The 288,358-nt window shown below is 41.4% G+C and overlaps 6 protein-coding genes and 1 pseudogene across 8 annotated transcripts; all 7 read right to left on the bottom strand.

The window, feature by feature from the left end:
* Positions 1-26,820: 26,820 nt before the first annotated feature.
* Positions 26,821-27,645, bottom strand: LOC122690024 (ferritin heavy chain-like). Its single transcript, XM_043896952.1, has one exon. The coding sequence runs from the start codon at positions 27,573-27,575 to the stop codon at positions 26,919-26,921; it is 657 nt and encodes a 218-aa protein (XP_043752887.1). The 5' UTR covers positions 27,576-27,645; the 3' UTR covers positions 26,821-26,918.
* Positions 27,646-42,985: 15,340 nt separating this feature from the next.
* Positions 42,986-43,925, bottom strand: LOC122690748 (ferritin heavy chain-like). Its single transcript, XM_043897670.1, has one exon. The coding sequence runs from the start codon at positions 43,822-43,824 to the stop codon at positions 43,153-43,155; it is 672 nt and encodes a 223-aa protein (XP_043753605.1). The 5' UTR covers positions 43,825-43,925; the 3' UTR covers positions 42,986-43,152.
* Positions 43,926-62,742: 18,817 nt separating this feature from the next.
* On the bottom strand, positions 62,743-63,393 carry LOC122690507 (ferritin heavy chain-like). The gene has a single exon (XM_043897447.1). It carries the CDS (start codon positions 63,391-63,393, stop codon positions 62,743-62,745), a length of 651 nt encoding a protein of 216 aa, XP_043753382.1.
* Positions 63,394-71,535: 8,142 nt separating this feature from the next.
* LOC122690506 (ferritin heavy chain-like) lies at positions 71,536-72,251 on the bottom strand. The gene has a single exon (XM_043897446.1). It carries the CDS (start codon positions 72,202-72,204, stop codon positions 71,536-71,538), a length of 669 nt encoding a protein of 222 aa, XP_043753381.1. The 5' UTR covers positions 72,205-72,251.
* Positions 72,252-105,901: 33,650 nt separating this feature from the next.
* On the bottom strand, positions 105,902-266,062 carry PRRG1 (proline rich and Gla domain 1). Of its 2 annotated transcripts, none has more exons than XM_043895072.1 (4): positions 266,004-266,062; positions 198,352-198,404; positions 164,533-164,693; positions 105,902-110,039 (listed from the first exon to the last, which is right to left on the bottom strand). In XM_043895072.1, exons 1-4 carry the CDS (start codon positions 266,039-266,041, stop codon positions 109,554-109,556), a joined length of 738 nt encoding a protein of 245 aa, XP_043751007.1. In that variant the 5' UTR covers positions 266,042-266,062; the 3' UTR covers positions 105,902-109,553. The 2 variants fall into 2 exon arrangements, with proteins under 2 accessions (XP_043751007.1, XP_043751008.1); XM_043895073.1 differs by lacking the exon at positions 266,004-266,062 and adding an exon at positions 250,136-250,260.
* Positions 144,802-146,209, bottom strand: LOC122689013 (annotated as a pseudogene).
* LOC122689008 (transcription factor E2F6-like) lies at positions 177,084-180,909 on the bottom strand. Of its 2 annotated transcripts, none has more exons than XM_043895070.1 (2): positions 179,675-180,909; positions 177,084-179,447 (listed from the first exon to the last, which is right to left on the bottom strand). In XM_043895070.1, exons 1-2 carry the CDS (start codon positions 180,538-180,540, stop codon positions 179,303-179,305), a joined length of 1,011 nt encoding a protein of 336 aa, XP_043751005.1. In that variant the 5' UTR covers positions 180,541-180,909; the 3' UTR covers positions 177,084-179,302. The 2 variants fall into 2 exon arrangements, with proteins under 2 accessions (XP_043751005.1, XP_043751006.1); XM_043895071.1 differs by having other exon boundaries at positions 179,323-179,447; positions 179,663-180,907.
* Positions 266,063-288,358: the final 22,296 nt, after the last annotated feature.

The following is a 288,358-nucleotide window of genomic DNA, read 5'->3' as shown; positions in this document are numbered from 1 at the left end:
AGCTCCTTGCTTGCTTGTCCAGGGGCCTTTGGTTGGGCAGATTTGGAAAAGTAGCATGGTAAATAATGAAACAGGATGGCTAGATTTGCTCTATATTGGAAACAGCAGAGAGTAAGTGGTGAAGACAAAGAATGGATTGGATGGCTTCACAGGTCATTTGTCCACCTGGGATGTCAGAAAGTTTGTCCAGCACAACATGGATGATCTGTGACCTGTGTTCTCTGTTCTAATAAACTAACACAGGAGAGATAATGTTTGTCTGCTTCTGGATGATCTATTTCTGCTGAAAAACTTCTACCAAGGCTGCTAGTCAAGAGGAAAATGCAGCTGTGTCTTGGTGATGAAAATGGCTTTCTACTGACTGTGTTCGTCAGTCTTCTGCAAGGGAAATCAAGAGTAAAGGATGGCCAAAGTTTCCATCACACTGCTGCACATACAGAGAAAAGTTACTCAAATGGCCAAAACAAGGGTTAAAGTCATAGAAACAGATTCAGCATGAAATCAAAATTAACCCTTCGTCTTTATAGAAACTGTACTTGAAATTCTGAATTTGGATCTTGTCCTAGTCTAGCAATATGCCCTGTGTCCTCTATTGTGATGCTGGCCCATGGCTTCCAGGCAACCACAGGATTGTTAGGGGAAGCACATTGACCAAAACTGCCCACCCTGGCCAGGGTCTCTAGTAACCATTTGCATGAGTTGTTTTATGACAGGAGGTCCTGATAAGGAACATGGAACTAATATGCCATAGCCAACCAAAGGAGTTCGGGAAAGGTCAAAAGAAGACACCACGTGTCCATCTACCTCCGAGAATCCCTCTCGCTAGCGTCCATCTTGGCTGAGTGATGCGTGTGCCACTAGGAAGGACTCTGAGTTAGAACGATTGGCCAAAGACAACCCGGAAGCTAATCCCATCAACATAAAGCCTGAGACTGTGAGCCATGTGGCAGCCTGGTTCTCCTGGGTTCACTTACCCTGCTGCTCTCTGCCCAGGTGCCCTCTTCCAATAACGTCTCTTGCTTTGTCAGCACATGTCTCCTCAGACAATTCTTTTCTGAGTGTTAGACACGAGCCCACTCTTCGGGCCCTGGAGGGGGCCCCCCTTCCTACAACAGGATCATGCAGGTAAACAACCAATGCACTTCAAGCACGCTGTCCCTGCACAAGCATTCTGCTTTTCACTTTCAGTTTAGTGTTCAGTAAATACCATGAGATATTTAACACTTTTGTATAAACAGGCCTTGTGTTAGAATATTTTCCCCAACTGTAGGCTACGTGGGTGTTCTGATTGTATTTAAGGAAGCCTACACTAAGCTATGATGCTCGTTTTGATACTCAGGTAGTTAACATACATTTTTTATTTAGGGTATTTTCAATTCATGAAGGATTTATCAGGATGGAACCCCATGACAAATTGAGGAAGATCTGTGCATAAAATGTATTTCCCTGTTTCATCCGAATATGATACACATGAATGAATTTAGCCACTGTCCCTAAAAAATGCAGATGAAAGGTAGGAGGGAGAAGAGACATAGTTTCCTGTGTGTAGAAGAGCAGAGTGTGTCAATTATTCAGTGACCTTCTCCTTTGGGGAATACACGGCATGGAGAATTCAGGTAGGCTAAGGGCCCTCACTGTTGCCAAGATAAAGATGTCATTTCAGACATAGGAAGGCAGATGTTTTCCCCTTGGAGGTAGCTGTGTCCTGATGTTTCCCTTCTGTACAGGTCTGCAATTTTCTTTACCTCATTCACTGTCTTTGGAGTGTACATTTGGGGAGATGAAAGGTGGTCAAATGGCGTGGAGCCTTATGCCCAGTATAGGTAGGAGAGGCTCGGCAGGGGAGGGTGACATGTGTGCTGTTCCCAGAGTAGCTCTTCCGTCTCACAGCTGCAGTTTCTTTTATTCTCATCTAGAGTGTTTCTTAATGTGATGGAGTTTTCTGTTATAGATGGAGTGGTATACTATGTTCATAGTCAGTGTTGTTGTATCAGCTTTCCATAAAGCTAATCTGTATATTCAGCACAATTTGAATAAAAATCCAAACACTAGACAAGTTAATGTTTAACCTGATATACAATGGCAAGGAAAGTAAATATCTGAACAAAAATCTTTAAAACACTTTGAAAACTCACACCATCAAATTTGAACCTTACTATAAAATCAGTGTATTCACAACTGTATGGTAATGAAAAAAGTTTCACATAAATGAATGTACCTGAAACATAGATGAGTAGAACTGAAATGAGCCCATATCTCTATGGCCAATTAAACTCTGACAGATGAAAGGCCATTCAATAAGGAAAGATATTCTTTTCAACAAATTTTGTTGGAACAATCAACATATTAATACATCTGTAAAAAATAAAAATGAAAAACTTACCTCATTTCTTTTAGGACAGAAAAATTAACTGAGTATATATAAAGCAAATAAACTATGAAAGTTCCCAAGAAAATGCAGGAGAGAATCTCTGAGACTTGGGGTGAGAGAGGTTCTGTGGCCTGTTAGGAATGGATCAGCACAGCAGAGAGTGAGTGAGCAGGTAAAGCTTCACCTGTATTGACATTAAAGTTATTAATTGATGCATCAATAAAGGTCTCTGATTCATGTATGCAAATCTCTCACCTTTTAAGTTTTAAAACAGGGATCCAGGAATCTCTCCAGGTACCCAGGCACCATCCACATACAGCTCAGGATCTCCACAGAGGGATAGAGAAGGTAATCCTTGGGAGCCTGGAAAACACAAAATCCATCTTCCCCTCATAAACAAACTAGGTAAAAGGGTGTGGTGGGTCATCTGAGCCCCTAGTGTATTTGGGTACCTGTGCCTGGTGAAATGATATATATAAAAATCTTAGTGCATGCTCACATGTCCTAAGTTGCTTCAATTGTGTGGGACTCTTTGCAACCCAGTGGACTAATTTGTGACCAGTGGCTATGATGGAACAAACCTCTAACAAATCCCCGCACAGCACCCAAGTTAGCATGAACTGCATGACTCCTTACCCCCAGGAGAGATCAGGGGTCATGTCTCTCCTCATCACAGTTTCTGGAAGTGGTCCTTATGGTTTAAGGATCTGCAGTGGCAGAATTTAGATGAAATTTTCATCTAGAGAGGAGGAAAATGCCACATGTGGTTGGAATTTTCTACATCTCTGATGACAAGTGACATTCATTTCCAAGCAAGTTTTAGTATCACTACATTAATTTGAAAGGTGGAGCAGAAAAATACCTGTCAGAAACTTGGTCACAATATATCTCATACTTAAAATCTGTCTATAATTAATACCAGATCATTCTAGGCTTTAGTGATATGTAATGCTCTAGGACTTTTGTTACCACTGCACCTAACAGTTCTATGCCTGCTGCTCACTCTGGGTTAAGTGTTGCACATTTGTTATAGTCCTACTTGAGGGCAAATCTGAATGAGACATGGAAGATGTGTTTTAAATTGAGGTAACATGTATGAATGATTTAAGAAACTTGAATAATGAGAACACAGATTCTAAGATTCATAGGTGCCGTAATTTTTCTTGTTTCCCATCTCCATGTTTGAACCAGGTTCTAATAATGTGCTGTGGACCTATTGTAAAGCATTTATTAACAGACCCTGCAGGGACTTCCCTGATGATCCAGTGGATAAGACTCTACACTCCCAATACAGGGGGCCGAGGTTCAATCCCTGGTCAAGGAACTAGATTCCACATGCTGCAACTAAAGATATTAAATGTTGCAACTAAGACCAGGCACAGCCAAATCAATAAATTAAAAAAAAAAAACAAAAAGAGGTACTGCAAAGATCATTCTTGAATGGGATAAGTACACTTTTGAAATAAATTATTGTAGAAGAGGCTTTAACTGTTGGTAGCATATTTATCAACGTTTCTTTACATTAAAGTGGCAAAAAAAGTTATTTCATATTGAAAAGGCTCAACTGAAACATTTTTATTTTTTCCAGACCAGATTGAAACACATTTCATCTTTTAACATTCTCCTTACAGGTATTAATATAGGTGAGAAGAACATGTTTGAATTTTATGAGACATCCAGCTGTTTGAATACAGTTGAGCTCTATGAAAATGTAAATCAGGAAGAAAAAAACTTAAAACTAGATTGTGCAGGATAATATTAAAGCACTCTCTACAATCTTTAACCAGGACAGTGTCTCTAAATACTATTCCTGCTTCTGGGTAGTATACTTATGCTGTCTTCTGGCAGTGGTCCCTTCAGGTAGGACTATTCAATGTAACATGCTGTACTGTTGTGTTCAGCCGCTAAGTTGCATCTGACTCTCTGCAACCCCATGGCCTGTAGCCCTCCAGGCTCCTCGGTCCGTGGGATTTTCCAGGCAAGAATACTGGAGTGGGTTGCCATGCCCTTCTCCAGGGGATCTTCTCAATCCAGAGATCAAATCTGTGTCACCCGCTTGGCAGGCGGATTCTTTACCATTGAGCTACCAGGGAACCCCAGTCAGCTGTACTAGCCTCAGATAATTTCGTATTTCCACACAGACTCACTCTCTGTCACTTTCTAGGTTGAAAGCTGTGCTGCTGCACATGTGGAATGAGTCCAAACTTTTAACGGCTCTGCTGAGTAAACAGAAATAGAATGATGTTACAGCATCACTGTTCTGACAGTCTGCTGGTTTCAATATGCCAGGCTATATGCTAAACATTCACAGAAAACTGTAAAAACTGGAAAATACCAAGTGTTCATCAAAGACTGGAGTAACTCATACTCAACTTCACACAGCAGCAGGGGAGAACAGTTTTGGTATGTTCAATAAAATAAACAAGAGCCTCGTTGATGACCCACAGTTCCAGTGTTTCTCACGTGATGCTCACACACAAGCACTGAACCATGCTTACAGAATATCCTGAGCAGCATTGCTCCTAAAGGCAAAAACTAGGATCAGCCCAAGTGGGCTTCCATGGGAGAAGGGACTAATTTATTCATTGGAAGAAGATGCACTGGGATCTTATACAAGAGAAAAACAGTACAGCAGCTGCATGCATTAGTATGAAGTTCAAAAAAGAGACACAGAGAAAAATATGCTGTAGGAGTATTATATTCATGCACTACTCAATGAGCTAAAATGAAAAAACAGCATTTATGTGTTAAACATGTAGAGTGAGAGCAAGAGAACAAGTAATATGCATTTGCACCATGAGTAATTCTAGACTGATTAGAGGAAGGGGAGGTCAGGCAGGACTGTTCAGGTAACAGAGAGCTACTGATTATTTGTTAATGTTCAGTCAGTCATGTCCGATTCTTTTTTTTTTTTTTCTTTCATGTCCGATTCTTATGACCCCATGGACTGCAGCGTGCCAGGCTTCCCTGTCCTTCACCGTCTCTCAGAGTCTGCTCAAACTCATGTCCATTGACTCAGTGATGCCATCCAACCATCTCATCCTCTGCCGTCCCCTTCTCCTCCTGCCTTCAATCTTTCCCAGCATCACGGTCTTTTCTAGACGGTCTGCTCTTTCTATGAGGTGGCCTAAGTATTGGAGCTTCAGCTTTAGCATCAGTCCTTCCAATGAATATTCAGGGTTGATTTCTTTTAGGCTGGACTGGTTGGATCTCCTTGCAGTCCAAGGGACTCTCAAGAGTCTTCTCCAGCACCATTGTTCAAAAGCATCAATTCTTCGGTGCTTAGCCTTCTTTATGGTGCAGCTCCCACGTCTATATATGACTACTGGAAAAACCGTTTTTGACTGTACAGACCTTTGTTAGCAAAGTAATGTCTCTGCTTTTTAATGCACTGTTTAGGTTTGTCATAGCTTTTCTTCCAAGGAGGAAGTGTCTTTTAATTTCATGGTTGCAGTAACCGTCTGCAGTGATTTGGAGCCCAAAAAAATAAAGTCTCTCGCTGTTTCCATTGTTTCCCCTCTACTTGCCATGAAGTGATGGGACCGGATGCCATGATCTTCACTTTTTGAATGTTGAGGTTTTAACCAGCTTTTTCACTCTCTTCTTTCACAGTCATCAAGAGTCTGTTTAGTTCCTCATTGCTTTCTGACATAAGGGTGGTGTCATCTGCATATCTGAGGTATACTCTGTTCTAAATTAGGTGCCAAATACACAAACACTCATTGAATTATCATTTATACTGATATATGCCTTTCATAAGTGTGCTTTTTTCACATTAAAAAATATGATTGTGAAACTATTTTAGGGTTAGCAATTTGCTCAGATGTGAACTATATCTGGTGTGGACTTGTTTCTCTAGAGTGGAGGACATCAGTTCCAATATTGAAGTTGATTTGGGCCTACCACTGTATAAAGGCCTACCTCCACAAAATAAGTTTTGACATATAAGGTTTCTTTTTAATATGATGTTGTATTTGATCTGCTAATATTTGTTGGGGATTTTTGCCTGTATGTTCATGAGAGATGTTGGTCTGTTGTTTCCTTGTAATGTCCTTGTTTGAGTTTGGCATTAGGATACTGCTGCCCTCATAACAAGAGTTAGGAAGTATTCCCTCAGCTTCTGTCTTCTGGAATAGTTTGTAGAAGCATTGATACAATCTGTTCTTAAAAACCTGATAGAATTCATCCCATTTAGATTTCTGGTAGAATTCTGAACTCATTTAGACCTGGGGCATTCTGTCTTGAAAGGTGATTAACTATTGATCCTTTTTTCCTTAGTAGACATTGGCCTATTCAGATTATCTGTTTGATTATTTTTAATTAAAAAATAAACTCAAGATACTAAGGAGTCACCCTGGGTGTAGACTCCATCTAGATTTCTTTTGAATTATTTATAAATGTTAACATTGCTCTTCTCACATTTAGTTTGATGATGTTTCCTCTCACCTTTATGGAATCACAACAAAGTACACAATTCAGTTTTCATATTAGCTACTCTCTCTTATACTGTTTGTATTGCTTTAACTGGCAATTAAATTATCCAGCTGTCTGAACATGTCAAGTAGTGTTAGGAATATTGTAAAGAACATGGGTTATTCTTGGTGTACACATTCATCTCCCCGTGGGAGAGGACCTACAACAGAGCAGCCCACCAGCCCTGAGTCTTGAGAGTGTGCCCTTCACATCACCTGACTCCGTGTTCAGAGACAGTAGAGTGCACGTCTTAATTAGGTGAACTGGTTGAGTAGACTTAGGTTTGTTAAATGAGCTCATGACACATTAGATACCATAGGAGCTGTTTCATTGCAAAAGAAATCTGCTTAGAAAGCATGGCTGGCCTGATACTTACGATCTCTCCATCTCCCATGTCTTCCCACATCTTCTCTTACAATAGTGAGTATAACTGGACATAGGGAAGGGCTGTCCTCCATAATGGCATCCCTTGGGGTTCCTTGGGATCAGTTGAGTAAAAGGGAGAAGAAACCACATTCATAGTGCATTTCAAGACCTCTGCATGTGTTACATAACGCAAAGCTGTGTCTACACCACACAAGCCTAAGGTCCTTATTTTAATCACTGCAAATTAAAAAGCTCCTTCTATAAAGCAAGATTATTTTTACCACACCACAGATGGTCCAGACAAATGATATTTTTGCAGTAATTCTAACAAAATACAGTTTAAAAATATCCTGCAAGCCAGATGTCTTCACTCAACCCTGGTTAATATAGCAGTCTTATACATGTTTTTATTATTATTATTGAGATCATGCTCTACAAATTGTGAGCCTGGTGTATTTTTTTTTTTTAAAGATTGTGGTGTCTTAAAGGTTAAGTCTCAAGGTGGAGAGAAAGGAATTCCTAATGGCAGAGGAAGAAAAAGATTGAAGGAAGTATGTGTCTGTTTTTGGAAAATGTGAGTCACTGCTTTCTTACTCCCAAAACAGTTTGTAATTGGCTTATGTAGGTGACTGTGTATGAGAGAAACAAACAGAAAGTGAGAAGAAAGCAATCTTTAAATAAGAAAAAGTAATCATGTCTACTTTATATCAAAATTCCTTTTTTTTTCTTTCTGTTGTTTTCCTCTCCCTCATTTCTCCCTCCTCCTTATCTCCCTCTCTATTTTATAGAAGGGCTTAGAAATAAACATTGAATAAATGAAATTAGAAAAGACCACAAACTAAAATATAAATGACTATAGAATTGGGAAGCATGGGATAGCTTAAAGTATTTTATAAATTACTTTAAAGGAAACCTTTTATCTATTTATTTTATCTTACAATATTTTATGCTGAACTCCTAAAATTGGCAGTGAAAACTCAACTTGGTTTTTCTCTATGTGCATTTTGCTTCTTTCTCTTAAAATGGAGCCTATCCTAAACAAAAAATAAAATTAAAAGGATATTCCAGTACAGTCATGAGTATTAGTGCTAGACATCAGTTCAGTTTGTGGCAGTCGATTTGGCTCCCTCAGAAGCACACACAAAATCTTAAATCTATGACCGAATGAGTTTTCCAAGACTGAAAACTGTAATAGTGAATTGGGAAGAAACACAAAGCATTTAAAAGTTATTTCAGTAGATAGTGAAGAGAAGGATATATTGAGGGAATATACATATTTGAATGTGTTCATGATTTACTTCATCCTTTTGGTTTGTTAAAATTCCTGACATTTTGTCAGGTAGTGTTAATGAGTTATAAGAAATTCCAGTTTCCCCCTTTTTAACTCAAAGCTAATAGTAAAAATAATCAAACAAACAAAGACTGTGGTGTCCATCACGCTCATTCTCTGCCAGCTATGAACAATTGCTCCCTATTGGGTTATCCCCTTGTCTTTCAGTCTTAACCATCATCCCTAATAACCAGTGGTGCTTATTTTTCTTTTATTTTTTACATGACCTATCAACTGTTGATATAAATTGAGCCAGTATAACTTTAGAAAAATATTGGAGTATAGTTAATTTACGATGTTGTGTTCGTTTCAAGTGTATTGTAAAACTTTTATATATAAAGCAAGCTTCGCTTTGACTTTAATTCTCTCTTGTTGTTCAGTCAGTCAGTCATGTCCCACTCTTTGCAACCCTGTGAACTGCAACACTTCAGGCTTCTGTGTCTTTTACTATCTCCCAGATTTTCTCTGCCTTGTGCAGTTATCTGGATTCCATTCAGAATAGCTCCATAAATGGATTGCAGAGGTGGGATCTGCCCTCATCTTCGGCATTCACTGAGACAACTTGTATGCAGGCAGAACTGCAGATCATCTATTCCAACTTCACCAGCTTAATCTGTGTATCTCCATGGATGAGATTTTCCCATACTCCTCACAACACCATTCTGGAAGTCCAGCCTCCCTCAAAATCTTAAGAGTGGGTATTTGAGGTGCCCTTGGAAAGACATCATTATTTATCTTCATCCATCAGTTAACACATATATGAGCTTCAGGGAGAATAAGAGTTCTCAGAAGTAGGAGCATAATAATAATAAACACGTGGTTAAGAGCCACAAAGTCTAGAATACACTGACGCCAGCTGAAACAAACGAAGCTGACTCACCATTGCCAACTGGACCAAGTCAGTGGCAAATAGAGCCTGCTGATAAGTTGACATGAACACCTTTCTCCTGGTCAACAGGTGATGTGTTGAAGAGAAGGGTACAAAATGGTGAATTTTTACTCTCTTAGAAACTGTTTTGGTGTGGCAACTTTTAGTAGAAGTTGAGCTTGGAGAGACCTGAGAAGATTCTGTAGATCGGTGCTTCTCAAACTTTAACTTGCACATGAATCACTAGGGATTCCGTTCAAGTACAGATTCTGATTCACTTGGTCTGGGGTCCAGCTAGGAATCTGCATTTCTAGCAAACTCCCAAATGAAGCCAGTATTCTTGGTGTCAGGGAGCTTACTTTGAGTGGCAAGAATTTAGAGCCCTTGGCATGGAATCCACTGGATGAGCAGGTGGAGAGATGAGGAAGGGATGGGACTCTGAGAAGAGAGGACAGGTGTGGATCCTGGTGAGACAAGCAAGATGTGGAAGACTTTCCTCTCTATCATGTAGCATCCCTCCCTCTCGACTTGGCAAGTTGTTGAGATTGGTGTTCAGTCGCTAAGGCATGTCCAACTCTTTGCAACCCCGTGGCCTGCAGCAGGCCAGGCTTCCCTGTCCTTCACTATCTCCCGGAATTTCCTCAAACTCATGTCCATTGAGTCAGTGATGCCATCCAACCATCTCATCCTCTGTCACCTCCTTTTCTTCCTGCCCTCAGTCTTTCCCAGCATCAGGGTCTTTTCCAGTGAGTCACCTCTTCACATCAGGTGGCCAAAGTATTGGAGCTTCAGCTTCAGCATCAGTCCTTCCAGTGAATACTTGGGACTGATTTCCTTTAGGATTGACTGGTTTGATCTCTTTGCAGTCCAAGGGACTATCAAGAATCTTCTCCTGCACCACAGTTCGAAAGCATCAATTCTTCAGCACTCAGCCTTCTTTATGGTTCAACTCTCACATCCATACATGACCACTGGAAAGACCATAGCCTTGACTAGATGGACCTGTACACCAGAGCAGCCCACGCAGTCCGGCGTCACATAAGCTGCTTCCTCTACACAGACAGTGGGGAGCACTTGGTAATCAGGTGAACTGGTTCAGTAGGCCTAGGTTTGTTACATGAGCTCATGATGCATTAGATACCATATAAACTACTTCAGAACCAAAGAAATCTAACTAGAAAGCCTAGGTGGCCTGACCCTTGTGATCTTTCACTTAATCTTCCAGGACTCTGCTTATCTTCTTGTCCAATAGTTAGTTTATCCAGTCCTGTGAATCCAGCACTCTCAAGAAGATGTTGGCTCCCCTATGTTTATTTTAAATACTGTTATCTCAGCTTGTTACTCAACCACCCTGGGATTCACTCCCCCAAAACACAGTGGAACCCATCTACTGGCACAGGTTGTATAAGGGAAAGTACAGCCTTTATTGCAGGCCAGCAAGGAGAACTGGCAGCGCATGCTGAGAAGACCCCAGCTCTCCAATTGCTTTCACCAGAAGGTTTTTACCAACAGTGTGAGGCAAAGGGTCTTGGGGTGCATGATCAGTTTTTGCTCAATTCTCTGATCCATTGTTGGCGAGGTAACAGGGTGATGTTTTCAGGAATCTCAGTCATGAACCTTCTGGTTTCAGCAGGTCTGGGTTATACATTCTTGTGGCAGCAAGTAGTTAACTCTTTCTACATGGTTCTACATGGTGGGATTTTAGTAACTGCAAGACAACTCAAGGACAGGTCTCAGGATATTATATAAAGCCCTTGAGAAGAAACTGAAGGAGTTTTAATGGCTAAACCATTATTTGTTCTTGGCTGCGTGTTTTCATTTGTTTCTGTACACTCTCACTTCTCTGATTAAATTTGCTGTAAGCTTTTTTGGGAACAAGAGGTGGGAGGGGCACACAGGGGTCTCACCCCAGAAACGCCCTGCGCAGAGCAGTGCTTGATTTCCACATGAGCTTCAGATGCAGTTTTCTGGCTGCCTGCAAGGCATTTCCACTTCCGAATCTAATAGGCATCTGAGACTTACATGACATGCCTTCCCACATCCTTCTGGTCTCCCTGCCAACGTCCCCAGATTAATCAGTAGCAACACTTTAAACCCAGGTAATCAAGTGCAAAACCTGGAATGGAGATTATTTTCCACCATTTCCCATTTTTCTCCTCTGTCCCATAAGCAAATCTTGTCTCCAAATTCCATCTGGAATGTGCGAAGATCTCATTTCCTCAGCAGCCACTCTATTTCCAGCCACCACTGTCTCTCTGCCCTGCTACTAGGTCTCCTAATTTGTCTCCCAGCCTCAACTCACCATCACTCACCTACTTTCTTTAAAGGAGCCAAAATCACTGGCTTAACATTTGGGGAGTCTTATTTTATTTTTATTCAGAAACAAAAATTTGACCTTAACCTTGAGCACATATTTTTCAGCCCTTCTCCTGAGGTAATTTGAGTTTTCGGGTATGATTACTTTAATGGAAGAAAGGGTACAATGGAAGGGGGAAATATGTGTGTGTATATGTGTACATGTGTATGTGAGAGAGAGAGTTGGACCATAAAAATTGCTGAGTGCCAAAGAATCGATGCTTTTGAACTGCGATGCTGGAGAAGACTCTTGACAGTCCCTTGGACTGCAAGAAAATCAAACCAGTCAATCCTAAAGGCAATCAACACTGAATATCCAATGGAAGGACTGAAGCTGAAGCTCCAGTACTTTGGCCACATGATGCAAAGAGCCAACTCATTAGAAATGACTCTTGTGCTGGGAAAGATTGAAGACAGGAGGAGAAGGGGATGACAGAGGATGAGATTGTTAGCATGACCAACTCAATGGACATGAAGTTGAGCAAACTCTGGGAGATCATGAAGGACAGGGAAGCCTGGCATGCTGCAGTCCGTGGAGTTACAAAGATGGACGTGAGTTACAGACTGAACAACAACATATATGATGGATTTTTTTAAGGGCAATATGCATGACTAGTATGGTGAGCTAGGATGTCACTCCTGTGTCTATAGGAAAGTCAGCCTATGGCTTAGTTACCAGTATCATTGTTGTCCAATGATATGACGGAGCCTGCCATACCTGTTTAGGACCCAAGGTGCTACTCAGAAGCAACAAACTTTAACATTTGCATAATCTATTGAGCTAAAAGTTTCCGGGTAAGGTTGAAAACTCCCTTACTTTACTCCCTGTCCAATCTCATTCTTCACTTCTCCCTAAAAGACAACCAGTATTTTGAATGCCGTACCAGTTTATATATATATGTATATCATTTTACCATGTATCCACATAGACTAGGGCCTCAGATGGCCCACCCCACCCTCTCCACCTACTTTGTTCATGGGGGTCCTGTGTTTTCCAGGATCTCAGGAACCCCTTCTCCATTCCTATGCAGAGATCCTCAGCTGTATATGGACCAGAACTGGGTATAGCTGAGAAAGACTCCTGGATACCTGTTTTAAAGTTTAAAAGATGAGAGAGTTGCACAAACGAATCAAACAGACCTTTATTAATTTAGGAACCCAATAACTTTATGTGAAGAACTGGCAAAACTGGAAGAAAAAAAACTTAGGTGAACTTTTTCTGCAAGGGCAACACTCTGGTCTGCATGGCAGACAAGGTGACCTTGGGCAGTCACCCAGGACTCGGGGGAAAGTCCAGTCCAGGCTCAGTCCTTGTCACCAGCACCCAGGGTGAGCTTTTCAAAGGCGTACTCTGCCAGGCCGCCTTCCGGCGCCCCCGTGTTGCACACGTGGGTGAGATGGTCCCCCAGCTTCTTCATGAACTCGAGCTGCTGGTCCAGGTGGCGCATCTCCAGGACGTGGCGCAGGCCGGCGTCGCCGCTCTCGGTGGCCAGCTGGTGCAGGTCGAGCAGGCTCCGGCTGACGCTCTTCTCGAGGTGCAGGGCGTCCTGCGTGGCCTGGAGGCTGTGCTCCCAGTCTTGGCTCTCGGGCATCCTGATGTCCAGGAAGGAGACGCGGCCCCCACGCTGGTTCTGCAGGAACATCAGGCTCTCGATCGTCTCGTGCTCCTGGGAGCGGAGCAGGAAGAAGCGGGAGAAGCGCTGCAAGGCTACGTCGTGGTGGTGGTGCAGGGAGCAGGGCCTGGCCAGGCACTGGAAAGAGGCGTGGAGCTCCAGGGCCGCGCGGCCGCTGACCGCGTCCTCGCACTCGGGGCGGTAGTGGTAGCGCACCTGCGAGGCCGCTGCGGGTAACATGGCGGGCAGCAGCCAGACCATCCAGAAGGCGTCTCGGAGGAGGGAGGTGCGGCGGGGGCAGCAGCGGGGGGGGCAGCAGCGGGAGCGGGGGTGCTGGCCGCCTCCTCGGAGTCTTCTCACGGTGACCCATGATGGCGGCCAGAGGCGGGCTCTGGGCCACGGGGGCAGGTGGCTGGGTGTGGGCTCTGGGATGGACAGGAAGTGGTGTCTGCGCAGGGTGAGCGCCTGCGCTTTGGGTTCCTTAAGGAAGAGGTCACCGGGTGGGCGGGGCCTGTGGGCGGGGCCAGAACACTGAGTCCAAGTTCCATCAAAGCCTGGGTGAGGCAGGAATGCTTTGACCTGAGCCCCTGACATCTATTTTGTATTAATAATAATTTGCAAGAACTTTTTCTTGTTCTCTAATTCAGCAGCCGCCAACAGTTTTGACACTTGGGACTGGTTTCCTGGAGGACAATTTTTTTCTGTTAGAGGGGTAGTGTATTTCAGGATGATTATCCTAAGGAGAGCACAACCTTGATCCCTCAGGTGCATAGTTCATAGTAGTGTCTGTTCTCCTATAAGAATCTAATACCACTGCTGATGTGACAGGAGGTAGCACCCAGGTGACAATATGAACAATCAGGAGTGAGTGTCAATGCAGGCGAAGCTTTATGTGCCCAACACTCAACTTTCTGCTGTGTGGAGATGTTCCCAACAGGGTGTTGGGGAGACCTGCTCTGATTGTTTCCTTCTATAGTATGTTTCCTTATTTGAAGGTTTACTGGTATTCTCTTCAGTTTTATATATCTGGGGGTTTTCCTCCAGAAATAGTTTGTTTTATTCATCATGATCTTCGCTTTTACTTGCATATCTTTCTTCATTTAAACTTAGGAAAAAAGGGCTCATTTGATTTGCCTGGCTAATTAGCATGGATCAGCTCTAGAGCTGGGATGTCCATTTCTCATTTGTATTGGAGGGGAGAGTGTATCAGATACTCAGTGACCTTCTCCTTTGGGGAATACGTGGCATGGAGAATTCAGGTAGGCTAAGGACACTCACCATCGCCCTTTGTTACCTAGGTGGCTATGGAGACATTCACGGTATGGATCAGCAGCTGGGCTGCTGTCTGTAGTGAGGGGTGAAAGGTAACTATGGAATTTGATACTGCTAGATCCAACACCAGGAGAGTTTGCTTGCTCCTTCCCCTGACGGCTTTTAGCCATGCAGGCTAACTGAGGAAAAATGTCCAAAAAGCTTTTGGTTTTTGTATTGCCTCCAGGATGCAGAAAATAGGGCTTCCATATTTCCAAAGGTAAGCTTGAGTGGGCCCAGAATGTTAAATGTTTACATTGTTCTCTCTTCCAAATGCCAGGAAAATGGTTACATTCAATTCTTAGGAGTTAATCAAAACTTTAGAAAAATCAGAGGGGAGAAAAGCTGGAGGGGACACTCCAACCATTTCTTTGACTTAGCTCTTATGTCAACTGCATTGCCCTTCTATGTCATATTCCAGACTATATCTCCAGGATCTGTAGTGTTAATGTTGATTGATTGATCTATCCACCTGTCCATCCATCCATCTATCTATGTATCCACCTGTACGAAGTCTTAGTTGTAGCATGTGGGATCTTAGATTTTGGTTGTGCCATGCAGGATCTCTAGTGACATGCAAACACTTACTGGTTGCAGCATGTGGGATCTAGTTCCCTGAGCAAGAGTCGAACCCTGGCCGCCTGCACTTGGAGCTTGGAGTCTTAACCAGTGGACCACCAGGGAAGTACTAGGATCTGTAATGTTAAACCCATACCTTTTGAATTTCTTGTTGGGTTTGAGTGAATAATTTCTGCTGAGGAAAAAGAAAAAATCATAAAAAATGTGTTTGTACTTTGTGACTAATTGCTTCTGGGTGTATGATGACATGGATATAAAATATTATATCCTTCTAATTATACAAATGTTATAAGGGAAACCTGGGGTGGGGGGGAGTGCTTGTGGAACACACTTTCCTTGCTCTTTGCCATTGCTGGGCTGATGGGAATTTAAACTGTTTGAATATTGAAAACTAAATCTTCATAGGCTTCCCTAGGGGCTTAGCGGTAAAAAAAAAAAAAAGAAAAAAAACCTGCCTGTCAATGCAGGAGATACAGGAAATAAGCAGGTTCGATCCCTGGGTTGGGAGTATCCCCTGGAGAAGGAAATAGCCACCCACTCCAGTATTCTTACCTGGGAAGTCCCGTGGATAGAGGAGCCTGGCGGGCTACAGTCCATGGGGTCACAAAGAGTTGGACATAACTTAGTGACTAAACAACAACACATCTTGGTAAGTGATGATTTTTGCCTATTGCTGTTGCTGCTGCTAAGTTGCTTCAGTTGTGTCCGACTGTGTGCGACCCCATAGACGGCAGCCCACCAGGCTCCCCCATCCCTGGGGATTCTCCAGGCAAGAAAACTGGAGTGGGTTGCCATTTCCTTCTCCAATGCGTGAAAGGGAAGTCGCTCAGTTGTGGCTGACTCTTAGTGACCCCATGGACTGCAGCCTACCAGTCTGTCCATGGGATTTTCCAGGCAGGAGTACTGGAGTAGGTTGTCATTGCCCTCTCTGTTTGCCTATTGGGATCTCTGATAAAAGGGAGCCAACATGGGAGAAGGAAATGGCAACCCACTCCAGTATTCTTGCCTGGATAATCCCATGGACAGAGGAGCCTGGTGGGCTACAGTCCAAGGGGCGCAGTGAGTGACAGGACTAAGCGACTTCACTTTCACTTTCATCTGATGAGCAGCTCCTGCTCCACGTTTAGCCTCTCTGGCTCCTGGGGCCAGGTGTGTGTTTGGCAGACACCCAAAGTCACAGCGAAGGGTCAAGGTAAAAAAAAAAAAAAAAAGGGAGCCAACATGAAAGAGAAGCAATCTCCAACTGGAGATACAATTTTAGAGTTTTTAAATACAGTTTTTAGTTTTTTAAATTTTATTGAAATATAGTTGATTTATAATGTTTTGTTGCAGGTGATGAGCAAAATGATTTATTTATACACATACATATATCCACTCTTTTTGAGATTATTTTCTCATATAGGTTATCATAGAGTTTTGAGTAGAGTCCCCTGTACTTTACAGTAGAGCCTTGTTGGTTATCTATCTTATGTAGTATATAGTCTATGTATGTTCATCCCAATCTCCTGACTTATCCCTCTCCCCCACATTTCCCTTTTGGTAACCATAAGTTTGTTTTTATATATGTAAGTCTCTTTCTGTTTTGAGAATAAGTTCATTTGTACCTTTGTTAAAAAAAAGTAAGATTCTACATATGAATGATAACATATGACATTTATCTTTCTCTGACTTTAGTATAATAATCTGTAGGTTCATCTTCATTGCTGCAAATGGCATTGTTTTGTTCTTTTTGTTTTTTGTTTTTCCTGACTGAGTAATATTTCATTGTGGGCTTCCCTGTTGGCTCAGCCTTATAGAATCAGCCAGCCAATGCAGGAGACACGGATTCGATTCTTGGGTGGAGAAGATCCCCTGAACAAGGAAATGGCAACCCACTCCAGGATTCGTGACTGGGAGATCCCATGGACAGAGGGGCTTGGCAGGCTACATTCCATGGGGTCACAAAGAGTCTTACATGAGTTAGCAACTAAACAAGAATGGCGGCAACAATATTTCATTTTATATATGTACCACATTTTCTGTATCCATTCTGTTGATGGATATTTAGGTTGCTTCCATGTCATGGCTATTAGGTTACTTCCATGTCCTGCTGCAGTGAACAATGAGGTGCATGTGTCCTTTCGGTTTATGGCTTTCTCCAATGCATGCTCAGGAGTGGGATTGCTGGATCATATTGTAGTTCCTATCTTAAGTTTTTAAGGAACCTCCATACTGTTCTCCATAGTGGCTATACCATTTACATTCCCACCAACAGTGTAGGAGGTTTCCCTTCTCTGTATATCCTCTCCAGCATTTATTGTTTGTATACATTTTGTTGATGGCCATTCTGACCAGTATGAGGTCAAAATGGTCAAAACTACCCGCTTGTAGTTTTCATTTGCGTTTACCTGATATGTAGTGATGTTGAGAATCTTTTCATGTGCTTTTGGATTTTTGGCCATCTATATGTCTTCTTTGAAGAAATGTCAGTTTAGATCTTCTGTTCATTGTTTGATTGCTTTTTTGACATATGGCTGCATCAGCTGTTTGTATATTTTGGAGATTAGTCTCTTGTTGCTCACTTTATTTGAAAACATTTTCCCCCATTCTGTGTGCTGCCTTTTTAAAAATTTTTGATGGTTTCCTTTCCCCTGCAGAAGCTTATAATTTTCATTAGGTTCTATTTGTTTATTTTGATTTTTATTATTCTAGATAGTGGATCAAAAAAGATATTACTGTGAGTTATGTCATAGAGTGTTCTGCGTATGTCTTCCTGGAAGAGTTATATAGTGTCCAGTCTTACATTTAGGTCTTTGATCCATTTTGAGTTTTTGTGTATGATGTTAGAGAATGTTTTAATGTAATTCTTTTATATGTAGCTGTCTAGTTTCCCTTGGAACCGCATATTGAAGATACTGTCTTTTCTACATTATGTATTCTTGCCTCCTTTGTGGTAGATAAATTGACCATAGCTGTGTGAGTTTAAATGAAGTTTTCAGTTGATAGTGAGCTCTTATGAAATCAGATGTCTGACCCTTAGAAGTTGAGGATTTTCCCGCCTGGCATGTCTATTTTTTAGTGCGTCAGTTTCAACTGTAAGACTGATAAGGCAAGTGAACTTAGGAAAACTCTGCCATTTTAGTAAAAACAGCCAGGTGCAAAATCATCCCAATGACAGGGTGTCATCAAATGAGCATGGCTGTTTTCCAATAAAATTGTATTTAGGGCTGTTGAAATTTGAATTTTAGAAAAATTTTTACGTGTCATCCATTACTGTTCTTTTTAACATTTTCCAATCATTTAAAAATACAAAATTCATCTTCAGCTTGTGGGCTGTACATAAACAGATGGTGGGTCAGATTCAGGTTGTAAGCCATTATTTGCTAACCTCTGTTTCAGATAACATGTATACTTTGAAAAACTGTAGAAATGAATTACTACAACCAAATGAAAATTTACAATTGAAACTGATGAACATAGTAAAGAATAACAGATGGGACATCATCATGCAGCTTAATATACTGCACACGGTTCCAAATCCTTATCTGACTCTCAGTTTATATATAGCTGTGTCAATACCAGTTGCCACTGGAGAATTTGTTCTCAAATTGAAAAATTATTCCACAAGATTTAAGGCCTACCAAGTCACAAAAAATATAGTCTAACTCAGTGGCCATTTCTGTAGAATGAGACACAGTTCTAGATAAATATTGAGATTGATGTAATAAATTTGTTTGCAGGAAGAAAGGAAGACATATGTAATTGTGTTAAATCACTTCATGAAAATTGCTTGACATTTGTAATTTATTGAGTTTATAGTTTTGAATTGTTTATGATTTGATGTTCAATAGTTTCCTTTGTGAATTTTATAGAGAATGACTTTGCATTTTTTGTATTTGTTATGACTTGAGAAAGAAGTACTATAGTGACAAACAAATAACTCAAAATGGATCAATAGGCCTAGTGGTAAAGTACAAAACTGGAGGTATTCTTACTTTTCCAAAATGGAAAAGGTGCTAAAATTAGGAGATTCACTGTTACAAAAGCATGTGGAGAGAAAGCCAAGGCTGTTCCTATGCAACAGAGAGAAGATGAACCAAAGGTATGTCACAAGGTTTCCAAATCCTATATGCAGGAACCAAGCTAATACAACTCCTCAGATACAAACATATGCTACCCTTTAAGAAAAGTGAAGAATAGCTTTAAGAGAAGAATCTTGGGCTCAGAGCTTGGAGCCTTCAGCACAGAAGGGGAAAACTTGACCCACAAAAAATTTCTCCTAGGCCTGGCAGCCTAATGAAATATCCATACTGGGCTTTGAAATCACTTGGAATCAGTGACCTTTTTGTTCTTCTGGTTTTTTTTTTCCATTTTGGAATAGGAATGGCTAAAGCTCTTAAACTTGATTTGTTCCAGCCTTTTTTTTTGAAAAGACGTAACTTGTTTTCCGGGCTTCCCTGGTGGCGTAATGGTAAAGAATCTACCTGCCAATATAGGAGACACAGGTTTGATCCCTGGTCTGGGAAGATCCCCTGGAGAAGGAAATTGTAACCCACTCCAGCGTTTTTGCTGGGGAAATCCCATAGACAGAGGAGCCTGGTAGGCTACAGTCCATGGGGTCGCGAAAGAGTCAGGCACGGCTAGACAACAATGACTTGTTTTCTAGGTTTACAGGTGTAGAGATGGACAAGTATGTTGTCCTAAGATGGATCATACACAGAGTCTCACTCTCTGATTTAGATAATGCTGATAATTAGATTTTGGACTTCTAAACTCATTATATTTATATGAAATTTTGGACTTGAGTTTACAATGTAAAGGATTAAGATTCAGTGGGATGTTGGGATGGATGAACGTATTTTGCATGTGGGATAGATGTGAATCTTTGGGGCTAGAGGGAAGAAAGACTATGGTAAGCTGAAAAATACACTACCAAAAAATATTTACATACTAATCTCTGAAATCCATGAATGTAATTTTATATGGCAAAACTAAGACTGTCTTTAGATGTGGTTACTTTTAAGATCTTGAGATGGGAATATTATGCTGGATTATCTAGGTGGGCTCTAAATGCAGTCAGACACAACCACTTAAGAGGGAGATAGAGATTTCACACTCAGAGAGGAAAATGTAATGGGCAGATAGAACAAAGATTTGAAGATGATGGCCTTAAAGACTGGAGGGATGCAGGCAGAAGCCAAGGAAAGCTAAGAGCACACAGAAAGTGGAAGAAGAAAGGAAGATTCTCCCCTGGATCCTCCAGAGGATATATATCGTAGCTGACACCTTGATTTGGGCCGAATGAACATATTTTGGTGTTTCTGGCCTCCAGACCTCTAAGAGAATAAGTATGTTGTTTTTGTTTTATGGCTGGGATGGGGGGGCAGTCATCAGTTCAAGGCGATTTGTTACCACAGCCCTGGGAAATTATTTAAAGTGGAAGTAATCCAAATGCCCATCAAATGGTGAATGGATATAGAAAATATGATATAACCATCTAACAGAATATTATTCATTAATAAAAAGAATAAAGTAATAATGTGTTCTGCAACATGAATGGACCTTGCAAACATGCTAAGTGAAAGATGCCAAAACGGAACACATGTTGTACAGTTCCACTCATATGAAATGTATAGAACAGACAAATCTATAATACACAGAAAGCAAATTAGTAATTGTCTAAGATTGGGCAGGTAGGGATATTGGGAAATGCTAGCTAAGCAGAGTGAAGTTTATTTGGGGGACAGTGAAAATATTCTAAAATTTATGATGGATGTATAACTATGGACATACTAAAATTTCTTGGATATAAATTCAGAGGGTGAATTATATGGTATATGAATCATACCACAGTAAATTCATTTTTTCAAAGAAAGGCTCTAAAGTGTGCTGAGAAAAAGGCATGAAATTATATTGAGAAAGACAAGTCCCACGATCTGCAGTGTCAAGCTGGAGACCTAGAAGAGTTGATGGTATAGTTCAAGTTCAAAGGCCTCAGTTCTAGTCTAAGGGTCAGCAACCTCAATACCCAGTAGGAGCTAATGTTTCAGTTCAAGTCCAAAAGAAAGAAAAATCCCCCCTCATTTAAAAAAGGGTCAGCCATTTTATTCTAGTCAGACCTTCAATTGATTGGATGAGGCTCACCACCATTAGGGAAGTCAGTCTGCTTTCTTTATTTATTCTGCTGATTCAAGGGTTAATCTTATCCAGAAACACCCTCAGGGACACACTCATAATACTGTTTGCCCAAATATCTGGGCATCCTTTGGTCCATTCAAGTTGACAAATAAAATTAAACATTATGTAAGTCCTTTGTCATAGATACATATTGTAATGTTTTTCCCATTTGCAGTTTGTCTTTTAGTTTTTAATTTTAATTGTCTATTAGATCACCTTTTTTCTTTTCACTTGTATGTATTTAAGATCAGCATGTTCATTCCTGCAAAAATAAGGCAGAAGCCTTTTCCCAATAGCCTTGGGAAATGCTAGCTGAGTGGAATAAGGTTTATTTGGGGGACAGTGAAAATATTCCAAAATTCATTATAATACATTTTTATTGGGATTTTGAGAGAAATTGCATTGAATCTGTGAAATCTTTGGGGGACTTTACCATATTTACAATATTAAATATTCCCGTAAATGAACAAAGGATGTCTTCTCACTCATATTGTTCTAGTTTAAATTATTTTACCATTGTTTGTAGTTTTCACAGTAAAATTCTTGCATTTTCTTGGTTAAACTTATTCTTAAGTATTTTTTTCTTTCTGATGCTCTTAGTGGAGTTGTTTTCTTAATTTCATTTTCAGATTATTCATTGAAACAATTTATTTTTGTGTGTTGAAGCTGTGCTCTGCAATTTTCCTGAATTTATTACTCCTAATTTTTTTTTCCTTTGGGATTATCTTTTTATAAGGTTGTGTCATCTGTGAATAGTTTTACTCCTTCCATTTCTATTAGAATGTCTTTTTCTCCTTGCCTAAATGCTAAGGCTTGAATGTCTGGTTGAATGGAAGTAGCAAAAGCTGGCATCCTTTTCTTTTTCCTGACCTTAAAGGGGAAGTTTTTGTTGTTTCACCTTTGAGTATGGTGTTAGTTTTGACTTTTTCAAAACTGCCCTTTATCATATTGAGAAAGTTCCCTTTTCTTTATAGCTTGTGGAGTGTTTTAATGATGAAATGGTGTTTGATTTTACCAAATATTTTTTTTTTCTGTCTGTTGAAATGATTGTGTGCTTTTTCTCATAATCATTCTGTTAATAAGATTAATTGATTTTTGTGTATGGAACCAACCTGGCATTCTTAGGGAAAGTTCTACTTGGCCACAATATATAATACTTTTAATATCCCACTGTATTCAGTTTCCTAGTACTCTGTTGAGGGTGTTTTATATCTGTACTCATATTGTTCTATACTTTTCTTTTGATGTCAGTATCTGACTTTGGTATCAGTTAATACTGGTCTTATAGAATAAGTTAAGAAGTGTTCCTTTTATTTTTTGGAAGAATTTAAGAAGAATTAGTATTCTTCTTTATTTTTTTATTTTATTGTTTTAAATTTTAATTTATTCAGGTTCGATGCATGATACAGGATGCTCGGGGCTGGTGCATTGGGATGACCCAGAGGGATGGGATGGGGAGAGAGGTGGGAGGAGGGGTTCAGGATGGGGAACACATGTACACCCATGGCAGATTCAAGCCAATGTATGGCAAAACCAATACAGTGTTGTAAAGTAAAATAAATAAATTTTATTTATTTTAATTGGAGGCTAATTACTTTAGAATATATATATATATATATATATATATATATGTATTTTTTTTTTTTTACTTTACAATATTGTAGTGGTTTTAGCCATACATTGACATGAATCAGCCATGGGTGTACCTGTGTTCCCCATCCTGAACCCCTCTCCCACCTCCCTCCCCATCACATCCCTCTGGGTCATCCCAGTGCAGTTTGATTTTTTGTAGTGAACCATTCTGATTCCCTCTCATTAATTTTCTGTTCATATTTACTTTTTAAATGATTACCTTGCAGATTGCATTCAATATCTTCAGTGTAGAGCAATGTATTTTGAATTAGTAGTAAATTAGGTTCAAGTGTCCAAAACATGCCACTACAGAGCTGCATATTCCCCCCTTTATGTTGTCAGAAATCATAACTTAAATATATATATATAGTGTTTCCATTAGTATACATTTATGACAAATATTTATAACTTTTTAAATATTCTAGAGAATAAAAAGAGGAGTTCTCAGTGAAATATAGAATAATAGTGACTTTTATATATTTATTTATGTAGTTACTTTTAACAATATTCTTTATTTCTTCATATGGGTTCTTGTTACTATCTTGTTACTATAAATAAAGATATACTCAGCTCCATTAGTAATTAGAGAAATTTTTAAAAAATCACAATAAGGTACTACTTAACACCTAGTAGAATGGCTATGATGTAAAGTAAATAAGCAGTTTTGTGTATTGCCAAAACATTACAGAAATTGGACCTTCACACATTGCTAATGGAAATGAGAAATTATGCGGACACTTTGGAAAACAGAATGGCAGTTTCTTTCTTTTAAATTTATTTTTTAATTGAAGGATAATTGCTTTCCAGAATTTTGTTGTTTTCTGTCAAACCTCAACATGAATCAGCCATAGGGATACCTATGTCCCCTCCTTCTTGAACCTCCCTCCCCATCCCACCCCTCTTGAATGATCCAGAGCCCCTGTTTGCATTCCCTGAGACATACGGCAAATTCCCATTGGTTATCTGTTTTACGTTGGGTAATGTAAGTTTCAATGTTATTCTCTCCATACATCTCACCCTCTCCTCCCCTTTCCCTGTGTCCATCAGTGTATTCTTTATGTCTGCTTCTCCACTGTTGGCCTGCATAAATTTTTCAGTACCATCTTTCTAGATTCCATATATGTGTTAGTATGCGATATTTATCTTTCTCTTTCTGACTTCACTCTGTATAATAGGCTCTAGGTTCATCCACCTCATTAGAACTGACTCAAATGTGTTCCTTTTTATGGCTGAGTAATATACCATGGTGTATATGTACCAGAACTTCTGTATACAATCATCTGTCAGTGGACATCTAGGTTGGTTCCATGTTCTAGCTATTGTAAATAGGGCTGCAATGAACAATGGGATATATGTGTCTTTTTCAATTTTGGTTTCCTCACAGTCAGAATTCCATAGTGGCTCAGATGGTAAAGAGTATGCCTGCAATATGGGAGACCCGGGTTTGATCCCTGGGTCGGGAAGATCCCCTGCTGAAGGAAATGGGAACCCCTCCAATATTCTTGCCTGGAAAATCCCATGGACTGTAATGTAGTCTGCCAAGCTCCTCCGTCCATGGGGTTGCAAGGAGTCGGACACGACTGAGCGACTTCACTTCACTTTCTTTCCTCAGGGTATATGCCTAAGCGTGGGATTGCTGGGTCTTATGGTGGTTTTATTCCTAGTTTTTAAAGAAATCTTGATACCATTTTCCATAGTGGCTGTATCAATTTGCATTCCCACCAGTAGTGCAAGAGGGTTCCCTTTTCTCCACACCCTCTCCAGCATTTATTGTTTGCAGACATTTTGATGATGGCCATTCTGACCTGTGTGAGGTGATACATCATTGTAGTTTTGATTTGCATTTCTCTAATAATGAGCAATGTTGAACATCTTTTCATGTGTTTTGTTAGCCATCTGTGTGTCTTCTTCGAATAAATGTCTGTTTAGGTATTTTTCCCGTTTTTTTGTTTGTGTTGTTGGTTTTTCTGGTATTGAGTTATATGAGCTGTTGTATATTTTGGAAATTAATCCTTATTGGCTATTATTTTCTCCCATTCTGAGGGTTGCCTTTTCACCTTGTTTATAGTTTCCTTTGCTGTGCAAAAGCTTTTAATTTTAACTAGGTCCCACTTGTTTACTCTTATTTTTATTTAGATTGGCAGTTTCTCATGAAGTTAAATATACGTTTACCATATGCCATTGCAATGTCAGTCCTAAAGTGTCTTGCCAAGAGAAGTTAAAACAATCTTTTTAATTTGTATATGAATGTTCACAGTAGCAATATTCCCTAAAGCCTATAAGTAAAACAACTCAAATGTCTTCCAACTGGTGAATGAACAGAAGTAGCATATCTATGGAGTAGAATATTATACAACAGTAAAAAAGAATGAAGTAGCAATATATAACACAGGTAAACCTCAAAAACACTATGCCCAATGAAAGAAATCCAACAGAAAAGAATGCATATTGTATGTTTCCATTTATAGTAAATGTCTTGAAAAGGCAGATGTGTAGAGACCAAAACTAGACCAGTGTTTACCAGGGTCTGTCTGGGGATGGTATTACAGAGAGACTGTAAATGCGCATGAGGTATTTGGGTTGTGATGAAAATATTCTAAAATTAGTTGTGATGATGGTTATACAGGTCTGTAAATATATTAAAATCATTGAATTGGGTGATTTCAGCGTCACTATCAAAGTAAGAAACCCCAAGGACCTGTCTCTCCATAGAAACACCCATTGGATAGAGACGATTGGGAGCCTGGGAACAGTGACAGAATGAATAATTCACAATAAATGTTTTTATATACTTCGATTTCTGAATCTTATGGGTGTATTACTACTTCTAAAACTTAACACAAAGAAATTCACTCTTCCAGGGAAGGAAAAAAGAGTACAGATAACTCTTTCAGGAAACCTAATTTTGACTTAAAAGTAAAGCATGCCAGGTGAGGATTAAAAGACCTGTGTGTTTAGTGAGCACCAAGTATGAAATATGTCATTCAGGGCTGGAAACAACAGAGAACATGGACGCAGGGTCTGAGCACCTGAAAGAAACATACAAACACCACTTATAAACCTGTCATTAAAAAAAAAAAAAAAAAAACAGGGATAATGCCATTCATCCTACAGGAATATTGCCTAAATGAAATCACCTATGTAATATTGATTACATAGCTCAAGGAAATGAGATGGCAACAGGGCAGAAAATAGGCAATTTATCCCTTCTGAAGCCAGATAATTCTAGCCCCCATTCACCAGGGCTTCTCTTCACTTTGAGCTTGTCAAAGAGGGATTTTGCCAAGCTGACTTCTGGACCCTCCCCCCTCCCATGTTGCTACCCAGAATTAAGCATTAACATTTCACATAAAGTGAAAACCCCCTTCATATCAACCCTTGCCCAACCCCATCCCCTTCACTCTTTCCCCAGATCAACTCCAATCATGATTTTCAGGCCATGTTTTTATACTTTTAACTCTGCCCAGGCATCCAAAACTCACCAGGGTCCCAGACCACCCCCCACCCAACACTGTTTTACTAGGGGAGGAATGATTTTGTGTTTTCCATGGTCCCATGGAACACCTTCCCTCTCCATCGGTGGAGATCCTAAGCTGCACCTGGACGGGGCCTGGGTAGCTGGAGAGACTCTTGTATACCTGTTTTAAAGTTTAAAAGTGAGAGATTTGCACATACAAATTAGAGACGTTTATTTATGCATCAATTAATAACTTCATTTGAAGAACCAATAACTTTATGTGAAGAACTGCCAAAACTGCAAGAAAAAAACTTAAGTTTTTCTGCAAGGGCAATACTGCAGACTTCATGGCAGGCAGGGTGATCGTGGCCTCTCACCCAGGACTCAGGGGAAAGTCCAGTCCAGGCTCAGTCCTCCTTGTCGCCATCACCCAGGGTGAGCTTGTCAGAGAAGTACTCTGCCAGGGCACCTTCCGGGGACCCCGCGTTGCTCAGGTTGCTGACATGGTCCTCCAGCTCCTTGATGAACTTGACCTGCTGGTCCAGGTAGCCGGTCTCCAGGAAGTGGCACAGGTCAGCGTCGCAGCTCTCGGTGGCCAGCTGGTGCAGGTCGAGGAGGCTCTGGTTGACACACTTCTCTAGGTGCAGGGTGTCTTGCATGGCCTGGAGCCCGCTCTCCCACTCTTGGCTCTCGGGCTTTCTGATGTCGAGGAAAGAGATGCGGCCCCCACGCCGGTTCTGCAGGAACATCAGGCTCTCGGCTGTCTTGCTGTGCTCGTGGGAGCCGAGCAGGAAGAAGCGGTGGATGTGCTTCAAGGTCACGTCATCACGATCGAGGTAGAAGGCCACAGCCAGGCACTGGAAGGAGGCGTGGAGCTCCAGGGCGGCGTGGCTGTTGACCGCGGCTTCACACACAGGGAGGTAGTTCTGACGCACCTGTGAGGGTGGTGTGGGCAGCATGGCGGGCGACTCCATGACCCAGGGAATGGCGGCTCTGTCGGCTGGTTTGCGGGGCTGGCATCGGCGGGGGCGCGAGCGCCAGCGGCCTCCTCGGAGCCTTCCCATGGTGGATGATGTGAGTGGCCGGAGGCGGTCTCCGGGCCAGATGGCAGGTGGCGAGTTGCCGGCTCTGGGATCGAGGGGTAATGGCGTCTGTTGGGTGGGGTCAGTGCCTGGGCTTGAGATTGGTTGAGGAAGAGGTCACGTGGGTGGGCGGGATCAGTGGGCAGGGGGGGTCTAAGGTCTTGACCCTCCTTCTTTCTGCCTGGTGACGTAATGGCTGTTGAGGAGTGACTGTAAGACAATGTCAACTATCAGCTCCTGGGGAATAACCCAGAAAAGCTCCACTCCATGTCCCTCTCACCTCTCCACTTTCTGATTCAAGTGAAATGGTCAGACTACAGTGTGTAGAACCTAGTCTCCTGAGGGTCTGATGAGAGGCTGGAGAACGTGTCATTTAAGTGTGGAAGAAGTCCCTTCAGGGTGTGCCTTGACCAATGAGAAGTGGGGGGCTGGAGAGAGCCTGTAAGATAAATACCAATGCCACCCTCTTCCACACTGTCAAGTGATCTGAGGAATGCTTTCAGATTCTAAACGTCTAGACAAGCCTGCTCAGTGAATGATCTGCTGAGTCTTTGTGGCTCATTAGGAATCAGTGGTGGCCAGAGTGATCAACACAGAGGATTACATTTCTTCACATCCTTCCTTGCCTGATGTTTCATTTTTCTCACCCTTAGTGCTGTGAGTTCACACATTCTAACAAAATCAGCATCTTAACAGCATTTAAGCTGAGTCTCAGTCTCTGTTTTCTAAAAATCAAGGCTCAAACTCCTGTGTTGGTCATTTCTGGAAATTTTCCTATCTGTTATATGCCTTATTATAATTTTATTTTCTCATATATTTTCTACCTTCTTTGAGAATTCCCTCTCTGTTCCTCTTTTTAAGGAAAAAAAAAAAAAAACTACTAGCTGGTTGTGATTTCTGTCCTCCCTTGGTCCTATTGTATTGGGGAAGGATTGCTTTGATTACTTTACCATCTCTCTAATTTGCTATTTAGCAGTACCAATTCTATTATTCTATTTATTGGACTTTTTATTCCAACAATTAATGTTTTAATTTTCATGATCTCTAGTTTATTTTTATGGATGAAATATAAATATATATATATATTTTACTGCCTCAGGATATTGAGTATTTATTCTGAAATTCTGTTCTTACTCTAGTAATGCTTTATCTTTCGGTGTTAGTAAGGTTTTTGTTATGTATTTTTATTTTGAAATATTCTCAACGTTTCAGAAAAGTTGCAAGAATAGTACAAAGAACTTGTAGTTTCTGAATCATTTGAGAATAAGTTGTTGACCTGATGTTTCATCAGCCCAAATACTTTAGTGTGCAATTTCTGAAAACATGGAAATTCTCCTGTAGCTACAATACAACAGGCAAAATTGAGGAATGAACATTGATGCATTACTACCATTGAATAATCAGATGCCATTCAAGTTTTTTTCCAGTTATCCCCCAAATGCCTTATGCAGTAAAAGGACCCAATCTAGAATCTCATGCTACACTTAGTTATCATGACTGTAAGCTTCTTTCAGTCTGGCCTAATTCTTGAGTCTCTCCTTGTCTTGCATGCCTTGACACTTTTGAGAATCATAAGCCAGTTATTTTGTAGAATGTTTCTGAATTTCAGCTTATGTACTGTTTTGAGTATAAGGGCTCTTTTTTTCATTTGTTCAGTTTGATATTTCTTCTCTCTAGTTTATTTTTTTAAGTTTTTCTTCAAACATTTGATGATTCTTAATTCATGATTGGTTTTTAGATTCCTTTTTAAACATTCAGCTGTGTGAATTTAGAAAGCCGGGGAGGTAAGAGGTGGGACAACTTCTATTCTGGCCCGTCATTAGTGAAATTGGAGAGAATCAACTCATATTTTTGGTGAACTGCTGGATTTGTATTCTCCTTGTTCTTCCCGGGTTTTTCTCCTTACCTGTGGTTACTGTCCCAAACTGTGACAGAAGCTTCCACACATCTTGCTCTGATCTAAAAGCATTTACCCCTCTCTTGCTACTGCTCAGTGTGGGGACTAGGAAGCAGTTGTGGGCAACAGTATGTATACTTCCTGTGGTATCCAGCTAATCACCTTCTTAGATGTGTCCAGACTCAAGGCTGAAGGACCCTATGCATAATTGGAAGTAGTAGAGCCAAGCATGTTCTATCTAATTAATCAGTTCAGAACCTACCTAGTAAAATTTGGAAGTGGGTTATGTTCCCAGTGAGTTTGTATTGGTGAAGAGGGCCCAGCAACATCTATATACAGCATTCATATGGCTTCTTCCTTTCTTTGAATAAGCATGACAGGAAAGGGAAGACAAGATAATCAGAGATGAGGGACAAAAACCACCATCCAAACTCCAAAAACTGCCTTGTGTTGAGAACATAAAGCAGAAATATCTGCAAGTTGGGACATTCACAGAGAGGTGGTTGGTGATCCAGAAGTTGTTAAAAAATTTAAGGGCCACCTCATCAACTTGAATGTTCTAGGGAAAATGGATGGACCAACATACAAGTCACCTAAGATCTTTAATTTCTTCATCTATAAAATAAAGATTAAGAAACTCAAACTTCTGGTGAAAATAAATAGGTAGAACACATGCAAATTGGGAAGTTGTGTGAAAAAAGTATCATATTGAAATTATCTCAGGGGAAGGTGGAGGACACATTGCTAAAATGCATTATCTGTGCTGTGTAATACCACTGCCAATTAATTTTACTATTAAAGATGAATAACTTGGGAAAGAAGAAGTCAAAGGTTGGTTGCATCTTGCTTAAAATAACCATAAATACTATTTGTGCAAGGTGGCATAATTGTTATAAAGTAAATTGATATAATTTGATATAAAGAAAATTGAAAAAAAAAGAAAATTGATAAAATTTATCAATAAATATATCAATATATCAATTGATATAAAGTAGAACTTCTTTCATTCTGGAAGTGTAATAATTTGTATTCAGGACACTTGAATGGAGCATAATCAAGTAGGAAGGGATTAGTAGCTGTCTTGGTGAACACTGTCTTGCCTTCTTACTGACTTTGTAGGATAAACCCAGTAACAGGCTATGGGTAACATGGTCATGGGTCAGTTCCAGTAAAATTTTATTACCAAAGCAGATGGTAAAAATCATAGCAAGTCATTTTGTGGATATCACTAAAATTATTCTAAAATTGGGAAGCAGAGGCAAAAAGAAAAAACGAAACAGAAGAGTGAGTACACTACTAAAGGAGAAGAGTAAAATTGGAAAACTGACATTACTGGACCTCAAGACTTACTGTAAATCAACGGTAGTTGAGACAGCATGATATTGGTGAAAGAATAGCCAAATAGTTCAATGAACAAACTAGGGAGTAGGTAAAGAATCTGCCTGCAATGCAGGAGACATTGGTTGGATCCCTTGGTTGGGAAGATACCTTGGAGACAGGAATGTCAACCCATTCCACTATTCTTTCCTAGAGAATTCCATGAACAGAGGAGCCTGGCGGGCTACAGTCCATGGGGTTGCAAAGAGTCAGACATGACTGAACACACACACTTTATCCCCAAGCAGTGTTAGGACCCCCAAATGGATATACTAAACCACCACCAAGGAGTCCAGAAATACAACCATATAAATATGATCAAGTGACCTTTAACAAAGAAGAAAATGCAATACAATGGAGCAAAGATAGTATTTTAAAGAAATGGTGCTGAAACAACTGGTTGTCCACATGCAAAGAAATGACACACACTGTACATCATTTATAAAATTTAATTTAAAATGGATCATAGACTAAATGTAAAATGTCAAGTTATAAGCTTCTAGAAAATAACAGTGGAGAAAGCTCAGATGACCTTGGGTATGTAATTGATGAACTGTATTTTATTAAAATTAAAAACTTCTGCCCTGTGAAAGACAATATTAAAAGAATGAGAAGACAAGGCACAGATTGGGAGAAAATATTTGCAGAAGACACATGACCAAGGACTGTTACCCAAAATAGACAAATAACTCTTAAAACCTAACAATAAGAAAACAAACAGTGTAGTTTTAAAATGGGACAGAGACCTTAACAGCTCATCAAAGAAGATATACAAATGGCAAACAAGCATATGAAAAGATGCTCCATATCATATGTCATCAGGGACGTTAACACAAAAACCTGCATGCAGATGTTTGTAGCAGCTTTATTCACAGTGCCCAAGGTGTCCTTCCATGCGTGTAGAGATAACATAAATTTTGATACAACCAGGCAGTGGAATACTAATCAGCACTAAAGAGAAATTGAGGTATCAATATATGGAAAGATATGGAGAAGACATAAATACATCTTACTTAGTGAAAGGAGCCAATCTAAGAAGGCTATATATACTGTATGATTCCAACTGTATCACAATCTAGAAGAGACAAAAGTATGGAAATATTAACCAGAACAGTATGGTATTGGCATAAAAACAGACACACAGATCAGTAGAGCAAAATAGAGCCCAGAAATAAACTCAATTTAATTAATTTATGACAAAGGAGCCAAGAATATACAATGGAGAAAAGACAACCTCTGCAGTAAATTGTATTGGGGAAACAGGATGTTCACATGTAAAACAGTGAAACTGGACCACTATTTTACATCATACACCAAAACCAACTCAAAACTGATTAAAGACTTGAACATAAGACTGCAGCCATAACACCTGAAGGAGAAAACAGAGGCATTAGTAAACTCCTTGACATTAGTCTTGGAGGTGAGGTTTTGTATTTGACACCAAAGTGAAGGCAAGAAAAGCAAAAATAAACAGGTGGGACAACATGAAACTAAAAGACTCCTGCAGGGCAAAGTAAAACTATCAACAAAATAAAAAGGCAACCTATTGGATGGGAGAAGATATTTGCAACTGATAAATCTGATAAGGCAGCGGTCTCCAGGCTTTTTGGCACCAGGGACCAATTTTGTGGAAGACAATTTTTTCATGGACTGGGGGTAGGGGGGTGGTTTCAGGATGATTCAAGCACATTACATACTTTGTGAACTTTATTTCTAATCTAATGCTGCTGCTGATTGGACTGGAGGTTGGGAACTCCTGTGATAAGGGGTTAATCACCAAAATAGCAAAAAAAAAAAAACAAATTGATTACTAAAACTGACAGAAGATCTGAATCGATGTTTCTGCAAAGAAGACATACAGATGGCTAAGAGGTACATGAAAAAGTATTCAGCATCACTTATCATCAGAGAAATGCAAATCAAAACCACCCCAGATATCACCCCACACCTGTTAGAATGGCTATTATCTAAAAGACAAGAAATATTACGTATTGGTGTAGAGTAAAGGAAACTATTGTGCACTGTTAATAGAATTGTAAATTGGTGCAGCCACTATGGAGAATACTATGGAGGTTTCTGAAAAAGTTAAAAATAGAACTATCATAAGACCCAGCAATTTCACTTCTGGGTATTTATGCAAAGGAAATGAAAACAATAACTCAAAAAGATGTATGTACTTCCATGTTCACTTCCGCAATATTTACAATAGCCTAGACATGGAAGCAACCCGAGTGTTCATTGATGAATGAAGATGTGACTTCTATATACAATGGAACATTATTCAGTGATACAAAGAAGAAAATTGTGCCATTAGCAACTAGATGGGTGGACTTGGAGGGCATTCAGTTCAGTCACTCAGTCGTATCTGACTCTTTGCTACCCCATGGACTGCAGCTTGCAAGGCCTCCCTGTCCATCACCAACTCCCGGAGTTCACTCAAACTCATGTCCATTGAGTTGGTGATGCCATCCATCCATCTCATCCTCTGTCGTCCCTTTCTCCTCCCTCCCTCAATCTTTCCCAGCATCAGGATTTTTTCCAGTGAGTCAGTTCTTCCCATCAGGTGGCCAAATTACTGGAGTTTCAGCTTCAGCATCAGTCCTTCCAAGGAACATTCAGGACTGATTTCGTTTAGGATGGACTGACTGGATCTCCTTGCAGGCCAAGGGACTCTCAAGAGTCTTCTCCAACACCACTCTTCAAAAGCATCAATTCTTCGGCACTCAACTTTCATTATAGTCCAACTTTCACACCCATACATGACTGGTGGAAAAACCATAGCTTTTACTAAATGGACCTTTGTTGGCAAAGTAATGTCTCTGCTTTTTAATATGCTGTCTAGGTTGGTCATAACTTTTCTTACAAGGAGGAAGCGTCTTTTAATTTCATGGCTATAGTCACCATCTGCAGTGATTTTGAAGCCACAAAAAAATAAAGTCTCTCACTGTTTTCATTGTTTTCCCATCTATTTGCCATGAAGTGATGGGGCCAAATACCATGATCTTAGTTTTCTGAATGTTGAGTTTAAACTAGCTTTTTCACTCTCCTCTTTCACTTTCATCAAGAGGCTCTTTAGTTCTTCTTTACTTTCTGCCATGAGGGTGGTGTCATCTGCTTATCTGAGGTCATTCATATTTCTCCCAGCCATCTTGATTCCAGCTTGTGCTTCATCCAGCCCACCTTTTCTCATGATGTACTCTGCATATAAGTTAAATAAGCAGGGTGACAATATACAGCCTTGACGTGCTCCTTTCCCAATTTGGAACCAGTCTGTTGTTCCATGTCCAGTTCTAACTATTGCTTCCTGACCTGCATACAGGTTTCTCAAGAGGCAGGTCAGGTGGTCTGGTATTCCCATCTCTTGAAGAATTTTCCAGCTTGTTGTAATCCACACAGTCAAAGGCTTTGGCATAGTCAATAAAACAGAAGTAGATGTTTTTCTGGAATTCTCTTGCTTTTTCAATGATGCAGCAGATATTGGCAATTTGATCTCTGGTTCCTCTGCCTTTTCTAAATCCAGCTTGAACATCTGGAAGTTCATGGTTCACGTACTGTTGAAACTTGGCTTGGAGAATTCTGAGCATTACTTTACTAGCATGTGAGATGAGTGAAATTCTGCAGTAGTTTGAGTATTCTTTGGCTTTGTCTTTCTTTGGGATTGGAATGAAAACTGACCAGTTCCAGTCCTGTGGCCACTGCTGAGTTTTCCAAATTTGCTGGCATATTGCGTGCAGCACTTTCACGACATTATCTTTTACGATTTGAAATACCTCAAATGGAAGGCATTAGGCTAAATGAAATAAATCTGTCTAACAAAGACAGCTACTGTATGATCTCCTTTATATGTGAGGTCTAAAACACGAACAACAACTAAAAACCAAAACTCGTAGAGGACAGATTGGTAATTGCCAGAGCAAAGGTGAGGGGGCAAGGTGTGCAAAATGGGTTAACGGAGGGAAAAGATAAAATCTTCTGGTTATAAGTCATGGGTTATAATGTATGGCATGCTGCCTGTAGTTAATAACACTATAGTATATTTGGACATTCCTAGTATAGTAAATCTTAAAAGCTCTTATCACAAGTAAAAAAATTGTAACTATTGTATGGTAACGGATGTCAACTACTTGGGATCATTTCACAACATATACAAATATCTAAGCATTATGTTATATACCTGAAATCAGTGGTGTATGTCAATTATATGTCAATGTAAGCAATATGGAGCCAGTAAACAGACTAGTGGTTGAGAGGGGAGGAGGAAAGAATAGGTGAAGAGGATATCTTTTAGGGCACTGAAAACTCTGTACATGACTATAATCAGGGGTGCATGTCGCTATACATTTGTCCAAACCCATAGACGCTACACCACCAATAAGGAATCCTAATATAAACTATGGCGTTTGGGTGATTATGATGTATCATTGTAGGTTCATCAGTTGTAACAAATCAACCACTCTGCTGCTGCATGCTGATGGTGGAATACATTATGCATATGTGGGGCCACGGAATATGTGGCCTGGGAATATCTCGGTTCCTTTCTCTCAATTTTGCTATCAGCCTAAAACTGCTCTTAAAATTATTGGTGTTTAGTCAGTAAGTCATGTCCAACTCTTTGCGACCCCATGGATTGTAATATGTCAGGCTCCTCTTCCTCCACTGTCTCCCAGAGTTTGCTGACATTCATGACCGTTGAGTCAGTGATGCTATCTAACCATCTCATCCTCTGTCGTGCCCTTCTCCTTTTGCCTTCCATCTTTCCCAGCATTTCCCAGTGTTTTCCAGTGAGTCAGTTCTTTGCATCCGGTGGCCAGAATATTGGAGTTTCAGAAATAGTCCTTACAGTGAATATCCAGGGTTGATCTCCTTTAGAATTGACTGGTCTGATCTCCTTGCAGTCGAAGGGACTCTCAAAAAACACAGTGTTTAACAAATTACAAAAGTAACACAATAGATGGTGGGCTGGATTTGGCTTGCAGGCCATAGTTTGACAACCCATGGTATAAAACAAAGCAATTTGTGATGAAACAAATAGGTAAATGAGTGTCTGTGTCACTTGATGTGTCTGGTTAACCATGTGTCTAGTACCGACAAAGGCTCGCTGCCTGATGTGCATAGAACCCCGTACTGTAGGATTGGCTTTTGAGAAAAGGAAGAGTTTTATCGTGAGGTCAGCTGGCAAGGAGAGAGCAGGCAAGGCTGTCAAATCTGGTTCTTCACCCCAAGGCTGAAGGAGAAATTTAAGGGGTTCGAGGAATCAGCTGATTGGCCAGTCTCGAATCAGCCCATATGAACTCCTCGTGCTGCTGGAAGCCACGGTTTCCGTTTCTCTTGGGAGGGCGGAGTATATTGCTTTACAATGTGGTGTTTGTTTCCGCCATAGAACGGAGTGAATGCGCTATATGTACACATATATCCCCTCCCTCTTCAGCCTCCCTCCCACCCCCACATCCCACCCCTCTAGGTCATCACAGAGCGCCGAGCTGAGCTCCCTGTGCTACATAGCCGCTTCCCACTAGCTAGCTATTTCACACCTGGCAGTGTATCTATGTCATTGCCACTTTCGCAGCGGGCCCCCTCCCTCTTCCCCCACATGTCCACATGGCCATTCTTTATGTCTGCATTTCTCTTTCTGCCCTGCAAATTGGGTCATCAATACCATTTTCCTCGATTGCATATAAATGCATTAATAGACCATGTTTGTTTTTCTCTTTCAGACTTACTTCACTCTGCATGACAGACTCTAGGTCCATCCACATCGCTACAAATGTCCTAATTTTATTTCTTTTTAGCACTGAGTAATATTCCATTGTATATATGTAGATCTTGTTTATCTATTTTTGTGTCAGTGGACATTTAGGCTGCTTCCATGTCCTGGCTATTGGGAATAGTCCAGCTATGAACATTGGGGTCCCTGTCTCTTTTAGAATTATGGTTTTCTCAGGGTATATGCCCAGTAGTGGGGTTTCTGTGTCATATGGTAGTTGTAGTTTTAGCTTTTTAAGGAACCTCCATACTGTTCTCCATTGTGGCTGCACCAATTTACATTCCTACCAACAGTGCAAGAGGGTTCTCTTTTCACCACACCCTCTCCAGCATTTCTTGTTTGTAGTTTTCTGATGATGGCCATTCTGACTGGTGTGAGGTGACACATCATTGTAGTTTCGATTTGCATTTTTCTAATTATTACCGACATGGAGCATGCTTTCCTGAGCTTTTTGCCCGTCTGTATGTCTTCTTTGGAGAAATGTCTGTTTATTTGTCTATTTCGGCTGTGCTGGGTCTTCCCTGCCGTGTGAGGGCTTTCTCTATTTGTGCTGCGTGGGAGCTGCTCTCCAGCTCTGGTGTGTGGGTTTCTCATTTTGGAGGCTTCTCTTGCTGCAGAGCATGGGCTCTAGGCTCGTGGGTTTAAGTTGCTGTGGCTCGCGGGCATCGTTGCTCTGCGGCATCTGAGATCTTCCCAAACCAGGGATTGAACCAGTGTCCCCCGCATTGCAAGGCTTATTCTTAACTACTGGGTCACTAGGGAAGCCCTCATGGTAAGTTTCCTTTTGTACTGCCCTACTAATTAGTGATATTGAGCATACCATCCCCATCCATCTGCTCTCTAGGTCCATTACTGAATACTGATGCTTCAACAGCAATAGGTCCACACATGGGATGAGTGCTAGGGCTTTAGGACCTGGGGTTTTCGTTGTAGCCGATTTTCTATGGGGTAACAGGCCAAACTATTTCCCAGGTGACACTAGTGGTAAAGAACCTGCCTGCCAGGTCACGAGACACAAAAGACGTGGGTTTGATCCCTGGGTCGGGAAGATCCCTGGAGGACGAAATGGCAGCCCACTCCAGTAGCTTGCCTGGGAAGTCCCATGGACAGAGGAGCTCAGCAGGCTACAGTCTGTGCGGTCGCAGAGAGTTGGATACGACTGAGTGACTTAGCATGCATGCATGATGGGCCAAATTACTTCCATTAGTTATATAACTATCCACCTTTTGGTGGCCTGGGCAGTGAGCTATGGTTGGTTCTTCCAGCATTCTAACAGAGTCCAATAACGCCTGGATCTCCTCTGTGTCCTTCTTTCCTTCCTGATGTTCATAGACCTCTCTTTCCATATGGCCCCACATACCTGTACCACAGAGAAGGCGTACTTAGAATGAATATAAGGAGTTACCTTGTTCCTAGCTCCAAGGTGCAGGGATCTCATGCAGGTTATTAGCTCTGCCTTCTGGGCAGACATACCAGGAGGAGGATTTCTGCTTCTAGAACTTCCTGATGACTTACTGTTGCATACCAAAGAGTCCCCCGTCCATGAAGCTGCTCCCATTTGTAAGCATTTTCGTATCTGGATTGTCAGGTCAGGTCTGCTAGAATGGACTTGAGTGAATTGTACAGAAAGACCTTTTGGCATTCTGCACTCTATCTTAGTGGCTCATTGTCCTTTCCTTTAAGAGCGTCATACAGGGGTTTACCATGATCCCAAACTTAGGGATCCACATATTACAAAGCCCAGACATTCCTAAGAATCCTCATGATTGCCTTCTGGTGGTTGATGCAGTCACTCTAATGCCTTCATTCCATTTGAAATATGTTTATTTGTCATAGATATTTTGCAGTTGGTTGAGAAGTTTTCACTTTTCCCATGGAGACTTTATATCCCCAGTCTGCTAGAAAGTTGAAAGTAAGGATTGTATTTTGGCCTGAAGCTTCCTTTGTTTTACTAGCCATTAGGTATATTATTCATATATTGAAGTACAGCTCCCTCATTTAATTGGCAGTAACTTAAGTCCTTGGCTAAGGCTTGCCGAGAAGATGGTGGGGGATTCTTCGATCCTTGTGGGAGCAACATCCAACAATAGGGTTGTTTCATATTAGTCTCTGGATCATCTGATTAAAAGGCAAGAGTTCCTAGGCCTCAGGGCTGAGTCGTATCCAGTAAAAGGGATCTTTTAGGTCCAGAATTGTAGACCAGCAAAAGTCTCCGGATAACATTGTAAGCAAAAGTATAAGGATTTGGCACTATGGAACATATATCATGTACAATTTAGTCAATGGGTCTCAGATCCGATGCAAGCAATAATCTCTGTCCCCTGGCTTTTATACCGGCAGTATTGAACTACTTTATTGATATTGGTAAATTTGATAAGGGGCTTCCCTAGTACCTCAGATGGTAGAGAATCTGCCTGCAATGCAGGAGACCCACGTTCGATCACTGGGTAAGGAAGATATTCTGGAGAAGGGAATGGCCACCCAATCCAGTATTCTTTTCTGGAGAATCCCATGGACAGAGGAGGCTGGTGGGCTACAACCTTTAGGTCGTAGAGTCTGACACGACTGAACGACTAACACTACAGTACTGCGGTTAGATTAATTGGCATATAAGAAAGGTGGTTTTCAGAGGATTTATGGTTCACATGCCTCTTTAAAGGCTATTGCTTTTTCAGTTCCTATACTGGGCACTGGGCTGGAGTTTTCCTACTATGTGGTCAGTGGTTTTGGCTCTTCCTGGCCTGTCCTCAACTCAAGCATCCTCTCTTACCTTTTGTAGAATTTCTTTGGGGACTTCTGGTTCAAATTTGTTTCTACATTGTCATAGCACAGCTTGGAGGGTGCAGGTTTGACCTAGGAGTAATTCAGCACCTACTGTTTCTAGTGAGAAAGTCACTTGGGCATTTAACTTTGTTAGCTTTTCCCCCAGTAAGGGAATAGGGCATTCAGGCAGATACAGAAAGCTGTGCCCTACATATGGTTTTTTTCCCGCATTATTATATAAGATCTGCGGTAGAAAATGGAGACTGTATATGTACGAATGCCCTGGGTTGACTTTGGTCATCTAGTACTTTGGGGACTTGTTTCATTTGATACTGCCCTGCCTGAGGGCAATTTAAAAGATACTAATTTTAAATATGTTTAAATTCAAATTAAACATTTACAATATAATAAACCATCTACTCTTTTAAGCAATAGTTTTTTGATCCCTATTTTACATATGAGAAATCAGAGGCAGAGAGAAGGTAATTAACATTTTCCAATACCCTCAATTTAGTAAGTGGCTGGAATGGGATCTGAACCCATGCCATCTATGTGGAAGAATCCACGACACCAAACTGTTTCTTCAAAACAGAAAACTAAGAGGGACCTTCAGGCTTCCCTCATGGTTTAGTAGTAAAGACTCCTTCTGCCAAAGCAGGAGACCTGGGTTTGATCTCGGATCCAGGAAGATCCCACATTTCGCAGCAGACCTCAGCCTGTGCATCACAACGACTGAAGCGGTGCTCTAGAGCTGGGGAACCAGAGCTGCTGAACCCATGTGCCTCAACTACTGAAGTCCAAGTGCCTCGAGCCCATGGTGTGCAACTGGCGAAGCCACGACCATAAGAAACACACATACCGCAACTAGAGCAAAGACTGTGAGTAACGAAACCCTAGCACAACCAAAAATTCAATTTCTAGTTATAAAGAGGAACATCTTCTCACCTGGTGCTTGCTTCTATCTAGAGTAGAACCGTGAATTGACACATGTAGGATCTGAGACATTGTCAGAGAGAGGAAAATGAAAGTGTTAGTCACTCAGTCGTGTCCCACCCTTTGCGACCCCATGGATGGTAGCCCACTAGGCTACTCTGTTTATAGAATTCTCCAGGCAAGAACACTGGAGTGGGTGGACATTCCCTTCTCGCAGGAATCTCCCTGACCCAGGGACTAAACCCCAGTCTCCTGCATTGCAGGCAGATTCTTTACCGTCTGAGCCACCAGGGAATGCCCATCAAAGAAAGAGGAGAGATCCTCAATGTGAGCAGAGAAACAGTGAAAAGAGCCCGGTTGTCTAAGCACAAAGGAACAAGCACAAAGCAACAAGCACATTTTCTGGAAATTTAAGTGAAGAGACTTAATCCTCATTTAAAATAAAAATTCAAGTGCCGTCATGGTGAAATGGGAAAGTTAATTCCTTCACAGCAAGCTTGTTTATATATTTGTAAATATTCAAAGCAAGACTTAGTCGCTCAGTCATGTCCGACTCTCTGCGATCCCATGGATTGTAGCCCACCAGGCTCCTCTGTCCATGGAATTCTCCAGGCAAGAATACTTGAGTGGATTGCCATTCCTTCTCCAGGGGATTTTTCTGACCCAGGGATCAGACCCAGGTCTCCCACATTGGGGGTAGATTCTATGCCATCTGAGCTACAGGGAGGAATATTTGTGAATATTTGTAAATATTCAAAGCAGTTTGCAAACTTTAGGGAGACTCAGATTGAGCATGTGTCAATCTGAGGACCCTGTCTTATCAAGGACCATAAGACAGGCAAGATCTGTAAAATTTTAACTTTTGCCTTGTTAAATACACCTAGGCACAGAAGAAACATATTTTGAGTGTTTTTGTTAGGCAAAAGCAATATTAGGCTTTACATGTGTAGAGATTTCATCTGATCAAATAAAGTTGACCCAGAGGCTGAATTTTTAAAGAAGAGGAAAATATTAAAGATTTTATTTTTTTGGCTGTGCTGGGTCTTTGCTGCTGCACATGGCCTTAGTTCTCCTGAGGCATGTGGGATCATAATTCCCGGACCAGAGATCGAACCTTTATCCCATGTGTTGGAAGGCAGCTTCTTAACCAATGGACCACCAGGGAAGTCCCTATCATTTTTTTAAGAAATCTTTTCTTAAACTGGAAAATTTCTTTCTGCACAGTCACAAAAAGAGAAAAAGTAGTCTCCTCCCCATTCTGAAAGCCGACCCCAGGAGGCCACACTGAGGTCACGAACAGGCTGATTTGGGGCCACGGGGTGTGGGCACAGGTGGGCAGAGTCTGCAGTGAGCTAAAGGTCAAGGTGAGGTCAGCACCCCTCTGGGTGTTTCATCACCTCAGCCCTGCTTCTACATGTGAGTTACCCTGGGCTTGGGCTCTGCCATCCTCCCAGTCCGCTCTCCACTGAGGTTTTCCACTCCCATGACCACAACACAACCTATATAGGCATCATGATGTCTCCCATAGGTCTGTTTCTAAAGCTGACATCCACTCTGAACTCCAGATTCATTTTTCTGGCTACCTGCATGACAGTTCCACTTGGACGTGTAATATGCATCTCAGATTTGACGTGACATGCCTTCTCCAACTTTCCATCCCCACTGTGTCCCTGGCAAAAGACCCCAAATTGCTCAAAAGGCACCTCCATCAACCGAGGCTAAATTAGATTTTCTTCACGTCTCCCTCTTCCTCTCTGGTCCATGAGGAAACCTTGCTCATGTATCCAAATCTATCTGCAGTGTGTCTACATCTCTTCATTTCTTTATCCTCCACTCCAGTTCAATCACCATTGTCTTTCACCTGGACCAGCTGTGATACCAACTAACTGGTATCCCAGCATCAACCCTTCCCCCTCTACATACTTCAATGCAGCCAGTACCACTGACTTCATATTCAGAGGGATTCATTTTACTTGATATTCAATATCACAAATTGACCTTCATTCATGAGCCTGTATTTTTCACCCAAGAAGAGCTATATAGAATCGCCCTCAATACAACTGAGGTAAATTTTGAGTGTTTATCAATCTGCTTTATCGCAGGGTGGTACAATTCAAGTAAAGAATCACACATGGATGTTTTGTAAGGGCAACATCCATGCTCAACAGTGGTGACCACAGGAAGTGTGTGTCTTGGAAAGTCAGCCCTGCTACCCTTAGATTGTCATTGTAGCCCAGGGTGAGCTTGTCAGCGCCACACTCTGCTATGCTAGTATCCTGGGCCCCCATCTTGCTACCCAGAAATTTGCTTCAACCAAAATGAAGTACCCTTTATTTCATTCCCTTCCCAATCCCATTCCCTTCAGTATTTCTGGAGATCAACCCCAATCATGATTTTCAGGCCATATTTTTATAGCTTATCTATTTACAGGCACGCACATTGACCAGGGCCTCACCTCGCCCACACCCACCCCATATACCACATTGTTTACTAGGGGAAGGTATATTTTGTATTGTCCAGGGTCCCATGGATCCCCTTCTTCCCTCCCTCTGTGGAGATGCTGAGCTTCCTGTGGACAGGGCATTGGTAGCTCAAGAGACTCCCAGATACCTGTTTTAAAACTTGAAAGGTGAAGGGTTTGCACGCGCGAATCAACAGGGACCTGTATTTCTTTAGGAAGCAATTAGTTTACTGGAAGAACTAGCAACACTGAAAGAAGGAAAACTTAAGTGAACTTATTCTGCAAGGGCAAAACTGCAGACTTCACGGCAGGCAGGGTGACCGTGGGCACTCACCCAGGTCTCAGGGCAAAGTCCAGTCCAGGATCAGTCCTCCTTGTCGCCATCACTCAGGGTGAGCTTCTCAAAGAAGTACTCTGCCAGGGCACCTTCCGGGGACCTCGCGTTGCTCAGGTTGCTGACATGGTCCTCCAGCTCCTTGATGAACTTGACCTGCTGGTCCAGGTAGCCGGTCTCCAGGAAGTGGCACAGGTCGTCGTCGCAGCTCTCGGTGGCCAGCTGGTGCAGGTCGAGCAGGCTCTGGTTGATGTACTTCTCCAGGTGCAGGATGTCTTGCATGGCCTGGAGCCCGCTCTCCCACTCTTGGCTCTCGGGGTTTCTGATGTCGAGGAAAGAGATGCGGCCCCCACGCTGGTTCTGCAGGAACATCAGGCTCTCGGCTGTCTTGCTGTGCTCGTGGGAGCGGATCAAAAAGAAACCGGAGAAATGCTTCAGGGCCACGTCATCACTGAGGTCGAGGTAGAAGGCCACAGCCCGGCAATGGAAGGAGACGTGGAACTCCAGGGAGGTCTGGCTGTTGATCGCGGCCTCACACTCGGGGCGGTAGTTCTGATGCACCTGTGAGGGCGGTGTGGGCAGCACGGTGGGCCACTCCAAGAACCAGGGAATGGCGGCTCGGATGAGGCGTCTGCGGGGTTGGAATCGGCGGGGACGCGGGCGCCGACGACGGCGCCCACGGACTCGTTCGAACCTTCCCATGGTGGACGCTGTGAGCAGCCGGAGCCGAGCCAGAAGGCAGCTGGCTGAGTTCGGCTCTGGGTTGGAGGGGTAATGGCGTTTGTTGGGCGGGGTCAGTGCCTGTGCTTGAGATTGGTTAAGGAAGAGGTCATGTGAGTTGGCGGGCTCCCTGGGCGGGATCTGTGGGCAGGCCGAGACCACTGTCTATCAAAGGCAGGGTGAGGCAGAGCCACTTTGAGCTGAGTACTTCGCATCCAGAAAGTTTTTAATTTACCATAATACTTTTTTTCCAAGGACTTTCTCTTATTCTTTAATTCTTGCCTTTTATAGCACCCTGTTCCTATTTTATAAAACCCCTGTCATCTTTACAGTTCTGAGACTATGAATTTGGATTTTTTGGTAATGTCCTCTGGTTCCTGTAGTATATTTGTTTTTTTCTCCAGAAATAGTTCAGTTTATTCATCATGATCTCTTCCACTTCTTTCAAATATCTGGTAAGTATTTGCCCATCCATATTTGGGTATAAAGGACTCATTTCTTTAGCCTTGAAGTTTACCATGGATCTGACCTACAGTTCTGATATCCATTCCACTATTAGTCTCCTCTTCTGAATGGGAGTGCAGAGTGTATCAGTTAGGGAGTGGTCTTCTGTCTTTGGGATACGTGGTTTGGAGCTTGCACGTAAGATAAGGACATCCCAAATGCCAGAAGCTTGGTATTTTCTGAAATTGGAAGATTTTCCTGTATGTCTTCTAGATTGATTATGTCTTTGTGTTTTGTTTCTTTCTCTTCTGCAGAGTGGGTCCACAGTTACCTCAGAACTTCTCATATGGTTTCCCTTCCTGATCCTTTGAATGACATAAGGAGACTCTAGCCCCATCCTCTGCCCCACCATTGTACGCTGGGTCTCGGTAAGAACAGAAAGTGAAAATGTACTGTGTTAAGCTAATAAGACTCAGAATATTTGTTATAGCAGTTCGCCTACCCTGACTAGTTAGCCAGGAAGGAAGTTCTGGATGACTACAGGTTATAAGTTCCTGTAAGCCCACAGCATTTCCTCTTGGTGGAAATGCAGATCCAAAAGTTAAAAAGTCTAGATAGAGCTGAATCATCATACTCTGATTCTTTGGCTACATTCATCAATAATATATATCTATCCTCCTCCCCTTTCCTCTCATGGCGAGTGGAATGAAAAATCTCTCAAGGACACATGAAGCACAAGGAATAAGTTTTTCCATTTCCCTCAGTGGTGGGAAGCAAACCCAAGCTGGTCCTCAGGTCCTCAGCCTTCAACCAGCAACGGGAGGCATAAGGGGTGGGAGTGAGACCGGCTGACCCATGTGGTGAGGGAGCTGTGGCTTGTGTAAGAGCAGGGTCACCCCCTGGAAGCCCATCAGTGGAGGATGTGTTTGTGTGAGGCAGCTGCCCAGAGAGGAGGATGCTAGACTAGAGCTAAAGAGATGGTCCAAAGATGGTACCATTTTTGTTTTCCAAACTGGACTGTTAGGTCTCTAAACTGGAGGGAGTCGAAGGTCTCTGTGTCTCCAACACAACACATCACGTCAGATGCTTAACACCCCCTTCCCCAAACAATTCTTCACCTTTAGAGAACAGTATATAGACAAAGGAGAAACAACAGTGGCTCAGAAAGGCCTGTAACACCCTGTTTGGAACATCTGTGGGCATCGAAAATGGCTTCACCTCCCAAATACAGACTCAAAAGGTCTCGGGGCAGGGTTTCCTGGCAGCGCTCTCAATGAAGCGCGGTGTTCGGGAGCCTAGCCATCGTGAGCACTGGGCATCAAGGTGACCAGGGAGCCAGTCTCAGTGTAAGATCTGATGCGTCCTCACCTGACTAGCTGACCTGCATTTTTGCTCATCCTCACAATTTCGTGAGATAGATAGGTTTGTTTATATCTTTGCCCACAGAAGGAAATTGAAAAGTCCTCAATACAAAGTTCTTGTCCAAGATGATGTGAAAAGTGGAGTTAAGTCAGATCTGACTCTCAGCTACACCCCTGTAACCTGAGGCACCTGTTCAATACATAAAAGTGAAAAGTATTCGTCGCTCAGTCATGTCCGGCTGTTTGTGACCCCATAGACTGTAGCCCGCCAGGCTGTTCTGTCCATGGGATTTTCCAGGCAAGAATACTGGAGTGGGTTGCCATTCCCTTCTCCAGGGGATCTTCCCGACCCAGGAAATGAACCCAGGTCTCCTGCTTTGCAGGCAGAGTCTTTACCATCTGAGCCACCAGGGAGCCCAGGGAAACCCTCTGTTTAATAAAATGGGGTGTGAATCAGACAGAGTCATGACATTTCTTGAGGCCTCTCCTAGTTTTGAGAACAAAGAGGTGCAGACCAATAGCTGTTCTTGATTCTGTAGCAGCTGAGTAACCCCGCCGCCCTGGGTTTTGGCGCCGTTCTAACCTTCAGCCAGGCCAGGTCCCTACCCAACCACACAACAACAGTCTCTTCTTGCTCACTTTCTGCTAGGAAAGGAATTAAAGTAAATTTTCAAAATCACAGAGGGTTATCGTTGGAACAAAACCTTTCCTCAGCAGGCTGCCAAGCCCCTGACCATAGCCAGGATGAGGGGTTACGTGGTGTATCAGTCCTGTCATGTGCTGCCTCCCCTCCCCCAGCTGAGTTGTTCTTGATTTATGTTCTGTTGGTCTAATTTGTAGATGACATTTTCTCAAGTGTTTGTGATCTGTCATCCTCTAACATTGAGGGCAGTCAATATTTCACCCTGGGGATAAATGAGATGCTTGGGTTTCCTTTCCACCTAGGACTAAAGTAAGTTTTCTAGGGAATTATTTAGCACCTCTCTCCAAAACTGCTGTCCCTTGGTCAATTCTCCAAATACCCATTGATATCTGTATATGACTTTTCCCAGCAGGAGTGTAGTTTGTGTGGTCTTATGAAGATCAGCACCCTTCTCCATCTCTCAGCAGTTTGATGCACAAAAATCCCAAATAATTGCTTCATGGTTATGTGTGCCTCTTTGGCGTAACTAAACCAACACTTCTCTAATGTTGGCCATAACCCAATTTTTTCTTTAGGCTGCACCTGATGTCATGGGAATCTTAGTTCCCTGCCCAGGGACTGAACTCATACCCCCTGGATTGGGAGGGCAGAATCTTAACCAAGAGAGTCCCTGGACCCTGATTCTTCACACCCTATTTTTGAATCTGGAGAGGGGTTAATATGTCAAAAACCACCCATGTGCTGCATTTAATGGCCAACAATGGACTCAGACAGATGTCTTGTCGAAACTTAACACAGAGCCATGGGGATCATCACTGGACCTTCATCCTTTCCTGTCACTTAATTTATGATTGAGTACGCATTGTTAAAAAATCCAACACCTCAGTTGTACTTTTGAATCCGGAAGTAGTTCAAATGACTCTTCTGTCACAAGGGGCTAGAGCCTGTGACTCTCTTGTGGAGACTTCTAGTCCAGCTGTGGTCCTGTGACCACTGACTGCTTATCACGTGACCAGTTTGACCCAAGGAGGAGTGAGAAAGAAGCACTTAGGATGAAAGGAAACAACAAAAGTCTTGGTTTAGCCTCAGTAGTGATGCTATTGGCTGGAAATGCCTGGGGCCCTTACCTGACCCCCCACAGACATTTCCCCTGTGGAAGCCAGTATTGGTGGCTCACACAGTAAAGAATCTGCCTGCAGCACAGGAGACCTGGGTTTGATTCCTGAGTGGAGAAGATTCCCTGGAGAAGGGAAGGGCTTCACACTCCAGTATTCTGGCCTGGAGAATCCCATGGACAGAGGAGTCTGGCAGGCTACAGTCCATGGGGTCACACAGTGTTGGACACAACTGAGGGACTAATACTTTCACTTTTCACTTTGTTGTTTGCAACAAGTGCCCTGACTGAAACAAGTGATGTGTGGAGAAGTCCATAGGGTAATGCCTCTGGATATTGCCGCCATCAAGTGGATGTTTGTGCCTAATTTATGTAGTCAGGCTTCCACTAAAAAATTTACTTTGTCTAAAAGAATGTAGCTGACTTTCACTTTCAAATATGCTTTTTCTATAATACTCATGCTTTCAGTTTAAAGAACTAATATAAAAATAAATATATGGTGAAAAATTAGGATATATAATTTAGAAAAAGAGATATAGTTGTTAACACTGAGAGAAATGGTGTAGATATTTTTCACATTAATTTTTAATTTTCAAGCACAGCATAACCTAACATTCTCCCAACCACTTCCCTTGCTTAAGCAGAGTGAAATGAACTTTCTATTTCTTGGCTGCTCCTTCTCTGGGTGATAATCTTTGGCTCCTGAACTCTTAAGCAAATTTGCATCAAAATCAGCAACACTATTCTTTGATGTACTAAGAGGGAGATACAGTAATTAGTACACCCCATTACTTTAGTGTGTATCTTCTGCAAAAACATGGAAATTCTCCTAGTAGCTGCAATAGAACAGTCAAAATTGGGAACGAACATTGATGCATTACTACCATCAAATATTCAGATGCCATTCAAGTTTTTTTTCCAGTTATCCCCAAAATGTCTTATGCAGCAAAAGGACCCAATCTGGAATCTCATGCTACAGTTAGTTATCTTGATGGTTAGCTTCCTTCAGTCTGGCATTCTTGAGTCTTTCTTTGTCTTGCATGCCTTGACACTTTTGAGGATCATAAGCCAGTTATTTTGTAGAATGTCTCTAAATTTGGGTTTGCGTAATGTTTTGAGTATAAGGGCTTTTTTTTTTTTTCTTCATTTGTTCAGTTTGATATTTCTTCTTTATAATTTATAAGTTTTTCTTCAAACATGATGATTCTTAATTCATGCTTGAATTGGAGATTCCCCGTTAAACATTCAGTTGTGTGAATTTAGAAAGCCAGGGAGATCAGAGGTGGGACAGCTTCTACTCTGGCCAATCATTAATGAAATTGGAGAGAATGAACTCATACTTTTGGTGAAATGCTGCATTTGGATTCTCCTTGTTCTTCCTGGGTATTGCCACCCACTTGTGGGTCCTGTCCCAACCCTGTAACCTGAGCTTCCATGCATCCTGCTCTGATCTAAAAGCATTTACCCCCATTCTTGCTACTGCTCAGTGTGGGGACTAGGAAGCAGTTGTGGGCAACAGTATGTGTTCTTCCTATGGTATCCAACTAATCACCTTCTTAGATGTGTCCTGACTCAAGGCTGAAGGACCCTATGCATACTTGGAAAGAGTAGAGCCAAGCATGTTCTACTATCTGATTAATCAGCTCAGAACCTGCCCAGTAAAGTTTGGAAGTGAGTTATGTTCCCAGTGAGTTTGTATTGCTGAGCATGGCCCAGCCACATATACAGCATTCATATGGCTTCTTCCTTTCTTTGAAGAAGCATGACAGGAAAGGGAAAGAAAGATAATCAGAGATGAGGGACAGAAACCACAATCCAAACTCCAAAAACTGCCTTGTGTTGAGAACATAAAGCAGAAATATCTGCAAGGTGGGGCATTCACAGAGAGGTAGTTGGCGATCCAAAAGTTGTTCAAAAATTTAAGAGCCATCTTATCAACTTGACTGTTCTAGGGAAAATCGCTGGACCAACACACAAGTCACTTCTTTAAGTTCTTCATCTATAAAGTAAGATTAAGAAACTCAAACTTCTGGAGAAAATAGAGAGATAGAGCACATGTAAATTGGGAAGTTTTGTGTAAAAAGTAATGTATGCTATTGACATTGTCACAGGGGAAGGTGGTAATCACATGGCTTAAATGCATTATTTTTGCTGTGCATTACCAGTGCCAATTTATTATACTATTAAAGATGAGTAACTCAGGAAAGAAGAAGTCAGAGGTTGGTTGCATCTTGCTTAAAATAACCATAGAGACTTTTATGCAAGGTGGAACACAGTTTCCTAAATAAAACTTGTTTAATGTAGTTGTAATTTTTGGGGAAGTGTTACAATTCGTATTCAGGACACTTGAATGAAGCTAATCAAGTACAGAGTGATTGGTAGCTATCTTGATGTAAGAGGCAGCAGGAAGAATCTCAAGTGCCAAAGTATTTCTAGTGACCAGTATGTAAAATGGACTGTTAAAAATTAATCATGTCATATTTCAAAGGTGGAAAAAAGCAAAGTACAGGATCCTATGTGTTATACTACTGTTTAGATAAGGATGCTATACATCTGTATGTGCTTATATATACATTCTACAAGTGTTTGTGAGGGCATGCAGAAAACTCTCGAGAAGGTTACATTCTAGAAAGTAGAGAACATTAGGAAACTGAGGACCTATGTTTAGAAAAAGGCTTCACCATATATTGTTTTTTTACATTTTCGTTTCTGAGCATATGGATGTAATCTCAGAACTTAAATCAACAGAATACATTCTTTCAGAGAGGTGAACATGTGTAAGTAGCCCTTTCTGGAAGCCTGGCTATGAATTAAAGGCAGAGAGTAGCCAGTTTAAGGATGGAGATGAGCTTTAGGGACCTGTGTGCTCTGTGAATATCAGAGGTGAAATAGGTCATTGAGCACTGGGTGCAATATGGGAGGGCATGGACTCTGGGTAGGAACACCTGGAAGGGACATTCAAACTCTGCCCACAAGAGTATGTGCTAATTATTTGTAAAACTATAATGAGACCCATCTCACACGCCTGTTGCTTAAATGAAATCACCTATGTAGTGTGACATAGTCCATCACCTATGTAAAATCACATAGTCCCCCATAATGAGATGACAGAAGAGCAGAAAGCATACAAAGATATTATTATGTTCTTAGGAATTAGACTCACTCATTTACTAGCTGTGTAGTTTCAGAGCAGTAACATTACTCTGAAACTATTTCTCACTTGTAAAATAAAGAAGATCCATACCTCACAGTACTATTACAAGAGTGATTCAGACACTGTCAGAAAACAGGCAGTACGTCACATATTGCATGCACTTGGCAAATACTGGGTACAAGTCTGCGATCCCACTCCCACCCTGGTTTTCTGAAAGTTTGTGTTCAGTTCAGTTCAGTTGCTTAGGCATGTCCAACTCTTTGCGACCCCATGAACTGCAGCACGCCAGGCCTCCTTGTCCATCACCAACTCCCGAAATCCATCCAAACCCATGTCCATTGAGTCAGTGATGTCATCCAACCATCTCATCCTGTTGTCCCCTTCTCCTCCTGCCCTCAATCTTTCCCAGCATCAGGGTCTTTTCAAATGAGTCAGCTCTTTGTATCATGTTGCCAAAGGATTGGAGTTTCAGCTTCAGCATCAGTCCTTGGAATGAACACCCAGGACTGATCTCCTTTAGGATGGACTGGTTGGATCTCCTTGCAGTATAAAGGACTCTCAAGAGTCTTCTCCAAAACCACAGTTCAAAAGCATCAATTCTTCAGCGCTCAGCTTTCTTTATAGTCCAGCTCTCACATCCATACATGACCACTGGAAAAACCATAGCCTTGACTAGACAGACCTTTGTTGACAAAGTAATGTCTCTGCTTTTTAATATGCTGTCTAGGTTGGTCATAACTTTCCTTCCAAGGAGTAAGCGTCTTTTAATTTCATGGCGCAATCACCATCTGCAGTGATTTTGGAGCCCAGAAAAATAAAGTCAGCCACTGTTTCCACTGTTTCCCCATCTATTTGCCATGAAGTGATGGGACCTGATGCCATGATCTTAGTTTTCTGAATGTTAAGCTTTAAGCCAACTTTTTCACTCTCCTCTTTCACTTTCATCAAGAGGCTCTTTAGTTCCTCTACACTTTCTGCCATAAAGTTGATGTCATCTGCATATCTGAGGTTATTGATATTTCTCCCAGCAATCTTGATTCCAGCTTGTGCTTCCTCTATCCCAGTGTTTCTCATGATATACTCTGCATGTAAGTTAAATAAGCAGGGTGACAATGTACAGCCTTGAAGTACTCCTTTTCCTATTTGGAACCAGTCTTTTGTTCCATATCCAGTTCTAACTGTTGCTTCCTGACATGCATACAGGTTTCTCAGGAGGCAAGTCAGGTGGTCTGGTATTCCACAGAATTTTCCACAGTTTATTGTTATCCACAGTCAAAGGCTTTGGCATAGTCAATAAAGCAGAAATAGATGTTTTTCTGGAACTCTCTTGCTTTTTTGATGATCCAGAGGATGTTGGCAATTTGATCTCTGGTTCCTCTGCCTTTTCTAAAAGCAGCTTGAACATCTGGAATTTCACAGTTCAGGTATTGCTAAAGCCTGGCTTGGAGAATTTTGAGCATTACTTTACTAGCATGTGAGATGAGTGCAATGGTTTGGTAGTTGGAGTATTCTTTGGCATTGCCTTTCTTTGGAATTGGAATGAAAACTGTGTCACACTGCGTTAGTACTGATTTTCATTAACAAAAAAAAAATCCAAAGATGATTTTTTATTTTACAAAAAAAGAAAGCCATTGCAATATTAATACAGAAAGTAGAGCAAGTGTTAGTTGCTCAGTCATGTCCGACTCTTTGCAACCCCATGGGCTGTAGCCCACCAGGCTCATCTGTCAATGGGATTCTCCAGGCAAGAATACTGGAGTGGGTTGCCATGGCCTTCTCCAGGGGATCTTCCCAACCTAGGGATCTAACCTGGGTCTCCTGCGTTGCAGGCAGATTCTTTACTGTCTGAGCCATGAGGGAAGCCCTCTATTAATATAAAATGTGAAAGTATTAATCTCTCACTCATGTTAGTCCCTCAGTCATGTCTGATGCTTTGCCATCCCATGAACTGTAGCCCGCCAGGCTCCTCTGTCAATGGGATTTCCCAGGCAAGAATACTGGGATTTCCCAAGCAAGAATACTGGAATGGGTTGCCACTCTCTTCTCCATGATACCTTCCTAACCCAGATATTGAACCCAGGTCTCCCAAGTTGCAGGCAAAGTTTTCACTGCCTGAGCCACCAGGAAAGCGATATTTATATAGGTCTTTTGTAAAAGCAAAGTGGCATAATAAAAAATTTTGGAAACCAGGGGATAATCTTGGCTTTACACTACTTTGGCTTATGAAAAGTTTCATAGGAATGCTCTACTTTTGGGTAGTGGGGAAACCTGTATTTAAATACAGCAGGGGTGGAGGTAAGATGGATTGAATTTTTAGTGAGGTTGAAAAATGCCTTCTTGTACTCTTCTTGTATGGGTTAGATGAATCATAACTAACAGAATGTACACAAAGGAGCTTAAGCAGTAACGTTAGTTTTATTTTCCAAGGATCTGGGGGATGACATGGGGAGGAAAATGTCATACTTTACTCTGGCAGAGCTCCAGAAGAGTTCTGCAGTGCTCTTGACATTATGCTCATTGTTACAACGTGGCTGCCCTTGCACCAGGCATCACATCCTCATATAAGCATCATAGTCAGAATGATAAAGGGACAAAATGATTTCTTTTTGTAAAGCTCATCACTTTTGTCAGGCAATTAAAATTTAATGAAAAATCTAGGCTATTTCTATCTTCAGTCAAAACTCAGTCACATAGTCAACCAACCATGGCAACAGGAAAGGCTACAAAATCAAACATCTTGAAATAGGAAGAAAATTTTTATGGATTATAATTTTATGCCAAGGAACTGGGCACACTGTCATTTCCAAAAGTTCAGTGTTCTCTTCATAAGTAAGAAGGGGGTGAAATGGCTGTTGGATTAGTAACCAACAGTGTCTGCCATGCTGCCTTTGCTGAGATGATGGATTAAATCATTAGCATCTTAGTTTAGCAGAAAAGAAAGGCATTGTTTGAATTATATTAAAGTGTGGTGATGGTAGAGATGTTGATGGTAGAACCACAGTGAACATACTGGATATATAAAGACAACTGACATGTTAAAAATATCTGACACTTTTATATGAATTTAGGGGCTATTGTTATAGACAAGGACTGGCAAACATTTCAGGAAACAGCAAGATAGTCAATACTTTAGGCCTCGTGGAATATATGGATACTGTCTCGCCTACTTACTGACTCTGTAGCATAAACCCAGCAACAGGCTACATGTAAATAAATGGTCATGGCTCAGTTCCAATAAAATTTTATTACAAAAGCAGATGGTGAAAATCACAGCAAGTTATTTTGTGGATATCACTAAAATTATTCTAAAATTGGTATGGAGAGGGGATAAAGAAAAAAAAAAAACACGAGAAGAGTGAACATGGTATTAAAGGAGAATTGGAAAATTGACATGACTTGACCTCAAGACTTATTATAAAGCAATGGTAGTTGAGACAGTATGATATTGGTGAAAGAATAATCAAATAGTTCAGTGAACAAACTAGAGAGTCAGTAGAGAATCTACCTGCAATGCAGGAGACCCAAGTTGGATCCCTGTGTTGGGAAGATCCCCTGGAGAAGGGAATGGCAACCCATTCCAGAATTTTTGGCTGGAGAATTCCATGAACAGAAGAGCCTGGTAGACTACAGTCCATGGGGTTGCAAAGAGTCAGACACAACTGAGCATGCATGCTTTTTCTTCAGGTAGTGTTAGGACCCCCAAGTGGATATACTAAACCACCACCAGGGAGTTCAGAAATACAACCATATAAATATAATTAAGTAAGTTTAACAAAGAAAAAATGCAATACAATGGAGCAAAGATAGTATTTTCAAGAAACTATACTGGAACAACTGGACATCCATGTGCAAAGAAGTGACACACAGTTTACATCCTTTCCAAAATTTAACTTCAAATGGATCATCGACCTAAATGTAAAATGTCAAGTTATAAAACTCCTAGAAAATAACATTGGAGAAATCTTAGATGATCTTTAGCTTGTCAATGACTTTGCAGATACAACAACCAAAGACATCATCTATGGAAGAAATAATTGATAAACTGTATTTTGTTCAAATTAAAAACTTCCTCCCTGTGAAAGGCAATATTAAAATAAGGAGAAGACAAGGCACAGACTGGGAGAAAACATTTGCAGAAAACACATATGATCAAGGACTGTTATCCAAACTAGACAAATAACTCTTAAGACCTAACAATAAGAAAACAAACAGTGTAGTTTTAAAATGTGACAAAGACCTTAACAGATAGCTCATCAAAGAAAGTATAAAGATGGCAAACAAGCATATGAAAAGATGCTCCATATCATATGTCATCAGGGAAATGCCAACTTAAACAACAATTAGATATCACTTCACACCTATTAGAATTGCCAAAATGCAGAGCACGGACAACACTACATGCTGACTAGGATGAGAAGCGACGGGAGTGCTCACTTGTTCCTGGTGGGAATGCAAAATGGTATAGCACTTTGGAAGACATTCTGGTGGTTTCTTACAAAAGTAAACCTATTCTTACCATATGATCCAGAAATCACACTCCTTGGTTATTTACTGAGAGGAGCTGAAAACTTACATTAACACAAAAACCTGTGTGCAGATGTTTGTAGCAGTTTTATTAACAATGCCCAGAATGTCCTTCCATACGTGAATGGATAAATGAATTATGATACAACCAGACAGTGTAATAGTAATCAGTGCTAAAGAGAAATAAGCTATCAAGCCATAGAAAGACATGAAGAAGACATACATGCATCTTACTAAGTGAAAGAAGCCAATGTAAAAAGGCTATATACCATATGATTTCAACTGTATGACATTCTAGAAAAGACAAAACTATGGAAAGAGTAACCAAATGAGTATGGTATTGGCATAAAAACAGACACACAGGTCAATGAAGCAAAACAGCCTGGAAATAAACCCAAATTAATTAATTGATGACAATTTATGACAGAGGAGCCAAGAATATACAGTGGAGAGAAGACAGTTTCTGCAGTAAATGGTGTTGGGAAAACAGGATATCGACATGTAAAGGAAGGAAACTGGACCACTATTTTATACAAATCAGCTCAAAATGTATTAAAGACTTGAACATAAGACTGAAACCATAAAATGTGTAGGAGAAAACAGAGGCATTAGTAAACTCCTTGATGTTAGTCTTGTAGATGAGGTTTTGTATTTGACACCAAAGTGAAGGCAAGAAAAGCAAAAATAAACAGGTGGGACTACATCAAACGAAAAGACTTGTGCACAGCAAAGGAAACTATCAACAGAATCAAAAGGCAACCTACTGGATGGAAGAAAGTGAAAGTCACTCAGTCGTGTCTGACTCTTTGTGACCCCATGGACTATACAGTCCATGGAATTCCCTAGGCCAGAATACTGGTGTGGGTAGCCTTTCCCTTCTCCCGGGGATGTTCCCAACCCAGGGATCGAACCCAGGTCTCCTGCATTGCAGGTGGATTCTCTACCAGCTGAACCACAAGGAGAGTAAAATATTTGTAAATGATAGATCTGATAAGGTAGCCATCTCCAACCTTTTTGGCACCAGGAACGGATTTTGTGGAAGACAATTTTTCATCGAATGGGGGTGAGGAGATGGTTTCGGGATGATTCAAGCACATTACATACTTTGTGCACTTTATCTAATGCTGCCACTGATCTGACGGGAGGTACCAGTCCATGGCCTAGAGGATGGGGACCCCTGTCATACGAGGTTAATATCCAAAACATATAAACAACTCATAGAACTCAATAGCAAAAAGAAATTGACTACTCAAATGGACAAAAGATCTGAATAGATGGTTTTGTGAAGAAGACATACAGATGGCTAAGAAGGACATGAAAAGGTATTCAGCATCACTTATCATCAGAGAAATGCAAATCAGAACCATCCCAGATATCACTCCACTCCTGTTGGAATGGCTGTTATCCAAAACACAAGAAATAACACGTATTGGTGAGACTGTGGAGTAAAGAAACTCTTGTGCACTGTTGATAGAATTGTAAATTGCTGCAGACACTATGGAAAACAGTATGGAAGTTCCTCAAAAAGTTAAAAATAGAACTATCATAAGACCCAGCAATTTGACTTCTGGGTGTTTATGCAAAGGAAATGAAAACAACAGCTTGAAAAGATGTATGTACTTCCATGTTCACTTCCGCATTATTTACAATAGCCTAGACATGGAAGCAACCTGAGTGTTCACTGATGAATGAATGAAGAAAGATGCGGTTTATATATACAATGGAACATTACTCAGCATACAAAGAAGGAAATTGTGCATGTGCAACAATATGGATGGACTTGGAGAGCATTAGGCTGAGTGGAATAAGTCAGACCAAGAAAGACAAATACCATATGATCTCCTTTACATGTGAAATCTAAAACAGCAACAACAACCGAAAACCAAACTCGTAGAGGACAGGTTGGTAGTTGCCAGAGCAGAGGTGGAGGGCGTGAAGGTGAGCAAAATGGGTTAAGGGAGTCAAAAGACACATTCTTCAAGCTATAAGTTATGGGTTATGATATATAGCATGGTGCCTGTAGTTAATAACACTATTGTATATTTGGAAGTTGCTAGTAGAATAAATCTAAAAAGTTCTCATCAGAAGTAAAAAATTTGTAAATATTGTATGGTAATGGATGTCAACTACTTGGGAGCATTTCACAACATATACAAATATCTAAGCATTATGTTATATACCTGAAATCAGTGGTGTATGTCAATTATATATCAATGTAACAAATATGGAGACAGTACAAGATCCCTAGAGGATGAAATGGCAGCCCACTCCAGTAGCTTGCCTGGGAAGTCCCATGGACAGAGGAGGCCAGCAGACTACAGTCCATGGGGTCTCAGCGAGTTGGATACGACTGAGTGACTTAGCATGCATGCATGATGAGCCAAATTACTTCCATTAGTTATGTAACTATCCACCTTTTGGTGGTCTGGGCAGTCAGCTATGGCTGGTTCTTCCAGCATTCTAACAGAGTCCAATAACGCCTGGAACTCCTCTGTGTCCTTCTTTCCTTCCTGATGTTCATAGACCTCTCTTTCCATATGGCCCCACATACCTGTACCACAGAGAAGGCGTATTTAGAATGAATATAAGGAGTTACCTTGTTCCTAGCTCCAAGGTGCAGGGATCTCATGCAGGTTATTAGCTCTGCCTTCTGGGCAGACATACCTGGAGGAGGATTTCTGCTTCTAGAACTTCCTGATGACTTACTGTTGCATACCAAAGGGTCCCCCGTCCATGAAGCTGCTCCCATTTGTAAGCATTTCTGTATCTGGATTGTCAGGTCAGATCTGCTAGAGTGGACTTGAGTGAATTGTACAGAAAGAACTTATGGCATTCTGCAGTCTATCTTGGTGGCTTATTGTCCTTTCCTTTAAGAGCGTCATATAGGGGTTTACCATGATCCCAAACTTAGGGATCCAAATACAACAAAGCCCAGCCATTCCTAAGAATCCTCACAATTGCCTTCTGGTGGTTGAGTCAGTCACTCAAATGCCTCCCTTCATTTTGGAATGTGTTTATTTGTCATAGATATTTTACAGTTGATTGAGAAGTTTTCACTTTTCCCGTGGAGACTTTATATCCTCTGTCTGCCAGAAAGTTGAAAGTAAGGATTGTATTTTGGCCTGAAGCTTCCTTTGTTTTACTAGCCATTAGGTATATTATTCATATATTGCAGTACAGCTCCCTCATTTAATTGGCAGTCCCTTAAGTCCTTGGCTTAGGCTTGCCGAGAAGATGGTGAGGCATTCTTCGATCCTTGTGGGAGCACCATCCAACAATAGGGTTGTTTCATATTAGTCTTTGGATCGTCTCATTCAAAGGCAACCTTTCCTAGGGCTCAGGACTGAGTGGTATGCAGTAAAAGGGATCTTTAAGGTCCACAATTTAAACCAGCAAAAGACTCCAGATAAGATTGTAAGCAAAAGTATAAGGATTTGGCACTATGGGATGTGTATCGTGTACAATTTAGTCACTGGGTCTCAGATCCGATGCAAGCAATAATCTCTGTCCCCTGGCTTTTATACTGGCAGTATTGGAGTATTTTATTGATACTGGTAAGTTTGATAAGGGGCTTCCCTGGTACCTCAGATGGTAGAGAATTTGCCTGCAATTCAGGAGACTCAGGTTTGATCCCTGGGTAAGGAAGATGTTATGGAGAAGGGAATGGCTACCTACTCCAGTATCCTTGCATGGAGAATCCCATGGACAAAGGAGGCTGGTGGGCTACAGTCCATAAGGTCATAAAAAGTAGGACACAACTGAACGACTAACACTACACCACTGAGGTTGAATTAATTGGCATTTAATAAAGGTGGTTGTCAGAGGCTTTATACTTTACCTGCCTCTTTAAAGGCTATTGCTTTTCCAGTTCCGATACTTGGCACCAGGCTGGAGTTTTTCTACTACTGGGTCGGCGGTCTTGGCTCTTCCTGGCCTCCCCTCAAATCAAGCATCCGCTCTTACCTTTTGTAGAATTTCTTCAGGGACTTCTGGTTGAAGTTTGTCTTTCCATTGTCATAGCACAGCTTGGAGGGTGCAGGCTAGACCTAGGTAGGAGTACTTTAGTGTCTACTGTTTCCGGTGAGAAAGTCACTTGGGCATTTAACTTTGTTAGATTTTCCCCCAGTAAGGGAATAGGGCATGTAGGCAGATACAGAAAGCTGTGCCCTACACATGGTTTTTTTTCTCCCCCAATTATGTAAGATCTTAGGTAGAAAATGCAGACTGTACATATACGAATGCTCTGGGTTGACCTCAATCATCTAGCACTTTGGGAACTTGTTTCATTGGTTATTGCCCTGCCTGAGGGCAATTTAAAAGATACTAATTTTAAATGTTTAAATTTAAATTAAACCTTTACAATATAATAAACCATCTACTCTTTTAAGCAATAGTTTTTTTTAACCCTATTTTACATATGAGAAAACAGAGGAACAGTGAAGGTAATTAACACTCCCCAATGCCCTCTTTAGTAAGTGGCTAAAATGGTATTTTAATACGGGCCATCTATGTGGAAGAATCCATGACACCAAACTATTTCTCCAAAACAGGAGAGCAAGAAGGACCTTCAGGCTTCCCTGGTGGCTCAGTGGTAAAGAACCCGCCTGCCAAAGCAGGAGACCTGGGTTGGATCCCTGATCCGGGAACATCCCACATTTCGAAGAGCATCTTAGCCTGCCCATCACAACTACTGAACCGGTGCTCTAGAGCCGGGGAACCACAACTGCTGAGCCCCTGTGCCCCAACTACTGAAGTCCAAGCGCCTCGAGCCCATGGTGTGCAACAGGCGAAGCCAACACCGTAAGAAACCCACATACTGCAACTAGAGAAAAGCCTGTGCAGTAAGGAAGCCCTAGCATAACCAAAAAGTCAATTTCTAGTTTTAAAGATGAACATCTTCTCACCTGGTGCTTGCTGCTATCTAGAAAAGAACGGTGAATTGACATATGTAGGATCTGAGATATTGTCAGAGAGAGGAAAATTAAAGTGTTAGTCACTCAGTCGTGTCTGACCCTTTTCGACCCCATGGACTGCAGCCCACTAGGCTAATCTGTTCATGGAATTCTCCAGGCAAGAACAGTGGAGTGGTTTGACATTCCCTTCTCCCAGAGACTAAACCCGGGTCTCCTGCATTGCAGGCAGATTCTTTATCGTCTGAGCCACCAGGGAATGCCCATCAAAGAAAGAGGAGAGATCCTCAATGTGAGCAGAGAAAGAAACAGTGAAAAGAGCCCGGTTGTCTAAGCACAAAGGAAGAAGCACATTTTCTGGAAATTTAAGTGAAGAGACTTAATCCTCATTTAAAATAAAAATTCAAGTGCCGTCATGGTGAAACAGGAAAGTTAATTCCTTCGTAGCCAAGCTTGTTTAGATATTTGTAAATATTCAAAGCAAGACTTAGTCGCTCAGTCATGTCTGACTCTCTGTGATCCCATGGATTGTAGCCCACCAGGCTCCTCTGTGTATGGAATTCTCCAGGCAAGAGTACTGGAGTGGGTTGCCATTCCTGTCTCCAGGGGATTTTTCTGACCCAGGGATCAGACCCAGGTCTCCCACATTGCGGGCAGATTCTTTACCGTCTGAGCTACAGGGAGGAATATTTGTGAATATTTGTAAATATTCAAAGCAGTTTGCAAACTTTAGGGAGACTCAGATTGAGCATGTGTCAATCTGAGGACCCTGTCTTATCAAGGACCATAAGACAGGCAAGATCTGTAAAATTTTAACTTTTGCCTTATTAACTACACCGAGGCACAGAAGAAACATATTTTGAGTGTTTTTGTTAGGCAAAAGCAATATTAGGCTTTACATGTGTAGAGAGTTCATCTGATCAAATAGAGTTGACCGAGAGGCTAAATTTTTAAAGGGGAAGAGGAAAAAAATAAACATTTATTTTTTTTGGCTGTGCTGTGTCTTTGTTGCTCCACATGGCCTTAGTTCTCCTGAGGCATGTGGGATCCTAATTCCCGGACCAGAGATCAAACCCGCATCCTGTGTGTTGGAAGGCAGCTTCTTAACCAATGGACCACCAGGGAAGTCCCTATCATTTTTTTAAGAAATCTCTTTTTTAACTGGAAAATTTCTTTCTGCATAGTCACAAAAGGATAAAAAGTTCAGTCTTCTCCCCATTCTGAAAGCAGACCCCAGGAGGCCACACAGGTCACAAACAGGCTGATTTGGGGCCACAGGGTATGGACACAGGTGGGCAAAGTCTGCAGTGAGCTAAAGGTCAAGGTGAGGTCAGCACCCCTCTGGGTGTTTCATCACCTCAGCCCTGCTTCTACATGTGAGTTACCCTGGGCTTGGGCTCTGCCATCCTCCCAGTCCGCTCTCCACTGAGGTTTTCCACTCCCATGACCACAACACAACCTATATAGGCATCATGATGTCTCCCATAGGTCTGTTTCTAAAGCTGACATCCACTCTGAACTCCAGATTCATTTTTCTGGCTACCTGCATGACAGTTCCACTTGCAGATTTGACATGGAATGCCTTCTCCAACTTCCCATCCCAGCTGTGTCCCTGGCAAAAGACCCCAAATTGATCAAATGGCACCACCATCAACCCAGGTTAAATTTGACTATTTTCTCCATCTCTCACTCTTCCTCTCTGGTCCATGCAGAAACCTTGCTGATGTGTCCAAATCCATCTGCAGTGTGTCTACATCTCTGCATCCTCCACTCCAGTTCATCCACCATTGTCTTTCACCTGGACCAGCTGTGATACCTACTAGCTGGTTTCCCAGCTTCAACCCTTCCCACTCTGCATTCCTCAATGCACCCAGTACCACTGACGTTATATTCAGGGGGATTCATATTACTTTATATTCAGTATCAGCTTCATTCATGAGCTTATATTTTTCACCTTCCAAGGGCTGTATAGAATCACCCTCAATAGAATTGAGGTAAATTTTGAGTGCTACCATGTTACTTTATCTCAGGGTGGTACAGTTCAAGTAAAAAATCACAGTGAATGTTTTTTAAGGGTAGCATCCATGCTCAACAGTGGTAACCACAGGAAGTTATGTCTCTAGGAAAGCCAGCCCTGCTACACTTAGATTGTCACTGTAGGCCACGGTGAGCTTGTCAGAGAGGGACTCTGCTGTGCCAGCATCCAGGACGCCCATCTTGCTACCCAGAAGTCTCCTTCAAACAAAATGAAGACCCCTTTATTTCGTTCCCTTCCCAATCCCTTTCCCTTAACTGTTTCTGGAGATCAACCCGAATCATGATTTTCAGGCCATATTTTTATTGCTCATCTATTGACAGGCACCCACATTCACCAGCGCCTCTCCTCACCCACACCCATCCCATATACAACATTGTTTATTAGGGGAAGGTACATTTTGTATTGTTCAGGGTCCCATGGAACCCCTTCTCCCTCCCTCTGTGGAGATCCTGAGCTGCCTGTGGACAGGGTTAGCTCAAGAGACTCCTGGATACCTGTTTTAAAACTTGAAAGGTTAAGGGTTTGCACGCATGAATCAACAAGGGACCTTTATTTCTTTAGGAAGCAATTTATTGGAAGAACTGGAAACACGGAAAGAAGGGAAACTTAAGTGAACTTATTCTGCAAGGGCAATACTGCAGACTTCATGGCAGGCAGGGTGACCGTGGGCACTCACCCAGGACTCAGGGGAAAGTCCAGTCCAGGATCAGTCCTACTTGTCGCCGTGGCCCAGGGTGAGCTTGTCAAGGACGTCGTCTGCCAGGCCGCCTTCCGCGGACCCCACGTTGCTCAGGTTGCTGACATGGTCCTCCAGCTCCTTGATGAACTTGACCTGCTGGTCCAGGTAGCCGGTCTCCAGGAAGTAGCACAGGTCGGCGTCGCAGCTCTCGATGGCCAGCTGGTGCATGTCGAGCAGGCTCTGGTTGACGCACTTCTCCAGGTGCAGGGTGTCTTGCATGGCCTGGCGTCCACTCTCCCACTCTTGGCTCTCAGGCTTTCTGATGTCGAGGAAGCAGACGCGGCCCCCACGCTCTTTCTGCAGGAACATCAGGCTCTCGGCTGTCTTGCTGTGCTCGTGGGAGCGGAGCAGGAAGAAGTGGTGGAAGTGCTTCAGGGCCACGTCATCACGGTTGAGGTAGAAGGCCACGGCCAGGCACTGGAAGGAGGCGTGGAACTCCAGGGCGGCATGGCTGTTGACCGCGGCCTCACACTCGGGGCGGTTGTTCTGACGCACCTCCGAAGTTGGTGTGGGCACCAAGTCGGGTGACTCCAAGACCGAGGGAATGGCGGCTCGGACGATGTGAGTGTGGGCCCAGCATCGGCGGGGTCGCGGGCGCCAGCGGCCTCCCCGGAACCTTCCCATGGTGGACGGTGTGGGTGGCCAGAGGTGAGGTCTGGGCCAGAGGGCAGGTGGTTGGGTGCCGGCTCCGGGAGGGAAGGGTAATGGCGTCTGTTGGGCTGGGTCAGTGTCTGGGCTTGAGATTGGTTAAGGAGGAGGTCACGTGAGTGGGCGGGATCCATGGGCGGGATCTGTGGGCGGGGCGAGACCACTGTCTATCAAAGGCAGGGTGAGGCAGAGCCGCTTTGAGCTGAGTACTTCACGTCTACAACATTTTCCATTTGCCTTAATACTTTTTTTCCAAGGACTCTCTCTTATTCTATAATTGCTCCCTTTTATAGAACCTGTTCCCATTTTATAAACTCACTGTCATCTTTACAGTTCTGAGAATATGAATTTGAATTTTTTTGGTAATGTTCTCTCCTGCTTCCTGCAGTATATTTGTTTTTTTTCTCCAAAAATAGTTCTGTTTATTAATCATGATCTCTTTCAGTTCGTTAAATATCTGGTAAACATTTGTCCATCCATATTTGGGAGTAAAGGATCCAGGTTCAATCCCTGCATCTGGAAGATCGTCTGGAGAAGGGAATGGCTACCTACTCCAGTATTCTGGCCTGGAGAATCCCATGGACAGAAAAGCCTGGCGGGCTAAAGTCAGTGGGGTCGCACAGAGTCCTTCCTACAAGGCTGAACGACTAACACTTCCACTTTTTTCACTGTGATTTCACCCTCCCCTCCCCCGCCTGGTGGTTCTTATTATGATTGCAAGAGGTGCCTCAGTGACAACCTTTAGGGAACTTTGAAATGAAAACAGGCTCATTACTCATGTGTCGGACTCCACAGCCCGATCATGGGTAGAAAATGAGTATACATGCAGCCTGGGGTGCTTTTATTGGGGTCTAGGATGGGATGCCTAGGGTGTCATGGACTGAGTCTTGCTTGGTGAATTTAAAACATGAGCGTGAATTAAAATGTCTTATGGGAAAAGTAAGTGGTCAGATGGTCAGCAATCCTAGTCAACCAGTGATCTCTAAAACAAAGGAAACTGCTGCAAACAGTGAGAGTTTTGCTACTTCTTTTCTAATCTGGATTCCTTTTATTTCTTTTTCTGCTCTGATTGCTGTGACCAAAACTTCCAAAACTATATTGAATAGTAGTGATGAGAGTGGGCACCCTTGTTTTGTTCCTGATTTGGGGAAATGCTTTCAATTTTTCACCATTGGGGATAATGTTTGCTGAGGGTTTGTCATTTATAGCTTTTATTATATTGAGGTATGTTCCTTCTATGCCTGCTTTCTGGAGGTTTTTTTTTTTTTTATCATAAATGAATGTTGAATTCTGTCAAAGGCTTTCTCTGCATCTATTGAGATAATCATATGGTTTTTATTTTTTAGTTTGTTAATGTGGTGTATTACATTGATTGATTTGTGGATATTGAAGAATCCTTCCATCCCTGGGATAAAGCCCACTTGGTCATTATGTATGATCTTTTTAATATGTTGTTGGCTTCTGTTTGCTAGAATTTTGTTAAGGATTTTTGCATCTATGTTCATCAGTGATATTGGCCTATAGTTTTCTTTTTTTGTGGCATCTTTGTTAGGTTTTGGTATTAAGGTGATGGTGGCCTCATACAGTTTGGAAGTTTACCTTCCTCTGCAATTTTCTGGAAGAGTTTGAGTAGGATAGGTGTTAGTTCTTCTCTAAATTTTTGGTAGAATTCAGCTGTGAAGCTGTTTGGTCCTGGGCTTTTGTTTGTTGGAAGGTTTCTGATTACAGTTTCACTTTCCGTGCTTGTGATGGGGTCTGTTGAGATTTTCTATTTGTTCATGTTCAATTATGTAAAGTTGTACTTTTCTAAGAATTTGTCCATTGCTTCCAAGTGGTCCATTTTATTTGCATATAGTTGCTGATGATAGTCTCTTATAATCCTTTGTATTTCTGTGTTATCTGTTGTGATCTCTCCATTTTCATTTCTAATTTTGTTGATTTGATTTTTCTCCCTTTGTTTCTTGATGAGTCTGGCTAATGGCTTGTTAATTTTATTTACCTTCTCAAAGAACCAGCTTTTGGTTTTGTTGATTTTTGCTATGGTCTCTTTTGCTTCTTTTGCATTTATTTCTGCCCTAATTTTTAAGATTCCTTTCCTTCTACTAACCTTGGGGTACATAATTTCTTCCTTCTCAAGTTGCTTTAGGTATAGAGTTAGGTTATTTATTTGACTTGTGTTTTTGTTTCTTGAGCTAAGCCTGTATTGCTATGAACCTTCCCCTTAGCACTGCTTTTACAGTGTCCCATAGGTTTCAATTGTTGTGTTTTCGTTTTCATTTGTTTCTATGGCTATCTTGATTTGTTTTTTAAACTTCTGTGATGGGGGAGCCTGACTTTCATTTAGTCTGGTCGCTGGCACTGTGTTTATTTAAGACAGCTGTCTGTGATGTGGATGCCTTGGCAATCAACAGCTTAAGATCGGGCACTTACGTTACAATAAAAGAAAATTAAAAACTGACATAACAAAAAAAAATAACTCAGGGTAGTTGTTCCCTGGTAGTTCAGTGGCTACAACTCCAAGCTCCCAGTGCAGGGGGCTTGGGTTCAATCGCTGGTTGGGGAAGTAGATCCCACATACTGCAGCTAAGACCCAGTGCGGTCAAACAAAACAAAACAAGTCAGGTGCTTAGAGTACAATCCAGCCTGTGATGCTGAGACAGGAGAGTTAGGAGGTGAGAATGTGAACAGCCTTCAGTATTTGTAGGCAGGGGAGCTGTCTGTTTCTGGGTGCACCTTTTGGCCTGAGAACTGACTGACAGTCTGACGGGCCTCTTGGTCTAGGGTTGGGTCAGTCAACAAGCACCCAGCAAGTTCCGCCTGGTAACGTCATAGTGGCTCGTCCTCCAGTGCCATCGGGCAGTGCACTTAGTCCATGTTTCAGGAACGTCTCAGTCCCTGTTGCAATGTTCCACAATGTGAACTGGGGAGCAAGCCATCTGGGTGAGCAGCTGCATCTCCAACATGGTACCATGGCCCTGGGGTGTCATCTCCAGTGGACGAGGCATAGGTGTCTCCGGTGGTGAACTCCTGACCTGGGATGATGTCGCCTGGGATGGTATCATCTCCAGCGATGAGTCTGTCTCACTCACAAGTGAGGTCCTCTGGAGTGGAGGCCACCCAGGGGTGGGAACCCATGTGGATATGCAGTATTGGTCATCGGCTGGGCATAGGCTAGCCTGATATAACGTAGAGGCTTCCTTGAGGACTGTAGGGCATATCTGATGCCTGCTGCTTGTAGACAAATTGTTGAGAGCTCTCCTGGGTCATCAAGGACATCTTTAGCAGTGGAATGAGTGGCTGTCCTTTCCTTCCTGGAAGAGCTCATCCAAAGCACATGGATATTCTGGGCACATTTATATCCCAGGCTAGAGTCAATCTTATGGATGCTACTTAGGCACTACCATGAGGGCAGTCCCTGCACAGATTCTGGGAGCACATTCCCCATATCCAGATGGGTTTTATGTAGGAGCGATCATAGGGCCAATTGGCTTGTAGCAGTATTTGATGTTGATACTGGAGGGCAAGTATTGTTTGGATGTTGCTTCCAGAGAGCCTGTTGCCTTTAAGGGGTACCCTGGTGATTCAGAGGGTAAAGAACCTGCCTGCCACGTGGGAGACATGGATTTGATCCCTGGGTCGGGAGGATACCCTGGAGAAGGGAATGGCTACCCACTCCAGTATTCCTGTCTGGAGAATCCCATGGACAGAGAAGCCTAATGGGCTACAGTCCATAAGGTTGCAAAGAGTCAGACATGACTGAGTGACTAACAGTACACTACTAACTTTAGATTACTTGGCATTTAATAAAGGTGATTGTCAGAGGCTTTATACTTCACATGCCTCTTTAAAGGCTATTGCTTTTTCAGTTCCGATACTTGGCACCGGGCTGGAGTTTTCCTGCTACGGGGTCAGTGTTCTTGGCTCTTCCTGGCCTCCCCTCAACTCAAGCATCCGCTCTCACCTTTTGTAGAATTTCTCCAGGGACTTCTGGTTGAAGTTTGTCTTTCCATTGTCGTAGCACTGCTTGGAGGGTGCAGTTTTGACTTAGGAGTAACTTAGGGTCTACTGTTTCTGGTGAGAACGTCACTTGGGCATTTAACTTTGTTAGATTTTCCCCCAGTAAGGGGATAGGGCATTCAGGCAGATACAGAAAGCTGTGCCCTACATATGCTTTTTTTCCCACCCTATTATATAAGATCTGCGGTAGAAAATGGAGACTGTACATGTATGAATGCCCTGGGTTGACCTCGATCATCTCGCACTTTGGGAACTTGTTTCATTGGTTATTGCCCTGCCTTAGGGTGAGGACCCCCTGTGCCAAGTTTAGTACCCTGGTGGGTTCAAGGATTGGGAGACCAATCCCTTTGGCCTCTCTGGTGAGGCAGGGTACAGGGGTACCGGTGAATCTGTGGCCTTTGGAGGAGTGTTGATGGAAGCTCTGAACTTTGTGGAGGGATTCTCAGTTTTTATGACGGGGGAACCATGAGAGGCACTGAAGGCGGAGCCACATGGATTTAGTTAGGATCGTCATTAGGCTCTGACCCAGGCGAGACAGGATTTTTCTGAGGTTCAGTCTTCCCCCTGAACCATAGTTTCCTTCTCTTCTGCCTGAGTCTGCAGCAGTGAAAAGAGTAATCTGTTCTCCTGATTCCTAGGGTAGCACTTGAGAAGCAGTTACAAAGGATTTTTCCCTTTCAGTTAGTAAGGTGACAAGATTGGTGAAAATGCAAGAGATCCCCTGTGGCAAAGAAAAGATAAATAAAAAATGCTTTCTCCAAAGTATAAACACCACAAAGGAACTTAGAAGTTGTGTATGATGGTGATGATGAGAAAAGATGGTTACACAAAGTACTTATGCACCAGCCACTGTTCTAAGCATTTAAAATATACTAAATCATCTAATGTTTTAAGCAACAGTTTTATGATCCCTATTTTGCATGTGAGAAAACAGAGGCACAGAAAACGTAATTAACATATCCCAATTCCCTCAATTTAGTAAGTGGCTAGACTGGGATTTGAACCCAGGCCATCCTTGGGGAAGAATCCACAACACCAAACTGTTTCTCTAAAACAGGAGAGTAAGAAGGATCTTCAGGCTTACCTGGTGGCTCAGTGGTAAAGAATCCTCCTGCCAAAGCATGAAATATGAGTTTGTTCCGTGATCTCAGAAGATCACACATTTCACAGAGCAACTCAGGCTGTGCATCCCAACTGCTGAATCTGTGCTCTAGAGCCAGAGGCAACTACTGAAGTCCAAGCACCTCGAGACCGTGGGGTGCAACAGGAGAAGCCACTGCAATAAGAAACCTACGTATTGCTACTAGAGAAAACCCTGCACAGTAATGAACACCTAGCACGGCCAAAAGCAAAGAATATATATATTTTTTTAAAAAAAGGAAGGCCCTTCACTCAATTTCTAGTTACAAACACCAACAGCTGCTCACCCAGTGCTTCCTTCTGTCTGGAGGAGAACAATTTATTGACTTCTGTAGGAGCTGAGACATTGTCAGAGAGAGAAAAATGAAAGTGTTAGTCACTCAGTTGTGTCCAACTCTTTGTGACCCCATGGACTATAGCCCACCAGGCTCCTCTATTCATGGACTTCTCCAGGCAAGAACACTAGAGTAGGTAAACATTCCCTTCTCCCGGGGATCTCCCTGACCCAGGGATCAAACCCGGGTCTCCTGCATTGCAGGCAGATTCTTTACCATCTGATCCACCGGGGAACCCCCGTCAGAGAGAGGAGAGTTCCTCAACGTGAACAGAGAGAGGAACAGAGTGAACGGACATTTTCTGGAAACTTAACTGAAGAGACTTAATCCTCATTTGAAGAAAATGTTGAAGTGCAGTCATGTTAAAATGGGAAAGTTAATTCCTTTCTAGCTAAGCTTGTTCATATATTAGTAAATTTTTAAAGCAGTATGCAAACTTTAGACTCAGATTGACCATGTGTCCTTGATAAGGCATGCAAAATCTATAAAATTTTAACTTTTATCTTATTAACCACACCTAGGCACAGAAGAAACGTATTTTGAGTGTTTTTCTTAGGCAAAGACAATACTAGGGTTTATATGTGTACAGATTTCATCTGATCAAATAGACTTGACCAAGAGGCTAAATTTTTAAAGGGGAACAGGAGAAAACAAAAAAGATTTTCTTGGCTGTGCTGGGTCTTTTGCTGCGCATGGCCTTAGTTCTCCTCAGGCATGTGGGATCATAGCTCCCAGACCAGAGATCGAACCAATATGCCCTGTGTTGGAAAGGCAGCTTCTTAACCACTGGACCACCAGGGAAGTCCATATCATTTTCTTAAAAATTCTGTTTTGTTTTGTGTTTTTTTATACTGGGAAATTTCTTGCTATATAGTCACAAAAAGTTCATTCTTCTCCCCATTCTGAAAGGAGAAACCAGGAGGTCACTGAGGTCAGGAACAGGCTGATTTGGGGCCACTGTGTATGGGCACAGGTGGGCACAGTCTGCAGTGAACTAATGGTGAAGGTGAGGTCAGCACCCCTCTGGGTGTTTCATCACCTCAGCCCTGCTTCTACATGTTAGTTACCCTGGGCTTGGGCTCTGCCATACTCCTTGTCCACTCTCCAGTGAAGTTTTTCATTCCCATGACTGCAATACAATCTATATAGGTTATATCTCCCATAGCTCTTTTTCTAAAGCTGCTGTACACCCTGAACTCCAAATTCATTTTTCTGACATCCTGCATGACAACTCCACTTGGAGGTCTAATATGCATCTCGGATTTTACATGACATATCTTCTCCACTCTTCCATCCCAGCTGTGACCCTGACAAAAGACTCCAAATTAATAATTAGCACCACCCAACCCAGGATAAATTAAAAGTTAGATCATCTTATTCATATCTCATTTTTCCTCTCTGTTCCATGAGGAAATCTTGCTGATGTATCCAAATCCATCTGCAGTGTGTCTGTATCTCTTCAGTTTTTTCAGCCTCCACTCCAATTCAACCACCATTGTCTTTCACCTGGACCAGCTATGGTATGTACTGACTGGTCGCCAAGCTTCAGCCCCTCCCTCTCTACATTCCTCAGTGCACCTGGAACCACTGATTTCACATTCACGAGGATTCATTTTACTTTATATTCAATATCACAAATTGACCTTCATCCATGAGCTTATATTTTTCATCCCTTCTATTGAGGTAAATTTTCAGTGGAACAATTACTTTATTGCATCGTGGTACAGTTCAAGTAAAAATTCACAGGTGTATGTTTTCTAAGAGCAGCATCCATGCTCAACAGTGGTGACCACAGGAAGTGTCTATAGGAAAGCCAGCCCTCCTACACTTGACTGTCACTGTAGCCAAGGGTGAGCTTGTCAGAGAGGGACTCTGCTATGCCAGCATCCAGGGCCCCCATCTTGCTACCCAGAACTCTGCTTCAAACAAAATGAAGACCCCTTTATTTCAGTCCCTTCCCAATCTCATCCCCTTCACTATTTCTGGAGATCAACCCCAATCATGATTTTTAGGCCATATTTTTATAGTTATTCTATTCACAAGCACCTACATTCACCAGGGCCACAACTCACCCACCCCCACCCCATGTACCACATTGTTTATTTGCATGTGTGTGTGCTTAGTCATTCAGTCATGTCCCACTCTTTGGGAGCCCATGGACTGTAGCCTACCAGGCTCCTCTGTCCCTGGGAGTCTCTAGGAAAGAATACAGGAGTGGGTTGCCATTTCGTCCTCCAAGGAATCTTACCAACCCAGAGACTGAACCCAGATTTCCCGTTGCAGGTGAACTCTTTACATCTGAGCCACCAGGGAAGTCCAGTGAAGGTACGTTTTCATTTTTCAGGGTCCCATGGAACCCCTTCTCCCTCCCTCTGTGGAGATCCTGAGCTGCCTGTGGACAGGGCATTGGTAGCTTAAGAGACTCCCGCATACCTGTTTTAAAACTTGAAAGGTTAAGGGTTTGCACGCATGAATCAACAAGGGACCTTTATTTCTTTAGGAAGCAATTAGTTTATTGGAAGAACTGGCAACACGGAAAGAAGGGAAACTTAAGTGAACTTATTCTGCAAGGGCAATACTGCAGACTTCATGGCAGGCAGGGTGACCGTGGGCACTCACCCAGGACTCAGGGGAAAGTCCAGTCCTCCTTGTCGCCATCACCCAGGGTGAGCTTGTCAGAGAAGTACTCTGCCAGGGCACCTTCCGGGGACCCCGCGTTGCTCAGGTTGCTGACATGGTCCTCCAGCTCCTTGATGAACTTGATCTGCTGGTCCAGGTAGCCGGTCTCCAGGAAGTGGCACAGGTCAGCGTCGCAGCTCTCGGTGGCCAGCTGGTGCAGGTCGAGGAGGCTCTGGTTGACACACTTCTCCAGGTGCAAGGTGTCTTGCATGGCCTGGAGTCCGCTCTCCCACTCTTGGCTCTCAGGCTTTCTGATGTCGAGGAAGCAGACGCGGCCCCCACACCGGTTCTGCAGGAACATCAGGCTCTCGGCTGTCTTGCTGTGCTCGTGGGAGCGGAGCAGGAAGAAGCGGTGGAAGTGCTTCAGGGCCACGTCATCACGGTCGAGGTAGAAGGCCACCGCCAGGCACTGGAAGGAGGCGTGGAGCTCCAGGGCAGCGTGGCTGTTGACCGCGGCCTCACACTCGGGGCGGTAGTTCTGACGCACCTGTGAGGGCGGTTTTGGCAGCATGGCGGGCAACTCCATGACCCAGGGAATGGCGGCTCGGTCGGCGGGTGTGCGGGGCTGGCATCGGCGGGGGCGCGAGTGCCAGCGGCCTCCTCGGAGCCTTCCCATGGTGGACAATGTGGGAGGACAGAGGCCAGCTCCGGGCCAGAGGGCAGGTGGCTAGATGTGGGCTCTGGGGTGGAGGGCTAACGACGTCGGTTGGGCGGGGTCAGTGTCTGGGCTTGAGATTGGTTAAGGAAGAGGTCCCGTGAGTGGGCGAGATCTGTGGGCAGGGCGAGACCACTGTCTATCAAAGCCAGGGTGAGGCCAAGCCGCTCTGAGCTGAGTGCTTCTCATCTACAAAGATTTCAATTTGCCGTAATACTTTTTTTCCAAGGACTTTCTCTTATTTTCTAATTGTTCCCTTTTATAGCACTCTGTTCCCATTTTATAAACCCACTGTCATCTTTACAGTTCTGCCATTGAGTATATAAATTTGGATATTTGGTCATTTTGTGTTCTGTTTCCTGTCATATATTTATTTTTTCTCCAGAAATCTGTTTATTCATCATGATCTTCTCTTCCATTTTCCTCACAAATCTGGTAAGCATTTGTGCGTCCATATTTGGGAGTCAAGGACTCATTTGATTAGCCTCGGAAATTAGCCTGGATCTGAGCTACAGTTGTGACATCCATTCCACTGTTAGTCTTTTCTGAATGGGAGGGTGGAGCGTATCAATTTGGGAGCGTCTTCTCTGGGATACATGGTTTGGAGCTTGCAGATGATAAAAACCATCCGAAATACCAAAAGCTTGGTATTTTCTGACATTGGGGAACTTTCCTGTATCTCTTCTAGATTGATTATGTCTTTTTGTTTTGTTCCTTGCTTCTCTGCAGACCAGGTCCACAGTTATCTCAGGGCTTCTCTCATATGGTTTCCCTTCCTGAGCCTTTGAATGATATAAGGAGACTCTATCCCCACTGTCTGCCCCACCATTGTGCACTGGCTCTTGGTAAGAACAGAAAGTAAAAATGTACTGTGTTAAGCTAATCAGACTCAGAATATTTGTTGCAGCAGTTAGCATACCCTGACTAGTTAGCCAGGAAGCAAATTCTGGATGACTACAGGTTATAAGCTACTGTAGTCCTATAGCATTTCCTCTTAGTGAAAATGCAGACCTAGAGGTTAAAAAAGTCTAGATGGTTTTGAGAACAAAGAGGTGCAGACAAATAGCTGTTATTGATTCTGTAGCAGCTGAGTAACCCCGCCGCCCTGGGTCTTGGCACCGTTCTAACCTTCAGCCAGGCCAGGTCCCTACCCAACCACACAACAACAGTCTCTTCTTGCTCACTTTCTGCTAGGAAAGGAATTAAAGTAAATTTTCAAAATCACAGAGGGTTATAGTTGGAACAAAACCTTTCCTCAGCAGGCTGCCAAGCCCCTGACCATAGCCAGGATGAGGGATTATGTGGTGTATCAGTCCTGTCATGTGCTGCCTCCCCTCCCCCAGCTGAGTTGTTCTTGATTTATATTCTGTTGGTCTTATTTGTAGATGACATTTTCTCAAGAGTTCGTGATCTGTCCTCCTCTATCAATGGGGGTAGTCAATATTTCACCCTGGGGATAAACGAGAGGCTTGGGTTTCCTTTCCACCTAGGACTAAAGTAAGTTTTCTAGGGAGTTATTTAGCACCTCTCTCAGAAACTGCTGTCCCTTGGTCAGTTCTCGAAATACCCATTGATATTTGTGTATGATTTTTCCCAGCAGGAGTGTAGTTTGTGTGGTCTTGTGAAGATCACCACCCTTCTCCATCTCTCAGCAGTTTGATGCACAAAAATCCCAAATCATTGATTAGTGGTTATGTGTACTCCTTTGGCGTAACTAAACCAACACTTCTCTAATGTTGGCCATAACCCAATTTTTTCTTTAGGCTGAACCAGGTGGCATGGGGGAACTTAGTTCCCTCCCCAGGGATTGAACTCACGCTCCCTGGGCTGGGAGGGCAACATGTTAACCAGTGTACCTCTAGGAAAGTCCTTGGACCATAATTCTTCACACCCTATTTTTTAATCTGGAGAGGGTCTGATATATCAGAAGCCACCCATGTGCTGCATTTAATGGCCAGCAATGGACTCAGACAGATGTCTTGTAGAAACTTAAAGAACTATGGGGATCATCACTGGTCCTTCATCCTTTCCTGTCATTTATTTTATGGTTGAGCACACCTTGTTATAAAGTCCAATACCTCAATTGTATTTTTGAATGTAGACGGAGTTCAAATGAGTCTTCTGTCATATGTGGCTAGAGGCTGTGACTGTCTCGTGGAGACTTCTAGTCTGGCTGTGGTCCTGTGACCATTAACTGCTTATTACATGACCAGGTTGACACAAGGAAGAGTGAGGAAGTAGCGCTCCAGTAGGACGGAAAACAACAGATGTGTTGTTCTGAGTGCATTCAACCCACTCAGTAGTGATGCTATTGGCTGCAAATCCCTTGGAAACTTACCTGACCCCCACAGACATTTCCCCTGTGGGAGCCAGTGTTGGTGGCTTTCACAGTAAAGAATTTGCCTGTAGTACAGGAGACCCGGGTTTGCTCCCTGAATGGAGAAGATCCCTTGGAGAAGGGATTGGCTCCCCACTCCAGTATTCTGGCCTGGAGAATCCCATGGACAGAGGAGCCTGGCAGGCTACAGTCCATGGGGTCACAAAGAGTCGGACACGGCTGAGTGACTAACAGTTCCACTTTTTTCATTGTGATTTCACCCCGCACCCCCACCCCGCCTTGTGGTTCTTATTATGATTGCAAGAGGTGCCTCAGTAACAGCCCTTAGGGAACTGTGAAAAGAAAACATAGCTTATTACTCACAGGTCCTGGAGGATACATGGCATGCCTGGAGCTGCACAATCAGGTCATGGGTAGAAAGTGAGGACACGTTCAGCCTGGGTGCTTTTATTGGTGTCTAGGATGGGATGCCTAGTGTCTCACAGATTCAGTCTTTCTTGGTACATTTAAAACATGAGTGTGAATTAAAATGTCAGAAGGGGAAAACAAGTGGTCAGATGGTCAGTTATCCTAGTCAACCAGTGATCTCTAAAACAAAGGAAACTTCTGTGATGGGATAGCCTGGCTTTCATCTAGTCCTGTCGCTGGCCTTGTGTTTATTTAAGACAGCTGTCTGTGATGTGGATGCCTCGACAATCAACTTGCATTACAATAGGAAAAATTAAAAACAAAAACAAACAAACAAACAACAACTCAGGGGACTTCCCTGGTAGTCCAGTGACTACTCCAAGCTCCCAATGCAGGGGGCCTGGGTTCAAGCCCTGGTCGGGGATCTAGATCCCACATACTGTAGCTAAGACCCAGTGCAGCCAAATAAAACAAAACAACTCAGGTGCTTAGAGTACAGCCCAGCCTGCGATGCTGAGACAGCAGAGCTAGGAGGTGAGGACCTGAACAGCCTTAAGTATTTGTAGGCAGGGGAGCTGTCTGTTTCTGGGTGGTCCTTTTGGCCTGAGAACTGACTGACAGTCTGACGGGCCTCTTGGTCTAGGGTTGGGTCAGTCAGCAAGCACCGAGCAAATTCTGCCAGATAACATCATAGCAGCTTGTCCTCAGGCAGTGCACTTAGTCCATTGTTTCAGAAACATCTCAGTCCCCATTGCAGTGTTCCACAATGTGAACTGGGGAGCAAGCCATCTGGGTGAGCAGATACATCTCCATCATGGTACCATGGCCCTGGGGTGTCATTTCCTGTAGATGAGGCATAGGCTATCCGGTGGTGAACTCCTGGACTGGGACAATGTCACTTGGGATGGCATCGTCTCCAGCGATGAGTCTGTCCCACTCATGAGTGAGGTCCTCTGGAGTGGAGGCCACCTAGGGGTGGGAACCATGTGGATATGCAGTTGGGGTATTGGTCATCACCTGGGTGTAAACTGGCCTGATTAAACGTAGGGGATTCCCTGAGGACTGTGAGAAATATCTGATGCCTGCTGCTCATGGAACAAATTGTTGAAAGCTCTCTGGGGTCATCAAGGGGATCTTTAGCAGTGGAATGAGTGGCTGTCCTTTCCTTCCTGAAAGAGCTCATCCAAAACACCAGAAGATGCTGGGCACATTTATATCCCAGGGTACAAACGATCTTATGGATGCTACTTAGGCACAACCATGAGGGCAATCTCTGGACAGATCCTGGGAGCACATTCCCCATATCCAGATGGGTTTTATGTAGGAGCAATCATAGGGCAACTGGGCTTGTAGCACTATTTGATGTTGATACTGGAGGGCAAGTATCATTTGGATCTTGCTTCCAGAGAGCCCGTTGCCCCTTAAGGGCTTCCCTGGTGGTTCAGAGGGTAACGAACCCACCTTCAATGTGGGAGACACGAGTTCGATTCCTTGGTCAGGAGAATCCCCTGAAGAAGGGAATGACTACCCACTCCAGTATTGTTGTCTCGGGAATCCATAGACCGAGGAGTGGGCTGGCTTCAGCTACTGCTGGGCTGCAGTCCATGGGGTTGCAAAGAGTTGGACACAAGTGAGTGACTAACACAGATACATCCATCCTTTTGCCTCTCAGACTCAGTTGCACACTGGCCTGACCCCTTCCAACAGGGCTCTCTAACATTCCCCCTTCTCCATCCTAGAGTGCAGTTACTGGCTAGAGCAGTATTTTTGCAGCATTATATCTGGGAGAGGGTTAGGCCTGAGGGATCTACCAATAACCATATCATCTAGGTGGTACAAAGCAATAAGAATGGCCATAGCCAGTTGGAGCCCTGATGTTTGAGCCCTGATGCTAGAGCTTGAATCAGACTCCTTCTGCATGAGCTGTGTGTGTGTTGCTTGCTGGCTAAGCATGGTTGCTTTGGTAAGAAAATACTGGGTTGCCTTATGTAACATGGGGTCTGGCCATAACTCCTAGCTTTCTTGCTGTACTCTCATCTCCGAATATGACTTGTGTCTACCCGGTTTCTGTCTCTTTTTCAGACATCCTAAGTGTGCCAGTGTTTGGTCCCGGAGTGATGACTTCCACTTCCTTGAAATTAGTTGGGGCATGCAGTTTCATTAGCCAGTCCTTGTAGTCAATGTATTCGGACACGGAGGTGGGTTCTCTTGAAGAGTCCTCACTATTCACAGGATTTTCAAAGAAGTGTTCTCACACTGACTTGGTGGGGTTATGGCCTGTAGGACACTCAGTGATGAAGGCATCTTACTGGACTGTCTGTCCTCCATCAGGTTACCAGACTGAAGCAGATGGTCAGGTGATTTAAAAAAAAAAAATCACAGAAGCAGAGAGAAGTAGAATCAGAGAAGGAGATAATGGGTTGGCAATAAAAGATCATTCAAGTTTTTCCATAACACCTTACAAAAAAACCCAAACTAACTTTTTGGCTAACCCAATAAAAAGGGCATTGTGTTAGAGTGTAAAAGATTAAGGATTGCCAGAAATTACCCAAAGTGGAATTTGGGGGGGATGTATAATAATCATAAAATAATTGGTATGTGTGGTATAAAGGCTCAAGGGGTGAGAATTAAGCAACATGTGGGTCTGGGGGCAAGCGTTCCATCCATTTTGAGAACCACTTCTTTGAAAATAATTTCATAACTCAATTAATTTAATCATTGTTATCTCAATGAGGCCAGCCACCTGGGGGCAATCACCTAGATAGAAGTTTGTAGGAATGTTGGGTTGAAGAGCCCACCGTTGAATCTCCTGAGAGGTGAAGTGGGCGCCCTGGTGAGAGGCAGCAATGTCTGGTGATCTGAAGGGAACAAGAGTAAATGAAGTAAGGAAAGAGAGGACCTGTTTTGAGGAGGAATTCTGGATGCAGTTCACCAAGTAAGTGACTTACACTTACCTGTGCAAGTGTCGGTGATGGTGATGTGGTATCAGGAAGCCCCAGCAGAGCGGGAGTATGGTCGGTCACACCTGTGGAGTGTGTCCCCATCCGGATGGGCCCCATTGTTTGAGAGCAGAGAGCGTGCTCATCTGTTACCACCTTGGTTGCTGCTGAGTAGTGGTGGGAGAGGGGTCCCCTTGCTTGAGCCCAGGTTGCTAAGGCATGGATTCCACAATGTCCTGAGGTTGCATTGCCCATCGTACAAGCTGGGGTGAAGGGTCATTACCCTAGGCATCTGTGGGGCAGAGGGTGGAGGACTGAGTGAGGGGTCTTACCGCAATATTGTTGAAAATAGTGTAGAGCGGTTCATGTGAGTGGAAACGTGAACACCAGTGATAGGGGTGGGGATTCTCCTAGTTCCTTCTGTATCTGGGAATGCCAGATGGCCTTGCTGCATCTGAAAAAATTGTCCCTTAGCTCTTGGCTGGACCAAACTGCAAGGCCCTTAGCTACAGCCCAGGAGTTCGTGAAAACGTGGCTCTGTGAAGCACCCCTTTTTTGTGGCCTCCTTAAGGTCTGGTTTCTGCCAGTTGGGCTGAGCCAAGATGTCCTCCTTGACTTGGAAAGTTCCCCAAAGCTGGGCAAATGCCACGGCCATCCAGCGAGTTGCATGGGATGAAGACCACTACCTCCCTTTCCATTTCAGACAGTGGGTCCCAGTCATTGTTGTTAAGTTGGTAAGTCATGTCCAGCTCTTTGTTACACCATGGACTGCAGCACACCAAGCTTCCCTGTCTTCACTATCTCCCGGACTTTGCTTAAACTCCTGTCCATTGAGTTGATGATGCCATGCAATGATCTCATCCTTTGCTGCCGCCTTCTCCTCTAGCTCTGAGTCTTTTCCAGAATCAGGGTGTTTTCCAGTGAGTTGGCTCTTTGCATCAGGTGGCCAAAGTATTGGAGCTTCAGCTTCGGCATCAGTCTTTCCCGTGATATTCATGGTTGATTTCCTTTAGGATTGACTGGTTTGATCTCCTTGCTGTCCAAGGGACTCTCAAGAGTCTTTTCCAACACCACAGTTCAAAAGCATCAAAGCATTCTTCGGCATTGAGCCTTCTTTATGGTCCATAAAGAAGGTCCATAATTTCTGGCTCACATCCATACATGACTACTGGAAAAACCATAGCTTTGACTAGACGAACCTTTGTTGGCAAAGTGAGATTTTGAATACTCTGTCTAGATTGGTCATAACTTTTCCAAGGAGCAAGTGTCTTTTAATTTCATGGCTGTAGTCACCATCCGCAGTGATTTTGGAGCCCAAGATAATAAAATCTGTTGCTGTGGAACCCAGGGCTACAAGTGTGGAACCCCAAGTGGCCACAGGAGGAGGAAGCGGCAGAAGGGGCGCTACTCTCCGGCCAGGGGCTGAGCGTGGGGGAAGCCACATCCTCTTGTCCTTTGGAAAGGCCTTTGACATCAAGTTTAGCCCTGAAGGTAACATTTCCATGTCATCAAAGAGGCATCATGGGTGTGTGCTGAGCTTTTCTCTTGAGAGGCATCTCTAACCCCAGGCATTGTAGGAACTTATGTTTGGAGTAGTAACAGATGGGGGCTGCTTATGAACTCAGTTCCTCAAAGAGTCCAAGAGGATGCCAAAAGCTGGTGCTCAAATGGAGTATACAGGCCTGCTGCTGGGGTAGGTGCTTAGTCCAAAACCCCAAAAGAAACCAGGTAGACTCCCTTCCTGTTTGGTCCAGAGACTCCAGGAGGCATAGTCTCCTGTTACCAATGACTTGATAGGGTATATGGAGCCAGTGGGGAATAAAGGGAAAACTTGCTGGAATGCCTCCCGGGCACCTTCCAAAGCATATTTGTTGGCCTTAGCCCCAGTGGAAGGCAGCTAACTTGTATGTGATTGCATGTGTAACAGGGCAAAGAAACAGTGAGACGTGAGGGATGTGTTGCCTCCCGAACAGGAAAAGGCCTAATATGTGTTGTGCTTGTCTGAGTATACTAGATGGTTTCATGGTGAATACTTGATGTTTGGTGCTTCCCAGGTGGCTCAGTGGTCAAGTATCTGCCTGCAATGCAGGAGACCTGGGTTTGATCCCTAGGTTGAGAAGATCCCCTGGGGAAGGAAATGGCAACCCACTCCAGTATTCTTGCCTGGAAAATCCCATGAACAGAGGAGCCTGGCAGGCTACAGTCCTACAGTCCATGGGATCACAAAGAGACGAAAACAACTGAGCAACTAAACAACGCATTTGATGGTTGACTGTTGGGGAAATTTTTCAGCCCTTAAGCAGATGTCCCCAACCTTTTTGGCACCATGGACCAGTTTTAGGGAAGAAAATTTTTTCATAGACCAGGGGTGCAGGGTTAGTTTTGGGATGATTCAATTGCATTACATTTATTGTGCTCTTTATTTCTATTATTACTACATCAGCTCCACCTCATATCATCAGGCATTGGATCCCAAGCTTGGGGACCTCTGCCCTATAGGACTAGTTGACGACCAGAAATGTGACAGACAAGGCTAAGCCTTAGCTCTTGAGGTCTAGGTGGTGTGTGAGGATGTGCAAGTCTACTTGTACTGCTTTCAGAGGGACCTCTGAGCATAATGTCATCAATATAATGCCCAAAATGACACCTTTCCAACTATAAGGTATTTAAATCCTGGTGGCAGAGGATACATGTGATTGCAGGGCTATTTAAATATTCCATTGAGAACTGCATAAATGTATAATCAGCTCCTTAAAAAGCAAAAGCAAAGAGAGCCTGGGACTCATCAAAGATGAGATCGAGTGGAACATGTTAATAGATCAATGAACACAAAGGACATTTGTTGGGCCAACTATACATCCTCAGTCAGTTCTATAATAGGAATTGAAGCCTTATTAGGGAGCCTGAGCACTAAGGTTTTGATCGTCTATGGTGACATGCCTTCCTTTGTTGGCTGGCTGAAGTACCTGCTAAATGGGGCTATTAACAAGGGAGATAGTGACTTCATGACTTGGGTCTTAAGCATATCTTTAATGACAGGGCACCCTGTTTAAGTTGATAATGTGAGATGTTTAGTATATTGACCAAGAGAGGAAGTGTCCCTCGTGTCCATTGGAGAGTTTCACCAGGAAGACCAAGAACTTGGGCTTATTCCATGTGGCATGGTGTCATTGGGGCCACCACCAGAGAAATCTGTTTGAGGTGAAGGATCATAATAGTGACAACCAAATGGGTTTGTGCAGCTCTGATTGTTTTCCCGGCAATGCCCTGTAGGTATGATCTCAGCGAGGCAGCCCTGAGTGGCAGCATGAAGCAAGATCTTAATTCCCTGCCCAGGAATTAAACCTAGGTAACCTGGATGAGAACCAGGAATCCTAGCCACCAGACCAGCAAGGGCTAGAGGCTAGAAGCTATTTTTCCCTGGGTCTTTGCCCCCAGTGAAAAATGCATTTACCACAGAGGCAGAAACTGTAAATGCAGGTATAAAGTTTATTATTAGAGACATAGCACAACAGCAAGCGGGAGAGCACAGAGATGGGTTTGTTTAGTTAAGATAGAAGACAGAGATGCATATCCGCAGAGAAAGGGTGTTGTTGACCTAAAAAAATAATCACAACCTTCAAGTTGAGAGTTGTGTTTTACTTGGTGTGAATTTTTAGGACTACAAGCCTGAGAGACAGCATCTCACATAATCATGAGACTGCTCTGAGGAGGCTGGGCATGGGGGTGGGGGGAAGTCAGCTTTTATAGAAGTTTGCAACAAAGGGCAGGTAGTCTGAACATCAGAAGTATTTTTGTGAATTAAAGAAAACAGATTTCATAAGTTAAGGAATTCAGTGCTTTTCTGTGTATTGAAAGATGCAAAAGTGTGGACTCACTGAAATCATTCCTTTCATATGCATCTCACCTATCTGAGGCCAGTAACCTACGTTTTTTCTACATCCTAAGTTCCTCTGTGCTCACCATAGGGAATGGCTGCAGCCAGATGGCTGCAGGATTGCAGGTATTGTTCTTGTTTCTGACTGCCCTTAGGATCCACATTTGAAAGACTGAAATCACTAGTGACTGTGACATCTTTGTTTACTTATAATGGCAGGAATACTCCATTTCTCAGTGTGGGCATTCTGCCAAGTGAGGAGGAGGGCAGTAAAGAGGCAGTTAAGTCATTTATGTAGGCCAGTTCTTCTGGGTCTTTGTTTACCTTTAGCCAATTATCTAGTTTCTTTTTCCTCACCAGACCTATCCTAGAACCCTCCCCTGGGTGTGCACACACCCCTCAGCCAAGATGGATCTTGAAGTTAAGGCTTCTGGGAGGAGCAAGACTCATTATGGCCTGGCATCCCCTGATCTTTGACCCACAAGAATCCTTTCTGTGCATATGTAGTATCTCTGCTGTCCCAAAAGATAACAGGAGTGGAGATCCCTTAATCCTTGACTCATATAATGAGTTTTGCCCCTCTTTGTCCTTGCCATGACTGTTGCCTTAAGGTGTTTACAAGAGACAAACACTGGCTGTTTACCCTGTTTCTGTTGTTACTTCCATTTCAGAGGGCAGACAGGAGGCTGATTGCAAATGCCTTAACTGGAGCCCACCTGTATCTCCTGTATCAGGAAATGATAACAGTTGTTCAGTATCCAGCCTGAGGACCACTTCTTTGTGCCCCATGAAATGCAAACAGGAGGCCAGTTGTAAATGTCTAACATGGAGCCCATCTGTCTCCTGGGTCAGGTAGAAGGGCTTTTCTTTGGGGGTTTTGGAGGGATTGTCTAGCATGATAGTGATTGGATCTGTGCTGTGCTGTGCTAAGTCACTTCACTCATGTCTGACTCTGTGCAACTCCATGGACTGTAGCCCACCAGGCTCCTCTGTCCATGGGATTCTCCAGTCAAGAATACTGGAGTGGATTGCCATGCCCTCCTCCAGGGGATCTTCCCAACCTGGGGATCGAACCTGTGTCTCTTATGTCTCCTGCATTGGCAGGCGGGCTCTTTACCACTAGCATCACCATCTAGCAGGGCCAAAAAGGACTGTGCATTTTCATTGTTCTAATGAACCACCAGAGTGCTGGAGGGGTATTTGTCCCCGGGAGGTGGGACAAGCCCAGGAGAGCTGCTGATTTCACAGGGTGGGAGCTTAAGTGGTAGCCAGTCCTGGAGGTTAGGAAAGGGGGCAGTGGGGAAGCAGGGACTGGTTTGGGGCTAGAGAGCTGAGACCAGAGCAGGGACGGCAGAAGGGGGCTGTGGTTGGGAGAACATTAGTTTCAGAGTCTGGAGTTTAGAGAGTGGCTGTCCAGAGGTTAAGCGGTCAGGAGCCCCATGTTTTCATAACTCCCAGTAGAGGTTTTGCCTTGTATTCCCATACAGGGCACAGCTAGATCAGAGGTTTATTAGAAAGGGAGTGGAGAAGCCTTTCTGTTGAGGGCAATTTGTTTGAGGGAGGCCTTTCTGGGGTAACGGTGACAGAGGGCCATGAGTCTGATGTATTGGGACATCTCTGGTAGGCATGTCAGCGCTCTCCTGCTCAGTGCCTGGTGGATGGTTTCAGGAACTCCCTTCCCAGAATGCTGTAGTAGCAGTGCTGCCCTGTATTTAGGGGAGCACCATGTAAAAAAAATTCTCTGGACTTAGGGTCGAATGAGACCTATTGAGGGTTGGAGATTCAGGGAGAGTCATTTGGGTCACTACGGTGGTGGAAACGACAGAGGCCTTGGAGCATGCCAGTTTTGCACAGCAGGAGACTTGGAAGGCCCTCATGTACATTAATAGTCAATTAAGGCCTTTTTAATTAGTGGTCTAATTGTCTCATTAGACCATATGGCCTTGATCATGCTGCTCTGGGGAGATCATTGAGTTGTTATGGCCGCAGTGACATCTTGGCCTGGATACTGCAGACAACACAGGACAGAGGCAATATGCAAAAGCGCATAGCAGCATGGCAGCCCTCCAGCCAGCGGTGCTCTGTTCCCAGAGGGTGTTACCCATGGGGGTTGGTCAGCTAGTAAGGCAGGTGCAGCTGAAGAGTGTCCCCCTTGATTAACTACAGAGGCAACCATGCTCTCCTGCCAGTTAGGCCAACTGTGTGCTGGTCTCGGCCTATCAACAGCGATGCTCTTGGCTATAAATGTCTGGGGGCACTCACCTGGGCCTGAGGTGAGCCCCTATAGACATCTCCCCTTTCAGAACCAGTGCTGTGATTGGACTCGCCCTTGTAGGTTTTTTTTTTTTTTTTTTTTAATTGGAGGATAGTTGCTCTACAATGTTGTGTTGGTTTCTGCCATCCATCAACATGTATCAGCCATAGGTATACATCTGTCCTCTCCCTCTTAAGCCTCCCTCCCACCTCCCATCCCATCCCACCCCTCTAGGTCATCACAGAGAACTGGGTTGAGCTCCCTGCATCATTCCGTGAATTCCCACTGGCTATCTGTTTTACATATGGTAATATATATGTTTCAGTGCTACTCTCTCAACTCAGCCCACCCTCTCCTTCCTGCCCTGTGTCCACAAGTCTGTTCTCTACATCTGTGTCTCCATTGCTGCCCTGCAGATAGGTTCATCAGTACCATTTTTTTAGATCCCATATATATGCATTAATATACGATATTTGTTTTCCTGTTTCAGCCTTGTGGTTTTTATTATGATTACATGATGCCCCTAGGCAACAACCATCAGGGAACTTAGAGCCAAAAAAAAGAATGATTACGCAGGAATCCTATAGAATACATGTTATACTTGGGGCCACTCAGTGAGGTTGCAGTAGAGAGATAGTGGACATGGGGTTATGCCTTTATTGGAGTCTAGGATGGAGTGCCCAGGGTTTCACAGGTTCACTCTTCGTTGATGAATTTAAAACAAGGGTGGGAATTAAAACTCAGGAAGGGAAAAACTAGCAGTCAGATGATCACTTATCTAAGTTGATCAGAGATCTCTAAACCAAAGAAAACCTCAGGGGTGGGGCACCGTGACTACATAGTCCTGTAGCTGGCACTGTGTTTATTCAGGAGAGCTGTCTTTGAAGTGGATGCCTCGGGCAGTCAAACGCTTAATGTCAGGCAGTTGCATTATAATAAAAATTTAAGAACCCTAACTGTTAGGTGCTTATACTATTTATAAATAAGGATGCCCCATATTATATTATGTCCTCTAGGGCAAGGATTTGTTACCAAAATGCTTGAAGGAGCAAGGATGTCCTTCAAATGCGTGTGTGCTATATGCTTTTTCTTCAAGCTTTACTGATATAATTGACATGTAACACTGTATCAGGTTAAGATGTGTAACATAATGATTTGACTTATATAGATTGCACTGAGGTAATATCCATCATTTCATATGGATACGGGGGAAAGAAGGAAAAAAATACTTTTCCTCATGATAAGAACACTTAGGATTTGCTCTTAACAACTTTCACATATACCTCTGTTATTGTTTAGTTGCTAAGTCATGCCCAACTCTTTTGTGACATTGAACTGTAGCCCACCAGGCTACAGTCCCTGGGATTTCCCAGGCAATAATACTGCGGTGGGTTGCCATTCCCTTCTCCAGGGGATCTTCCTGACCCAGGGAATGAACCTGCGTCTCCTGCATTGCAGGCAGATTCTTTACCGCTAAATCACCAGGGAAGCCCCTATGTATACCATACAGTAGTATTAATTATAGTCACGTTGATGACTATTTATTGCTAGTACTTATTAATCTTAAAACTGGAAGTTTGTACTTTTTGACCATCTTCATCCAGTTCCCTCTTCCTGCATGTCTCACCTCTGGTAACCACAAATCTAAGCTCTCTCTCTGAGTTGTTTTGATTCCATATGTAAGTAAGATCATAAAGTAGTTGTGCTTTCTCTGACTGAATTCACTTAGTACAATGCCCTCAAGATCTATCCATGTTGTCTCCAGTGGCAGGATTTCCTCCCCTTTCTGGCTAAATAATATCCCATTGTATATACATATATATCATGTCTTTGTTATTCTTTCGTCTGTAGGTGGATATTTAGGCTGTTGCCATGTCTTGGCCATTGTAAATAAGGCTGCTATGAACATAAGGGGTGGGGTGGGGGCAGATATCTCTTCAACAGAGTGTTTTCACTACCTTTTGATGTATTTCCAGAAGTGGAATTGCTGGATCGTGCAGTAGTTAATTTTTTGCGGAATCTCCATACTTTTTTCCATACTGGCTGTATTAGTACATAATATCACCATCAGTGCACAAGGGTTCCCTTTCTTCCACATCCATATCGGCTTTTGTTATCTCGTCTTTTTGATGCTAACCATTCTAACAGGTATGAGGTATTACCTCATAGTTTTGGTTTGCATTTGCCTAATGATGTTGAACATCCTTCCTGTCAACCATTCATATATCTTCTTTGGGATAAAAAAGTAATCTGGTCCTTTGCCCATTTTTAGTTGGATTGTTTTGGTTTTTTGAGTTGTACACATTCTTTACATATTTTGGATATGAACCCCTTACCAGATGTTTGGTTTGCAGGTATGATTTCCCATTTGATACATAGCCTTTTCATTTTATTGATAGCTTCTATTGCTATGCAGAAGCTTTATAATTTGATACAATCCCATTTATTTTTAAATTTTGTTTGCTTGTGCTTTAGGTGTCATATACAAAGAAATCATTGCCAATACCCATATTAAGGAGCTTTTTTCCAATGCTTAGTCCTAGTAATTTTATGGTTTCTGGATTTACATTAGTCTTTAATCTCTTTCCAGTTAATCTCTGTGAGTGGCATAAAATGTGGGGGTCTAATTTCATTCTTTTACATGTAAGTATCCAATTTTCCCAGCACCGTGTATTTAAGAGACTGTCTTTTCTCCATTGAGTATTGTTGCCTCCCTTGCTAAATATAACCTGACTGTATGCATTTGGGTTATTTCTGCATTCTTGATTTCTGTTCCACTGGTTTACTTATCTGTTTTTATGCCAGTACCATACTATTGTGAAGACTAGTTTTAGAATACAGCTTGAATTCAGGAAGTGTGATGCCTCCTGCATTGTTCTTTTTCAGGATTGCTTTGAGGATTCAGGGTCTTCTTTGGGCCCATCTGGGCTTCCCGGGTGGCTCAGACAGTAAGGAATCCACCTGCAATGCAGGAGACCTGGGTTTGATCCCTGGGTCTGAAAGATCCCCTGGAGAAGGGAATGGCTACCCACTCCTGTATTCTTACCTAAAATTTCCCATGTACAGAGGAGCCTGGCAGGCTAACAGTGCATGGGGTCGCAGAGTCGGACAAGACTAGGCGGCTCAGCACACACACATTCAGTTCAGTTCAGTCACTCAGTTGTGTCCGACTTTTTGTGACCCCATGAACCACAGCACGCCAAGCTTCCCTGTCCATCACCACCTCCCAGAGTTTACCCAAACTTATGTCCATTGAGTTGGTGATGCCATCCAACCATCTCATCGTCTGTCATCCCCTTCTCCTCCTGCCCTCAATCTTTCCCAGCATCAGGGTCTTTTCAAATGAGTCAGTTCTTTGTATCAGGTGGCCAAGGTATTGGAGTTTCAGCCTCAACATCAGTCCTTCCAATGAACACCCAGGACTGATCTCCCTTAGGATGGACTGGTTGGATCTTCTTGCAGTCCAAGGGACTCTCAAGAGTCTTCTCCAACACCACAGTTCAAAAGCATCAATTCTTCGGAGCTCAGCGTTCTTTATGGTCCAACTCTCACGTGCATTCATAACTACTAGAAAAACCATAGCCTTGACTAGACAGACCTTTGTTGACAAAGTAATGTCTCTTCTTTTTAATATGCTGTCTAGGTTGGTCATAACTTTCCTTCCAAGGAGTAAGCGTCTTTTAATTTCATGGCTGCAATCACCATCTGCAGTGATTTTGGAGCCCCCCAAAATAAACTCAGCCTCTGTTTCCCCATCTATTTGCCATGAAGTGATGGGACCTGATGCCATGATCTTAGTTTTCTGAATGTTGAGCTTTAACCCAACTCTCCTCTTTCACTTTCACCAAGAAGCTCTTTAGTTCTTCTTCACTTTCTGCCATAAGGGTGGTGTCATGTGCATATCTGAGGTTATTGATATTTCTCCCAGCAATCTTGATTCCAGCTTGTGCTTCTTCCAGCCCAGCATTTCTCATGATATACTCTGCATTAAGTTAAATGAGCAGGGTGACAATATACAACCTTGACGTACTCCTTTTCCTATTTGGAACCAGTCTGTTGTTCCATGTCCAGTTCTAACTGTTGCTTCCTGACCTGCATACAGGTTTCTCAAGAAGCAGGTCAGGTGGTCTGGCATCCCATCTCTTTCAGAATTTTCCACAGTTTATTGTGATCCACCCAGTCAAAGGCTTTGGCATAGTCAATAAAGCAGAAATAGATGTTTTTCTGGAACTCTCTTGCTTTTTCGATGATCCAGCGGATGTTGGCAATTTGATCTCTGGTTCCTCTGCCTTTTCTAAAACCAGCTTGAACATCTGGAAGTTAACAATTCACGTACTGCTGAAGCCTGGCTTGGAGAATTTTGAACATTACCTTACCAGCATGTGAGATAACTGCAATTGTGCGGTAGTTTAAACATTGTTGGGCATTGCCCTTCCTTGGGATTGTAATGAAAACTGACCTTTACCAGTCCCGTGGCCACTGCTGTGTTTTCCAAATTTTCTGGCATATTGAGTGCAGCACTTTCACAGCATCATCTTTTAGGATTTGAAATAGCTCAACTGCAATTCCATCACCTCCACTAGCTTTGTCCATAGTGATGCTTCCTAAGGCCCACTTGACTTCACATTCCAGGATGTCTGGTTCTAGGTAAGTGATCACACCATCGTGATTATCTGAGTCGTGAAGATCTTTTTTGTACAGTTCGTCTGTGTATTCTTGCCACCTTTTCTTAATATCTTCTACTTCTGTTAGGTCCATACCATTTCTGTCCTTTATTGAGCCCATCTTTGCATGAAATGTTCCCTTGGTATCTCTAATTTTCTTGAAGAGATCTCTAGTCTTTCCCATTCTATTGTTTTCCTCTATTTCTTGGCATTGATCGCTGAGGAAGGCTTTCTTATCTCTCCTTGCTATTCTTTGGCATTCTGCATTCAAATGGGTATATCTTTCCTTTTCTCCTTTGCTTTTCACTTCTCTTCTTTTCACAGCTATTTGTAAGGCCTCCTCATACTGCCCTCTTGCTTTTTTGCATTTCTTTTTCTTGGGAATGGTCTTGATCCCTGTCTCCTGTACAGTGTCACAAACCTCCATCCATAGTTCATTCAGGCACTATGTCTATCAGATCTAGTGGCAGACCACTTCAGTATTCTTGCCTTGAGAACCCCATGAACAGTATGAAAAGGCAAAAATATAGGACACTGAAAGATGATCTCCCCAGGTCAGTAGGTGCCCAATATGCTACTGGATATCAGTGCAGAAATAACTCCAGAAAGAATGAAGGGATGGAGCCAAAGCAAAAACAACACCCAGTTGTGGATGTGACTGGTGATAGAAGCAGGGTCCGATGCTATAAAGAGCAATATTCCATAGGAACCTGGAATGTTAGGTCCATGAATCAAGGCAAATTGGAAGTGGTCAAACAGGAGATGGCAAGAGTGAACGTTGACATTCTAGGAATCAGCGAACTAAAATGGACTGGAATGGGTGAATTTAACTCAGATGACCATTATATCTGCTACTGTGGGCAGGAATCCCTTAGAAGAAGTGGAGTAGCCATCATAGTCAACAAAAGAGTCCAAAATGCAGTACTTGGATGCAGTCTCTGAAACGACAGAATGATCTCTGTTTATATCCAAGGCAAACCATTGAATATCACAGTACTCCTAGTCTATGCCCCAACCAGTAACGCTGAAGAAGCTAAAGTTGAATGGTTTTATGGAGACCTACAAAACCTTTTAGAATGAACACCCAAAAAAGATGTCCCTTTCATTATAGGAGACTGGAATGCAAAAGCAGGAAGTCAAGAAACACCTGGAGTAACAGGCAAATTTATCCTTGGGAGTACGGAATGAAGCAGGGCAAAGGCTATTAATAGAGTTTTGCCAGGAGAACATACTGGTCATAGCAAACACCCTCTTCCAACAACACAAGAGAAGACTCTACACATGAACATCACCAGATGGCCAACACCAAAATCAGATTGATTATATTCTTTGCAGCCAAAGATGGAGAAGCTCTGTACAGTCAGCAAAAACAAGACCAGGAGCTGACTGTGGTTCATATCATGAACTCCTTATTGCCAAATAAGGACTTAAATTGAAGAAAGTGGGGAAAACCACTAGACCATTCAGGTATGACCTAAATCAAATCCCTTATGATTATACACACACATTGGGCCCATCTAAATTTTAGGATTGTTGATTCTACTTCTGTTAATAAAAAAGGCCATTGGACTCTTCTTGGTATGGATTCCATTAAGTCTATGGATGGCTTTGGGTGAAAAGTGAAAGCAGTATAAAAAATTTAAGTATATTTTTTCAAATCTATGAACATGGGATATCTTTTCATTTATTTATGTTTTCTTTGATTTTGTTCATCAGTGTGGTACAGTTTACAGTGTATAGATCTTTTGCCTACTAGGTTGTACTTTTCCATTAAGTATTTTATTGTTTTTGATGCTATTGTAAATGAGATCATTTTCTGTACTTCATTTTCAGATAATTCTTTGTTTGGGTGTAGAAACACTACTGAATTTTGCATGTTAATTTTGAATCCTGCAACTTGACTGAATTAGATTGAACTGTTTTTTTGGTAGAATCTTTAGGACTTTTTTAGATATAAAATCATGTCGTCTGCACATAGAGACAATTTTACTTTTTCCTTTGAAATTCTGATGCATTTTATTTCCTTTCCTTGCCAGACTGCACTAGCTAAAACTTCCATGCTATGTTGAATAGAAGTGTTGAGAATGGGCACCCTTGCTTATTTCAAATCTTATAGGAAAGCTTTCAGTGTCTCACCATTTAGGATGATTTTCACTGTTGCTTGTCAGCGTTGCGACAATGTTATATGTTGTTATCATGCTGAGGTAAATTCCTTCAATATCTAATTTGTTAAGTTTTTAAAAATCATGAACAGATATTGAATTTTGTGCAGTGTTTTCTCTGCATCTATCAAGTTGATCATATGACTTTTATTTTTGATTCTACGAATGTGATATATCACATTGATTAATTTGTATGTGTTGAACCATCCTTGACTCCCAAGGATAAATCCCACTCGATCATGGTGAATGGTCTTTTTAATGTGCTGCTGAGTTCAGTCTGCTAGTATTTTATTGAGAACTTTACATCTATGTTTATCAGGTATATTGGCCTGTAATATTATTTTGTGATAATGTCCTTTTCTGGCTTTTAGGTAGCAGGGTAAGGTTGGCCTCAGAAAATGACTTTGAGAGTGTTTGCTCCTCTTTGCTTTTTGGGCAAGTAGTGGCATTAATTTTTTTTTGATATTTTAAATTTTTTATTTATTTATTTGGCTGTGCCAGGTCTTAGTTGTGGCACATGGGATCTTTGATCTTTCTTGCAGCATGTGGGATCTAGTTCCCTGAGAAGGATCAAACCCAGGCTCCTTGCATGGGGAGCACAGAGGCTTAGCCACTGGACCACCAGGAAAGTCCCTAGTGGCATTAATTTTTAAAAAGTTTAGTAAGATTCAACTGTGAAGCCATCTGGTCCTGGGTTTGTCTTTTTTAGCAGATGTGTATTTACTGACTCCATCTCCTGACTAGTAATTTGTCTGTTCAGATTTTCTTTTCTTCCTGGTTCAGTCACGGTAGATTGTATTTTTCCAAGAATGTTTCCATTTCTTTTAGGTTCTCCTGTTTGTTGGCATATAGTTATTCACAATAGCTTGTAATGATTCTTTGTATTTCTGTTGTAATGTCTCCCTTTTCATTTATAACTTTATTAGTTTGAATCCTCCCTTTTCCCCTAGCTAGTCTAGCCAATGGCATGTCAATTTTGTTTATCTTTTCAAGGAAACTACTGTTAGTTGGGCTAATCTTTTGTATTGTTTTCCTGTTCTCTATTCCATTTGTTTCTACTCTAATATTATTGACATCTTTCTTATTCTGTTCAATTTGCGTGTAACTTTCTCCCCCCTCCACCCACCCCAGTTCCTTAAGACATAGAGTTAGGTTTTTTATTTGAAATTTTTCTAGCTCCTCAGTGTAAATGTGTTTTGCTATGAACTTCCTCTTAGAATTGATCTCACACTGACTTGGTGGGGTTGTGGCCTGTGGGACATTCAGTGATGAGGGCATCATAACGGACTGTCTGCCCTCCATCAAGTTACCAGAGAGAAGCAGATGATCAGGTGATGTAAAAAAAGTCACAGAAGCATGATGAAACAGAGTCAGAGCACAAGATACTGGGTTGGCAAAAAAAAAAAAAAAAAAAAAGATTGTTTAGATTTTTCCATAACATTTTACAGAAAAACCTGAACGAACTTTATGGCTACCCCAATAAAAACAGCACCATGTTAGAATGTAAAAACTCGAGGATTGTCAGAAATGACCAAAAGTGGAATTTGGAGGGATGTATAATGGTATAATAACGTCCATCATTGTTTCCAAGGCTCATATCAAATAGTTTAAAATTATAACACCTTATTTTACACTGATAACAACTTCAACTGAATTTCTTTATATATAAAGAAATTATATATATAATTCATGCGTCATGTGGGATCTTTCTTTCATTGCTGTGCATGCCTTTAGTTGCCTTGTGGCATGTAGGATCTTAGTTCTTCAACCAAGGATCAAACCCACATCCCATTCGTTGGAAGATGGATTCTTAACTACTGGACCAGGGAAGTCCCTCAACTGAATTTCTAAGCTTATCACTTTTACTTCTCCTTCCCATCACATTTTTTGATTGTTCATATTACAGTGTACATATTTTTTATATTACTTAAGTAATAACAGGCTATTGTAGTTATAGTAATTTGTATTACATTTAACTTTTAAGCTAGAGTAGTAAATGATTTATGCACCACCATTATCATACTACAGAGTCTAATTTGAATATATATTTACCATCACCAATGAGTTTTACTCTACTTTTTTGTTTTTATGTGTTTATTTATTCCTTCCTTCCTTCATTTAGCTTTTTCAGGCACGGCTTTATTGGGGCCGCTACTGCAGCAGGGGAGAGTGAGAACAAACAACAGGTTCTCTTGTTTACTTGCTCCCTGAGGTGGGGCTAGCTTGTTCCTTATATGGGGTGAGAGTGGAGGTCTATTCAGAGGTCAAGTCGGAGGCGTCACCCCTTAGGTGGTGTTCTGTGCAGAGGACATGCGCAGTACCCTGCTTTTTCTCCAGGCTCTTCAGAAGTGGCAGTTGGCTTTTTTGGTCTCTCTGTACCTTTTTTCCAGCATTTGCCCCAACTGTACATGCACACAGCTATTTTCAGTCCCATATAGTTTTTTTGCATTTTGTTGCTGGAGGAAAGGTGTCTTCAGGGGCAAGCTTTGCAGCACTGCAGCAAGGATCTCAGATCCCAGCCAGTCTCATTCCCGCAAGAGACTCTACATCCTTATTCTTAAGGAGTAAGGGGCTGAAGGTCTCTTCTTCTGAAACTTCTTCCTGCTGGACAGGGGCCACAGACCCTAGCCTATACTGGAGGTAAAGAAGTCCCTCGGTGACTGTTCCAAGGACCTGTAGGGACCTGGGCCACTTGCCACTGGAATGAGCTGAATTCCTTGAGCCATCATGAGCCTCACTTCAAACTGTTAACACCTTTAAAAGACACAAACTTAACCAAAAGTTTAAATAAACAAGGGCTAAAAAAGACAACAGCAATAGCCATTGAAGGGCCTAGAAAGGGAAGCAACCAGGTTAACTTCCTTAACTGTTGACCATTCAAGGGAGGCAATATTTCCCCTGCCAAAATTAGGAAGCCACTCTGCCTAGGTGTGTATTTCCTTAATACTAACTTTTATATGTCCTGTTTCATTGATTCAAATGCAGCAGGGAGTATCAGTTATTGCACAGACTCTGCCTTGGTCTGCCAGAAGGTAACCAAGGACCAGACAACTGTCAAGAACCACACCAGCCAAGGAAACAAGAGGTCCCAAGTCCAGTTAAGACTTCAAATAGGAGCCAACGCACTACATCATTTTAGTTAACTGTTGATCATCCCTGTCTTTTTAAAAATTAATTAATTTATTTTTGGTTGTGCTGAATGTTTGTGGCCATTGTTGGGTCTTCATTGTTGCACACGGGCTTTCTGTTGTTGCAAAGTGTGGGCTCAGTAAGTCATGGGCTTAGTTGCCCTGCGGCCTGTGGAGATCTTCCTGGATCAGGGATCAAACCTGTGTCCTGCATTGTCAGGCAGATTCTTAACCAGGGAAGTCCCATGCCTGTCTTTTGAAAAAGTATCTCAGATCTTCCACAGGCTGACAGGTGTATTGTTCTTCTGTTGTGACCTTTGCTGTTTCTGGAGGTAAAAACTTTAGTCTGGACAAATGTACCCAACTAGATATCCCTTGCCGTTTGACAGCAATCGGGATGGTTAAAATTACTTTATAGGGGGCCTTCTATTTTGGCAATCTTTGGTATTTGAGGGACCCCCATTTCCAGGTTTTACGAAGAACTTGGTCCCTGGGGGTTTATTTGTGAAGGAACTGCTCCTTCCTATATGTTTTTAGTGGGAGCGGGCAGTGCCTTGTGGGCATAGTCTTGGATTGCCTTCTGAACTTGTGCTAGATTTTGTCTATGTGTATATCTCAGGACCTGGCTCACTTCCTCATCCAGTAGAAAGTCAATAATAAACAAAGACCTCCTCCCATAGGTCATTTCAAATGGGCTAAATCTGAGACTGTGCCTGGGGGCTATATGGACCCTGAGGAGTGCAATAGGAAGCAAATTGGCCCAGGGTTCATGAATTTCTTGGCAGAGCTTCAATATGGTTTTCTTTAAAGTATGGTTCATTTTCTCTGCCTTCCCTGAAGACTGGAGGTACCAAGAGGTGTGTAGCTTGTAGTCTTTTCCTAGCGCTGTTGTGAGCCCCTCTGTGATTTTGGCTGTAAAAGAGAGCCCGTTACTGCTCTCAAGGGACTTTGGAAGTCCAGACAGAGAAATTATTTCTTTTATAGGGGACTTACAGGTGTCTTTAACCTTTTCAGATTGGGTGTGGAAGGCTTCAACCCATCCTGTGAAGGTATCAACAAATGCCAGAAGATATTTATATCCTGACAATGTGGACATTTGGATGAAATCTAACTACCAGTCTTCCTCCAGGTAAGTACCTCAGTGTTCAATTGACCTGAGTAATGAAGGGGGGATTGGATGGGTCTGTGGGCTATTGTGGGCACATAAATCATAGGCAGTGTTGCTTATTTTACTGTTCTTTTAAGCCCCTTCACCTAAAAGGCCTTCCTCATCAAGTCCCATAGTACACTCCTGTCAGAGTGAAGGTCATGTAAACTCTTAGTGAGTTTCCATTGTTGGGCCTCAGAGATTAGAATCTTACACTCCTTTTTAATATCAGCCTGTGATTCCCTTCTCATAGCCCCATTTCTCAGCATGTTCTTGTTCCTGTGGGGGAACTCTGGGGGAGGCTAGGGAGTTCAGGGGGACCAGTCACTAAAGCGGGAACCTATTTAGGTTCTTGAAGTTGAGCTGCCTGTTTTTCAGTTCAGTCAGCTTTGCTGTTCCCTTGGCTCACAAAAGATCCCTCCTCTGATGGCCCCTACAGCTGATTATTGCTACCAGGATCAGAAGCTGCCCTGCTTCTAAAAGAGCTGAAATCACATCTTTATGTTTTAAGGGGGAATTTCTAGCGGTTAACATTTCTCCTTTTTTCGAAATGGCAACATGAGCAAATCCATCCTAAAGGAAATCCAGTCCATCCTAAAGGAAATCAGTCCTGAATATTCATTGGAAGGACTAATGCTGAAGCTGAAACTCCAGTACTTTGGCCACCTGATGTGAAGAACGGACTCATTTGAAAAGACCCTGATGCTAGGAAAGATTGAGGGCAGAAGGAGAAGGGGACAACAGAGGATGAGATGGTTGGATGGCATCACTGACTCGATGGGCATGAGTTTGAATAAACTTCAGGAGTTGGTGATGGACAGGGAATGCTGGCGTGCTGCAGTCCATGGGGTCACAAAGAGTCGGACACGACTGAGCGACTGAACTGAACTGAACATGAGCAGGGACCCAAATTTAGAGTCTGTAAAAATATTTAGTTTCTTTTTTTTTTTGCTAATTGCAAAGTTCTCATTAATGTAGTTAGTTCAGCCTTGTCTTTCAGTGTCATATCTTTTTGCCTTTTGATGCTGTTCATCAGGTTCTCAATGCAAGAATGCTGCAGTGGCTTGTGATTCCTTCCTCCAGTGGGCCACGTTTTGTCAGAACTCTCCACCATGATCCATCCGTCTTGGGTGGCCCTACATGGCATGGCTCATAGTTTTATTGAGTTAGACAAGGCTGTGGTCCGTGTGATCATTTTGGTTAGTTTTCTGTGATTGTGGTTTTCATTCTGTCTGCCTTCTGATGGATGAGGGTAAGAGGCTTGTGCCAGCTTCCTGATGTGAGGAACTGGCTGTGGGGAAAGCTGAGTCTGTGGGGTGGCAGGGCCTTGGCTTCTATGACGTCTTCTAGACTAACTATGGCATATGTTGTTTTTCAGGTTCCCACTTCTACAAAACCACTCCCATCAGTAAGCCTCTTGACCTCAGGGCTACCAAGAGGCTCATCTAGAAGAAGATCAGACCTGTTGGAGTAAGTTTGTTCTGGGGTCTCCATACACTGATGCACTAAGTCTCCACTCTTGATAGCTGGAAGCAGAGTTGCTGGGTTCAGGGTTTGGCACACCTTTAAGGTAGTGTCAGGGGTATTAGGAGGGCCCGATGCCTTGTTAACCTTCTTCTAGTCAACCATTGATGTCCTTTGACTTCCAGAACAGATTGTATCTGATGAGGGATTAACACATGTAAGTGTTGTCCCAGGGTGAGCTTGGAAGCATCATAACCAACAGGACTGTGGCTGCTTCCGCCTGCGGCCAGCTTGGCCATCCCAGGGCCACTGAGTCCAGTTGTTTTAAAAATAAACCAGTGATCTCTGATCTGGTCCCAGCTTTTGGATCAGGACGACTCGTGCTATCCCTCACCTGTCGTGAACATACAGGATAAACGGCTTATCCAAATTCGGAGGCCCTGGTGCTGGTGCTCAGTTCAACTCCGTCTTTATAAAGTCTCAAAGTCCCACTGGTTGTCCATATTCCATTGAAGGGCTTCCCTTTTTCCTCCCTTTAGAGCCTCATAGAGGGGTTTTGCTATAAGGCCATAATCAGGAATCCGGACAGGACAGAACCCAGCCATCCTGAGAAAGCCTCAGAGCTGCCTCCTTGTGGTTTCAGATGGTAATGCACTAAATGCTGTTTTTTAATCTACGGCCAGGGCTCATGACCCTGGGTTCAAAACAAATCCTAAATATTGAACGCATTGCTGTGAGATCTGAGCCTTGGTTAGAGAGACTTTATATCCCCTCTTTTGCCAGAAAATTTAGGATCCTAACAGTATTTTGATCTAAATCTTGTTTGGTCTCACGACTTACCAATAAGGCATCAATGTGTTGTAGCAGAGTTCCCTTCTCCAGGTTCAGTTCTCTACACTCCCTTGCTAATGCATTTCCAGAAATGGGGGCTGTCCTGAAAACCCTGCGGAAGCATTGCCTAGGTGTATTGCTTGGCCCCCACAATGTCAGGGTCCCTCCATTCAAAGGCAGAAAGGTACCGAGAGTTTGGATATAGGGCAGTACAGAAAAATGCATCGTTGAGCCCCAAAACAGAGGAATACCAGATGTTGCTTGGCACTTGGATGAGGAGGGGGTATGGATTTGTCATCAGTGGGTGAACAGGGATGACTGCTTCACTCACTGCTTGTGAGTCTTGGATGAACTGATACTCCCCGCTAGGCTTCTGAATGGGGAGGATGGGGATGTTACAAGGGGATTGGCAGGGCATAATGAGTCTGTGTTTAGGAATTTGCTGAGCAGCAGTTGGAACCCCCTCAGGGCCACAGGCTTTAAGGGATATTGTCTCTTCCAGGGGTATTTTTCCCCAGGACTTAACCCTGTTTTTCCTGGGGGAACACATTTAGCCCTTCCTGGCACCAGGGTATCCCAAACTGCAGGATCTACCTGTTCTCTGATTTCTCCGCAGATGTCACAAGAGATATTTTGATGCCCAATGGGTGGATCATATGGGACTACTAACAGATGCATTCTCTGTTCAGATTCTTTACCTCTTTGGACTTTACCCTGTCCTGAGATTATACTAGGTCCTTATTTAGCAAATCTCTCCGGAGGAGGGGTCGGCATTCTGGCATATACAAAAAGGAGTGAGTATGCTAAAAGTGAGAGACATTACTTTGCCAACAAAGGTCCATCTAATGAAAGCCATGGTTTTTTCAGTAGTCATGTATGGATGTGAAAGTTGGAATATAAGGAAAGCTGAGCACTGAAGACTTGATGCTTTTGAAGTGTGGTGTTGGAGAAGACTCTTGAGAGTCCCTTGGACTGCAAGGAGATCCAACCAGTCCATCCTAAAGGAAATCAGTCCTGAATATTCATTGAAAGGGCTGATGCTGAAACTGAAACTCTATTACTTTGACCACCTGATGCAAGGAACTGACTCATTGGAAAAGACCCTGATGCTGGGAAAGATTGAAGGTAGGAGGAGAAGAGGACGACAGAGGATGAGAACATTGGATGGCAACACCAACTCGATAGATATGAGTTTGAGTAAGCTCTGGGAGTTGGTGATGGACAGAAAAGCCTGGAGAGCTGCAGTCCATGGGGTCACAGAGTTGGACACAGCTGAGCAACTGAACTGAACTGATCCTCATTGGCCTGTTCCATTAAGTCTCAGTTAATAGTTATTGAAGGCATCCTCTACCAAGGTTGATAATGGGTTTTGAGGCCCAGCCTCAAGCTTTTCTAATTTTCTCTGGCTATCAGGAGTAGCCTGGGTGCTAAAATGCAGGGCCAGTATGTCTTCCCTTCTGTGGATTCCAGATCTATATGGGTGTCCTTCCTGAATGCCTCTGTCACTTGACTCAGGAAGACTGCCAGGTTTTTAACTTCTTCCTGTACAGCCTCTCTGACCGTATCATAGTTTACAAACATTCATTCCTTCTGGAAGACAAGTAATGTCTCATCCTAGCCTGACTTACACGATCTGCATAGTCCCCATGTGGCTCATGTTCTGGGGTTGCATCCCTACCGCCTGATGAATTTGGTAGTGTGGATGGGTGGCCAGTAGACATTTTCTGTGTATTCCCTGGCCTTTCTCAGTATATACTCCTTTTCATTCAGAGTGCAACAGTAGGCCAGAATAATTATGATATCCTGTCAGGGGAGAGAGAATGCCAGCCATAGCCTGACAAATTCATCCCTAAATTTGTTAGGGTTCTCTGAGAATCTGGCCAATGACTCCTTGCAGATTAACCCAGTTAGTTTAGGATTTCTCTTTGCGACATTACAAGGGCCCTTTGGAGCACTCCACAGTTAACTGGAAGTCTAGAGATTTTCCATTAGAATTTAATATTTTGGTATTTGTCAAAAATTTGAAAACATTTTAAAACACCCGGTCAAATAGGATCATAGGTTTCTGTGAAAAAATTCTTATTCCTTGAGGTAAAGTGGGGGAAAAAAATCTAAAGTAAATGTAGATCACTTAAAGGCACATGCTCTGTTACCAAGAGTAGCATTCCAGAACAACTTTGTTCTCTTACGAGAGAGACCGAATCCAGTCGTGCATCAGTCTGGATTGTTTTTGAGTTGTTAAGTCGTATCCAACTTTTTGCAACCCATGGACTGTAGCCAGGCTCCTCTGTTCCCCATTAACTCCCAGAGTTTGCTCAAATTTATGTCCATTGAGTCAGTGATGCTGTCTAACCATCTCATCCTCTGCCACTCCTTCTCCTTTTGTGTTCAGTCTTTCCCAGCATCAGGGTCTTTTCCAATGATTCAGTTCTTCACATCAGGTGGCCAAAGTATTGAAGCTTCAGCTTCAGCATTAGTCCTTCCAGTGAAGATTCAGGACTGATTTCCTTTAGGATTGACTGGTTTGGTCTCCTTACAGTCCAAAGGATTCTCAAGAGTCTTCTCCAGCACAATTCAAAAGCAGTTCTTTGGAACTCAGCCTTCTTCATGGTCCAACTCTCACATCCGTACATGACTGCTGGACAAACCACAGTGTTTGACTGTACAGACCTTTGTTGGCAAAGTAAGTCTCTGCTTTTTAATATGCTGTCTAGGTTTGTCATAGCTTTCCTTCAAAGGAGGAGGCATCCTTTAATTTCTTGGCTCCAAGTCACTATCCACAGTGATTTTGGAGCCCAAGAAAATAAAATCTGTTACTGCTTCCACTTTTCCCCCTCTATTTGTCATGAAGTGATCGGACTGCATGCCGTGATCTTAGTTATTTGAACATTGAGTTTCAAAGCCAGCTTTTTCACTCTTCTCTTTCACTCTCATCAAGAAGTTCTTTAGTTCCTCTTCACTTTCTGCCATTATGGTGGTATCATCAGCATTTGTGAGGTTGTTGATATTTCTCCCAGGAATCTTGATTCCAGCTTGTGATGCACCAGTCTACTCTTCACCAAACATCTTTAGTTTCTTTCACAAGACAAAACTAGGTATATTTAGATCTGTTTAGCAATTAATATTCCAATATTGTATCTTACTTGAAATGGCCTGAATATTCAATTAATTCCCATGATTTAACTTAATTTAGTTTCAAATTTACCAGCATTTGGAGAGACCATTTTAGATGGACATTACCAAAACATAGCTATTCCTTTAGATTTTACCAAAATGTTCTTATCTCAGTTACATTTACTTAAAAATTTAATCATATCTGGTTTTTATCCCTGTTGACAGATTTTTGTAACAAACAATATGCACTTACTGACTTCTAGTAACCCTGGATACAATGGAAGTGTTATACTTAATGCTGATGACTCTGTACCCAGGTCTGTATTAAGTGAACCCAGTAGCTTAAGCTAGATAAGTTGATTTATACAGAACCAGAAGTCTCATGATTTTCCTGGTTATATTTAAAATGGCTTTTATTTTTTCCAGTCTGGGGGACTACAGATAGATTAGGTAGTTCCTGAGAGCCTAGGCAGAAAAGTTACATTGCAAAGACAGAGGAGAAAAAACTGTAAGCTTTCTTGTCTTGTCTTTTTGTTCTTTGAAATCCCACTAAGTAACCCAAGGCTGGAGTCTTGGGCAGTGTAGGCTATATCATCCATTCTCTCCTGACCTGAAATGTTTTTGAGAAATCCATCGATAGTGTGAGGGGGTTCCCTTGTATATAACTTCTCTTCTTTTGCCGCTTTCTCAATTCTTTGTGTTCAACAATTTAATTATAATGTGTCTTGGTGTAATCCTATTTAAGTTGAACCTATTTGGGATCCTTTAAGACTCATGGGTCTGAATGTCCATTTCTCTCCCCTGGTTTGGGAAGTTTTCAGCCATTATTGCTTTAAATATACTTTCTGTCCCTTTGTCCTTTTTTTCTTTTTATCCTTCTGGAATTTCCATAGTGTGGATATTGTTTCTTTTTATTGTGTTCCATCTGTCCTAGCAACTTTCTTTACTCTTTTAAAATTCTTTTCCCCCACCTCTGATTGGATAATTTCAATACTCCTGTCTACTCAGTCACTGACTTCTTCTGTATGGTTGAATCTGCTTTTGAAGTTGTCTGTTGAATTCTTCAGTTTCAGTTCAGTCGCTCAGTCATGTCCGACTCTTTGCAACCCCATGAACTGCAGCACGCCAGGCCTCCCTGTCCATCACCAACTCCCGGAGTCCACCCAAACCCATGTCAATTGAGTTGGTGATGCCATCCAACCATCTCATCCTCTGTCGTCCCCTTTTCCTCCTGCCCTCAATCTTTCCCAGCATCAGGGTCTTTTTCAATGAGTTAGCGCTTCACATCAGGTGACCAAATTATTGGAGTTCAACATCAACCCTTCCCATGAACACCCAGGACTGATCTCAGTTTACTCATTATATTTTTTAGCTTCAGGATTTGTTTTTATTTTTGATGATTTGTATTTCTTTGAACTTTTACTTTTGTTCATGTATTGTTTTCCTAATTTCATTGAGGTGTCTGTGTGTACTTGTAGTTCACTAAACTCCTTTAGAAAGATGATTGTGAATTCTTTGCCTGACAGTTTACAGATTTCTATTTAGAGTCAGCTGTTGGGAGCTTTATTAGTTTCCTTTGGTGTTTTTTTATTTCCCTGTTTGTTTGCTTTTTTTAATGATCTTTGGTTTCTTACATGGGTATCTACACATTTGAGAAAGTGAGTTTCTGTTCCAGACCTTACAGGCTTGCTTTGTCAGAGACAGCTCTTCACCAGTCAGTTCAGTTTGGGTTCCTGTACATGTCTGCTAATAACATCATTAGGCCAATGGGGCTTGCCATCTGGGTCTATTTTGGGGTGAGGCCACTGCCTGAGCTACAAGGTTGGAGGCGTGTGTTGCTGGCTGTACCCCATGGGATAGGACTGCTGCCTTATTGCCCTGCCCACAGAAGGCTGTAGGGAGGCTCCACGGTTGTTTGACTTCTCCGGTCAGGCCTCCTAGATGGTGGGGACTGGGTACTATGCTAAAGAAGAAGTGGAGCTCTGAATTAATATTAAAGAATAGCAACTCTGGAAATCTGATTCTGCCCTCCTCAGGGTTTGATTCTTCTTCTTGTTCTAGTTGTTATTTCAGTAACATTTTAAACTCATTTTGTAAAGTCTGTATTCTTAGTCAGATGAGGCTGAAGTCTCTGTTACTGTAGTGGTCAACTAGTGATTTGATAGAATTCCTTAAACACGTGCAACACTCCACCTTCAAAAAGTGTCCTAGTTTTTACAGGTGGGCTCTTTGTGTTGGAGAAAACCTTCGACTTACAGTCAGACAATATACAATTCTATCATGACCTTCACTTCTTGCTTACAGAGAGCCTGAAGTTCAGACAAAGGTGAGAGATTAAAGTCTCTCAGCTTGTTTTTTTCTTTTTTAAGAGCATGTACCCAGCTTTTGATGTGTGCTTGACCTTTTAGATTACTAAGACTACCTGAAAGCTTTACAAAGTCCTTATCCTCCCAAGCTTTTCCATTTGTCTATTGTTTATCCCTACTGTTAGTCCTTGTCTCGGAGAAGGATAGGCACCCCACTCCAGTACTCTCGCCTGGAAAATCTCATGGACGGAAGAGCCTGGTAGGCTGCAGTCCATGGGGTCGATAAGAGTCGGACACGACTGTGCGACTTCACTTTCATTTTTCACTTTCATGCATTGGAGAAGGAAATGGCAACCCACTCCAGTGTTCTTGCCTGGAGAATCCCAGGGATGGGGGAGCCTGGTGGGTTGCCGTCTATGGGGTTGCACAGAGTTGGCCACGACTGAAGTGACTTAGCAGCAGCAGTCCTTGTCTAGTTGCTAGCCCTAATGCTTTTACCTTTAAGTATTTTTGACTGCCTTCTCTCCCTGCTGCCCTGCCCTGTAGCTGCCTCCAACTTGGGAGATTTCCAAGTCAGGTTAAATAAACACAAACCCTTTGAGCTGGTACTTCAGGAAGCCAAAATACAGAGCTGAGCAACCAGCCTCTATTCTTTGAGGATAAGATTCATTTTTCTCCCTCTGGTACTAGAAGCCTCTACCTGGAATGTAAGCTGTCGAGAATTCTACACTGCCAGTGAGAAGGGAAGCCGGGGATAAGGACAGGGTAAGGTAAACATTTTTTCTTGATTGGTTACTATAAGCTTTAAGTAGTTTCCAGAGTGCTAATAAAGTTGATTCTGCCAGATTTGGGCAGGGTTTTTTTTTTTTTTTTTTTTGCTGATTTTGTGGAAGAACATGGAGTTGCCTATTTTCATTGACATTACTCTATGCTTATTTTAAAACATGGTTTATGAGTATATTCAAACTATCATTTCCACAAAGGCAGATGGACTGAGTATTGAAAATATACTAAACCGTATGGTGATGATGGAAATGATGTAAACAAAGAATCAGAACTGGGAGCATTCTGTGGTGCTGTCTGCTGACAGAATTCTGATAGTGTATGTTGGTGGTTGGGGCAGTACACATGTGAGTTAAGAACAACTGGCCAGAAAGAACGTTAAAACTCTCAGCAGTCCTTTAGTGGAAGAGATTCTGTAGATTGCTGTTTTAGTGTGTCTGTAAAGATGAGGGACTAAGAAACTGGCCATCAATAGGAGATGTTAAGTGATGATGTTCATCAAATTCTAGCATTTGCAGAGAGAACTTTGACCTGAAGTAAGGGGAATTGATAAGGAAGGTCATAGATGGTGAGGTTCCAAGCTTCTCACTTCTGTCATCAGCCATCATCGTCTCATCTGTTTAATATATTAGGGTTCTCGGAAGAAAATATTTCAAACTTTGTTTCCATTATTAAAAACTTAAAAAATCACAATATAGCCTGGTAGGACTGCATGATGAAGATGACTAATTATAATATAAAACTTTCAGCCAGAAGACTGTCTGTGAGATGGGGTGGAATTAAGGTTATACCAAATTAGAAGATTAGAAGGTTAGGCCAGTCTAACTCTCAGGGACAAAGCTATGGGCACCATTGCTTTCTAATCCAATTAGTGTCTATCACAAGGTAGGTACTTTGTAAGTATCTGTCATCTCAGTTACTAAGAAAATAAGGTTACATAAGCCTGTGGGACCAGATTATAGCAGGTTTTGATCTGAAAAAAAAAAAAAAGCAGTAGACAAAATAAATAAAATTACTGAGAACAAATGTTGTCATACAAAGTTTAAGGAAATGGCATGTGATAAGAATTACAAAACAAAGACAAGCAAGAGACCAGCCAGAAAGGTACTAAGGTTTTGGTCAATATATAGTATTAGAAAGGCCTCACTTTTAGGTGGCAACCCACTCCAGTATTCTTGCCTGGGAAATCCTATCGACAGAGGAGCCTGGCGGGCTACAGTCCGTGGGGTTGCAAGAATCAGAGGCGACTGAGCGACTAGACCACAACCACATACTTGTGGAAGGGAGGGAAAGGGATTAAACAGAATTTTGGCCCTCAAGGAGCTTTAGGTATGTAGAAAAGGCTTAGAATGAGTAGGTGATTCCAAGGAGGGCCAGGAGATAGAAGAGCAGCTCTGGAATTTATAGCCTGAACTTTTTGGAAATATTTTGAAAAAGGAAGAGGGATGAGTCCATATGGCCAAGTGTGAAATTTAAAAACTGATCTGTTATGATTGATGTGAGAATAGTGTTCTCTTTAAGGAGGGGGTAGGGTAAGAGGGAGCCTTCTGGGGCGTACTAGAAATATCTTGATCTGGGTTTTAGGTTTCATGGATGTGTTAAGATGTATGTTATAAAATTTTTAGAAACCGATGTTTTTAAAAGTACCTAAACTTAACACTTATAAAATGTATATTTTAGGCTTACAATTTACACTTAAAATTTTTCCTTAGATATAAGTAAATTGTTTTAATTTTGTATACTGTAAAGATCAAGTCATATTTACCTGCTTAGGTAATGACACGTCACATCAGCTTCTTATCTTTGAGGTAACTATACTTAGGGAGATGTCCTGTGGTCATATATGTTTCCATCCTTTGCTTTCCTTTCTCAGTGTTTCATGTCAAATGCAAGCTATTCTGCTGAGGAAAAACACGGGTCTTTTGTATCTGTAGACAACACTGTTCCCAGTATTTGACAGACTCCACTATAGCAAGGAACTGAGTCTACCCCTTTGGAGCAAGTGTTCCCATTTTGTATCATTCCAACATCATTCACAAGTAGTAAAGATCTTTCTTTCTTAGGCTTCGAACACCCTGAAGTTTTCAGCAGGTAATTTTTGATTACTAAGCAGTGTTCCCTAAATTCCTAGGCAAAAAAGAAGTGTAATAATTTTACCATGTTAAAAAGATCACAATAAGAGCTTATACAGCATGTTTATCATCTCACCATAATCTAATTATTAACAAATGGCAGAAGAAATCTTTAGAGTTTAAAAACAGCTTTATTTAGCATACCCAAAACACAGAAACATAAGAAAAACCTTACCTGGAATGAACATAAAATAGTTAAATACCATAATTTAATGTAAACCAGCTGTTTAAAAATGTGAAATATTATCAAATACATGCTATTTACACAGAACCAAGGTAAAGCTCCCTCCACAGTTATTCTATCAGATCATCAAAACCAAGGTAAAGCTCCCTCCACAATTCTTCTATCAGATCATCAATCTTGAAGTCATCATTAACAGTGAATCAAACATAGCATCTGTATTTGTACTGGTCAACAGGAAAAAGAGAAATCATTTAATTTAAACAGATACAATTCATTGTGACAATCAAAGCAGGGAGGCAGAAAAGTGCCACTTCTAGGATTCCAGACACAAGCACTGCAGGTGGACGTCTGGAAACCGATCCACTAAAAGACCAGGTAGCCCATTCTTTCATGTAAATATACACTGGTTGATTCAATGTAGTTACTTCTTAAGAAAGGTACTAAATAGATCTGTAAAAATAAACATTTATTAAAAATGATCAAAGGTGAATGTAATATCAGTCAGGTAAGAAAGGCTAAAGCATAAAAATAGACACTATTCCAGACAAGCCCCTTTAATTATAACAAATGTTAAGAAACTCAGTGTACAAAACCAGATAGGATAGCAAAAGTGTTTCTAAAAAGGTCAAACCCAAACCAAGATCAAACAAAACTAACCTAAGAGACCATTTCTTAAAGTATTTTATCTTAGACATTTGCTTAGCCTGTCATTATCACCTGAATGCGGCCATGAGACCTGTGGCTGATGTCAGCACTGTGGAATAGTGTGTTCTCTGACAACGGTCTAAAAAGCTGTAGCCATTGATCAGTGTTATTATTTGGCTTTTGCTTCAAGGATCAACATTCATTCTTATACTTAAATTCAGGTATCTCTAAGAGGCAGCGTTAAGTTCACTATCAGGAGTTTAGAATGTAAAATTAAATGGCAAGTATGCATAGTTAGTAATAGAACATCCTGCTCCTTTGTCTAATCCTGTAATTTTCAAACTTTTGGTCTCCAGGCCCCTTTATGTTTTTAACATTTGTTGGGGATCTGGACACCAAAGAGCTTTTGTTTATGAAATTATAGCTACCAGTATTTGCCATATTAGAAAGTAAAAGTGAAAAAAAATTTAAGTACTTATTGATTTAAAAATATAAAAGTCCCCAAATTAAAAAGTCCATTACATGCTAAACATAAATAGCATTTTAAAGAAAATAGCTGTATTTTCTAAAACAAAATCATGGAAAGATGACTTTAACGTTTTTAACAACTTTTTGAGAGAAAGTGAAAAGACAACGTGTTGGTATTATTATGAAAACAGTGTTGGTCTCACAGATCCCCCTCAAATTTGAATGTTCTCAAGGACTCCCAGGGGGGCTCATTGGCCATTTGTTGAGAACTGCTGGTTTAATCTAAGGCCTGATATTAGTGACAAAAGAAAAAGTCCACACAAAAGGAGCCTTAATTTTTCTTTAAACCAAAATACATTACTGGCTCAAACACTCCCATTCTCAGCTTTAAGTAGAAGCCAGAGATTACCATGTACTCAGGGCCAAATTCAAAACAATACTGTCATTTCTGCTGAGACCAGGTTTAAGATTTCTTAATTTTTAGTCCTTGAAAGCCGTAAAACCTATTACCTAAACACAGTCAGCGTAGTTCCCTTTCCAACATCTGCTGACTCCTGTTTGCGCTGAGCGGACAGTTGTCAGTAAGTGGGCCCAGCATTGGCACAGACCAGAGGCTGACAGGAGTTGGACTGAGAGCCCACACACTCAAATTAGGAACCTGTGAGCCACTAATGGAGCAGCCCACTCGATTTCTCACTCTGTGAAAACTCAGGTACATTTGAGGGAAACAAAATTCTTCCCCCGTGAGAGCAACGGGAACAATGCTGTGACCTTACACCTAGAGTGCCCTTCACGTCTTACAAATGACTTTCACACACACCATCTCATTGCATCCTTTCAAAGCCCCAGGAGAAAGGCCGGGCGGATGATACTACTACCATTTCAGAGGTAAGTAAGGAGCTTGAGGGTCAGATATGAGTCTTTCCCAAAGTAGCCTGGCAAGGGTATGGCAGAGTGGGATCTGAATTCAGGTCATCTGACTCCTAGTTTAAGGTCCTCCCAAGCGGTCCTCCTCCTTAGGGTTTAGGGGAGTCTGCGTGGGGATGGATATGGAGGCCGCAGGACATGACGCTTCCAAAACCTGCTTGCCTTCTGTCTGATCAGCCATTTTATCCAACACTAAGGAATTGGGGGAGTGGCACAGAAATCTGACCAATAGAATGCATTTTCCATCAGTGCATGTATAACTGGTGGATTTTTTCTTCTTTCCTAGCCAGTTTATATTGGCAGTTCATTCACAGCCTGTTCCCTCTGCTCCAAGGATTTTCAGTAAAAATTCTGCAGTTAAAAAAAATCTGAAAATACAAAATGAAATAGCAACCATGAGATATGTTTGCAGCTATAACTAGATTTATTGTGCGCCTGGCACAACACAGGCTTTGCAGTCTTCCTCCGCCAACTGGAGAATGATGCAGAAATCACAGTTCTTAATTTAAGGGAAAATTGCCTGGTAATCATCTTGAGACAAAGGCTTCACTCTATACAAAAACATTAAGAAAATAATTCCCAGGGTTTTAACTAAATTTCCTCTTGCTAGAAGATTCTGGGGACGGGTAGGAGAGCGATAGAGTAAAAAGGCAATGTAACATGGAGAAAAAAAGTGTTGCCAATGAGCCAAGGAGAAGTCTGCATCAGTTCTGTCATTGATTTGAGTATCTACTTGAGAAATGATTCTTTTGCCAGGAAATCCACTCCACCAAGATGTTAATACAAATAGCATATGACTTTCAAGGACACTAAGTGAACACTGTTTAAGTTTTGTGGGGGAGGCACTCAATTACAGCACCAAAATCTCTCCTGTGAAAGCAGCCAAAAGCCATGAAGGACCAATGATTTTCTTGCTGTCCACTAGGAACAAGGTATCAATTATTATGCCTTCCTTCTCTCTCTGTCACCTTCTGAGATGTTCCTCAAGTCAAGACTGACTATATGCACTTTTTTTTCCCCTTTTAAGAAAGTTAAAGAAGGTTAACAAAAGCCTGTAAAAATTTTAAAGCAGGCTAAGTTCATCTTATTTTCAAAATTCAACAGCATGTTGCTGTTACACAGTGTTGGTGCCTTCCCCCCAACCCCCAATTTTGGTGAGTAATGTTCTCTTACAGGGGATTTAGATAGATGTTAATGACTTTTTAAGACAGGTGCCCATATCCTGGGCTGATGTACACACACGTATATGTGCATGTACATATATACATAAACATACATGCGCACACACTGATGTACATCTCCTAGGGAGACCTCCACTAGTATTTTTCCCTCTTCACATATTTCCATTAGCAAAAATGAGCATGGATAGAGTTTAGAGTGGGAAACAAAACTAATGAAAATCAAATCGGAGAATATGAAGTGGTATGCTGTCAGAGTCCAATAAGTCAGATGCACATGACATGTATGTAGTGGTAAAGTGCTAGAAAGGTCTCTTATTAGTATTTTAAAAACGATTATAGTAAAAAGAAGTTTGCAGTTTCATTTGATGGTGGTGACCACAGGCACCATAGGAATGGCACTGGCTGAGTTGGAGTTGATGATGTCCTCATACTCCGGAGGCGGATCGAGATGAGGTTCTGTTTCACTCCTCCGTAGGTTCATCTGGCCGGTGGCTTCCTCGTAGGTCGGAGGGGGATCGCAGTTGGACAGGCGAGTGGAGACGGAATCTGAGCGCCCAACCACGTATTCCAAGAAGCCTGGGGACAACCCGCTGTTATCAAAGACTTCATCTGGTGGGGGAGGTGTAGTGATAATATTGAGGTGTTGAGGGAAGGGAATATGACCTTCTGTCACCGTCTGTCGGCGAGTCTTGTTTCTTAGGAAGCATCTCCAGATTAGGAAGATGACAAGGAGGATAATGAAGAGGCCAAAGATTAATGGAAAGGTAAGGTAAAACTGAAACCAGTCACTTCCTCTGTTACTCTCTCCTTGTTGCGCTTTCGTGTACGTGTTCCAAAATTCCTTCTGAAAATAGAAGACGAGATTAACTGTAAATCAGCATGATCCAAAGATCGGAAACAGCAAATGAACGCATATCTGGGTTTTTTTTTAATATGATGAAAAGATTTGTTGGTTCCAGTGACCTGCAGTCTGTATTTTCCCTGACAAGAAACTGCAGATCATGGTGCTCCCTCTGGACCCTCCCCTAAAATGGGGAGTCAGAACCCAAGGTCTTCAAGACTTGGTGATTTTTGTATTTTCAGTTATGATACATTGGAAGGGGAAAAAGCATAAGGAATTTTCCCTTTTCCAAATATACCACCTAATCTCCCCTTTAATATAGAAGGTAAATACCATTTTTCATGTCCAATTATGAGGTTCTTATGAAGGACCCCATCATCATCATTGTGCTGTTTCAGGCTGTTGGAGGCTCTTAGTGCTCAGATGGAATGCCTTGTTTTCCAATAGCTCTGTTTGGGGCTCTTTTCTACCAGGTATTTCCCCCCAGCCCCAGAGTACACAGATTTAATGCATCTAAACATTCAATAAGTAGTGGTGATTATAATGAATTCTTGTATATCATGGGCTTCCCAGGTAGCTCAGATAAAGAATCTGCCTGCAATGCAGGAGACGTTGGTTTGATCCCTGGGTTGGGAAGATCCCCTGGAGAAAAGGATGGCTACCCACTCTAGTATTCTTGCCTGGGAAATCCCATGGACAGGAGCCTTGTGGGCTATAGTCCATGGGGTCGCAAAGAGTCAGACATGACTGAGCAATTAACACTTCACTTGTGTATCATAATTCTCTGCTTCAAATTGGAGTAATCTGTATCCCAAACCTTGGTACAAACACTACCCCCAATGCTTAAGCTTAGCTAATAATGTTTGGTTTTTTATTTCTCACAATATTTGTTTGCAGGCTACTGATACTATTTAAATACCTGGCAGAAGGTAAGACTGTGGGCACGAAAACTGTTTCATAGCACTCTCTTTTATTAGTCATAAAGGCTTTTAAAGTACTATGTGGGTCTAAGAATGACCCATAGTGTTCCACCCCTAGACTTGGTCGTCTTATAAGGTACGTAATTATTCCAACATTCTGTGATTCTAAGATAAAAGTTTGATATGCTGTAAGAAATATGGTATGATTTAGTAAAGGCGGTGTGCAGGTGAAAATATGCAAGGTGCAACATTAAAACAAGCCAAGAGTAGAGATACTATAATCCCAAAGTGTATAGCATTTATTTTAGGACAACACCCCAAATGGGAAATTAAATTTTTATTAGTGAAACAGTAATAATCCAGGTTGAAAACTCATGAAGCTTTTTGTAAACAATAAAAGTGTATGCTATTTTTGTATAACTGTTACTTTTAGTATTGCCAACTTTATTACAGAAAATATAGATTATATAAAAATTTACTAATGCAGAGATTTCTGAAAAGGAAAAACCAATCATCTGTAATTACACTGCAAAGATATAATCACTATTAACATTTTTGATTTACAACTACTCTCCTCCAACTTTCAGTCAAATCCTTACACAAATGTACATTTTTTAGAAATTAACTTAAATTTAGAAATTAAGTTAAAGTCAAACTACTAAATCCCAATAAAATTTTTATTAATCTACTTATAGAGACCTACCAAGTATCTACTTTGTAGGTAACTTTCTTAATCTATAGAGATGAGGATTTCTTCTCTCTTTGCCATCTCTCAGATCACCATCTCCTTCCCCTCCATTTAATCTTAACCACAAAACACAAATAATATGTGATTTCAAATAATTATATAATGCTAATCTTAGAATAAATGGAATAGAAAGTGACTTTTTAATCTTGTCCAGTCACTTTTGGATAATCAATAATGCACATGAAAATGGTTCTGTCTTTTTTTCATGCTTGGCTGGTGTAAATCAATTTCTGTGGTTTCCTTGGCACACTTAGGAAAGAGCAGCAAAGTTGTCATTTTTTTTTCCTTTGGGAGAAAAAACTTTAACCCTTGAAAATAACAGTGTGATTCTGTTTTAAAGACAAAGCTTAGACAAGAATGGAATCATCACACCAGCTTTTTACTTTACCAATGGCAATGCAATTCGCAAGCTGCACCTAATAATGAAGGCATACTTATCATCCCCACTTGCAGATGAGGAAATGGAGGCTCAGAGATGTTGCCTTATAATAAAACCAAGGTCACTTAACACACGAATGTTGGAGCTGGCATTTGAATGCAACAGGCCTGGTGTCAGAGCAAAGCAAAAAGCAGTCCGTCCTGATGCATATGGTATGTCAAACTTGGACAGTTTCCTAGAAAATTCAATCTTTCTCATCATGCTAAATGTGTAGTTTGAAAGCAAGTAACATTCATTGATCTGAATAAAAAGGTACTGCCAGATTTATTTCTTTGGAAACTAGACTTACTCTGTCCTTGAGGCAAGAGAATCAGAGACATATTAACTTAAAATCAAGTAAAATGACTGTCAGTCAAACAGACAAACCAGGTTTATGTCTCTCTAAGCTATTTAGATTGTTGTTTATCTTACTGGAAACAGCCAGAAGATATTCAGAAAGCAAATAAGTGATTTCAAGACTCAAGTAAAACAGTGCTTTAGAGGCAATGGAAGTTTATTTAAGAAAGAAAATTTTAATGAAAGAAAGGGATTCAGTAATTTTAGATAAGGCTAAAATTACATAGATAATGAATCTCAAGGGATCAGAGGGGTCTGGCAAATCATTCAGATATGGATGAACCCTTGCATCCCTGGGATAAATCCCATTTGATCATAGTGTGTGATCCTTTTAATATACTGTTGGGTTCGGTTTACCAGTATTTTGTTGAGGATTTTTGTGTCTATGTATGTTTATTAGTGATAATGGCCTATAATTTTCTTTTTTTGTGGTATCTTCATCTAGTTTGGGTAACAAGGTGATGGTTGATGGTGGTGTCATGGAATGAGTTTGGGAGTGTTCCTTCTCTGCAATTTTGTGGAAGGGTTTCAGAAGGATAGGTGTTAACTCTTCTAGAGAACTCACCTGTGAAGCCATCTGGTCCTGGACTTTTTTGGTTGGGAGGTTTTTTGGGTTTTTTTTACATGTACTTACATACTTATTAATAATGAGAGATTGTTTTCTTCATGTTTTGAAATACTGATGTCAGGTTTCAGATCCCATGACCTTCCACCAGCACCCTAAAAGATAGGCGGCTCTTATTATGGTAAGCAGACCTAGGGATTACAAATCTATGCCTTAGCATTTGTTGGGAGTTTTTAAATCACAGTTTCAGTACTTGTGACAGGTCTGTTCATATTTTGTATTTCTTCCTAGTTGAATCTTGGGACATTGTACCTTTCTAAGAATTTGTCCATTTTATATAGTTGCCTTATAATCCTCGGTATTTCTGTGGTGAGTGTTGTAAATTCTCCGTTTCGTTCCTAATGTTAGGTTTGTGCCCTCTTTTTTCTTGATGAGTCTGGCTAAAGGTTTATCAATTATGTTTATCTTTTCAAGGAAGCAGTTTTTAGTTTCACTAATCTTTTCTATTGTTTTCTATTTATTTGTGCTTTATGATTTCTTTCCTTCTACTAACTTTGGGGTTGTTTGTTCTTTCTCTAGCTGCTATAAGTGTAAGGTTAGATTATTTGAGTGTTTTTCTTGTTCCCTGAGGTAACATTGTATTGCTGTAAGCTTCCCTGCTTTTGCTGCATCCCATATGTTTTGGATTGTCATGCTTTTGTTTACCTAGAGACAAATGAATTATTTTTTTTTCTTCAGTGATCCATTGGTTGTTATTTGTTGCTTTTCCCTTGTTGCTTTTTATATTTTCTTTAGTTTTTTGACAATTATTTTGGAGGCAAGAGCCCCAAAAGATAGATGTTTCATCATAGTAGGTAAGTATGTGAAAGAGTCTACCAAACCAAATTTGTCGCTATTTTATTATAAAATGTCTGCTTTTCTGATTTGAATTTTCTCAATACCATTTTTAAGTGGAATTTGAGTGACTCCAGGCCTGAAGGACCCTATTCCTAAATTCAAAGAGTAAAGCCAAGAATATTTTTCCAGTCTTTGAGTAATCAGCTCAGAACCTACCTATGTGGTAAAGTTTGGAAGTGGGTGATGTGCCCAGTGAGTTTGTATTGCTGAGGGTCCGGCAGCATTTATACTCAGCACTCATATTCTCCCTTTTACTAAACAAGCATGACAGGGAAGGAAAGACCACCAGAGACAAGGGACAGAAGCCACAATCCTAACTCCAAAAGCTGCCTTGTTGGGAACAAGTCGGAATACTCCAGCAAGAGGTCGTTCAACACTGTTAAGATTCTTTATCTAGATGGGTGTTCTAGAGTAAAAAAAAAAATGCCTGTAAAAGTTACTTTATGTTCTTTCCTTCATCAAAAGAGTAGGACTATGTTGATCTAACTTCTGAGAAAACAAAGACTACTTGTAAATTATGAAGTACAATATAAAAGATAAGGCATTCTCTTGAAAATTGCCACTAGAGTGTATACAATTTGCTGAGAAGCAATATTTATGATAAGCATGGTGTCAACTTATTTTACTATAAGTTGTAAATGATATGGCTGGAGGATGAACAAGGTACAGTTTTTCTTTTGTTTTAATTGGAGGATAATTACAGTATTGTGATGGTTTCTGCCATACATCAACATGAATCAGCCACAGATATACATATGTCCACTCCCTTTAAACCTCCCACCCCCTAGGTTGTCACAGAGCACTGGCTTTGGGTGCCCTGCAGACAGGTTCATCAGTTCCATGTTTCTAGATTCCATATATATACAATATAATGTGATAGTTGTCTTCTCTTTTTGACTTAACTTCACCCACCTCATTAGAACTGACTCAAACGTGTTCAGAAGTTACAGTTCTATCTTTTAGAAAATAACTATGGGGATTATTATTTTGCTAGGTAGCATACAGCTTACATAAAGTAAAAAACTCTGTAATTTAGGTATAATGGTAATGGTTGTAAAAAACTGTGAAGGTTTAGATTCAGGATACTTGAGGTGGGAACCGATAGCCATCCCCAGTATAAGAGGCAACAGGAGAACTCTCAAGTCCCAAAATATCCCTTGTAAGCAGCATTAAAAACTGACTGGTATCCAACCTGGGCTGGTGATCTGTTTCACCCTTGATAATATACATGTCTGGATGCATGAGACAAGTGCTCGGGCCTGGTGCACTGGGAAGACCCAGAGGGGTTGGGTGGAGAGGGAGGTGGGAGGGGGGATCGGGATGGGGAACACATGTAAATCCACGGCTGATTCATGTCAATGTATGGCAAAAACCACTACAATATTGTAAAGTAATTAGCCTCCAACTAATAAAAATAAATGGAAAAAAAAAAAGAGAAAATGGAAAAAAAGAAAAAAACTGGTAAAAATCCATCATTTTAGGGTTGCAGTTCCTTCTGTGGACACATCAGCTCTACGCAGGGAACGACTGTTTTCTGGAAAAAACCTAAAAAACTAGCAGAGCAACTTCTACTCATCAGGTGAGCCAGGGAAAACCTATACTGAGGTGGGTAGGAAAGGCTGGGTCACAACCTCCTCATAGACCCCACCTGTCGTGTGAGGACCTGTCATTGGGAGGGGTCTCAGAAACATGAGCTGTTCTCCTTGAGGAATAAAGGATTTGAGCTCACGTGGGGGCACCCCAACTGTACTTCGCAGGATGGGAGCGGACTCAGGGCAGCGGCAGCCAACTCAGAAACACCCAGACTTCTGTGAAAGAGACTCACGTGCTTAAAGCATCAATCGGCCTGAGGCACAGGCCTCTGAGATAACATAGACATCTTTTAGGCCTAACGCAATGCTCTCGGGGTGGAGGACAGCAGGGGCCACCTTGGCATCCTGGAAAGAGGCTTTATGTCACAGCTGTGGCCTGAGGGGCAGGTTTCTATGGAAACATACAGCTCAGGCCCCCTCTAGTCCCCTCCAGGATGGCTAGCAGCTCCTGTGTTTGTCACCTCTCGGTAGTGGAACAGATATGATAGTTCCTGGCTGGCTACCACTCTCAGGGCAGAGCACAGACAACAGATTGAAACACAGCCCAATTTTTGTGTGAAAAATCCTTCTTTCCTTGTCTTAGAGCTTCAGGCTGAGGAGCAAGATTCTGGTTTGGTGCTTATATAGGGATTTCTGAGGGCACTCTGTGGATGAAGGCCAGTGGATGGAACCTTTGCACTCTCCCCCCACACTGCTCCAGGCTGCTGGTATCTCCTAGAAAGGAGCCTGTACCCCCAATCTGGGACCCCGACTTTGTAGGCTGCTGCCTAGGACACAAGTCTATACCACTGGGCCCTGGTAGTCAGATGACTTACCCCACAGGACTATAGATTATGTTCGCACATTTTAAAAGCTGCTGTTGGAGGCCTGGCTTCTCATCAGCCTGAATGGAGGTGCTGATGGTGATCCTCTCCTTTGGGTCACTGAAATGTCTTGGCACACCCCCAAGGACTGGGAGTCATTAGAAATAAAATGGGCTGCTTGAACAATCACAAAGGTTTGACAGGCAACCAAGAGCTAGGACAGGGGTGAATGACAAGGTTCTTCTTTTGTAGACTACTTCTTCAAGACTGGGAGAGGTGGTGGTTTCATCTACTCAATAGAAACCACCACAGAGAGCCAAGGAAAATGAGAGGAATGATGAAACCTCAGGAAAAAACCTTGAACAAAACAGAGGTAAGTGACTTATCTGATGAAGAGTTCAAAACAATAATCATAAAGGTGCTATTGAATACAGGAAAGGAATGGGCACACACAGTGATAACCTGAAATGGAAGTTACAGAGCTAAAGAATACACTAGAGGAGTTCAACAGCAGACTAGATGATGCAGAAAAGGTCAATGCATTTGAAGACAGGTGAGTGAAACTTACCCAGTCAGAGCAGCAAAAAGAAAAAAAAAAAAATGAAGATAGCTTAAAAGACTTTCGGGACAACATTGAACTAACTTCAGATTTGCATTTTAGGGAGGTGCCAGGAGGAGGAGAGAGAGAAAGGTGTGCAAAGATATTTTAAAGAAAGAATGGGGAAGGAAAGAGACATCCAGATTGGGGTTATCTTGTTTGGAACTCTCCAGGTTTCCCAAAGAGACACACACCAAGACAGATTAATTTACTTTTTTAATTAAAAAGTAAAGGAGAGACTTTTAAAAGCAGCAAAAGGAAAACAATATGTAGCATACATAAGACCAGCAGTAGATTTTTCAGCAGAAATGTTGAAGGCCAGGATGGAGTGGCATGATATATTCCAAGTGCTGAAAGGGAAAAAACGTCCAACCAAGAATACACTCCCCATCTAAATAGTTATTCAGAGTTGGGAAGAGGGTTTTTTGGACATGCAAAAGGTAAAGGAGTTCATCACCAGCCTTATAAGAAATGTTACAGAATTTTCTTTAAGCTGAAAAAAAGGGTACTAAAGGTAAATCATAAAATGTAATAAAAAGGTACATAATGTAGTAAAATGGTAGATTAATCATTTATAAAGCTAGTATGAACATTAAAAGACGAAAGTAGTACTAAAACTACCTACCTACAATCCCATTACTGTTGACCTTTGAACAACACAGGGGTTAGGTGTACCAACCCTCTACCCACTTGGAAAATTCCCATAGAACAGTTCCACATCTGTAGATTCAACCAAGTGTACATTGTATAGTCCTAGCGTACAAATTTAGTGAAAAAAAAGAATCCATGTATAAGTGAGCCTGCGCAGTTCAAACCCATGTTGTTCAAGGGTTAACTGTATATAAGGGATATATAAGATATAAAGATGTAAAATGTGATATGAAAAGCATAATGGAGGGGGGAGGAGTAAGAATGTAGAACTTCAGAATGTGTTCAAATTTACAACAACTTAAGTTGATAACTTGTATGTGTAAGCCTCATGGTAGCCATAAAGCAAAAACCTGTAGTAGACACTTAAGATTAAAGCATACTATTAAAGAAAATCATCACCACAAAGGAAAAGAACAACAGAGGAATGACTAGAGGGCCTGCAAAGCAGTAAGAAAACACTTACCCAACAAAACAGCAATAAATATATACCTATGCTTCATTGTTGCAAGACATAACCTGGGGATTTTTGTGGCCAGTGATTTGTTATGTAAATGAATAGTGAACATCTGCATTTGAGTCAAAAACTTTTTTTTTGTACTTGTGCATCTCTTACTAAAGCATTCTAATATTTCTTTAGAGGCAGTATAGCTGGCACTCTGTGTGGGAGGACAGAGCATCTATTTCAAATATACTGTTTCACTGCTCTTTTCCCTGGAAGGACACTCTGTACTTTCTGGTGGCAGTTTTCTTTAGTCCTGTGGGTATTATTTCACTTAGAGTCTGTTCTTTTACCTGGAGTTGACAAGGTGCATTTTGTGGAAATGAGAAATTTCTTGATGTGTCAGTTTTGAAAATGTTATGGTAATACACTTGTGTTTATAACATATACAAGGTTGGAACAAAAACCTAACAGAGCAAAATGTGAATGATAATGACAACTATAAGTTGTATAATAAACCCCTGATCAGTGTTAAGCTTTAAGAACTTTATACATTAATGCTAATTGTATCACTTTCTTAAAACATATTGATATGTGTTTGTTACACCAATGTTATTGCCTGGAGATGTTATCAATTGATCAAGGGTTCATGATACAACTTATGATTATCATTATCATTCACATTTAAGGCTGATGTTTCCTGACTGGTGTTCTGTCTGGTTGATCTGTCCATTGATGAAAGTGAGGTATTAAAGTCCCCTACTATCATTATAAACTGCTATTTCTCCCTCTAAAGCCATTAATATTTGCTTTATATATTGAGGTACCCACTATGTTGGGTGCATGAATATTTACAAGTGTTATATACTCTTGTTCCATTGACCCCTTTCTCTGGAAAATTCAGAAATATGCAGAGATTAAACAACATATGAAGAACCAATGTGTCAATGAAGAGATCAAAGAGAAAAAAATTCCTAAGACAGACGAAATGGAAATAAAACATACCAAAACTTATGGGATGAAGCAAAAGCAGTTCTAAAGGGAAGTTCATCACAATAAATTCCTATATCATAAAACAAAAATTAGAAACAACCTAATTTTATACCTCAAAGAACTAGAAAAAGAAGGAAAAACTAAGGTCAAAGTTAGTAGAAGAAAGGAAATAACAGAGTGGAAACACATGAAATAGGAACTAAAAAGGCAATAGAAAAATCAGTGAAACTAAGAGCTGGTTCTTTACAAAGATAAACACAATTGACAAGCCTTTAGTCTCCTGAGAAAAAAGGAGGACTGAAATAAAAATCAGAAAATAGGAGCTATTACAGCTGGTACCACAGAAACTGTAAGAGGCTACAATGGACAATCACATGCCAACAAATTTGACAACCTAGAATAAAATTAATTACTAGAAATGTACAACCACCAAGACTGAATCATGACTAGAAAATATGAACAATTACTAGTGAGGAGATTAATTTAAAAACCTCCCAACAAAAGACAAGGACCAGACCATTTCACTGGTAAAATGTACAAAACATTCAAAGAATTATTAATACCAATCCTTCTCAAATACTTGCCCAAAAAAGGAGGAGGAGCACTGCTTACTTACTTGAGGTCTGTTGAGCTGCGGTGTGCCTTCACATACTGCCTCGGTTGTATACTGTGTTCAGGATCTTATCCCAAAGTTTCATGGCTATTATAACAACTCAGCAGTATACCTAGAGCAGTGTGCTCAAGGCGAGGTGAGTAGACTGTTAATTATAGAGACTTTAATTGACTAAACTGACTATGAATGTGTGTGAGGGTACTCCATACCTCAAGGCCAAGGAGAGCTTATGAAGGGAGACTGGATCACCAGGCTGTTGTCACTGCCCAAGGGGAGGCTCTGGGTTAAAGGCAGGATGAAAGGATTCCTATAGGTAAGGAAGATAAGAGACCTCTTCTTGTGACAATCATGTTGGTGGGTCATGCCTGGGCTGAGAGACTTAACCCAGAACAGAGAGAGAGCCTTGTGACAGGAAACTGGTGGCTACAATGAAAGGGAAAATACAAGAGGCCTACAGTCTCTATGTCACTGCCTCACAACTATTTCGCTCTTTGCCCCCTGACCTGATGAGATCCCATGGGGTGCAGTACTTGCCATGATGTTGCTACACGATGGACAAATATAAATATCCTGTCGTGAACATCAGGTGCCAGCACCTCCTGACAACTTTAAGGAGGTGAACCAGTGCCTCCCACCAGGAAGCCTGCACAAGCCCCAGGACTAAACTCACACACCAGGGGACAGATAACAGGAAGAAAATGAGCTGCAGTCCTGCAGCCAGCAGAAAGTTAGAAGACCTGAGAGATGGCAAATATGTTCCAGGCGAAGGACCAAGATAAAAACCCACAAGAAAACCCAAATGAAGTGAAGACTGGCAACTTATCTAACAAGGATAATGACAGTGAAGATGTCCCAGGATTTTGGAAAAGAATGGAGGCACAGATCAAGAAAGATACAAGAGACACTTAACAGTTAAAGAACAAACAAATGAATTAGCGATACAATCACTGGAATGAAAAAGATACTAGAAGGACCCACTAGCAGAATAATTGAGGCAGAACAACGACTAGTGGGCCGAAAGGATAGTGGAAATCACTGTTGTAGAACAAAATACAGACAAAAAGAATGAAAATAAATGAGGACAGTCTCAGAGACCTCTGGGACAACACTAAATGCACCAACATTCCCACTCTAGGGGGTCCCAGAAGGAGAAGAGAGAAAGAAAGGCCCTGAGGAAATATTTGAAGTGATAATAGCCAAAAATTCCCCTAACATGAGAAAGGAAACAAAGTCCAGGAAATACATACAGTCCCAGGTAAGATAAACTTATGGAGGAACATGCTGAGACACATACTAATCAAACTGAAAAAAATTATAAAGAGAAAATATTAACACATACTAAAGGGGAAAGCAATAAATAACATACCAGGGAACTCCCATAAGGTTATTAGCTGGTTTTTCAGCAGATATTCTGCAGGCCAGAAGTGAGAAGGATGATATATTTAAAGTGATGAAAGGCAAGAAATAACAGTCAAGAAAAGTCTGCCCAGCAAAGCTCTCGTTTAGATTTGTCAGAAAAATCAAGAGGTTTACAGACAAGCAGAAGCTAACGGAATCCAGCACCATGAGACCATCTTTACATTAAAGCCTAAAAGAACTTCTCTGGGGCAGGAAAAAAAAAAGGCCACAACCAGAAACAAGACAATTACCAATGGGAAACCTTACCAGTCAGAGCAAATAAATGGTACATGTTAGAAATAATCTGCACACAAATACGATATCAAAACCAGCAATCATGAGGCCAGTACAAGATACTGGAAATGAACTGGAAATTGAGACAATGGAAACTAAAACAACCTTGTACATGCAGAGAATGCAGTATCAAAACCTCATGGGGAAAAATCCTCATAGGAACTACAAACCAAAAATCGACAACAGATACACAGACATAAAAAAGAAAAATGAATCCAAACACAACACTAAAGTTATTTATGAAATCACAAGAGAAGATAACAAAAGAAGAAAGGAAGAGAAAAAGACCTTTAAAAAGGAACCCAAAACAATTTAAAAAATGACAGTAGGAACATACATATTAATAATTACCTTAAATGTCAACTGATTCAATACTTCAACCAGAAGGCACAGACTGGCTGGCTGGCTGTGAAAACAACACCTGTATATATGCTGTCTACAATAGACTGATGAACAGTACAGGAAGGCAAAAGGATATGACACTGGAAGATAGGCCCCCAAGGTCGGTGGGTGTCCAATTTCCTACTGGAGAAGACTGGAGAAATAGATCTGGAAAGAAAAAAAGACACTGCGCCAAAATGGAGACGTTGCCCAGTTGTGGATGTGTCTGGTGGTGAAAGTCAAGTCTGATGCTGTAAAGAAGAATATGGTACAGGAACCTGCAATGTCAGTTAGGTCCATGAAGCAAGGCGAATTGGAAGTGGTCAGACAGGAGATGGCAACAGTGAACGTCGACATTTTAGGAATCACTGAACGAAAGTGAACCGGAATGGGTGAATTATATTCCAATGACCATTATATCTACTATTGTGGGCAAGAATCCGTTGGAAGAAATGGAGTAGCCCTCACAGTCAACAAAAGAGTCTGAAATGCAGTACTTGGGTGCAGTCTCAAAAATGACAGAATGATCTCTGTTTCCAAGGCAAACCATTCAATATCACAGTAATCCAAGTCTGTGCCCCGACCAGTAATGCTGAAGAGTGAAAGTCGCTCAGTCATGTCCGACTGTTTGCAACCCCATGGACTATAGAGTCCATGGGCCAGAACACTGGAGTGAGTAGCTGTTCCCTTCTCCAGGGGATCTTCCCAACCCAGGGTTCAAAGCCAGGTGTCCTGCATTGCAGTCGGATTCTTTATCAGCTGAGCCACAAGGGAAGCCCTGGTGAATGCTGAAGTTTAATGATTCGATGAAGACCTACAAGACCTTCTAGAACTAACACCAAAAGAAAAACAGAAGTCCTTTCAATTGTAGGGGATTGGAATGAAAAAGTAGGAGGTCAAGAGATACCTGGAGTGACAGATAAGTTTGACCTTGGAGTAAAAAATGAAGCAGGGCAAAGTCTAACAAGAGTTTTGCTAAGAGAACACACTGGTCATAGCAAACTCCATCTTTCAACAATATAAAGATGACTCTACACATGGACATCACCAGATGGTCAATACCAAAATCAGATTGATTATATTCTTGGTACCCGAAGATGCAGAACCTCTATACAGTTAGGAAAAAGAAGACCAGGATCTGAATGTGGCTGAGATCGTGAACTCCTTATTGCAAAATTCAGACTTACTTTGAAGAAAGTAGGGAAAATCACTAGACCATTCAGGTATGACCTAAATCAAATCCCTTATGATTATACAGTGGAAGTGACAAATAGATTCAAGGGATTAGATCTGATAGACAGTGTACCTAAAGAACTATGCATGGAGGTTCGTAACATTGTATAGGAGGTGGTGACCAAAACCATTCCAAAGAAAAACAAATGCAAGAAGGCAAACGAGTTGTCTGAGGAGGTCTTACAGATAGCTGAGAATAGAAGAGAAGCAAAAGGCAAAGGAGAAAGGGAAACATATACCCAAGTGAATGCAGAGTTCCAGAGACTAGCAAGGAGAGATAAGAAAGCTTCCTCAGTGATCAATGCAAAGAAATAGAGGAAAACAATAGAATGGGAAAGACTAGAGATCTCTTCAAGAAAATTAGAGATCCAGGGGAACATTTCATGCAAAGATGGGCACAATAAAGGACAGAAATGGTATGGACCTAACAGAAGCAGAAGATATTAAGAAGAGGTAGCAAGAATACACAGAAGAACTATACAAAAATGACCTTCATGACCCAGATAAACACAATGGTGTGACCACTCACCTAGAGCCAGACATCCTGGAGTGCGAAGTCAAGTTGGCCTTAGGAAGCATCACTACGAACAAAGCTAGTGGAGGTGATGGAATTTCAGTTGAGCTATTTCAAATCCTAAAAGATGATGCTGTGAAAGTGCTGCACTCAATATGCCAGCAAATTTGGAAAACGCAGCAGTGGCCACAGGACTGGAAAAGGTCAGTTTTCATTCCAATCCCAAAGAAAGGCAATGCCAAAGAATGTTCAGACTACCACACAATTGTGCTCGTTTCACATACTAGCAAAGAAATGCTCAAAACCCTTTAAGCTAGGCTTCAACAGTACATGAACTGAGAACTTTCAGATATACAAGCTGGATTTAGAAAAGGCAGAAGAACCAGAGAACAAATTGCCAACATCTGCTGGATCAACGAAAAAGCAAGACAATTCCAGAAAAACATCTACTTCCATTTCATTGACTAGGCTAAAGCCTTTGATGTGTGGATCAGAACAAACTGTGGAAATTTCTTCAAGAGATGGGAATACCAGTCTACCTTACCTGCCTCCTGAGAAATCTGTATATAGGTCAAGAAGTAACAGAACTGGACATAGAACAAAAGGCTGGTTGAAAATTGGGAAAGGGGTATGTCAAGGCTGTATATTCTCAGCTTGCTTACTTACCTTCTATACAGAGTACATCATGCGAAATGCTGGGCTCGACGACTCACAAGCTGCAATCAAGATTGCAGAGAGACATATCAACTGCCTCAGATATGAAGATGATACCACTTTAATGGACGAAAGCAAAGAAGAACTAAAGAGCCTCTTGTTGAAGGTTAAAGAAGAGAGTGAAAAACCTGTGTAAACATTCAAAAGACTAAGATGGTATCTGATCCCATCACTTCATGGCAAATAGATAGGGGAAAAAATGGAAACGGAGACACTTTCTTTTCTTTGACCTTAAAATCACTGCAAACGGTAACTGCAGCCATGAAATTAACAGATGCTTGCTCTTTGGAAGAAAATCTATGACAACCTAGACAGTGTATTGAAAAGCAGAGACATCACTTTGCCAACAAAGGTGCCTATAGCCAAACTTAACGATTTTTCCAGTAGTCATGTACAGATGAAGAGTTGGACCATAAAGAAGGCTGAGCACAGAAGAATTAAGTTCTCGAACTATGGTGCTGGAAAAGACTCCTGAGAGTCCCTTGGACAGCAAAGCGATCAAACCAGTCCAGGAGGGAAGAAACTCCTCATTAAATAGACATAATTGGGATACATATTTAGAAGTGAACTTTCCTACCGAATTTATGTTTCATGCTATGTCTACTTAAAGAGTTACTCAAATCTTTTAGTAACTTGAAACCTTACAGTTTTTCTAACTTAAGATAAATGATGGCAATTCAATGCATATCTGAATCATCATCAAATGAGAAAATATAGATTAATTACCCAATATAGGTTTTGTCACCTTTGACGTCTCACTACAGAGAAGCTAAAGATACTGGGATCTGTCAGCAGACATGTGCCACATTAAAAGATTATACTATGAGAAGTCATGTGCTTCTAGAAATTCTGAATTGTATTCAGATGTGTTCCACTCTACAGACTACTTGTACAGTGATTCACAAGTGCTTACTTCTTAGTTAAGGTTTCTAAAGGTTCAGAATGCTAATACATGTAATTAAAACTACTAGAAATACTAAGAGAAAGAAATATCACTATGCCAAATAAGCTGGATGTTTTGGCTAAGAAAAGATATAATGTATGGAGATGCATTTTTTAAAAAGGAAATGAAAGTTATTTTATCCTAAAGTAAAACTGGGTGTTTCCAGACATAGAGAACAGACTTGTGTAGGAAGGAGAGGGTGGGATATATATGGAGAGAGTAACATGGAAACATACATTACCATATGTAAAACAGACAGCCAGTGGGAATTGCCTGTATGAAGCAGGGAGCTGAAATCGGTGCTCTGTAACAACCTAGAGGGGTGGGGCGGGTGGGAGGTGGGAGGGAGGTTCAAGAGGGAGGGGACATATGTATACCTGAGGCTGATTCATGCTGATGGATGGCAGAAACCAACACAATACTGTAAAGCAATTATCCTTCAATTAAACATAAATGTAAAAAATAAAACTGGGTGTTTCATAATGAAAAGAGTAACATAAAGGTCTAACTGAATGGATATAGGAAGTTGAGGGCAGAGAGAAAGAACTTTATCTTGGGTACTCAAGCTAGCTAAAAATGGAATAATTTTATGGTAAGTTTTTTTTTTTTTTAAGTAAGTTTAAGTAGTGTATGTACAGGAATCTAAAACTTAATTTTCTTTCATTTGCTAAAAGGACAAAATTTTCATGAGCTACTGGTCTGCTCCTGATAAGACTGAAAGGTTTCTCTTTACTTTTTAATAAATTTGCCTAGAAAACAAAGATCCTATGTTTTATCAAAAATAATTTCCTGTGCTTGGTGTTTTATCAAGTCTCTGGCAAGTTAAAAACACTCAGTCTTCTCTATTAAAAGAGCTAAGGTGTTGTTTTTACAATTTTGCAACTTTTTGTATTTTCCTGGTAAGTCTTTGTCACTTTGATTAAATGGAAAACTCAGTATTGTTTCAGAAGGACCTATGATCCTATTAGTTTTAATATTTTGAGATTCTTTTGACAAACTTCCCCCACATCAAATTACCAAATGAAGTCTTCTTGACCTTGAACTACTTTTGTGATTTTCCAGAAGTATCCTGGAACATGTCAAAAGATGTGTTGTCTCTCCTTACAAAAAAGAGAGAGACTTTACTTAGGTTTATTTGATATGTTAAATTATATGGTAATTATTAATAAATAAGAAGTAATTGTAAACCTTCTCAAGGTTTTATTTGACATATATATATATATATGTTAATATTGTAGTCCCAGAAATTTTATAAAATTCCTAAAACTCTAATATGTCCTAGTAGACTGTTATTATACATCTAGTTATCATCTTAAAATGTTCTCTGTGATTGGAATAACCAAATATCCATGTAAACTACATTATTATGAACTCTCATCACATTTTTAATGACAGACATTTGTCTTTTTGTCATTAGAGTTATTGTTTGTTGCTTTTGCCAGACTATTCGTACACAAAGTGCTTCATTTTCAAGAACACTCATGGAAAGAACTCTGACTAGTAGAGGTTCCTGATAACTTTCCGGTCTTTAAACAAAAAATAGGGGAGGCAGATGGCCAATAAACACATGAAAAGATGCTCAACATCGCTTATTACAGAAATACAAATCAAAACTACAATGAGGTATCACCTCACACCTATCAGAATGACCATCAAAAAAAAAATCTACAATCAATCAATGCTGGAGAGGAAGTGGAGAAAAGGGAACCCTCTTGTGCTGTTGGTGGAAATGTAAATTGGTACAGCCACTATGAGAACAGCATGGAGATTCCTTAAAAAGAAAAACTAGGAATAAAACTACCCTATGACCCAGCAATCCCATTACTGGGCATATACCTTGTAAAAACCACAATTGAAAAAGACACATGTACCCCAGTGCTCACTGTAAAACTATTTACAATAGTCAAGACATAGAAGCCACCTAGATGTCCACTGATAGATGACCAGATAAAGAAGATGTACACAGACACAGTGGAATATTCAGTTTAGTTCAGTTCAGTTGCTCAGTCATGTCCGACTCTTTGCGACCCCATGAATCGCAGCACGCCAGGCCTCCCTGTCCATCACCAACTCCCAGAGTTTACTCAAACTCATGTCCATAGTACTCAGCCATAAAAAGGAACAAATTTGAGTCAGTGATAGTGACGTGGTTGAACCTAGAGCCTGCTACACAGAGTAAACGTCAAAGAGAAAAGCAAATATATATTAACACATGCATATGGAATCTACAAAAATAATACTGATAAACCTATTTGCAGGTAAGGAATGGAGATGCAGATGTAGAGAACCAACTTGTGGACACAGTAGGGAAAGGAGAGGGAAGGACAAATTGAGAAAGTAACATTAATATAATACTCTATCACGTGTAAAGTAGTGGGAAGAAGGTGTTCTATTATAACACAGGGAGCCCAGCCAGGTGCTCTGTGACGACCTAGAAGGGTGGGATGGAAGGGGGGAGGGAGGCACACGAGGGAGGGGATCTACATGTAATTATGACTGATTCACTCTGTCCTACGGCAGAAACCAACACAACATTGTAAAGCAAGTATCCTCCAATTTAAAAACAAAGAGAAACATAGGGGAGGGAGGAAATCAAGATGGCAGAGTGGGAGGAGGCTGAGCTCACCTGGCCTCAGGAACACATCAAAAATACATCTACATGTGGAGCGAGCAATTCTCACTGAAAACAAACTGGAGACTGGCAGAAAGGCCCTTCTACAATCAAGGCTGTAAACAAAGATCTGCAGAGCTACTTAGGAAGAGAGGAGAAGCGACCAGCTCGGGACCCACATACCTAGGAGGAGACAGAGAAAGGCAGGGGACTATCATGGGGTGGGAGATTCTCCTTGGGAGTAAGCGGTCTGAACCACATATTAGGCACCCCAGCCCTGCGGTCCAATACTGCGAAGACGAGTCCTGTTTGCTGATTTGCAAACCAGTGGGCTGTAAGAAATTGAGACTCCAGCCCTGCAAACCACATGCACAAGCTTGCTTATTCCTTCAACAAGGAAGAGGAAGTAGACTGAGATGCGGGGGGTGGAGCCGGCTCACAGCCCGCACAACATCTGAGTGGGGTGAGAGCAGCCACTGCTGGCCCGCGGTGGCGGCAGTGGGTTGACAGGTAGCTGTCTGGAGCTCGGGCTGGCATGTGGGGACCATCCCATAATGCACCCCAGCCTTCCCAGCGCACCCACTCCAGCCTCTCATTGCAGCGCTGCTCCCCTCTGTGCCAAAGGGGCCATTGCTGGGAGCAAGGAGAATGTGTATTTCGAGGGAACAGGTCAGGCTTCTCCAGGACCTACCGCCGCCCCCATCAGGACAGTGGTGCCGCGGAGAGCAGGAGCGGCGCTGGCTCAGCCCTGGCGCTGGCTCTGGCCCCAGCGCACCTCCCACCGAGGTGGTAACTGCCAGCACTTCATAGGTGAAAGCTTGACCTGTGCTCACTTCAGACCCAGCTCTCTCACCAGAGCCACTGGGCCCGTGCAGACTGCACAGGGACACCGCCACACAGGGACACTTTAAGACTGGGACAGGTAACCGTTTGACCTCATTTCAGAGAGACAGAGAAAGTGGATGGGAACACATGGAAATCCATGGCCGATTCATGTCAATGTATGGCAAAAACCACTACAATATTGTAAAGTAATTAGCCTCCAACTAATAAACATAAATGAAAAAAAAAGTTGTTTCAAATGAAAGAAGGAAAAAGCCCTGGAAATACAACTAGTATATAAAAAAAAACTGAAAAAACAACTAATGATCTAGAAAGAACAAATTAATTAGATAAGAGTTCGAAGCATTAGTACTAACAACTGAAACATGGAATAGATGGATACAGAGAGAATTTTACCAAGGCACCAGAAAATATAAGAAAGAACCAGTCAAGATGAAGAACAGAGTAACTGAAATGAAATAAACACTCAGGGAACTAATAACAGATTAGGTGATACGGAAGAACACAGAAGTGATCTGGCTGATAGAATAATGGAAGTTATCCAATCCGAACAGCAAAAAGAAAAACAAATTTTAAAAAATGAAACAGTTTAAGGGATTTTCTGTTAGACAACATCAAATGTACTGACATTCACATTATGAGGGTGACAGAAGGAGAAGGGAGAGCAAAAGGGGTCAATAATGTATTTCATGATTTCATAGCTGAAAATTTCCTGAACCTGGGAATGGAAACAGATATCCAGGTATAGGAAGCACAGAGACTCCCAAACCAAGACATACTATAATTAAAACTGCCAAAGATAAAGAATTCCAAAGGCTACAAGAGAAAAATAGGGTCAGTTCAGTTCATTTCAGTCGCTTAGTCGTATCCAACTCTTTGCAACCCCATGAACCGCAGCACGCCAGGCCTCCGTGTCCATCACCAACTCCCGGAGTCTACCCAAACCCATGACCATGGAGTCGATGATGCCATCCAACCATCTCATCCTCTGTTGTCCCCTTCTCCTCCCGCCCTCAATATTTCCCAGCATCAGGGTCTTTTCAAATGAGTCAGCTCTTCACATCAGGTGGCCAAAGTACTTGAGTTTGAGCTTCAACATCAGTCCTTCCAATGAATATTCAGGACTGATTTCCTTTAGGATGGACTGGTTGGATCTCCGTGCAGTCCAAGGGACTCTCAAGAGTCTTCTCCAACACCACAGTTCAAAAGCATCACAGATTCAAAAGCATCTTCTGTGCTCAGCTTTCTTTATAGTCCAACTCTCACATCCATACATGATTGCTGGAAAAACCATAGCCTTGACTAGACAGGCCTTTGTTGACAAAGTAATATCTCTGCTTTTTAATATGCTGTCTAGGTTGGTCATAACTTTCCTCCCAAGGAGTAAGCGTCTTTTAATTTCATGGCTGCAATCTCCATCTGCAGTGATTTTGGAGCCCCCCAAAATAAAGTCAGCCACTGTTTCCCCATCTATTTGCCATGAAGTGATGGGACCGGATGCCATGATCTTAGTTTTCTGAATGTCATATAGGGTCAAACCCATAAGGCTATAAGCTGACTTGGGGTGGAATGACAGTGTGCCCTGTTACTGGTGAGAAGTCCTAATTATTCTATGCCAATCATGGCAATTATGTTCTTAAAATAAATGGTGCTGGGGAAACTGGACCACTATCTTACACGCTGGAAAAATTCTATCAAAATGTATTAAAGACTTGAATGTAATACCTGAAACCATACAATTTTTACGAGAAAACATAGGTCATAAGTTCTTTGACATCAGTTTTTGGTGATGATTTTTTGGACTAGACACCAAAAAAATGGGCAACTAAAGCAAAAATAAACAAGTGGGCTACATCAAACTACATAGCTTCTGTACAGCAAAGCAAGCTGTCAACAAAGTGAAAAGGGAGCTTTACTGAATGGGAGAAAATATTTGCAAATCATATATCTGATTGGGGGTTACTGTTCAAAATACATAAGGAACTCTTATAATTCAATAGCTAAAAACTACAAATCCTGAAGACAATCCAGTTAAAATATGGACAGAGGATCTGAATAGACAGTTTTAAAAGTAAAGACAGATAGATAACCAATAGGTACATGAAAAGGTGCTCACTGTCACTACTCATCAGGGAGACACAAGGTAAAACCATTAGGAGATACCACCTCACACCTGTCAGAATGGCTATTACCAAAAAGATAAGAAATAACAAGTGTTGGCAAGGATAGGGAGAAAAGGGAACCCTTGTGCACTGTTGGTGAAAAAGTAAATTGGTGTAGCCACTATGGAAAACAGTATGCAGGCTCCTCAAAATATGAAATCATAACCACCATACAATCAGCAATCCCTCCACTGGGTATTTATCTAAAAGAAATAAATACAGGATCTCAAAGAGGTATCCACATCCCCATGTTCATTTGTAACATTATTCCTAATTCCCATAACTATTAGTTATTCCTAATTCCTATAACTGTAGGAATTCCTAATTCCTATCAGTTATTCCTAATAACTCATGTATGGAAACAGTCTTAAGTGTCCAGTCAACAGATGAATGGATAAAGATGATGTGGAATATACAATTGGAAAAATTGGAATATTTTCCAAAAAAATATTCCAAAAATGGAATATACAATTATCAACTATAAAAAAAGGAAATCTTGCCATTTGCAACAACATGGGTGCACCTTGAGGGAACTATGCTAAGTGAAATAAGTCAGACAGAAAAAGACAAATATATGATCTCACATGTGGAACCTAAACAGTCAAAACAAAGCAACAAATAACTGAGCTCATAGATACAGAAAAGAGATCAGTGGTTTTCAGGGGTGGGGATGGGCAGAATGGTTAAAAGGGGTTAAAAGGTACAAACTTCCAATTATAAAGTCATGGGGATGTAATGTACAACATGATGACTATAGTGAATTGTATATTTGACAGTTGCTAAAATAATTGATCGTAGTCTCTCATCACAAGAAAAAAAATTTATGTATGGTGATGGATATTGAATAGACTTGTGGTGGTGGTCATTTTGCAACATATACAAATATCAAATCATATTGTATATACCTGAAACTAATAAAATGTTATGTCTAATAAAATTATATAATAAAATAAACTTTAATAATTTATAATGAATAAAATTATATCTTAATAAAAACACTCGTTCTTTTATATTACTAAGGATAGGGAAAAAAGCAATATGCAGGATCCTTTAAATTATGCTACTGTTTAGGATAGGGGGAGGGTATGCTGAAATATACATGAAACATGTGTACATATGAATATTCAGAAAACTCCCAGGAAAAGTTTACCTTGAGGGAGCAGAGGAGGGACAACTGAGAGCCTAGGGATAGGAACTGGAGGAAATCTTTCACATAAATCATTTTATGTGTTTTATTTCTAAATCTTCTGGAAGTACTACTTCTAAAACTTAATAGTAAAAAATTCCTTCTTTTAAGAAAGTCAACAGATACAGGCAAACCTTTCCAGAAGCCTGGCTATGAATGAAAGGTTGAAATAGCTGTTAGTTTGAGATGCAGATAAGGTTCAGGGATTCATGTATTTAAGGAATATTAAACTCCTAAAGAGAGTAAGAGAGAGGGAGGGGCAGTCATCCAGGGCTGGGTGTAACAAGGAGAGAAGGAGCTCTAGGTCCGAACACCTGAAAGGGGTCTGCAAACACTAGCCACAAACTAAACTGCATTACCTTTTTTAAAACAGAGGTACAGCGACTCATCTCACAGGGCTGTTGCTTAAATAAAATCACTTGTGTACTATGGATCATAGAGCAGAAGGAACTGAGATGAGAGCAAAGTAGAAGTGATACAAAGACATTACTCTCCCCTGAAACCAGATGACTCTGGCTCTATCACTTTGTAGCTATGTGGTGTAGAAAATGGCACCACCCTGAACCCATCCTCTCATCCAATAAGGAGGATCCATACCTCACAGGATTGTTAACAACAACACAGAAAATGTCTGGAAAGCACCTGAAACAGGTGCTGTATCTGAAACCTCACATATAACACATAGTTACAACACTGCTTACTTAACACGGGAGGGAAGAGTTACGATTTAATGTTGAGTGAGGCTAAACATTCAGTGGTAAAGAATCCACCTGCCAATGCAGGAGACCTAGGCTTGATTTCTGGGTCAGGAAGATCGCCTGGAGAAGGAAATGACAACCCTTTCCAGTTGTCTTCCCTGGAGAATCCAAGGACACAGGAGCCTGGCTGGCTACAGTATGTGGGACTTAGTGATGAAACAACAGCAACAATCAATACCGTGCCCCTGAAGTCATCTTAGACCTGTTAGATCAGCCACAAATAACAGAATACACACAAAGTACTTAAACAATAATATGAATTGTGCTTTCTTACCAAGAAGCCTGGGTGATAAAAAAAAAAAAAACGCTAGGGTTGATGACTCTAGCGAAAGTATGGTCTATGTCTTCCTGCAATTCTCAGCCTTTCCTCATGGTTACAAGGTGGCTCTCTCTGCTCGTGGTATCATCCCCATACAAGCATCCCAGAAAGAATGATTAGAGTGGTGGCAAAATGCTTTTCACAAAACTGTCTTTTATCAGGGAAGCAAACTTTGCTCGGCGGCCAGGTTATTTACATCTACTTCTTAGGCCAGAAATCAGTCACATGGCTGGCCCTAGCATCAGGAAAGATGAATAAAGCAAACCTCTTGTAAGGAGAAAATAAGTGCTATGACTGATGCAGACTACCTATGACTTATCGTCAGTAACTGGGCACATCGTCATTCCCCCCAAATTAGTGCCACCTTAGTAAGGAAGGATGAGTGGAATGGCCATTGAATAAGTAACCAACAGTGTCTGCCACACTTCTCTTAGCTGGAGATGCTACTGTCGACTAAAAAATATAGTCACAACCTGAAAGTAGAGTTATTTTATTTGGTGAGAATGTTTAGGGCTCCGAGCCTGGGAGACAGCATTTCAGCAGCTCTGAGAAAACTGCTCCGAGGAGGCAGGAGGGGAAGTCAGGCTACATACAAGTTTGCAACAAAGGGAGCAGGCAGTGAGATCATCAAAGATCGGGTATCAAGTTAAGGAATTTAGCAGTCTATGTACAGGAAGATGCAAGCCTCTGGGCTCACTGAATTCATTCCTTTCATATGCACCTCAGCTATGTGGGGCCAATCCTGTTTCCTTGTTCACCTTGCTTCCTTCCCCCCAGCTCCTCAGCAATCACCGTGAGGGGTGGTGGCATCCACTGGATCACAGTTTTGGGAGGCCTCACTCACATTTGGAGGCCAGAAGTCGCTGATGGCTATGACATTTCTTGTTTATTGATATGGCAGGAGATATTTTCATTTCATACTATATTAAATCATTAACTTCCAAGATTAAACATACATATTACCTTGCTTTCCTTTCTGCCAAAGAGTGACTGTGGTAGGGAGATGGATGATTAAATTGTAATGTGTGGATGTTGGAAGTATAGAGACACTTGTGGGTTTTTAAATATTTAGCAGCTTTAGGTAAATTCAGGGCCTGTGACAAGTTAGTACTAATACAGGGGTTGGCAAACATTTTGTTATGAATAAGATAGTATTTTAGACTTTGTGGGACATACGGTCTTTGTCACTATGTACTAATTTGTGTAAGCAGCTTTTGGCAGAAAATAGCTCTTCACAGGAGGCAGCTTTTGTCTCGTCACTTTAGCAGACAAAGCTATATTTTAACTAACCTCCAGCTCAAGCACACTTTTCAAGCACACTTCTGATCAGACAGAGCCTTGCCTAACCTGCTGGTTCCTTCCTTAGGTCAAAGAGGTAGAAATGAAGAATAAGTAATTAACAGATGACCAGATCTCTTCCTCAGGTTCCCCTTCAGTAATCTTGCAGACAAACTGGGTGAAGGAGATACATCTAAAGAAAGATCACAAGGAGTCAACAGGCCTGTGCACAGCGGGAGATGGCCATACATCCAACCCCCTACCTCAATGACTAACTGAGATCACTTCCCTTTTTTCCCTTAAGAAGTTTCATGGCCAAGCGGAATTTATAGAGTTGGTTTGGGGACACTAGTCAGTCTTCTCTCCAGATTGCCAGCAACTTTTTAAAAGCACTGGGAAGACCCAGAGGGATGGGATGGGGAGGGAGGCGGGGTGGGGGGGGGTCGGGATGGGGAACACATGTAAATCCATGGCTGATTCATGTCAATGTATGGCAAAAACCACTACAATATTGTAAAGCAATTAGCCTCCAACTAATAAAAATAAATAAAAAAATAAAATAAAAGCAGCTTTTCTGTTCCTACCAACACTTGTCTCTCCTGCCAACCTTCTAGCGGCAAGCAACTGGGCCTGAGATTGGTAACAACTGTAGCATGAACCCTGTCAACAAGCAATATGTAATCAAATGGCCATGCATTTGTTCCAATAAAACTTTATTACAAAAGTAGGTAGTGGACTGGATTTGGCTTGTAGGTCCGTTTCTAACCCATGTTTGTGATAAAACAGCAGTTGCCCTATGTTTACAAAACAGAATGCTTAAAAGTGAGTGTGTGAAAAAAAAGTGAGTGTGTGTGTATGTGTGTGCAAGTATGCAGCCTAAGTGGAAATGAGGTTTTCAAGTCTTCGTCAATCTTTGCCAATTCAACAAGCTAACGTTTTAGCGTGTTTGGTTGCATACGTGCAGAAGGATATGCCTGGATGAGCTGTTTAAATCTGAGCATAAGTATCCTTTTCTAGCATCCCAGATTATCCCAAGATACAGCCATCGTTGAGACGCAGGATGCTAAAACTAGTGCTTCAAAAACTTCAGTGTGCATATTCATTACCAGGAGTCTTATTAAAATGTAGATTCTGGTTCAGTAAGTCTGGGGGTCGCATCTAAGATTAATGAGTTTCTAACAAGCTCTCCCGGCTTCCCAGGTAGCTCAAATGGTAACGAATCTGCCTGCAATACAGGAGACCTGGGGTCGATCCCTGGGTTGGGCAGATCCCCTGGAGGAGGGCATGGCAACCCACTCCAGTATTCTTGCCTGGAGAATCCCATGGACAGAGGAGCCTGGCGGGCTGCAGTCCATGGGGCCACAGAGAGTTGGACACAGCTGAGCATGAGCATGAACAAGCTCTTGAGGTGAGGTTACTGCAGACCGCAGTATGAGCAGCCAGGCGGTCTTGCTGGTTTACCTGCCTGGGATGCCTTGGTCCTGCCCCAAGAGACTGATATAAGTGGTCTGGCATGTACCCTGCATGGGACTCTAACGTGCAACAAAGCTTGAGGGACCCGCATGGCAAAGCATGTGGTGATTTATCAATTTAGCTATTATTCTGTTACTAGCTCTAATGTGATCCTGTTTGCCTACTCCACAGCCCACGATCTCTGCTCACCCATTCCTCTCCTTTTCAGATTCCAACATCCAGATGATGGTGGCGGGGGGGGGGGGGGGTGCAGTTCAGGATTAACACTTCTTCCTTTTGCTCTTTTCCATCTCTGGGAAGTGAGCGTTAGTTCAGGATGGAAAAAGAGACTTGGGCAATCTGGAATGGGGAAGAATAAGCAAACAGTGTTCTATGGGAGGATCTAAAAGGGAAGCTCATTGAGACAATGGGGAGGATTGCCAGGGAAAGCTGTCGTACAGGCACAAAATTCACCCATGGTTTTGTGCCTGAGGTTCAGGCAGTGAAAACAGCAATCAACCCTCCTGAGTCCTGGCAGCACCTGACAACTTTGTTGTTGTACTGTTGCTCAGTTGTGTCTGACTCTTTGCGGCCTCGTGGCCTGCAGCATGCCAGGTTTCCCTGTCCTTCACCATCTAACCTCACAACTAAGCAGCTACGAAGAACTTTTCCTTCTAAATATACAGGGTGACAACGTTGGTCAAAATGCGAGAGAGACCCACCAGTGGCAAAGCACAGACATGAAATCTTCTCCCCAAAGCACCGAAAAAATAAAACAACAACTTAGAAGCAAGTGAATGAGGAGGATAGTGATGATAAATGATAACTAACACACAATGTACTTACTATATACCAGACACTGTTCAAAATGATTTACATATAACTCATTTAACTGCAAAACCCCAATGGGTTTAACACTTTTATTATCACTATTTTACGTGTGAGGAAACTGAGGTGCAGAGAAGTTAAATAACTTGGCTAAGCTCACCAAAGATACGTGGATAAACTGGGATTTGAAGTCAGGGATTCTGAGGTTAAGAAGTCAGTACAGGGGACTTCCCTGGTGGTCCAGTGGTTAAGACTTTGCCTGCCAATGCAGGGAACATGGGTTTGATCCCTGCTCTGGGAAGATACCACATGCTGCAGAGCAACTAAGCCCATGTGCCACAACTACTAAGCCCCGTGGCACCACAACTACCGAAGCCCACACACCTAAAGCCTGTGCTCTGCAACGAGAGAGACCACCGCAATGAGAAGCCAGCACACTGCAACTAGAGAAAGTCATGCAGCAACGAAGACTCAGGGCAGCCAAAATAAATAAATAAAATATTAAAAAAAAAACATATCAGTAAACTGCCTCTCCAAAACAGGAAAATAAGGCTCCTCAGTCAGTTTACAGTTATGAACACAAACAGGAGCTCACGCTGTGCTTCCTCATATCTAGAGGAGAACAGTTAATAGATCTGAACCAATGTCAGAGAGAGGAGAGGCCCTCCAAGCAGGCAGAGAAAGAAAAACAGTACAAAGACCAGCACTGACTAAGAAGAGGTAAATGACAATAGCATTTCTGGAAACCGGACTCACAGGGGCCTAATTTTCATTTTTTTAAAGAAATGTTACAGTGCAGTGATGAAGTGTGGATGCTAATTACTACACAGCTAAATTCATTCACATTTTACTAAATGTTTAAAGCTATCTACTAGCTTTAAAGAGACTTGCACTATCCCTGTAACCTTAATTACCACAAACAAAATCTGTACTGTTTGACTTTTATCTTTGTAACACACAGGCAGCTCAGAAGAAACAAAATATTTTGTGAATTTTTTCCTGGACATGGACAACCTTAGAGTTTACATGGGTACAGATTTCATCTGGTTAAACATAGTGGACGGAGTGAGACTGGGGGTTTTATAAGGGAACAGAGGGACTTCCTGAGGGTCCAGTAGTGAAGACTGGGGTCCCAGTGCGGGGGACCTGGGATGAGCCCTGGTCAGGGAACTAGATCCCACATGCCACAGCAGTTTGGAAGCTGCAAGTAAGATCCCAATGAAGCTCGAAGATCCCGCATGCCACAACTACAACCCAGTGCAGATAAACAAGTAAATTGTTCTCCCTACTAAAAAAATAAAAGGGAACAGAAAAAAAAAGACAGACATAAAAAAGCAGATCATTTCCTTGGGGAATCTTCCTTTAGCTGAGAAATAATTTCTTTCAACCCACAGTCATGAAGGTGGCGCTAGAGATAAGGAACCCACCAGCCAATGCAGGAGACATAAGAGACACGGGTTCAATCTTTGGGTCGGGAAGATCCCCTGGTGAAGGAAATGGCAACCCACTCCAGTATTCTTGCCTGGGAAATCCTATAGACAGAGGAGCCTGGTGGGCTACAGTCCGTGGGGTCACAAAAGAGTCAGATATGACTAAAGTGACTTAGCACTAACAGTCATGAAGACAAAGTAAAATGCTCACTCTTTTCCACATTCTCAAAGGAGAAACCTGAAGCCACACTGAGGTCAGGAACAGGCTGATTTGGGGCCAGTGGTGTGGACCCAGGTGGCCACAGTCTGGAATGAGCTAATGGTCAAGCAGCTCTCTCAGAGCTCCAATGCCTCAACTCACCACCTACAGTTAGCCACCCTGGGTGGGGGGCTGGCTGTGCCATACTTTCTCTCCACCCGCTTTCCAGTGAGCTTATCCACTCCCTTGACCTCAACATCTTCTATAGCTGATGCCTCTCATATGTATATTTCAATACAAGACCTCCTCCTGAGCTCCAGATTCATTTTTCCATCCACCAGCATGACAATTCCATTTGGATATCTAATAGGCATCCCAGATTTTACAAGGCATGTCTTCCCTAACCTTCACCTCCAAAGTATCCCTGGCAAAAAGCCCCAGCTTAATAACCAGCATCTTCGTTCCCTTTCAACAACAATTTGACATCCAATTGTGGACAAAAATGCTTCATGGGAGCTGTGGGATGATCCAGCTCCATACGCCAAGTATCCCAAAAGGAGTTGCAACTACCCACACACTGAGCAAAGGGCATATACACTTGGTCTCAGGTATGACTCCTAGGGTGGCCCATGAACCAGTTCCAGTTTCTCTTGGCCCCAGTCCAGGAACCCCTGGAAATACTGTTTTACGCAGTCACCCACAGATGTGAGAACCTTTGTGGAAGTCCAGGTTCCCAGAGGAAAAGTTCCAACATACCACTGGAAAAAGTGATACAAATTTCAGACACACTAGAAAGGAATACTAAATGACTGGGGGCAGGAAGAAGCTGAGAGCGCGGCAGATAGGCCTCTAAGAGGGTATTAAACGGACCTAGATCCTACTGTGCCTGACTCCATCAAGAGACCTGCATACAAGCACTGGCAATGCCCCCCATGGATGATCCCAACTGACCCCCCAGTTGACCCCTGGGTACCCTCAGTACTCAGCACGCCGCCTCTACACACACACCCCCCCCACACTTTGGTCAGCTCCGTGTGTGTGCTCCCAGTGGTGATGGCAAGGGAAAGCCTTGGAAAATGGCTAGTGAGCATCTGCAGGAAATCACCCAATTCTATAGGCTAGGGAAAGACGACAAACTTGAGATTTAGTGCCAGTTTTTGGAAAATAAAACTGAGACTGTCAACTCTTGGCCTGATGCAGTGCAGGATCAAGAGAAGGCTTAGGAGAAAGCTGAAGAATTCTGCCACAAGAGGGAGGAAGAAGTGTGGAGCAGCTGTATCTCCAGAAGATCTGAGAAAGCCTCACTACCAGGGCTCAGAGCAGGTATTTTTCTCCTGAAGGCAATTAGTAAAGATTGTAGGAAGTGACTACTGCTTCAAAAGAAAAGACAGCCAAACAGAAAACAGCAAAATTCTGTAAAGCAATTATCCTTCAATAAAAAACAAATACATTTAAAAGAAAAGACAGCCAAGTAAAACTTTAAGGAACATGAAAAACATCAAGTAAACATGACAGGACCAAAGGGTCACAATCATCATCAATAACCAATCCCAAACACACAAAGGAAAAACCTGTGTTAAATACAAAAACAAAACAACAGCAACAAAAAAAGATTCCAGGACTTCGCTGGTGGTCCAGCAGCAGAATACACACTTTCTTCTCAAGCACACAAGAAACAGTCTCCAGGATAGATCATGTGATGTCACAGAACAAGACATAGCAAATTTAATAAGACTGAAACCATACCAAGTACCTTTCCTGAGCACAATATTATGAAACTAGACATTAGTAATTGAAGGAAAGATGGAAAAATCACATATGTGGAAATAAAAAAACACACTGCTGAACAACCAATGGGTCAAAGAAGAATTCAAAAGGGAAACAGAATATTATCTTGAAACAAAAAAGATGGAAACATAGCATATGAAAACAAATGGGACGCATAAAAAATAGTTCTAAGAGGGAACTGCATAGTGACAAATGCATACATCAAGAAAAATAAATGAAATTGACAACCTTTGGCTAGACTAAGAAAAAGAGAAAAGACTCAGAAATGAAAGAGAAGACATTACAACTGATACCACAGAAATACAAAGGATACTGAGATCCTATAAACAACTATACACCAACAAATTGGCACCTAAAAGAAATGGGTAAATTCTGAGAAACATGACTGAATCAGGAAGAAACAGAAAACTTGAACAGAACAATACTGAATAAAGAGATTGAATCACAAATGAAAAAGGTCTTCCAAAGAAAAGCCAGGACCAGATGGTTTCCCTGGTGAATCCCACCAAACATTTTAAAAAAGAAGTAACACCAATCCTTCTCAAAGATTTCCAAAAATTGCGAATAGGGAACACTCCAAAAATCATCTCACAAGGCTAGCGTTACCCTAATACCAAAAGCCAGGTAAGGACACTCCAGGAAAAGAAATTACGGGTCAATGTCCCTATTTGATGTAGATGCAAATATTCTCAACATAACCTTTGCAAACTGAATTGAGCAGCACATTAAAAAGGTCATATTCTATGATCAAGTGGGATTTATCACTGGGATGGAAGGACAGTTTCACATATGCAAATCAAAAACTGATCCCACTACATTAATAGAATGGAAGATAAAAATCATATGATCACCTGAACAGATGAAGAAAAAGGATTAATAAAATACAACATCTGTTCATGATAAAAATTCTTAAAAATTTGGTATAGAGAGGACACTAATACAAGCCACATAGAACAAGTCCACAGCTAACATCATCTGCAATGCTAAAAATTTGAAAGCTTTTCTTCTAAGATCAAGAACAAGTCAAGAAACCCACTCTCATCACTCCTATTCAACATAGTACTGGAAGGCCCAGCTGTAGCAACCAGGCAAAAAAAAAAAAAAAGAAATAAAAAGCATCCATATTGGAAAGGAAGAAGTCAACATGTCTTTGCAGATCATATGATTTTATATACAGGAAGTCCTAAAGAATTCCCCCAAACCCTGCTGTAACTAATCAAGAAATTCAGAAAAGTTGCAGGATACAAAAATAACATCAACAGTTGCATTTTTCTGTACACAAGACACCTGAAAAATAAAATCTTATTCACAATAAAATAAAAAAGCAATAAAATACTTAAAAGTAAACTGAATCAAGTCGGTTAAAGATATGTATGCTGAAAATTTTAAGATCTTGATAAAAAATGGAAGATCCAATAAAATGAATATTATACTGTGTGCACTAAGTAAAAGAATTGATATGGTTAAAAGGTCCATACTAGCCAAAGCCATCTGTACATGCAGTGCAATTTCCATCAAAATTTCAATCACACTTTTTACAGAAACAGGGAAAAAACCCTGTAATTTCTAAAAATGCACAAGACACCCCAAAGGGTGTGATTTGAACTATAATACAGAAGCTTTAGTGATCAAAGCAGTATGGTACTGGCATAAAACACACACATGGTCCAATGGAACATAAGAGCTCAGATATAAACCCATGCATATAGGGCCAACTAATATTTGATAAGGGAGCCAAGAATATTCAGTTAGGAAAGGATAGTCTCTTTGTTAAATGGTGTTGGAAAAATAGACAACCACATGCAGAAGAATGAAACTGGACCCTTGTACACCCCTCAAAAATTAACTTGAAAAAGATTAAAGACTTAAACATGAGATCTGAAGCCATTAAGGTGCTGGAAGAAGATAACATAGGAAAAACTTCTTAGATTTTTGTCCCGGCAACAATTTTGTGGATATGACACTAAAAAGTGAAACTGAAAGTCACTCAGTTGTGTCCAACTCTTTGCGACCCCATGGACTATACAGTCCATGGAATTCTCCAGGCCAATACTGGAGTGGGTTGCCATTCTCTTCTCCAGAGGATCTTCCCAACCCAGGGATTGAACCCAGGTCTCCCGCATTGCAGGCGGATTCTTTACCAGCTGAGCCACCAGGTAAGCCCATGACACTAAAAGTACAAGCAAAAATAAGTAAGTAGGACTACATCAAACTAAAAAAAGTTCTGTATGGCAAGAGACACCATCAGTAAAGCAAACAGGTAAATCTTATATCTGATAAGGGGTTAATATACTGAATATATAAAGAACTCACACAACTCAATAGTTTAAAAAAAAAAACCTAATTAAAAAGTGGTCAGAGGACCTGAGTAGACATTGTTCCAAAGACATAAAAATGGCTAACAGGTACACAAAAAGGTGTTCAACATCACAATTATCCGGGAAATACAAATCAAAACCACAATGAGATATCACCTCACATCTATTAGAATGGCTATCATTAAAAAGAAAAGAGGTAAGTGTTGGAGAGGATGTGAAAAAAATGGATCCTTTGGGTACTGTTCTGGGAATGCAAATTGATACAGCCAGTATGAAAATCAGTATGAATGCTCCTCAAAAAATTAAAAGTAGAACTACCATATGATTCTGCAATTCCTTCTCTGGGCATTTATCTAAAATAAATGAAAACAGGGTATCAATGAGGTATCTGCATCTCCATATTCAATGCAACATTATTCACAAGAGCCTACATATGGAAAGAATGTGTCTATCAATAGATGAATGGATAAAGATGATGTGATATATATACGTGTGTTTATACAAGTGTGTGCATATATATATATATCTCCATATACACACACACAAACACACACATATTATTCAGTCACGAGAAAGATGGAAATCCTTATGTTTTTAACAACTAGAATGAACCTTGAGGGTATTATTCTAAGTAAAGTAAGTTGGGCAAATATTGCATTCTATCACTTACATGTGGAATCTGAAAAAGCAAAACTCAGTAAAATGGTGGTTACCGAAGGCTAGGGGCAGGGGAAAGGGGGGAGATGTTAACCAAAAGGTACAAGCTTTGGGGAATCTAATGTGCAGCATAGTCATTATAATTAATACCTGTTGCTAATGTTGTTAAGATTGTTGCTAAGATTGTAGTTCTTAAATGTTCTGACTACCAAAAAGAAATGGTAAATATGTGAGGTGACAGAGTTTTTAGCTAAGGCTTTGGGGGTTGTCATCTCACAATATATGTATATAAATCAACACACTACACATCTTAATATTATACAATATTATAGCTCAAAAACTGACACCAAAGCAAATAAACAGTGACAAAGTAAGTTTCATTCCAGGAATAATTCCACATAGGGAGATCTATTAATCTAATTTAGAGTGCTAGTATATTAAAGGTGAAAACTGTATGATAATAGCATTTGGATGTAGTTAGTATTTAAAAAACACTTCTTGATTATTGTGTCCCCTTTTACACAACCTTCTATTTTCACCTTCTGAAATTTCTATTGGTGGCTATCAGTTATTGGACAAGGTCCTTATGACTCATTTCTCTAAACGAAATTCAATCTACTATACATTCACTATCAAAAATTTGATGTTCAGCTACTGTGTTAAATTTTCAAACTGTGTAATAAGTAGGGTTTTCTTTCTCTACCAAATTATTAGAAGTTGTACAAAGGAAAAAAAAAACAAAGGCAGAAGTTTTATAACAGCAGCAGCATATATGCCTCGCACTGCTAACTATATAAAGTCATACCTGTGTCTATGCAGCCGTCAGCCTAAGCCACAGTTCCCATAATCACTGACAAGGGTGAACCTGCCAAACAGGGATGCCACAATGCCAGTTTCCAGGGCCCCAAATTGTTACTGAGAAACAATAAACATGGACACTTACATAAAAAGCTAAAATACTTCAGATAAAGTGGAAGACTTCACTTATTTGTAGCTGTTAAGTCACTCAACAGTGTCCGATTCATTGCAACCCCATGGACTGCAACATGCCAGGCTTCCCTGTCCTTCACCATCTCCTGCTCAAACTCATGTCCATCGAGTTGGTGATGCCATCCAAGCATCTCATCCTCTGTCATCCCTTTCTCCTCCTGCCCTCAATCTTTCCCAGCATCAGGGTCTCTTCCAATGAGTCAGCCCTTTGCATCAAGTGGCCAAAGTATTGGAGCTTCAGCTTCAGCATCAGTCCTTCCAATGAATATTCATGGTTAATTTCCTTTAGGATTGACTGGTTTGATCTCCTTGCTGTCCAAGGGACTCTCAAGAGTCTTCTCCAACACCACAGTTCAAAAGCATCAGTTCTTTAGCACTCAGCCTTCTCTATGGTCCAACTCTCACATTCATTTATTTAATGCCTGCCCAATCCCATTTTTCGGGCTTCCCTCATAGCTCAGTTGGTAAATCATCTGCCTGCAATGCAGGAGATTTGGGTTCGATTCCTGGGTCAGGAAGATCCCCTGGAGAAAGAAATGGCAACCCACTCCAGTATTCTTGCCTGGAGAATCCCATGGACAGTGGAGCCTGGCAAGCTATAGTCCATAGGATCGCACAAGTCGGACACAACTTAGCAACTAAACCATCACCATCACCAATCCCATTTTTCACTTCTTCCTGGGAGGCAACCACTATTATGAATTATAGGACATGTTTTTATCCATATTTTTACCATACACATGCACCCACAGACACCAGTGTCCCAAACCACTCATCTCACCCCACCCTACATAACCACAGTTTATATGGGCAAAGTGGAGATTTTCTAAGGACAACATGCATGTTCTGCATAGGGGATCAGAGGAAGTCACCCTCACATCTTATGGGGAAGACAGGTGAAAGCTCAGTTTCCCTTATCACTACAGCAAAGGATGAGCTTGTCAAAGAGGAACTCTGCCATGCTGGCTTCCAGGGCCCCCAACTTGGTACCCAGAATTAACCACTAACATTTCAAATAAAGTGAAAAACCCCTTCATTTCAATCCCTGACCAACCCCATCTCTTTCACTCTTTCCCCAGATCAACCCCAATCATGACTTTCAGGCCATGTTTTTATACTTTAACTCTGCACAGGCATCCACACTCACCAGGGCCCCAGACCACCCACACCCAACACTGTTTACTAGGGGAAGAATGATTTTGTGTTTTCCAGGATCCATGGAACACCTTCTCCCTCCATCGTGGAGATCCTGAGCTGCACGTGGACAGGGCCTGGGTAGCTGGAGAGATTCCTGGATACAGTTTTAAAGTTTAAAAGGTGAGAGATTTTCACACACAAATCAGAGACCTTTATTTATGTATCAACTAATAACTATTTTAAGACCCAATAACTTTATGTGAAGAACTGGTAGAACTGAAAGAAAAAAAAACTTGAACTTTTTCTGCAAGGATAATACTGCAGTCTGCATGGCAGGCAGGGTGACCTTGGGCAGTCACCTGGAACTCAGAGGAGAGTCCAGTCCAAGCTCTGTCCTCCTTATCACCATCACCCAAGGTGAGCTTGTCAAAGACTTACTCTGCCAGGCTGCCTTCTGGGGCACCCCATGGTGCTCAGGATGCTAGCATGGTCCCCCAGCTCCTTGATGAACTCAACCTGCTGGTCCAGGTGGTGCGTCTCCAGGAAGAGGCACAGGTCGGCGTCGCTGCTGTTGGTGGCCAGCTGGTGCAGGTCGAGCAGGCTCTGGTTGATGCTCTTCTCCAGGTGCAGCGTATCTTGCATGGCCTAGAGACCACTTTCCCACTCTTGGGTCTCGGGCTTTCTGATATCGAGGAAGCAGACGCGGCCCCCACACCGGTTCTGCAGGAACATCAGGCTCTCTGCCCACTCACTGTGCTCGTGGCAGCAGAGCAGGAAGAAGCCAGAGAAGTGCTTCAAGGCCGCATCATCACAGTCGACGTAGAAGGCCGCGGCCAGGCACTCGTAGGAGGCATGAAACTCCAGGGAGGCTTGGAACTCCAGAGCACGTGGCTGTTGACCACAGCCTCACACTCGGGCGCTAGTTCTGGCGTACCTACGAGGGCGGTGCGGGCAGCAAGGCGAGCGACACAGGTGCGGTGGGCAAGAAGGTGAAGGTTAAGCCACGGGGCCGGTACCACCGGCTTCGGAGAGTTCCCAGGGTGGAAAATTAGGGTTGCCAGGGGAAGGCGGCTCAGGTAACGTGGAGAGCTCTGCAAGGGACCAGAAGTCAAGTCCCTTACCGGGCTTGGGAGGGGCGAGAGGAGGTTCCGGTTCCGGGCGGGGCGCGCCGGTGGGCGGGGGCGCGCCGGTGGGCGGGGGCGCGCCGGTGGGCGGGGGCGCGCCGGTGGGCGGGGCGCGCCGGTGGGCGGGGCGCGCCGGTGGGCGGGGCGCGAGTATCCAGGTTTCCACCAATGCCTCGGTGACGCAGAGAGACTTTGACCTAAGCATTTAGCATCTATTAAGGTTTTACTTTTGCCATAATACTTTACTTTTCATGGACTTTCTCTTGTTCTTTAATTGCTCTCTTTTATAGCAGCCTGTTCTCCTTTTATAGTATCACTGTCTTCCTTAAAATTCTGAGAATATGAATTTGAATTTATTGTTTCCTGTATTGTATTCATCTTTTCTCCAGCAATAGTTATATTTGTTCATCATTAACGTCTCTTTTATTTTCCTCAAACATCTGGCAAGCTTTTGTCCATTTAAACGTCGGCATAAAGGACTCATTTGATTAGCCTTGGTAACTGGCATGGATCTGTTCTAAAGTGACGTCCATTTCATTTATACTCTCCTCCTCAGGATGGAAGGGCAGACTAGGTCAATTATTTAGTGACCACTTTTGTGGGTACATGACATGGAGCTCACAGGTAGACTACAGATCCTCACTGTTGCTTAAATAAAGATGTTATTTCTGACAAAGCAAGGCAAATGTTTTTCCCTTTGGGGGTATTTGTGTCCTGATGTTTCCCTTCTGTGCAGGTCTGCAATTTGGGGAGATGAAAGGTGCTCAAATGGCACAGGTCCTTATGTCCAGTATAGGTAGAGGTGGGAGAGGTTCAGGGCAGGGCAACAGCTGTGTTGTTCTCAGAATGGCCGTGCCACCTCACAGCTGACCTAGGACTTTGTACAGTGCTTCAGTTTGGTGACTGTTCTTGAAGTGTGTCTGAGCATCCTCAGTTTTCTACTGCAGATGTTTCAAATTCTCTGAATTAAGTAGTTTGACTGCATTTGCATTTCATATCTTCCAAGAATTCCTCGTATTTATGGTGTGCTAATAATACCCTTTACTGTGGTATGTGTGTGTGTAGATGTCTCTGTGTGCTTAACCACTGCCATGATTCAATGATCATTTTAAAAAATTTCTATATATACATTAATGACTGATTCACATTGATGTATGGCAGAGACCACCACAACACTGTAAAGCAATTATCCTCTTAAGAAAAAACATTTCTAAAAGTGTACATAATTTTCTTAATAGGTAATATATAGTTCAAAGCCACACTGGTCTCCTCTCTGCAGGCAAGCATTATGGCATTACTTCTTATAAATCAGGAGGAGAAAGAAGGAAAAGAGGAAGAAATAATATTCATGAGATTGAAGAGAAGAAACTAAAATATATTCTTTAGAAGCACATTCTTCTCAGGTACACAGAGAACGTTTACCAAGGCAGATCATATTCTAGGCTATAACCACATCTCAATAAATTTCAAAAGACTCAAATCACACATTATTAGAAAAGAAAAAACATCTAAATCAAAAAAATCTACCCTCCTTTAAGGAATAAGAAAATGAAGAGCAATGAATACACAAGTCAAGCTGAAAGAAAATGATAAAGGAAAATTCAGTGAACTAGAAAACAAAAAAAAATAGAACAAACAAAACTAAATACAGATTCTTTAGTATTAAAAAAAGATAAATCTCTCAACAGACTGATCAGGAAAAAAGAGAGAAGGCAAATTACCAACATTAGTGCATATATATGGATTTTAGAAAGATGGTAACGATAACCCTATATGCAAAACAGAAAAAGAGACACAGATGTACAGAACAGACTTTTGGACTCTGTGGGAGAAGGCGAGGGTGGGATGTTTTGAGAGAACAGCATCGAAACATGTATTTTATCAAGGGTGAAACAGATCACCAGCCCAGGCTGGATGTATGAGACAAGTGCTCAGGGCTGGTGCACTGGGAAGACCCAGAGGGATGGGGTGGGGAGGGAGGTGGGAGGGGGGATCGGGATGGGGAACACATGTAAATCCATGGCTGATTCATGTCAATGTATGGCAAAAACCACTACAATATTTTAAAGAAATTAGCCTCCAACTAATAAAAATAAATGGAAAAAAAAATGACTGGAGCCTATTCCATGACTCTTTCTTCAAAAATAGAATGGAAAGAAAAATTAGGCTTTAGTCTATTCATGATAAGCAGTGACTGGTATCAAATACTAGCTTTGGAAATGGGGTAATATTTTAACATTCAAATAATAATGCTACATTAAGTTATGGCATTAGTATAACTCTCTGAAGCTTACAATTCAAGAAAAAGCAGAGCCCTCTTTGCTCTGCTGGTTGGTGTGTGCGCAGTGGGGAGAAGAGATGCCCCATTTCAGTTTGATGGTACCTAAGTCCTAGGTCTGACAATATTAGACTATTGCAGAGTTCTAATTTCTTTTGCTACTGATTTTATTGTACCTTGGAAGCCACTAAACTGAATCTTATTTCTACAGTTGTTGACATTCCAACCGTGAGAACCAGGGTCAGAAGTCTTGCCCTGGGGGAGTTGTGCCCTAACACTGGGGGAAAGAACCAGTTACAACCCCCAACATATTAAATCAGCAGCTGGGCTTCTAATTAATATGGCACAGTGGATAAGAATCCATCTGCCAATGCAGGAGACACAGGTCCATTCCCTTATCCGGGAAGATCCCAGATGCTGTGGAGCAAATGAGCTTGTGTGCCACAACTACCAAGCCCGTGTTCTAGAGCCCGGGCGCTGCAACTGCTGAGGTAACACACTGCAACTACTGAAACCTGTGTGGTTTCGAGTCCATGCTCCACAAGAGAAGCCACTGCAATGAGAAGCCCCTGCACCGCACCTAGAGAGTAGCCTTCACCACAACTAGAGAAAAGCCTGTGCAGCAGTGGAGACCAGCACAGCCAAAAGTAAATAAAATTATAAAAAAAGAAGTGTGAGTTGTTCTACAGTGCACATTTATCTCTTTAAAAAAAAAGAATTGATTCTAAGATATCCTAGAATATTAAAAAAAGAAAAGAAAAGAAAAGAAAAAGAAACAGCAGCCACCTACTGTAACAGAAATTGATTTACAGTAGTGGCCTCACCCAGATGGGCTCTGAGGAGTGGGCAGGGGTGGTGACTGGTTGCTGCATTTTATCAAATATACCATGAACTGAAAAGCACACTTTTTTCTGGGTTAAAAAAAGAAAAGAAAAAAACCTGTTTTCAACCATATGTCATTTATTGTAAGCTGCACCTCAATTTCACAGAACTTAAAATGTGAATAAATGATTAGAGAATTGATGAAATATATTGGGTTTTGAAGAGAATTGATGTAATATATATTGGATTTTGTCATCTACTTGCCTTAGTATATTTATTAAAGTAGCTAGTTTTTTAAACTATTCATAATTGCCTATTACTTTTTGGAAATTGATTTGTGGCCCTAATGGTCCACAGTATTATATATAAAGATAGAAAACCTTATTTTAAAAAAAAACTGGCATTTTCTATTGGATATTGTATCATTTTTTCAACACATCAGCCTCATCCTAGAATGGGTGGTTGCTAACCTTTTTCTTCTTCCTTTTTACATTTTTGAAGAGAGAGGTTTAATGTATTCGGTTAAGGAATAATTCCTTGGGTAATAGGTAACCCCCGTTCTCTGAATTCATAGCTAACCTCCTCCTAGCCTGCCATGGCAAACATGTGACACCATCTTTCAGATGAAATAATAGGTGCATTAAATATTTAGCAAGGAAAGTTGCTGATTTAGGGCTCTACTCAAATCCCAATTTGAATGTGAAGGTTTCCTTCTCATCAGCTCCACTGACTGAATGCCACTCACTCCTGGATAACGTAAGCCACTTCCAACAGTGCCAGCACTGCCGAGCTAGCAATCCAGCACCCCGGGGCAGCAGCACTGCACGGCCCACGTCGGTCTGTCACACTTTCATAGATTCAAAGGCACTGCTGAGAACCTAAGACCCCGAACTACTGAGAGGAGCTTCAACGAAGCCCAACGTAGGGTACCCGCAGGAGGAGCCCATGAACGGTCATTCCCCGAGCGGACGTCCGCTTCAGCAGTGGAATGGCCGGGGTGCCTCACTCCTGCCTTCTGTGTCCACAGGAATATGAGGATGGGGCAAAAGAGGCCACCACAGAGTCCTAACTCCTGTTCCCAGAACTGCGTCACGGGAAGGCTTCTTCTTGGATCCTTTGCAAGAACACTGTGCATCTCCTAGCCAACTTATAATTAGGCCCACCTGAGAATTGGTGACAGCCAAGAAGGGGGGCGGTGATGGCAATACTAGTGACATTAGAGACATCTGTCCCCTTCTCCTCCCCACCCCCCACCCCGGTCCTCAAAATACCAGGGGAGAGACCAATGGGGAAGGTAAGTGCTGAAGAGCATGTCATGACCTTCTCCTTACTGCAAGATCTTCCGGTCAAGATGTGGCAGAAGTTGAAGCAGCAGAGGAGGAAAAGGTGAGCATAAAGCAAATCCAGCACTACAGTTTTAAGTGGAAGAGAGTGGATAGGAATTTTTATGGCCCGAAGTGCCTAGAAAGGTAAGAGATCTGCCTGTCTTCAAGGAACAAGAGTTTATAGACTGTCAAACTAGAGTGATTAGGCAAAGCAGGGTCTTTTCAAATACCTGACTCACCACTTACGTGACCTTAAACTCTGATGCAATATTGCCAGGGGACCATTGGGTTTCCACCAGCTCCATTAGGAGAACTCCTTCTGGCAAAATGAGGAGCACTGATGAGTTCTGAAATTCTACCTATATCCTGGGGGTAATCATGGGTAAACAGCAGCATGAAAGTGTTGTGAACGTGTTAGCCACTCAGTCATGTTTGACTCTTTGTGACCCCATGAACTGTAGCCTGCCAGTTCCTCTGTCCATGGGATTCTCAAGGCAAGAATCCTGGAGTTGGTAGCCATTCCCTTCTCCAGAGGATCTTCCCAACCCAGAGATCAAACCTGGATCTCCCACATGGCAGGCATATTCTTTACTGTCTGAGCCACCAGGAAAGCCCTGAATAGCCGCATAGTTGGAGACTAAACAGGACACCACTAACTAGACATTGCAGCCTAAGATATGCAGAGTTATATTAAATCTACAGTGCAGAAGATTGTACAAGTGACCAAAAAAAAAAAAAAATGTGGACCCATCAATTCCACTAGTCACCAGTCTCTGAGAGCTGGCCTGAAAAAAGGGTAACTGGTATTGAAACTTGCCGAGGTTAAAAGACTGCCGGTATGGCAGAAGAGACCCACATTGAAACAACTCCACTGCTTTAGTAACACGCAGGCTGAAATCCTCCAAATAAAGTTACTACCATAACTTGAAAAGAATAACTGAGACTACATAGCATTTACAATCTACAAAATGGCCCAATTGCCAGAGAATAAAGTTCACCACTAACTGAAAAACATCGACAGTATAATCAATAAAAACTAAATGATCATATATGATCATGGACAAAGTGCTGTCAGACCTTTCTGATTTTTCTGGGGGATCAGAATACCAATGATACACAATAACAGACTTTAGCCCTGTTTAACTTATTCTCAAGAGATCCCAAAAGATGTAGTGATGAAGCCCATGGGAGCCCCAGGAGACTACCACCTGTAGCTGAGAGGGAACTTCATATTTCGCTCCTCCAAGAGGGTCTAGGATGAGTTTATGGAAAGTGTGGAAAGTTCTGGATGGATATGCACAGAGGATGGCTGTCAGAGAGCCACAGTGTGGCTCCCTGTATGCCCCCGTATGTCTATGCCCAGACTCAACTCCCTCCCTCCCTTTTTTCTCTGAATTCTCTCAACCTTCAAAGGGCAAAGTTCTGAATCAGTGGCTCAAATGCCATCAGTGGATCATGAGAGGCTCAATGAAATCAGAGTTCCCCTAATAATGTCAAAGAATCCCAGTTTCTCCCTGCAAGTGTGATGAGTCATTTCCAGGGAACTAGTGACCAACTCTTAAATACCTCTGATCTCTTTTTATGAATCACCACCTCCACCCACAAGTATCCACATGCTGCCTCTCTGACTTTAGAGATCCCCAGTGTAGCTACTGTGGCATATTCTAGTTTGAAGCGGCACTTTCTTCAATTTCTCTGTTAATAATTTCCACACAAGACAAATTTGAGGCAACACTTTGGAATCAGAGGTATTATCCAAAAACGAGTAGCTCGACTTAGACTAAAATCCTTGGATTTGGTTTCTAAACTAAGCACTTTTAGTAAATCATCTGGGTTGATAGTCTAACAAAATGTTATCAGCTGATCACCTGCACTAGAATCCCCTGCTCATTGAAGCAGGTTCCCTGGCCCCATGGAGACCTGTGGACCCTGGACCGTACATTTGTAAAATGATTTTTTTTTTAATTTTGGAGTAATTTTAGATTTACAGGAAACTTGGAAAGATAGTACAGAGCATTTCTCTGTGTCCCTCACCCAGTATTCCCTCACATTAGCCTCTTACATTAGGATGGTACATTTGTTATAATGAACAAATATTGATCCATGATTGTTAACAGTGGATTTGGACTTCACCGGTTTTCCTACTAACCTTTTGGTTCTAGAATCCAATCCACATTGCACTTAATCATTACATGTCTTTAGTCTCATCTGTTTTGTGACAGTTTTCCAGTCTTTTCCTCTTTGTCACGACCTTGACAATTTTGAGGGGTCAGGTGTTTTGTACAATATATCTCAATTTGGATGTCTTTGGCAATTTTCTCATGATTCCACTGGGGCTATGGGTTTGAGGGGGAAGATACCACAGAGGTGAAGTCTATTCTCATAACATGACCTGTTACTGATGATGCTAACCTTGATCACCCAGTCAAGGTAGTGGTTTGCCAGGTTTCTCCACTGTAAGGTATTTCCTCCCACTTTACATATTCAAGTCTTTGGAAGAAGATCATTAAGTCCAAGCAACCCTCAAGAGAGGCAGAGAATTAGGCTCTACCTCCCGGAGAGGGGAGTATTTACATAAGTAGATTAGAATTCTTGTGTAATAAAGATTTGTCCCTTCTTACCTATTTATTTATTCATTTATTTTTATCATTATGGACTCGTGTGTTTATTATATGCTTTACGTTATAATCCAAAACCACATCACATATATTGTTATTCACGTTGTTCTGGCTTTGGCCACTGAGAGCTCCTTCAGGTTGGCTCCTGTGTCCTTTGGACATGCTCTCCTTTTACTTTCAGTACTTCCTTATTTTCTGCTGGGCTTCCCAAGTGGCTCAGTGGTAAAGAATCTGCCTGCCTGCCAATGCAGGAAACGCAAGAGATGCAGATTCAACTCCTGGGTTGGGAAGATCCCCTGGAGTAGGACATGACAACCCACTTTAGTATTCTTGTCTGGAGAATTCCATGAACAGAGGAGCCTGGCAGGCTATAGCCCATGGGGTCGAAAGAGAGTCAGACACACGGATGACACAGCACTACAAAAGATTTCGCTTCATCTTCCATTCTCTTGCTACAGCCCTAGAATGGCCCATACCCCCAGGGAATCTTGATTTCTCTTGCTGTGGAATTGTATGAGCAACCTAGGTCTGGGCACTGAGGGGGACTATGCAGTTTTGGGAAGCAATCAAGCAGATTCTTAAGCACGCTCAAGTTTGAGGGCAGCCATTTTGGAAAGTCAAGCACAAATAAAGTAGAAATAATTTGTCAAGAAAAGCTCTGAAATAGCTCGTTTAAAGAATTACTACTATTTTCTTCATGTTAGTTCAAGATCAAAAGTTCCAAAATGCAAATACCCTGGGGGACCCATAGAGAGGAAAAGAGAAGACAATAGTAGAGATCAAATACTGATTCTGAAATACAGTGGTTATAATTCAACACCTAAAAACTAGAATAAAATAGATTTATGGAAGGCTTTCTCTGTGCCAGGCTCTGTGCCAAGCTAAGTGCACAGCCCCACATCTAACGCTAAAGGTATAATTTCTCCTTTTCTAAATGTTCTGAAATTGAGGCCTAGAAAGGTGAAATGTTTGCAGAAACAAAACAGTCAGTAGGTGGCAGAGCTGAGACACCAAATCAGGTCCAGGTGCTCTGCCATGAAAAAGATTTCACTTGGCTTTCTGTTAACTATGCACAGGTGAGCTTTTCTGCAAAATTCAGACTTAAATTGAAGAAAGTAGGGAAAACCACTAGACCATTCAGGTATGACCTAAATCAAATCCCTTATGATTATACAGTGGAAGTAACAAATAGATTCAAGGGATTAGATCTGATAGACAGAGTGCCTGAAGAATTATGGAGGTTTGTGACATTGTACAGGAGGCAGTGATCAGGACCATCCCCAAGAAAAAGAAATGCAAAAAGGCAAAATGGTTGTCTGATGAGTCCTTACAAATAGCTGAGAAAAGAAATGAAGCTAAAGGCAAAGGAGAAAAGGAAAGATATATCCATCTGAATGCAGAGATCCAAAGAATAGCAAGGAGAGATAAGAAAGCCTTCCTCAGTGATCAATGCAAAGATATAGAGGAAAACAATAGAATGGGACAGACTAGAGATCTCTCCAAGAAAATTAAAGGTACCAACGGAATATTTCATGCATAGATGGGCACAATAAAGGACCTAACAGAAGCTGAAGATATTAAGAAGAGGTGGCAAGAATACACAGAAGAACTATACAAAAAATATCTTAAATGACTCAAATAACCACAATGGTGTGATCACTCACCTAGAGCCAGACATCCTGGGATGCAAAGTCAGGTGGGCCTGAGGGAAACATCATTATGAACAAAGCTAGCAGAAGTGATAGAATTCCAGCTGAGCTATTTCAAATCCTATAAGGATATTGTGAAAGTGCTGCACTCAGTATGCCACCAAATTTGGAAAACTCAACAGTGCCCACAGGACTGGAAAAGGTCAGTTTTCATTCCAATTCCAAAGAATATTCAAACTACCACACAATTGCACTCATCTCACATGCTAGCAAAGCAATGCTCAAAATTCTCCAAGCTAGGCTTCAACAGTACATGAACTGAGAACTTCCAGATGTTCAAGCTGGATGTAGAAAAGGCAGAGGAACCAGAGACCAAATTGCCAACATCCGCTGGATCATAGAAAAAGCAACAGAATTCCAGAAAAACATCTGCTTCACTGACTACGCTAAAGCCTTTGACTGTGTGAATCACAACAAACTGTGGAAAATTCTTAAAGAGATGGGACTACCACACCACCTTACCTGCCTCCTGAGAAGCCTGTATGCAGATCAAGAAGCAACAGTTAGAACCAGACATGGAACAACAGATGGGTTCAAAATTGGGAAAGGGGTACGTCAAAGCTGTATATTGTCACCCTGCTTATTTAACTTTTTTGCAGAGTACATCATGTGAAATGCTGGGCTGGATGAAGCACAAGCTGGAGTCGATTGCCGGGAGAAATATCAATAACCTCAGATATGCAGATGGCTCTGCACTTATGGCAGAAAGTGAAGAGGAACTAAAGAGCCTCTTGATGAAAGTGAAAGAAGAGAATGAAAAAGCTGGCTTGAAACATTGAAAAAAACTAAGATCATGGCATGCGGTCCCATCACTTCAAGACAAATAGATGGGGAAACAATGGAGACAGTGACAGACTTTATTTTCTTGGGCTCCAAAATCACTACAGATAGTGACTGTGGCCATGCAATTAAAAGATGCTTGCTCCTTGGAAGAAAAGCTATGACAAACCTAGACAGCATATTAAAAAACAGACACATTACTTTGCCGACAAAGGTCTGTCTAGTCAAAAGCTATGGTTTTTCCAGTAGTCATGTATGGATATGAAAGTTGGACTATAAAGAAAGCTGAGCATCGAGGAATTGATGCTTTTGAACTGTGGTATTGGAGAAGACTCTTGAGAGTCCCTTGGACTGCAAGGAGATCAAACCAGTCAATCCTAAAGGAAGTCAGTCCTGAATATTCTTTGGAAGGACTAATGCTGAAGCTGAAGCTCCAATACTTTGGCCAGCTGATGCGAAGAAGTAACTCATTGGAAAAGACCCTGATGCTGGGAAAGACTGAAGGTGGGAGGAGAAGGGGATGACAGCGGACAAGATGGTTAGATGGCATCACCGACTCTATGGACATGAGTTTGAGCAACCTTCAGGAGATGGTGAAGGAAAGGAAAGCCTGGTGTGCTGCAGTCCATGGGGTCACAAAGAGTTGGACACGACTGAGTGACTGAGCCGAACTGAGTTTTTTTGAGTATGTAGCCTGCCTTTCCCAGATCTCAAAGCCAGGAGGGAAGGTCAGCACATTCACTGCTGAATGTCCTGTGTCTGTTATGTAGCAGGCACTCAGCAGATAACATCTGAATAAATCTGCACAAATTCCACGTTGGCGAAAATGAGGACCATGAAGCATAACACATTTACTTCTACTGTATCTCACAACTAGACTTATATTCCCAATTAGGTAAAAAATCAATGACAATAACAAAAAATTCTATTGAAATCATACTTTTAAACTTCACTAAGTTCAGATTTGGGGATAAGGAAAATAATTATGTGTAAACTGGTCTGAGTGCAAGGTTTTAGTAAACAAAAAGGTAGTCAATACATACTCTTAACTTACAGGTGGCTTCTTACGTGGCTCAGTGGTAAAGAATCTGCTTGTCAATGCAGGAGACGCAAGAGATGCAGGTTTGATCCCTGGGTCAGGAAGGTCCCCTGGAGGAGGAAATGGGAACCTATTCCAGTATTCCTGCCTGGAACATTCCATGAACAGAGGAGTCTGGTGGGCTAGAGTCCATGGGGTCACAAAGAGTCAGACACGACTGCTCACATACACATGTAGTCTAAGACTAGAAAGCAAATGCCAAAAGTCATCAGAACACTACTTCCCATGAATTAAATGGACTTCATAATACACCAATACATTCGTTCATTCCTTCATCAAGTATTTCTTTAATGCCTAGCATGTGTGGACACTGTTTCATATGCTAAAGACCATAGCTGTGAACAAAACAAAAGAGAAATGCTGCTATCAGAGCTAACAGTTAACAAATACAATGAATACACGTCAGATGCTGATAAGTGCTGGGAAGAAAAACAATGCCCAGAGGGGCAAGAGCTTGCAACTTACAGTAGGATACTTCCTCCCTGGGAGAGTGGTGACAAAGCTCAGAAACATCCACCTGGAAGAGGAAAGAGCAAGTGCCAAAGCCCTGAGGCAGGACATGTGCTACGTGTGTGTACAGAGCCACAAGGAAGCCACAGGAAAGTGAACAAGGAGTGATGTGTCACAGGAGATGTGATACAGAAGTGCCTGCAGCCATGGTGGAGGTATGGAGTGGACTGAGACGAGGACTTTTGGTACAATGCTCTGTGGCTAATTCTGAACCCTTGGATGTTTATCAAGGAAGACAGGAAGCTGTTACAGAGAAGACACTTCGAAGGATCACTCTAACCTGCTATTTTGAGAACGACCAATGACGAGGTGGCCAAGATATCATACAAATGAGACAGTGATGGTGGCTTGGACGTAAAGTGGTACCAAGAAGGCAGGCTGAGAGGTGGTTCTATTCTGAATATATTTTCATGTTAGAACCAGCACTCTTGGCAGATGGAGTGTGGATATGAAAAAGAAGAGTCAAGGGTGGCAACAAGGTTTGGGGCTTAGCAAAGAGATGGACGGATGTATGGCTACCACATACCGAGATTCGAGTGGGATCGATCCTTGGTGGCTCAGCGGTAAAGAATCTGCCTGTCAATGCAGGAGACATAAGAGACATGGGTTCGATCCCAGTGTGGGGAAGACCCCCTGGAGGAGGAAATGGCAACCCACTGCACTATGCTTGCCTAGAAAATCCCATGGACAGAGGAGCCTAGTGGGCTACAGTCCATGGTCACAAAGAGCATGACTGTCACACGACTGAGCAACTAACAACAAACAACTGAGATCAGAAAGGCTGTGGCAATTCCAAGATATGCTGAGTAGGCGGTCAGTCACCTGGGTCTGCATTTCGAGGTAACTCTCCAGGGCTCCAGGATATAAATTTGGGAGTCATTAACATTTCAAGCCACAAACTAGGAAAAGCTCACCAGGGGTGTGAGTACAGACAAGGCAAGGTTTCTCACAGTTTGTGAGTACAGACAAGGCAAAAATGAGGTTATTGCTGGAGGGAGATAAGAGGGTGAGAGAGAGTTGGTTTTTTTTTTTTTTTTTTTCCCTAAAAGGTGGGTAGGCTAATGAGAATGATTCTATAGAGAGGGAAAAGGTGATGCTGGAGAGCACAGAGCAATTGCTGAAAAGAGTTTCTTCAATTTGCTTTGAATATTGCTAAAATGCAGCATCCTGTCTCTGAGGGCAGGAAAGGATACAGAGAAGCACTGACATTCATTAAGGGCCAGAGAGGGAAGCCATAAAGACATCATCATTCACCTTGAAGGAAACAAAAGAGGCTGTCGGTAAGGTAGTACGGTCTACAATTAACACATAAAAATCATTTTTTTAAATTCTATATACATGCGTTAGTATACTGTATTGGTCTTTATCTTTCTGGCTTACCTCACTCTGTATAATGGGCTCCAGTTTCATCCATCTCATTAGAACTGATTCAAATGATAAAGAGACACAGATGTACAGAACAGACTTTGGGACTCTATGGGAGAAGGCAAGGGTGGGATGTTCTGAGAGAACAGCATCGAAACAAGTATACTATCAAGGGTGAAACAGATCACCAGCCCAGGTTAGATGCATGAGACAAGTGCTCGGGGCTGGTGCGCTGGGAAGACCAGAGGGATGGGGTGGGGAGGGAGGTGGGAGGGGGGATTGGGATGGGGAACACATGTAAATTCATGGCTGATTCATGCCAATGTATGGCAAAAACCACTACAATATTGTAAAGTAATTAGCCTCCAACTAATAAAAATAAATGAAAAAAAAAACACATAAAAATCAATAGTCTACAAAACACATATCTGACCACAGATTTGTGTCCAGAATATACAGAAAACTCAAAAATACAGGAAAATATGATCAGAAGGTAACCAAAAGATAGGAAGAAAGATTTCACAGAAGAGAATATATAAATGGAAAATAAGCATATGAAAAGATGTTCCTATGGCCACTAAGGAAATGGAAAATAAAACCACAATGTATCACTACAGACCTATCACAATGACTAAAAACAAAAAACAGTAATGACAGCAAGTGCTGGCGAGTATGCAGAGAAACTGAATCACTCAAACAGTGCTTTGGTGGGAATTTAAAATAGTCATTTATACAATGACAAATTAATTTGTCAGTAGCCTACAGAACTATACATATACTTGGTGGTGGTGGTTTAGTTGCTAAGTCGTGACCGACTCTTGCGACCCCATGGACAGAGGAGCCTGGCAGGCTACAGTCCATGGGATTCTCCAGGCAAGAGTACTGGAGTGGGTTGCCATTTCCTTCTCCAGGGGATCTTCCCAACCCAGGAATCGAACCCAGGTCTCCTGCATTATAGGCGGACTCTTTACCAACTGAGCTACAAGGAAAGCAACATTTATATCCCTGGGGATTTACCCCAGAGAAATAAAAAATGATGTTCACATAAAAACCTGTACACAAATATTCATAGCAGCCTTATTTGAAATAGCCCCAAACTGGAAGCAACCCAGATGACCCTCAATGAGGGAATGGTTCAAAAAACTGATACATCCATAGGGATCGAACCTAGGTCTCCTGTGTTGCGGGCAGATTCTTTACCATCTGAGCCACCAGGGAAGCCCATTACCATGGAATACTACTCAGAAATAAAAAAGAATGACCTATTGATACACACTGAACTTGGATGAACTCAAGAGCATTATGTTGAGTGTAAACAGACAATATAAAAAAGTTGCATATTATATGATTTCAGTTATATAACATTCTTATAATGACACAGGTGGGGAACAGAAGAGTGATTACCAGAGGTTAGGGATGTCAGTGGTGGTGGAAAGGATGTGACTATTAAGGAAGATTTTTTAATAATGAAAGAATTTTGCATCTTAACTGTAGTGGTGGTTACAGGAGTCTACACAAGCGATAAAATGGCATAGAACTATACAGACAGATTGTACCAATGTCAGTTTCCTGGTTTTGGCACGGCACTACTACTATGTAAGATATAACCACCAGGGTAAAGTAGATACAGGCTCCGGTGGGACCTCTCTGTGTTATCTTTGCAATTCTCTAAGAATCTATAATTATCTCAAAATAAAAAGTTTAAAAAAATCTAATGCATCCTTGAAAGTTTAACTTGGACCATAGGGTTTCTTAAAATTCAAATCAAAATAAAATATATATGGTTCATTAATTTAAAAAAGTCAATAGCCCAGTACATGAAAATTCATAGCAGCTTCATCTGTAATAACCTCACACTGGAAACAACTCAAATGTCCATATACATACAATGATATACTACTCAGCAATAAAAATAACTATTGTTATGTGAACTATGGATACATCTGAACATAATTATGCTGAGTAACAGAAGTCAGACAAAAGAGTGCATAATGTATGACTTCACTTATAGAAAACTCTAGAAAATATATACTAATCTGTAGCAACAAAAATCAGATGAATCATTGCCTGGGGGTGGTCTTGATCATGGGGAGAGCTGGGAAGGAGGAATTACAATGGGGCAAGAAGGACCTTTTGGGAGTGATGAATCTATTTACTGTTTTCACTGTGGTTTCATAGGTGTATGCATATGTTAAAATTTACCAAATTGTACAGTTTATATACGTGCAGTTAACTGTATGTAACTCAATAAGGTTTAAAAAACATCAATAGCTTACACATTCACAAATAATAACCAACTAGAATATATCATGGAAAAGAACAACCCACTTACAATAGCAGCAAAGAAACAGGAACAAACCTAAGGAATGTGCAAAACTTGTATGATGAAAACAATAAAACATTTCTGAAAACAGTAAAACTTTCCTTACTTCAACAAACAGAAAGAAATCTCTTCTTGAGAGGGTGATTTAATACCTTAAAGATGTTAGTTCTCCCTAAGTTAATTTACAAACCTAAAGAAATCCAAATAAAAATACTGACAAATGACTTTTTTCTGTGCTAGACACAATACTAAAATTTATATGGAAAAATAGGCATATGAGAACAGAACACTGAAAAAGAGCTTATAAAGGAAACTAGCTGTAATTTATATTAAATATGCTAACAATCTTCTATAATTAAAACAGTGTGGGACTGGCATTTAAGTAGAATGATGGAATAGTGGGCTAGAATATGAACAATCCTGAAATTCAGTAAGTACACATGGAAATTGGGTATATGGTAAAAGGTAACTAAAATCACTGGGGCAAAGAAGGATTTTGTAACAAATTGTGTTTGGACAACTGGATATCTACATGAAAAACAATCAGATCCATAACTCACATCTCACCCAAGAATAAACTAAGTGAATCAGAGGATTAAATGTAAAAATTCAAATATATTAGAAGAAATTGTGTGAATTCCTCTATAACCAGGGACTAAAAGGAAGGTTTTCTAGTATGATTTAAAATCTAGATTCAATAAACTACTTGTTTAATGTATAGCTACAATGAAAATGAAAAAAACTGCATAAGTAATAACCCATAAGCAAAGTCAAAATATAAATGACAATTGCAAGCACATATTTGAAATGTATCACCAATAAAGACTAGTATCTCTAATATATTTCCTAAAAATTCAGGGTGACGGGTGTGGGAAGGACCATAAATCTGATAGGAAAAAAATGAACAAAAGGCCAAGACAACGCACAAAATAGATATAATAATGGCCCATAAATACATGGCAAAATACACAACTTCACTCATAAGAGAAATGTAAATTGAAACACCACCAAGATACCATGTCACACCCTGTTAGTCAGACTGTGAGGGAATAGGCACTCTCTCAAATATCTGGGGGGAATGTAAAACAGTACGAGCTTTCTGGCAAATTCTAACAAACCTACACACACATCAACCCTTGATAAGCAATCCGATTCTAAGAATTTACACTGAAGATGTACTTCCTATCATGCAAAATGATTTACTATGGTGTTATCTGTAATTGTAAAAATAGTGGAAACTACTTAATGCCAAAATACAATAGACCGGCTGAATAAATGGTGACACAGCCTTACAAGGAAGTACTGTCCAGATCTTTTTAAACAGGGTAAGCTCTGTGAATACATACAGAATGACTTTCAGAAGGGACAGATGGATGAACATAAATGTTTTTCCCTGTTCTGATATGGGCATTAAAATTATGAAACCACTGTATGTGTGCTGTAGAACTGGGCAAAGGAGTTAATATACTGGTGTAACTGACAGGCTTCTCACTGTGGAAGAATATCTATGAAGAATATTTACATTTCACATACAAATATAGAATAGGGAAAACAAAGAAAAACCCTGAGGGGTGTTGGAACTGGAGATTAGCAGAATGAATATGCAGGCCCCTAACACACACAGACACGTGCGTGTGCATACACACACACATTTATATGCATATACATGTATCATTTTTTTCCCTCACTCTACTGTTGGAACATCCAGAAACAATGATACTCTGATAGCAATGAAAACACTCTAGCTCCCAGATCTTGGTTTCTAAATATTATTCCTAACTAAAAGTAAGCAAGGCTCCTCAGAGAAACAACCAATGCCAAGACCAGGGCAGGGAAAGTACAACAGTATCCTGGAGCACCTTGCTGGGCCCAAAAGTTTAAAAAAAACAAAAATGATAAGGATATGTCAAAGAGACAGAGAAGCTGGTTTGAAGAAATTTCCATTAGCCAAATTTAAGATATTTTGATCAAAACACTGACAGTAATGGATTATAACTCACAGAATAAAATGATCTATGAAAGATAGATAGATCAAGGGAAAATTCTTTCCCATAGTGGGCTGCCAGCTAATAAATGTACATAGAATGATGGAGTCAGAAACTCACCATTTAGCATTATGTTAAACTAGAATTTAATTGATTCAGTCAAGAACTATCAATAGCAGACATTGAAACTAGTGGGTAGAAGTTTGGTGGAGAACAGAATATTTTTACGTAGTGTCAAAGTATCTTCCCACTAAAGTTCTTACCTTTCCTTTAAAGGAACATGATAAAGCAGGATGAAAAGGCACTAGCTTTATGAAAACCACAGTAGAGTATCTAAAATCTGTATTTTTTTGGAAAAACACAATATCAAAACCTAAATTTTAAGTACATGAGCCAGGTTTTATCAGAAACTCCATGCTACAAAATACTATTTATACTATAATCCTATTGTTATTAAAATTATCTATGTACTATGAATAGGCTAGAATGATAAATACCAAAATTATAAAACTGATAGTATTAAAAATTCAGGTGATTTTATTCATTTTTATGTTTTATCATGTCTCTACAATAAACATGTATTACTTTTATAAGAAGAAAAAGTATGGGAAGAAAAAAACCCCACAAGGAGTAAGCAGATACAACCGAAAAAAGCTGGAAAGAAATTGAAAAGCCAAGAGCATTTTGTGATTGCATGATGGCATGATGGATGATGTATTCTTTTCCCTGTTTTTACCTGTGGGACTTCAGAGTTAAAAACCCTGACGCTCACAACTGATCACTTTACACATTGATTTTGCCTTTGCTGTGCACACCAAAATCTAGCAACACTGCCTCTCTGATCATCTCTCCTTGAACTCCTTTCTCTTACCCCCTGGATCCTTCCTTACCTAACAAGAAACCACATTGTCTTTCTTTAAAACTTCTGCATCCACTGCTCCTGAGATTATCTAATGTCCCCTGAGCACATCCAGCATCACTTGTTTCTCAAGAAGTGTTATTTTCACAGCAGCGTTTAGGAGTGGATCTTTATACAATAGCTACCGCTCTGAAACATCATTTCCTACTGTAAAGTAGTTCCAAAGAATGTACACCATTGTCAGAGTGGGGAGGGGAGTTCTGATAGGTCTTTTCTCCGGTAGAAATAAAATGTTTTAAAACAGCGTCACTATCTATCAGCTTTCTCTGTACTTTCTCTGTGATCAAGCGCAGTAGGATGATGATGGTATCTGCAAGTTTCCCAAACAAAGCTTTGCGTAAAACATGCTTACTTACCCCTTGCACGGATGATCAAACTCAGCTCAGCAGGGTCCTATGGAAATGGAGCCCTCAAACATAGATCAGCACACAGGAAAGTGGACCGAGGCCTCTGACCCACACCGTGTTCTTAGAGGCCACATTTAGAGTTAGCTCTTCGAGAGGTTAGTTTTTAACTGATAGCAAAGCACACATTTGGGAATGCAGGTTTTAAATATACATCACAAAGGTAGGCAAATCTGTGAATATTTTAAAAGACTGCCAATATACTCACAGTTTTTTCGTTATTTTCAAAAGCTTCTCTTGCCTCTTCAAATGTACAGACTTCTTCTTTGCATTCACGCTCAATGTTGCCCTGTCTTATTTCTTCAAAGAGTCCATTCGCTCTTCGGTAGCGTTTTAATACTGAATTGGCTTTGTCGCCGGTGAGGAAAACTACAGAGAGATATAATAATAAGCATAAAATTGTAATTAAAAATACATGTGGAAAGTTACTGTACAAGATGAAGTCTGCTAGACACTCTTTGGAGAACATAGCCAACACCCTCAACCTCTTTCTCTAGGTGAGCAAGCAAGTAACACTCGGCTCTCAACCGCCCCATCTGCTGTCTTCCTTATCACGTGCGTCATTTCAGTGGCAGTTGCCCTGGGCAGCGACAATGACGTGATGAACTATCCCAATCCAGACTTTAGCACATTACTGCCAACCATGGGTGTTTAAATATAGCAATAATGGAACCAGAACACACATGCACTCATTACTGGAAGAGGATGCCCCAGGCTTTCTGCTGGTGGAGAGCAGCAATGAAATAAAAATCCAGCCTGTGGACTATCAGTCTTTGTTACCCCAACTAAAAATAAATAAAACTCCAATTGACCTAATTATAAAAACCCAAAGCATCTTTACTCATGTGAAAGGAAGAGGTGACAAAATACTACCAAGAAATTAAGGTAAATTTGGCCATAATTCATTCCAAAGGATATTAATAGTCATTTTGTTCTAAATGCACTTAGCTTGAATATATTTTGACACTAATATATTTAACCCCATTTTGATGTCCTTCAGAAAAAGAAAATTGTTCTGTCTGACTTGTAGAGGCATTTCATATAAACATTCAAAATGCACATTCATGATACCCAGTAAAATAAGGCAATGGTTATAATGCACACTTGTGGGAAATAATTTTTATGTACAGATTCATTTTAAACTATACTTCAATTACATTTGTCTAAAATGGTCATGCTTGTTTGAAGAGATAAATAGAATGCTACCAGAATTTAATCTTCTGCTAGTGCAAATAAATTAGAAAATACCCTAATCTTAAAGACCTTTGACATGTGACAAGGTACATAATAGATCCTTCAGAACATTAAGAGAAAAAAAAAAGGCCACATTTTGCGGGGGGCGGAAAACATTTTGAAGTTAAATGAAAATAAGTAAATACTCGTTTAAAACTGGCAACAACAGGAATGAATTGAAGGTTTACCTCAATTTTAGAAATGTGTATTTGACTCTATAGAGGATATGGATTCAATACTTAGGATTCTTTAAAATATCCGAATTGATACAAGTTAGATGGGTACACTGAAAACTATGGTACATCTTCCTTCCTTCTGTGCCTCAGAAGGGTAAGTAGTGATAAAAATGGACCACAAAGTCATAAAAAATCATTAGAAGAAATCCTAGAACAGAAAAGGGTGCTGCTGAGTTGGAGAGTAGTAGTAGAATTTTCTGCCAGTGCTTTTCACAGTTTAGCTGCTGAGCATCTCTTGCTGGACTTACTATCGCACATCCTACCGGGCCTACCTCCCAGAGGCTCTGATTGCACAGGGCTGGGGTAGGGCCAAGAAGCTGCATTTCAAGTAAGAGCCCAGGTCACAGTGGTGTTGCTGGGCCCACTCCCACAGTTTGAAAACCACTACTCAAATGGGAGCTCCTTAGAAAACTAGTTCTGAGGAAGGTGTTTATGGAATGCTGGGATTAACAAATTTAAAAAGATCTTTTACTGTATGACTTTTTAGGACTCTTACTATGTATTTAATATATATTTGAAATCTCCAGAAAACAAACACAACACATGCGTATGTCACATTTATTTGACTATGGAGCCCTTTTCCAAGGGACATTTCACTGAATTAACAACTGGTCTTATTTATGGCAATGACAAACAATTCTCTTCCATATAATAGGCCAACTAATACATGAAGACGGTAACTGACTTCCCTTGAGGCTTCTCTTTTCTAGGATAAACATGTCTCGTTTCTTCATCTGTTGGTCATATATCAGAAAAATGCATAGGAGTCCCTGTACCATCTTTATCACATTAAATGCTGTATTCTACACTGAGTGTGGTCTGACAAGTACAAAACTAACCATGGCTATCAGTTTCCATGCTTTTAAACACACTAGATATGTCAATTGTGCTTCCCTGGTAGCTCAGCTGGTAAAGAATCCGCCTGCAATGCAGGAGACCCCGGTTTGATTCCTGGGTCGGGAGATCCGCCAGGGAAGGGATAGACTGCCCACTCCAGTATTCTTGGGCTTCCCTGGTGGCTCAGCTGGTAAAGAATCCACCTGCAATGCAGGAGACCTGGGTTCGATCCCTGGGTTGGGAAGATCCCCTGGAGAAGGGAAAGGCTGCCCACTCCAGTATTCTGGCCTGGGGAATTCAGTCCATGGGGTCGCAAAGAGTCAGACATGACTGAACAACTTTCACTTTCAGATATGTCAATGAAGTCTAAGACTTCCTTGGCTTTTGGGGACAGTTTTCTTGAAAATAAACTGATCAATAATACTGTATTTTAAGCTTTTAAGAGGGAAAACCCCCTAAATTCTCCTAAGGGAAAATCTTACATGCTGTCTACGTTGAAAAATGTATCAAGGAAAGCAGCTGACTCCTAAAATCAGAATGCAGGCTAATTCAGAAGATCACACAACTATAAGGTAATGTACAGCAGGACACAGACCTTCTAATTCCAGCCTAACCAAATTACCAAGAGCATTCTACAAACACCTCCTGTGTATTTCTTGTACTGGGAGGCAACGTGATATAATACTGAGACCTCTAGATGCAATAACCTGGCAAGTAGGTTTTTATCTCACTTGCCAAATGTGGTCAGTTAGAAGTTATCACTTGGAATAAGAATCTGACCAGTAGGAAAGATACTGTTACAGATTAGTTGTGTCTTGGGAAAGATTGAAGACAAAAAGGAGAAGGGGTGAGAGAGGATGAGATGGCTGAATGGCATCACTGGCTCAATAAACAGGAGTCTGAGCAACTCCAGGAGATAGTGGAGGACAGGGAAGCCTGGCGTGCTACAGTCCATGGGGTCGCAAAGAGTCGGACACAACTGAGTGACTGAACAACAACAACACGTCTGCCATATATTAGGGAACAGGAAATTGTGGCAGAGTATTTGCCAGTCCTAATCAAAGTAATTTGGAAATCTAATGGGTGAAATCAGAATTGGGATCCTTTCTATGGGAAAACAAAATAAGGGAAAGGTGGCATCTTGGACCTATAGGGTAAGATCAGACTATTTCTTCCTAAAACGCTGGGCAAGCTCCATGATGCAGGGGCTTGTGTTTGGACTTAATGTTTGAAACTAAAGTTGATTACTTTCCTCTACCTCCTTCTCATCAAAATGTGTGAGGTACCCCAGAGCTGTCCAGAATCATGTATATGCCTTCATCAGAGATGACATGATATGACAAGTATACAGACTGTAAATCTACTCTGAGAACACAACACTGAGGTGGTATTCAAACATATTCTTTTCTCATTAAAATACATAAGGAAAAACCTAAGCTGTTTTCTCTTGATTCAGTTAGGGAACATCCTAAGGAAAATATTTCAACTCTAAGACTGATATACCACCATAAAATAAGTATATTAATTAAAAAAATAGCTACTTTTTCATAATTTCAAAATGGATAGCTCTCACCCATGCTTTCTCTTCAGAAGAAAACAATAAAAATAAGTGAAATAAGATGATTTCTCAAGTAACTCCCTAAACTACTCCCTTAAACCAAAATACGTAGTCATGTTGCATATTTTTAACACTGCAGGATACCAAAACGGATATTTTAATGTCAAAAATCTTTATCTAGAAGAACATTACAGCATACTAATACATATATATGGAATTTGGAAAGGTGATAACGATAACCCTATATGCAAAACAGAAAAAGAGACACAGAAATACAGAACAGACTTTTGAACTTTGTGGGAGAATGTGAGGGTGGGATATTTCAAAAGAACAGCATGTATACTATCTATGGTGAAACAGATCACCAGCCCAGGTGGGATGCATGAGACAAGTGCTCCGGCCTGGTGCACTGGGAAGACCCAGAGGAATCGGGTGGAGAGGGAGGTGGGAGGGGGGATCGGGATTGGGAATAAAGACCTGCCCTCTGTAGTTGAAATAAAAAAAAGAAAGAAAAAAAAAGAATGAAAAAAAAAAAAAAACAGAATGATTAGAATATACGCAGAGGGACTGGATTAAAATTTGTTCATTACCAAAAAAAAAAAAAAATCTTTATCTAGGTAAAATCATGTCCATATATTTGCTGAAAAACAGCAGATGGCAGGGCCTGAAAGTTAACAGCTCATGTGGAAAATCTCCACTCCATTTATCTAATCAGTTCTCTCATCTCGGGTCTGAATTTACTCAAAAGCCATTATTTAAAGTGGCAAATGTTTACATTTTTCTTTTAAGTGAGCAAAATTTTTTCTTTAGGACGTGTTTACTGAACACAGACTATGTACAATGAGATCATGACAAGTCACAAAGATCAACAGGAAATGGCCTTTGCTCTCAAGGTTCTTTGGTGCATATAATGAAGATAAGAGATACAAACAGTTCTAATGGAAGATGAACCAGATATATGCTGTTTGAGGTTGGCAGGCATATTTCTACTGGGTAGGTGTGTTGGTGGATGGGAGAGAGGCCTGGAGAAGGACAAGTGAAAAGTGTATTAGGGCTGGCCTTTTAGGGACATGAAAAGATGGTGAGGAAAGATGCCCTATGAAAACAAAAAAAGTGAGTGAGGGCCTAGAATCAAATAAACCTAGGGCCATAAATGAGGAATAATGAGCTTGCCAGTAGGGCCGGAGTTCACCATTCAAAAAAGGAAGACAGGGAAATGGAACTTGAAATGGCTTGATAGCCATGTCATGAGGCACTGAATGTTAGGTTAAAATATTTAAACTATTTGATAGCATTCAAGATTTTAGACCGATACTTCACAGAGAAAAACCTAGAAAAATGTCTATGTACAACAGATTTAGGGGTAGGATGAGGAGAAAATGGAGGAATAAAGACCAGGAAAAAGGCTACTTACATTAGACCAGGTTAAGAAATGATAAGATCATGCTTCAGAATGGTGCCAAAAGGAAGGGAAAGAAAGGGACAGATGTGAAATTTAGGGTTAATATAACCCAATATATAAATATAACTCAATGTGTGATGCCTTTGGCCACTACACCTATCATGTACCTTATTCCTCAGTCAAACCAAATCTTGTCATTCTCCATATAGGCTTTTTCATGCCTCCATAGCTCTATATCTAATATTTCCCCTGCCAAGCAAACTCCTATTCTATTCAGATGTGAAGTGAAAAGTGTTAGTCACTCAGTTGTATCCAACTCTTTGCAACCCCGTGGACTGTAGCCCATCAGGCTCCTCTGTCTATGGGATTCTCTAGGCAAGAATACTGGAGTGGGTAGCCTTTCCTTTCTCCAGGGGATCTTCCTGACCAATAGTCGGACACAACTGAGTGACTAACACACACCATTCAGCTGTAACATCCTCTAAAAATGCTCCCCAGATTCTACTTCCCACATCATTAGACATAGCTGCTATAGAGTCTCAGTATTTAGGTAGAATTCAATTATAGCAATTAAATAAACTATATTGTAATTTTATTAGAAGTTTCAGTATGCCTATCTGATTCCCTCTCAAGACTTGAGGACGGGTCCCACGTATTATTAATATTTTGATCCAACCTCTGCTTTTCATAATGCCTAGTAAAGATTTTTCTATAGAACAGGATTCAATAAGGGGGGAATAAAGGAAAACGCAGAACGGGAGAAACTTGAAATTTGAATGACTAAAAACTGGGAAGCCATGGGCCATGCCTCCAATTATGAAGCAGCATCACAAAGTTAATATATGATTGTGAAACCAACATATGTACAGCAAAGTTTCTAGTTAGCCGGCACTTGAATGTCCTTTTTGCAAAAGCAAGCACTTTTTGAAATTTGTACAAGAGTTCTATTTGGGCTCCGCTTGGAGCATATGTTTTGTTGCTGTTCTGAAACAAACACTGATTTGCCCCAATAGTTATGTAGCAGGAGAGCAGCTGGACACCTACTGATGTGGGAAGAGGGCAGAGCCAGTCAGTTCCTGGTAAGGAACTAGCAGCTTGGCTTCCCAAGGTGCCGCAGCGAATTCACGACAGATGTGTGGGATAGTATACATTTGGGGAGAAATTCATTGATACATAACGTCAGCTGGATACCACACAAACTATGAGCTGAAGGTCATTCAGTTTCATTATTAGGTAGTTCTACACAGAAGGTGGATTTTGGCTGTGATTAAAAAAAAAAAAAAAAAAAAAAAAAAAACCCAAACAGGTGCTGTGTCTGAGAAGTGAGAATGTTTGAGAAGTTTTGTGATCCTCAAAAGGTACACACATCCAGTTAGTAAGTAACTTCATGGCTATTTAAGAGAAATATCAAAACAAAGTGTGAGTTTTTTTGTTTCCTAATGCACCTAAGTTCAGTCGCTCAGTCACGTCCGACTCTTTGCGACCCCATGGACTGCAGCACGCCAGGCTTCCCTTCCATCACCAACTCCCAGAGCTTACTCAAACTCATGTCCATTTATCAGTGATGCTGTCCAACCATCTCATCCTCTGCTGTCCCCTTCTCCTCCCACCCTCAATCATTCCCAGCATCAGGATCTTTTCCAATGAGTCAGTTTCTTCACATCATGTGGCCAAAGTACTGGAGTTTCAGCTTCAGCATCAGTCCTTCCAATGAACACTCAGGACTGATTTCCTTTAGGATGGACTGGTTGGATCTCCTTGCAGTCCAAGGGACTCTCAAGAGTCTTCTCCAACACCACAATTCAAAAGCATCAATTCTTTGGTACTCACCTTTCTTTATAGTCCAACTCTTACATCCATACATGACTACTGGAAAAACCATAAATTTGACTAAACAGACCTTTGTTGGCAAAGTAATGTCCCTACTTTTTAATACGCTGTCTAGGTTGGTTATAGCTTTTCTTCCAAGGAGCATAAACAGAACTAATGCACATAAAAGTTATGTTTATACTATACTATAGACTATTAAGTATGCAATAGCATTGTATCTTTAAAAAGTAATGTACATACTGTAATTAGAAAACACTTCATTGCTAAAAATGCTAACTACCACCTGACAACACAGGGTTGCCAAAAACCTTCAATTTGTAAAACTCGCAATATTTGACAAGTGCATTAATAGGAGGTATGTCTGTAGTATTTAAGAGGTGACCAAGCTGTCAAGATATAAATACCTATTAAGTTGTTTAGACCTAATTACTTAATAAATGGAACTATTAGGCATTTCTTTTGGCCTATGGCTGCTATGAAAAAGTCATTGCAATAACTAAGAATACCTCAAACTCAGCAAGTTTGGGAACCTCTGACCTAGGGATTCTGAAGACTGATTGGGTCCTGCCATTGTGCTCCCAAATCCATCTGGCACATCAAGTTTCAATGGGCTGCGAAGTTCCTCCTCTAAGAAAGCAAACTGAGATCCATTTTGGAACTTGAAAGTTGGTGACACCTGTCACATGGGCTAGTTACTGTGGCCCTGATAAACGTTAGCAGCAAAAGAATCCAGTGTAGTCCCCTCCCCATCCAGTCCCACCTCCCTCAGCTAGCTGCTCCAGTTCTGTCAGCTTGTCTGGGGAAGAGGCCAGGGAGATGAAAACTGAAACACAGGGCCACTAGGTAGCCGAAACACTGGGCAATCAGGCTTCCTGTGTTATGGAGTGAGCAGAGGGGAGGGAAGTGCTGGGTCGAAAAGTGTTCTCCTCTTTCCCAAGTGCTGCTGGTAATTACTACCAGCCCAGCCAGGGCAAACCTAGGCCTTAGTTCATGAAGTGGCTCCTCTACTGTCCTTGGAATTGTATCAGAAAGCCTGGTTTGGGTGCCCTGGTTTCAATGTAAGACTATATGCCAGCAACAACATGAAGAGCAAGAGAAAAGGGAGACTGCCTACAAATGCACCTAGCATCCCATTATCTTTCTTTGATGCAGGAGGCAGGATGTACTCCTCTATTTGTGGGAGAAGGTGAGCTTCACAGCCTACTACTCCTTCATCTTCATCACTCCTCACAGGATGTACTCCTCTAGGCTTCAGGTGCAACCCTAGAGCTCTTGCATGTCCCACGGGAACAGGGCTGGTAAGGGAAGGAAGGAAGACATTCTCATATTTTCAGGGGCTGTGGTTAATTTGAGTAATGAATGTGATCTCATTGGTATCCCAAGTTTGTTCAATGGTACCCATCAGCTACACATTTACAAAGTAAGAAAGAGGTATTAAAGCAAACAGCTGTGAGGAAAGCCGAAACCCTAAGCTTCCCTTCCTCATCTGTAAAACTGGAATAACAGCACCAACCTCAGTTATAAATGAGGTATTGGACATAAAGTGCTTTGCTCAGAGCCTGGCAAAGACTGGAGCTCAATAAACAAGAGTATGATTTGTTGTCACTGTCCTGGTAGCAGTTATTTCAATTAAGGAAAAACAAGAGATTTATTACCAAGATGATTTAAAAAAATACACTTAGAAAAGAAAGAATAATCGATCAAGGATAGGATTAACTTGCAGTGAGTCTGTGTGTTTAACTCCAGGGATGCCTGGAAGTCTGGTCCCCTTGGTCAAGTTTGGGATGAAATGTACAAGCTTTATACAGTGCTGTTTAAAGCCCTTGGAGACACTCTGTACTAGCCTGTCTAGTTTATTGAAAAATGTATAGATTGATGGTTTGCACTGATGGCATGCAGCCTAATTTCAGCTATATGACCATTAAATATCAAAGATTCTCAGTAAACTTGTCCTCTGGCTCCCCTGAGACCAAGGTTACCTTGCATGTATCTTGACTGTTCACAATGAGAAGACAAAGCAACAATAAAGGTATGGTGCAGCAGGAGAGAGATGGCTCCTAAGCCCATTTTTTACTTCATCCAAATCCAGGATAGGGTGCAGTGTGGTGTGTGTACTAGTCGTTCAGTCATGTCCGACTCTTTGCGACCCTATCGACCATAGCCCCGCCAGACTCCTCTGTCCATGGGATTTCCCAGGTAAGAATACTAGAGTGGGTTGCCATTCCCTCCTCCAGGGATCTTCCTGACCCAGGGATTGAACCCACGTTTCCTGCATTGGCAGCTGGATTCTTTACCACTGAGCCACCAGGGTAGCCCATACCTTTAATAATGAGAATCTCATGGGTCCTTTCAATTAGTTACTGTCAAATAGTGGCTACTTTGATGATTCATAAATATTCTGAGGATATCATGAGATTTAAAATTTGGGGGGCTTCCCTGGTGGCTCATTGGTAAAGAATCTGCCTACCTGGGCAGGAGACATGGACCCCTGATCTGTGACGATCCCACATGCCATGGAGCAACTAAGCCCATGTGCCACAATTAGTGAACCAGTGCTCTCCAGAGCCTGGGAACCACAACTGCTGAAGCCTGTGTGCCCTAGAACCCATGCTCTGCAACAACAGAAGCCACTGCAATGAGAAGCCCATGCACCACAACTAGGGAGTAGTCCCTGATCTCTGTAACTAGAGAAAAGTCTGTGAAGCAATGAAGCCCCAGCACAGCCAAAAATAAATAAGTGAATACATAAATAAAATTATTTTCAAAAATTTCAGAAATTCTTCAGAATATAAATTATGGACTATTTCTGGTCCTTATTTAAGAAGGACTTGATTTTATAAGAAACTCTTAAGGAAGTATCCTTTACCATACCTTACATGCTTACTTTTATTAACTTCAATTTTGGTCAAATGTGTGCTGATAAGTCTGTCATCATGAGAATTTTAACAAAAGATCACAAAGAAGCTCTTAAGAAGGATTGAGAATTGAAAATCATACACATGGGAGGGGAGGAGCTAAGATGGCAGAGGAAGAGGATGGGGAGACCACCTTCTCCCCCCCAAATTCATGGAAAGATCATTTGAATGCTGAGCAAACTCCACAAAACAACTTCTGATCACTAGCAGAGGACATCAGGCACCCAGAAAAGCAGCCCATTGTCTTCAAAAGGAGGTAGGACAAAATATAAAAGATAAAAAGAAAGACAAGAGAGTTAGGGATGGAAATCCATCCCGGGAAGGGAGTCCTAATAGAGGAAGTTTCCAAACACCAGGAAACCCTCTCACTGGTGGGTCTGGGGCAAGTTTTCGAATCTCGGAGGGCAACCTAACCAGGAGGAAAAATAAATAAAACCCACAGATTACATGCCTAAAAGCAACTCCCAGCAGAAAAGTACCCCAGATGCTAGCATCCGCCACCAGCAAGTGGGGGCTGAACGGAGAGGAGCGGGCGGCATTGCTTAGGGTAAGGACTGGGCCTGAATGCCCTGAGGGCAATCGGAGGGAGCTAATGCAAGATAGCAACCTAAACTGTGGAATCGCAAGAGGGAGAGAATTAACCTGGGAAAAGCCCTAACCAAAGGCACTGCTGGCCATTTGCAGAACAAAGGAAGGACTGAGCAATTCCAGAGAAGAGCTAGCCAGCGGTGGACCGGCCCATCCCCCGCCAGAGGCAGGAGGCAGTGGGGAGGGGAAAGGGGCAAACTCGGCCCCAGAGACGGCATCCCCTACCAAACTGCAAACAGGCTTCCAATTTCTAACCAAAGACTTCCTGAGATTCTGGATGGTTGACATCTGCCAGGAGGGTCACAACCAGAGATCAGACACAAGCTGCACCAAACCTGCGCGCTTGGAAACTGAGGCTGGGACCGCGGAGGGGATAAGGCACACCGCACCCGGGGAGAGTGCGCCCGTCAAGCTCCTGGTTGTCTGAGCTGCTCTGGCCAGGGAAGGCACAAAACGCAGGCCCGACCAAGCCTGCACCTCTGTGGAGTACCTGAAAACTGGAACCGCACGCAACTCAGGGCCCGCTCCCTGTAGAGCAGCCTGGAGCCTGAGCAGTGTAGACGGGGGAAAGCACACACGCTGCGAGCCGGGGCAAACCCAGTGTGGCCGGAACACTGAGAGTGCTCCACACACAGGCCAGTGACATTTGTCTGTAGGGCCCCTCCCTCCCCACAGCACGACTGAACAAGCAAACCTAAACAAGAGACCACCTCTGCCCCCTTGTATCAGGGTGGAAATTAGACACTGAAGAGACCTGCAAACAGAAGCCAAATCAACAAAGGGAACTGCTTTAGAAGTGACCAGTGCAACAGATTAAAATCCCTGGAGTTAACACCAACTACACTGGAAGGGGCCTATAGATATCAAGAAGTGTAAGCTGGAACAAGGAGCTATCTGAAACTGAACTGAACCCACACTGCCCGCAACAGCTCCAGAGAAATTCCTAGATATATTTTTACTATTAATTTTTTTTAATTAAAAAATTTTTTTCTTTTTTTTAAGTCCTCTATTACTCCTTAATTTTCATTTTTATAACCCACTATAACCTTGCAAAAAAAGGGGGGACCCTATTTTTAAAGGGAACTTCATATATATTTCTTAAATTTTTTTGTTTTTTTTTAATATTGTATTTTTAAGAGTCTAGCCTCTACTCTAGATTTTTAATCTTTGTTTTTCAGTATTTGATATCAATTTTGGACATTTAAGAATCCAACCTTCAGTACCCATTTTTACTCAGGAGTGTGATTACTGGTTTGATTACTCTCTCCCCCTTTTGACTCTCCTTTTTCTCCCCCAGATCACCTCTATTTCCCCCCCCCCCCGCCTTTTCAACCCAATTCTGTGAATCTCTGTGGGTGTTCTGGGCTGCTGAGAACACTTAGGGAACAGAGTACTGCCTAGATCTGTCTCTCCTCTCTTGAGCCCCCCTTTTTCTCCTCCTGCTCACCTCTATCTCCTTCCTCCCTCTCCTCTTCTTCATGTAACTCTGTGAAACTCTCTGGGTGTCCCTCACTGTGGAGAATCCTTTCACCATTAACCTAGAAGTTTGATTATCAGTGCTGTATGGATGGAGAAGTCTTGAGGCTACTGGAAGAATAAGACTGAAATCCAGACGCAAGAGGCTTAAGCCCAAAACCTGAGAACACCAGAGAACTCCTGACTACAGGGAATATTAACTAGTAAGAGATCATCCAAAAGCCTCCATACCTACACTGAAACCAACCACCACCCAAGAGCCAATAAGTTCCAGAACAAGACATACCACACAAATTCTCCAGCAACGCAGGAACACAGCCCTAAGCGTCAATATACAGGCTGCCCAAAGTCACACCAAACCCATAGACCCATCTCAAAACTCACTATTGGACACTCCATTGCACTCCAGAGAGAAGAAATCCAGCTCCACCCACCAGAACACCAACGCAAGCTTCCCTAACCAGGAAACCTTGACAAGCCAATCGTCCAACCCCACCCACTTGGAGAAACCTCCACATAAAAATAAATGAAAAAAAAATTAAAAAAAAAAAAGGAACCACAGACTACCAGAATACAGAAAGGCCACCCCAAACACAGCAAACTAAGTAAGATGAAAAGGCAGAGAAATACCCAGCAGGTAAAGGAACATGAAAAATGCCCACCAAGCCAAACAAAAGAGGAGGAGATAGGGAATCTACCTGAAAAAGAATTTAGAATAACGATAATAAAAATGATCCAAAATCTTGAAAACAAAATGGAGTTACAGAAACTCATACACCTGACAGATATACACATTTAGAGAAGCATGAATGAGTAGCTATAACAAAATATCCTAAATTATTTTCTACTGATATTTGGGTTATTTGATAGTTCAGGTAGCTATTCAATATCTGACATAATTGTTGTGGATATTAAGGATAGTAAGATATTATTTATGCAGAAGTCAAACTCATAAACTTAAGAAACAAAACATGACCAAGATGATGCATCACAACTTCTGTTTTACCTATAAGGGAGCCCCAGCTCCCTTAGACTTAACAAGGATTAATTTACTCATCCCTCATCCATGAGCCTGGCTGTAAGACTGGAAAGCTTCTTTCGCACATTAAAGCTGAGAAGTAGAAGGGAGTAGGGGTGAGCTGAACCAGATCAACACACTGACAGCAACACGAAGGGAAAGTTGGTGGATCTGAAGAGGAAAGAGACAGGAGGCCCTTTGAGGTTATTTACAAGTTTACATGATCTCATTTTACTCTGAACACTTTGCAAAGTAGAGTGTCATATGTCACAAGTAAGAAACTGCTGCTTCGAAAGGATGCTATCACTTGTGGCCATGCTTCCTTTGTTGGTTTGGGGAGCACCACCTTCTTCAGTTGTTTTTCCCCTTCCTCTCATTATTCCCTCTCAGGAAAGGCTTTTTCTTCTGTCTCTTCCCTTAAAATAAATGTTAACGGGCCTCTCCTCTTCTCCTTCCCTCTTATGAGGTGACCTCATCCACTGTCATGGTTAGCCATCACATATAAGTGACAGCTGCCAACTCTACAATGCACAGCCCGGCCCTGTCCAAGGAGCACCTGACCGATACACAGACCTTCTGCTAAAACTCTCATGTTCGTCACCTGTGCCCAAGGAGCACAATGAGCAGTCCCAGACTGGCAGAGGCAGTCGGCAGGGGCTACACCAGTAGGGAGGAGGCTGGTGTTCAGCAGAGGGGCAAGACTGGCAAAAGTCACTGGAGCTCACAGGTGTGCAACTCCTAAATGCTCGGTATTATCTTCCAATATTTTGATTTTTGATTCTTATGCTCTTTTTATACATGGTCTTAATTTCATGTTGCTTCAATTCTTTCTTTGAAAGCAAGAGAAGCTTAAGATATGAATTTGAATGACACAAGAACCTTGTTATGCTCCATAAGCCAAATATTATTAGTCTAAGTTTACCATTCACTGACTCACTCACTGATTTGTTCAAACATTTATTGAGCACTTTTTATGTGCCAGATGTTGGTGCAAGGCAATGGGCTTAACAATAAGACAAAGTCCCTCAAGGAGCTCACAGTCTAATGGTAAACTACTGAGTAAACTGAGGCACAGAGTGGTACATGCTTTACCTAATGAAGCAGAAATACTAGGTATTTGGAAATGATTAACTAGAGCTGGAGAGAGGGCAGGGTACCATTAGGTCATCATAAGTAAATCCCTTTGACTGAAGAGCAAGGCTACATGCAGAAACATATTACAGAATCTGCTTGCAAAAAAGGTTAAAATAGGGGACTCCCCTGGTGGTCCAGTGGTTAAGACTTTGCCTTCCATTGCAGGGGTGTGTGTTCAATCCCTGGTTGAGGAGCTAAGACCACAGAACCAAAAACATAGAACAGAAACAATACCATAACAAATTCAATAGACTTTAACAATGGTCCACAGTAAACTTTAAAAATTTTTTTAAAGGTTAAAATAGTTTTCAATTGTCACCATGAATTCACATCTTGTAAGGAATTATTAAGCCATGATCTGATGGCATTTCTACACTTGCCCCCAAAGCCTGGGGCATGCCACCAGTCTGCTCCAACACAATCAATCTGTAGGGACCTTGAAGTCCAATTTTAGCACTGGGAACTGCAGTGAAATACAATAATTAATTCCACAAACTTTAAAAATACAGCATATTTATGATAACTCTGCATATAAAATTTTGGAAAAAACTCTTCTCTAACCCTCATTCAGAGGGTTCTAGTCAGTTATAAAGAACAGAGAAATTAGATAGTATGTCTGATACTTTCCACATAGACATTATTTTGGTTATACAAGGGTAAAAAGTCTCACTTTGAAATACTTCATAAGCAATCTAAACATTACACAAATATACACAAAGACATCATGTCCAGATGCATGCATTAACCCATATTAAGGCAGTTTCTCTTGTGATAAAAACACCTGATCCAAGCAGCAAAGGGCAGAGTCCACAAACAGCTGTCCATCCAGCCTGCCCAACAGTTTCAGTGATACTCTGTGTGATGGAGTAATTTCAGGAGGCAAGATGTCTATTTCACTGGCAAAAAAACAGGGAATAATTATTGTTTTAAAAAGTTATTTTCAAATGCAGAAACCGTAATTATCCAGTAATCTAAGTAGTGAACTGCTCAAAGTTACCCCTGGCCTTATTGCTGTAAGGGAGAATGAGAAAGCATCGGGGATGATTTATTCCTCTGAGAATCACCCACCCAGTGTAATTCACCCACCCGGATGTCCCCAAAGACTCAATACCTGGATCCTCACATGCCATTAGTTTTCACTTCAAGCAATTCTTCACTCTGCTCTGGAGGATATTCTTCTTTCTCACGGTGAGGGTGTTCTGGCTGTGTGCTTTCGGATGAAAAGGTTCCTACACCATCCGATGTTTCATAACATGAGACATCCTGCTGCGTCATTTGACATATATAAACATTGATGGGCCCTTGGGTGCTCTTCATATATACTGCAACAGATTCATCGTTGGGATACAAAATATCCAAGCTGGTTTCCCCCGGAGCATTAATTGCAAATATAGTCTGTTCATGGAAGGCTTCAAGGCTATGAATATCTTGATATGACACATATGCTAGATCTTTGTTTTCTCTGTCCTCTATTAACTCAAACATCTGTTGAGAACAATCCTTAATTAATTCATCCAGAGCTGCTTCTTTCTCTGATAAGTCAAAAAGTTCCTCCTGCAGCTTCCTCTGTTCGGGCCCTATTTCCAAATAGCTAAGATCAGGTCCTATCCACTGAATCTGGTTCTTAGATTTTTTTTCAACCAGCTCGATTCCACTTAAGACACTGATGACGTCATACACTCTTCGTTTTCGTACGCCCAGTGCTTCTGAAGCTTTATTTAAGTCAAGAACACCTCCAGGACTAGATCTGAGAAGTGCCATAAATCTTTGAGTTAAACGAGACAGGGACGCATAACATCGAGGTATCTTCATTTTGGGGCCTTTTTTCATGGACACCTGTTGCGCACTATCTTCTAAATTAAAGCTTACTTTTAATCCGCGCGGGTCCTCCATGCGGGTGGAGTCTTTGGATTCACCGCACACCGTCTTCTCCTCCACCTGGTCCACATGCAAGCTGCGTGCCTCCCAGGCAGGCTGCTGCTGACTCATGCTGCCCGGCTGGCCCTCACCTCGCACTGCACGAGCTCTCCCGCCTTCTCCCACTCAAGTCGGGCACCGCTTCCAACACACCGGTCCCGCGGGACAAGCACGAACCTGGCCCCTGTTGTGATGAGATGCTCAACGTGGCTAGGCCGGACCTCAGACTGGTGCACCGCTGCCGCACGCCCCTGGGAGCTGAAACGCTCGCGGAAAGGAAGCACGCTGATCTATGGCACTCAGAACACGAGTCCCGCCATCTTTATGCATGCGCAGTGCGCTGCCTCTAGTGCGCATGCCCGCTGCGGCTGGCGCGTTCCGCTGCGGCTGGCACGTTCCGATGCACGCAGCACGGTGTTTTAAGTTTGTTTTGTTTTTGGCTTTTTTTAATAAAAAAGATTGGCCTGAGCTTTGTGGCTCAGCTGGAAGAGAATCTGCCTACAATGCGGGAGACCTGGGTTCAATCCCTGAGTTGGGAAGAGCCCCTGGAGAAAGGAATCTGGCTACCCACTCCAGTATTCTGGCCTGGAGAATTCTATGGACTGTATAGTCCATAGGGTCACAAAGAGTCAGACACGACTGAACGACTTTCACTTTCAGCAATCTGCAACATGCGTTTATTCAAATAGAAAGTTTGTTCCTAGTCGGTGTTGTGTAAATGTTGGTGTGCCACAGACTGAAACTATAAGGAGTCCGCATACTAAGAGGTTATTTTTTCTCTTTTTTAAATAAATCTAATATCTTGTTTAGTTGTGAATTTCTCATAAAAGACTGTGCAAGATGCTAAGTTATCCATTTATTTGAGCCTTCTGTTGTTAGTCATATGAAAACTGCCTTTTGAGACTCTCTGGTTGAAGTCCGAAAAAGCCAGTATCTGTTCACTGCTTTCACCAACCCTGTATTGAGACACATGAAAATTCAGGCAGAGTATGGTAGTGAGGAAAGATCCTAAATTTGTAGTCAGGTATGCAAATTTCTGTCCAGCTCTGGCACTAAACTGGCTACATGATTCTGCATTTGTTGCCAAATTTATCTGAGCCTGTTTCCTAATTTGTTAACCTAAGGTTTATATGTATATTATTTCTTAGGTCTTTTCAGTTGTAACTGTGAAATTTTATACTTGGAAAGATTTTTGTTAAGTGGGAGTAGTGTATCGCATTCAAATTCTTTGGGGATATGAATATATTATTTTTCAGCCAAGCAACCACAATCCCCCAAACCAGCAATAAAAACAAATAAGAAGCAAAAAGCGACAAGACACCCTCCCCATCAAATCCTGTGCTCAGACTTATATACTATGAAAAAAATCTTATAAAATATCACACTCATATTTCCTTGCTTCTAAACTTTTGATACCATCATTCAGTCAGTTGTGTGTACATGCAATGCCTTCAAGTTTTTTCTGCTAAAATGGGTATAAATAGGCATTTCTTATCGCAAATGGATGGACACAACTTTCCTTAGAACAACTAAGTCTCACTAGAATTCTCAAGTGACATCTCACTTCCTAAAAACCAAAATTATGCAAAATAAAAAGATCTTATTTGACTGTTGGTGGGAATGTAAATTGACACAGCCACTATGAAAGACAGTATGGAGATTCCTTGAAAAAACTAGGAATAAAATTACCATGTGCTCGGTCCTGGTGCACTGGGAAGACCCAGAGGAATCGGGTGGAGAGGGAGGTGGGAGGGGGGATCGGGATGGGGAATACATGTAAATCCATGGCTGATTCACGTCAATGTATGACAAAAACCACTACAATATTGTAAAGTAATTAGCCTCCAACTAATAAAAATAAATGGAAAAAAATAAAAATGTAATCAAGTTAAAAAAACTACCATGTGACCCAGCAATCCCACTACTAGTCATATACTCTGAGGAAACCACAATTGAAAAAGACACATGCACCCCAATGTTCATTGCAGCATTATTTACAATAGCTAGGACGTGGAAGAGATCTAGATGTCCACTGAGAGATGAATGGATAAAGAAACTGTGGTACATATATACAATGGAATATTACTCATCCATAAAAAGGAATGCATTTGAGTCAGTTCTAATGAGGTTGATGAAACTAGAGCCTATTACACACAGTGAAGTAAGTCAGAAAGAGAAAAACAAACACTGTATATTAATGCATATATGTGGAATCTAGAAAGAAGATACTGTTGATCCTATTTGCAGGGCAACGATGGAGACAGTCCATGGGGTCACAAAGAGTTCGACATGACTGAGTGACTGAACTGAACTGATGGAGACAGACATAGAGAACAGACTTATGGACACGGGGGTGGGGGGTAGAGAGGGTAGGATGTATGCAGAAAGTAGCATGGAAACATACACATTACCATAGGTAAATCAGATAGCTGATGGGAATTTGCTATGTGACTCAGGGGGCTCAAACCAGGATTCTGTGACAACCTAGAGGGGGGGATGGGGAGGGAGGTTCAAGAGGGAGGGGACACAGGTATACCTATGGCTGATTCATGCTGATGTTTGGCAGCAACCAACACAATTTTGTAGAGCAATTACCCTTCAATTAAAAATAAATTTCAATATTAAAAAAAAGATCCTATTTGGATCATCTTCCTATTACTGAAAAAAAAAATGTTGCTCAGTCATGTCCAACTCTTTGCGACACCATGGACTATACAGTCCGGGGAATTCTCTAGGCCAGAATACTGGAGTGGGTAGCCTTTCCCTTCTCCAGGGGATCTTCCCAACCCAGGGATCAAACTCAGGTCTCCCACATTGCAGGCGGGTTCTTTACCAGCTGAGCCACAAGGGAAGCCCTCCTATTACTTAGGGAGGTGGGAAAAAGATTATTTCTCAAATGTATTTCACCACTGTAACCTATCTGTGGAAATTAAAAGGCTATTTTTTTTCATAGAAGGTAAGCTTATAATTCAGAATTTGTTGTACAGTGGTGCTCATGTGCCCATACAGGTTGTCACAAACTTACAACTTAGTTAGAATGGCATGTAGTAGGCATTTTCACAGGAATTAGGAAGTAGAAACCCACTCAGGAACTGAGACATTTAAAATATTATTTAATGTTATAGGACTGAACTAGAGAGAGTGGGGGCATCTCAGGGTTTGAGAGAAGTAACTGTTGTATCTTTAATATCCTGAACTGCTTCTTAAGGACAATGTAGTGGTTATGATCCCTATCTAAGACTTCAAAAAAAGACATCTTTGTGCTATCAGAGGTATGCAATGAAATGTCAGATAATAACAGGCAGGTTTCCAGGAATAAGTGTGGAGAAAAAGCCAGAAACTGATTTCTATAAGACTGAAGACAAAAGAGGTAGTGTATGTCTATAACATCAATAGATCCCTTCCCCCATGAGGAGGGATCTATTACTAATTCAATATGGTTTACTTAAAAGCCGAATTTTACATCATATATTCAGATGTCTCATGTCTAATGATTTTATGCTTTGTAAGGAATAATTAGATACAGAGAAATTATCTAATAGATTCTCCCACAAGGGAAGGTAAAAAGTCAAATTTTCTTTGAAGGAGTTTTACAATAACTCCTTATCAAAAAGAATACTTCATGAAATGGTAGATGACAGCAATCAAGTTACTAGCAATTACAACAACTGCTTAAATGTATGGTACTCTAACATGATATTTATGAACGAGAGTCGTGCCTTACCCACAGGAAGCAAACAAATATGGGGGTAGAAAATGATCTAATTTGCACAACATTAAGCACACAATCCGGTAGAATCATGAAAACAGGGGAATTCCCAAGATAGGTATTTCTCATCACTAGTGCCTCAATTCTCATCAACAAGAAGATCATTTGTCTTAGAGTTTATAGTTGCTACAACCACAAAACTTTGTTTTTAGTTTATGAATCCGATTTACACTGATTCTGGTTACACTAGATCTGTCCCATTTGGAAGACTACAGAAACAACTATAACAATCACCATTAAATGGGCTGGGGTGGGGCAGGGTAAGGCACGTAGTGAGACTCAGCAAACATGAAACATAGCTTTAAATATATAATTATGTTACAGTGAATGCTTTATACTCTGTCAACATAGACAGTATGGTATTATCTATGGGATAGTTAACTGTAATCTAGACGCTAGGAGTGAATGATTGTCCTAATAGAATACATACTACATTTAATCAAAAAGTCTCATATCAGAGATGGTTGTTCAGAGAACATGCAAAGCTAGTGGTCAGCTATCTTTCTGTTATGCACAACAGCAGAGCAGAATGGATTTCAGAAACGGAATCTCACTGACAAATTAGTGCTTTTATTAATTAGCACACAGATTTCAGAAAGGACTTTTCCCTGGTGAAATCAATGTTGTTTATATGTGAATTTGTTCTAGAAGTGATGTTGATAGAATTCAAACTTCCGCTTGTTCTACCTGAAGGGGAGAGGAACACTCACCAGTATTCCCTCTTCTTTCCCTTCTCTCCTAGTGGCTCCTCAGGGACCCCTGTAGAAAACCTGGGGCTTCTCTGAGCACACTGAAACCACGGATCCATCTCAATCCCTTCATTTTGCTGACAAGAAAAGGGACATCCAGGCTAAATGACTTATCCAAGGACTCAGCTGCTTGATTCTAGGACCAGCACTACATCTTGGTTTCTAGAATGATAATGGAAGCCAATTTCGAATACTAAGGTATGGGGGAGTCCTTCTGGCTTATATATGATTAAACAGAAAGTTTATGCTAACTAAAACAGCCCGTTGGTGGCCTATGAAACAAACACTCTACATCTGCCTTGATCCTTAAAGAAAACTGTGCATTGACCAGAAGTAAAAAAAAAAAAAATCTATAAAAATAAATGACCCAATCAAAAAATGGGCCAAAGAACTAAACAGACATTTCTCCAAAAAAGAAATACAGATGGCTAACAAACACATGAAAAGATGCTCAACATCACTCATTATCAGAGAAATGCAAATCAAAACCACAATGAGATACCATTACACGCCAGTCAGGATGGCTGCTATCCAAAAGTCTACAAGCAATAAATGCTGGAGAGGGTGTAGAGAAAAGGAAACCCTCTTACACTGTTGGTGGGAATGCAAACTAGTACAGCCTCTATGGAGAACAGTGTGGAGATTTCTTAAAAAACTGGAAATAGAACTGCCATATGACCCAGCAATCCCACTCCTGGGCATACACACCAAGGAAACCAGATCTGAAAGAGACACATGCACCCCAATGTTCATAGCAACACTGTTTATAATAGCCAGGACATGGAAGCAACCTAGATGTCCATCGGCAGATAAATGGATAAGGAAGCTGTGGTACATATACACCATGGAATATTACTCAGCCATTAAAAAGAATTCATTTGAATCAGTTCTAATGAGATGGATGAAACTGGAGCCCATTATACAGAATGAAGTAAGCCAGAAAGATAAAGACCAATACAGTATACTAACGCATATATATGGAATTTAGAAAGATGGTAATGATAACCCTATATGCAAAACAGAAAAAGAGACACAGATATACAGAACAGACTTCTGGACTCTGTGGGAGAAGGCGAGGGTGGAATGTTTTGAAAGAACAGCATCCAAACATGTATATTATCAAGGGTGAAACAGATCACCAGCCGAGGTTGGATGCATGAGACAAGTGCTCGGGGCTGGTGCACTGGGAAGACCCAGAGGGATGGGATGGGGAGGGAGGTGGGAGGGGGCATCGGGATGGGGAACACATGTAAATCCATGGCTGATTCATGTCAATGTGTGGCAAAAACCACTACAATATTGTAAAGTAATTAGCCTCCAACTAATAAAAATAAATGGTAAAAAAAAGTCTATGTTAAAAATAAACATTAAATTCCACCCTTCCTGGGCTGCCAATGGTGGTGCTCCTTCAATGACAAGACGCCCTTCCCAGGTACCAAGGCTATACTGACTCCTGTGTACATGGTGATTTGTTATTGTTGTTTCAAAATCTTGAAGGAATGAATCCCTGACTTCTTGTCAAGACAAAAAACAAAAACGGTATTTTTTGTTCTGACAAGATACAAAACTGTGCTGTGGAGAAGGAGATGGCGATCCACTCCAGTATTCTTGCCTGGAGAATCCCATGGATAGAGGAGCCTGGCGGGCTACAGTCCATGGGGTCGCTAAGAGTTGGGCATGACTGAGCAACTAAACAACCATCCCCACACACAGTACAGTGAGCTGCTAAAAACAAACCTCAGCATCTAACTTTCCTCCTGCAAATTCTTCAGTGGCTTCCAGCTGCTTTTGGAAGAATGTCCTAAATCTAAAGACCTTTCATAAATCAGCCTCTACCTCGCATCACCCCCTCTTCGTTCCCTGTGTCCCAGTCACACTGGCTGGCTTTCTGTTTATTAAGTATCTTCCTGCTTCAGAGCCGGCACACAGGCTGTTCTCTCTGCTTGCAACACTTTTCCATTTCCCACTGTGCTAATCTTAAGAGTTTCTTCTTCACAGAGAACTTTTCTGGTTTCTCCATCTCGGTCAAGACTTTCTGTTAAATCTTCTCTTAGCACCAAGCCCATTTCAGAGCACTTACTACAACAGTAATGTAAAAATTACAGATGTTACTTGGCTGGCGGGCTGCTAGACTGTAAGCTCATGAGGGCAGATGTCGTACCCATCTTGTTCACTGCTGTATTCCCAGTGCTGAGCACACAGTTGCTACTCAATAAATTTTGATTGAATGGAAAAAAAAAACTGTGCTGAAAACTACAGTGTAACTTCTCCAGCATAAGTTCCTCAGAGTAATCTGAGACACTGTCTCCTGGGCTATAGTCCTTGTTGTTGTTCAGTTGCCCAGTCATGTCCAACTCTTTGCAACCCCATGGACTGCAGCACATCAGGCCTCCCCATCCCTCATCATCTCCCAGAGTTTGCCCAAGTTCATGTACGTTGCATCAGTGATGCCATGCCATGCAACCATCTCATCCTCTGTCATACCCTTCTCCGTCTGCCCTCTATCTTTCCCAGCATCAGGGACTTTTCCAGTGAGTAGGCTGGTCATGCCAGGTGACCAAATACTGGCGCTTCAGCTTCTTTTGTTTGGCTTCCTTAATCCTTAGTTTGGCTCAAACAAAATTCCTTTCTATTCCTATCATAGATTGGTTTACTGATCATTTTTGTTGACAACCATATATATCTGTCCCTCAGCAGCTGTGGAGGATTGATTCCAGGCCCCCCTATGGATATCAAATTCTGCAGGTGCTCAAGTCCCTTATGTGAAATGGCATGCATGCTCAGTCCCTTCAGTTGTGTCCAATTCTTTGCAACTTCAAGGACTGCAGCCCTCCAGGCTCCTCTGTCCGTGAGATTCTCCAAGCAAGAATACTGGAGTGGGTTGCCATGAACTTCTCCAGGGGATCTTCCTGACCCAGGGATCAAACCCATGTCTCCTACATTGCAGGCAGATTCTTTACCATCTGAGCCACCAGGAAGGCCCAGTGCAATGTAAATGATACATAAATAGTTGGAAACACAACGTAAATTCTATGTGAACAGTTGATGGCATGCAGCAAATTCAGGTTTTGCTTTCTTGAACTTTCTGAAATTTTTACTTTTTCCCAGTATTTTTGATCCTTAATGGATTGAATCCATGGTTGTGGAACCTGAGGATAACTGAAGACACAGAGGGCCGACTCTAACGCTGTCCTTGAGACTCAAATTACTTCTATGAAAATCACAATGGTGCTGTTTGGCTTATCTCTAAAGATTTCCTATCCTTTATTCCGGGGCTTCCCTGCTGGGAAAGAATCCGCCTGCAGTGCAGGAGACCTGGGTTCAATCCCTGGGTTGGGAAGATCCCCTGGAGAAGAGAAAGGCTACCCACTCCAGTATTCTGGCCTGGAGAATTCCATGGACTGTAGTCGCAAAGAGTCGGACACAACTAAGTGACTTTCACTATCACTATCCTTCATTCTAAATCAGTGGTTTTCTATCTTGGGTGATGTTGCACCCCAAGGAACATCTGGCGATGTCTGGATATATTTTTTAAAAATTAAAAAAAATTACTTATTTGTCTGTGCTGAGTATCAGTTGCAGCACACAGGCACATCTTTGTCATGTGAGATCTTCTGTTGAGGCACATGGGCTTAGTTGCTCCGTGGCATGTGGGGGTCTTTGTTCCCCAGCTAGGGATTGAAATTTACACTGCAAGGTGGCTTCTCAACCCTGGACCACCTGGGTAGTCCCTGGATACATTTTTGATTCTCACAACTTGGAGGAGTAGGTGCCACTAGTAGGGGAGAAGCCAAGGATGCTGCTGAACATCTTCCAATGCACAGGTCAGCCTCCACAACAAAGACGTATCTGGTCCCAAATGTTGATAGTTAATCCTACAAATCTGGCCCAAAGAATTGAGAACAGATACTCAAACGAAAACTTGTACATCAAGGTTCACAGGAGCCCTGTTTCCAATTAGCCAAAGGGTGGCAACAACCCAAATGTCCACCAACTGATGAATGACTCATCAAATTGTAATACAGTCATACACTGGGATATTATTCAGCCATAAAAAAAGAATATGGTACTAATACAACATGGATAACTCTAAAAAAAACATTATGCCAAGTGAAAAAAGCCAGACACCAAAGGGCACATATTATATTATTCCATTTATATGAAATATCCATGATAGATAAAAATCCATAGAGCTAGAAATCAGCTAACAGGTTGCCAGAGCCTGGGAGAGTGCAAAATAGAGACTGACTGTTTACTGGGTAGAGAAGGTCTCCCTTGGAGGTGATGGAAATGTTTTGGTACTAGAGTTATACAATATTGTGCATGTACTAAATGCCACTAAATTGTACAGTTTAAAATGGTCAATTCTGGGCTTCCCTGGTTGCTCAGTGGTAAAGAATCCACATGCCAATTCGGGAGACGTGGGTTCAATCCCTGATTAGGGAAGATCCCACATGCCACAGAGCAACTAAGCCTGTGTGCCACAATAATTACTGAGCCAGTGTTCTAGAGGCCAGGAGTTGCAACTACTGATGCCCATGCATCCTGGAGCCCATACTCCACAAGAGCAGCTCCACAATGAGAAGCCTGCTGACCACAACTAGAGAGTAGCTCCTGTTCACTGCAACTAGAGAAAAGCCCACACAGCAGCAAAGACTTAGGACAGCCAAAACTAGATAACTAAAATAACTAAAACTATTTTTTTTAAAAGAGTCAATTCTATGTTATGTGAATTGTTTCGCCTATATTATGTATTTTGCCTCAAATTTTTAAAATGTCAACAGTGCTAGGGTTAAGAAGCCATTGTAAATTTATGTACCAAAGTTATTCTCTTCTTCAATAGGTAAAAGGCAGAGAGGAGTGTATCAAAGACAAAAAGCATCAAGCACTATAATGAGGTTTTTTTTTTTTTAAGGCAGCCTGAACCTCACATAGTAAGCTCATTTTTTTTTTCTAATAGGAAAATCTTGCCAGGAAAAAAAATAATGGCTGTTGCCAGCTCCAAGTAGATTTGTTTTACTGTTGCAAAATTATGAAGCTAGATAAGGATTTATAATAAATTGGTGACATCATCTGGACTGCACAGGCATGAATATGCTACCATAATAGCGAGACTCTCAGATTTAATATAGGCCAGAAAATGAAATAATTGTCTTTGAATGTGTGCCTTCACTTGAACTATAAACCTGGGACCTGTCAAATAAAATTAGGCAGTACATTATTAAACAGTCACTTTACAAGCCTTGTCAGTTTGAACACGCATTCCCTGTTTGAAAATATGGAGCTGTATGGCTTGAATTAAAGCTTAGGACTGACCTCAACTGAGCACTAGTTCAGCAATGACTCAAAGAACTTACAAATTTACTCTAGTAGCTATGAACCATCTTTCCTTCCATTAAGTCTTGGTAAGTGGAGGGGATATGTTTGGGTTCTTTGAAGTAAAGGAGCCAAGGGAATGATGCTGCTATGGTTTAATCACTTCAGTCCAGTTCAGTCACTCAGTCATGTCTGATTCCTTGTGACCCCCATGGACTGCAGCACGCCAGGCTTCCCTGTCCATCACCAACTCCTGGAGCTTGCTCAAACTCATGTCCATCGAGTCAGCGATGTCAACCAACCATCTCATCCTCTGTCGTCCCTTTCTATTCCTGCCTTCAATCTTTCCCAGCATCAGGGTCTTTTCAAATGAGTCAGTTCTTTTTGCATCAGGTGGCCAAAGTATTGGCATTGCAGCGTCAGTCCTTCCAATGAATATTCAGGGCTGACTTCCTTTAGGATGGACTGGTTTGATCTCCTTGCAGTCCAAGGGACTCTCAAGGGTCTTCTCCAACATCACAGTTCAAAAGCATCAATTCTGCGAGAGTCAGTCTCTCCCATCAGGAATCTTCCATAAGCCTCTTATCTTTATTCATTAGAGGGCAGACAGAATGAAAACCACAATCACAGAAAACTAACCAAACTGATCACATGGACCACAGCCTTCTCTAACTCAGTGAAACTATGAGCCATGCCATGTAGGGCCACCCAAGACGGACGGGTCATGGTGGAGAGTTCTGACAAAACGTGGTCCACTGGAGAAGGGAATGGCAAACCATTTCCGTATTCTTGCCTTGAGAACTCCATGGTTTAATAATAATAAACAAAAGGCTGTAACTGGTAGCACTGTCACTGTTTCTCTACAGCACAACCATATGTTCATGGATCCTAGGACATCAAAGGCATGTTACTATTAAGTATGGAAAATGAAGATGGAAACTGACTTTGTGGATTAAGAATTTATAGGCCTAGGGTTTCCTTCTAAGCTAGATAAAACCTATCTCCAAAGACTAAATACCAAAACAGGAAAAACAGAAAATGTGCTGAGGCATCTTTACATTTTTATGTTAGTTCAGTTCAGTCACTCAGTCATGTCCAACTCTTTGCAACCCCATGGACTGCAGCACGCCAGGCCTCCCTGTCCATCACCAACTCCTGGAGCTCACTCAAACTCATGTCCATCGAGTCGGTGATACCATCTAACCATCTCATTTTCTGTCATCCCCTTCTCCTCCTGCCTTCAATCTTTCCCAGCATCAGGATCTTTTCCAATGAGTCAGTTCTTCACATCAGGTGGCCAAGGTATTGGCGATTCAGCTTCAGCATCAGACCTTCCAATGAACACCCAGGACTGATTGCCTTTAGGATGGACTGGTTGGACCTCCTTGCGGTCCAAGGGACTCTCTCAAGAGTCTTCTCCAACACCACACTTAAAAAATCATCAATTCTTTAGCACTCAGCTTTCTTTATAGTCCAATTCTCACATCCATACATGACTACTGGAAAAACTATAGCTTTGACTAGATGGACCTTGGTTGACAAAGTAACATCTCTGCTTTTGATTATGCTGTCTAGGTTGGTCATAGCTTTTCTTCCAAGGAGGAAGGCGTCTTTTCATTTCATAGCTGCAGTCACCATCTGCAGTGATTTTGAAGCCCAAAAAAATAAAGTCTGTCACTGTTTCCATTGTTTCCCCATCTATTTGCCATGAAGTGTTGGGACCGGATGCCATGATCTTCATTTTCTGAATGTTGAGTTTTAAGCCAACTTTTTCACTCTCTTCTTTCACTTTCATTAAGAGGCTCTCTAGTTCCTCTTTGCTTTCTGCCATAAGGGTGGTGTCATCTGCATATCTGAGGTTACTGGTATTTCTCCCAACAATCTTGATTCCAGCTTGAGTTGGAATCAAGCATTTTATGTTAATTATTCTCTAAAAATATAACCTGTGTATCTGTTATCATTCAGCAATTCCAGACATTGTTTTCTATACAACAAAGCAAAATAAAGCTGTTTGAAGATTCATGGGTAAATATTATTCTTATTTTGTAAAAGAGGAATAGGAACATCTTGTAGTTTACTATCATTGGGAAGGCAAGATGAATTTCTTTCACATGCTTTGTTATTATGGTAAAGATGTGAAATTAGCCATCATAACTGTCTATTAGAGTAATAAATACCATAAATTGCTGCTATAGTACTTAAGCAGTAAGAGAAGTGTGTTCCGACATAGAAAAAAATCTGATGGAAAGTAGGTATGACTAAAAATCAAATTCTACCCAAACACTGTAACAAAAACAACCCTCAAATTTTTTAGCAAGAAAACTCCCAAGAAATTGCTTTGTGGAGTACTGAAACCTTTGTCATTTTATCATGAATGTTCCAGTTATTCAGCGGTGGGGGGTGGGGGGGGGGAGGAGAGGATGAAAAGGTAGGATAAAGTTTTACCGTCTATCTGAAGATGACTACAGATACTTCTGGTACATAATATCTGGTAAGCCTAAACATGCACCTTTGTAAAAATTCTCGTATTTTCTTTGTGAAAACATTAATTCTCTACTAAAATCTTACACATAATTTAATGTATACATGCTGTTCCTTTTTTTTGTAACAGCATCTTTCCTTGTTGACTACATACTGTTCTGGTGTTCCATAGTGTATTGTATTCTCTGTGTTATGAAAAACCACAGAGATAAAACCTGTCCATCAAGAAGGGTGACTTTCACCACGGAAGGGGTGTCTTGGGCCCCTTTCTTTGGGGACTTCCCACTGTGTGTTGTGTCCAGCAAGCTTCTGAGTTGAATTTCTTGTTACTTTCACTTGGTGATTGCCAATCAGGGCTGCTGCCTTTGAGTTCCCACAGCCAAGGACCACTGCTGCTCAGAGGATTTTGATATTTGAGGCACTCCACTATGTGACACAGATGTTTTAGCTGTTACCATAAATGAGGATGAACACTGAGCCATTTCTCTTTTCCTCTCTTCCCACCCCCACACCATACTGTGAGAACATAGTTTTAGGAAAATATTTTCTTTCACACCATAAGATAGTTCCTAAGTTTTTAATCAACTTTAAACACAGCTGATGACTAGGGTGCTCAGAATACAGTTTATTGGAAGAAAATGAAAACTGCCTATGACATAAGGAGACCTAGGTTTGCCTTCTGACTCTTCACTTATAAATTGTAGACTTTAGATAAGACTTTGTCTCATGACTCTATGTTTTCTAGTACATAAAATGAAGATAATAATCCATATTTATACTACAGGGTTCTCTTACAACTCAAGTAAGATAATGGAGAAATATCTATGAGTTATGAACTCTACAGATACTTGTTAATACCAAAATAATTATATATTCATAAGAATTGTAAAAACTAAACCCTACTTAAATACTAAATCTCTATATGGTAAATGGAATTTCAATGCCACATACAATGGACACTGATGATGATCTACTGAGAAATGATTCACACAAGCCTGTTCTCATCCCCTCCACCATTTGTAAGACTATGAATTTTTCTATATCATATAAGCAAAAGAAGGATTCCTCTAACACATCTATAAATAATTTCTTCATCCAACATCAAAGAATACTAAAAGAAGTTGACCTCAATGTAATTTTTCATCTATACTGTATGGTTTCCCAGCTGTGTTCTTTGTTTTCGTGGCTCCTTAATTAATGAGGCCAATGACATGTCTTTTTGATATTTTCCTCTGCTGTCCCTTTGTATGACACATTGAGCTATGTTTGTGAGAACCTTTGCCAAAGCCAGTAAAAACTTCATTGTACACGGCCAGAAAAAAAAAAAAAGCACACAGTGGCATCTTTTTTTTTTTCTTCACTAACAGAGTCAGCAATTAACAAGTATAATCAGACAAACTAAAGCTTAGAGTGTCAAGGATAGATTCTTTGTGATTCAGGATGTTAAGGATGTTTTCAGAGTGCTCACACAAACAGTCAAAATGCTGCTATTACAAGCTGCCATGTGTTTGTAAAAGTAGTGTTTTTGGAAGTGCTTCTCTTATCTCATCTCCAGGTGGAAACCTCCCCATCTTTGCAGATTACATGAACAAGCCCTATCCTTTAGCAAGAACTCTATTAACTGCCTGACCATTTAAACAGACATTTGCTGAGGCATCTTTTAAAGCAAGCACTTACTGATAATGATTTGATGACTGTTCTAAAAAGGAAGAAGGGAAACGAGGAGAAATATGTTGCCCTATCTCAGTGCGGCTCTCTTCGCTACAGGGCCATGATGAAAACCAAGAATCACAGCATTCTCCAAATCCACTTGAAACTTGAGAGAAAGTGAAAATCAAACCATGATTCCAGTTACTCTCAAAGGCTCTGTTGATAGTTGATGCTGGAGTTAGGACCTGGCATAGATTAGTTCTAGAACGTTGACCATTTTAAAAAAATGTATTCAGGTTTTAAAAATTTCAAAACTATCAGAGATAGGTATCTTTTGTGAAGGTGGGGACAGAACCAGAATCCCTGAAGGAGTGCTGGAGAAAACACACAAAAACTGACTCATCACGGTTCAGGAAGATATTTTCCATCTCTAACCCTTGGGCTTGCCTACCAGGGCCCAGCCTGGTATGGGGTGAGAAAGATGCCCAGAACACAAACATAAGGAAGCACTCTATCTCTAGCACACCCTAGTCCCAGTCTTCCTGCCTACACATCTGATCAAATAACTTCATTTTAACTACTGAAAGACGGAACCAATGGAGATCTACGTCTTCAACAAAGACAGTAATGAGCAGATATCTCTGCATTCTTCCATTATACATTAGGGTTTTCAACATGCTTTCATATATATTCTCACATTATGCCAGCCACAACCTTCTGAAGCTAACAGTGTGCTATGTTATTAATCCCACCACAGAGATAAACAGTCAAAGGCTTTGGCATAGTCAATAAAGCCGAAGTAGATGTTTTTCTGGAACTCTCTTGCTTTTTTGATGATCCACCAGATGTTGGCAATTTGTTCTCTGGTTCCTCTGCCTTTTCTAAATCCAGCTTGCACATGTGGAAGTTCACGGTTCACATACTGTTGAAGCCTGGCTTGGAGCATTTTGAGCATTACTTTGCTAGCGTGTGAGATGAGTGCAATGGTGCGGTAGTTTAAACATTGTTTGGCATTGCCCTTCATTGGGATTGGAATGAAAACTGACCTCTTCCAGTCCTGTGGCCACTGCTACGTCTTCCAAATTTGCTGGCACATTGAGTGCAGCATTTTCACAGCATCACCTTTTAGGATTTGAAATAGCTCAAATGCAATTCCATCACCTCCACTAGCTTTGTTTGTAGTGATGCTTCCTAAGGCCCACTTGACTTCACATCCCAGGATGTCTGGCTCTAGGTGAGTGATCACACCACTGTGGTTATCTGAGTCATTAAGATGTTTTTTGTATAGTTCTTCTGTGTATTCCTGCCACCTCTTCTTAATATCTTCAGCTTCTGTTAGGTCCATACCATTTCTGTCCTTTATTGTGCCCATCTTTGCATGAAATGTTCCCTTGGTATCTCTGATTTTCTTGGAGAAATCCCTAGTCTTTCCCATTCTATTGTTTTCGTCTATTTCTTTGCACTGATCACTGATGAATGTGTTTTTATCTTTCCTTTCTATTCTTTGGAACTCTGCATTCAGATGGATATATCTTTCTTTTTCTCCTTTGCTTTTAGCTTCTCTTCTTTTCTCAGCAATTTCTAAGGCCTCCTCAGACAACCATTTTGCCTTTTTGCATTTCTTTTTCTTGGGGATGGTCTTAACTACTGTCTCCTTACGAACAAAGCTAGTGGATGTGATGGAATTCCAGCTGAGCTATTTCAAATCCTGAAAGATGATGCTGTGAAAGTGCTGCATTCAGTATGCCAGCAAATTTGGAAAACTCAGCAGTGGCCACAGGACTGGAAAAGGTCCGTTTTCATTCCAATCCCTAAGAAAGGCAATCCCAAAGAATGCTCAAACTAGTACACAATTGCGCTCATCTCACACGCTAGTAAAGTAATGCTCGAAATTCTCCAAGCCAGGCTTCAGCAATACGTGAACCGAGAACTTCCAGATGTTCAAGCTGGTTTTAGAAAAGGCAGAGGAACCAGAGATCAAATTGCCAATATCCGCTGGATCATCGAAAAAGCAAGAGAGTTCCAGAAAAACACCTATTTCTGCTTTATTGACTACGCCAAAGCCTTCGACTGTGTGAATCACAATAAACTGTGGAAAATTCTGAAGGAGATGGGAATACCAGACCACCTGACCTGCCTCTTGAAAATCCGGTATGCAGGTCAGGAAGCAACAGTTACAACTGAACATGGAACAACAGACTGGTTCCAAATAGGAAAAGGAGTATGTCAAGGCTGTATATTGTCACCCTGCTTATTTAACTTATATGCAGAGTACATCGTGAGAAACGCTGGGCTGGAAGAAGCACAAGCTGGAATCAAGATTTCCGGGAGAAATATCAATAACCTCAGATATGCATATGACACCACCCTTATGGCATAAAGTGAAGAGGAACTAAAAAGCCTCTTGATGAAAGTGAAAGAGGAGAGTGAAAAAGTTGGCTTAAAGCTTAACATTCAGGAAACTAAGATCATGGCATCTGGTCCCATCACCTCATGGGAAATAGATGGGGAGACAGTAGAAACAATGTCAGACTTTATTTTTTTGGGCTCCAAAATCACTGCAGATGGAGACTGCAGCTATGAAATGAAAAGACGCTTCCTCCTTGGAAGAAAAGCTATGACCAACCTAGACACCATACTAAAAAGCAGAGACATTACTTTGCCAACCAAGGTCCGTCTAGTCAAAGCTATGGTTTTTCCTGTAGTCATGTATGGATGTGAGAGTTGGACTATAAAGAAAGCTGAGTGCCGAAAAATTGATGCTTTTGAAGTGTGGTGTTGGAGAAGACTCTTCGGGGTCCCTTGGACTTCAAGGAGATCCAACCAGTCTATCCTAAAGGAAATCAGTCCTGAATATTCATCAGAAGGACTGATGCTGAAGTTGAAACACCAATACTTTGGCCACCTGATGTGAAGAACTGACTCATTGGAAAAGATCCTGATGCTGGGAAAGATTGAAGATGGGAAGAGAAGGGGACAGCAGAGGATGAGATGGTTGGATGGCATCACCAACTCGATGGGCATGAGTTTGACTAAGCTCTGGGAGTTGGTGATGGACAGGGAAGCCTGGTGTGCGGCAGTTCATGGAGTCACAGAGTTGGGTACGACTGAGCAACTGAACTGAACTGAACAGAGATGAACAAACAAGTTTAGAGCAATGACAGGATTTGATCAAAACTGTCGAGGTAGAACTTGAATTCAGGACTCTTGACTCTCTGTCAAGTAGTCTTCTCATTATACTACCCAACACCAACTCTGCCTTTGAGGTCCTTTATAACATCAGATTTCATGACCTATGTTGATTAGAATTAATCATCAAGTCACTGCAGTGGCTGGTTAACAAAGAAATAATCTTAAATTTGTCTGTTGTCAACTGTCCATATAACAGCCTTATGAGAAATGAAAAATGGACAAAAAGAATTCATTTAATGGGTCTTAATTCCAGTATTTAACACTTTACAGGCAACCAAAGCCATTTAAGTCAACCTCAAAGGTGATGTTTTTCCTACTATCATTAGTTGCATAGTACAATCATATTTTTGTTCATGTTATTATCAGTAAGGCCTTAGAAACCATTAGCAGCATATGGGTAACTCTGCTAAGAGTTGTAAAGAAGCTGAGATCAGGGCAGGTTTATATAATATCAAGTTTGAGCCTTCGCTCCCTGTACTAAGAGATGTTCAGAAAAGAGCGGTGCGGGGAGCGGGGGGGTGGGCAGTGCGGGGCGGGGGAGACCATTTCCAATGAGCAACCTGTCTCTGCACAGCACTGCTTCAGACAAAACCTTTCTAACACTAACCAGAAACACAATTTAATTGTCCACAAAGGAAAAAAAACTGAGTTGCAAATCTAATTTCCTGTATATAGTGGATTAATGTAGAGAGAATCTAAATTATTTAAAAGTGAAGAGAGACTTACTTCTCCCCATGTTTTCCTGTGGTCTCTGGTAGATCCTTGGATGATGAGTCCCTCTGCAAAACACAGCACACACAGAGTCAGATTCAAGTTCCATTAAAACTGATGTTGTCAACATGAACATCTGATTTCAGTGCTTTCCAATCTTGCCCCCTTATATAAATAAAGCTGGTATCTAACCTCAGAAGATGGAAACACAGTATTCTGGAACACATGGGCTCCATATCAGTTGGCTATGACCTTGTTTATCTGGCATTAGTTTCTGCCCTTGCCAAATAAAAGTCATCAAATTGGTCACATGCTTCTCTCATAGGAAAGAAGTGACATCAACAAAAAAAGGTGGACAAAAATGCCAAAAGGCTCAATTTTAATAACAAGGCTAGCATGTTATTAGCCTGCCTATCCCTGGTTTCTCTTCAGTGTCACTCTGTGACAAATCCAATACCCTTTAGAGTGTAACATTTTCCTGAATGGTGCCAAACAGCAGTACCTCTAATCAAATTATCCCTCCGGCAAAGCAGCCCACAGAGTTACTACCAGTAAACAGCATGAATCAATAATAACTATAAGCTACTGACAACAGAAACTTCGGAGGAGAAAAATACATACTTCAAATGCAGGTATGTATGGAGGAGCAGTGATTCTGTTTCTTTAGGAAAATACACACACAGAAGCTAATGTATACCACAATGGCTTCATTTTCTTACAGGGTTTAATCACAAAACTACCACACATTTACTGTTCACGTGTCACATTCCCAATATGGAGCTAAGCACCAGAGAGGCACAATTCTAATTTATCACCATGTTAAGGAATATATAACCTGCTTAAGTCAAACATATAGAGGAGTGTAATGTCATCAACCTGGCCACATAGATCATTCCCAATTTCATTTCCCCTCACAAGAAGACCCACTAGCAACTATGCACAGAAAATGTGCATATGCCCATTGTGAAAATGCTAGGCTCAAGCACCCTGCTGGACAACAGAGAGTGAGCAGGACCACATGAGAAGGGTGAGCGGACTGGATCCACCCTGACCACATCACCCTCATCCCTGGGGGGAGGAGAGGAATATGGATTCCACACTGGGAAAAGAGAGCTAAAGGTGGGCATCCAGCTCCCTTACCATATAGGACACTTCCCTGGAGGCCCACTCAGGTCTTGCCTTATGGAGATCACTGGAGCAATCTGCTGCTTGACTACTGGGAATTGGAAAGAGATGGAGAAGGGGGCGGGGCTCAAAGAAAACAGTGCTCAGGCCTTGGCAAATGGCATTTCTGCTTACACCCATGCCTTAGCAAAGATCCTGGCCAGCAGATCTGGCCATTTGCAGAGATAAGCAGATGGCCCCTTCTGAGTAGAGAGCTCAGGTGGTAGTTCTACTTGATCTGGATCTACAACCACTGGAGCCTCTTCTACCATCCAGCCCATGAAGGCAAGCAAATGCCTAGCCCTGCTGAAGTGCTGAGCATAGCCTCTGGTTTCTCCTTCCAGGAAGCCTGGCTGGGGAACCAGAGTAGCCATGAACTCATCTTACAGCCCCGATCAGTCAGACAGCCAAGTTAGTAGTGCTGCCCAATTGCTGAGCATAACCACTGACCCCACAAAACCAGGGAGCTGGAACAGTGACCCTGGGCAACAGAACCCAGCCTATGTGACTGCTAGAGAGGCAGAGCGGAGCCTACACTCCCAACTCAGCCATGGAGCTCCATGGAGCCTTTCAACCCTGATAAGCAGAGGAGCTCAGCCTATGGCGCTGCCCACTTGCTGGAAACAGCCTGTGGTCTTGCCCATGCAGGAAGCCCAGCCAGTAATCTTGCCCAGTGAAGAAGGGTAGCCTGTGGTCCCATCCAACAAGGAAGCTCAGCAGCATGCAGCCTTGTTCAACTTCATGGCAGTGTCTGTGGCCCCACCTAATCCTGAAACACAACTTGAAGCCATGTGAAAACACTGTCCTGCCCAGGGCCCTGCTTAAACATAAAATCCAGCCAGCAATACCACTGGGTTGTGGAGTGCGGTCTGAGATCCCATACAACAATGCGTGACTGCTGAACCAACCCATAGTCCTGCTCAATCAAGGACTTGAACCCGTGGCACCACCCTACCAACAAACAGTCTGGGACTTTACCTAACTGGAGGTGATATCAGAACTCGGCTAGTGGTCCCATTTCACTGCTGAGCAAAACCAGTAGCCCCACCCAAACAGGGAGATGGTCACCTAGTAGTTCTGCTTGAACATGGAGCCCAGCCAATAGGCCTACCCAACAGTGGAGCCCAGTCAGTGGCATTTCCCACAAACTCAGAGCATGGCCTCACTCAATGAGACTCCAAGTACAAGCCCTGCTGACTGTGGAAGGTACCAGCTAACTGGTCCAGCAGCTGCAAGCTATCATGAGTGGTGAAGGTCTTTCTCTACAGAAGTGAACCTGTAAAGTCTGGAGGAGGAGACTGCTTAAACATATACACAGACACCAATGCAAGGAATCATGAAACAAACAGGTAAACATGACATCACCAAAAGAAACTAAAAGTTACAACAACTGACCCTAATGAAACAGAGGTCTATAAGCTGTCTGAAAAAGAATTCAGAAAAATCCTCTTAAAGAACTTTCAGTGAACTACAAGAACACACTGACAACTAAAGAAAATCAGGAAAATAGTACATGAACAAAACAAAAAGTTCAAGAAGTAAACAGAAACCATAAAAAAAAATCAGAATCTTTTGGGGGTTGATGGAAGTGTCCACTGTTCTTTTTTTTTTTTAACTGTTTATTTTGTATTGGAGCATAGCCAATTAACAAACAATGTTGTGATAGTTTCAATGAACAGCAAAGGGACACAGCCATACATACACATGTATCCATTCTTCCACAAACTCCCCTCCCATCCAGGCTGCCACATAACATTGAGCAGAGTTCCATATCCTATACAGTAGGTCCTGGTTGGTTATCCATTTTAAATCTAGTAATGTGTACATGTCCATCCCAAACTCCTTAACTATCCCTTCCTCTTTTCCTTCCCCCCAACAACCATAAGTTCATTCTCTAAGTCTGTGAGTCTCTTTCAGAAAAAAAGAAATCTTAGAGCTGAGGAATACAATAACTGAAGAATTCAATAGAATAAAATGGTAATATCTAGCAATAATTACTTTAAATGTAAATGGGTTAAATTCTCCAATCAAAAACAGCATGGCTGAGTGGATAAAATATAAGATTTCAATGATATGCTGTCTACAAGAGACTCACTTTGCTTTTAAGGACACATATAGGATGAGGTGAAGGGATGGAAATAGATATTCCAAGCAAGTAGAAACCAAAAGAAAGCAGGGATAACTATACTTAGATCAGACAAGGTAGACTTTAAGCTAAATATGGTCATGAGAGACAAAGAAGGCCATTATATAAAGAAAAAGGAGTCAATTTCATCATGAAGATATAACAACTGTAAATGTTTATGCACCCAATGTTGGATGCACTTAAATATATAAAGCAAGTACTACTACAAATAAAATGAGAAACAAACAGCAATACAGTAACACATGCTGACTTTAATATCCCACTCTCAACAATGGATATATCATCCAAATAGAGAATCAATCAGGAAACAGTGGATTTTAACTACACTACAGACTAAACAGATCAGACAGACAGACAGAGACAGCATTCCATCCAAGAATTTTTCTCAAGAATAGAGAAACTTTTTCTCAAGAATAGAGAAACTTTTTCTAGGATTGATCATATGGTAGGCCAAAAAATAAGTTTCAACAAATTCAAGAAGGCAGAAATTATATAAAGCATCCTTTATAAACACAATGTTATGAAGTTAGTAATCAATAACTAGAGGAAAGCAAGAAAAATTTCAAGTACATGGAAATTAAACATCTTCCTCACCAACCAATGGACCAAAGATGAGAAATCAAAAGGTAAATAAAACAAATCTTGAGACATACAAAAACTGAAATACAATACAGGAAAACCCATCAGATGCAACAAAAGTAGTTCTAAAAAGTTCATAGTGGTAAATTTATAAAAGAAAAGAAAGATCTCAAAAGAACAACTGAACTTTAGCCATAAAGACATTAGTAAAAGAAGAAACTAGCCCAGAATTAGTAGAGGAATTCAATACTAAATATAAGAGCAGAAATAAATACAATAAAGAATAGGGAAGCAACAGAAAAGATTAACAAAACTAAAAGTTGGTTCATTGAAAAGAACAAAACTGACAAATTTTTAGCTAGACCAATAAAAAAGTGAAGATCCAAATAAATACAAAGGATCATGAGACTACTATGAACAATCACCATCAACAAATTAAACAACCTAGAAGTACTAGCAAAAAAAAAAAAGACGAATAGACCAAAAAAACAGAATCCTGAGTCCAGAAATAAATCCAAGCAGATAAAGTCAACTAATATTTGACAAGGGAGCCAAAAACACTCGATGGGGAAAAAACAGTCTAACAAATGATTCTGGAAAAACTAGATACTCACATAAAAAAATAAAAAACTGAAAATGGACCTCCTCCCTTACACCATGGACAAAAATGAACTTTAAATGAACTAAAGGCTTAAACGTAAAACTTGAACTCATAAAAAGTCCTAGAAGAAAACAAAGGGTAAAAAACAGGCAAAAAAAAAAGCACAAATTAATAAGACTACATCAATCTAAGAAGCCTCTGTAGAGAAAAGAAATGATCAACAAAATGAAAAGGCAACCAAAGGAATGGGAGAGTTTATTTGCAAACCACATATCCAATAAAGGGTTAATATTCAAACTATACAATGAACTTATACAACTCAACAGCAGAAAACAATCAAATTTTAAAATGGGCAATGGATCTAAATAAACATCTTTCAAAAGAAAATACACAAATGGCCAACAGGTACATGAAAAGGTGTTCAACATCACTAATCCTGAGAGAAATGCAAATCAAACCACAATGAGGGGTGGGGGAGTTGATTCAAGAAGGAGGGGACATATGTATACTTATGGCTGATTCATGTTGTTGTATAGCAGAAGTCAACACAATATTGTAAAGCAATTATCCTCCAGTTAAAAATACATTACAAAAATACAATGGAACATCACACCTCACACCTGTTACTATGTCTACTTACAGAAAGATGAGAGATAACAAATGCTAGTGAGAATATGGAGAAAAGGGAACCCTTAGACACTGCTAATGCAAATTTAACCTCCTATAACCACTGAAGAAAGGAGTATGGAAGTTCCTCAAGAAAATAAAAAACAGAAATAACATGTGATCCAGTAATTCCTCTTTGGGGTGTATTTCTGCACCACCATGTTCACTGCAGCATCATTTATAATAGTTGAGACATGGAAATACCTAAATGTCTACCAACAGGTGAAGAGATAAAGAAATGCACATGCAAGCACGCACACAGGAATATTGTTAAGTCATAGGAAAGGGAATTCTAACATCTGTGACAACATAGACGAATCTTTGAGAGCATTAGGCTAAGTGAAATAAGGCAGACCCCAAAAAACAAATACTGTATAATCTCACTTCTATGTAGAATCTGAAAAAAAAAAAACTTACAAAAATAGAGAGTAGAATGGTGCTGGCAAGGGATGGGGGCAGGGGTGGCGGTAAGAATGGGTGAAGATGGTCAAAAGGTACAAACTTCCAATTTCAAGATGAGTAATTTCTGGAGACGTAATATATAGTATGATGACTACAGTTATTAATACTTACTGTATATTTGAAAAATGCTAAGCAAGTAGACCTTAAAAGTTCTCAACACAGCACACAAAAAATTCTAACTATGTGAGGTGACAGATCAGCTAACTAACCTTTATTGTGGCTATCACTTCACAATGTATTTATGAATCAAATCATCACATTGCACAACTTTAACTTATACAAGGTTATATATCAATTATATCTCAAATAAAGCTGGGAAAGAAAGAAATTAAGTCTATATGAAATAGGGACACTCAGGGAATAAATATGTGACTGAAACCTGATAACTAGTTGTACAACACTGGAAAATTATTTCTATCTCAAGTTCCTTGCAAAAGGAAGGGGCAGAACTAGATGAATGTTTCCCAAGTTGATGTACACAGAATGTTAAAAGGTGCATTATTCAAAAACAAGGCTCTGATCAAATAAATGGAAGAAATGCTATCTTAAGGTTAAATGGGTTTCTTTATTATAAAACTTTTCAGAGCCTTAAAAATGCTAATAAGCAATGTGACAAAAGTATACGCTCTCCATGTATTTGGCTATACAATCCTTTTCATAAGCAATCAGTATTTCTTAGGAGTTCTATTCTTGTGAGCTCAGTTTGGGAACCCAGAGAAGATAACTGCTAAAACCTCTTGCAGCTCTGAAATTTCATTACTATCTAACAAGGCATTGATTGTACGGAACAAAAGTAACAAAGTGAATCCAGAAAGAAGTCAAGGGGGTTGATTCTCAGAGTATTTTGGAGCCAAAAGGAACTTGAGAAACCATCTAATGATTTCTCCTCACCCCACCTTTTACTTAAAGCAGCAGATCACTCACAAAATCTTATGCAGAACACTAATATATAAAATGGGTTAGGCCCCAAGTCCTCAGGGTGAATTGAGATAGAGGGCTGTAGTCCCACTTACTGGGATTTCTCCTTGAGGGAGCCTAGAAACTTCATCGGAAAGCAGAGGTTAGTGAGCCCTGACCCTTTTGATTAGCTATTCTGAGAAGACTTTGGGAAAGAGCTGAACTCTCCTACATATTCACAGGAAGGTCCTTCACCCTTCCCAGTATCAACTCAATTTTAAGTCATTCCTCCAAGTCGGACACATAAAATAAGCATTATGTAAAGAGAATCACAAAACTTTTCTCACTCCAGAAAAAAGTACAAGACAGTTAATACGCTAAAATGCAACCCCTGTAGAGACAAGAAGCTATTCAAGTGTTACGCCAGGGAGTTACATGGCTACACTCGGATTTCAAGAAGTTCTGAGTGGCAGCAGTAGGGAAAAGAGGAGATTTGACTGGTGAGACTTCTTGTACTTTATTTCCTGTTTGTTCTTTAATATTTAATAGTATTTTTGCAAAGAATCAAGCCATTCTCAGTTGTGTTCGGGGAACCACAAAAGGAAGGGCTTTCAGGCCTAAGCCAGGATTTTCAAGAGGACTGGCCTCTCCAGAGGTCAACATGGTGGAGAAAACAGGTTTCAGAGGCAACTCTCTTCCAGGGGAAGATGAAACCAAGGAGGTAACCATCAGCTGACTCACCTAGTGTTCCAGCAATAAACTTCCAAAGACCCAAACTTTGTTTTAAAGAAGACAATTTCCTGACAGAGGTATGGAGTTTACCGCCTACTGCCAATAAACCCTGGATTCCCCCAGTCCCAGGTTACTACTCTGCTTCTCCTGTTGCCAGGGTTAAGCTAATTTCTTAAAGTAATGGCAACGTACTTAAAAACAACAACAAAGCAGCTTTTAGCCAGACATTAACAAATCTAAATAAAAACCACTGTTCCATGGGTTTACCCAGCCTGGCATTAAACATTCTCGACAAGCAGGTTCTACCTTCATTAGCAGTCACCCTACATTCCAGCCAAACCGGCCTCTACTCATCCCGAAAGTATGCTTTAAACCATTCCAATTCTATGCCTCTGCTCTTCTCTACATTATCCATAACTACTAAAATCCCATTCATCCCTCACTATTGGTAGTGAAGCCTTTCCTCATTCCATGAACAGGAGATCATCTCTTTTCCTTTGAACTAAGACAATGTGGAACTTAGGTGCTATCTCGTACAGATGTGCATACCTTACAGTGTCCATCAGACTGCAGTTTTCAGAGGGTAAGTAATTTGTCTTCTACATCCGTGTCTAGGTTGTGCAAGACACCAGATCATTCCCAATGAGAGCTCTAGTGGCCAGACTTAGGGGAGGCTCTCAAACCAACTATGTTTAGGACACTCTTTTTGCCTAAGTTTTCCTTAGTATATAGATCAATGAATCATACTTCAGTCACTTACATACCACCTTGGTTGATTTATTGATTTTTGCTAAATGCATCTATTGTCTTCACTTCAGGTTTCCTTCAATGAAGTCATTTTTTAAAACTTCACTATTCTGAAAGAGACACATGCACCCCAATGTTCATCGCGGCACTGTTTATAATAGCCAGGACATGGAAGCAACCTAGATGCCCATCAGCAGACGAATGGATAAGGAAGCTGTGGTACATATATACCATGGAATATTACTCAGCCATTAAAAAGAATTCATTTGAATCAGTTCTAATGAGATGGACGAAACTGGAGCCCATTATACAGAGTGAAGTAAGCCAGAAAGATAAAGAACATTACAGCATACTAACACATATATATGGAATTTAGAAAGAAGGTAACAATAACCCTATATGCAAAACAGAAAAAGAGACACAGAAGTACAGAACAGACTTTTGAACTCTGTGGGAGAAGGTGAGGGTGGGATTTTTCGAAAGAACAGCATGTATATTATCTATGGTGAAACAGATCACCAGCCCAGGTGGGATGCATGAGACAAGTGCTCGGGCCTGGTGCACTGGGAAGACCCAGAGGAATCGGGTGGAGAGGGAGGTGGGAGGGGGGATCGGGATGGGGAATACGTGTAACTCTATGGCTGATTCATCTCAATGTATGACAAAACCCACTGAAATGTTGTGAAGTGATTAGCCTCCAACTAATAAAAAAAAAAAAAACTTCACTATTCACTTTAGCCTTATCCTGTAAAATACTATGTGAAATCACGAGTTCTATATGTTATTTTTTTCTAATGCATATAAAAATGCATAACTGTTAAAGTTCAAAAACTTTTTCAAGGTTTGCTCTGGTTATTTTATTTAATTTGTGGAACATTGTTTACTCCTATCTTCAGTCAATTAAAAAAATAGTGGGGGTCTTTTACTTGCCAGGTGCTGTTCTACTCTTTAAAAGGGCTGTTGTTCTCAACTGAAGGTAATTTTCTCCCCAAGAAATGTTCGGCATTATCTACAGATATTTGAGAGGCTGGCGCAGTGGTAAAGAATTCACCTGCCAATGCAGGAGACACAGGTTTGATCCCCGGGTCGGGAAGATCCCCTGGAGGAGGAAATGTCAACCCACTCCAATATTCTTGCCTGAAAAACCCCACGGACAGAGAAGCCTCGTGGGCTATAGTCCTTGGGGCTGCAAAGAGTCAGACACGACTGAGCACACACACACACGAAAGATATTTCTGCTTGTCAAAACTGGGGAGGGATGCTACTGACACCTCAGGGGTTGAGGCCAAGGATACTGCTAAACATTCCACAGTTTCCAGAACAGTCCCCCACAACAAAGAATTATCTGATCCAAAATGTCAACAATATTCAAGTTAAGAAACCCTGCTTCAAAAAAAAAAAAAAAAAAGAAACCCTGCTTCAGAGAAACATGGCAGATGAAAGAGACACATTATCTGCTTTTCTGGAGCTTACAGTCCAGTAACAACGTTACAGATGCTACTACTTTCTTCCAGTACATTCAAGTAAGATTCATTACGTCTGCAGTTTTCAGGATTTCTTCTCTGTGGTATTAATTTCTTATATAAGGCAGGCATTCTGGCACTGAGAAATTTCCAGAATTCTGGCCTCTTAAGTAATGTCAGGTTTCTCACATTCCCGACAAAGGTTCCACCACCAGGTCAGAGTGAGCTTTGCCACCATGTGTCCCAAGGTTTGAGACTGCCCTGCCAATTACTAGCTATGTGACCTTGGGCAAGTGATTTAACCTCTCCAAGCCTCTGTTTCTTCATCCATAATGCAATTATTATTGGTAGCCCTAATTTCACAGACTTTGAGGGAAGATTAAATGAGAACAGTTCTTTGTAACAACAAATAAACAGTGAACAGGACCTATGAAGAGGGTAACAAAGATTTTCATTCCCCCAAATGTCTTCGTTCAGTGTAGTTCTGGTGGTCGATCTGGTTCAATACATTCAGTTTAGTTCAGTTGCTCAGTCATGTCCGACTCTTTGCAACCCCATGGACTGCAGCACGCCAGGCCTCCCTGTCCATCACCAGCTCCAGGAGTTTACTCAAACTCATGTCCACTGAGTTGGTGATGTCATCCAACCATCTCATCCTCTGTTGTCCCCTTCTCCTCCCTCCTTTAATCCTTCCCAGCATCAGGGTCTTTTCAAATGAGTTAGCTCTTCACATCAGGTGGCCAAACTATTGGAGTTTCAGCTTCAACATCAGTCCTTCCAATGAATATTCAGGACTGATTTCCTCTAGGACGGACTGGTTGGTTATCCTTGCAGTCCAAGGGACTCTCAAGAGTCTTCTCCAACACCACAGTTCAAAAGCATCAATTCTTTGGTGCTCAGCTTTCTTTATAGTCCAACTCTCACATCCATACATGACTACTGGAAAAACCATAGCCTTGACTAGACAGACCTTTGTTGGCAAAGTAATTATTAGGTGTAAATATTACTACTTAAGACAGAGAGTAGAATACTATATATTTAATGAGCTGAATTTTTAAAAAATAAAATTTGATTTTAAAGTTTTAGCATCAGTTGCATGTCCTATTTAAGTTTGGAATGTGTGCCCTCAGTTCTTTAAGAGCTTCCTCTGCCATTTTTGCTGTCCTTAAATGTGTTTGTGCCTCTTTTCCCAAGCTTCCGGTGACAATCAGAGCCTGGAAACTCCCAATCCTGGTAGCGATTCTTCTTTCAGTAATCCTCTGAGATTCAATTATGTCTGGCTCTTTAATAGTTCTGAAACACTGAAGGGTACATTTGAATTTGTAGAGAAGCACTTCGATGACGGTTTTATTTTCGAGCCACATGGCTCTCTCATGGCTGATTAGGTAGGTCAATCACTTCCCTGTCCTCCCCTGCAGAGGACTCAGATACTTGTATTAATTTCTGGACATCCTACTAAAGGCTGTGCCAGTCCTAGTCTCCTGCTCTTCCCCACGCCCTAAAGTCCTTTCGATTTTGAAGAGTAAGTGGGCCTAAGGGCCCTGTGGCATACTCTAGAGTTGAGGAAATCCATTGTCTCTTCATGGTGTCTCTTAAAGCCCCAACTCTCTTTAGCTGCCAAAGGGCCTTCTATAAGAGGTGAGTTTACTCCACCGGGTTCCTCAGAGCTTCCCCTCTGCATCTTCTCCACTTCCACATCCTCCAAATAATAAAGACAAGACTCTACTGGTATATGTTGTATATCTATAACAGTAAAGCCATTTCATATGCATCATCTCATGAGTGCTCACAACAATAACTTTTGATAAGTGACAAACTAAATTTCAAAGAAACTGACTCACACATGTTCACATCATCAGTAAGGAGGAGAGTCCCAGGATTGTTGTTTTTAGTTCATCAACACATTTACATCAATTTGGTACACTTTCATACACGTACAGCTCAAAGACTTCACAAACACACCTACTCTAACCAGCATCCAGATTAAGATTTGGAACATACTCCACAGGATTTTAACCGAGGGGTTCCGCGACACCAAGTCCAGTGCTCCTTAAATCATACCTGTAAATCATACACGTAGGCATTCAACATATTTTTAGTTACTGCTTCTAAATGTCAGAATTTTGCTAAGCACTGCAGAGCTGATGGTAAATAAGACAGATTTGATCCCTGCCCTAATACAGCTTAGAGTCTATAGGGGGTCATAATAATTTATTTTTAAAAAGACCATATATAAAGGAGCTTAAGGTATTAGAGGAACTTTAAAAAGTTCAGTATGGTTTCGGTATGGCAAGAAAGAGAAGAGGTTAGAGAAAGAAATAGTCAAATCATAGAAGGCTTCACTGCCTGAAAAAGAGTTTGGATTCTAAATGTTGTGCAAGAATGCTAAACAATACCCCTTCTTCCTAAAACAACCTCTTCCCAAAGAGCTGGCTGAATTCTTCAATTGCTCTAACCTTTGGGTACTTAGGCAACACCATCCACTTCACTAGGCCCATTAACCTCAATGTATAAATAAAATAACTGACATAAAGGCTTAAGATATATATTTTAATATGTACATATTAAGTACTAATATAATAATTATTATAAAATCCTAAATCATGATATAAAATAATTTTAAAATTTATATGTGTGTATAGTATATAAATATTTATAAATGCTGTTCCTCCCAGTGATATACACAAAGCAACAGCATCAAATGTGCTATAAGATATTGCTGCATTACCTGGATACTCATCTTTTAAAAGGTGGAGAGCAAAGTGAGGCCAGTTTACAGATGAAAAAAGGACAATCAGCACAATCGTCTTTTCAATTCAACAAATGCTATGACTATGCAAATACAAATTGGGTTTCTACCATGTGCCTAGTTGCCGGAGAGACAGCAGTAAATAAAAAAGACAAAAATCCCTGCCCTCAGGAAAGTTACAACCTAGATGGGTGGGAGCCTGTGCTTGTTTACTGAAACAAGCAAAATGCATAATATGCTGCTGCTGCTGCTAAGTCACTTCAGTCGTGTCCAACTCTGTGCGACCCCACAGACAGCAGCCCACCAGGCTCCCCTGTCCCTGGGATTTTCCAGGCAAGAACACTGGAGTGGGTTGCCATTTCCTTCTCCAATGCATGAAAGTGAAAAGTGAAAGTGAAAGTGAAGTCGTGCCCGACTCTTAGCGACGCCATGGACTGCTCAATTGTGACAAATAGCAGTGCACACAAAGGATAAAAAAATAAGGCCTGAAAGGAGGATAGGGATTATTTAAATCTGTAAACAGGCAAGTATTTTTTGAATACTTGTCTTTTTAGTAGTTTATCAATGACATAACTGCTGGTGTATACCAGGGGTCAGCAAACTTTTTCTGTAAAGGGCCAAACTTCTTCTGTAAACTGTTTCTGTAAATGTTGAGCTTTGTAGGCCATATGGTCTCTGCTTTAACTATTCGACTTTGCTGTTGTAGCACAAAAGCAGCCACAGAAATGAAATTGTGTGTGGCTGTGTTCTAATAAAACTTTATTTATGGATAGTGAAATTGAAATTTTGTATCATTTTCGTGTGTCATGAAATTTCCTTTAAAAATTTTTCAACCATTTAAAAGTGTAAAAAGCATTCTCAGTTCATGGGCCATATAAAACAGGCACAAGCCATTATCTGCCAATCCCAGGAGTATACTGGGAAATGGCTTACTGAATTTCCATAAATCAACAGGTCAAAAGAAATCCAAGTAAGCCCAGGATAAATATTACTGAAACATAAAGATCTAGCACTATCAATAAGAAGAGTTAGACAATTGTCTAATAACTTTTAAGTCAGAGATATTAATTTTATATGATAGTGGGACTTGTATTTCAAGTACCCAATAAAATATTAAAGACAATGGTGTAACTATTTAAATAAATCATGCTCAAGCTATAGAAGTGCCTCAGTGAATGAAAAGAAGTCATCACAGATAACATCAAATAATCTAGATGCCCTGTAAATCACCTGATGAAGTCAATGGGATTTCCTAACAGAAATCATTTATTTCATCCAAAGTAATGTTTCAATTATTACTTCCAACCCAATGAAATACAAAGCTATCTATCTAGTCTTAACCTTTCCCCTAACTTCTGTAATTTCAAATGCCCCAGAGAAATCTACACTTGGATACTATGCCACCACCTGAAAATCAGGGATCTGAAACCAACTATTTTCTCCATCATGTATATTAAGTAGCTGACCCTCTAAATTCTGTAACTGTATTATTGATATCTTTATTATCAATCATTCAACCCAAGTGTTGTGGGATGACATTTTTTTAGATACTTCAAGTCGTATTTCTCCCAAGAGTTCATTTTTTTTTCCTTCTTTCTTTACTACCTTATCAACTATTTTCTCCACAAGTAGCTAAGCCACTCTGCACTCATGGCTTCAAATGTAAGATAAGCTTGGGTCAGAGAAGGAGAAAAGAAAAATTTTCCTGACTTTGTCTTCCAAGGTACAGCAGAGACCACGTGACTGAAGAATGTAATGAGAACATGGGTTCCCTCTGCAACCCCATCATTCATGCCCCCATCCCAGGCTAGAAATAAATGGGCAAATAAATAAATGTTATCTGTTATTTTTTCTAGTCTGTGCTAAGATAAGCAGCTTTCACTGAGGTGTCTGCCAACAGGTAGATGACTAAGCCACCTTGAATCAGATCCTCCAGGCTCACTTGAGCCTTCACATGACTGCAGACCCCAGCTGACATGTTGAAAGCAACCCTGTAAGGGAGACTGAGCTACAAATACCCAGCTTAGCTCCTCTTGGATCAATGACACTCTGACTGTGTGAGATAGTTATTAAACTGCTAAGGTTTGGGATAATTTGTTATGCAGCAGTAGATAAATAACATAGTACTTATTATTCTTTTATATAATATATTAAAATAAAGCATACATACATAAAAGTATACAAATCCTAAGTACATACCCTGTTGAATTTTCATAAAGTGAGCACATCCATGTACCGGTACCCAGATCTGAATAGAACATTACTGGCACTCCAGAAGCCCCTCTTGGGCCGCTGGCCTGGTTTCTTACATCATAGATGAGATTTGAGTGTTTCTGAACTTCGTATAAGTGGAATCACTATGTATGCTCTTTTGAATCTAGCTTCTAGCATCATGTTTATAAGATTCATCCATATTGTTCTATGTAGTTACAGTTCATTCTCACTACCAATTTCATCCTAGGTCTATATTCCCATTAATGCATTCATTTTACTACTGATGGACATTTGGGTTTTCTCAAGTTTAGGTTTACAACAAATAGTGCTATGAACATTCTTGCACATGTCTTTTTATGAACATATATAACGATTTCTGCATCTATGCCAAAAAGTGGAATTAATGGATTTATAGGCATGCTTATATTCAGCTCTACTCATTACTTAATCACCACTTTTCCAGTATGGTTGTCCACTCTCGGCAGGACTAGAACAGGGCTCCAGTTGCTCTACATTCATGCAGACTTTTGGTATTGTCCTTTTCATCTTTGCTATTCTGGTGAGTGGTCGTGGTACTGCACCATACATCTTCCTAACAATTGATGAAACTGAACAGCTTTTTGTACATTAACTGGCCATTTGGACATCTTATGTGAAGTGCCTGTTTCAAATCTTTTGCCTATTTAAGCAAATATTGCTTTTAAGATCAGCAAAATACCATAACTTTCTCAACAGCTTCCCTGGTGGCTCAGCTGGTAAAGAATCCACCAGCAGTGAGGAGACCCAAGTTTAATCCCTGGATCGGGAAGATCCCCTGGAGAAAGAAATGGCAACCCACTCCAGTATTCTTGCCTGGAAAAATCCCACAGACAGAGGAGCCTGGCGGGCTACAGTCCTTGAGATCACAAGAGTCGGACATGACTAAACCGCCAATAGGTTCTCTATAGTATTGTGAAAACAAGTACCTTTGAACAGAGCCAGTGGGGGCAAAGCAGAACTAATAGCAGGAATATGGTTAGATGACTCTTCTAAATCTAGAAATGTTTTGAAAATAGAGAAAAGAAAAGCAGTAAGGCAGAAGGAACTTTTCAAGGTGGGCATGAGACAAAAAGAGAAGAACAATTATGAAGATAATGCATGTGGGTGGGATCTGCTTTATTTTGATGGATGGGAAGTGCAGGACACATAGGATATGACTCAACAACCATGTTACCATAGTCACTGTCCAGAAAAGCTTTTCTGTGGAAACAAGGGGCACAGATGGGCTTTATCCCTATTATACAGCTTTCCAGGTGGTGTGAGCAGTAAAGAACCCATCTGCCAATGCAGGGGACAAGAGACGCAGGTTCGATCCCTGGGTCAGGAAGATCCCCTGGAGAAGGAAATGGCAACCCACTCCAGTATTCTTGCCTGGAGAATCCCACAGACAGAGAAACCTGGTGGGCTACAGTCCATGGGGTTGCTAAGAGTCAGACCCAACTGAAAGTGACTTAGCACTAGCACTATATAATTCAGAGCAGTTCAGTGCTAGTGCGGAAAGCAGTAAACATTCTGCAAATAGAAAAGTATATCACCTGTAAGTGTGATCCCATTACATCACACATCTCGAGAGGAAAAATGGTAATTTATATATACCTGTGCACACGTGCTCAGTTCGTGTCTGATTCCACAATCGCGTGGACTGTAGCCCACCAGGCTCCTCAGTTCATGGGATTTCCCAGGCAAGAATACTGGAGTGGGTTGCCATTCCCTTCTCCAGGGGATCTTCCTCACCCAGGAACCGAACTCAGGTCTCCTGCATTGCAGGTGGATTTTTAACCACTGTACCATCTAGGAAGCCAATATATACTCTTGACTAGCCAATAAATATTCACCTTCCTTTAACCTCATATGCCTACATTAGGCTTTACTTTCTTTTTCTCTTTTATGAGTTACCAGAATGCACTACAGCATTAGCTGCTTATTTTTAGTTTACTGATTAAATTTTAATAAGACGCTTCAGACAGCAGAACAATCAGTTAAAGAAAGTTAATACTGCTGGACAAGATCAATGCATAATGGACACCATGTGTGAGTGAAAAAGTAGAAGAATAAACAATGTGACTTTGGTTGTATTTACTTTAGGCATACCACAGAACAAAATCTTAGCCCTAAATGTAACAAAACTGGTGCTTTAAATGTGATCATATAAGTAGTTCAGGTTTATAATTTTTTTTAAATGAGGTCAGTATACTAACTTACTTCAAGAGCTCAATATTTACAATTCAACCAGAAAAAAAATCCATCTCACATTTTTAGTATTCCCACTATCCTACTGTATATGCACATCACAAAAATATAGCATTGAAATAATATTACAAGTAGCATATGGAAAAAATCTGATATATCTCTAATGCTTTAGAAAGAAGAGCTCTTGCTATGACATGTAAAAAGTTACATCATTCTCTAACAAAGCATATCATTGCAACGAATATGTCTGAGGATATTACATTAAAGCTATTGGGAGAACCAAAATTTAATGGTTTGACACGGACCATTAAACATGAAATTAGAACATTAACCTCAATTCTAAAGAAGGTTTATTTTGCAGGATGACTTTCTTAAATAAACAAGATTTATAGTTTCTTCGATAAAAAAAAAACTATTTCTGAGTGAAGGTCCATTTCCTTTAAGTATCATTCAAATTTTTCAAAGGAAAATTAATTTTAAGAACAAAATTAAGTTCATAATGCTAGCCAACCATAAGAATCATTCTGTAAAAGCAGGTGTAAGGTAAAATAGAAAGACAACAAAGAAATGTTTTTCCTTTGCACACTAGTATCTTATCCTGCATAAGCAGCCCAGATAAACTCAGATAGATTTCTAGGAGAAGCTATTATACTGGTGTCACTGGGCAACACTAACCACATAGGTTAAAAAAAAAAATCTAAAGATGACAGGGAATGAGGCTTAATGTTGTCTGTTGCTATTGTTTTTAAATTCTACCACTCAATCTAATGGAACTGGAGAACTATGGATTCCCATACAAAACGCAGAAGAGAAATGAAACCAAGGTCCTGGAGAATCCACAAACTAGAAAATGAGTTTAATCACATTTGCTGAGAAACCACCAATCCCCAAAGGGAGATTCAATTGCCTAATCATGTCCTATTTTGTTTCATGCTGGCAGAGAGCATGTAAATCTTGTTTGATGCTAGGTCTTCATACTTATCACTCTACTTGACACATACTAGACATGTGAAATTTATCGAGTAAAAAACTTGTGGAATAAATAAAATATTGCATTTTAACGTGTTGAGTTTATATACTACCCCATTTTGTGTCCAACTTCTTTCATTCATACATCGTAATAATCTTCCTATGAATTATGTACTTCCTAAGTATGATTCTTGATGGGTGCGTTACATTCATGAACCATAATTTAAGCATTCCCTAAATGTTCTTTCAGAAATGAACTTTGTTACAATCATACAATAAAAATTTATGCAGTCAATAAGAACTGATTCCAATTTTTGCTGTCATAAATAATGTAGCAGTGTGTATTTTAAAATATAAACTGCTATTCTCATTTCTCATTATTGCCTTGGGACAGATAATGGGACAGATAAATAGGAGAATCTGGATTTAGATATCTAGAGATAGAGCTATCTTATCTTTGGGGGCAAACCAGCATATATTAGTAGGACAATCAGAGGGCATTATCAGCTCTTCACACATGTATAAATTAATCTGCCTGCTTCTTAATGCCTATCTGAAACAGACTACAAAAATTGGAGTTTTCCCATGATAAAACAGAAATGGGTTTTATCCAGCAAGAGCTGTGTTATATAGGATGGGTGTGGGAGAATTGATCCTGATCAAGGAACATGCACTGAGCTAGGCCTTTGTTCTGTTACTTAGTGAGCTGTGAGAAATTTCTGAGACTCTGTTTCCTCTCCTATATAAGGCTTCCTGGTGAAATGAACTGAGACTTGAGAAGTTTAAAAGGAAAGGGCCAAGAAGACAGAACTTATGCACACTTTGAGGTATTCACTGCAAGCATACGATCAGCTATTACTTTATCTCTCGTGTATCTAACAGTTCAGGTGTTATACATTTCAGTAATATCACTCACTTCGGTATTCCAGATCACCACGAAGTCATAATATACAACAAAAGCAAAATAGATACCATTTCAGCACATTAAATTTAACATTTCGGTATCAAATTAATTGTATTTACTTATACCTTGTCTAGTTCTGGAAAGAATTAAAGATGGCCTATATAAACTTAGATAATTAAAGAACATAAAATAAAATTAAAAAATAAAAAGTCTTTGAGGGAAATGTGACAAAGGGGAAATCAAGAATAGAAGAGTTTCAGATAATGTGGCCTGTATAGAGAGAACTGAGATTAATCTATGAAAAACTTGCTGACAGGCTCTGTATCTTTGTTAAAGGAAGAAATAAACTTCTCAGGAGCCAAAGCCAAGAGAAAAACACTACTAGCTAGATGGGCCATGGTATCTCCAAAATAAAAACAAACCAATTGCCTAGAAGCCTTATTAGTTATGATTTTGAGAGTAGAGAGAAAAATTATCCCGAGTGTCCTCAAAAGAAGAAATGTGATGAACAATATCTTCAACATCCATATAGCAAATACTATGAGGCATTTTACAACACGATTTCTACAGTTTCTTGTTATAAGTAGGCCAATGGCAAGATAGCACAAAGCCAGGTACTCTACATTTGTATAATATATTTAGAAATTGACCCACTCAATGGCTTCCTAAAACTGCCTGAAAAAAGTGTTAGTCACTCAGTCATGTCTGACTCTTTGTGACCCCATGGACTGTAGCCCGCCAGGCTCCTCTGTCCGTGGAATTCTCCAGGCAAGAATACTAGAGTGGGTTGCCATTCCCTTCTTCAGGGGATCTTCCTGACCTGGGGATTGAACCCGGTTCTCTTACATTGCAGACAGATTCTTTACTGCCTGAGCCACCAGGGAAGCCCCAAACTGCCTAGATATAATCAAAAACACACCAGGCCCAACCGAATGCCTGTGCCAAAGGAAACTCATTACATTTGGCTGATTCAGACAGCAATCCTGAGGGCCATTCTACGAATAAATTCTAGATGGTCTGACTCACCCTGCTGGCCCTTCTCCAGAAAAGAGCAGCAGCCCTGAGGAAAAAAATAGCCACAAAGCAACCTCATGGGCTGAGAGAATTCAGCATACCATTCCACTCTAAATAATTAAGGATGAGGGACTAGAGTTCATCTGGGGGTAGCCTTGGGTCCCTAAGAATTACTGCACCATGGAAACACATCGTGGAATGCCTGTCAGGTCAGTTTACCAAATCAGTACAACCCTGGGATTCACTGGCCAAAACCAAAGAGGATACCTGTTACAATACGAAAGTGTTCGTTGATCAGTCATGTCCGACTCTTTATGACCCCAAGGACTGTAGCTCACCAGCCTCCTCTGTCCATCGGGATTCTCCAGGCAAGAATACTGCAGTGGGTAGCCATTCCCTTCTCCAGGGGATCTTCCTGACCCAGGGAGCGAATCTGGTCTCTCGCATTGCAGGCAGATTCTTTACCATCTGAGCCACCAGGGACATGCTCATGGCTAAAAAGCAATCCCCAAACCTATACTGGAGCCCAGCTGTCTGGGGACAACGCACTAAAGATTCTGGTGCTGGGTGGGGGAACATTTTTCTGGACTACTGACCCGTCAGTACTCAATTTTCAGGTGGGTTCAAATTTCTCTATAAATGCTTTTATGTCCCTTAATTGCACACCCTTTCATCAGAGCTGAGGTTGAGACAGCACAGGATACAGAGGGGGTTCTGTCTGAACGTTTTTGGTTTTTTTTTTGATCCTCCAACCCTGCATCAACAAGAATATTTCTTTCACTTTATTAATGTTTGACCTACACATTAGGAACCTTGTGTGTTCAGTCTGGCAAATAATAATATACTTGTCTTACAGATGAGGAAACCAAGGTTTGGGTTGGTTGTAACCAAACTCTGTAGAGTTTCTGCTTGGCAGACCCTGCAGCACATCTCACTCTAATGCTGTCCCCACTGTAGTACTCTTAACCAAGAAGGGAAAATTTTCAGCTCTCAGCTTAATTTCATTATGTCCTACAGTGGGTTCTCTAATACTAAAATGGATATTTTTGTGTCATGCAGTTAAAAGCAACAAACACAATTGCATGCAAATCTGCATCAGAGGTCCGAAGACAAGTGTGACATTCCAGACTGACTTCTGGTCCCTGTTATTTGTTTTTCCCCTCCAACAAGAACCCTACAAGTCAAGTCAAGCTAGCTCTCTACAAAAAAAGTATCTGCAAAAATCTAGCTCTCTCCCACTTACAAACCTATGTTCATACCATTCCTCTTCACTGAAATATGATGGTCCCTTTCTTTTGGCATATTTGAATCCAAACGCCATTATTAACGGCAGTATGATTTTCTGCCTCCTTAGAAATGCATCTCTATCAGCCCCGCAGGACATAATCTCTCTGTCCTCTGAATCTCTATGGTATTCAGACCCGTAGTACTCATTCATCAAATATGACTCTCTCTTGCTTGCTTACCAATTTTCTGTGTATTGCTGTTGTTCAGTCACTAAGTCAGGTCTGATTGCAGCATGCCATGGATTCTAGCATGCCCGGCTTCACTGTCCTTCACTATCTGCTGGAGTTTGCTCAAACTCATGTCCATGGAGTCAGTGATGCCACCCAACCTCTGTTGCCCTCTTCTCTTCCTGTCCTCAGTCTCCCTCAGATCACAAGCTGCTTGAGGGATGAGACCTTCACTTGCCCTGTCTGCACTGACAATAGCAGCTAGCACCCAGGTGACACAGAGAAAAAACACTCAATGACTGATGGCTAAGACTCCAGGTCCTCTGAACAGTCTAAACAATCGAGCTGCCAACTTCACTGTCTTTCTTTCATTATAAACTTGTCTGACTCTTTGCAACCTCATGGACTATACAGTCCATGGAATTCTCCAGGCCAGAATACTGGAGTGGGCAGCCATTCCCTTCTCCAGCAGATCTTCCCAACCCAGGGATCGAACCCAGGCCTCCCACATTGCAGCTGGATTCTTTACCAGCTGAGCCACCAGAGAAGACCAAGAATACTGGAGTGGGTACCCTATGCCTTCTCCAGCAGATCTTCCTGATCTAGGAATTGAACTGGGGTCTCCTGAATTGTGGGTGGACTCTTTACCACCTGAGCTACCAGGGAAGCCTTAAACTCAACCAATTCTTTTTTTTTTTTTTTTGGTTGAGCTGTAAGGCATGCAGGATCTTAGTTCCTGGGTCAGGGATCGAACCTGTGCCCCTGTGGTGGAAGTGCAGAGTCCTAACCACTGGACTGCCAGGTTAGTCCCTCAATCAATCTTTTAACTTTTCATTTTCCCCTTTACCTTGTTCTATTTTAACTGTTCATAACACAAAAACCAAATTATGTGTTTTAACACTGGACTGACCATCGAGTCTTGCATGACATGTACAGGAACTATTTTCCACTCACTGATACATACTTAGAAACAGACAACTCGGAACATGCATAAATTTTCATTGCCACATCATAATCTGTTATAGGAATATCATTTATTTAACCAATGCTTTATGGGTGCTCATTTAGGATGGTTCTGTTTCTTTCTTATAAATTATGGTGGTAAATCTACCTACCTATATTTTTATGAGCATTTCATTATTTTATGAGATTAAATCCCTAAGGTGATTGATATTTATTGCTATCTTGCCCTCCAGGCAGTTTGAAGCAATTTCATTTTTACCACCAGTGTAGGACAGTGTTTGTTTACAGAGAGTGGTTGCCTCAGGTTGGCTTTAGGGAGGTTGACAGTGAAGGAAGGAAGGAAGGAAGGAAGGCAACCAGATTAGGGAGGGTTAGGCCTTTAAAAAAAAATTTTAAAGACTATTTCCCATACTTGTTGGCAATGAGAACGAGCACTTTGTTTTTCAAATTTGTGAAGTCAACAGATTAAAAATGCACCTCATTGCTTTAGTTTACAATTCCTTGATCATGATCAGATTAAATATATAATGTATATATGAGCTAGTTATATGTGTTCTTTTATGAACCTATAGCTTTTGGTTAAAATTTTGTACTCTCTGCTCTTTTTGTGGGACATAGACACTCTGTTTTTAATTGTAAAAGCATGCATGAAGAACATTTTCTCTCAAAATGTAAAACTTCTTCCCACAAGAACTACCCTCTCAGTAAAATCTTGACATGTGTGGCCCTTATTTGATTTCTTCCTCTTTATATATGTGACTTCCAAAGGAAAAAAAAAATTTTGCCACTACCGAACTGGAGGTAACTTTCCTAGATGCAATGAAGACCTTGCTTCAGCAAACTTCCTTCAATAAAGTACCATTCCTGGAACAACTAAAGGGAAGGACTGTGGAGGAAAGCTGGTCTCTGAGGAAAGGGATTTGTGTAATAGATACGACTGTAGGGTTTTCCTGTGGCTGTGGTAAGTAAGGACAGGGGAATTTATGGCTGAAAACAAACATTCTGTATTTGGATAAAGACAGAGACATTACAATTCACAACCATCTAGAGAATACAGTCAGTAATGCATAAAAGCCACAAATGATAGAAAGGAGTGTCTTAGGACAAGAGTAAGAGTGGAGGCAGCAGGAGCAAAGATTAGAGGGTCTTAAAGGTTCCCAGATGTCCTCGAGTTCATTCCAACCAGTTTAAAGAAAAGGACACTCAGAAGTTACTTGTTGACACAGAAATTAAATATTTTCACACTACACATAGTAGGAGGGCATGGCAACCCACTCCAGTATTCTTGCCTGGAGAATCTCCATGGATAGAGGAGCCTGGTGAGCTACAGTCCATGGGGTCACAAAGGGTCAGACATGACTGAGTGACTAACACCCACACACACATAAGCGGACCCATCAAGTGCCACAGCCCCTCCCGCTATGAAATGCAATTCCTCAGAGAAGAAAGGAATTGAAAGCTAAGGGACATCCAGAAATCACAGAGCCCTAGGAATCAGACAGATTATTTATGGAGTCCATCACTCACAGGGTTGAATGGTTTCCATACTGCTGGGGCCACATTCCTGGAACCACATTCTATTGTACTCCTGCATACTTCCATCTCTGACCATAACCTTCATCTTGAAAATGGCCAACGTAGGTTTAATTTGAAACCATGAGCCAGACCACACTTTTAAAATAGATGCAAAGAATCTGAAGAAATCGCAAAGAAACAGATTTTGTCCTTGAGGTTTAAGACGGTGAGCCTACAACTAAAATCTGTTCAATGTGTGACAGAATTGATTGGATGTGTGCCAGGACATTTTTGAGGGAGACCCCAATCATGAAGAAGACACTGTAGACTGCCTACAAAAATGCTATCCACAATGCTTTCGCCCCCAGTCTTTCTCTAGGAGGAGGGCCAGAAAAGTTCTCAGACTCCCTTGTAACTAAGGGTATACATGTGATCCAGTTCTACCAATGTGATATAAGGGGAAAAGTCTTTTTTTTTTTCAGAGGACATACTTCTGGCAAACCCTTCTGCACTTGCCCTCTTTCTTCCCACATGGAATACAGATGTGAGGTGTGGACTACAACCATTGTACAATCATGAGAATGAGAACCACATGCTACGCTTAATGGGTTGGAAAAACAGAAAGATATGTGTCCTTGAAGGCATTCGCTCTGAACTGCCTACCTCCTAACTTATTTTGTGAGATAACAACACCCTTATCTAAGTGTCTATTAAATGCATTTCCTGCCAATTGCAGCCAAACTCATTCCTACTAATAGACCAAGGGTAAGCAAATGGACCATAATTGAGCTCTCCACTATGGTATAAAGAGGCAGATACACATCAAAAATGAAGTAAAAATGCCATAGATGCTATAAAAGAAGTAAAGGATACATTAAGGGGAAAATGATCAGGTCAGTGGTACCCAGAAAAGATATGGTCTAGTATCACAGACCAGGTGACACTTTTTCTTTTTTAAAAAATATTTATTCATTTACTTCGCTGTGCCATATCTTAGTTGTAGCACGTGGAATCTAGTTACCTGACCAGAGATCAAACCCAGGGCCCCCCATCGTGAGTGTGGAGCCTTAGCCACTGGACCACCAGGGAAGTCTCCAGGCGACACCTGAAAGTCTCAAAAAATGACTTGTTTGCCAGGGGCAGGAGGGAAAGTCTCTCTTACTGTGCTTTCTGGCCAACATTGCTACCTCTATTCCCAAGCTAAAACAAGTCAAGCAACCTAGGAACATTGCAATACAACAGACATCTCATTCTAACAACAATCTATCAGGATCTTCCATAGCCAAACATCATACCAGGAGTCTGATCATCAAAATATTAAATAACATAAAACCTGCCCTCATGTTGGTTAGTTTAACCGACTTTTTCAAGGCTATCTCAATAAAGCAAGCAGTCAGAACTCCATGGCTGCATACCTGTTTCTGATATATACTACTGTGTTTGGCCTACAAGAAATCTGATGTTCCAAGTCTTCCAGACTAAAACCTACCCTTTGTTTCTTATCATCTCGGAATCGCCTCTCTGCTAAAATAAAAGGAGAGACATCATGTTGTCATTTGTGATCACAGAAAATCTCAATGCAATTATGAACCTGGCAAAGATCCCAGGAGATCAAATCAGGCTCTTTGGTAATTCACAGCTTCAAAGCCTCTGGCAACAATGAGGATCCAAGTACTTAAGAAAATTATCGCACGAGCCATTCACCTCCTTGGAAACTGCTTCTGAAATGTCCGCAATGTCTTGCTTTAGCTACCAGGGAAAGCCAATCTGAGGGAAGGTTCTATCTGCATACCAATTTCTCCTACTAATTGGAGGAGAAAATTCTCTTTGGAAAAGCATTTCACCAAACTTCATACAAGCGTTACAGGATTCTAACACCTCATACAGTTTATTGTAAACCAGATTTTTCTTCCTGTTCTTACCACCCAGACACTGTGAAACACAAGGCAAATCCCATGGAAACATAGCTCCTTACCACCCTTTGCGCTGAATGAAACATTCGTCTACCTCAGAGACGGGAGAGTAAGACAAAGGGTCACAGTTGATGTGGTCTGTTACAGAACCAATAGGAATGCAACTGGGTGCCAAGAAGAATCAAATATAAATTTGTTAAATTATAAAGGAATCTTTCAGAATCATCTGGGGAAAAAAATGAAGTCTGCTGGCCACATGCATGAATATCCATAAGAACATTCTTTGGCCTTACTTACCTTGTTATTCTGGTCTATAGTTGTTTTCACATTTTTAGAGCTCACTCATGCAATTAAGGCCTCAAAGCAGCTTTGGGGCACTGGACTTCAACCCCAGAATGGGGGTGCATACAGGGGCATCCACAGCTACGGGTCACTAGAGCCAACAGCAAGATAGCTACCATAGCCCCTTTAAAGTCCCAAGCTTTCTCAGGATTCACCAATCTGCCTACAGCACTGAGTCAGTGGAGGCCTAGGGCAAGAGAACTCGATGAGCTTCTGAGTTACAATGCTGAATACTTGGATTAATCTCAGGAAATAGCTCCATACGGCCTCTCTTTTACTATAACCACTCTGACAAGTCAATGCCAAATCTCTCATTTTAGTGACAGGCCAACATGGCTGCTTTGATCTCATGCAATCTCATTCAATAGTGAGCAGCGCAGCCCATGATTTACCATAATGCTTTACCGTAAGAGACCACACATCATCTCTTACATGTGAATTAACAAGAGGGTAATGAGCTAAAAGTATTGTGAGCTATATTTTGATGAATTTTATACTTTGTACATAAGTAGACATATATGCAGAACACTTTAACCCCATTATTAGTGAAACTGTAATTCTTTGCTCTTCTATCATTGTAAATTCCTTGGTGATTTCTACAAGCCTAATTACTATATGCATCCTTAAGGTGTTCAAGTTAATAATCTCATTTACTCTGGCTGTTCTATAAGGTTCATACAAAATGAACTTTGTTTAATTACCTAGCTCACTATTCCCTATAGTTCTTCAACAAATGAGTTAGTAGTAAGAAATAACCATTACAGGAACCTCCTCCCAAATATTTCAGTTTATAGCACTATATAACAAGGTATATCATGGACAAAGTAATCTTTGATTTAAAATGGCTTGAAATATATTAGCTGCCTTGTTTGCATGATTACAAGAAGAAAAACATACAAATATATTTCTTTAATCATTTATGAGATAATCTAAATGCTCACTCTTAATTTATTAATGATGGGTAATTTATTATGATGAAATATGATTTGCTGAACACCAGAATTCTTGCCTGGGAAATCCTATGGACAGAGGAGCTTGGCAGGTTACAGTCCATGGGGTCGCAAAAGAGTTGGACACAGTTCAACAACTAAAAAACAACACTGTACTAAGCAGAGCAGAATCTAGCATTTGACTCAAAATATCAATAGCGATAAATAGGTTTTCTAAAATCTCTAGAACTGATGACAAGTAATTCTACTTTCAATACAACTTAGTGAGGTGGGATCATATACATTGTTCATAGCCCCCAAAGGACACTGTTTATCTCTAAAATGTCTCCCCCCGGACTCCCTTTTGTATGGAAAACCAGAGGTTGGACATCACAAGATTCTATATTGCCCATATTAACTAAAGGAACACATGGGGCTGGTTTATAAGAGACCATTCAGTGAATTGGTTTTTTGCCCTCCGGAAATACTCCTCAAAACTTTCCATTTATGGACATGATAAACTCAGAACCCATAGGACTCTTTCACGCACGCGCCCATGCGCACGCGCCCGTACACAAAACAAGCACAAAGCCTAGGAACGATAGAAAGAGAAACAAACTTAAGGTACTGAACAGTGAGCAGAAGCCTACGAACTCTCACAAGAACTCACAACTGCTGGGAGGGACAGAGACAGAGAACTAGATAAATAAGTTTTAGTCACCATGGCTTTCAGCCTGAGGCTAAGTCAGCATTTGTGATGAACAGTAACCAGTGGAGGACAGGGCACACATGGAAAAAACCTGACATTATCCTGGCTTAGGGAACCAGGAAAGGTGAGTTGGGAAAATGCTGAAGAAGTGAGGGAATCCCAAGAGGAGGAGAACCAAACGCTGTCTACCCATATCCTGAAAAACACTGGTAATTGAACCCTGAACTACACTGGTATGAAATAAATGCAAAGCAAAAGAACAGACTCAGAACTGAGACTGTAACTGCCATCCAGAAGGTTCTGGTGGGCAAAGAGAAGCAGACAGACACTGGCAGACTGTGTGCTCACTTGAAGGAGGGGAGATGGTGAGTGTTCTAGGTGCAGCTCAAGTACTCACAGCAGAAGCAAGCAGGTAGGAAAAACCTAGTCATTCAGCCCTGGAAAATCAGGCAACAAGAATCTAGGAAGTCATGAGCACTGAAGAGAAAGTGCCAAAGAGTAGATCCCTAATCCCTGATTACCCACATCTCTGACTAAACCCTGAACAACACTTGCACAGACTAGACTCTTAACAGCCATCCAGAAACAACAGATCTGAACAAAGACAAGAGCTACTACACAAGAGTTAGCTGTTTAAGCCCAGCCAACAAAACTGGCTGCTAAAATACAGTACTTATTGGATAAACATCATATAGTCCAGTATCTACTGAATTTTATAATAACACTCATGATATCCAAGATACAATCCCAAAGTACCCAGCATACAAAGAATATATATATATATATATACACACACACACACACACACACACACACACACAATATATAACACATTATCAGGAGAAAAGAAAACCATTCTAGTCCAACTCTTAGGTGAATTGAGATGTTGGAACTAACAGACAAGGATGCTAAAGTGGCTGCTGGTGCTGCTGCTAAGTTGCTTCAGTCATATCTGACTCTGTGCGACCCCATAGATGGCAGCCCACCAGGCTCCGCCGTCCCTGGGATTCTCCAGGCAAGAACACTGAAGTGGGTTGCCATTTCCTTCTCCAATGCATGAAAGTGAAAAGTGAAAGTGAAGTCGCTCAGTCATGTCCGACTTTGCAACCCCATGGACTGCAGCCTACCAGGCTCCTCCATCCATGGGATTTTTCCAGGCAAGAGTACTGGAGTGGGGTGCCATTGCCTTCTCTGGCTAAAGTGGCTATCCTCAACGAAATACAAGGAGATCTGCTTTCAATTCATAAAAACCTGACTTCTGACCTTGGCATATAAGGACCTTGGAAGCTGCCACTCCCACTTCCACAATAAGAAAAAAGGTGAACAAACTGAAAATCAACAATTCTTTCTAGATCCATCAGAGGACTGAGCTCACAGGGCAAACCCTTCAAAACTGGAGAGACAGACAGGTCCATTTAGAAAACCCAGTGTATCAAAGCAGAAAGGAGCCCAGGAAAAGAAAACTCCAGAACCAGAATCAGAGTGAATATGAAAGTGAAATTCACTCAGTCATGTCTGACTCTTTGAGACCCCATGGACTATGCAGTCCATGGAATCCTCCAGGCCAGAGTACTGGAGTTACGGGTAGCCTTTCCCTTCTCCAGGGCATCTTCCCAACCCAGGGATTAGAACCCAGGTCTTCCGCATTGCAGGCAGATTCTTGACCAGCAGAGCCACAAGAGAAGCCCAGAATCAAGAGCAGAGAACCTAAACTGTAGTTGATTGCTGGAGGCTCAGTGTAGATAAGTTTGAGAGTTAAAAATTTCAGGGCGGCGGGGGGGTGCTGATCTCAGGGGGACCCTAATATTTTTGTGAGTTTGACTACTAGGAGCCTTACCAAGTTCTCACAGGGAAGATCAGAGAAAAATTCTCTCAGGCTTCCAGCAGGGAGAGGGGGGTAAAATAGCCATTGTGTAATATGCCCAGAACATTCTCTACCTCTTAACGAGGCCTGCCCTCAAGAGAAATTATTTGGGGCTTCCCTGGTGGCTCAGTGATAAAGAATCTGTTGCCAATGCAGGAGACATGGGATAGATCCCTGGTCTGGGAAGATCCCACATGCTGCAGAACAGCTAAGCCTGTGCACAACTGTGGAGCCTGTGCTCTAGAGACCAGAACTATAACTGCTGAGCCCACACGTCACAACTACTGAAGCCTATGGTTTTTCCAGTAACCATGTATGGATGTGAGAGTAGGACCATACAGAAGGCTGAGCACCAAAGAATGAATGCTTTCAAACTGTGGTGCAGGAGAAGACTCTTGAGAGTCCCCTGGACTGCAAGGAGATCCAACCAGTCAATCCTAAAGGAAATCAACGGTGAATATTCATTGGAAGGACTGAGGCTGAAGCTGAAGCTCCAATATTTTGGCCACCTGAAGTGAAGAGTCAACTCATTGGAAAAGACCTTGATGCTGGGCAAGATTGAAGGCCAACAGAGGATGAGATGGTTGGATGGCATCACCGACTCGATGGAAATGAGTTTGAGGAAATTCCAGGAGATAGTGAAGGACAGGGAAGCCTGGTGTGCTGCAGTCCATAGTGTCACAAACAGTCAGACAAGACTGAGCGACTGAACAACGACAATGTGCCCTAGAGTCCGTGCTCTGCAACGAGAAGCCACTGCAGCAAGAAGCCCATGTACTGCAACTAAAGACAAGCCTGTGCAGCAATGAAAACTCACCACAGCCAAATATAATAAACAAAGAAAATTATAAAAAAGAGAGAGAGACTATTTAACAAAGCCTAGTCAACCTTGACATCACTGACTCAATGGACATGAGTTTCAGCAAGTTCTGGGAGTTGGTGATGGACAGGGAAGCCTGGCATGCTCTAGTCCATGGGGTCGCAGAGTCAGACACGACTGAGCGACTGAACTGAACTGAGTCAACTTCTGGGAAGTGAAATACTCAAAATACCCAAATACCCTGTTAGTTCTAACCCCCTTTAGCCTTCCACATGGGGGAAAGAAATCACCTAATTCCAGCCCCATTTAGTCTTCCTGTCTCATCTAAGGGGCTTTCCAGGTGGCACTAGTGGTAAAGAACCCATTTCCCAATGCAAGAGATGTAATCTAAGGAGGAAAAACAAAAGCTGAGAAGTAGTTGTGAAGGTCACAGTGCAGGGGTACAGTTTCACTAAAAGATTGAGACCCAACCTTAGGATGATAAAGCACTTTGTCTATTGATGAGCACCACCTCATCAATAGAATTCTTGTATATACAGGGGAATAAAACTGAAAGTATAGCACATCCCAGACCTTATTTAAGAACAGGTCCCATAATAGACAGGTTATGGAAGCAACCTAGATGCCCATCAGCAGACGAATGGATAAGGAAGCTATGGTACATATACACAATGGAATATTACTCAGCCATTAAAAAGAATTCATTTGAATCAGTTCTAATGAGATGGATGAAACTGGAGCCCATTATACAGAGTGAAGTAAGCCAGAAAGATAAACACCAATACAGTATACTAACGCATATATATGGGATTTAAAAAGATGGTAATGATAACCCTATATGCAAAACAGAAAAAGAGACACAGATGTACAGAACAGACTTTGGGACTCTGTGGGAGAAGGTGAGGGTGGGATGTTCTGAGAGAATAGCACTGAAGCAAGTATACTATCAAGGGTGAAACAGATCACCAGCCCAGGTTGGATGCATGAGACAAGTGCTCAGGGCTGGTGCACTGGGAAGACCCAGAGGGATGGGATGGGCAGGGAGGCGGGAGGGGGAATCGGGATGGGGAACACATGTAAATCCATGGCTGATTCATGTCAATGTATGGCAAAAACCACTACAATATTGTAATTAGCCTCCAACTAAAAAAAAAAAAAAAAAAAACAGGTCCCAAGGAGAACCTGAAGACAAGAGGAAAGTGAAAAATAAAGATACCAGAGGAAAGTTTATCCTGACATCTACAGCTACATTAAATACTATACACAGCCTTTTGGCCAGACTAACATCAAACTTCACACTAAAGGCCTATTTATCTCAGTTCCTGTTACCCAGTACGTGATGTACAGTTTTCAGCAAAAAATGTCAAAGCATAATAAAACAAAACAATCTAGTTAGGTGAGACAAAGAAAGCATGAGAACTGGATTCAATTATGGCTGAGAGGTTGTAACGATTAACAGATAAAAGTTTCAGCAGAGATACTAGAAGTCTCAGCAGAGAAATAGAAACAATGAAAATGAAATTTTAGAACAAAAAATATATAATTTCTGAAAAAATATCACTAGGTTAAATAACATCCAAATGGATATGACAGAGGAATAAGGAATAAGGAAGAGAACTTAAAGACTAAACAATAGAAATTACAGAAGGTGAGAAATACAGAGAAATAAAATGAAACAAAATGAACAGGAGATAAGAGACCTGTTAAATTATATTATATAGTCATAAATAAATGTAATTAGAATACCAGATGAAAAGGAGAGAGGAAAAAACTTTAAAGAAATAATGGATGAAAATTTCCCAAAATTGATGAAAGAAATTCATGGATACAAGATACATGAATCAAAGCAGGATAAACACAGAGAAACCCAAAGTAGATAATAAACCATTGTAAGCCAAAGATGAAGAGCAAATATTGAAAGCAACCAAAAATGGCATATCACCAATAAGAAAACAATGATCTGATTAATGTTTAACTTCTCATCAGAAACCATGGAGGACAGAAAGACTGGAGCCAACTTCTTTAAAATCTTGGAGGGTGGGGGGAATGTTAACCTAGAATTCTATATCCAGTACACATATCCCTGAGGAGGGAAAACAAAATAAATATACTTTCAGATCTTTAATTAAAAAAATTAAAAGCATCTGTCACTGGCAGATCACTATAAGAAGTGTGTTTGTTGGTAACAGAGTTGCCTTATAAGAAATAAAAGAAGTTATTTAGCTGTAAGGGAAATGATATCAGATGAAATTGGGACACTGAAATATGAATAAAGAACATCAGAAGTGATAAATGGCAGAATAAAAACAGAGGACTATATTTTGCTTTTTTCCTCTAAATTTTTCTTTAAATCAAGAAACTGTCTAAAACTAAAGTGATAACAGAGTCTTGTGGAGTGTGTGTGTATGCATGTGTACATTTAACACCTATTAAAAAAAAGAACAGAAATGTGGACCTATAAGTTTGTAAGATTTCCATGTTTTACTTGAAGTAGTACATTATTAACTAATGTACCAAGTAGTACATTATTAACAAATTAAGTGGACTGTGAAAAGTTATGCTTGTATATTGTAACCCCCAGGGCAGCCACTATAAAAATACTACAAACAAGGATAGCTAAAATATCATTAGACAAAATAAAATGGAATTCTGAAAACATATTCAAGTCCTCTACAAACGTGGCAGGAAGAAGAGAGGAAGGGAAAACAGATGTGTAGAAAATAAAAATAGAAATATTTGGCATAAGCCCAATCATGTTAATCATTACAATTAAGAAGTAGAAACTGTCAGAAGGCAAAAATGAAACAAACTACACAAGTCTATGCTGTTTACAAAATATTCATTTTAAATATAAATACATGGGTTAAAAATGAGCAGATGAAAAAATATACCTCGAAGAGAGTAATAAGCAAAAGGCTGAAATGACCATTAACATCACAAGACAAATTTTAAAACCAAATGTATTATCAGATACAAAGGACTCTTCATAATGATAAAAGGGTCAATTTAACAGGAAGGGATCAACCTAAATGTGTATGCATTTTGTAACAGAATTTCCAAGTATATGAAACAAGAACTGACAGAACTGAAGAGGAGAAATAGGCAATTCTCCAATTATAGTTGGGGACTTTAACACTCCTCCTTCAGCAATAGATTGAACTAGAGGGGAAAAAAAATCAGCAAAACCACAGAAGACCTGCACAACATTATCAGCCACTTTGACTTAATATATATTTATAGAATGACATAACCAGTAATGGCAGAACACATTCTTTTTCAGATTTGCATGGTATAGCTACCAGGAGAGATCGTATTCTAGGTTATAAAACAAGCCTCAGTAATTTTTTCTTTAAAAAAACTGAAATCATATGGAGTATGTTCTTTGACCACAATAGAGTCCAATTAGAATCCAGTTTTAGGGCACATAGGACCACCCTCAAGCTTGTGATTCACCAACAAAGAGTCAACAGCAGGTTATACTCAGGGCTAAGATTTCTTGCAGCCTAGGGTACAGAGTAAAAGCAAGAGAGAAAAATATATGCATTGGGTAGGAGAATCCAGAGAGGTCAGACACACATCTTTTTATACATTCTTGAAACAAAATACAGGGACATATGCAAAATATCTCTGCCCAGGGAAGAGCAGAAAAAGTAACTGAGTCTCAGTGTTCATGGCTTATATGAAGGATTGGTCATACAGGCATACCCAGCATGGGGACTGACACTCAGGACCCCAACAATGAAACTAGGTATACTTCATCAGTCTAGATGTTTGTACAAAGTAGTTCTGACAAACAGGTACAGCATGGTCTATTGCTCCTGGTGTGCAAAACAAAAATCAACCATTAACATGAAAACATGCAGAGGGTCACATTCCCAGGGGTTAACCAAGAATATGGTTCCAGGTTCCTTTAGAGACAGGAAAAGTTAGCAACTAGACCCCTGTGTTAACATCTTCCTCACAAATACCAATATGTAAATGAGGAAAACCCTACATATTTGGAAAGTAAACAGTAAAACTCTAAATAACCATTGGATCACAAATCAATTATACATATACTAACTTCTCTTCTGAAAGGGGTCTGATAAATTGAAAGAGTACTACAGTATTAGAATAAAAATTATAGTACCATGTAGTGAAATGTGTATGACTGCATTTGGATGAAAAGCTTTCAACATGGGAAAACACAAAAATTTAAAAATAAATGACAAGAGAAATTAGACAATATTTTGAACTAAATGGTAATAAAAGTACAACATAAAATCTGTGGAATGCAGTTAAAGTTGTGCTTAGTGGGAAAGTTATAGCCTTAAATGTCTACATTTGAAAAAAAACTCTAATGCAAAATCAAGAAGTATTATAGAAAAAGCTTTCAAAAATATGTAAGTAGAAATTGCCCTCCATATTGTTTTCTCTTTTTCCCAGATCTAATGCCAGAATAGAAATGTTTTGTAGGTGCTTGAATGGTGAAACATTTGGTGTCTTTGGAAACCAAAATATCACAAAATCTATGAGCAAGAGAACCACCTCCTGAGTAAGAATGTACCATTTAAAGTACACCATTCCTTGTTTTAAATATTTTCACAGGCTCCTAAATATCCCAAGCCCATTGTGCTTGCACCTGCACATGGTCTGGGCCTGCCTCTTTGCTCTTGCCTTTCTGATCTGTAAAATGGGGTTGTTGGGTTAAACGATGATGACACTCAAGAACTTGACGCATGGTGATCATCAGTGTTGGTTTCTTTTCTTCATTTCCATGGATTTGACTTTCTATTTTACTGATCATGTTGCATATGTGGTTTTCATTTTGAGTCACCTTCAAAATCTCTTGGGAAGTAGGTGGAGTATAACTTATAAATAAAAATTCCTTTTCACTGCCTCAAAAAAAAAAAAGTACACCATTCTTAAAAAAAATAAAAATAAAAAAATAAAGTACACCATTCTGAGCAGGCCCTAACACTGTGATTAGTCCTTGTTTTCTACCACACTTCGAGAGAGTCAGAGGCCGGGAGGTTGCGGGGAAGGGAGCTTCAGAATTTCTATGGTCTTTCCAGTTCTATTAATAAGGCTTTCTAAAAAGCAGATATTGGTATTTTCCTTGGCCTGGCAATATGAGAAAAGAGTAATTCCAATAGAAAGGCTCCGTTCACCTACAAACTGGGGGCTCCACTCTGCTCAAAGACAAGCACAAAGGCTCAAAAAATACCCCATGGTACATCTAGGAGCTGAGGGTTTGGCCAGTGAGAGCCCCACTGCCTCACTGTGTCACACAGGCAACATTCCCAAAGCACCAACTCAGTGTCTCACGAGGTCACAAGTATTATTAGTGCAGCCGCTGGGCTGGCTTGCCACACTTCCATAGATTAGGCTGGTAAGGAGACAATGAGTTCAAATGGATTCAGACAATTTATTACTTACACACACAGCAAATGCAAAATCAGCATGTGTCAGTGTACCAAGGACTTAAGCCCACAGGCTGGCATCAAAAAGGAGGGGCCCAATGACAGATGTCCAAGCAATGTGTCATGCTGCCATCAAGAAGCCACCTCTAAATGAAACCTAAGCAGTTTTACAGACCTACACAGACACCAGAAGTTGTACTGCATGGGGAACAAGACGGAAGTCTCTGCCCTCGGCTGAACGAGGAGATGGATGAGAAATAGACTTAGGGTATTTCCCACAAGGTATGTTACAAGAAACTGCCTCATGACACCAGGCTGCTTATCTCTCCTTGCTCCAGGAGGAACCATGGGGCGTTTTGCCAAGACTTGACTCAGACTATGGTCAAGCACTGCCCATGGGGCCTGAGTGCAGACATGCAAGGGTGGCCCGGGTACCGCACAGAGAAGCTTTTCTACAAGATGCTGAATTTACATGTTTTTACTAGAATGATATTCAGTGCCAAGATTTCTGAAGCACTCGCTAGGGAAAACACTGAGCATTTCAGCTGAGCCCTGAACTACATAAAAGAAAAGTGATGGGGGAGGAAGGTAAATGTGAAGTTTTTTTAACCAAATAACCTTTCACCTATTCACAAAGGCTAATGGAATTAAGCACTCCAAATCCAAGCACCCTTGAAGCAGGGGGTCTGTCTGTGGGAGGTATGTGGAATCACGATGAAGGAAGTGGTATACCAGCCCTGTACACGTCCCCCAACCACTCACTCTTGGTCCTCAGAAGGATGGTCTCAGGATTTCATAATATTCCATGCAATTAATGCTGCTCTCCATGACACTCTCTGCCTTAGTCCTTGCTGGCTGGGGAACCGCCAACACAATGAGTTGGAATTATATTTCTTTATATACAGATATGGACAGACATGGGCATTCCTGGTAGCTCAGCCGGTAAAGAATCTGCCTGCAATGCAGGAGACCCCAGTTCGATTCCTGGGTTGGGAAGATCCCCTGGAGGAGGGCACGGCAACCCACTCTAGTATTCTTGCCTGGAGAATCCCATGGGCAGAGAAGCCTGGTGGGCTACAGTGCATAGGGTCGCAAAGAATCAGACACAACTGAGCGATTAAGCACAGCACAGCATGGACAGACACACAGTAGATGATCACATAGCAACTAAGATTCACCTATGACAACATGAAGCCTAGATGTACATTAACTTTTGGTCATCTTAACAGAATCCACAGCTTTCATCAATACTACATAAGAAGTTCTAGTAAATATTTTGGAATAAAAGGAAGAAAATATTTTTTTATAAATTTCTCTTTAATATGACTAAATGTAGGAAAGAAATGCTTAAGATTTCTTTACCAAAATTATAGAGACAGTGTCTGACTTTAAGGTTGTGTGAAGACATTTCATATACAGCTTTGGACAAATGGGTCCCACATCAATGGGATAAAGGAAAAAAAGAAAAGCAAAACCACATGCCATTGTAGTAATGTAACAGGAAAAAACATAACACTATCAGCTGAAGTCCTGTGGCTCTAGCACAAAAAGGGGAAACCATGGATAGGCCCAGAGAAATAGGTAAGAGTGAACTGCACAGTGTCACTGGGAAGGCCTCCTGTGAGGACTGGAAGTCACAGGAAAAATAACTCACAAAAAAACATATGGTCTATTATCCAGCCAGGAAAGGAAGAGACAATGGGGGAAAAATCCACACAGACCTTGAGAGCTCTGTGGACGTGACGATCAGAGTACATTTTCCCACACATCACACTTGAGAAAGGAAGGTCAGGAGAAAGAGGCCGCCTGCTCCTGTCATCCCTACTGGCATCAGCAAGGAGGAAGAGGTGGTCACCGGCACAGAAAACAATTGAGGGCTTCCCTGGTGGCTCAGTGGTAAAGAACCTGTCTGCAATGCAGGAGACGTGGGTTCGATCCCTGGATCAGGAAGATCCCCTGGAGAAGGAAATGGCAATCCACTCCAGTATTCTTGCCTGGGAAATCCCAGGGACAGAGGAGCCTGGCGGGCTACAGTCCACGGAGTCGCAAAGAGTTGGACATGACTGAGCACAACACAGCACATAAAAGCACCAGAAGACAAAACTTGTTTGGCAGAGGTGATGCAGACCACAGCCCCTGAAGTTAGGGGCCTTAACTCGAGGTCAAGACTGCTTTTTCTCCACAGCAGTGGCTAAGGGAATCCCACGTGGTCACATTTGTAATTATACTCAGGCCACTTCTTACCAAGAGGTCTCTGTCCTGAATACAGAATCTCCTCCTCTTTAACAATATGAGCCACAAAGGAGAAGCAGAGATAGATACATGGGGCAGTGGGCAGGGGGAGAAGTTCTAAGACATTTTAGTTTAAGGTTGAAAGTCATTTATATGACCCTGGGTCACTGAGGAAAAATTTTGGCTAAAAAATTCTGGTCTATTTGTGGGAATTGTCAGTGTGCAGAATGTAGCAGGTTATGAGAATTAATGGCATTATCTAGGGAAAGGGCAGAAGTCAAGGAAGGAGTTTTAGCAGTGAATGAGTGAGAGACTGAGTAAGATGAAGTAGGTAAATGAAGTCTTTACCACAAGTGGAGTTCAGCATAGGATATCAATTACTCTTTGAGAGAATCAAAGGACAAAAACATCCATTAAAATCTGTGTTTGGGACTTCTCTGGTGGTCCAGTGGTTAAGATTCTGCGCTTCCAACGCAGGGGGCATGGGTTCGATCTCTGGTCAGGGAACCAAAGTCCATATGCTGTGTAGAGGTCAAAATTAAAAAAAAAAAAAAGTTCATCTTTTCTTCACCAGAATACTATATCTATCACTCAAACACTTATATTCATCATCATGTTCTAATAGAAGAGTACACTGGATAATCTAACTCAACAATATTTGAATGAAAAGTGTCATCAATTCAACAAATATTTTCTGAGCACCTACCCCATGCCTGCTGCTGTGTTAAGCACAAAGAGATTAACCTTTCTAACAAATTTACACAGCATCCTCTCATTCATTCATTCAACAATGATTAAGCACTTAACGCCTGCAAGATCATGTCTGATGCTCGAAATGCATGCATGGTAAGTGTTCAATATACATTTTCTCTTCCTGAGCACCCCAAAGTGACCTCGAGCTCTTAAGTTTGCTGAACTGCAGTGTCCCTGGTATAAAAGTGGGTGTAAATATCATATCCCTTACAAGGTAATAACAATAATAAAAGTAAAATGTCTGGTACAACATGGAGGGGTTGTCACTGTTGTTATTATCATTATTAAGGAAGATAATCCGTGTCGCTTGAGAGGTGAGAAGAAAAAATAATGTGGGCAACCTTCTGAATAATGAACTCAACTATATTCCTGTGAAAGACAGGGTTGCTAAGAGTGTGCTGGGGTCCCAGAGGAAAAAACAAAATCCCATTCCAAACAGGATTTACCCCAGTGCCTTTCCTGGTTTTCTGAAGGCCCTGATATATTCTGCCTCTTATCAGCCCTGATGCAGTACACTGGAGGCCACCCACTCCAGTGGTGAGGAGTCACTGGATTTCTGATTTCTGATTCCCAGCCCTCACCAGGCAAAGACCAAAGTAGACAAAGACAACAGAGATGCTCTGACCCCTAGCTAATGAGGCCGAGATTCTGGCAGAGAACTAGCACCAGTTCAAAACAGTTAAGAGCTGAAATGCAAATAAGGAACTCAGGCAGAGAAGCAGAACCCAACTCAGAAAGGTTAGGGGTACACAACCTTTTAACACAGTGAAGAGGTCAGTCTTTAGGGGTGAGCGGAGCTTTAGAGGGGCTTCCCTAGTGGCTCAGCCAGTAAAGAATCTACCTGGAACAGGAGACCTGGGTTCGATCCCTAGGTCAGAAAGTTCCCCTGCAGAAGGGACTGGCGAAGCACTATGAAGTGGTACCCGCAGGCTGGAAGCTTTCAGTATTTGTGGATAGTTCATATTAATGCAACAAAAATGTGTATTTTCAGACTAACTGCTTATGAGCCTAAAGAAAGAATTTTTATTTTTACTCCTCTATATAATAATATTTTCTTGATAAATCCTAGGGAAAAAATGAGTGAGAAATTGAAGTATGATAAAATTACACAGGAAAGTAAATATATTCTTGCCAAAAATCATTATTCTGCTCCCATGAGTAATACTAACATAGAGGAAAAGACTAGGAATATATTCCATTAACGTTTTTCTGCAGTGACAGCAAATTTTCAACTAGGCATGTGTTTCTAACTTTGCCAGCTTTCTCTCTGAAGCAAACATGTCAGACAGGATTACTGTGGCAAGTTAGTCATATGGATTTTTTTTTCAAAATGGTAATGCATAACATTAGAAACCAAACCACAAAGAACAGGCTCTCTAGAGCCAGACTAGAGCCCTTACACAGAACATACAGTGCTTTGAATAGGTTTTGTCGGTCAAAAAGGAGGAGCTTGGTTACCTAGGATTCCAGGAAATAACATGTATCTTCTAGGACACAAAGAAGGGAAAAAATAGAATGCAGGGAACTTATTCCAAGTCAGGAATATAAAATAGCATACCCTCTCCTAAAGAAATCCTTGGTTCTAAATTATGAGGCACTGAAAAATATACTTAAGAAGCTCAAATTGTTATTTCAATTCTGGCCCATTTAACCGCCAAGCCTTTCCAGAAGATAATGAATACTATCACAAATTCATATACGTAAGTATGTGAATGAGCTTGAAAAGAGGCATACCAGCTATTACCACACAATAATAGAGAAAGAAAAGCAACCATTGAGCATTTTTCACAGCTCTGATTATCCCTGCCTTGTGGAACTTTATTCAACTCTCACTTCATTATGCTCAATAATATTCTTGAGAAATATTTATGTTTCTACTCTACAAAGAGTAAAGCACACCCCTTTCACAGCAAAAGTGCTCAATAAATGTCGAATAAAAGTCTGACATATATTGTATAAAGCCACTTCTTTAGGAGACGCTAAAAGTCAGCTTCCACTGACAATATGATTTCTATGGTCCCCAACGTTTTTTAGGATAACCCAATCACTGCTGTTGTTGGAAAGGTGTTGCGACACCTTAGAAGAGGTTGTCTTCTAAACCCTAACAGGGAGAAAAATCAAAACAAAATCAGAGTCTGATGTGGCAGGAATGTTAGAATTATCAGACCAGGAATTTTAAAATACTAGGAATAACATGCTATGGACTTTGGACTTCTCTGGTGGCGCAGTGGATAAGAATGTGCCTGCCAAGGCAGGGGACAGGGGTTCGACCCCTGGTCTGGGAAGATTCCACATGTTGTGGAGCAATTAAGCCCGTGTGCCACAACTACTGAGCCCACATGCCCTAGAGACCAGAAGCTGCAACTATTGAGCCCATGTGCTGCAACTACTGAAGCCTGTGCACCCATAGCCTGTGCTCTGCAACAAGAGAGGCCACCCAATGAGAAGCCCATGCAAAGCAACAGAGAAGCCCAGGCAAAGCAACAGAGACCTAGCAGCAGTTAAAAACCAATTATGATATGGGCTTTAATGTAAAAAGTAAACAACATGCAAGAAAAGATGGGTAATGTAAGTGGAGAGATGGACATTCCAAGAAAGTATCAAAAAGAAATACTACCAATCAAAAACGCTGTAACTGAAATAAAGAAAGCTTTTGATAGGCTTATTAGGAGAATGGATACAGCTAAGTAAAGACTTTCTAAGCTTGAAAATACGAAAATAGAAACAGCAAAACTGAAAAGAAAGGAATATCCAAGATCTCTGAGACAATTACAAAAGATGTAACATATGTGTAATGAGAATACCAGAAAGAGGAAATAGAAGAACAGCAGCAGTATTTGAAGCAATAATGAGTGAGAATTTCCCCAATAAATGTCAGATACCAAACCATAGATCCAGGAAGCTCAGAGAACACCAAGCAGGGTAAAATGCTAAACAGGATAAAAGCAAAACAAAGAAACAAACTAAAAGCTATGTCTAGGAATGTTATAGTCAAACTGCAGAAAATCAAAGACAAAAAATCTGGAAAACAACCCAAAGGAGGAGAAAAAAAAAAAGTACCACTAGAGGAATGAAGGTAAATTGACCCTTGAACAACCTGGATTTAAACTGTCCGGGCTCACTTATATGCAGATATTTTTCAGTAGTAAATACTGAAGTACTACATGGTCTGTGGTTGGTTGATTTTGTGGATGCAGAGGAACTGGAGATATGGAGGTATAGCTGTAAATTATACTCACTTGGATTAATCCCCACATTGTTCAAGAGCTAACTGTATATCTGACATTTCCTCAGAAACCAAGCAAATGAGAAGGGAATGAATACTTCAGAGTGTTGAGAGAAAAAAATTCACCCACTCAGAATTTTGTACCCTAAGAAATTATCTGTCAAAAGAGAAGGAGAAATAAAGACTTGCTCAGACAGGCAAAAACTGAGGCAACTTTTTGCTAGTAGATCTGCCTGACCAGATTTGTTAAAAGTTTTTCAGAGAGAAGGAAAATAATATAGGTCAGAAATAAGGAGCTACATAAAGAAACGAAGAGCATCAAAAAATGAATAACTATAGGTAATATAAAAACTTTTTTCTCATTCTTAAATGATCTAAAAGATTACAATTTGTTCAAACTACTAGCAATAATACTTTCAGTTATAAATACTTACATATACGCTTATGTATAAGTGAAATGAATAACAATGATACAAGGAATAGGAGGGAGGAATTTGGAATATTTTGTTATTATACAGTACTTCTATTACCTATGAAGTGATACAGTATTATTTGAAAGTGGAATTGGATTAGTTGGAAATGTGTATTTAGCAAATGCTATGGCAACCATTAAAAAATGGTTTTTTTTAAGTTTAACTGATACACTAACAAATAAGAGAAAATGGAACCATATAAAGTGTCAATTAAAACACAGGAAAAGTATGAAAGACAAAAACAGGAACAAAGAACAAGAACAACAAATAGAAAGCAGTAACAAATATGGTAGTTATTAATCCAACTATATCAATAATCTTTTTAAAACATCAATGATCTAAATATACCAATGAAAAGACAGATTGTCAGAGTGGATGAAAGAATAAAACCCAAATATATATTGTCTACAAGAAGCATATTTTACATAGAAAGACACACATAGATGAAAGATAAAGGAATGGAAAAATATACCATGCTAGTAATTAATCAAAGAAAGTAGAAGCAGCTATATCAATTTCTGACAGAGCTACTTCAGGGCAAGGAAAGTTGTCAGAGATAAGAGGATAATATCATAACACAATGACAAAGAGGGTCAATTCTTCAAGAAGACATAACAATCCTTAATGTATGCACATAACAACAAAGTGTTAAAATACATGAGGCAAAACCTGTCAGAACTGCAAGGAAAAACAGATGAATCTCCTATTATTACAGACTTCAACACTCCTCTAACTGAACTGGACAGATTCAGCAGGCAGAAATTCAGTAACTCTATAGCACCACCAATCAATTGGATATAACTGATATCTAAAGACGACTTCATCCAACAACAGAATTCCCATTTTTCTCTAGCTTGATGGAATATGCACCAAAATAAACCACGTTCTGGGACATAAAATGCAACCTTAACAAATTTAAAAGAACAGAAATCGTACACTGTCTGCTCTCAGACCACAATGGAATTACACCAGAAATCAGCAAGATAACTGCAAAATCCCCAAACACATGATGATTAAACAACTCACTTCTAAACAACATATGAGTTAAGCAAGAACTCTCAAATTTTAAAATATTTTGAACTATATGAAAATAAAACTTACCGAATACTATGGAATGCAGTGAAAGCAGTGCTTAGAGGAAAATCTATAGCACTTAATGCATGTATTTAAGGTTCTTTACCGCTAGCGCCACCTGGGAAGCCCATTTAAAGAAAAAAAGCTCTAAAAATCAACAATCTAAGCTTCTACCATAGAAAGTCAGAAACTGCAAATCAAATTCAAAGAAGCAAAAGAAGAGAAATAATAAAAATTAGAGCAGATATCACAATGAAACTGAAAACGAGGAATGAACAGAGAAAATAAAACCAAAACCTGACTCTTTGAAAAGATTTTTTTTTAATTAACAATCTTCTAGACAAGCTAAGAAAAAAAAAAAAAGACAAATTACAATACTTGAAATAACAGATTGCATGGAGATTCCACTACAGATTGCATGGAGACATTAAAAGGTTAATAAAAGATTATTATGAACAAATCCATCAAACCAATTCCTTGAAAGAGTCAACCTGCCAAAACTCATACAAGGAGAAATAGACAATATGAATACATATTATATATTAAAGAAATAAAATCAATAATTAATAACCTTTCAAAAATGAAAGCAACAGGCTCAGATGGGCTCACCTGTGAATTCTATCAAACCCTTAAGGAGAAACTGTAACAATTTTCTACAGTCTCTTCCAGAAGATAGAAACCAAACCAAGGGAATACTTCCTAACTTATGAAGCCAGAATTACCCTAATACCAAAACCAGACAAAGACATTACAGGAAAAGAAAACTACTGACTAATATCTCTCATGAACATACCTGCAAAAACCCTCAACAAAATATTAGCAAATCAAATGCAACGATGTATAAAAAGAATTACAAACCATAACCAAGTGAGATTTATTCCAGTTATGCAATGCTAATTCAACATTTGAAGATCAATTAATGTAATCCATCACATCAATAGGCAAAAGAAGAAAAAGAACACGAACATATCAGCAGATGCAGAGAAAGGACTTTACAAAATCCAACACCCATACATGATTAAGAACTCTCAGAAAATTAGGAGTAGAGGTGAACTTCCTCAATTTGTTAAGAATATCTACAAAAACCTACAGCTTAACACCATACTTAATAGGGAGAATCACAAAGCTTTCCAGCTAAAATAAGGAACAAGGCAATAATGTCTCCTCTTACCACTCTTTTCCAAGTTATGTGTGTGTGCTCCGTCGTGTCCAACTCGTTTGTGACCCCATGGACTGCTGCCCACCAGGTTCCTCTTGTCCATGGGATTGCCTATCCAACAATAGTGGGTAGCCACTCCCTTCTCCAGGGGATCTTCCTGACCCAGAGATTGAACTTAGATCTTCTGCATTGGCAGGTGGCTTCTTTACCACTAGCGCCACCTAGGAATTCCTTCCTAAGTTACACAGATTGGTAAGTAAGAAATCAAACTTTTTTCACAGATGGCATTATCAACAATGTAGAAAACCCCAAAGAATCAACAACAAAGACTCCTGGAGCTAATAAGCAATGATAGAAAAGTTGCAAGATATAAGATTAATATGCAAAAGTTACCCAGTTCCCTAAACACCAGTAATAAATAAGTGGAAGTGGAAATTAAAAATATATTACCATTTATATTAGCACTCGCCACAAAATGAATTACTTATATATAAATCTAAAAAACTTTGTTCAAAATCCATCATGAAGAAAATTCCTCATATTTGTGATCAGAGACATCAAAGGAGAACTAAATAAATGGAGAATTATTCTACATTCATAGAAATACAGACTCAATAGTGCCAAGATGTCAGTTCTTCCCAAGATGATCAATAGGTTCAACACAATCTCAATCAAAATCTAGCAAGGTATTTTGTGAATATCAACAAACTTACTCCAAAATTTACATGGAGAGCCAAGAGATCTAAAAGAGTCAACTTAATACTGAAGAACAAAGCTGGAGGACTATTTTCTACTCAATTTTGCTGTGAACCTAAAATGCTCTAAAAAACGGTTAATTTTTTTTTTAAGGAGTGAGCCCTTCTCTTTCCTTGTAATGATCTGATCTATTCCCAGAGCTTCCTCTCCACCCATGCCACTCTCCTGAATTCCACCTGGATAATAGAAAGTCTTCTCAGACTCAGCATGTCTAGTCCTGAATGCTTGGTCTTCCTTCTCTCAAATTTTCTTCTCCAACAATCTTCCATATCTCACTAAGTGGCTACTCCATCGTTCTAGTTGCTCCGACCAAAATCCTTGGCATCATCCTTGACTCTCATCCTTTGTCATATTCCCCTTCCAATTCCACTTCCAATATGTGAGCAGAAAATCTGGTCACTTATCATACCTCTAGCATTATATTACCTTGGTTCAAGTCACCTCAACCTCTCCTCAGACTGGTCTATACAGTTCTTGCTCCCCTTGCAACTCTATATTCCACAAAGCACTCAGATTGATCCTTATGAAACAGAAATCAGATCACATCATTTCACTCTTCAAACCTTCCATGGATTTTCCTCTCATTCAATAGCCTTACAATATCCTCTCAAAATGAGCGGAATAGCCCTACGCTCCTACCATCCAACATACCTTCTTACTTATGTGACGCTGTTTCTTATTATTCACTCCCACTCATTCATGCTATTCTCGTCCCAAGGACTGTTCTGTGATTCCTAGCAAAAATGTCTCAAAAAGGTACCACCTCAGGACCTCTATACTTCCTGTTCTCTATTCCCAGAAAGCTCTTCCTCCAAATAAATAGTTTTCTCATCTCTTAAAACTCTTTGCTGACACTGTCTTCCCTGATACTGCCCTCCAAAAGACTCTATTCACCTACTGATGAATATCTATAGATGCTCCACTATTCACTTTCCCTACTTTGTATTTCTCTAAAGAATGCAACACTGTAACTCTACTCACATACACATATACACGAGTGTGTGTGTGTACACACACACACACACACACACACACACACACACACAGAGTGCACATACACCCACATTTTACTTATTAATGTTTATTTTCTTCCTCCCTCAAATAGGATGTTAGCTCCTTGAGGACAAAAATGTCCAGTAAAATACAAATATTTTATTCAATGCTATATCCTGAGTGCTTAGAATAATGACTGGCAATTGAGAGGCACACAAATATTTGTTGAATAATAATCATATACTTATGTCAGTTTTAAGGCAAGGGCTGGGGCCGTGGGGTTATGACAGAGCATGCCTGAACTGAACTTCAAAAAATTCTTCTAAATGAAAAAAGGTGGAAAAAAACACAATTGTGCAACCATAAGAGGTAGCTGAAGTCCTGAACTTTAGTAACCAGCATTACTAAACTTGAAAAATCCATCGAGTTCATGGCCTATTTAAGTTTCACTGAAAAGTAGTGTGCAAACAAACCTCCCTTACAGAGTGTTCCTTCAACTTCTCCCCTCTCTACATTTAGATTTACTTTTCTTAACTCATTCTTTCCCCCTATATTCTCTTGGTGCCTGATTCTAGTCCCTCCTGCCCTCTGAATCCTGTTCTCTATGTTATCAATTATATCCACTTAGCATTACACCTTCAAACATTCCAGTAGGCTTTTCAGCCCTTCTCACAATACTGCTTTCTTGATCTCTTAAAATTCTCAAACTCCAGTTTTTTTTCTTCTCTTCTTCCTTCATCAACAATTTACAAAAAAAAAAAATATTTTTCACTGCCTCTACTTCCTGACCAACATTATTCAAAGAAGTGGTTCTTAACTAGAGTGTACATGAAAACCTCCTGGAATTTTTTCATGCCCAGGTTCCACACTCTGAAATTCTGACTTGATCAGTTTGCACGGGGAAGACACTTGAGACAATACACTAAACCTAAGTGTGTTGGTGAAAACAGCTCCCTAAGAGTCTAATGCACACCCCCATATTAAGAACCATTACCTCAAAGACCTGCCATATGTTGTTTTCTTTTTTTCTGGTCATAATAATGTTAATATTCTACCAATTGAGGAGTATAATTAAATCAACTTTGCACCTGACACACATGAAAAACAAATAAAAAGGCTCCAATCAGAACACAAATCCAACTGTGTTCTCTCAGCTGTATCCTTTCTGAACTTTCCAAGGCATCCGATACCACCAATTTTAAGCATGTTCCTCTCTTCGATAACATCTTGGTCTTTTTGTTTTGGTCTCCCCTCCTCCCTGCCAATCTGTCTTAATGCCATCTAAATCAGTGCCACTCAGTGTGGATCCGAGGGTGGGCAGCAACACCATCAACTGGAAACTTACAAGACATGAATATTCCTCAGGCCCCATTCCAGACATCAGAAACTCGAGGGATGGGGTCCAGAAATCAATGCATTCTTGTGACTATTAGGCGTGCTGATGTCTGCAAAGCAGTGTGCTAAGCCACCTGATTTTAGAAATATCGGAGGAATCTATTCACAGGACTGAAGCGTGAATGAAGCGAGATGTCAACACATTCGTATTTTGAAGTTAACTGCTACTGAAAGTATAGTAGTTGTCATGTGTGTTTGTTCAGTCTCTCAGTCATGTCAGATTCTTTGTGACCCCATGGACTGTAGCCCACAAGACTCCTCTGTCCATGGGGATTCTCCAGGCAAGAATATTGGAGTGGGTGGTCATGCCCTCCTCCAGGGGATCTTCCCAATGCAGGGATTGAACCCAGATCTCCCGTACTGCAGGCAGATTCTTCATTGTCTGAGCCACCAGGAAAGCCCATGGTGTGCTTAGGTAGGTGTCCTAAAAAATGACAATTACAAATAATTGTAGCTACCGTTTTCAGGGCAATTAGTATCTGCTAGATACTTTGATAAACTGTTAACACACCTGATCTCACTTATCAGGTGTTGTAATCATCATTTTTACAGGTAAGGACATTGACACTTTGAGAAAGATGTTTAAACTCTTGCCTCCAAATTTGACACCACTGACCACCATATCACTGTCTCCTGCAAAGACTGGGAGTCTTGAACAGAACCCTAAGAAAAAGATTCAGTGGAAGTGACTGAGGTTGACTGGTCAAAGAATCAGAGGAGAAACCAGAAATAGGGAAGGAAGTCTAGGTGAGGAAAGTTTTAAGCAGAAAGCCTTAATCACAGTGGTTGGGAAATTTTTTTTCAGTAGTCTACAGACCACAAAGGATGTAGAACTTTTTTTTTTTTAGTTTTATGGAGGCTATTCATTCTGATTCCCAAGTTTTACTGACAAAACCAGACACTAACTTGGAGTGTTTGGGGGGAATAATGGTTAATATTACACACACACACACACATATATATATATATATATATATATATATATATATATATTTTTTAAAGTGACATAAAGAAAAAAGTTTTTACATTTAGGTGGAGATGGGATAAATTAAATGAGGGGAGAAAATTTAGAAATGTACTAAGAGCCAGAATAGGTTTTCTGCCTTTTCTTAAAAAAAAACTTTTTATTAAGCTTTATCTTATTTAAAAAAAGAAAAAAAATTATATATATTGGAGTGCAGTTGATGAACAATGTTGTGATGGTTTCAGGTGGATAGCAAAGGGACTCAGGCATACATATACATGTATCTGTTCTCCCCAGAACTCTCCCATCCAGGCTGCCAACTAAGGGAAGACTCTGACTAATTTTTAAAACTAAAGTATCAATTCTATTCACTTATAAACTGAGTAACCATTTGCTCATGATGTTCTCTCCAATGCTTAAATCCATTTAGCAGAGGAAAGCCAGCTGTTAGGGTGAGGAGCTTGAATAGTAATGAGCAAAAGGAAGATAATTTCTGTTATGAGCTGGAGGTGACTGGAAGGCCAGGGATGCTGGTAGAGTTAAGAGAACTTGCTGGCAGAAAAGTCAGGCCAAGCCTACTGAGGACACTGTGCTGTGAAGAGACTCCCTAGCCAAATGTTCGAGTCACCTTATGATTTAGGAGGAGTATAATACAACTGATAAGTGTAACTGGTCTAATCGGTTATAGCTTCTTTAGTTACATTACCCTCCGGAAGATGGCATCTGGTCAGCCTGATCTGCTTACAAATTTCCTAAATTCCAGTAGCATTCTATTTGTGTCTTTCTACAAATGATTAATCATTTTGCCTTGGCTTTTCGCTTGTTTTGGTGTCAGACTACTGCTACTGCTAAGTCACTTCAGTCGTGTCCGACTCTGTGCGACCCCATCCCTGGGATTCTCGAGGCAAGAACTCTGGAGTGGGTTGCCATTTCCTTCTCCAATGCATAAAAGTGAAAGTGAAGTCTTGGTGTCAGAAGTTGACCTTTAAAAAAATAATCAGCCTTTTTCTGATGTCTACTTCGCCTATATATGTATATACACAAAGCTTTTACACCTTTTTAAGAAGAGTATATAAGTGAAAGTCACTCAGTTGTGTCCGACTCTTTGCGATCCCATGGAATTCTCCAGGCCAGAATACTGGAGTGGGTAGCCTTTCCCTTCTCCAGGGCATCTTGCCAACCCAGGGATCTCCACAGACTAATACATGGGAACATATTTCCGTGCTTATTTCTTATCCATATTCTAAATAATGGTGTTCAAACACTATAATTTCAGCATTCTGAATTTCTTCTATTATCCCATGAGCCTTATGTGATGCGAATTGCTATCTTTCTAATAGCACTTATTAACATCTAACTGTAAGTGCATTTATTAGGCATAGAGTACATACCCATTAGTCCTAGGTACTGGGATAATACAGAAGACTGAGGTTCCAATAACAAGAGAAAAAAGGCCAGTAGTGTTAGCTTGACAGAAAAGGAGGTGATTAATACATTCTGAGTGCATACGTGTTCAGTCATGTCCGAAACTATGAGACCCCCATGGGCTGGAGCCCACCAGGCTCCTCTGTCCATGGGATTTTCCAGGCAAGAATACCAAAGTGGATTGCCATTTCCTCCTCCAGGGGATCTTCTCCACCCAGGGATCGAACCCAGGTCTCCTGCATGGCAGGTGGATCTTTTTTTGTTTTTTAACCACTGAGCCACCTGGGAAGCCCAATACATTCTGGAAGATTTGGCCAGTTTTTACCAAGTAGTTAACTGGGCTGAGTCTGAAAGGATAAATAGGAGTTCATCAAGCACTGGAAAAGGGATGTATCCCTAATACTTCTCTCCCCAAATTTGGTAATGTTAGTGGCATTTAACTTAAAATAACAGGAAAAGAAAGAGTAAAATGACAATAGTGCAAAAAGAAATCCTCCACTTTATGATCTGGGGGTTCGGACTGTGCCTTTAAACACATTTCAGATCAGAAAGTAAATGTTTATAAAACAGTATTCACAAGCAGGGGAAAGGGGTGGAGGAGGAAGAAGTTCAGTTTGTTTTATTGTATTAAGTTAAACAAATGAGTAAAAATATCAACATCTATGCTTGGGAACACATATAACTACTTTCCATAAAAACCCTATGCTTGAAAATGAAAGCCTCAGAACCTTATCCTAAATTACAAGAGTTGCCCTGGTGTTTTATATCCCCAATGTAATCTTGCGTGCACACACACACACACACACAAAATCCATTCTTAATTGAAACAATCAACCACGCCCTAACCAGCTTCCACTTACCCTGACTTTCACACCTCCACATCCTTCAAAGTTTGGCTGAATTTATACTAGGACTATCTCAAGGCATTAATTTAGCTCTAAGTTTTGACACACCACCTCTTCATCCTTCCTTTCAATTATTTCCTCTTAAATTCCATTAGTTTCCCATTTCTCCTTAAGGGACACTTAGAAATACATCAACAGCACAATTAGAAAACCAATGGCTGCAGCCAGTCTGAACACACACACTAATTTCCACTCACATCCCTCTCGAGGCTGTTTCTACCAATGATCAAAATCAGCGGACCAGAAAGGAGGAAGAAGCTGAGGCAGGAGGGCTGTTGCCTTCCACTCCCCCCATGTCTGCCCCCCTACTTTCGCTACCCCGTCCCCTAAGGCCGCACCGCGACCTTGGGCTCTCCCCCCTCCACCGACTCGCCCCCGCTTGTCACCCGCCACTGCCTAGAAAACAGTCCTAGCCTTTGTTGAAATGTCCATGAGCACAATGTACCAGAAGACGGACACATTCCCGGGGGCGGGGTGAAGAAAGTCACACGAGTGCCACGCCCTCCTTGGCACAAACCTGGGGCGACAGCCCACCTCCTCCAAATCCTCTCCCCCCGCGATGAGGAATGTTCCTGGCAACTCTGCACTCCGGGACGGCAGCGCGGGGGAAGGGATGGGCCCGGGACGCCCGCCGCTCAGGGGCACCAAGCGGGGGCTACTAAACTTGAAGCTGGGACACCCTCCAGAGCCCTTGGCGAGCCTCCCGGTCCTGCCAAGCCTGAGTCCAGACTTTCAGCCTCCGGAGCCCTTTCCTTCCATTTCTCCCCTTCCACGTATCCTCGCCTGCTCCTGCCACCACGCACTCTGCTCCCCAAGCAGCCGGAGCCGGACACCCTCCGGCAGCGCGGCCAATCCCGCTGCCGCACGTCTGGCAGCTTTCTCCTTACAGGACCGACGGCTGTCCCAGCCGTCAGCCGCACACACTCCAAACCCTCTCAGGACGCGTGGCCCGAGCCACGATCTGCGGCTGCGAGCCCCGCGTGCCCACCACACTCACCGCGCGCCCCGCGCCGCTACTCCGCACTCTGCCTGCCGCCAACGGCGCCTGCGCGCTTCCACCTCCGCCGAGCCCGGTGGGAGCCTGGAGCCAGCAGCCGACGGGAAGGGCTGTGGGAAGCGGCGGAGGCGGGGCCCGGGAGGAGTTAGGAGAGGCAGGGCGGGGCCGGGCAGGTTGGGAAACCGAGGGGCGGGGCCCGCCGCCTGGGCACGGAAGACCTAAGGCTCCGGGCACTGGGTTAGAGCTTTCCAGTCTGGAGATCTGTTTATAAATAACACTGGCACGAGAAGTCATCGAGGCCCCTGGGTGCACGCCATGCACATTCACACTCCAGAGAGCCCAGCTCGGCGTGGGGCCAAGCTAGCCACCCCAGGCGTCAGCACGCCTCTCCCAGGAACCACTCTGGGTCCTGCATTACCCTTTCACCTTTTCACATGCCTGTCTCCCCACATGTTATTCCGCCCACTGGCCTCTCGCCTCGTCCTGCATGGTCCTTGGCGCTCCAGAGGCGAGCCGCATGGAAATTTCTCACCCACAGACCGTCTGTGTAGGGCACCCTAGTTAACACGTCTATGCTGTGTGAGGCCAGAACACGGTTGGTGACTTTCCAACTGTTGCCCACTGTTACAGCGCAGCTCTTTCCCAGAGAACAAACTCTTTTGCTGTTCTGGCCTTTTGCTGACAACATCTGCTTTTTCTTTAAAAAAAAAAAAAAGAAAGAAAAGTAAAGAAAGAACGAAAAGAAAAGTCTTAAACAAACCTACCCAAATATCCTGGGAAGAAGAACACATGTCAAATAAGACCCATCTCTGACCCTGCTTCTTTAGGGAGCCACTTCAGAATTTGAGCCTTCTTAAAAGCCCCTCTGAGAAACAGGAATATTCAGCGTGTGTAGCCCTGCGAATTTTGCTCTCCTGGTTTCAGGTTTTTCTGGCAGTTAGCATTTTAAGAAGCCTAACTTGATTATTATTCCATGCTGCATGCGTGCTTAGTTTTTAAGTTCTATGCTGTTCTGTTTAAAATTTGGTGGGCTGTGGTATTCCACGTGCCTTCAGATCAGTTATTAAAATAAACATACCTGAGTGGAATCCAAGTGAATTGGCCTGTGGGCCTGAAGTGACTTACTCCAAATTACTTTTCTTCTTTTTACTTGACTTATGATGGAACTGAGAAACAACTGGCTATTAAGAATAATAGAATTGCCACAGGACCAAAGCAATAGTCCTCCACACTAAGTATTTAGACTGAAAAGGGAAAGGAACATTTTTGGTGAAAGACCCATCATTGCCCTTAGAGATCTGAACATCCTGAATTTCTTTCCATTAACCTTTGTGGTTCTTCTGTTTGTGTATTTTTACAAACCAGACTTTCTGAACTCACTTCTGTTTTGTATGTGTCAGATAAGCATATGGGGATTTCAGTGAGGACAGACTGCAAGAGGGTATGTATATTGGTAAGTGTAGACACAGACTCTATAGGCTGGATAATCTGTAACTGCCTGGAAGTAGAAATTTGGCCTAGTCATTTCACTGGTAACATGTTTCACATACAGAAGGTGCTAAAAGAAAAAAAACACTAACCCTATTATAAAGATAATTTTTATATCTTTAATAGGTGCATATGTTTGTTCACTTTCATTTGATTACTGGATGTATTATTTTATGTCCAAATTGATCTGAATATTTTGATTGGATGCAGAGTTTCAGAGAACACTATGGAGAAATAAGAAGGCCTTCTTAAATGAACAATGCAAACAAATGGAGGAAAACAATAGAAGGAGAAAGACTAGAAATTTCTTCAAGAAAATTGGAAGTATCAAGGCAACATTTTAAGCAAGGATGGGCATGATAAAGAACAGAAGCAGTAAGAACCTAAGAGAAACAGAAGATATTAAGAAGAGGTGGCAAGAATACACAGAAGAACTATACAAAAAAGGTCTTAATGATTCAGATAACCACGATGGTGTGGTCACTAACCTAGAGCCAGACATCCTGGAGTATGAAGTCAAGTGGGCCTTAGGGAGCATTACTACCAACAAAACCACTGGAGGTGATGGAATTCCAGCTGAACTATTTAAAACCCTAAAAGATGACACTATTAAACTGCTGCACTCAATATGTCAGCAAATTTGGAAAATAGCAGTGGTCACAGGACTGGAAAATATCAGATTTCATTCTAATCCTAAAGAAGAGCAACACCAAAGAATATTCAAATTACTGTACAGTTGTGCTCACTTCATATGCTAGCAAGGTTATGCTCAAAATCCTTCTAACTAGGCTTCAGCAGTAAGTGAACTAAGAACTTCCAGATGTACAAGCTGGGTTTCAAAGAGGCAGAAGAACCAGAGATCAAATGGACAACATTCGTTGGATCATGGAGAAGGCAAGGGACTTCGAGAAATACATCCACTTCTGCTTCACTAACTACAGTAAAACCTCTAAATGTCTGGATCACAAGAAACTGGAAAATTGTCAGAGATGAGAGTACCAGACTACCTTACCTGTCTCCTGAGAAACCAGTATGCAGGTCAAGAAGCAACAGTTAGAACCAGACATGGAACAACAGACTGGTTCAAAATTGGGAAAGGAGTATGATAAGGCTGTATATTGTCACCCTGCTTATTTAACTTATATGCAGAGTACATCATGCGAGATGCTGGGCTGGATGAATCACAAGCTGGAATCAAGATTGCCGGTAGAAATAACAACCTCAGATATGCAGATGACACGACTGTAATGGCAGAAAGTGAAGAGGAACTAAAGAGCCTCTTTTTGAAGGTGATAGAGGAGACTGAAAACATTGGCTTAAAACTAAACGTTCAAAAAACTAGGATCATGGCATCTGGTCCCATCACTTCATGGCAAAGGGAAGGGAAAAAAGTGGAAAGAGTGATAGATTTCATTTTCTTGGGCTCCACAATCGATGTGAGTGGTGACTGCAGCCATGAAATTAAAAGACACTTGCTCCTTGAAAGGAAAGCTATGACAAACCTAGACAGCATATTAAAAAGCAGAGACATCACTTTGCCGACAAGATCCATATAGTCAAAGTCATGGTTTCTCCAGTGGTCATGCACGGATGTGAGAGTTGGACCATAAAGAAGGCTGAGTGCCACAGAATTGATGTTGTCAAACTGTGGTGCTGGAGAAGACTCTTAAGAGTCCTTTGGACAGCAAGGAGATCAAACCAGTCAATCCTAAAGGAATTGACCCTGAATATTCATTGGAAGGACTGATGCTGAAGCTGAACCTCCAATACTTTGACCACCTGATATGAAGAGCAGACTCACTGGCAAAGACCCTGATGCTGGGAAAGATTGAAGGCAAAAGAAGGGGACATCAGAGAATGAGATGGTTAGATAATATCACGACTCAATGGACATGAATGGAATGGAGCAGTTCCAGGAGATAGTGAAGTTGAGAGGAGCCTGGCATGCTACAATCCATGGGGTCACAAAGAGTCGGACACGTCTTAGCACTGAACAACTATAATTGGTAATTTGGTATTTATTAGCAATTCAAGAATTTGATAAGAAATGTTCAAGAAAAAATATAAAGATTTAAATTACAAAATATTAAATGGTGTAACCAATGGCTCAGCAGTAAAGAATCTGCCTGCAATGCAGGAGACACAAGTTCAATCCTTGGGTCAGGAAGATCCCCTGGAGGAGGAAACCCACTTTAATATTCTTGCCTGAAAAATTCCACAGCCAGAGTAGCTTGGCAGGCTACAGTCCAATGGGTCACAAAGAGTTGGACATGACTAAGCACAGCACACAACAAAGCAGAAAAATAGGAAAAACACTTGTTATAGTAAAATATATTGAGGGTATATATATTATGGAAACTCTCTTTGGCGGTATGCCTCTCAGATCTTCCTTCAAGAAAGAAAATTGTTGTTCAGCTACAAACAGTAGGTGTAGCTGGCAGCCTCTAGTTATATCATCTTCAGGAGGCACCTCAGCTTTGAGGTGGGAGGGGGCTATGCATGCTTGATGGGCAACTCCCCACCATGTGAATGAGCATGGTGGGGCACTGGAGCCTGGCTATTCCTGCCCAAGGCGAGACTCAGTCTAAGGAACAATCTTTGCTCTGGAGCTCCACTGGGTTAGCTGAAACTTGATCAGATCTGCGTTTTGTTGTGAAATTTTCTCTGATGTGCTTCCTCCTCATTTTCCTTTCAAAAGTGTCAAATCAGTATCTTAGGACCAAGTTTTCTCTGCCCAAGCCTTCCTCCCCCATTTATCTCTCAGAGATGTTACTTTTCCATCCTTCCCTTAAACCTCTTATAATCCTGTCTCAGATTTAAATTTCTGGAGGTTCCAAACAGGCATACTCTCTAAGCTCTAACTGCATTAAATTTGGATGATCTTTTTGGTGGCTAAACAGTTCTCAGTTGTTGGAAAAGGATAGTCAATATTAATATGGTCCTGTCAATACTAGAATAAAAATTAAAATAATTATTATACATATAAGTCATATTTCATATTCTTTTATTCCCCAGGCTAATTGTCTAGTTTCTGATTAAACAGAATGAGGACTACACAAAAGGTATTCACAGACCCTGATCTTCATGCCAAAGAGCAAGGTCTGTAATGAGAATTTGACTAGGGTGTGGTCACCCAGGACTATGCCTTAGGGCACCAGCATTTCTTTAGAGGCTGAAAAATTGTAAATACAATTTTAAAAAATAGCTCCTTTCAAAGGGCTAATGCCACCAATTCTGACATTCATTCCTTCCTGCCAGTCTCTCTAACCACCTCCCCACAAAATGAATAATTACAGCTAATATTTGTTGAGTACTTGTATGCTGGCTACAGTGCTATGTTCTTTACATGTTTATTCCATGTAATCATTACTTCTACCTATTACATTTTGGTTCTATTATTATTCCTGTTTTGCAAATAGCAAACCCAAGGCTAGGAAAGGTTAAGCACTGTAGCCAAGATCATGGCTGCTAAGGGTCAAGGACTAGATTAGAGTCTAGTAAGTGTCAGATCTTAATTCACTCAGCTCTGAGAGTTTAAGTATCTTCACCTACATATTGAATGGATTTGGGACTAGAATTCAAGTCTTCGGAAACCCCATTTTGTGCTCTTGCTTCTAAATCACAATTATCTCTCTTAAGGCTCAGAGTTATGACTCTTAATCTAAGACGCTGGAATTTTGAAATCTTTTAGTCAAACAAACATCCTGCTTTCAGATGGAAAAATCAATGCGACATTCAGTGATTTTTGTACTTGCCCTATATTTAGTCTGATTGTTTGCTGGTCATTTTGCCTTCAGCTCTTTTGTCTAAATCCATCATCACTGGGAAAAGAGGGACCAAGTCTCTTTTTATCCTTGGGAAGAAGCCCAAGGATAAGGACTTTGTTAAGTCCTACCTTAATAAATATTGCTGTTGTTCAGTCACTAAGTCGTGTCTGACTCTGTGATCCCATGGACTGCAGCATGCCAGAATTCCCTGTCTTTCACTATATCCTGGAGTTTGCTCAAACTCATGTCCATTGAGTTGGTGATACCATCCAACCATCTCATCCTCTATCACCCCCTTCTCCTCCTGCCCTCATTTTTCCCCAGCATCAGGGTCTTTTCCATAATAAATGTTATTGTACAATATTTACTTCCTTCCTATTATTCTTCCCTTTTGATCAACAGCTGCAGACTTTTCCTAATCTGCCCCTCAAAATAGAGAACATTTTTCCCCCAATAATCACAAAATTTCCATATAAGAGATTTTGAGAAAAGCCCAACTCCTAGTTACTAGAACATTTAGATGATTCTATCAACAGCTTCCTGAGATCCCACTGCCTTCCTCACTTCAGTCCACTATAGTCAAACCAGAAGTAGTTATTAAGTTATTCTGATCTTGAATAAGAAAAAGGAAATTCTGATTATTTTGCTGAGAGGTAGTAGTTAATTTCCCTCATTTCTGGTTGGGTAGACCCCTTTGGGTGGCCCAGGGCAACACAATAGGCTAGGTCTCAGGAGAGTTCTGACACCATTTACTCCAATATGATTTTTTAAGGTAAGATAACAAGAAAGATGCAAATTGAAATGTTTGAAAGTAGGTGCAAAGAGAATCCTGCACCAGCTACAGAGGGCAACCGCTGTATGGAAAGACCTTGGCGCTTATTTTATAAGATGAATGTTGCATGACCTGGGGCATACAGGATGCTATGGGTGACAGGCACATTACTATTTAAGATTATTGTTTTTTTTTTTAAAGTATGGAAGGTGGCTTCCCTAGTGGTAAAGAATCTGCCTGCCAATGCAGGAGATACGGGTTTGATTCCTGGTCAGGGAAGATCCCACATGCCGAGGGGCAACTAAACCTGTTTACCACAACTACCGAGCCTGTGCACTAGAGCCCAGGAGCCGCAACTACTGAAGCCCATGCATCCTAGAGCTTGTGCTCTGCAACAAGAGAAGCTACCACAATGAGAAGGCCACGCATTGCAACTAGAGAGTAGACACTGCTCACTCCAATTAGAGAAAAGCCTGCACAGCGACCAAGACCCAGCTCACCCAAAAATAAATAATAAAATATATTTTTTATAAGTATGGAAGGAAAGACTGAGTGGAGTAATACTTATATGTCATGGGAGTTTTGCATCTTTATAGGATTGGTGTCTTATTTTTGTGTTTTTAAGCTAATAAATTATAGAAAAATAAACCAACTTGTAGGAGAATCCCTCATGAAAAGCAATCAGGATCGTAATTGGTTTCATAATTGGCAAAGTTGGCTAAAACGGAAAATTGAAAATGTCATTTTAACATAAAACTATTTGTACATTTATTTATCAGTCTTTTGACCTAAAGCCCAGGAATCTTCTTTGAGCATGGTTCCATCAATAGATGGTCCAGTTTTTTGAGATCTCCTGTATCATTTGTCTAGTGGTTCCTTTCATCCCCTTGCTCATATCCCTCTAAGCTCTTGGTTCCATTGTTGCATTCCATCTTTGGTTGCCAAATCCCCCTCCATCTCCCTCCATCTCCCTCTCATAAGAACCCTTGTGATTACATTTAGGACATTAGTCGCTCAGTTCTGTCTGACTCTTTGTGACCCCATGGACTGTAGCCCACTGGCTGCTCTGTCCATGGGATTTTCCAAGCAAGAATACTGGAATGGGTTGCTGTTTCCTTCTCCACGGGATCTTCCCCAGTGATCGAACTCAGGTCTCCTGCATTGCAGGCAGATTCTTTACCCTCTGAGCTACCAGGGAAGCCTGTGATTACATTTAAGACTCAGTTAAATAATTCAGAGGATTCCCAGGTGGTGTGAGTAGTAATGAACCCACCTGCCAATGCAGAAGATGTTAGAGACCTGGATTGGATGCCTGGGTGAAGAAGATCCCCTGGAAGAGGGCATGGCAACCCACTCCAGTATTCTTGCCTGGAGAATCCCTTGGACAGAGGAGCCTGGCGGGCTACAGTCCATGGGGTTGCAAAGAGTCAGACATGACTTAGCATGCAAGTAAATGATGCAGGCTAATTTTCCCTCTTCAAGATAATCAATCGGCAAAGATCCTTTCACTATGTTAGATAATATATTCACAGGTTCCAGGGATTGGGATGTGAATATCTTTAGGGTTCATTATTCAGTCTATCACACATGGCTTAATTAGAGACTAAAGAACAAATTTCCCAAAGTAAACTGAAAAACTAATCAGGTCAGTGTTTTCAAGAGGGGTGCCTAGAATGCCTGAACTGTGAGGAACTAAACAGTAATTTAACTTTTAATAGCAATTTAAGAAGTTTGGTAATGGAGATTCTTAGATTGAACTTGGGAACTTGTAGCATACATGGCTCATTTCTTTTAAAAACAGAATCTATTTAAAACTCAAGAAAAAAATCCTCTCTTCTGCTTTCCTCTTGCCTTCCTTTGCTCTTCTTCCACTCTTCCTTCTTCACTTTCTTTTCTCAGTTACATGCCTCTATAAATTATTTCGTGAGTCTATAAGTTCTTGAGCTTTTATAGTCATTGCTGCTGCTGCTGCTAAGTCACTTCAGTCGTGTCTGACTCTGTGCGACCCCATAGATAGCAGCCCACCAGGCTCCCCCGTCCCTGGGATTCTCCAGGCAAGAACACTGGAGTGGGCTGCCATTTGCTTCTCCAATGCATGAAAGTGAAAAGTAAAAGTGAAGTCACTCAGTCGTGTCCGACTCTTAGCGACCCCATGGACTGCAGCCTACCAGGCTCATCCGTCCATGGGATTTTCCAGGCAAGAGTACTGGAGTGGGGTGCCATTGCCTTCTCTGTTTATAATCATTTCTTATTCAATTTTGAGTTCAGCAAGAAACAAAACCCCAGCATGATTTTTTCTGTTATCAATCCTAAATGGAAGAACAGTAGTTATTTGAAAAAGAGATGCATATAAAATATATAATCAAAATAAATAAAAATGGAATAATTTATTTTTTTTTTTGCATCCACTGAAGAATTTGCCAGATTGCTCTTTCCCAACTTGGGGCATAAATTAATTAGTTTTGCCTCATCCTGTTTGGTTGGTTTTTTTAGCACTTATTCTTGATTTATTTTTTAATTTATCCTGTTTGTTTCTGAAGCACTTTGGCTACTCTGAAGTCCCACAGGGCTTTTAGTGCTAATGTTATTAGTCTTTGGTGTGACATCAATTTTTCTATATTGGGGACTTATGAGCTATCTCCAGCATTTATTCTTTTGAGGAACTAGCATTTAAAAGGTTTTTCTTGATTTAAGAGATTCTGTTTGTGGCTCATCACTTCTTTTCTTTCCCTTAAAAATGGTAAAACTATACCTTCCTAAGTGAACAATGCAAAGAAATAGAGGAAAACAATAGAATGGGAAAGACAAGTGATCTCTTCAAGAAAATTAGAGATAGCAAGGGAACATTTCATGCAAAGATGGGCACAATAAAGGACAGAAATGGTATGGACTTAACACAAGCAGAAGATATTAAGAAGAGGGGGCAAGAATACACAGAGGAACTGTACAGAAAAGATCTTCATGACCTGGATCACCACAATGATGTGATCACTCACCTAAAGTCAGACATCCTGGAGTGCAAAGTCAAGGGGGCCTTAGGAAGCATCACTATGAACAAAGCTGGTGGAGGTGATGGAATTCCAGTTGAGCTATTTTAAATCCTAAAAGATGATGCTGTGAAAGTGCTGCACTCAATATGCCAGCAAATTTGGAAAATGCAGCAGTGACCACAGGACTGGAAAAGGTCAGTTTTCATTCCAATCCCAAAGAAGGGCAATGCCAAAGAATGTTCAGACTACCGCACAATTGCACTCATTTCACATACTAGCAAAGAAATGCTCAAAATCCTTCAAGCTAGGCTTCAACAGTATGTGAACTGAGAATTTTCAGATATACAAGCTGGATTTAGAAAAGGCAGAGGAACCAGAGATCAAACCGCCAACATCTGTTGGATCATAGAAAAAGCAAGAGAATTCCAGAAAAACATCTACTACCACTTCATTGACTACACTAAAACCTTTGACTGTGTGCATCACAACAAACTGTGGAAAATTCTTAAAGAGATGGGAATACCAGACCATCTTACCTGCCTCCTGAGAAATCTGTATGCAGGTCAAGAAGCAACATTTAGAACCAGACATGGAACAACGGACTGGTTCCAAATTGGGATACAAATACATCAAGACTGTATATTGTCACCCTGCTTATTTAACTATTATGCAGAATACATCATGCCAAATGCCAGGCTGGATGAAGCACAAGCCAGAATCAAGATTGCTGGGAGAAATATCAATAATCTCAGATACGTAGATGACACCACCCTTATGGCAGAAAGTGAAGAGGAACTAAAGAGCCCCTTGATGAAAGTGAAAGAGGAGAGTGAAAAAGTTGGCTTAAAACTCAACATTCAAAAAATGAAGATCATGGCATCTGGTCCCATCACTTCATGGCAAACAGATGGGGAAACAATGGAATCAGTGACAGACTTTATTTTCTTGGGCTCCAAAATCACTGCAGATGGTGACTGCAGCCATGAAAGTAAAAGATGCCTGCTCTTTGGAAGAAAAGCTATGACCAACCTAGACAGCATATTAAAAAGCAGAGACATTAGTTTGCTGACAAACGTCCGTCTAGTCAAAGCTATGGTTTTTTCAGTAGTCATGTATGGATGTGAGAGTTGGACCATAAAGAAAGCTGAGGGCCAAAGAATTGATGCTTTTGGATTGTGGTGTTGGATAAGACTCTTGAGAGTCCCTTGGACTGCAAGGAGATCAAACCAGTCAATCCTAAAGGAAATCAATCCTGAATATTCTTTAGAAGGACAGATGCTGAAGCTCCAATACTTTGGTCACTTGATGTGAAGAGCTGACTCATTAGAAAAGACCCTGATGCTGGGAAAGATTGAAGGCGGGAGGAGAAGGGGACGACAGAGGATGTGATAGTTGGATGGCATCACCGACTGGATGGACATGAGTCTGAGCAAGCTCCGGGAGATGATGAAGAACAGGGAAGCCTGGCATACTGCAGTCCTTGGTGTTGCAAAGAAATGGACATGACTGAGCCACTGAAGAACAACAACAATACCTTTATAACATTTTTACTCTATAGGGGAACAAAATCAGCCACAACAAAATGTGTCTCTTTGATGTGTGGATTATTTCAAGCTGAAACCAATCAAGGTCTAAAAGATTCAGGATCAATCTTTGACCTTAAACCTCACTGCATGAAAGAATTTAGACAGAAGTCCCATTCTCAGAATAGGGTTATCACTAGAGATATTTAAAGAACATGGGCGAGATGTACTAGTGAAACACAGCAGGGTCTAGAGATCAGGGTCCACTCTGTGTCCCATGGTCTCTGTGTGGCCCAGCAAACATTTGGTTAGCAAATATTTGCTTTTCCACCTCTGTGTGAATTGCCTCCCTCCTCTTTGAAGTTCCAAACCACTGCCCCTACTTCTTTAGCTGAAGATGGTATTGAAAGTGAGGGTTTCAGCCATTTTGGCAAGTTACTGAATTTTGCTGGGTCTCTTCCATGCCTACATGTCATTAAACTTTTATTTGATTTTCTGCTGTTAATCTGGCTGATGTCAGTTTAACCCTTAGAGCAGCCAGGAGAACTTAGGATAGAGGAAAAATTTTCCCTCCCTGACTCCTTTTCATCCATTTGGTTGCTTTATGCTCTTCTAATATCAATGTCTCAAATCTCCCATTCTCTCCATTTCTACAGACTGCCTCCTCAGCTAACCAGCTGTTCACGATTCTGTAGTGGATTTGCTCTCTACTTCTAAATATCATCAAGTTTTCAGTGTATAAGCTTTCTAAATTGTAAACAATGATTGAATGATGGGACTGTGAGTGTTTTTTCTTTTTCTTTTGATCTTTTGGATTTTTCATATATTTTATATTGTATAAATTCTAGAAAACATGATATGTAATATATTAATATAGAATAATATATTACTGTATAATATATAATTCTAGAAATAATATATACCATTATAATATATACTATAACAGATTCTAAAATACTATTAAAATAATATTGTATTTTTATTAAAATAAGTTCTTGATAAAATTATTGTGACAGATATGGGCTCTTTTGGAAAATAGTTTCTGATCATTTCAGCACAAAAATAGTGTCCTGTGTACAGAAATCACCATATTCCTGTATCTTTTGGTTTTTCCCTACTTCTCTCCCTCTCTGTATATATGTATGAAAGGAGTTTTTAAAAACTAAGTGTTTTAAACATTAACTTAGTAAAACTGAGGAAAGAGGTTAAAGTTTGTTACAATAATAAAATGAAACCCACCAGATAAATGATGAAAGATCAGCTAAGATATTCTAAGTTTAAAAAAATTAAAACCCAACTGTAACAATAAAACAATTCGCGCATGGTAAGTCCAAAATCTGATGGAGGGAATATTTTTGAGGGGAGAATAAGTAATCAATGGAGAACTTTTCAAGCTTTGGGATTCCTAAATGGATTACATATAAGCCACTCCTGCATGTTAGGGCAGGGAGCCCCAAGAAAGAAAGGTCAAAGCCAAGTCCACTAGTCAAGCCTCCTTGGGGTTGAAGGACAATAAGCATGAAGGTAGCCCCAGTTGCACCCCCTCAATGGTAAGTTCCCAGTGCTCCTACCCTCCATATAGGCTGTAGATTACCTTCTTGTATATAAAAGCTATTAATACATATACTGTATCAACTACAGACTCTATTACCTTATAATATAGAGCAGGTTGCTAAGACTACTGACTAAAGGGAGCAGAAAGAACATCTTATAAAACACTCCCTCAAATATCTATAAATAAAGATATTACTCTTTATTGTTAAGTAGGTCTCTTTGCTTTTTATTCGGATCAACTGCAGAAATACTTTTCTGAGGTAGTCTTGATCTCATCAATATTCTTGTGATATGCAAGAAGTAGCAACTCTTCCTCCCATTAAGAAGAGAAATGTGGACTAAAAATTATCTTTCTTTCCCCCTGTGTGTGTTAATCGCTCAGTTGTGTCTGACTCTTTGCGACCCCATGGACTGTGGCCTGCCAGCCTCCTCTGTCCGTGGGATTCTCCAGGCACGAATATTAGAGTGGGTAGCCATTCCCTTCTCTAGGGGATCTTCCCAATCCAGGGATCGAACCCAGGTCTCTTGCATTGCAGGCAGATTCTTTACTGTCTGAGTCACCTTGGAAGCCCTTTTCCCTCTAATACTATCCTCAATGAAAAGGAGAGCATTGCACATACAGCGCTATGTATTCACCATACTACTTCATCTTCCTAGACACACAGAAAGACAATATTCCCAACCTCTTTTGAAGATGGATTGGGACCATTTCACTGAGTTCTTGCCAATGGAATATAGACAGAAATGGCATATGCCATTTCCAAGTCTGGCTATTTTATATAAAGCCTGTGTAGAAGCAATGCTCTGGTTCTTTCTCTCCTGATAGCAGAGGTTCTGCAAGCCACATGTTTACATGGGAATACAATGAACTGGTGGAAACCTGGATCCCTGAGTCACTAAACAGAAGAGACCCCTGCCAACCCACATCAGACTTTGAGATAGTAAAGCTATTCTGAGGTCCAATGTCTTTATCTGTAATGACTTAGAATCAAGGCCACAGCCTTTGTGTTTACTTCTCATCTTATATCTTCTGCAATGCCACTTATTCTTCCTTCAAATATTCTTAATTTATAATATGATTTTCCAAGTTGTATTGCTCTATTTATTTTTATTTTACTCTCTTTTGAAAAGTCTATTTTTAAAATATTTAAATAGCTTATAGAAAAGTTATATCTGGGAGGCTCCCTTTTAATAGCTACACTGATTATTTTTATTATATTAATTAATAATAGCCCACTAGTGAAAACACCATAGAAACTTTTATAGCCATAAAGTTCATTTTACCACTGTCATATTTGAAGTCACATAGAGCTATAAAGTTTTGCTATTACTATAGCTGAGTAGCTCCACTAGATACAATCCTGCCACAGGAAACAATTAAAAATTCTGGGGAAAATAGAATATAAAACAGTGACTGAGAAGCATAGGAGAATAAACACAAACAGTAGGTCTTGGAGGGAACTCAAAACTCAAAAAGAGGAACAGAGCCCAGAACCAGTTTAACACCCATTAGACTGAGGACAAAACAAAGATCTCCCTACCTGGAGTGGCTAAAACTTGGATAGAAAATCTCCAGAATTTCTGGCCTGAAGAACTAGAGGACAGAATCCAGGGCAACCACAGACACTGCAAAGGAGGGGTGTGACAATGAAAAGGAGACAAGAGGGGAAGGGTATCAATTTCTCTCTATAAATTTTGCTCAGCTCTGTGGCTGACCCTTGAACCACACAGGGGCTGGGGTAGGCTCAAATTAACACAATTTTATCTGTAAGAGCTGAAATTTGAGATGTCGCCACCTCGGGAGATTCAGACCGTGAAGTCTGAAACCAACCAAAGGCCATACCTGATTTGAAAACAAACGAGCAAAATATCAAAACCAACTCTTCGGGAGCCTATAGCAGAATCCAAATCTCCATGATATAACATTCACAATATCCAGCAAAAATCCAAAAGTATACAACAGAACAGGAAAATGTGGCCCAATTTTTAGCAGAAAAGATAATCAACAGAGATCAACCCTAAGGTGACTCAGTTGTCTAAATTATTATGCAAGGATATTGTAATTATGCTCAGGGAATTAAATAAAAATACCTTCAGAATGAATGTAAAGACAGGGACTCTCAGCAAAGAAGTAAGAACTATAAATAGAACCCAGTGGAAACTGTAGAAGGGAAATCAGACAGAGTGGCAGTCTACCTCTCAATTATGAATTACAAAGAAAAATTAATTTTTTATAGCAAAGCTGTAAACAAGGAAGAACAAAAAGCATTGCTCAGCACCCAGCTCTAAGTCGTTACTGGCTGACCAGGCACTCTGAGAGGAATTCAGGATGAAAAACAGGATGAGGCTCTCTGTGCTTTGGAAAAAACAAGTCCCCTTACACAGTTAGATCCATACACAGAAAAGCACTCAGGTCATTAACTTGAGATATCTGTTCTTTGTGAATAGCAGTAATCTTTTACCAAGCTGCATGCTTGACTGCATGCTTCCCTAGCCAAATGTCATATACAAACGAGGTTGCTTCCTCTTCCTTCTTGGAGCAGTTCCCTCAGAGCTATTGAGAGGCTGTCTCCTTGGGCTATAGTCCTCAGGAAGGTCTCGACATGTACACATGGCTATATTTAAAATGAATAACCAACAAGGACCTACTGCATAGCATAGGGAACTGTAATAACTTAATTGGGAAAATAATTTGAAAAAGAACAGATATATGTATAGGTATAACTGAATCACTTTGTTGTACACCTGAAACTAACAGAACATTGTTAATCAACTATACCCCAATATAAAATAAAAAGTTACAAAAAACAAACAAAAAACCAACTCATAACTCTGATAGAGTGAATTTTTCTCCCAAGTCGACATGGCAAGGAAAGGAGCAAAGTGCCCCCATCATCCCCTATACTTTTCTCCAAGCTCTTATTATGAACTAAGCATTGAGAAGAGTCTGAGGATATGGGGAGAAAGATATAAGTAAGGAGGAATAGATTCACTTCCCTTCCTGAAAGGAGTTCAAAGTCTTAGAATTTTGTGAAGTGAAATCCATTCACCTCTATTATGAGGAATGTAACAAAAATATCTGTTACAAATGATTTATATATTGTAACTGGAGAGCATTGGAAAATAATCCTTTTTGAGAGAATATTAAAACTCTTTGATAGACATAGTTATTTGTCATATCTATTTTCATGTGAAATCATTTCAACAGGCTTCACATTCCAATGAGAGTAATTCCATGCCATATGTGGTCCTCAAACTATTCATTACTCTGACTATCTTTCTTCTTTTTAATCTTATCCTCTTGCAACTTTTCCAGCAAAACCCATTTCCTCTTAAGGCCAGTCTTTTACCATTTGTTTCATTAAGAAATCTTTAGTTTACAGAGAAAAAATAAAGTTAATTACAAAGTAGTCAGTGGGTGACAAGTGGGAAAACAGGGTCGGGGAAGATGCTAAAGACACATAAAAGTTACAGGAATCTTAGAGGAGAGGAAGAGAGTTTCAAGTCACACTCTGAATAGATGAAATATCTTTCTTAAATTATTACTCATATTCTGGAAATACCCTGTGAAACTATATGAAATGTATTAAACGTTGTCATAATATTGTATTTTATGCATTCTAAAAACATCACATTGCTTTAAAGGATGAGAAAAAACTACAGTAATGCCTAGAAGATGTACACTGTACTGCACTGCTGTTTTCTAACATTTCATTTTGTGTTACAGTATCTCTTCATGACATACTTATTATGAAATTGACATTTAAATTTTACCTGATGTCAGGCGTTGGCATTTTAATCCTGTCAGGCATCTTTTCTTTTTATATGATGATCTCAATGAACGCTCTGCTTTGTTCTTTTCTTTTGTTTTCAATTCCATTTCAAAACATACTGCGTGAATATTTTTTCTTCCTTTGTTCACATACATTTAACAGCCCTCCAGTACCTAAAAAGAAGAGTAGATAAAACACTGTGGATATTGTAGTAAAGGTAATTAACTGTAATTTTTAAAAGATAATATTTACACAGCCAAAAAAGTTTTAAAGGAGAAAAAAACATAAAAAAATTAAAAGGACAACATTCGTTAATAACATGATTCCTCTTTATCTCTGCCCACTTTCTCCTTTGGCTGATATTTTTAAAAGTCCACAAGAGATCTTCATATGGCTTCCTGGATTTTTTTTCCCTCACAATTCTCAGAACAAAGAATAATTGTGCCCCAAGGCTAAAGGAACAATGACACTTCTGCTTATTTTTCTTTAAAAGTGAGCTATTGTTTCTGCTGTGTGCATTCATTGCCTTTCTGATTCTCTTTCAGAGCTTTTTACTGTGTAAAACATTTGTTGCAGGCTGATGTATTGAAATCACAGATTGCAAATATATTTGGAGTTTTATTTATCTTGTCGGAACGGGGTGAGACATCATCTTTCTACAACTTTCTGATGAAACACACCAACTTAGTACTGCTTTTTAAATTAAAGCTTGTGGATGTAAAATGCTGGTAGAAAGTACCTGTGCTGAAGGGTCTCCAAGACCATCCCTGCATTCAGACATTCACTAGAAGGACTCATAAGACAGTTGCACACATCGCTAAGAATTATTACAGTGATGCAGCATGGATATACAGCCAGATCATGAGGGGGAAAGACACAAGCAGGATCTAGAAGAATCCACATGCAGGCTTCCTTTTGTTCTCTTCCTGTTACTAAATCAAATTTGGGTCTACTTGCCCACTGAGATGGAGAAGGCAATGGCACCCCACTCCAGTACTCTTGCCTGGAAAATCCCATGGACGGAGGAGCCTGGTAGGCTGCAGTCCATGGGGTCACGAAGAGTTGGACATGACTAAACGACTAACACTTTCACTTTCACAAACAAGGAGAATGGGCAGCTCATGCTCAAAAGACCAGAACTCCTTGCTGGCTTTCAGGGGAGAGTTTTTGAAAGGCAGCATTTGGGGTGACTGCTGCAGGATACAAGACTTTCTTCTGACTGGTTGGTGGTAAGGTAACAGGGTGATGTTTTGGTAATCTTAATCAATCATCAACCTTCTGGTTCCAATCAGTCTGAGGTCTACCTTCTTGTGGTCAGAATGTAGTCACCATCCTCCAGCTAGCTGGGGAGTCTTAGTGTTTGCAGAATGACTCAAAGATACATGTCAGATTATTATGTGGATTCTTTACCAGCTGAGCTACCAGGGCAGCCAAAATTACTGCAGACGGTGACTGCAGTCATGAAATCAGAAGATGATTGCTTTTTGGCAAGAAAGTGATGATAAACATAGACAGTGTGTCGAAAAGCAGAGATATTACTCTCCCAACAGAGGTCTATATAGTCAAGGCTATGGTCTTCCCAGTGGTCACATACAGTTGTGAGAGCTGGACCATAAAGAAAGCAGAATACTAAAGAATTGATGCTTTCGAACTGTGGTGCTGGAGAAGACTCCTGAGAGTCCCTTGGACAGCAAGGAGACCAAACCAGTCAACCTTAAGAGAGATCAACCCCAAATATTCACTGGAAGGACTGATGGTGAAGCTGAAGTTACAGTATTTTGGTCATCTGATGTGAACAGACAACACATTGTAAAAGTCCCTGATGCTGGGAAAGATTGAGGGCAGAAGAAGAGGGCGTCAGAGGATGAGATGGCTGGACAGCATCACTAATGTGATGTACATGAACTTGGGCAAACTCCAGGAGATGGTGAGGGACAGGGAGGCCTGGCATGCTACAGTCCATGGGGTCGCAAAAGTCAGACACAATTGGGCAACTGAACAACAATAACAACATTATGTGGATCTCTTGAGGAAGAACTAAGACTCTGTTTTATCTGAACTATTATCTGAGCTCTGACAACTTTTCTTGCTTGAATGCTTTTCTTTTGTTTAGGCATTCCCTCATTTCCCTAATTAGCTAATGCTTGAGTCTGCTCTTTGGAACTCAGGAAGGGCCTAGGAGACTAAAGCCTTTTTCTACAGGAGAGAAATGGGGGACACGGAGGGGCGTTTGTACCTGGGAAGGCCTGCAGGGTCTTGCTAGGTTTTATTCCTCCCATTAGGTGTCACTCAGAGTGCACGCTTTCCCCAGCAAGAAAAATGCAGCAACATATGTGTGATGTTACTACCCAGGGCCATCCATTCGAGACTTAGTATTTGGGGCTTTCATTGGGGGCTGGTCACGTAGGTACCCTCTGTCAATCATGTATCAAAATTCTAGATGATACTATGCAGGGCCCAGTGGGACTCCTGGGAATGAGGCCTTCCTGTGTCACCCATTTCCTTGATTATAGGAAACAGCCTCCATTCAGCCTCCATCACCTTCCCTGAGTTCCAACAGGCAGATTCAAGCAGTTGTTAAAAGGGAAGGGAGGGGATGTGAGACTAGGGAGAAACAAACAGTCAAGAGCAGCCTTGGGTCAAGGTCCTGTTTTCCCATTTCCCCATCCATGGATACACACAAGAGTATCTTTGAGCTGTTTTGCAGAGATTGAAAGCCCCTCCAGGTGGGAGAAGTTAACAATTAATAATGGTTTGCTGCCCACAGGCACGTAGACCCCAGACCAGTTGGACCTGAAGGTCGATGATGCGGACTCCTATTTACCTTACCAATAACCCATAAGAAGAAAGTCCACGAGCTGATCACACCCTCTTTGAACCATTGCTATAAAACTTCTCAGTATCTGCCCCAAGTTGGGACACACGGTTTTGAGGTCATTAGCCTGCTGTAGCCCCCTTTACCTGGCAAAGCAATAAAGCTACTCTTTTCAACTTCACGCAAAACTCGGTCTCCAAGATTTGACTTGGCACCATTGTGCAGAGAAGCTGAGCTCTCAGCATTGCAGACTTCAGAAGGAAAGCAGAGTTCAGCAGGAGCTACATTGTTTGCACAAACCATTTAGATACAGTGAGTCACCCTTATCAGTTTGGGGAGGTGGGCACCCTCCCCAAATCCAAGTTCCCAGATGCCAAGCAAAGTTCAAACTCACTAACAGACCCTTCTTAGGAAAGCAGTCTCAAGCATGTTATCTTAACTCTTTTCTGCAAAGTAGCTAACCAAGTTAGCCGTGCAAATAGAATATTTTTGAACACCAGTAATTTACCTAAAAATAAATGCCCTTTATACTGTAGTCTACCTACCTCAGCAAAGTTACTGTAATAGCAATTTATTTTCTGGTTACAAATATAGATTTCCCAATGTAATTTATTAGCTTTTCTTTTTGAAGGTAATGTCAACTAAAAAGCCACAATAAAAAAACAACTGATCTTACATTCCTCTGACAACAGTCTCATTAACGAGTTTGTTGAGGTATTCAATTAACAGGATGCTGGAATTAATCAGAGTTAAAATGTAATTTCTCTCTGACCCTGTTGAAAACTAAAAGCCTATTATGGCACTTTGGCTACTCTAAGTCTCTTGGCAGGCCTGGAAGTTCACACATTAGTAGATGAGCTGAAGCTACTGCACATTCTTTGCTGTTCATCTCTACTTTGAATAAAGAAGCCTTTGACGTATATCAAACCTACCAGTTTGAGCCAGTTTTTTAATACTTGTTTTCTTTTAATATTAAGAATTCAGCTGCTGATATTTTTTAAAAAATAATCTTATTTCTTTACTTTTGGCTATGCTGGCTCTTCATTACTGTGCACAGGCTTTCTCTTGTTGAGGCAAGCAATGGCTACTCTCCAGTTGCCATGCGAGAGCTTCTAATTGTGATGGCTTCTCTTGTTGCAGAGCACAGGCTCCAGGGTACACAGACTTCAGTAGTTGCAGCATGAGGTCTCAGTAGTTGCGGCACATGGGCTTAGTTGCCCCACCCGCATATGGAATCTTCCAAGACCGGGGATCAAACCCATGTCCCCTACATTGGCAGGCAGATTCTGAACCACTGGACCACCAGAGAAGTCCTCAGCCGCTTATCTTTAAGCACAACTATTCTCTCATTCTTTCAACCTACAAAAGCCTGCTATTCCCTACGTATATACTTTAAACATAGATATCAGTGTATTAGACGTATCTTACTTCCTAGGTGGCGCTAGTCGTAAAGAACCCACCTGCCAATGCAGGAGACATAAGAGACGCAGGTTCGAACCCTGGGTTGGGAAGATCTCCTGGAGGAGGGCATGACAACCCAGTCCAGTATTCTTGCCTGGAGAATCCCATGGACAGAGGAGCCTGGTGGGCTACAGTTCATAGGGTCGCAAAAAGTCGGACACAATTGAAGTGGCTTAGCACACACACATGCACTATTAATAGTAGGTAGGTGATCATTATGCTTCTGGGAAAATTATACATACTCTTATCTCATTAGGATGTACTTTATCGGGCCCTAAGTAACTGTTTTTTTTTTTTTTTTTATACACTCAAGGATTCCATGTGGACAAGTTCAGTTGGATAAGCAAACTGTCCTATTTCATTTTGAGGGATGTGGGGTCTTGGTGAGCCGTTGAGCACAGAGTGTTATTAGGAACACTGACTCTGGTGCCAGGGAGACTAGGATTTGCATGCTCTCTTTGCTACTTACTGTGTGATCCTGGTTAAGTATCTTGTGCTTGTGATCAGTTTCTCAGCAGTGCCCAACTCTTTGTGATGTCCTGGAGTGTAGTAACCCAGGCTCCTCTCTCCATGGGATTTATCAGGCAAGAATACTGGAGTGGGTTGCCATCCCTACTCCAGGGGATCTTCCTGACCCATGGATCAAACCCGTGTCTTTTGCGTCTCATGCACTGGCAGGTGGGTTCTTTACCACTGAGTCACCAGAGAAGCCCTGGTTAAGTCTTAGCTTCTCCTCAATCTCTACAACTGTAAAATGGTGGTGTGGGGGGGGAACACTAATAGTTCCTCTTTTTGAGTGATTAAATAAGTATACAAAGCTTAGTAAATTAAGATATTGTTTATTGTTATTATTTTCATTTCATGACTATGCAAAATTTCAAACTTGGCTTTCAATGCAAACATTGAATTATTCAGCTGGAATCATCAAGGTTAGCTTAAGAAAAAAGCTACAGTCCATGCTTAAAACCTAGTAAACTTGATCAGTTCAGTTCAGTTCAGTCACTCAGTCGTGTCCAACTCTTGCAACCCCATGAATTGTAGCATGCTAGGCCTCCCTGTCCATCTCCAGATAGGCTTTCTCAAAAATAAATTTCCTTAGTCAAAGCACATTTTTAAGGAGTTACTTTGAATTAAAGCAACCGGAATGCATATATGCACACACTGAACACCAGGAACAAAAAACTATATTACAGAAAAACTACTACTTTAGGAATTATACATCTATAAATTTAGATAATACAAACAACTCAAAAAAATATCCATCTATCTTGATATTGTCCTAAAATTGGAATGAGACTGACCTTTTTATGCAGGTCTTTCTTAGATAATTAAAATGCTTGAAAATTGTATCATTCTGCTTAGAAAAGTAGACTAATCATATAAATATGAAAGACTGAAAAAACTGACTTGATACAATGTGCACTTAGGGTTGGGATGATTCATTTCAGGTTGACTTGCGTTCTTACATTGTTGATTTGTGTTCTTATATTGTTACATATTAAATATTTTTCCGTTTTATACATTTTATTTTTGGCTGTGTTGGGTCCTTGTTGCTGCACAGGCTACTCTCTAGTTGTGGTGCGCAGGCGTTACATTGTGGTGGTTTCTCTTGTTGTGGAGCATGGGCTCTAGGGCGCGCGGGCTTCAGTAGTTGCGGCACACGGGCTTAGTTGTTCCGAGGCATGTGGGATCTCCCCAGATCATAGATCAAACCCGAGTCTCCTGCACTGGCAGGGGGATTCTTTACCACTGAGCCACCAGGGAAGCCCAATATTTTTCTTTGGAAGCAACAGTTTACAATGCTTTGGTTTTGAGGCTATGCCTTCACAGATGTAATGGACCCTGTAGAAGTTAAGCATAGACAGGTGACTTGCTTTAGCTGAAGGAATGTGAGGAGAAGTGGCTCATTTCTGGGCCACCACTTTAATGGCTGTGTACATGATGTGCCTCATCTCCTTTTTCATGGCGACAGTACGGCAACTCTCCAGATGCTGGCCGCTCTAAGAGCCCAGCTCAGCCAGAGAAGAGAGCTGTGGAGGTGGGACCCAGTCTTCTCACGGCAGATTGGTTATGTGAGCAAGAAATAAGTCCTTGTGGCTATATATGGTTATAATGCTGGACTTCTTTGTTACTGACTAACACAGTCCATACATTGTAGTGTGTGCTTAGTCACTCAGTTGTGTTGGACTCTTTGCAGCCCCATGGACTGTAGCCCACCAGACTTCTCTGTCCATGGGATTCTCCAGGCAAGAATATTGGAGAGGGTTTCCATTTCCTCCTCCAGGGGATCTTCCTGACCCAGGGATCGAACCTAGGTGTCCTGCACTGCAGGCAGATTCTTTACCATCTGAGCCACCAGGGAAGCCCACATTATATTAGAATGACTTAAAATTTGCTTTTGCTAGATTCTACTTTTTACATTTCTAAATGCTTAAAGGCCACATTTTCAGGTCACTAAAGTAATCTTTTGTTATTCTTGAACTTCCCTGGCATTTCATTAATGAGCTGATGGTCAGGGAGAGAAGACAGGGAGGTACTGTGCATGCAACCTGGGTATAGCATGTGAGGAATTATTTTACCTCTAGTCCACAGCCTCTGTCTTCTCCTCTTGTTATGGTCATGAGGCATATGGTACATATCGGGAAATGTAGGAAGAAAGCGATCCAGAGCAGAGAATACCACCACCACAACAGCAAGAATAATTTTCATTTGCTGGGTGCCTAATCTATGTAGGGCACAGTTGTAAGTGCTTGACATTTATGAACTCATTCAATCCTAAACATTACCCAATGAGGTAAGAACTATTATATTCACATCTTACAGATGAGACCCTGAGATGCTGAGTGACCTGCTACAGCTTACAGTTTGGAAATGGCAGAGCTGGGTGCAGGCAGCTCTCAAAACACAGATTTCAGGAGTTGCTACTTGGCTATGCCAAAATTTGAGAACAAAAACATCAAGAAGTAGATAAGATTCCAAGCTGCCACTGCAGGGGGCCTGGGTTCAATCCCTGGTCAGGGAGCTAGATTCCACATTCTGCAACTAAGACCCAGAGGAGACAAACAAATAAAAAAAATATATTAAAAGAAAATTTTTAAAAAGCCATTTCTTTTGGTTGTAGAGCTTCCAGATTAAAATAACAACAGCAACAACAACAGAGTAAAACAAAAGCAAAAGCCTATAGTTTCAGTGAAAAGGGAGTCAATCATCATTTAGCAAAGAGGAGGAGGCCTCATGCCTTTAACATGGCTCACGCCTCTCTTTCCAAGTCAGACAGATGTCTGAGTTCAACCATGTCCTTGACCTTTTCCACTCCCTCTGCCTCATGCATTTACTCACAATAAATTCTTTCACTCTCTGAGGGGCCAGGCAGCTTGCCAGCCTCATATCCAAGTTCCATCAAAGCAGAAGCTCACTGTAGAGACGGGGCTCACTGCTGCTGAGCAGAACCTTACTTGTATTCAGCACCAGCCCTTTAGCAGCCAAATTGGTGCCACAGTCCTCCACACCCTGGGTCGTGAATGAATCGTTGACAAACCTGAAGGGCTTCAGTTGAATGATTTAGGAATCTATTTAACTCAGGGTGAGCTGTGAAGTGAACCCTCTTTGCTTCATGGCTTTCAGCAGGATGAGATAAATGATTCCAATTTTGAATATTCCTGTCCCTGGACACTAAGTCTAACCCTAGATTATTGAACTTAGAGAATGTCTCCAGAGATTCTGGGCAAGAAAAACTCCTGTACTAGAGGAAATGTTCAAATCTGTTAAGGAACCATGTCTTGTGTGTGAACTCCTAGAGGAAATAATTTCGTGCCCATATTGTCTTCGAAAATCACTAACATAGTGTTATGCATGAAAGGTAACTGAGAATCTCCATGATGTTTGTACATTGTATCTTTACCTCCTTTACATGATGTGTCTCTTTCCATTTCTTGTGTACTGCTATAGCTGAAGGGGACCCACCTCACCTACATCAAAATCACCTGGAGAGCATGTTAAAACACCAACACCTAGGCCCTATCCCTAGGGCCTTAGAGTTTCTGATTTAAGAGGTCAAGAATGGGGTCCAAGAACTTACATTTTAAAAATAATATTTATGTCAGTATATATGTCTCTGAAGAATTGATGCTTTCAAATAGGACTGCAAGGAAATCAAACCAGTCACTCCTAAAGGAAATCAACCCTGAACATTCATTGGAAGGACTGAGGCTGAAGCTCCAATACTTTGGCCACCTGAAGCGAAGAGCCAACTCATTCAAAAAGACCCTGATTCTTGGAAAGATTGAGGACAGGAGGAGAAGTGGGCAACAGAGGACAAGATGATTGGATGGAATCACTGACTCAATGGATATGAGTTTGAGCAAACTCCAGGAGTTGGTGAAGGACAGGGAAGCCTGGAGTGCTGCAGTCCATGGTATCACAAAGAGTCAGCAACTGCACAACAACAAATGTTTATACGTGTGTACGTATGTATTTATTTGACTATGTCAGTTTGTTGTTGTAGCATACAAACTCTTAATTGTGGCATGTGGCATCTAGTTCCCTGACCAGGGATTGAACTCAAGCCTCCTGCATTGGGAGTACAGAGTCTTAGCCACTGGGCCACCAGGGAAGTCCTAAGAACTTACATTTCTAACACATTCCCCAGCTGATGCTGACACTGTGGGTCCAGGGATCGCACTTGGAGAAGCACCGTCTTTGACTTATCCTAGCTCCGGAGAGGACTTACTGCAGCAGTTTCAGAATCATCACCCACACATCGCCTGTCACAATTCACAGCTACCTGATGGGTCTCAGTCGTGTGGGCCCCTCCCACCACCACTTCCTGGGTGCACTGTTTTGATAATTATGCTCCCGTGCTGGAGTTTTCTAAGCCCATGCACATCCTCCTACCCATTTTCCCTGCCTTGGAAATCAGAGACTTGGAGACTTATTTTTGACATCAGATTTTGCTATTCACTAAACTCTCTGCTGACAAACCTAGACAGGGTGTTGAAAACCAGAGACATCATTCTGCTGACAAAGCTCCATATAGTCAAGGTTATGGTCTTCCCAGTGGTCACACACAGTGGTCCCAGTGGACCATAAAGAAGGCAGAATACCAAAGAACTGATGCCTTCAAACTGTGATGTTGGAGAAGACTCCCGAGAGTCCCTTGGACAGCAAGGAGACCAAATCAGTCAGTCTTAAGGGAGCTCAATCCCTAATATTCACTGGAAGGACTGATGCTGAAGCTGAAGCTCCACCATTTTGGTCATTTGATGTGAATAGACGACTCATTGGAAAAGTCCCTGATGCTGGGAAAGATTGAAGGCAGAAGAAGAGGGCGTCAGAGCATGAGACGGCTGGATGGCATCACCGATGCAATGAACTTGGGCAAACTCCAGGAGATGGTGAGGGACAGGGAGGCCTGGCCTGCTACAGTCCAGGGGGTTGCAAAGAGTCAGACACAGCTGGGTGACTGAACAAAAACAAAAACAAACTCTGCTAGGAGGAAGGAATGAAGGTATTGAGAGCCAGCCGGAAGCCAGAGACTTTTACACATCAGTCCTCACCAGATGAGTTTCCTGTTTAAGTCCAGCCCAAGATTCTGCCCACCCATTTCACCACCTTTATAGGCATCATTTGTGGAGTTTCAGGGCTGGGAGGCTGTCATACTCAAAAGTAAAAACATCTCAAGTGCCTGATATTTTGGAAAGAAATTTGAATACATATTTTGAAAAGAAATTTGAACATACATTTGCAAAAACAGGAGGAATGTGACGAATGAAATTCTAAAAGGTGACTCCCCCAAGAGTCCCTTTTCCTGGTTATTCAATCCAATGCTAATCGAGTTACTACTGTGAAGGGGCTTTGCAGATGTAATTAAATTTTTTTTAGTTATTATAGTTTATTACAATCACCAGTTTGTTAATAAGCAATTAATGGTGATGCATCAGTTACCTTTAAAACAGGGAGGATATTATGGGTTATTGACATGGGCTCACTATAAACAGATGAATCCAGAAAAGCAAGAGAGGAAGGCAGAAGTCAGTCAGAGAGATGCAGTGATAGAGGAGGCTGGAGGAGAGATGCTAGAGAGGAACATTTCAGGGAGATTCCAATCGTGAGAGGAAGTCAACCCACTCTTGCTGGCTTTGAAGATAAAGGGACCACAAAGCAAGGAATGTGAGCAGCTTCCAGAAGCTGTGAATGACTCCCAGACAACAGCCAGGAAGGAAATGCGGGCGTCAGTCCTAAAACAGCATGGACTGAATTCTGCTAAAAACCTGACTGTGTCAAGCAGGGGAAGGCCTCCCAGAGCCTCCAGACAAGTGAAGTGCCCAGGCTAGTCAATACCTTGATTTCAGCCTTGTGGGACCCAGAGTAGAAAAACCTGCTGATCCATCCTATACTTTTGATCTGCAGAACTGTGAGACAATGAATTCGTATTATTTTGAGTTGCTAAGTTTGCGGCCATCTGCTACGTCAGCAATAGAAACCTAATACATTGGGACTTCCCTGGTGGTCCACTGGCTAAGACTCAGTGCTCCAAATGCAGGGGGCCTGGATTCGATCCCCAGTCGGAGAACTAGATCCCACATGCTGCAACTAAAATCTTGCATGCTGCAACTAACACCTGGAGCAGCCAAATAAATAATATATTAAAAATAATACAGGGAATAAGAGAAAGCAAAGTGATATATTTTTTTAAAGTATTCAAGTATATATTTTGAAAAAAGAAAAAGTCACAGACTAACAAGGCATGTAGAAGGGGAGCCACAGTCTTCAACAACAAAAAGATGATTTCGAATATATGTAAAGGGTTCAAGGGGCTTCCCTGGTGACTCAGCGGTAAAGAATCCACCTGCAATGTAAGAGACATGGGTTTGATCCCTGGAGTCGGGAAGATCCCTTGGAGGAGGACATGACAAGCCACTCCAGTATTCTTGCCTGGGAAATCCCACGGACAGAGGAGGCTGGCAGGCACCAGTCCATGGAGTCACAGAGAGTCGGACACAGCTTAGCAACTAAACAACAACAACAAAAGGGTTCAAAGGGTTCGTTCAAGAGAGTAAAAGCATGAAGGATCCTTTTTGTTAGCTAAAACTTGTGATTACCTGGCTGCTACCCTCTTCAGCGCTGGCTTATGAAGCTAGATTTCTGTTTTGGACGCTGTTCTACATTTCTGCTCTGGTCAACTTTCTAGTGACCCAAGGCTTCTTGTGGAAAGAGTGAGTCCACTGTGCTCCTGTAGGAAACTGGTATGCTGCTCCTGAATATCAAAGATTGATAGTCGTGTCCAACTCTTGCAACCCCATGGACTGTAGCCTGCCAGGCTTCTCTGTCCATGGGATTTTCCAGGCAAGAATACTGGAATGGGTTGCCATTTCCTTCTCCAGGGGATCTTCCCGACCCAGGGATCAAACCCAGGTCTCCTGCACTGCAGGCAGATTCTTTACTGACTGAGCTACCAGGGAAACTCAGAGACAGATAAACTGAAGCCCAAAGACCGACCTTTCAGAGGCTCGCTGCTTTTCTCTACTGCCATTTCTGAACCTCTGTTGCATCATTCTGGTGAGTGTTCAATTTTTTTTCCAGGTACTGACTAAATGCCTGAACCACAACTGGAAAAGACTCTACCCATGAGAAAGCAGCCTCTTCATCCAGACATATTTACTAAGCTTCTTCTTGGTGTACATTGACCATAAATCTAACTGTCACTTTGCACAGTGAAGGGAGTGTAGTTGATAATCACACCATGACAACAGACATAACTGGGACAGTCCTGGCAAAGCAGTATGGATGCTCAACCTGGTTATATCCCAAGTGTTATTCCAGGGGCTTCGACTAGAGCAGTGAACAGTGTATAAGGTAAAAACCAGTAACTTCTTAGAGCTTATACTGTAGCAGGAAAGACAGACAATACAACAATCAAGAAAGATAATATAGAATGTTCAATGATGATAGGAGGCGATGGAAAAATTAAAGCAGGGAAGATAGAATTTAAGTATACATGTGTGAGTGGGGTGTCTGGAGAGGGTACTAATTGACATGTGGCAGTTGAGGTAAGCCTCAGTGAGAAGGTGACTTCTAAGCAGATACTTGTAGATGATGAAGGAGGGTGCCACGAGGGAACCTGAGGGAAGAGAATTTCAGGCAGAAGAGACAGTAAATGCAAGGGTGTCCCTGGTGGCTCAGATGGTAAAGAATCTGCCTGCAATGTGGGAGACCTGGGTTCCATCCCTGGGTGGGGAAGATCCCCTGGAGGAGGGAACACTCCAGTATTCTTGCCTGGAGAATTCCATGGACAGAGGAGCCTGGCGGGCTATAGTCTATGGGGTTGCAAAGAGTCAGACATGACTGAGCGACTTTCTCTTTCAGAGGAAGGCATGTGCTAGGTGTGTCTAAGGTCCAGCAAGAAGACCAGTGTGGGGACTTCTCTGGTAGTCTGGTGGTTAAGAATTCTTCTTCTAATGCAGGTGAGTTGAGTTCGAACCCCGGTGGGGGAACTAAGATCCCCCCCATGCCATAGGGCAATTAAGCCTGGGCACCACATACTGAGCCGGCATGCTCCAGAGCCCATGTGCCACAACTCGAGTGTCCCTGCGCTGCAACTGCTGAGCCTGCATGCCATAGCTGGAGTCTGTCTGCCACAACAAAAGAGCCTGCATGATGCAACGAAGATCCTGCATGCCGCAACTGAGACCCAATGCAGTCAAATAAATAAATATTAAAACAAAAAACAAAAAAAGACCAGTGTGGTCCAAGTGGATGGAGGGAGGGAGGTGGAGAGTAATAGAAGAGGTTGGAAAAGTAAGAGGAGGGCAGAGATCAGATCAAGCAGGGCCATTGTGAAGACTTCGTCTTTCATTCAAGTGAAATGCAAACCCAAGGGATGGTGTGAAGCAATGGAGTGACATGATCTGATTCCTGTTTCAACAGGATCCATTGGGCTGCTGTGTGGGGGCCAGGATGGGGGCAGTGAGGCTAGTGTCTTGTTCACTTGCATCACAGAGGAGCAAACCTCACAGGTCCTAGAACCTCCCTGGGCCCCACAAGCCATCAGGCCCCACAAGCCTGTGCCCATGGGAGGACCCCTCTTGCCAATCCACCATGCCATGAACAGAAAGCTACAACTGACAACTGCCAAGTGTCAAAGATCAGACCTGAACCAAGGCTTCAAATACATGTGTGATGTAAGTGGAGAAGAAACACGGTTAACCACCCCGCCAGGTGATCCTCCTCAGGGCTACCTGCTCTTGACATTCAAATTCCCCTAGCATCACTACACCAAATATGTCAGCATCCTGGAACATGTGCTAAGCCAAGCAGAAAACATTAGGCCTGAATCTTTCCTTTCAGCAAAAAGGAGAAACATGACTTCTCATCCAGCCTCCTGCACAGTGATAGAAGTAGCTCAAAGCCGCACATGACCAGGTGAAGACATCAGAAACATAGCTAGTAACTGTTAACTGAATCTGCTGTTGACAAGGAGGCAGACTTTCCCTGAAATGCGAAGTTCTGAGACAGAAGTGAAATTAACATCTGTGAGGCTCCCACTGCTATGCCCTGCTGTGCTGTGATGGAAATGGAGCCCAAGATGTGGGGAAATGATCCTCATTTCTGAGGCGAGAAAAAAAAAAGCTAAACAAATTCAAACAGAAAAGAAGTTAATAAACCATCATTTCCAATGTTTGGCTTGTATCCAATGCTCACAGCATTCAGCATTTTCTGCTGTCCTCATTTTCCTCATTGTTCTAAATAATGACCACCAGAGAATTCTCTGGTTTCCTGAACCGAAAGCCATGCGTATGAGAAGCTTTTATTTCAAAGGCAGCTTTGGCCTTTGTCCTGCAGTCATTCAACCATAAAAATCATTCTGTCCTTTTTCCTGTAGTAAGAATCCATAACCACTGGGCAGGGGAGTATATGGAAAAAGTCTGTACCTTTCTCAATTTCTCTGGGAACCTAAAACTGCTCTAAAAAAATAGTCTTAAAATAAAAATCCCCACACAATCAAAAAAAAAAAAAAAGAATATACAACCACCACCACCAACTACAATTGAACCCTACGCTCAGGACAAGTGTGTGGGAAGTGGGGACAAGGGCAGTGTTACAGACGTCAGAGCAGGAGTGGATCCAGGTTTTGTGGCACCTGCTGCTGCTAAGTCGCTTCAGTCATGTCCGACTCTGTGTGACCCCATAGACGGCAGCCTACCAGGCTCCGCCATCCCTGGGATTCTCCAGGCAAGAACACTGGAGTGGGTTGCCATTCCCTTCTCCAATGCATGAAAGTGAAAAGTGAAAGTGAAGTCGCTCAGTCGTGTCCGACTCTTAGCGACCCCATGGACTGCAGCCTCCCAGGTGCCTCCATCCATGGGATTTTCCAGGCAAGAGTATTGGAGTGGGGTGCCATTGCCTTCTCCATTGTGGCACCTGAGTCTTGCACAATTAAAAGAAAGAATTCAGGGACTTCCCTGGTGGTCCACTAGCTAAGAATCTGTCTTCCGAAGCAGGGGCCGCAAGTTCCAACCCTGGTTGGACAACTCAGATCCCACATGCCAAAACAAGAGAAGCCCATAGGCTGCAACTAGAGAAACACCCCGTGTGCCACAAACACCACCCAGAGCAGCAAATAAGTAAGTAAATAAATAAATGCTTTGTAAAAAGGAAAGAATTCAAAGGTACAAATACAAAATTAGGTACAAATTCGAGGATTTATGTACAATGACAAAGAAAACTGCAATAAATGACGAACCTTAGGTGTGTGCACATGTGCTCAGTCCTGTCTCTTTGCAACCCCATGGACTGTAGCCCCTCAGGCTCTTCTGTCCATGGGGATTCTCCAGGCAAGAATACTGGAGTGGGTTGCCATTTCCAGTCTAGGGGATCCTCCCGACCCAGGAATGGAACTTGAGTCTCTTACATCTCCTGCCTTAGCAGGCAGGTTCTTTACCACTGCGCTACCTGGGAAGCCCAAACTTTATTATTTTTTGGGGGGCAGTTATTTATTTTTTTCATTTATTTTTATTAGTTGGAGGCTAATTACTTTACAATATTGTAGTGGTTTTTGCCATACATTGACATGAATCAGCCATGGATTTACATGTGTTCCCCATCCCAATCCCCCCTCCCACCTCCCTCCCCATCCCATCCCTCTGGGTCTTCCCAGTGCACCAGCCCTGAACACTAGTCTCAGGCATCCAACCTGGGCTGGCGATTTGTTTCACACTTGATAGTATACTTGCTTCAATGCTATTCTCTCAGAACATGCCACCCTCGCCTTCTCCCACAGAGTCCTAAAGTCTGTTCTGTACATCTGTGTCTCTTTTTCTATTTTGCATATAGGGTTATTGTTAAATTCCACATATATGCATTAGTATACTGTATTGGTGTTTATCTTTCTGGCTTACTTCACTCTGTATAATGGACTCCAGTTTCATCCATCTCATTAGAACTGATTCAAATGTATTCTTTTTAGTGGCTGAGTAATATTCCATTGTGTATATGTACCATGGCTTCCTTATCCATTCGTCTGCTGATGGGCATCTAGGTTGCTTCCATGTCCTGGCTATTGTAAACAGTGCTGCAATGAACATTGGGGTGCACGTGTCTCTTTCAGATCTGGTTTCCTCGGTATGTATGCACAGGAGTGAAGCCCAAACTTTAAAAAGCCAACAAATGCCACAAACCCTGAAGACTCTGAAGTATGGAATAGAGTTTATGGCTGCATTTTCATGTATGTTCCTGATAGGAGAGAACTTCTGTCTCAACAGACATTGGCACGAGTAAACCACCCTGCCTACAACTTTATACACGCTAGTGATCAGAAGAGTTTCTGACGGTCTGGCTTGTGGCATCAACCACTTCAGTAATTGTTTCTCTCTCACCATCTCCATTCTTCCAGGTGCTGGGAGTCAGAGTGCATGGTTATATTACCTAACAGCCTTTGGTCTTGCATCCTCATGTCCGACACAGATGAGTCAGCACAGAGGACACGAGGAGAGTTTCGGGAAGCCATTCCTTACATGGGGAAGCTAGCTTACCTCTAGGTACGACTGTGAACCACAAAAATACATCCCAGAAATCCAAGCTACATGTATCTACAACTCAATACTCCCATGGCTAGATTCCAAACACTCACCTGATCACTCTAATGACAAACTCACTCTGGAACAAAGACAAAGGGGCTTGAGCTGGGGACAGGGAGCTCACGCAGCACTCGGTAGGATATGGTGGGGGTTCTCATAAGTGCAATGGAGAGCCTTTGTTAGTTCTGAGTACAGAAGGGACTGATCTGACTTACTCAATTTTATCACTTTCCCCCTATATTTTATCACTGGGGTTATTGGGATTACCTTTGAGGCAACTATTACAACACTCATCTGCCATGTGACAGTTCAGGCAAAGTTGTTATTTGCCTGCACAAAGGAACTTGTTCAGGAAAATTCTTTTCTTCCCTTTAGGCAAGTTCTCTGCATTATCAGTACTACATGTGTTGAGTTTAATTGCTGTTTAAAATGCCTTCCAGAGACTTCCCTGTGGTCCAGTGGCCAAGTCTCCATGCTCCCAATGCAGGGAGCCTGCGTTTGATTCCTAGAAAGGGAACTAGATGCCATATGCCCCAACTAAGAGTTTGTATGCTGCAACTGAAGATCCAGCACAGCCAAATAAACAAATATTTAAAAAATCAAAATGTCTTCCAAAAGATTATATGATGATTTGGCACTGAAGCAAAAAGTTAACATGCAATAGAAAGTCAGGGAAACACAGAAGCAGTGTAAAAAGTGATACTAGTAAAATGAACATTCATTGCTGGAGGAATGAAAGTCTGTCATTTCTTGCAAAGCCATTACCAAGTTAGTACTGTAAAAGGTCAAAGAAAAATATATCAGGGACTTGGGTTTTCTTTCATTCGTGGTATACATCAGAAAGGATTGCCTATCATTCCATCAAGTGATGAATGAATCTGAATGCAGTAAAAAAAAAAAAAAAAACAGTTTCAAATATCCTGGAATTGTGAAATCTCTTCAAGCAGACAGATTCTGATGAGACTAAGTGATGTTTTGCACAAGATTAGTGTTAAGGCAAGGGGCTTACCCGGTGGCTCAGCAGTAAAGAATCCTCCTGCAATGCAGGAACCACAGGAGACATGGGTTCGATCCCCGGGTCGGGAAGATCCCCTGGAGAAGGAAATGGCAACCCACTCCAGTAATCTTGCCTGGAGAATCCCATGGACAGAGAAGCCTGGTGGGCTACAGTCCATTGGGTCTCAAAGAATTGCACACAACTGAAGCGACTTAGCACAGATGCACACACAGTTTTAAGGCAAAGCTTTATAGTTTAGTTCATAGCAATGTCTCTTACTTTACTTATACATAATATAAGGCTGCTTCTCACAATTGGTGGCATCTTGGGCTTCCCTGAGAGCTCAGTTGGTAAAGAATCTGCCTGCAATGCAGAAGACCCTGGTTTGATTCCTGAGTCAGGAAGATCCCCTGGAGAAGGGATAGGCTACCCACTCCAGTATTCTTGGGCTTCCCTTGTGGCTCAGCTGGTAAAGAATCCGCCTGCAATGCGGGAGACCTGGGTTTGATTCCTGGGTTGGGAAGATCCCCTGGAGAAGGGAAAGGCTACCCACTCCAGTATTCTGGCCTGGAGAATACGATACAGTCCATGGAGTCACAAAGAGTCGGACATGACTGAGCGACTTTCACTTTCACTTTAAATTCAATAGGGCTTCCCCGATGGCTCAAGTGGTAATGAATCTCCCTGCAATGCAGGAGAAACAAGAGACATGGGTTCCATCTCTGGGTTGGGAAGATCTGCTGGAGAAGGAAATGGCAACCCACTCCAGTATCCTTGCTGGAAGCTTCCATGGACAGAGGAGCCCGGCAGGCTACAGTCCATGGGGTCCAAAAGAGTTGGACACGACTGAGCACACACACGTTAGATACAATAACATAGATCACTCTCACTACTTGGTTTTGAATAGACCCTAACGGCACAAGGCTAAGATGGAGGCAGACCAGTTAACAGATGATTATGTTGACCCAGGTGACAGGGAGGGGTGGTAATGATACAGGTGGTGAGAAGTAGTCCGACTACAGATGTATGCTGAAGGTAAAGCAAATAGGACTGGATACAAGGTAAAAGGAAAGAAACATGAGAAGGGAGACTTCAAGACTTTTGATGTCAGCAACTGGAGAAATGACAGCAACATCAGCAGGGACTGATGCATAGAACTTGAGAGAAGAGATTGTGGGGACAACACGAGGAGTTCACTTTTGAGCCCGGTTATGTTGGAGATGTCTGTTAACAGGTGGAAAGGCAGAATGTGTGGGTCTGGATGCAGGCAGGTCAGTAGATGAGGTGACATTTCTTCTGATTACTACAACTTTCTTGGTACAGTAAGAAGCAGGGCACTGCCTGGCTGCAAGGATTGGGGAGGAGGTGTTAGAAGCTTGGAGGGAAATGATAAGGTATAAAATTGTCATTGAGGACTCTGCTACTCAATGGTCACCAAGGTCGTAGCTTACCTGAGGCTAATTAGAAACACAGGCTCACACACTCCAGGACCAGTTCAGAAAGTGTACTTAATTAAGAAGCCCAGGTGACTTAGAGCACACTCAAGTTTGAGATGGGCTTCCCTGATGGCTCAGATGGTAAAGAATCTTCCTGCAATGCAGGAGACCTGGGTTTGATCACTGGGTTGGAAAGATCCCCTTGGAGGAGGAAATGGCCACCCACTCCAGTATTCGTGCCTGGACAATTCCATGGACAGTCTGGTGGGCTACAATCCAAGGGGTCACAAAGAGTCAGACACAACTTAGCAATAAACCACCATCACCACCAAGTCTGAGATGTACTTTGAGGGAGAGTGACTACATTCAGGAAGAACAGTCTGATGGTTCAGCTGCATTAAGGGCCCACATGAGGTTTCCAGCATCAATTTCAAGAGAGAACCATCTGCATGGTGATGAATTTTATTTCAGCCAAAGGCATTAGTGGGGCACAGCTGCAGGGTAGGCAGAGAGCTGGCTGTGACTAGGGTTCTGGTTGTTTCGAGGAAGGAAGCTGAATGAGAATGAGTGAAGAGTGTCAAGGATACAAGGAAATAAAAGATATAGACAGGTTGGGATATGACTAATTTTTTTACTGATACAACTGAATTTTTCCTCCTAGAAATCAATATTTTTTACATAATATGCAACACTTAGAGAACCCTGATTTAGATGATATTAGCTAAAGCACTACTTTGCTAAATACCAGGGCTATTTATTTTTAGGGGATGTTTTGTGATAGTCAACATATGTAAGATGCAGAAAAATAAATGTTTAATGGTAAAGTGGGAGGAGCTACAGTCAGCTTCATCTAGGACTAAGGAACTTCCTGGTATATACTGAAATTGCATCTAAAATTTAAGAGCTGCTCACTGAGGTAGTGTCTTGATGTTTATCACATAATCCTTGAAGATTAATTCTAGAAGTGAAATTTCAAGCATGAATCTTGCCAGTGAAGAGTTTTGTCTCCAAATTGAGGGCCGGCCTGTATGAGACAATGTTATGAAATGAGCCCCTAGCACATGTGAGTATCCCCAGGGCTCCTATGGCAACCTATAGCAGAGGTCACCACTCTTATTCTTCTTTTGACTGTCCATTCAGCAGCCTCTGAGATATGAGCACAGGGGAGACATCTAAATTAACAGAACCACAGGGTCAAGCACAGTGGAAGAGAAAGAGATGGTGGCTCAATGGTAAAGTACCCAGGTGCCAATGCAGGAGACGTGAGTTTAATCCCTGGATCGGGCCGATCCCCTAGAGAAGGAAATGGAAATCGACTCCAGCCAGTCTTCTTGCCTGGGAAATGCCATGGACAGAGGAGCCTGGTGGACTACAGTCCACGGGGTTGCAAAGAGTCCAACACACTGAGCAACTGAGCACATACATACACACACACACAAACACACACAGATCTTCAGTTCCAGTGTCTCATCCAGCCTAGAGACCCATGTTCATCCAGTTGTGTAAATACTTGCATTATTGGGGAAGACATTCTTGCCCACATCAGCTAATTTCATAGTCGGTCTGCTCTAATTCTTTTCTACGGTGTCACTGTATCTACCTCCCTAAAGCTGCCTCCACTGGTCTCAATTCTGCCAAATGGAGCAAGAGAGAATCACCCAGACTCGTTTCAAAAATTTCAAGGGCTCATTTCAAAAATGATAAGGTTGCTCATATATCAATGTCACTCTAGCAGCCCGTATAGCTACTGTGCTTCTTTTACTTATTCATATCTGTATTAGAATAAAAACCTTAGAAGTGTATACATTTTTCCAAATGATATTTGATCGTTTCAGAATACCATGGGAGTTCTACACCCATTAATTTAGAATAAGTTTCCATTAGTTTTTCCAATGGCTCAGTTAACACTGTTAATTGATATTGAGCAACAAACCCCGCTGGGGGTGTTTCACATTAATTGCTGTCAAGCTGGGTCTCCACCATCCAGTACCAGTCATTGATCTTTTGGACTTTAATGCAAAGCTCTCGTTTTCCCTTAATAGGCTTCACCTTGTTGGTTTCACCTCATCATTCTATCCCATAGGGTTCCATAATACTTCTGATGGTATTATCTGAGGTTTCTGCCAACTGTCCTCTGCAGAAATAAGAACAAAGCAGATCTGAGACTGATACCCTTAGAAAGGCCTGTTTGCCAACCTGGCCCTTGGCTGATGTCTGGGAGCTTGGATTTGGGGAGGGTCCTTAATGCTCCCTAACTGATGAGGATTTTTACTGTGCCTGGACTGTTCACACAATGTATTTTATTCTGAATACCTACTTTCCTCCTGGAAGTTGGGCCTTCTGCTAGATCCTAGGCAGAGGGTGTCTATGTAACCAGTCTCCAGCAAAAAAGAAAAAAAAAACCCTAAAAAGAAAAAAACAATAATAAAAAAAAGAGAAAACCCTAAACTAAGTCTCAAAGGGCTTCCCGGAGCAGAAACATTGTGCATGTTGCTGCCTTTTAACTGCTGGGGGAAAAGGATATTCTGTGTGACCCCTCATGGCAGACAGAGACCATTAGGAGGCCTACACATGGATCGGGCTTAACAGGTGGTTCAGTGGTAAAGAATCAATGCAGGAGACCCAAGTTCGATCCCTGGGTTGGGAAGATCCCCTGGAGGAGGAAATGACAACCCACTCTAGTAATCTGGCTGGGAAATCCCATGGACAGAGGAACCTGGTGAGCTATGGTCCATGGGGTCGCAGAGTCAGACATGACTGAGCAACTGAGCGACTAAACATGAGCACGGACACATGAGTTACTCCAGACTCTGCCTGTGTCCTGTCCCCTTGACATCTGGTCCTGTATCTTTACTACACTGCTATGATAAATCTTAGCCCATGGTTGCCTACTCTCCTTTGCTACTGGGAGGAGTTAGTTTGAAAAGTGTAAGTAGCATTGCTCCAATCCAACAGATTTTGTTTGTTTTCTTTTGGCCACGCTACAGGGCATGTGGAATCTTAGTTTCCAGACCAGGGATCGAACTCATGCCCCCTGCAGTGGAAGTGCAGAGTCTTAGCCACTGGACCACCAGGGAAGTCCAGGTCCAATAGTTCTTAAAGGGTGGTCCCCAGATCTGCAACATCAGCATGACCTGGAGGCTTGCTAAAAATGCAGATTATCAGGCCTTACCTTAGACCTTCTGAATCAGAGACTTTAAGGGTGAGGACTGTGATCTGTGTTTTAACAACCCCTCCAGGTGACAGAGATGAACACTGAAGTTGAAGGACCACTTTTAGTCTCCTAACTCTACAACTTTCTATCCATTTTACATTTACTTTCATTTTCAGTGAATGCAGTGATAACTTCCGTTGTTCCCTTCTCTTTTTACCAACTGTAGATATGCTTTTCATCTTATTTTTCTTAAATCTTTTTTTCTCACTATAGGTATTTTTAATATTCATCTTACTTGAGGTCTTTTACTACATGACAGCTTTGACCATACTTACGATGTTTACAGAGTCATTGGGAAAAGATCTGGGTTGCCAAAATAAGACACACCTCTTTTGAGGACTGATGCTGAAGCTGAAGCT

This window comes from Cervus elaphus, chromosome X, assembly GCF_910594005.1.
Source record: "Cervus elaphus chromosome X, mCerEla1.1, whole genome shotgun sequence".
In the NCBI taxonomy this organism is placed as follows: Eukaryota; Metazoa; Chordata; class Mammalia; order Artiodactyla; family Cervidae; genus Cervus; species Cervus elaphus.
Note: the sequence above shows the minus strand (reverse complement) of the source record. Positions and strands in the feature narration are given on the sequence as shown.

Bases quoted from the DNA above. Each gene is read 5' to 3' on its own strand.
- LOC122690024 (XM_043896952.1), bottom strand. From the start codon at position 27,575: ATGGGAAGGCTCCGAGGAGGCCGCTGGCGCTCGCGCCCCCGCCGATGC.
- LOC122690748 (XM_043897670.1), bottom strand. From the start codon at position 43,824: ATGGGAAGGTTCGAACGAGTCCGTGGGCGCCGTCGTCGGCGCCCGCGT.
- LOC122690507 (XM_043897447.1), bottom strand. From the start codon at position 63,393: ATGGGAAGGTTCCGGGGAGGCCGCTGGCGCCCGCGACCCCGCCGATGC.
- LOC122690506 (XM_043897446.1), bottom strand. From the start codon at position 72,204: ATGGGAAGGCTCCGAGGAGGCCGCTGGCACTCGCGCCCCCGCCGATGC.
- LOC122689008 (XM_043895070.1), bottom strand. From the start codon at position 180,540: ATGAGTCAGCAGCAGCCTGCCTGGGAGGCACGCAGCTTGCATGTGGAC. The intron at 179,448-179,674 runs GTGAGGATCCAG...TTTTTTTGCCAG, and splicing joins GAAGTGAAAACTAATGGCAT to TGAAATAGACATCTTGCCTC.
- PRRG1 (XM_043895072.1), bottom strand. From the start codon at position 266,041: ATGCCTGACAGGATTAAAATGCCAACGCCTGACATCAG. The intron at 198,405-266,003 runs GTAAAATTTAAA...TGTGTTTTGCAG, and splicing joins ATGCCAACGCCTGACATCAG to AGGGACTCATCATCCAAGGA. The intron at 110,040-164,532 runs GTGAGTATATTG...TTCTATTTTCAG, and splicing joins TTGAAAATAACGAAAAAACT to AAGGAATTTTGGAACACGTA.